A 243,793-nucleotide genomic window follows, 5' to 3' on the forward strand; every position below is an offset into this window, starting at 1 on the left:
ACCCTCCCCTGCTCTCCTCAGCCAGCCGCTCCCTCCCCACAGCTGTCCCTTAGCGTGTATTCAGTACTAGCTGAAATCTGATAACTGGGTTTGCAATTCATTTTTTGAATGGAAGGTACAAAAAGCACTAAACCTGAAACTTAGAAGTAAAAGAGACTTTTTTTTTGTATGCCACCACGAACTGCTTGAAATCATGTCCCCAGATCCTCTTTTCCCTCCAATTTGCAGAGTCCCAGTTAAAGCATTGCTCTTCTGAGCACCGAGGACTTGGTAAAAGGACTCTCAGAGGCAGTGGAGAGAGTTCTGCTCTGCATCTAATTTGGGCCAAAGGAGTCAAGTGTCTGTGACCTTGACGCTGGGGATGGGGTGTGGAGTTATTTCCCAGGACACCTGATTCCCTATAAACCCCAATCATACCTTCCACTGAATAAATGATAGCACAACCCTCATGCGGGGCCCTGCAAGACGTTTTGATGTTTGGGCTAGAAATTGCTGAATTTAGAATGGCGGGTTTCCAGATCTGTGATTCTAAAAGAGAAAGAGTCAAGAAAAAAAAAAAAAAAAAAAGAGCTTCTCAGAAATAAAATCCCAAGCAGAGAAATATGAACGAGTCGGGGGCCCGAGCAGGGCGCGCTGCCGGAGCTGCATAGGTTGCGCTGCCGGCCACGTCCCCGCGCTGGGCCGAGGTCTCCTTCCTACAGTCCTAGGGCCGCCGGGCCGCCGCGGGCCTGCTGAGCCCAATGCGTCTATTACCAGAGTGGAGAGTCTGCCATCATCTCACATGTGCCACAAAGGATGGCATGGCCCGGGAGTGCCCCACCACGTGGCTTTCACCCCCTGCAAAGCCGGACCTCGCCCAGTGACACAGTGTCAAGCCCGCAGCTCTCCAAGGAGGAAGACGGCCCAGGCTGGGGGCATGCCCTCAGCCGCGGCCTCTGATCCCTTGGCCAAGCAGGAGAGAACTATTAGCAGCCTGAGGAGCTGGCTGGCTGGGAGCCTCAGGGACTCGCACAACCTTGCTCCCAGCTCACGCTCAAGATGTGGACAGCTCTTGTGGTCATTTGGATTTTCTCCTTGTCCTTATCGGAAAGTCATGCAGCATCCAACGATCCACGCAACTTTGTCCCTAACAAAATGTGGAATGGATTAGTCAAGAGGAATGCATCTGTGGAAACAGTTGATAATAAAACGTCGGAGCAATAAAACTTCTGCCTAACCACGGCAGCAACTTCTCCTGTCACGTTGACCAAAGGGACTTCGGCAGCCCACCTCAACTCTACGGAAGTCAAAACAGAGCACACAAGCAGGACAGACTTGAGTGAACCAGCAACTTCAGGAAGTGCAGCTGATGGTGCGGCCTCCAGTGCTCCCACGACTGCGGCCTCCAGTACGACTGCGGCCTCCAGTGCTCCCACGACTGTGGCCTCCAGTACGACTGCGGCCTCAGTACGACTGTGGCCTCCAGTGCTCCCATGACTGCGGCCTCCAGTACGACTGCAGCCTCCAATGCTCCCACGACTGCCGCCTCCAGTACGACTGCAGCCTCCCATGCTCCCACGACTGCAGCCTCCAGCACTCCCGCGACACTGGTACCCGTCACGCCCATATCCACATCCGCTACTGCCACTGGGCATCCATCTCTCAGCACAGCCCTGGCACAAGTGCCAAATAGCAGCACGGTGCCAAGAACAGCAACCCTGGCCACGTTGGCCACACATGCTCAGACTGTGGCCACCACAGCAAACACGGGCAGCCCCATGAGCACTCGGCCAAGTCCTTCCAAGCACATGCCCAGTGACACCACGGCAAGCCCTGCAGCCCCTACGCGTCCCCAAGCACAAGGTCTCATTAGCCAGGTGTCAGTGGACCAGCCTGTGGTTAACACAACCCCAGAGCCCACCCCCAACCTCACAGTGGTGACCACCACCAAGGCACAAGCCAAGGAGCCAACTGCCAGCCCAGTGCCAGTGCCTCACACCAGCCGAATCCCTGAGGTGGAGGCCACGTCCCCCACGACACAGCCAAGCCCCACGCCATACACCCAGAGAGCCGCTGGGCCAGGCACACCCCAGGCACCGGAACAGGTAGCGACTGAAGCCACACCAGGTACTGATTCCACTGGGCCAACACCCAGGAGCTCAGGGGGCCCTAAGATGCTAGCCATGGACTCCTGCCAGCCCAGCACCCAAGGCCAGTACCTGGTGGTCACCACCGAGCCCCTCACCCAGGCCAAAACTATCCTCCTGGTGGTGCTGTTACTCGGGGTGACCCTTTTCATCACAGTCTTGGTTTTGTTTGCCCTGCAGGCCTGTGAGAGCTACACGAAGAAGGACTACACCCAGGAGGACTACTTAATCAATGAGATGTATGTGGACTCGGAAATGTGAGGGGGCGGGGCCTGGCGGGAAGCCGGGCCCCTTCCTTGTCCTTTCCTTTTGCCTTTGAGACCAAACCAAGTACTTCCAAATTCTTTTGGTGCAATTTAGGAGATATGCCAGATGCTTAAACACATTTAATTGCTGTCAGGTTAATTCCATGATCACTAAAGAGTTGCTGCTTTTTTCAAAAAAAAAAAAAAAAAGAAATATGAATGAGTCTATTGTTGGGGAAAGGGCACCTTTGGAAGCCGATGTGCGTCCTGCTGGTTCTGCCCTGTGGTCTCTCTTTCTTGGATCAGGCCTGCTTCCTCCTGGTGTTCCACAGGCCTAGAGTGAGGTCCTGTTCCGGTCCTCATCAGACCTACACCCGCCATGCTTTTGGTTTCTCTCTTCTCCAAATCCCTGGCTGAGTTGGACAGTCCTGAGGCTCAATTTTTTTCCTGCCATTCCTACAAATCTGCATCCAACCCCTCGGGCATAAGGTATTTTATTGGCAATTCACTGAGAAAAACAGAAGAGGGTCAGACTTATGCAATGATGGAGAAATCCCAGAGGCGGCCAACATCTCAGGGCCTCAGAGCAGCCATTCCCAGAGGGGACAGCAAAGTCGGCTGCCCCCTGTCCCTGCCCCCTCCTTTATTGTCCCGTTTGCTCCACCACAGCCTCCCTCTGCTCCAGCACCTGGGTGGCTCTCCTCGGGATGGGAGTGGCTGTCCAGGTGTGGAAGGCAGTAGTGAAAGCACAGGTGCCGTTGGAGTGTCCCAGATGATGATTCACATCTCAGGGAACTTCGGATGAGAGGTTTAACTTCAATGAAAGATTTTTCTCCCCAAAGGAAAGTCACCTTCAGGTGCTTCCTCATAGGACCTTAATGGATAGATACACGCTACAGAGGGCCCATCAGGGAGCTCACATTTTAAAGGTGGGAGGAGGGAGGCAGAACAGAACAGCATGTTAAAGAGGCCATGGGACCTTCAGCCTAAGTGGTACTTGCTAAGTCAGATGCCCAGAGCAGGCCAGGCAACAAGACAGAGCTGCCCTGGGTCCATATGGCATCTCTGTGTCATTGATGCAATGGGGGCGTTCTTCTGGGACAGGCATCCCCGGTTGGGGCCACTGCTCAGCAAGCAGAGCCTGAGCACCTTCCAGGCCCCGGTACCATGGCAAGGAGCCTCGCACGTGACACACCTGCTCTCTGTGTGCGGTGCCCGGGTATGGCAGCAGGGAGGACCATGAAGTTCACTTTCACTGGGGCTGTCACTCAGCCACATGCCCTATGGGCCTGACGTTGTCAGATCTTTCCATTTTGCAAGAGACACTAAGGTTCAGACTGTAATAGGAACTCTCCTGATTTATAAACATAGGCGGCTGTTTAAAATATTTTAAACATCACGTGGGCCCAATGAAACAATGAGTAGCTTCCGAAGCAGAAGGTCAGGAAGTCCAGGCCCCAAGTGTGCTCAGGCTTGAGGGAAAGCCCTTAAGGTGACAGCGGTGGGATTCTAGAGTGTGAGGCAGAGAAGAAAGGCAAGCGAAGAAGCTCTAGGCCTTTCGCTCGGGGTGGACCATGAGGAAAATGAACTGTGGGAATGCTCTGCTTTTTCTTGTTTCTGTGCCTTCTATTATGAGAAAGGCAGGAGGCTGGGCCTGGTGGCACACGCCTGTAATCTCAGCACTTTGAGAGACTGAGATGGGAGGATTGCTTGAGCCCAAGAGTTCAAGATAAGGCTGAGCAACATAGCAAGACCATATACAGAATAGATAGGCATGGCGGCACACACCTGTAGTACTAGCTACTCAGAAGGCTGAGGTGGGAGGATTGCTTGAATCCAGGAGTTTGAGGCTACAGTGAGCTGTGATCACATCACTGCACTGCAGCCCGGGAGACAGAGCAAGACTCCATCTCTAAAAAATAAAATTAAAAAGGAGGAGAGCTGGAGAGGGTGGAACAGGCTAAGAGGGAAAGGAAGGTTCACACTGAAGTAGCACTCAGCTTCTGCAACAGTCCAGACTTCTGGCCTAGCAAGGCCATCATAAGAGCTGACACATTAGTGTAGACAAAACGGCAGACACCATTTTAGGCATTTCAACTCATTTAATCCCATCAACATCCCTATTCAACAGGTCTTGGTATAATCCTCACTTTACAGATGAGTACATTGAGACACAGAGAGGTTAAATCACTTGCCCAAGGTCACACAGCTAGCAAACGGCAGAGCTGGGATTTGCACCCAGGCAGCCTGGCTCCAGAGCTCATGTTCTTAGCCACTACCTCCGCTCAGCATGAGAAACATGGCAGACAACACTCAGCTTCAGGGGACATGGCAGACAACATTTATCTTTGAGAATCCTGGGGAAACAGAGGGAACCAGAAGACTGCAGAGAGACATGATGTGTCCTGATTTTTTATTTTGAAAAGCTTTAAATAAGGTATATTCATACAAAAATACAGACAATAAAACAATGACATACCTGTGTACCCACCGCCCAGATTAAGACGTAAACGTTTCAGTTATTTGTTGCCTGTGGCCCTTCCACACCCATTTGTTCCCTCCTCACTTCCCTGCCTGTTTGTACAATTTTGCCACATCTGTGTATATTCATAAATGGCATATCGAATAGTTGTGCAAGTTTTAAAACTTTATATAAATGGTACTACACACACACACACACACACACACACACACACACATTTTTTGGGACAGGGTCTCAGTCTGTCACCCAGCAGACTGGATGCAGTGGTATGCTCACAGTTCACTCCAGCCTCAACCTCCAGGGCTCAAGTGATCCTCCCACCTCAGCCTCCCCAGCACTGAGACTACAAGCACGCACTACCACGCCCGGCTAATCTTAACATTTTTTATACCTAGTTTTGCCATGTTGCACAGGCTAGTCTCAAACTCCTGGGCTCAAGCAATCCACCCACCCACCTCAACCTCTTGGGTAGCTGGGACCACAGGCTCACACCACCACATCCAGCTAATTTTTAATGTTGTTGTTGAGATGGGGGGGTCTCATTATGTTTCCCAAGCTGGTCTCAAACTTCTGGGCTCAAATGATCCTCCCACTTCGACCTCTCAAAGTGCTGGGATTACAGGTGTGAGCCACCATGCTCACCTATACTATATTTTATGTAACTCATTTAATCCCTTCAGCAACATATGTAACTCATTTATGCCTTCAGCAACATGTTTTTTGAACCCTGTGGTTTTGAGATTCATCTATGTGACACATGAATTTTACATTCACTTATTTTTGTACACTTTTTTATTAGAGCGTAATATCCATTAATAAAATTCACAAATCTTAAAGGTGCAGCTTAAGGAATTTTTTAAAGTGGTTACACCCATGGAACCATTATTTGTTTTAAAAAATTAAGCAATTGGTTACCAGGACTTAGAAGCTTTCCTTCCACCCTCTTTCATGTTCATTCACTTAAATTGCTAAGTAGTATTCCATTGTGTAAACATATTATGATTTCTTAATCTGTTTTTAAATTATAAACATGTAAGTTGTTTGCACCATTTCTCTTAATAAACAACGCCGTTGGAACATTTGAGCTTATCTCCGGTGTGTACCTGGGCGTTGTCTCGCTGAGGGGTGGGGTCTGCGCTTCACTTGCTGTTGTTCGCCAGAAAGTCCCGATTCTCACTCCACTGCAGTGTGTAAGGGTTCCCTTCCTCCACATTCTCACAGCCCTCAGAACTGTCAGACTTACAGAGTTCCTAAAATAAAGGGTGTGAAATTGTTGCTCACCATGATTTTAATTCATGCTTCCCTGATTACAGATGAAGTTGAGCATGGTTTTGAATTTTTATGGGCCATTCAGTTTTCCTCTTCTGTGAATTGCTTATTCATGTCCTTTGCCAGTTTTTCTATCGGATTGTTTATCTTTTTCCGCTTGATTTACAGGAGTTCTCTACATAATCTGGGTACTACTACTCTCACATCAGTTATAGATCAAGGTGTGGTGCTTTACTTCAGTTTCCCAAAGAGGGAAGAGGATTAGTTTTAAGAGCTACAAGCCATTGAGTTTGTAATAAATTTCTAGCAAAATTCTAGAACAGATTATTAAGTGGATGATTTGTGAGCACTGAGAATGGAAAGTTGTGATCATGGGAGAGACCCACATGACAAGAAACAAGTCATTCTGAACTCTCAGCCTTGCCTTGGTAGGATTTCAACTTCCAACCACCACCATTTGGGTGACACTCTTAAATTATGAGCCACAAAGTGCTTTACATATATCATCTCACAGCAGCCTCTGAGACTGCTGTCATCCTCATCTTTATTTTATGGACAAGAAGAGTGAGGCTCTCAGTTAATCAGCAGCACGATGAATGAGGAAGCAGCCTGGCCTGGTAAACCAGGGAGTGCTGATGTATCTGTGCTGCAATTTCAGCAAGGCCTTGGACCTTGGCGTTGTCGACATATGGAGAATTGTGGACTGAATCATAGACATCAGATGGGCACAGTTACTGTGTTCTGTGAGTGTTGGTCTTACAAGAATTTTCTAGAGACCTGCACCTGGGCTCTGTTCTGATCTAGTCAATAAGTTCACCAATGTCTTCTTAGAAAGCAGAGGCAAGGCTGGGCGCAGAGGCTGACACCTGTAATCCCAGTACTTTAGGAGGCCAGGGCAGGAGGATTGCTTTAGCCCAGGAGTTTCAGACCAGGTTGGGCAGCATAGTAAGAACCTCTCTGTACAAAAAAAAAAAAAAAAATTAGTAGGGTATGGTGGCACATGCCTGTTGTCCCAACTACTTGGGACACTGAGTTGGGATGATCACTTGAGCCCAGGAGGTTGAGACAACGGTGAGCCACAATTGTGCCGCTGTACTCCAACCTGAGTGACAGAGTGAGGCCCTATCTCAAAAACAAAAGGGGAGTTGGGGATAAAACAGGATGACTAAAAGAAGCAACTAGTGTGTGCCACTATCATGAGGAGAAATAGGCGGGAGGAGTAAATACAGCACCTACAACTGAAACACCCAGGTACATGCATTTGAATTCGTCATGAAAACAACTCAAACCATGGAGAACAGAGAAAACCAATGCAAGATGACAGCACAGCCAGGAACAACATGGAGCCAGGGGAGCCTCCCCTGCCTAGGGAAGTGGCGAGTGAATGAGCAACCCCAGGGACCCACGCTTTGCCCATGGATCTTTGCAACCCTAAGGTCAGAAGATCCCCTTGTGAACCCACTCCACCAGGGCCTGGAGTCTGACATGTGGAGCTATGTGGGGTCTTGGGAGAGCAGCTGCCCAGGCACATGTGGAGCCCCAGGAGCTTTAGATACCTGGGTTTCCTGGCAAAAGTGACTATAGCCCCAGCAAAATGGGAGGTTAGAACCTGGTACGTACCCCTCAGAAAGGGGCTGAATCCAGAGGGCTGAGCAGTGATGGTTTGCAGACCCTGCTTCCATTGCACCTTGCAGGAATAACACCCACTAGTTTGGAACTCCAGCCAGCCATGGGTAGCAACATTACATCTCCCTGGGATGGAGCTCCCAGGGAGAGGGGTGGCAGCCATCTTAGCTGTTTAGCAGCCTTAGCTGTTCTTGCCTTCGGGCTTTGAAGAGTCTGAGGCAACTGGGGCTGGTGCAGGCCCCCAGCACAGCACAGCTGTTCTACGAAAATGTGGCCAGACTGCTTTTTTACACAGGTATCCATGCAATTTTATGAAAATTAAACGACTGGCTCCTGAATGACTTTTGGGTAAATAATGAAATTAAGGCAGAAATCAAGAAGTTTTTTGGAATTAAGGAGAACAAAGATACAACATACCAGAATCTCTGGGACACAGCTAAGGCACTGATAAGAGGGAAATCTATAGTATTAAATGCTCACATCAAAAAGTTAACAACCTAATATCACAACTAAAACAACTAGAGAAGCAAGAGCAAACCAACCCCAAAGCCAGCAGAAGACAAGAAATAACCAAAATCAAAGCTGAACCAAAAGAGATCAAGACACAAGAAACCATTCAAAAGATCAACAAACCCAAGCTGTTTTTTTGAAAAAATTAATAAGATAGGCTGTTAGCTAGATTAATAAAGAAGAAAAGAGAGAAGATCCAAATGAACACATTGAGAAATGACAAAGGGGATGTTACCACTGACCCCACAGAAAATACAAACAACCATCAGACTGCTACAAACACCTCTAGGTACACAAACTAGAAAACCTAGAAGAGATGGATAAATTTCTGGACACAGAGACCTTCCCAAGACTGAGCCAGGAAGGAATTGATTCACTGAATAGACCAATAATGAACTCTGAAATTGAATCAGTAATAAATAGCCTACCAACTAAAAAAAGCCCAAAACCAAATGGATTCACAGACAAATTCTACCAGATATACAAAGATGAGCTGGCAGGGTTCCTACTGAAACTATTCCAAAAAATTGAGGAGGAGAGGCTCCTCCCCCAACTCATTCTACGAGGTCAGCATCATCCTGATACCAAAAGCTGGCAGAGACACAACAAAAAAAGAAAACTTCAGATCTTGATGAACATCGATGTACATATCCTTGATGAACGTTGATGTAAAAATCTTCAACAAAATACTTGCCAACTAAATCCAGCAGCACATTAAAAACCTAATCCACCACAATCAAGTAGGCTTTATCCCTGGGATGCAAGGTTGGTTCAACTTACACAAATCAATAAATGTGATTCATCACATAAACACAACTAAACACAAAAACCACATGATTATCTCAATAAATGCAGAAAAAGCTTTTGATAAAATTCAACATTCCTTCATGTTAAAAACGCTCAATAAACTATGTATTGAAGGAACATACCTCAAAATAATGAAAGCCATCTATGACAAACCCACAACCAACACCATACTAAATAAGCAAAAGCTGGAAGCATTCCCCTTGAAAACCTGCACAAGACAAGGATGCCCTCTCTCACCACCCTTATTCAACATAGTATTGGAAGTCCTGGCCAGAGCAATCAGGCAAGAGAAAGAAATAAGGGGCATTCAAACAGGGAGAAAGTCAAACTATCCCTGTTTGCAGAAGACATGATCCTGTATCTAGAAAACCCCATTGTTTCAGCCCAAAAGCTTTTAAAAAAATTTTTCCATACGTTATTGGGGTATAGGTGGTGTTTGGTTACATGATTAAGTTCTTTAGTGGTAATCTGTGAGATTTTGGTGCACCCATCATCCAAGCAATATACACTACACCATATTTATAGTCTTTTATCTCTTGCCCCCCTCGTGTCCTTCCCACAAAGCCCCAAAGTCCATTGTATCATTCTTATGCATTTGCGTCCTCATAGCTTAGCCCCCACATATCAGTGAGAACATATGGTGTTTGGTTTTCCATTCCTAAGTTACTTCACTTAGAATAATAGTCTCCAGTCTCATCCAGGTCACTGCAAATGCTGTTAATCCATTCCTTTTTATGGTTGAGTAGTATTCCATCTTGTGTGTGTGTGTGTGTGTGTGTGTATATATATATATATGTGTGTGTGTGTGTGTATATATCCACTTGTTGATTGATGGGCATTTGGGTTGGTTCCACTATTTTGCAATTGCAAGTTGTGCTGCTGTAAACATGAATGAAGTATCTTTTTTCTACTTTTAGTTCTTTAAGGAATCTCCACACTGTTTTCCATAGTGGATATACTAGTTAACACCAACATCTACTGTTTTCTGATTTTTTGATTATGGCCATTCTTGCAGCATTAAGGTGATATAGCATTGTGGTTTTGATTTGCATTTCCCTGATCATTAGTAATGTTGAGCATTTTTTCATATGTTTGTTGGCCATTTGTGTATCTTCTTTTGAGAGTTGTCTATTCATTTCCTCAGCCCACTTTTTGGTGGGATTGTTTGTTCTTTTCTTATTGATTTGTTTGAGTTTGTTGTAGATTCTGGATATTAGTCCTTCGTCAGATGTAGAGATTGTGAAGATTTTCTCCCACTCTGTCAGTTGTCTGTTTACTCTGCTGACTGTTCCTTTTGCTGCGCAAAAGCTCTTTCATTTAATTAGGTCCCAGCTATTTATCTTTGTTTTTATTGCATTTGCTTTTGGGTTGTTGTTCACGAAATCCTTGTCTAAGCCGTTGTCTAGAAGGGTTATTCCAATGTTATCTTCTAGAATTTTTATAGTTTCAGGTCTTAGATTTAAGTCCTTAATCCATCTTGAGTTCATTTTTGCATAAAGCGAGAGATGAGGATCCAGTTTCATTCTCCTACATGTGGCTAGCCAATTACCCCAGTACCATTTGTTGAAAAGGGTGCCCTTTCCTCACTTCATGTTTTGTTTGCTTTGTCAAAGATCAGTTGGCTGTAAGTATTTGGTTTTATTTCTGGGTTCTCTATTCTGTTCCATTGGTCTATGTGCTTATTTTTATACCAGTACCATGCTGTTTTGGTGATGTCTTATAGTATAGTTTGAAATCAGGTAATGTGATTTGATTCTGTGCTTGATTGTTGTTGGTGTATAGAGGAGCTACTGATTTGTGTAATCTTATATCCAGAAACTTTGCTCAATTCTTTTATCAGTTCTAGGAGTTTTCTGGAGGAGTCTTTCGAGTTTTTGAGGTAAACGATCATGTCATCAGCAAATAGTGACAGTTTGACTTCCTCTTTACCGATTTGGATGCCCTTTATTTCTTTCTCTTATCTGATTGCCCTGACTAGGACTTTCAGTACTATGTTGAAGAGGAGTGGTGACGGTGGGCATCCTTGCTTTGTTCCAGTTCTCAGGGGAAATGTTTTCAACTTTTCTCCATGCTGTGGGTTTGTCACAGATGACTTTTAATGCATTAAGGTATATCCTCGTATGCTGATTTTGCTGAGAGTTTTAATCATAAAGGGATGCTGGATTTTGTCTAATGCTTTTTCTGCATCTATTGAGATGGTCATGTGATTTTTGTTTTTGATTCTGTTTATGTGGTGTATTACATTTATTGCCTTGTGCATGTTAAACCATCCCTGCATCCCCGGCATGAAACCCACTTGATCATGGTGGATTATCTTTTTGATATATTGTTGGATTCAATTAGCTAGTATTTTGTTAAGGATTTTAGCATCTGTGTTTATTAGAGATATCAGTCTATAGTTTTCATTTTTGGTTATGTCCTTTCCTGGTTTTGGTATTAGGATGATGCTGGCTTCATAGAATGAATTAAGGAAGGTCCCTCTTTCTCTATCTTGTGGAATAGTATCAGTAGGATTAGAACCAATTCTTCTTTGAATGTCTGGTAGAATTCTGCTGTGAATCCATCTGGTCATGGACTTTTTTTGGTTGGTAATTTTTAAATTACCATTTCAATCTTGTGGCTTGTTATTGGTCTTTTCAGGGTATCTAATTCTTCCTGATTTAAGGTAGGAGGGTTGCATTTTTCCAGGAATTTATCCATCCCTTCTAGATTTTCTAGTTTATGTGCATAAAGGTATTCATAGAAGCCTTGAATGATCGTTTGTATTTCAGTAGTGTCAGTTGTAATATCTCCTGTTTTAGCTCTTATTGAGGTTATTTGGATTTTCTCTCTTCTTTTCTTGGTTAATCATGCTAATGGTCTATCAATTTTATTTCTCTCTTCAAAAACCAGCTTTTGCTTCATTTATCTTTTTAAATTTTTTTTTGTGTGTTGTTGTTGTTGTTGTTGTTTCTGTTTCATTTAGTTCTGCTCTGATCTTGGTTATTTCCTTTCCTCAGCTGGGTTTGGGTTTGGTTTGCTCTTGTTTCTCTAGTTCCTTAAGGTGTGACCTTAGATTGTCTGTTTGTTTTCTTTCAGACTTTTTGATGTAGACGTTTTAGGGCTATGAACTTTCCTCTTAACACCACCTTTGCTGTATCCCAGATGTTTTGATAGGTTATATTACTGTAGTCTTTCAGTTTAAATAATTTTTAAATTTCTATCTTGATTTCATTTTTGACCCAGTGATTATTCCAGAGCAGGTTATTTAATTTTCAAGTATTTGCATGGTTTTCAAGGTTCCTTTTGGGGTTGATTTCCAGTTTTATTCCACTGTGGTCTGAGAGAGTGCTGGATATAATTTCAATTTTCTTAAATCTATTGAGGCTTGTTTTGTGGCCTATCATGTGGTTTGTCTAGGAGAAAGTTCCATGCACTATTGAATCGAAGGTGTATTCTGTGGTTGTTGGATGAAATGTTCTGTATGCATCTGTTAAGTCCATTTGTTCCAAGATGTAGTTTAAATTCATTACTTTTTGTTGACTTTCTATCTTGATGACCTGTCTAGTGCCGTGAGTGGAGTATTGAAGTACCCCCGTTATTATGTTGCTGTCTATCTCATTTCTTAGTAATTATTAGTACTTGTTTCATAAATTTGGGAGCTCCAGTATTAGGTGCATATATGTTTAGGATTATGATATTTTTCTGCTGGACAAGGCCTTTTACCATTATATAATGTCCTCTTTGTCTTTTTTAACTGTTGTTGCTTTCAAGTTTGTTTTGTCTGATATGAGAGTGGCTACCCCTGCTTGGTTTTGGTGTCCATTTGCATGAAATGCCTTTTTCCACCCCTTTACTTTATCTGAGTCCTGATGTGTTAGGTGAGTCTCTTGAAGGCAGCAGATAGTTGGTTGGTGAATTCTTATCCATTCTGCAGTTCTATATCTTTTAAGTGGAGCATTTAGGCCATTTACATTTAATGTTAGCATTGAGATATGAGGTACCATTCCGTTCATCATACTATTTGTTGCCTGTGTACCTTTTGCTTTTTAAATTGTATTTCATTTTATAGGTCCTGTGAGATTTATGCTTTAAAGAGGTCCTGTTTCGATGTGTTTCCAAGATTTGTTTCAAGATTTAGAGCTCCTTTTAGCAGTTCTTGTAGTGGTGGCTTGGTAGTGTCAAATTCTCTCATTTGTTTGTCTGAAAAAGACTGTATCTTTCCTTCATATGTGATGCTTAGTTTGCTGGATATAAAATTCTTGGCTGATAATTGTTTTATTTGACAAGGCTGAAGATAGGGCCCCAATCCCTTCTAGCCTGTAGGATTTCTGCTGAGAAATCTGTTGTTAATCTGATAGGTTTTCCTTTATAGGTTACCTGGTGCTTTGGTCTCATGGCTCTTAAGATTCATTCCTTTGTCTTAACTTCAGATAACCTGATAACAATGTGCCTAGGCAACGATCTTTTTGCGATGAATTTCCCAGGTGTTCTTTGTGCTTCTTGTATTTGGATGTCTGGGTCTCTAGCAAGGCCAGGGAAGTTTTACTCCATTATTCCCCCAAAATATGTTCCCCAAACTTTTAGATTTCTCTTCTTCCTCAGGAGCACTGATTATTCTTAGGCTTGATCATTTAACATAATCCCAGACTTCTTGGAGGCTTTGTTCATATTTTCTTATTCTTTTTTCTTTGCCTTTGTTGGATTGGGTTAATTTGAAGACCTTGTCTTCAAGCTCTGAATTTCTTCTACTTGTTCAATTCTATTGCTGAGACTTCCAGTACATTTTGTATTTCTACAAGTGTGTCCAATATTTCCTGAAGTTTTTATTGTTTTTTCTTCATGCTATTTATTTCCTTGAATATTTCTCCCTTCACTTCTTGTATCATTTTTGGGATTTCCTTCCACTGGGCTTTGCCTTTCTCTGGTGCCTCCCTGTTTAACTTAATAACTAACCTCTTGAATTCTTTTTCAGGTAAATCAGGGATTTCTTCTTGGTTTGGATCCATTGCTGGTGAGCCAGTGTGATTTTTTTAGGGGTGTTAAAGAGCTTGTTTTGCCACATTGCCAAAGTTGGTTTTCTGGTTTCTTCTCATTTGGGTTGGTTCTGTCAGAGGGAAGGTTTAAGGCTGAAAGCTGTTGTTCAGATTCTTGTGTCCCATGGGGTGTTCTCTTGATGTGTAGTACTCTCCCCCTTTGACTATGGATGTGGCTTCCTGAGAGTTAAGCTGCAGTGGTTGTTATTTCTCTTCTGAGTCTAGCTACCCAGTAAGTCTACCAGGCTCTGGGCTGGTACTGGCGTTTGTCTGCACAGATTCCTGTGATATGAACCATCTATGGGTCTCTCAGCCATGGATACCAGCATCTGTTCTGGTGGAGGTGGCAGGGAAGTAAAATGGACTCTGTGAGGGTTCTTAGCTTTGGTGGTTTAATACTCTATTTTTGTGCTGCTTGGCTTCCTGCTGGGAGATGGCACTTTCCAGAGAGCATCTGCTGTGGTAGTGCAGCGAGGGCTCAGCAGTATGCAGAGTCCTGGAACTCCCAAGAGTATATGCCCTTTGTCTTCAGCTACCAGGGTGGGACCATCAAGTGGGGACAGGGTTAGGCAAGTCTGAGCTCAGTCTCTCCTTGGGTGGGTCTTGCTGCAGCAGCTGTGGGGGATGAGGGTGAGGTTCCCAGGTCAACAGAGTTGTGAACCTAGGAGGATTATGGCTGCCTCTGCTGAGTCCTGCAGGTTATCAGGGAAGTGGAAAAAGCCAGCAGTCACAGGCCTCACCCAGCTCCCACACAATTCAAAGGACCAGTCGCACTTCCATCATGTCCCCCTCAGCAGTACAAGTCTGTTTCCAGGCAGTGGGCAAGCAGAGCTGAGAACTTGCCTCAGGCTACACACCTCCCAGATGCAAAAGAAAAAGGGTTTATTTAGTTCACACCACCCCCACCAGCCTCCCACCAGAGTCTACACACCAGATTCGTGCTCTCCCCTGAGTTCTGGCCAGGAGGCTTCTCAACCAGTTCCAATTGTCACAATTGCTCCCTGTGGCATTTTCCCTGCACTGCTGGTCACCCTCCCAAAGGATCCCTGTGGTGCCAGGCAGGAATGGCCTGCTTGGGACCCAGCGAGCTCCCAGGGCCTTTCCCACTGCTTCCTCCACCCCTGTATTTCACTCGGCTCTCTAAGATGACTCAGCTCTAGGTAAGTTCGGAATCTTCTCCTGCAAACTAGACCTTCAGTTTCCCCAGTGGGGTTGTGTGTTTGGGAGAGGAGGATCTCCCTTTCCCACTTCCACGGTTTGGGCACTCACAGTATTTAGAGTGCCTCCTGGGTCCTGCAGGAGCAGTCTGCTTCCTTCAGAGGGTCTGTGGGTCCTCTCGAGATTCCTGGTTTATTCCTGCAGTTCTTCTGGAGCTAAAATTCACCATGTGAGCCTCCTCATGTTGATCTGTCCATCCAAGTCAAAGCTGCAATCTAGTCCTGCCTCCCGCCGCCATGATGATCCTGGATGTCTGAGCATTCCTAAAAGCTTCCTAAGCTGACGAACAACTTCAGCAAAGTTTCAGTATACAAAACCGATGTGCAAAAATTACTAACGTTCCTATATACAACAACAGACAAGCCAAGAGCCAAATCAGGAACACTATCCCATTCACAATTGCCACAGAAAGAATAAAATACCCAGGATTACAGCTAACCAGGGAGGTGAAAGATCTCTACAATGAGAATTACAAAACACCACTCAGAGAAATCAGAGATAACACAAATGGAAAACATTCCATGCTCATGGATAGGGAGAATCAATATTATTAAAATGGCCATACTGCCCAAAGCAATTTACAGATTCAATGTTATTCCTGTCAAACTACCAATGACATTCTTCACAGAACTAGAAAAAAACTATTTTAAAATTCATGTGAAACCAAAAAAGAGCCCAAATAGCCAAGGCAATCCCAAACAAAAGAAATAAAGCTGAAGGCATAATGCTACTTGACTTCAAACTGTGCTACATGGATACAGTAACCAAAACAGCATGGTACAGTTACAAAAACAGATACATAGATCAATGGAATAGAATAGAGAGCCCAGAAATAAGGTTGCATAACTACAAGTATCTGATCTTTGACAAAGCTAACAAAAACAGGCAATAGGGAAAGTACTCCTTATTCAATAAAAGGTGCTGGGATAACTAACTAGACATATGCAGATTTCTTACACCATATACAAAAATCATCTCAAGATGGATAAAAGGCTTAAATGTAAAACCCAAAACTTAAAAATCTTGGAAGACAACCTAGGCAATCATTCTGCACATAGGAATGGGCAAAGATTTCACGATGAAGAGGCCAAAAGCAATCACAACAAAAGCAAAAATTGACAAATGGGCTCTAGTTAAACTTAAGAGCTTCTATACAGCAAAAGGAACTATCAACAGAATAAAGAGACAACCTACAGAATGGGAGAAAATATTTGCAAACTATATATCTGACAAAAGTCTAATATACAGCATCTATAAGGAACTTCAAATTACAAGAAAAAAAAACATTAAAAAGTAAGCAAAGGAGGCCGGGCACAGTGGCTCATGCCTGTAATCCCAGCACTTTGGGAGGCCAGGTAAATCACTTGAGGCCAGTTCAAGACCAGCCTAGTCAACATGGTGAAACCCCATCTCTAATAACAACAAAAAACAAAACAAAAAAACCCCCAAAAAGTAGCCAGGTGTGGTGGTACACACCTGTAATACCAACTACTTGGGAGGCTGAGGCATGAGAATCTCTTGAACCTGGGAGGTGAAGGTTGAAGCGAGCCAAGATCACACCACTGCACTCCAGCCTGGGCGACAGAGTCAGACTGTCAAAAAAAAGAGAGACCGAGAGAAAAAGTGGGCAAAGGACATGATACTTTTCAAAAGAAGACATACATATGGCCAACAAGCATATAAAACAAAGTTCAACTTCACTGATCATTAGAGAAATGTAAATCAAGACCACAATAAGATGCTATCTTACACAAGTCAGAATGGCTATTATTAAAAGGTCAAAAAATAACACATGATGGCAAGGTTGCAGAGAAAAGGGAATACTTATACGTTGTTGGTGGGAATGTAAATTAGTTCAGCCTTTGTGTAAAGCAGTGTGGTGATTCCTCAGAAAGCTAAAAACAGAACTACTGTTCAGTCAGCAATCTCATTACTGGGTATACACCCAGAGAAACATAAATCATTCTACCGTAAAGACACAGGCATGTCAATGTTCATTGCAGCACTACTCAGAATAAAAAAGACACAGAATCAACCTAAATGTCTATCAATGATAGGCTGGATAAAGAAAATGTGATACATATACACCATGGCATACTATACAGCCATAACAAAGAATGAGATCATATTCTTTGCAGGAACATAGATGGAGCTGGAATCCATTATCCTTAGCAAACTAACACAAGAACAGAAAACCAAATACTACATGTTCTCACTTATAAGTGGGAGCTAAATGATGAGAACACATGGACCCAAAGAGGGGAACAACAGACACTGGGGCCTACTTGAGGGTGGAGGTTGAGAGAAGGGAGAGGAGCAGAAAAAACAGCTATTGGGTACTATTCTTAGTACCTGGGTGACAAAATAATCTGTACAACAAACCCCTGTGACATAAGTTTAGCCATGTAACAAACCTACGCATATACCCTGAACCTAAAATAAAAGTTTAAAAAAAGTAGAGATAACATGCAAACATATTTATAAATGGCTTGAAACCAATTGAGATTTAAAAAGTTTTTAAGGTAGGTCAGTTTGAACTGAATGCAAATTCCTGGAGCAACATAAGAAGTTGTCTGTCCAAATCTTCCCTGTTCATCTCCCTAATTCCAAAGACCAATCGGGGAGGAGGTGAAATAGACAGTCCCAAGGGGTCCAAGAGAGGCTGGGGCATCCTGTGGGGGTAGGATGGAGCAGAAGGAGTCAGAGGCTAAGGATGAACCCAAGGGAGCAAAACAAGTTAATACCGGCTGAGTCCCAAGAACAGGGGAAGTGCCAGAAAGGGCATCTGAGGCCAGGGATCAGGAGGAGATGGGGGAGCTGGAGAGGAGTGGGGGGTGCTGGGCAGGAGGGGAGGGCCCAGTGGTTGACCGCGCTACCCACCGAGGAGCAGCCAGAGGAATGATGGCTGAGTGCCCTGGACACCCTTAAAGGTACCAGGTGAAGCCCAGAAGTCTTAGAAGAAGAAAAAAAAGCTGCACACATGGTGGGTGTCACACCCAAAAAGCAACAGACCTTGTCCAGGAGGTCACTCATCTAGGACACTATAGAAAAGATTCTCTGACCCATGCTTGGCCAGATGAGCACGCAGTCATTCCAAGCCCAGATCCTTGGATTCGGTGTTGGGAGGACAGTCAGGGCTCACACTGCCTTGAGCAGGGCAGAGCGCAGGGGTGGGAAGGGAGCTGGGAGATGAGAAGGCTGAGCTGGAGGGGGATGGGGTCTCACACCTACTAGGAGCCAGAGGCAACCATGAGAATCTCTGCAAATACTCCTCTCAGAGAGAGGGGGAACAAGTATTTGAGAAGCATGTTAGGACCAATTTTCTTCCTTTTTTTCTTCGAATCATAAAAGTGACAGACATTCATCATCCTTTTGGAAAATACAGTAAAGTAGGAAGAACATACAGATTTTCCTTACTCATATCCACACAGGACTGTTGTTCTTTTCATGTATAGTCTATTTCCAGGTGTAAGTATGCCTATGGATAAATGTTTGTTCATTAGTTAGCTGGGTTGGGATCATCTTGCAGGTTTTTTGCATTTAACTACCTGCTATTGTTAGAACGTTTGCGTCCCCACCACATTCATGTGTTGAAACATAACCCCCAAGGTGGTGGTATTAAGAGGGGTGCTACTGGGCGGCGATTAGGTCATGAGGACAGAGCTCTCAAGCATGCGTTTAGTGCCCCTCGAGAGGAGGTCCTGGAGAGCACCTGGCCCCTTCCACCAGGTGAGGACACGGGGAGAAGGTGTCACCTGTGAACCAGGAAAAAGGTCCTCACTAGACACTGAATCAGCCAACACCTTGATCTTGGCCCCCACCCCTTCCAAAACTGTTAAAAATAAATTTCTGTTGTTTGTAAGCCACCTTGTTTATGGCACAGTGTCATGGCAGCTGCCCGAACAGACCAAGACACTACCTGTTGTGAGCATTTTCCCGTGTTTTTCAACCGCATAATTTGTAATGGTTGCATAGCCTTCTATCATATGAATGTATCGTAATTTATTTAACAGATTGCTTATTGTTAGACATGCATTAATATAAATCCTGAGATATAATCTGGACATCAATCTAGACAAACAAGCTCCAAAGCTTTAGTTTAGCTCTGCCCTTGGGGCAGTATCAGAAGCTGTAAAGGCAGCTGTGAGCTGGAGCAGTCCCCAGGCACCTGCATGCAGGTGTGCTGGGAAAGCCTGTGGCGGGACCAAATGCGTCCTCAGCTGTCAGAGGGAGTAGCTTTCAAGGGCCAACAATCAAGCTTCGTGCCAGGAAGTGCAGCCCCTGCACATGGCTCACAGCCCTCCCAGGACAGAAGAACTGGGTGCACAAGCCTCACACGCCTACTTGTGGGGTCCCAGGAGGGGTCCTATAGCTTCCGGCCAGCTGTCCCCACACCCTGCTCCACTCTGCTCTCTCCATACCCCCATCCCGTGGAGCATAGCCCCTGCTCACCACACCCAGCCCTGCTGTGGTCCGTACGCTCCCACATCTTCAGCCTCTTCCTTGCGTGTCCCTAGTGTCTGTGTGGACTGAAGGCCAACTGTCCCCTGGGACCCTACTCACCTTGGAGCCCCCACCCCTACTGCCATTTCCAAATTACATCTCTTTCTTTTTTCTCTAGAACCTGCAGCTTATGTGAAGCTGTGCCATCCAACTCCACCACATCCTGCCTTTCCTCATCACAGTCCTTACCAACCTCTGATTATCCCATTCATTAAAAACTCTAGTTCTCCCTCACTACCTTCTCCTCCACATTTCCTGATTTTTACATCCGTGTGGAGGAGCCGATCAACTCTAGAGCTTCTGAGTCCCAGAAGCAGTTTTCTAGGTCCGCTGAAACAAATTGCTTCAAACCGGTGGCTCAGCATAACAGAAATTGGTTCTCTCACAGATCTAGAGGCTGGAAATCCAAAATCAAGGTACGGACCGGGCCACAGTGCCTCTGGAGGCTTAGGGCGAACGCTTCCTGGCCTCTTCCAGTTTCTGGTGGTTCCTTGGCCTCTGATTGTATAACTCCAGTCTCTTCACTTGGTCTTCTCCTGTGTCTGTGTGTCTGTCTCCCCTTCTTTCTATTACAAGGACACTTACTGGATTTAGGGCCCATGTGGCTAATCCAGGATGATCTCACCCGTAGATCTTTAACTGAATTATATCTGCAAAGACTTTTTCTCCAAATAAGGTTATAGTCACAGGGTCACAAGTTCCAGGACACTGATATATCTTTTTGGAGCCCACCATTCAACTGAACTCAGTACCTTATCCTGTCTCCCACCTGAGCCCCTCCAGTCTCACGGTCACACATGACCTTGTCATGGTAAGCATCTCAGCCACCATTAAATTACCAATCTCAGACATCTTCCCAGCTCTCTTGTGCTCTAGCACTCTAGCCCAAGGGGTCTCATTCACTGATGTCCCTGCCTGTGCCTTTTCTGTCATTCCTTCCCTCATTGCTGCCCTCCTTACTGAACTCAGACTGCAAGATGCCTCATTACAACCTCTCCCTGGCAGAATTCCTCAACCCCTTGTTTCTCTCTTCTCTAAGTCATACTTATCCTGCAGAACCTCAACCTTGGCTGATTCTAGTATTGACCTGGGTACACAGTTGACCATGACAGGAAAAGATTTACACCATCGGGCTGCCTGGTTTCACTTTAAGTTCATGGCCACAAACCTCCAACGGGCATTGCTTAGCTACCCCATCCATTTCCATTGTGAGTTTACTTTCCCCGGCAGCGTCTCTCTCTTCACATCTCCCGTGGTGAACACATGGCCTGCCCCACATGGAGCTGAGTAAATACACATATCAGAGGGGAGCGCAATTCTCTTCTCATCTCCAAATGCACAGGTAGGCTCACAGCTACATCTGTCTTGTCACACCCCAAGCACCCTGCTCCCCCACCTGAACTCACTCCAGCACAGGTGCTTTTGAGAGAGGCAGCCTTGCCCAGGACACTTGGTATTCTGTGGCTCACACCCAGATGATGCCTGGCATGGGAAGCTCTTGGTGTTGGTTGAATGAAGGAGGACTTCCTCCAGTTATCTCCTCCTGCACCCTCAATGTCCTCTCCACTGAATCATTCCCACTCACACACAAAGACATGCTGGAAACTCTCATCATTCGAAGAAAAGTCTTTCCGTGGCTCGACAGACTGTCACTGTTCCCTCGCATTCCCCATCCTGCTTCATAGCAAAACTTCTCCCACAAGTGGTCTGCACGCTAACATCTCGGCTCCACCCACCCTTCCTTCTGCTTCTTCACCTACTTTTCAATCTCTTCCAGTCTGGCTTCCGGCTTCTCCACTCCCCCAAAACTCCTTTTGTCAAGGGCATCAGTGACCTCTGTGTTTGTCAAAGGCAGCGATAAACTCCATGCTGTCAAACCCAACTTTATCTATTTATAAAAACACCTAGAAAAAAGAAATTGACAGAGAAGGCTGCAAGGTGAAACACAGCTGCCCACCCCCTCTTCTTGGACCACTCTCCTCTCTCATTGCCCATGATACAGCAAACAGATTTTTCTCTTATCCCACCAGACACTTCTAATCAGCCTTCCTCACTAGGTCCCCCCTCCCTGACCTCTAGATACAACCTCTCATTCTTCTCTATCAATATCTTTTTCATTCATAGCTTTAAACACCATCCATTTGCTGATGAATTCCAAATTATTTTTTCATTTGAATCTAGACTCTTAAACCCTCCATATACTTCCTTGGTGCCTTCTTTAGGTGTTTCAGTGGCCTCTGAAATTTAACGTTTCCTAAGTGTCACCCTTGATCTCCCCCACCCCCTCCCCACCACCCAACTGGTTCCCTCCATCAGTCCTCAGAAAATGGTGCCACTGTCTCACTTGCAGTCACGCCCAACAGCTAGCATAGTGCTGGTGGGAGTGTCTCTGGAGATAAAGTCATAGACCAGGAAATGCTGTGCCAAAAGGCGTGCGCCACTTCTCAAAAGTATAGAGAGCTCTGAAGCCCATTCACCCAGATAACAAACGAGGCTTTGAAGCTCCTGGTGTTATCATCTCTGAAGCTGCGGGGATTTTTTTTAAGTGGGTAGTTTGCTTTTCCTGGAACTATTCCCTCCTCTGAGGTGTTGGTAAGTCAGCTGGGGCTCTTAGATATAAACAATGGACACCAAGCTCTGGCTGATACAAGTAGAAGAAATGGACTGAAACAGTACTGGGTAGCTTGCAGGGCCACTGGGAAGACTCAAAAACTGCAGGACTAAAGGGAGCCCTGAGGTCAGCCTCAACCAAAACCATACCTAGAGCCTGTGCACACCAGACTCTGAACATGGTCACTGTCTGCTGCCATCATTGTCCCTGTCCCTGACTGCTCCACTAGAGTCAGTGCCTGTGCCCTGGCTTCCCAGGAGTGGGGAAAGGCAATGGGCCATTTTGACTGCACCCCTAAGACTCATCAAGCGTCACTCTGGGTGGCTGCAGAGATGACCACCGCCCATGGCGCCATCCTGAGGGTCTGCAGGTCTCACTGTTGCTCAGCAAGACAACACTGGACGTGTTGGCTGTTACAGAATCTGGGGCTGTAGACAGGGAACATGGCTGGAGCAGGGGAGGGAGGCAGGGTGGCACAAGGCTTAATTATGCCATTCCAAAGTTCTGGCCGCCAGTCTGTCCTGTCTGTCCTGCTAGCAAGTTCTGCATGTGGCATGTCAGTGGCCATCTTCATGTTCCTGCTGGGCCTCTTCTTTGATGTCGTAACTATGAATATGTTGCCCACATTTTGTCCCCTTTTTATCAGAGAGGCTGCAAGCACTCTGCAAATATTAGTAAGTGATTAGTCATCAGTACACAGTTGTTAATAAATCAGGGACTTTCTCAGCTGGATTCCTCCTTGTTTTCTCCCTCTGTCTGTCAAGATGGGTGGTTGGGTGGTAATGGCGAGAAGGACTCGACTCCTCTTTCTTTCAAGACTGCCTTACCATTTCTCCAACACCCTTGGCACTTGCAGTGGAAACTTGCCGCTTCTGTTTCTAGCCACAGAGGTAATCTACTTTCATTCTGGTGACTAGGCTGGTATTTTTTTCCATGAGGCTGGGTGATGAACCTTGCCCTGGTTTCTGAAGTTTCATGTTCACCAGCAGTAAGCCAGGTCTCCTTTTTCCCCTGGTTGGTTGGTTGGTTGGTTTCTTTCTTTCTTTCTTTCTTTCTTTCTTTCTTTCTTTCTTTCTTTCTTTCTTTCTTTCTTTCTTTCTTTCTTTCTACCTTCTTTCTCTCTCTCTCTTTCTTTCTTTCTTTCTAGAAGAGGAAACCAAGGCAAGTATTTAGTGCAGGTGGCCAAGATGCTGAAGCAGTTGTTCTCAGAGGGCAATCTGCAGGCCGGCACATTAGCGACACCTGAAGTGCACATTAAAATAACTCCATCGCCACCTCCCAAATCAGCTCACCTCCCCCACTTGCCTCCACCCCATCTCCATCCACCAAATCAGTGTCTTTGGCAGCAGAACCAAGGAAATTGCAGTTTTATTAAGTTCCCAGATGACACTCTAATTTAAAAACCACTAGCCCAGAGTAGACATAGGCATCAGAGCAGTGACATGATTTGAAGCCACAGGCCTCAGTCTATGCACCTGCAAAGTAAGTGATGAGCAAATGAATGCAATAGGCAGCACGTGGACACTTTTTGGGGTGCTTATCTGTTACACAAGTTTGTTTTTGTTTGGTTTTTTGAGACAGGGTTTCATTGTGTCACCCAGGATGGAATGCAGTGGCAGGATCTCAGGTCACTGCAACCTCCACCTCCCAGAAGTCAGCAATCCTCCCACCTTAGCCTCCTGAGTAGCTGGGACCACAAGTGCATGCCACCACACCCGGCTAATTTTTGCATTTTTTTATAGAGACAAGGTCTCGGCTATGTTGCCCAAGCTAGTCTTGAACTCCTGGACTCACGTTATCTGCCTCTCTTGGTCTCCCAAAGTGCTAGGATTACAGGCATGAGCTACCCCTGCCCCCAGCCTCCATTTCACAAGTATTCGAATGACTGCCTACTATGTGCAAACTGTATGCCAGAAAATAAGCATGAAATTTTCCATCTATAAATTGCATGAGAGAGAGAGAGAGAGAGAGAGAGAGAGAGAGAGAGAGAGAGAGAGAGAGAAACATTAGCCCTACTGTTTTCTGTCTTCTAAGATAAGGGAGTTGAAGGGTCTTCTAGTTCCAATTTCCTACAATTTATGAAGTGGTTGGAATTAGCCCCCGACCACTTCCTAGACACTCTTAAAAAAAAAAAAGACTTCAGGCCGGGTGCGGTGGCTCACGCTCGTAATCCCAGCACTTTGGAAGGCCGAGGTGGGCGGATCACGAGGTCAGGAGATCGAGACCATGGTGAAACCCCGTCTCTACTAAAAATACAAAAAATTAGCCAGACGCGGTGGCGGGCGCCTGTTGTCCTGGCTACTCAGGAGGCTGAGGCAGGAGAATGGCGCGAACCTGGGAGGCGGAGCTTGCAGTGAGGTGAGATCGCGTCACTGCACTCCAGCCTGGGCGACAGAGCTAGACTCCGTCTCAAAAAAAAAAAAAAAGACTTCAAACACATACACAAAAAGCACTAAAAAACAAAAACAAAACAGATGCCCATATTTCAACCTCCAACCTTCAGCACATTTTAACATTTTTCAATAAATCCAAATCTTTATAGAAATAGGTGAAGTCCTCACTTTTCCCATTTATCTCCTTCCCTTCCTTCCTCTCCAGAAGTGATGAGCCTGAAACTGGTATGTACCTTTTACCAATGGTTTTATACTTTCAAAATATATACTGCGGCTCAGTGTTTTTATAGACACATATGTAGTTTATATATCCATCATGTACCTTTTGTACCTATTTTGCAGTATTTTCAAATCCATCTATATTGATACATGTACATCTATTTTGTTCACTTTATCTGATGTATGACATTCCAATATATGAATATCACCACGATTTATTTAACCGGTTTCCTATTGATTAGCACTTTCCATTTTCCATGTTTGCTGTTTAGATGACAAATTGTTCTCCCACGTGATGGCACCATTTATATTCCCACCAGAGCTGAATGAGGCTCCACATTTACCCACATCCTTGCCAATACTGTGCTTGGTTTTAGGTTTTTAACATTTTTGCCAGTTTGATAGGGATGAAACGCCATCTCATGGTTATACCGACTTGCATTTCCTTGATTACTAATGAGGTAGAACATATTTTTCCTTTTTTTTTTTTTTAAATTCGAGACAGGGTTTCACTCTGTCCCTCCTGACTAAAATGCAGTAGTGTGATCTCGGCTCGCTGAAGCCTCAACTCCCCAAGCTCAGGTGATCCTCCTGTCAGAGGCATTTGAACAAGAGCAACTCCATCTTGAATAGGAGCTGGGTAAAATGAGGCTGAAACCTACTGGGCTGCATTCCCAGATGGTTAAGGCATTCTTAGTCAACAGAATGAGATAGGAGGTTGGCACAAGACACAGGTCATAAAGACCTTGCTGATAAAACAATTTGCAGTAAGGAAGCCACCTAAAACCCACCAAAACTAAGATGGCCACGAGAGTGACCTCTGGTCGTCTTCACTGCTACACATTCACCAGCACCATGACAGTTTACAAATGCCATGGCAATGTCAGGATGGTGTGCAAAGGGGAGGTATGAATAATCCACTCCTTGTTTAGTATATCATCAAGAAATAATCATAAAATGGGCAACCAGCAGCCCTCAGGGCTGCTCTGTCTATGGAGTAGCCATTCTTTTATTCCTTTCTTTTCTAATAAACTTGCTTTCACTTTACGGACTCACCCTGAATTCTTTCTTGTGTGACATCCAGGAACCCTCACTTGGGGTCTGGATCAGGAACCCTTTCCTGTAACTCTCCCACCTCAGCCTCCCGGGCAGCTGAGATTACAGGCGCCTGCTACCACGTCTGGGTAATTTTTGTATTCTTTTTAGAGAAGAGGGTCTCACTATGTTGCCCAGGCTGGTTGCAAACTCCTCGGCTCAAACAGTCTGCCTGCCTAGGTCTCCAAAAGTGCTGGGATTATAGGCGTGAGCTCCTGCACCCCGCCTGTTTTTCATTTTTAATAGCCATACACATTTTCTCTTCTGTTAATCGTTAATTTCTTTGTTCTTATTTTTATTGAATTGCAGGATTTTAAATTTTTCTGGAGTCAAATGTTTCACTAGTTACACAAATTGCAAACATCTTCTCCCGGTCTGTAACTTTGCCCCTGGAGTTGGGGTGCGTCACTCTCCTGGCACATGCGTGTATTGATCAACCCGGAAACTCTCTGAACCCCTCTATGTAGGGGTTTTTATTGGAGGTTCTGTTTATTACACAGGCATGATTGATCAAATCATCGGCCATTGGTGACTGACTCAATCTTCAGTCCCTCTGCCCTCCAGTCCGGCTGAAAGTTCCAACCCTCTAATCCAATGATTGGTTCCCCTGACACCAGCCCCCATCCGGAAGCCATCTAGGACCTCACTGAGAGTCACCTTATCAGCATAATAAGGTGTGGTTGGAAGGGACTTATTATAAGTAACAAAACACACTCCTCTCACCACTAATGCTCAGGAAATTACAGGGGTTTTAGGGGCTCTGAGCCAGGAACCATATTACAAAGACCAAATATGTGTTTGGTATTAGATCACAGTGTCACACATCTTATGTGCGCAGATATGAATGTTATGAATTCATGTTATAGTTTAACCAGCATTGCCATGGATTTTTTATCTGGGAGGTGGCGGTGGTGTACTGGGATTGGCCAGTATCAGTTCACAGGAACCAACTGTTAAATATTTAGGAATGTTGTGAGTGTTCGATGAAAGGGCTGCATTTGCAAAGCGGTCCTCAAATGCTGACGGAGCCAAGAAACCAAAGAACAAGGCAGACAAATTCAGTTTGTTCTATTGGGGAACTTAGAGACAGAAGCGTGGTCTTGGGCGGCCGCAAGACAGGCGGATTCCCACACTGTTCCTCCCCAGACTGAGGGCTTACGTACTATAGGGAAAGGGTATGCATGCTCCAGCGAGACAATTAAAGGCAACCCTTCAGAACAGATAAGAATGCTATGTGCCTCACAGCCTATAATTTGTGTGATAACATCAAGGTTGCATGTTCTTATGCTAAGGACAGTAAATAAAGTAGGAATCAGGAGTCATTCACAGGACTGGGGCTAATCAGAAGTCAAGATGGCACATTAGCATCCAAGATGGAGTCACTTTTGTCTCCACAAGGAGGCAGTTGCTGAACACAGCCATTATTAAAAATTAAGTTGTATAAACTCAAAAATCAATTAATTATCATAACAATGAGGGTAAAAGGAACTCAAAACTTGTCACTCCAAATTTTTGTACTATATTTTTCTGTTCTCTCTGCTCTGAAGGTTATTAGCATGTTTTGTATCTGTGTGTATAATGGTGTTCTACTGAGCACCTCTCCCTGACTGGAGTTCATACTGGTAACTTGAAATTGGCCATGATGAGAGTATTTCCTGCTAACACAGTGGATCAGGGCTTGATTTATTGTTTTGGTGATCAACTAGATTAAGGGTTGACAAATTTATTCTGTAAAGGGCCAGATAGTAAATATTTTAAGTTTTGTGGTCCATACAGTTTCTGTTATAACTACTCAACTCTGCCCTTGTCGTGCAAAAGCCACCACAAACCATTGGTAAATAAAGGGGTGCAGCTGTGTGTCAACAAAACTTTATTTCCAGGGCCGGGCGAAGGGCTCAAGCCTGTAATCCCAGCACTTTGGGAGGCCGAGACGGGCGGATCACGAGGTCAGGAGATCGAGACCAGCCTGGCTAACACAGTGAAACCCCGTCTCTATTAAGAAATACAAAAAACTAGCTGGGCGAGGTGGCGGGCGCCTGTAATCCCAGCTACTTGGGAGGCTGAGGCCGGAGAATGGCGTGAACCCGGGAGGCGGAGCTTGCAGTGAGCTGAGATCCGGCCACTGCACTCCAGCCTGGGTGACAGAGCGAGACTCCGTCTCAAAAAGAAAAAAAACAAAAAAAAACAACTTTATTTCCAAAACAGTCTGTGAGCCTGATTTGGCCCACTGGCCATAGTTTGTCAACCTTAGTCTAGAATTAAGAAAGTGATGAGAAAATGTCAATAATTCAGATTAAAGATAAAAGTATGTCATATCTAGTGCTGAAGCTTAAAGAGGTTTCAGCTTAATGAATATAATTTACGTAAGCATAGAAATAGTTTAACAGATCACATACCAGATTTTATAACAATAAGCTTATTGGGAAAAGAGTTAACAGATTATAATGCAGCTCTATTTGTCAAATCATGGTTAAATTGCAACATAGGTTGGCTACAGTAAATGTTCTGCAAAACTCAACAAAAATATTCTGTGAGAATCAATTGGCTGTACAGAATTTACAATAAAAAATTATGTATTGAGGCTGGGCCTGGTGGCTCAAGCCTGTAATCCTAGCACTTTGGGAGGCCGAGACGGGTGGATCACGAGGTCAGGAGATCGAGACCATCCTGGCTAACACGGTGAAACTCCCTCTCTACTAAAAAATACAAAAAAAAACTAGCCGGGCGAGGTGGCGGGCGCCTGTAGTCCCAGCTACTCGGGAGGCTGAGGCAGGAGAAATATACAAATATACAGGCCATCTGCCACCTCAGATGCTGGGCTCTCTTGGCATCAGGGTTTTTGTCAGGCAACTTGAGTTCCTTTTTTTATTGGCATAAAGGCTCAGGTGGAATTCCAAAAGCAGAAATGTCATCACCAAATACACATGTCCTAAGTACTAACTGCACAGTAGGTACAATTAAAGCTAGGCCCAGATTGCAAGGATGAAAGACAGAGTTGGAAGAACGAACACACAGTTACAGCACAGCACTAACAGGGTCACAGAGGCAGGCAGTGGGTGCACAGGTTCACAGAAGGGGCGTGTCACAGCAGTGATCAGAGGGCACCTTCTAGGGGAGGTGACAGGTGAACTGAGAGTTCAGAAGAAAAGGTTCAGATATGCCACGGTTGTTTTTTTTTTTTTTTTTTTTTTTTTTTTTGAGACGGAGTCTCGCTCTGTCGCCCAGGCTGGAGTGCAGTGGCGCGATCTCGGCTCACTGCAAGCTCCGCCTCCCAGGTTCACGCCATTCTCCTGCCTCAGCCTCCTGAGTAGCTGGGACTACAGGCGCCCGCCACCGCGCCCGGCTAATTTTTTGTATTTTTAGTAGAGACGGGGTTTCACCGGGGTCTCGATCTCCTGACCTTGTGATCCGCCCGCCTCGGCCTCCCAAAGTGCTGGGATTACAGGCGTGAGCCACCGCGCCCGGCTTTTTCTTTTTTTTCCTTTTTTTTTTTTTTTTTGTATGCCACGGTTTTAAACGTAAAAGCCTCTCCCTTCCCTCCTGCCTTCATGTGCCCTTACACAGTCTTTGGTCCATAATGGAATCAGATGGGGAATTTTATGTGTCAACTCGATTAGGCCAGCCCAGTCATTTGGTCAAACACCAGTCTCACTGTTGCTGTGAAGGTAGTGTTTAGATGTGATTAACACTTAAACCAGTAGACTTTGAGTAAAGCACATCACTCCATACCATAATGTGGACGTAAAGGACATAGCAGTCTCACCCATTGCACATTGAACAGGTTAAAGACTAGGCTCCCCCAGTGAGGAAGGCATTGTTCCTCAATATGGTAACATGGAAATTCTGCCCGACTTTCCAGCCTTTGGACTCAGGACTGCAACATCAGTTCCTGTCTGAGCTTCTGGCCTGCTGGCCTGCCCTACAAATTTCAGGCTTGCCAGCCCCCACAACAGCGTGAACCAATTTCTGAAAATCAATCTCTCTTTATATATCTATGTATGAATTCAATTGGTTCTATTTCTCTGGAGACCCTTGACTAATGCAGGGAGCTTTGCATTTAACCCTTAGGGTTGGTGAGCTTGGGGCTCTAGTCGTTGCTTGCAAAAAGGGACACAGAACACGCAGCCAGTGTGGAGTAAATGAGCCCAGGCGACTCAGGTCTTAATCCATCTCTGCTTCTCTGTGTCTTTGCTTCTGTGGGCCCACAAACTCTGGGCATAATTAGATCCCAGGCTCTCCTGGCCACTTTTGCTATATTTAGTCTTCAGGCAGCCACTTCCCAGCCCCATACCTTTAGCCCCAACTTCCCTCTTATCTCCACTCCCAATCTGTCACTTGGCAACACCTGTTAGCCCTGTCCTTGGGGTTGCCAGATAAGTATGTCTGTGTGCTGGCACATCGGATACCCTCAAGTCGCTCCAGAGTGCCTTGGTAGGTAGGTCCAGAGAGCATACTATGTTTTATCCGTGTAGGTTTGCATTTTGAGTCTCAGGGAAAATTTAAGAGACTGAATGTTAATCAGTGCATCTCCAGTTACCAAGGGCATGGGGCTGACCACTCTTGAAGCTCATGTCACTAGGTATTTTGATTAACTATGGCTCCCCACCGCCTGCTCCTGACTGGAGGGACTAAACGGAATCTTTTTTCTTTATATCCTTGGTGTCTGGCGCAATGCTTTGAATACAGCAAGTGCTTGATAAATACTTGTTAAAATATACCAATAGACGAAGCTGGGGAGAAGGATGAGTGCTTAGTATATGTCAGACTTTATTCTCGGCTCTGTATGTATTGAGTGACTGTGAGTGCACACATGTAAGCAACTCATCTCTCTCCTGCAACATCTTCCCACCATTTCCAGGGTCAAAACTAGAAGAACTTGACCCTCATGAGTGATATTACGGGAAGCAGGGTTGACAGGAGATTTGGATGCTGGGCCTGACACCTGCCCTGTGTGACTTTGAGACTCAGTTTCCTTATTTATACAATAAAGGGTTTGGACTAGGTGATCTCCAAGGTCCCTATATGTCATCTAAATGCTGGGGAGGGATCTGGCAAGCTTTTTTTTCTTTGTTTTTTTAAAGACGGAATCTTGCTCTGTCACCCAGGCTAGAGTGCAGTGAGGCGATCTTGACTCACTGCAGCCTCCACCTCCTGGGCTCAAGCAATCCACCCACCTTAGCCTCCCGAGCAGCTGGGATTACAGGTGCCCATCACCACACTCAACTAATTTTTGTAGTTTTAGCAGTTTAATAGAGACAGGGTTTCTACCATGATGGCCAGGCTGGTATCGAACTCCTGGCCTCAGGTGATCTGCCCACCTCAACCTCCCAAAGAGATGGGAATTAGAGGCGTGAGCCACCACGCCTGACCCAGTGAGCTCCTTAGACTCTTCTGGCTATTACGACTTGACAGCTGTGGCTTATCGCTGACCCAGTGCAGTGTCTCCAACCTCGGTTCATTCATAATCCCCCTGGATTGGTTTCTATGGCCTTTTGGTGGCTGTAAATTCCTTTGAGAATCTGGTGAAAGCAAAGGGTCACCTCTCAGGAAAAAGGAAACATATTTATAACAACACAATTTGCACATGACTTTAGAGCATTTCAGCACCCTCAAGGGTCCATCCTTTAGGCTCCAGGATCAAAACTCCCACACTAGAAAATGAGCAGGAAGTAACTGGAATTGAAGTTAAAAATGGCACCAAGGGAAGATGTGATCAGAGGGAAGGGTGCGCTGGGGCTGAATAGGGCTTGAGTCTGCAGAGGGTGGTAGCAGGCTGCCTAGGCCTCAGTCTGGTTTCCTAAGCCGAAAGGTAGGCAGTCAGGACAGCTCAGCGAGCCAGGCAGCAGGTGTGGGGAACGCATGCTGGAGGGCTCCCTCATTTGCCTGCCCCCTGATTCTGCTCGTGGAGACCCTCCTGGGTGTGGGCAGGCAGAGAAGCACCTGAGTCCTGTCTCACACCTTCACAGGGCTCTTTCTGAGCAATCTGCCCCATAGTGAAAATGACTGCAGAGAGCAACAGCTCTCACTTCCTTAGTAGCCCTCATACCGAGGTGCACCTGATCTTTTCCAAATGCCTTAAAGCTTGCATTCTTTTAAAGCTTGCAAGCCTAGCTGCTTTCTTTATACGTGGAGGCTCTTGCATCTTAAAAGGAGACTTGGCCAGGAGTGGTGACTCACACTTGTAATCCCAACGCTTTGGGAGGCCGAGGTGGGAAGTTCACTGGAGCCCAGGAGTTTGATACCAGTCTGAGCAACATGGCAAAACCCCCATCTCTACAGAAAATTTAAAAATTAGCTGGCATGGTGGCTGGCATTTGTAGTCCCAGCTATTGGGGAGGCTGAAGTAGGAGGATCACTTGAACCCAGAAATTCGAAGCTGCAGTGAACCATGATCATGCACCACCGCACTCTAGCCTGGGCGACAGAGCTAGACCCTGTCTCAACAAAAAGACCGGGGAGACTCATTTAATTCAATACCTGAAGGTCCCCTAGGCCAATAGATATCTGTATAGATAAAACTCCAAGGAGCTCAAAGCTTTTAACCTAATTGCTTCTAAATATACCTTTTGGAAAGGCATGCTGAAGTTAAATGTAATACTTTCAAACAGACCCTAAGAAAAAGCTGTAGCAAATGCTTCTCAAACTCGAATTTGACGGCTGACTGTCTCTCGTTCTGGGTCTTTGCCCCAAATTTGCTAATGCCTCACTATCGCTCACGCAGAGGAGCTTATTTTCCTAAGACTTCTTGCCTGTTGCTCTTCAGCACCGTTCACTCCCCTGTTGGGAGACCTACCTTTCTGGGGCAGCCAGATCTACCTCTTTATAGGTTAAAAGCCCTGTTGTTTGCTGTAGAAAAGAAAATGCACAGGAGACCTCATAAACTCATGCCGATATTAGGAGCTTAAAGACCCGTAAGTAAACAGGGGGGCTGGGTTTTCCTCTTGTGTGTTTGCTTTGCGTTGCCTGCTCTGATATACTGCTATCTTTGCCTTTGCTGAGGAATATTTACTGCTTTCTTAAAAGCTGACCATGAAAGTAGCTGTAACTAAGTTTTAAAAGCATTATCAGGCCGGGCGCCATGGCTCACGCCTGTAATCCCAGCACTTTGGGAGGGCAAGGTGGGCAGATCACTTGAGGTCAGGAGTTTGAGACCATCCTGGCTAATAATGGAGCAACCCCGTCTCTTCTAAAAATACAGACATTTAGCTGGGTGTGGTGGTGTACGCTTGTAATCTCAGCTACTCGGGAGGCTGAGGCAGGAGAATCACCTGAACCCGGGAGAGGGAGGTTGCAGTGAGCCGAGGTCACGCCACTGTACTCCAGCCTGGGCTACAGAGCAAGACTCTGTCTCAGAAAGAAAGAAAAAAAAAATTATCATTTGCGTGGAGCTATTCAAGTGGATGAGATGCGTTTTTCACTGGTAATGAGAGCAAACAAAGTGAGGGGTGAGAACATGAGGCATTATTTGGGGGAATGCAGTGTCCCACCACGATCTTACAAAATGGAGCATCTATACTTTTGTCTCTACCGTGTACTGGTTTTGGATTCAGCGATGCCCACCTGCATCTCATAATGGGAAAACACAACTCAGGCAGAATTGACTGTTGAATAAATAGGCATTACTCGGATGGAATTCCACCAAGCAAACAGTATCTGTGTTAAAAACGGCAGCTTTCCAGTTTGTTTTTTTCAATGTAATATTCAGCCTGCCTGTGACCAGTTGTGACTGAGTTGTAGGCTGTTTGTGGAGATTATGGGAGGCTGCGTTAAATGTTGCGTTTCTTTTGCTTTTTAAAATCTACCCTTTTGTTCTGTCCTCGGAGAGGAATATGCATCTTTTGTTCTTAGCTACTCAGCTTCGGCCAGGTCTGGCGGCGCCTTTGAGTAACCTGGGCAATGCGCGCCCTCTTCTGGACAATTCACTAATTGCAAATTCTGTAAGCGTTGGTCTGGTTGTCAAGCGGACCCTGAATTTGAATGTTCTTGGTAGAGAACACAAAAGAAATTATGACATGTTCCCTGCATTCAAACGGCCTGCCTTTATGTTAGAAGATAAAACAGCTTGCTTTGGTACTTTCAGTGTGATTTGGAGAGACCAGAGAATCTATTCGTTTGTGTTTCTTGAAAAGGTATGACTTTCTTTTACAGCCACAATTTCATTTTAAAAATCTAACGATTTATATTCTTTCGCTATTTGAATTATTTTTGAATTTATATGATTTAAACGGCTTCCTGGCCTGGCGCAATGGCTCTCAAATGTAATCCAAGCACTTTGGGTGGCTGAGGCAAAAAGATCGCTTGAGCCCAGGAGTTCCAGACCAGCCTGGGCAACATAGAGAGACCCTGTCTGTACAAAAACTACAAAAATTAGCGTGGCATAGTGGCCATTTCTCTAGTCCCAGCTACTCAGGAGGCTGAAGTGGGAGAGTCCTTTGAGCCTGGGAGTTCCAGGCTGCCTGGCACTGTGAACACGCCCCTGCACCCCAACTTGGGCAACAGAGTGAGACCCCATCCCCAAAAAACAAAAACAAACAAAGCCTTCCTTTTAAAAGAGTAGAAACAAGATAAATAGCAAAGGTGTGTAGGACATTTGTTTTCAGTAAAGATAACTGGATCTTTAAAATCACTACATGAAGATAAGGTATTCTATGTAAATCCCAAATCAAATCAGTAATTTATCACAAAGTGCTTAGATCAATATTCTCTACTCCCCTAAAGTGCTGTTTATCAAAAGTGAAACATTTATTTCAGTCTCTCCAGACTTAAGATTACAGAGCAAATTACTCTGTATTTACTTTTATTTTCACTCAGCAGAGAAGAGGAGAATAGAATCACCATGGCTTTGCCATTCCCTTAACCTCACTTGTGGGACTGTTCAGTTTGTGGATCATCAGCAAATTTCAGGTCTATCATTTAGTGACATAAGACCTTGGGAAGATTACTTAACGTTTGTAAATCTCAGTCTCACTATATGAAAAAGGCAGATAATGGTCAGGGGAATTAAATGAGCTAAGCTGTGGTAGGTGCTGGGTGCAATGCCTTGCATTTCATAAGTGTTCAATAAATGTTAGCCACCACCATCACTGCCACCACTACCACCATCACCACCACTGCCACCATTACCCCTACCACCACTACCATCACCACTACCATCACCATGACCACCACCACCATGACCACCACCATCACCACCACCACCACCACTACCATCACCACAACCACCACCATTGTCACCACCACCACCATCACCATCACCACTACCACCACCATCACCACCACCACCACCATTGTCACCACCACCATCACCACCACCACCACCACCATCACCACCATCATCACAACCACCATCTCCACCACCACCACCATCACTACCATCATCACCATCACCATCACTACCACCACCATCACCATCACCATCACCACCATCACCACCACCATCATACCACTACCACCACCATCATCACTACCACCACCATCACCACCACCACCATCACAACAACCACTACCATCGTCACCACCATCGCCACCACCACCACCATCACCACAACAACCACCACCTTTGTTACCACCACCATCACCACCACCATCACTACCACCATCACCACCACCATCACCACCACCACCACCATCACCACCATCACCACCACCACCATCACCACCATCACCATCACCACCATCACCACCACCATCACCACCATCACCACCACCACCATACCATTACCACCACCATCATCACCACCACCACCATCACAACAACCACTCCCATCGTCACCACCACCACCACCACCATCATCACCACCACCACCATCACCACAACAACCACCACCATTGTCACCATCACCACCACCACCACCATCACCACAACCACCACCATTGTCACCACCACCATCACCACCACCACCACCACCATCATCACCACCACCACCATCACAACAACCACTACCATCGTCACCACCACCATCACCACCACCACCACCATCACCACAACAATCACCACCATTGTCACCACCACCACCACCACCATCACCACAACCACCACCACTGTCACCACCACCATCACCACCACCACCACCACCATCACCATCACCACCATCACCACCACCACCATCACAACCATCACCACCACCATCATACCACTACCACCACCACCATCACCACCACCACCACCATCACCACCACCACCACCATCACCACCACCATCACCACCACCACCACCATCACCACCACCACTATCACCACCACCACCACCACCACCACCACCACCATCACCACCACCACCATCACCACCACCACCACCACAATCACCACCACCACCACCGTCACCATCACCACCACCATCTTCACCACCATCTCACTTTCACCACCATCACCATCACCACCATATCACTACCACCACCATTACAGCCACCACTACCATCACCACGATCACCATCCCCACCATATCACTACCACCACCATTACCACCAGCACCATCGCCACCACCACCATCAAAACCATCACCACCCCCACCATTACCATATCACTACCACCACTGTTACCACCACCACCCCCACCACCAATACTATCACCACTGCCATCACCACCATCACCAGCACTGCCACAATCACCACCACCATCATCAAAATCACTTTCTTTCTGTATTTCTCTGCTCCTTTTTTTTTTTTACTTTTTATTGTAAAATAAAACATATAGAAACCTTCCAAAATGAAAGTAGAATTTAATGAGTCATAATAAGGTGAACGCCCATGTAACCAAAAGATCCATTCAACCCAGAACCCTCCATTGTGCTGTTCCAGCCTCAACTCCCTCCCTCTCCCAAAAAGGAACCATTGTCCTTTTACTGTAGTGACTTTCTTGTTTCTTTGTGGTTTTAGGACCCAAATATGAATGACTAGACACCTCAGTTTAGTCTGCACCTCCCCCCAATTTTTCTACTTTATGTCTTTTAGGTTTATTATAATATATAGGCTTCTCTCCATTCCTTGCAGTTTGCCTGCTGAAGAACCTGGGGTATTTGATGTGTAGAAAATCTCAGAGTCTGGCTCTGAGGTGACTGCAGGCTTATGGTGCAATTCAACATGTTCCTCTGTCTTTCTTGCAACTTGGAAGCTGGGGCCAGAGTCTGCATCAGACTCCTGTTCTATCCCTAGATTCGTGTTCAGTCTCTTTGGCAAGCTTCCAGGTAGTGCTGTGTCCTTTCATCAGCTCAGTGGCTAAATTTATGTGGTCTGCAAAATGACGATATTCTAATGTCACCATTTATTTTTCATCCTTTAGTTAAAATACTTTTAGTAAGCATTTCTGCCCTTCATCCTGTATTTGATTTCTCTGTGGTACAGTTCACATAGAAAAAAACTTGATTTTCTTTGCTTTAATCACCCAGTTTTTAACGTGAATGTATTCCTGTGGTGGTTGTAAAACTTGACTGCAAATTCTGCAGCGCTTTTGCCTTCAAGAGATGGGGTCTACATCCTGCTTGTTGAATCTGGGGGGCATGGGAGAGCATTAAAAATGACAATTTGTGCCAAGTGCGGTGACTCCTGCCTGTAATCCCAGCACTTTGGGAGGCCCCTGGCCAACATAGTAAAACCCCGCCTTTACTAAAAATACAAAAATTAGCTGGGCATGGTGGTGGACACCTGTAATCCCAGCTACTCAGGAGGCTGAGGCAAGAGAATTGCTCGAACCCAGGAGGCAGAGATTGCAGTGAGCCAAGATTGCGCCACTGCACTCCAGCCTGGGCAACAGAGCAAGACTCCGTCTCAAAAAAAAAAGCCACACAGCTTCTGCTTTGTTTCCTTGGACACATGCTCATGGAGCCCGTGGCTGCCCTGTGAGAAATCCAGCTCCGCTGAGAACACCGCCTCAGAAAGGCTGCATATGGGCACTCTGGTTAGCAGCCCAGCTGAGCACAGGCTTCAGTCATCCCAACCCAGACCCAAATGTGCAAGTGAAGTGGCCTCTAGATGACTCCGGTTCCAGCCATTTGGTCTTTCCAGCTGAGGTCCCAGATGTCATGGAGCCAGTTCCACCAGATCCTGTCTGAAGTCCTGAAATACCGAATCCATACGCATGATAGAATGGTTGTTTACACTGCTTCGTCTTGGGGGGAGTTTGTTATATGTAATAGTTAATCATAACAGTTCCTTATCGCCCTCTGAAGGTGACCAATGAGATTTATTTATATGCTTGTAAACTCATGAATTTAAAAAATATTTCATGATTTCAATCAATGGATTCATTATGCTTCTTGATGCTCAAATTGTTCCTTATTTGACCAATGGCACCTCTTCATACTGGATTCCGAGTGCTTTTGACATAACTCTGTGAATATACCAAAAACCATTGAATTATACACTTTAGATAGGTGAACTGTATGCTATGTAAATTTTTTTCCAAAAGCTCTTATTTACGGGAAGACAATTACAAAAGACAAAATAACACAAATCAGAATTAGACAAATTCAAAACTGTGGTGATAGAACTCAGAAAAAACTAGAAATTAGCAGTCACTACCTATGTCTTTCCCTGCTCCCAAGGCAACAACTAATCCACTTTCTGTCTTTATAGATTTGTCTATTCAGACATTTCATATACATAAAATCATACAAGATGTAGTCTTTTGTGTCTGGCATTTAGCGCAATGTTTTTAAGGTTCATCCATGTTATGACATGTATCAATACTTTATTACCTTTTATGGCTAAATAATACTCCATGTATGACATAATATTTGTCTACCCATTCATTAGTTGATGTACATTAGGATTATTTTCACTTTTCAGCTTTTATTAATGACACTGCTATCAATATTCATGTACACGTTATCTGTTTGTTTCTTTTTGAGACAGAGCTTTCCTCTGTTGCCCAGGCTGGAGTGCAGTGGCACAATCACAGCTCACTGCAACCTCCGCCTCCCAGGCTCAAGCAATCCTCCCACAGCAGCCTCCCAAGTAGCTGGGACTACAGGTGAACACCACCACGCCCGGCTAATTTTTTTGAATTTTTTTAGGGATGGGATCTTGCCACGTTGCCCAGGCTGGTCTCAAACTCCTGGGCTCAAGTGATCCTCCTGCCTCAGCTTCCCAAAGTGCTGGGATTACAGGCATGAGCCACCATGCCCAGCCTCATATACAAGTTTTTGTGTAGACATATTTTCAATTCTCTTGGGTATAAACCTGGGAGTAGAAATGCTGGGTTATATGGTCCTCTATGTTTAATTTTGTGAAGCACTGCCAAGCTGTTTCCCAGAGTTTCTGAACCATTTTAAATTCCCACCAGCAGTGTATGAAGGTTTCTATTTCTCCACATTCTTGCCAACACTTGTTATTATCTGTCTTTTATTATAGCCATCCTACTGAGTGTTCAAGTAGTTTTTCTTTTGTTTTGTTGTTTTTTCTTTTTTTTTTTTTAAGACAAAGTCTCACTCTGTCATGCAGGCTGGAGTGCAGTGGTGTGATCTCGGCTCACTGTAGCCCCTGCCTCCTGGGTTCAAGCAATTCTCCTGCCTCAGCTTCCTGAGTAGCTGGGACTACAGGCACGTGACACCACATTCTGCTAATTTTTGTATTTTTAGTAGAGACGGGGTTTCACCATGTTGGTCAGGAAGGTCTCGATCTCCTGATCCACCCGCCTCAGCTTCCCAAAGTGCTAGCATTACAGGCATGAGCCACAGTGCCTGGCCTACTCAAGTGGTTTTTCACTGTGGTTTTGACATGCATTTCCCTGGTGGCTAATGATGGTGAATATATTTTTATGGGCTTATTGGCCATTTGTATGTTTTCTTTGGAGAAATGTCTGTTCAGTCATATAATTTTCTTAATGTCTCTTAGCTCATTTTCAAAGAGAAAGTTATAGTTGTGATCTTTTCTATGGATTTTTTTTTTTTTCCTGGTGTGCTTTCGATGTCTGTGGTATTGTTATTCTGCATTTATTCTTTTTTTTTTTTGTAAGAGTTTTCTATGGAATTTGGCTTTATTTTCCTATTATTCATTTGTAAGCAAAATCAGTTATCCTTAACTTTAGAAGGAGGCAGGAGGATTTTCTGTCTTCACAGAGCACCCTCTGGTTTTTCAGTGTGTGTGTGTGTGTGTGTGTAACTTGCTTTCCGAGATTTCCTGACGCTGTTCCCCTCCACCACCTTTATCTGGACCTTGTCTTTTCCTGTCTGAGCAGCCCACATCCTGATCTGTTTTGACTGTGCTCCCACAATTTGTCCTCAGTGTGGAGTTCTGTGCCTGAAGGGTGCCCTGGCTGGACTGGTTAGAGAGCTCATCGGGGTTAGACAGCTCTGGCCTCCTCTGAGCTACCAGGGACTTCTCACACGCACCCACCATGGGACTGGGCAAGGCCCTTCTGGTTTCAGCTGCTCTTCTCAAACGGCTCATCTTGCTTTCCAGGGAACAACTGATGACTGCCTTGGGGGTCTCCTGTGCTGATGTCTCACTGCCTCCCTCACCTTTCTTCTGCACCGATACTGATGACCATGCAGGCCTTGTGGGTGTTGGTGGTTTGCTCTTTGTTGTTTGGAGTTTGGGATTTGTGAGGACAGCGTAACTTCCAGTTTCATTATAAAGGTCTGTGGGTTTTTGGTTTTGCTGCTTGGTTGCTCTTCTGGTTTTATGGGGGAATTGGTGTGATTAAAATACTGCTGTCTTTCCAGAATCCTTCTCAGACCACTTCCTTGACAATGAAAATTCAATTTGCCTTTAATTTTGCTATATGCTTTGAACCTGTTCTATTTGAATTATGCAGATTAAGGTTGGGGTTATTAATCATATCAAGGATCATTAGTTACCTCAAAAAGTGCATGTTCTTTTTTTTTTGACAAAGTCTCGCTCTGTCACCCAGGCTGGATGGCAGTGGCACGATCTCGGCTCACTGCAGCCTCTGCCTCCCACGTTTCAGCGATTCTCCTGCCTCAGCTTCCTGAGTAGCTGGGACTACAGGTGCACGCCACCATGCCCAACTAATTTTTTGTAATTTTAGTAGAGACGGGGTTTCACCGTATTGGTCAGGCTGGTCTTGAACTCCTGACCACAGATGATCCACCCACCTCGGCCTCCCAAACTGTTAGGATTACAAGCGTGAGCCACTGCGCCTGGCCAAAGTGTATGTTCTTTATTACTCTGGCAAACTAGATCTTAATGTGATGGGAGCTCTGGGTACTTTGAAATCTCATTAGGCAATCAGCAATCCTCAAGGCCTGTGACTCAGCGGGTCCACTCAAGGCCTGAGCCATTCCACATTGAGCTGTGGCTCTTCTCGCCCCGTGCCTTTGCACGTCTACCCAGCGTCTTGCTGCTAGATTCTATCTCGCTGAGAACTTACTACGGGAATGCTTCTTGCAAATTTCAGGCTCTCCTCTTTAATTCCATGTGCTAAATGTCAAGGCTCCCATGGACTCTGGACTCCGTACAAACAGCCCCTGAAACTCCAGGCGAGACTTATCTTGCCTGATTACACCGTACTTCTAATCACTCATTCAATAGGCATTTATCAAATGTCTACTGTGTACCAGACACCATTCTGCACACTAAGAACACAGACCTACTGTGTGCAGACAGTATGCTGCATACTAGGAACATAAAGATAAATATGACCCTTTCTCTCTCCTCCAGGAAAAGGGGAGATTGGTGCACAAATATTAATTGTGATGCAGGGAAATCATTGCTAGAATAGAAATACAGATTAGATGACATGCTGTGAGGGCACATGCAAAGAAAAACACAACTGTCAACTGTAATTCCTATGTCAGAAAATAAAACTGCATGTGTTCTGTGATCCAATGTGCAAAATGTATGTATTTGGCAAAGGTGGAAATGGAATACACCATTATGCATATAATTTTTACTTACTCCTGTAATCCCAGCACTTTGGGAGGCTCAGGCAGGAGGATTGCCTGAGCCCAGGAGTTCAAGACCAGCCTGGACAACATGGTGAGACCCCATCTCTACAAAAAATTTAAAAATTAGTTGGGCGTGGGAGGCCGAGGTGGGTGGATCACGAGGTCAGAAGATCAAGACCATCCTGACACGGTGAAACCCCGTCTCTACTAAAAAATACAAAGAATTAGCTGGGCGTGGTGGCGGGTGCCTGTAGTCCCAGCTACTCGGGAGGCTGAGCCAGGAAAATGGCGTGAACCCGGGAGGCGGAGCTTGCAGTGAGCCAAGATCGTACCACTGCACTCCAGCCTGGGCGACAGAGCAAGGCTTCATCGAAAAAAAAAAAAAAAAAAAAAAAAAAAAATTAGTTGAGTGTACTGGCACACTCCTGTAGTCCTAGGTACTCAGGAGGCTGAGGCAAAAGGATCACTTGAGCCTAGGAGTCTGAGGCTACAGTAAGCTATAATCATGCCACTGCACTCCAGCCTGGGCAACAGAGTAAGACCCTGTCTCAAGAAAGAAAGAAAGACAGAAAGACAGAAAGAGAGAGAGAGAGAGAGAGAGAGAGAGAGAAAGGAAGGAAGGAAGGAAGGAAGGAAGGAAGGAAGGAAGGAAGGAAGGAAGGAAGGAGGAAGGAAGGAAGGAAGGAAGGAAGGAAGGAAGGAAGGAAGGAAGGAAGGAAGGAAAGAAGGAAAAAGGAAGGAAGGAAGGAAGGAAGGAAGGAAGGAAGGAAGGAAGGAAGGAAGGAAGGAAAGGGAGGGAGGAAGAAAGGGAGGGAGGAAGAAAGGAAAGAAAAGAAAGACCATTGTTGCATCACTGAAGGAATAGTGGGTGATTTTTTTTCTTGTTAAAATGTATTTTATTGTAGTAACTTTTTTTTTTTTTGAGATGGAGTCTCGCTCTGTCACTCAGGCTGGAGTGCAGTGGTGCGATCTCTGCTCACTGCAACCTCTGCCTCCCGGGATCAAGCAATTCTCCTACCTCAGCCTCCTGAGTAGCTGGGACTACAGACGCCCACTACCACGCCTGGTTAATTTTTGTATTTTTAGTAGAGACAGGGTTTCACCATGTTAGCCAGGGTGGTCTTGATCTCCTGATCTCGTGATCTGCCACCTCGGCCTCCCAAAGTGTGGGGATTACAGGCGTGGGCCACCGCGCCTGGCCTGTAGTTACCTTTTAATAATAATATTGTTTTATGTGTAAGTACATGGATATATACTTGCATACATAGACACACAGCTATTTTCTTGATGCACTTTCACATGATTGATAAAGCAAAGCTCTTGGTCCTGTGGTAGACACCTATGAGGGTTTTCATCCTCTTTCCCTCGCCATATGTACTAGTTGGAAAATACTGTGGGATTTCACATGTGTCACCCTCATTATGATTTTCAGAAGTGAAAAGTAGAAAAAGCTGATTAGGACATTATTGCGGCGTAAATCCCAGATAGAATGGTTTTGAAGCAGATACTCCGGAAGGGAGATGCCAAGTGAGCGTTTCCAGAATTGTAATGAGACTTTCTGCAGGCAGGACAGCGTCTTTGCCGATAGAGAGGCACTCGGGAAATGGCCCCACGCGTGAAGCAGCTGCAGCCGATAATACTCCGGCACTTCACAGTGGGCGCTGACTAGCTAATGTCATTCCCCTGAGAAGTCCACAGGCCCCCCACCTGGCTGCACCTGGCTGGGAGGAGCATGGGGATTTTAACAGAGGTGGAAGTCAAGTTGTGTTTTGGAGAAAATGACCCACTTGCATTTTTCATGCAGACAGAATAGGAAAGTCTGAGCTGTGCAAGAAAGGGAGAGACATTAGATCACTCATGGGGGACTGTCAGCCAGGTGCCAGAAGATACATCTGCAGTGGCCATTAAACTACATTCAGGAGTCGGTTCCCTGGAACCCAACTCCTTCTGCGTCCAGTGCCTGGTCCCATGTCAGCCACGGTGGGACAGATAACCTTACATCTGAGCCGTGTCAGGAACTGCAGAATCACAAAAGCAGGTAACACCCCTCTCTATTGAGTTGGACCATATCTGAAAACCATCAATGAAGGCCTGGAAGCTTCAGAAGTCACACTCTCCAAGTACTGCCTCTCCTGGCAGGCTTCTCACTCTTCCCCCAGGCCGAGGATGCAGAATTGCAGATGACTCACAGTCTTCAGGAGACTGCTAGACGGAGGGCGGTGTTAACTTGGCATCGAACTTGCCAAATTACAGTGAAAGAATTGCTGGGCATCTGACAAATGGAATCTTTCCAAATTAAATTGTATTTAATATGTCTTAGGGGAGCTCTCTATTTTTTTTAATGTTTCAACAGGAGAAAGAGGGAAGGGAAGGTCTCAAGAGGATGGTTCCCCCCATTACTTTATTGAGCTTTCTAAAAGAGGTGGGGTTTTTTTGTTATTATTATTCAGTGGCAGCGATAGATGCATGGCAGGTGTTTAACACCAAGGATCCTTCAGTCTGATTTATTGAGAAGTAGCACTGTAGGAGAAAGGGCGGAGGATGCTATGTGGGAGGGTGAAAAACAAAAGCATGGCTGGGCACAGTGGCTCACGCCTGTAATCCCAGCGTTTCAACTGGCAGAGGTGGGAGGATCACTTGAGGCCCGAGTTGGAGCCTAGCCTGGGCAACACAGCAAGACCCCATCTCTACAAAAGTAAACAAACAAACAAAACTGGACATGGTGGTGGGGAATTGTAGTCCCAGCTATTTGGGAGGCCAAGGAAGGAGGATCCCTTGAGCACAGGAGTTCAAGGCTGCAGTGAGCTATGATTGTGCCACTGTACTCCATCCAGCCTGGGTGACAGAGCAAGACCCTGTCCTCACCCTTCCAAAAAAGGAGAGCGAGGCCAGGAATTACCAGAATTAGCAGCGGTTAAAAGCCAAAGCAGCCCAAGAGCCTCCTGAGGGAGAAATCTGCTTCTCAGGTTCCAGGGGTTGGGCACTGGATTCCACCAGCCCTGAACAACCCGGATCCAGTGTGAGCCAAGAATCACCAACTACACCCATCAGGGAGTCTGGCGTTCCTGGGAGACAGCTCAGGCTGGCATTGGTTGAGAAGGAGAAAGCACCCAAGGACCTCATTGGCATCAGCATCTTTATCCCCCCCACAACTGCTGTTTGGGTTTTGTTTCTTGCCTTGGTCATACGCAGTCCTTATCTGAATGGGAACACCCACCCCTGGCCTGTGGGTTCTGGTTGGCGGCTGGTGGCTTATCTAAAATGACCGAAGCCTTCTATGCCTTAGAGAGTTAAGTGCCCCTTTGCTTCTTTTAAACAAAAGCCGTTGGTGGTAGAAATGTTCATTTCTCTCTTAGTTGCTGCAGGGCATAACAATCGCTGAATTGTGATCATTGTTTGACAATGCAATGTTCAATTTGCCTCAAAATATCTTGAGTGAACTATATGAAAGTGTGTTACACTTAAAATATGATAAAATAAAAATAAAATCTGGTAAATGAAAATCTGAATAAACAAAATGGAAAGATTTATGGTACAATTGTCTTTAGTACTTAATGTTTCTCTTTTTTAAAAAAGGATTCATCAGTAACCTCAAAAACAGCTGGTTCCACTGTGCTTTTATATAACAGAAAGCATGAGGGGCTCTGATATTAGGCCGCCTGCAATGGCTTTGCCATTTATTGTCCCCTGGGATCTGGAGTAAGCTAAATCATTGCTTCGTGCCACAACTTCCTCATCTGTGCCACCAGCCTGCCACGTAGGGCTGGGATGATTACGTAAGCTACAACATGAAAAACAATTAGCCCAGTGCCTGGTACAGAAAAACACTCAGTAATGTTAGCTGTTATTACCATGTTTTAATAACTAATTTTCTCCCCACTCCTTTGTAATATAACATAGAGTCATACCTGTAGCACTTTAATACGCTGCCTATTTTGAGTCAATTTCTGAATTTTACAAACCAGCAAATGCTAATATAGGCCATATGAACAGAGAACTTTGTTATGCTCGCTGAAATCAAGGAAGAAACTAGACACTATAAAACATCAGAAAGCGGTCCCTGGCTCCACCCCCAGAAGTTTCCATGCCCCGGGGCCTCTCCTGTACCATGTGTTGGAGAATACACGTTGTTTCTAGTACCTGCAGGAAAAGAGATCTTATGCCCAGTACCTGCCTTAGAAATGCCAGTGCTGCCGAAAGCTCTACATACGCATGCACTGTGCCTTCTCAGGTCAGTGAATTCTATGCATACCTTGATTTATATTGGTCTAAAATTGCAGACACTGGCACCAAGGCTTCACCGGGCCAAGAGGAGCAGGGACCACTGCTATGTTTTGACGGCAAATACCTTGTGATGGTTAATATTGAGTGTCAACATGATCGGACTGAAGGATGCAAAGTATTGATGCTGGTTGTGTCTGTGAGGGTGTTGCCAAAGGAGATTAACATTTGAGTCAGTGGACTGGGAGAGGCAGACCCACCCTCAATGTGAGTGGGCACCATCTAATCAGCTGTCAGCGTGTCTAGGATAAAAGCAGGCAGAAAAATGTGGAAAGACTAGACAGGCTGAGTCTTCCAGCCTTCATGTTTCTCCTGTGCTGGGTGCTTCCTGCCCCCGAACATCAGACTCCAAGTTCTTTTGGACTTTTGGGCTTACACCAGTGGTTTGCCGGGGCTCTTGGGCCTTTGGCCACAGACTGAAGGCTGCACTGTCAGGCTCCCTACTTTTGAGGTTTTGGGACTCGGACTGGCTTCCTGGCTCCTCAGCTTGCAGATGGCATAGTGTGGGACCTTGTGATTGTGTGAGTCAATACTCCTTAATAAACTCCCTTTTATGTGTACATCTATCCTATTACTTCTGTCCCTCTAGAGAACCCTGACTAATACAGACCCTCTCCCCGCCATGCCCACCCGCCTGACCTCTCTTGCCCAGTCCAGACTGGCCTCAGCTTGTAGAAGTGTGAATGAGGCTGAAGTGGGGGATGAAATGGGTGGGGAACATTTGGTACAAGGCTCTAGAATGTTTCAGTGTGGCCATAAAGTCATAGTATCTAAGTATAAGTCAGTGAAAAGTTTGGATACGCATGTTTTTCATCACATTTTTTAATGGTGGTAAAATATACATAACACACACCATCTTCACCATTCTTAAGCATACGATTCCATGGCACTAAATACCTTCACGTTGTTGTGCAACCATCACCACCATCCATATTCAGAAAGGCACCTTTTTGTTGGGGTTGTTGGAGACAGGAAGAGAGGATAACAAAATGTCATAAAACCACACAGTGAATGTTCATATGACCAGGAAAGATTGAGGTTTAACAGGAATTCAGGGGAAGGCCCTGCTGAGTGAAAAGAAGCTACAGTGGAGTTCTGAGCAACAGTGAGACTGTGACCTCAGTCCCCCAGGTTGCGACAGCCCTCACCAGGCCCCTGCTGCCCGCACTCCCCATTAAAGCTGTGGCTACTTTGGGCAGAATGAAAGGAACAAAAATTGGGTTTTTGCTTCTGGCCCTTTGCCACACTCCTTGTCCCTTGTCCCTTCCCCACTTCCCTGATGAATTTTTTTTTTTTTCTTTTTTCTTTTCTTTTCTTTGAGATAGGGTCACCCAGGCTAGAGCACAGTGGTGCAATCTTGGCTCATGATCCTCCTAGCTCAGCCTCCTAAGTAGCTAGGACCACAGGTATATGCCACCACATCCAGCTAGTTTTTAATTTTTTTTTTTTTTTTTAAAGACAGGGTTTCCCTATGTTGCCCAGGCTGGTCTCAAACTCCTGGGCTCAAGCCATCCTCCCACCTCAGCCTCCCGAAGTCCTGGAATTATAGGCGTGAGCCACTGTGCCTGGCCTCCCTGTTGCTCCTGAATCTAAGGCATGCTCTCCTCAGCCTTTTATTAGGTGCCACCTGGGGCCTTAATTCCTGCTTTGATTAGCAATCCTGGTGGCCTTTGGTATGGCAGTGCTTCTCATTCTCAACCTGAAGGCCCAGCTGCCCCCAGCCCACAGTCCTGGCTTTTCCCTGAGTGGTGCAGTGTGAGAGCCTAGGCATCAGAACCACACAATTTGGTTCAAAGCGTGGCCCCACCACTGCTCTGTGACCCTGGGCAAGTCCCCCTGTCTCCCCATCTGTAAAATGGGAATAAGATACCCGCCTACTAGAGTGTGGGGCAGCTGAAATGAAGACATGAATAGAGGAGCTGGGTAGGTGCTTGCAAAAATCCCAGTTCCCTTTGCGGAACCAACCAGTCAGTCACAGACCACACTGCTGTTCAAATACTTTTCTTTCCTTCCTTCCTTCCTTCCTTCCTTCCTTCCTTTCTTCCTTCCTTCCTTTCTCTCTCTTTCTTTCTCCTTCCTTCCTTCCCTCTCTCCCTCCCTCCCTCCTTCTTTCCTTCCTTCTTTCCTTCCTTCCTTCTTCCCTCCCTCCCTCTCTCCCTCTTCCCTTTCTTTTTTTTTTTTTTTTTTGACAGAGTCTTGCACTGTAGTCTAGACTGGAGTACAGTGACACATCTCAATTCACTGAAACCTCTGCCTCCCTCCCAGGTTCAAGTGATTCTTCTGCCTCAGCCTCCTGAGTAGCTGGAATTACAGGCATGTGCCACCATGGCCGGCTAATTTTTGTATTTTTAGTAGAGACAGGGTTTTGCCATGTTGGCCAGGCTAGTCTCGAACTCCTGATCTCAGGTGATCCGCTCACCTTGGCCTCCCAAAGTGCTTGGATTATAGGTGTGAGCCACCATCCCAGCCTCTTTCTTTCTATTTCAAAAGAAAAATTGTTGACAATATATTAGACCCATCCTGTGTGCTTTTGTGCTTCAAGAATGAGAAGGGGCAACGTTTTAAGAGAAACCATGAGACAAGTGCACAGGGAAAACAATGGAGCCCTGTGCACAGGCATGCAGCCAGCAGCTGCCAGGCAGCCACAGAAATGCAGAGGAGGTGGAAGCGCTCTAGGCTTCTCCAAAGGAGCTGCCCGCTTTGGTCTGTGAAAGGGAGATTTCTAACTGAGGGTGCCTAAGATTTTAACTGATGGGTGGGAAAGCAAAGTATGAATCTCCAAACCCACAACTTTCCCACCTCTGCAAGGAGTTCTCTCCTCCTCTGTGTCAGCCCCCAGAGACAAAGAGTGGCAGGAATTTCAGGGCAGGTGGAGGGTGGTTCACTTATAGAAAAGAGCTTTCATGATCTCAGGTTGGATTAGGGTAAGGTAGTAATGAATGGCTATTGTTTGGATGAAATACTGGAATGATTTCAACTATGGTAGACAGGTTTGACTTGAGAAGAGTACGGAGAACTGGTTAAGAACAGACTTGGCCAGCCATGGTGGCTCACGCCTATAATCCCAGCACTTTGGGAGGCCAAGGCAGGCAGATCACTTGAGGTTAGGAGTTCAAGACCAGCCTGGGCAACATAGCGAAACCCGGTCTCTACTAAAAGTACAAAAATTAGCCTGGTGTGGTGGTGAACGCCTGGAATCCCAGCTACTCAAGAGGCTAAGGCAGGAGAATCGCTTGAACCTGGGAGGCAGAGGTTGCAGCGAGCTGAGATTGTGCCACTGCACTCCAGCCTGGGCAGCAGAGCCAACTCTGTCTCAGGAAAGAAAGAAAGAAAGAGAGAGGGAGAGAGAGAAAGAAAGACAGAAAGAAAAAGAAAGAAAGGGAAGGAAGGAAGGAAGGAAGGAAGGAAGGAAGGAAGGAAGGAGGGAAGGAGGGAAGGAGGGAAGGAGGGAAGGAGGGAAGGAGGGAAGGAGGGAAGGAGGGAAGGAGGGAAGGAGGGAAGGAAGGAAGGAGGGAAGGAAGGAAGGAAGGAAGGAAGGAAGGAGACCTGAGTTTGAGACCTGGATTTGGGTCACATGTTATTTAACCTTCCTGAACCTCAGTCTTCTCATCTATAAAATGGAGTTGCAACTTCACAGGATTATTATTTGAGGATTAAATGAGGTAATGCATATCACAGTGCCTCACATATAGTAAGTACTCATTAATTGTCCATTATTATAATTTGAGATAACAAGATAGAAAAAATGAACTTTTGCTCCATGGATCATGCTAGCTTTCTTCATGTTCAAATCACTAGTGAGAAATGTAAGGTAAAGGGCAAATCAGACCTTAATTATCTGTCTTTGATTACAGATATGATACCGTTTTTATGCTATTGATGTTCTTCAGAATTACTGCATGCATTTTGAGGACCCAGCCTTCTCAAGAGAGTCAGACCTAGTAGCAATAATGATCTCTTTTCCTTTGTTTCCCAGTTTTTCTCCTTGGCCTTTCTAGGGCTTTTTCTTCAAGAATTTGAACACGTGTTCAATATTGCATAGCCATAGAAAAGCCTTTTGAAGACCAGGTCAACGAGAATGACCGAGTGTCAGACAAGGGCGTAGTCATCTTGATGAACAGATGTTAGAAGTCTGAAACTTTGAAAAACAGTTGTAGTAAGATTTTTGTAACAGATCCATGAAAAAGTAGGATACTTAGCTGCTATCTAAATGATATTCCACTTTTAATCTGGGGATCTTACAGGACTAAACATCACATTTTTAAAAATTACAAATGAAGGGCCAGGCACAGGGGCTCACGCCTGTAATCCCAGGACTTTGGAAGGCCAAGGAGGGTGGATCACCTGAGGCCAGAAGTTCCAGACCAGCCTGGCCAACATGTTGAAACCTGGTCCCTACTAAAAACACAAAAACTAGCCTGGTGTGGTGACACACACCTGTAGTCCCCACTACTCTGTGACTGAGACACGAGAATTGCTTGAACCTGGGACGCAGAGGTTGTAGTGAGCTGAGATGGCGCCACTGCACTCCAGCCTGGGTAACAGAGCAAGACCTTGTCTCAAAAAAAAAAAAGAAAAAAAATTACAAATGAAAGTGATTTGCACAAAATACAAAAGGAAATTGAAACCAGGCTGGCTTATAAGATAAAGATAGTTTATTGACTTAACGGTAACTAAAGCTCTAAAGATAATAATTTCAGGTGACATTTGATCCAACATCTCAAAAAATGTCTCCAACAGCCTGCCTTCTGTCCTCAATCTGCTTTATATGGTGTTGGCTTTATCCACAGATTCCACCAGGTGGCCCCAGAGGCAGCTCCAGGATCTCCATTACCGGAAAAAGGCTGCTCCAAAATTCACTATTCGGGTAAAAGGGATGGTCTCTTTTTCAGAGCTACTATAAAATAGGTTTATTTTTCCCAAAAGCCCCAGCAAATGTCTTCTCCTGGCTTGTTGCCTCTGATTTGGTAGTGCCAGTCTCCAAACCAGTCCATTTGACTTGGGGGCATGGAGGGTGTGCCCATTGGTTTAAGCCAGCCAGAAACCACTCCAGGCACTTGGGGAGGGTTCAGTCCCACTCAAGCCAAATTCACTCTGGAAATCTGCGTTCTTGTAGCCAGGAGAGAATATAGATGCAAGGTATCAAATAGGCAATGTGTACTACATCACATTTTAAGAGAAGCCACCAAATTTATATAATTTATGCTTATAGATTTCTATATTAAGAACAAAGACAAGAGAAATGCCTGATTTGTGTGTGTGTGTGTGTTTTGTTGTTATTTTTGGGGGTTTTTTTCCTGTTGATCAATCACAATAACCAGGAAGGATTTTGGCACTTGGCATTTCTGCACCTTGGTTCTGACCTGGAAAGGAGGAGGGTGTGGCATTTACAAATAAGTAACTGAAGACCAAGGTCAAATGAATGGATGATCTAATTCGTTCCTTAAACAGAGAAATGTCTGGTGCCTTCCTGGCCTCATTCCTCTCCGAAGGGGCTGTTGGCTCCAACCCAAAGGCCTCTGCATTCTTTGGCTTCCATTGATTTCTCACCTGATTCCAATCACATTGCCCACTGACTAATACTGTTTTTTAATGCTTAGACGAATTATGTATGCATTAAAAGGAAAACCTTGAATTTAAACCTTGAGGTGAAATAGGGTGCTGAGTCTGTGGCGACAAAGGAAGACTGGAAATGGAAGGAGATGAGTGGGGTCAGACACAGCAGCCCACAGACGCAGCCCTTGGCTGCTGAACGTCCTCCCTCTCAGCCCATATGGTGACACTCTGAGTGCACACTGGGCATTCAGCCCAGATAACGGCAGCCAAGATAAGTGGTTTCTATAACGTAATGGGGTTAAGTCAAAGATTTCTAACTCTCCCACTTTCATTTGTGGCTCAGAAAAGATTTTAGTAATGAAATCGAAGGTAATCAGAGGTCAGCTGGAGGAAAGATGTATAATCAGATTTTCCAGTGTTCAGATTTGCTCTGGGGGAAGGGTTATGCATTTATTCAACAAATATTTCTTAAAGGCCCAGTATGTGCCAGGTACAGGGTACAATGGTGAACACAGACATGCATGGCCTGTCCACTTGGGTTTACAGTCTAGTGCAAGGGAGCTGGGTAATCATCAAATACCTGTGCAAGTCCACCTACAGTAAGTGCTATCAGTTAAAATATAGACATATTTAGGCATGTTAAGAAAGTCTCACATGAATTTTGTGAATTAAATGTGTAGAGAAACTCCCAATATAGAGCATCTTAAACTGCTGAATAAAATATTTTAAAAATATTATTTTGCCAATTTTGTTGTTATAATTTACATATAATGAAATTCACTGATTTTAACTGTACAATGAGTGTTGACAAATGTATAGAGTCCTGTCACTGCCACCACATCATGACATGGCACACGTCCATCACCCCTGAAGTTCCCTTGTGCCCCTTTACGGCCAGTCCCTTCCTGCTACCTTCTAACCCCTGGCATCCACTGATCTCCTTCCTGTTTTGCTTTTCCTAAGACTTCCTGTAAATTAAATCATACGTAGTCTTCTGTCATGTAACACGGTGCTTCTGAGATTTCTTCTTGTGATGCATGTCAGGAGTCTGTGCCTTTCTCTTGGTAAGTAGTATTCTACCGATTGGATATACCACGATTTGTTTTATTAATTCACCAATTGATGGACATTTGAGTTCATTCTGGTTTTTAGCTATTATGAATAAAGTTGATATAAATATTCACCTACAAGTCTTTGGGTAGACATACATTTTTACTTCTCTTAGGTAGATACCTAGGAGTGGAATGACTGGGTATGGTAAGCAGAGCTCTAAAAATGACTTCTAGTGACCTAGTCCTTTGATAATCACTATCCCTTTGATTATGGGTGAAATTTATGATTATAAAACTTAAGCTATCACTCCCATGATTATCTTACAGGGTAAAGGGAGATTATCTGAGCCCTTTAAATGCTGGTAAGCAAAAAAGAAAGTCAGAGAGATTTGAAGCACAGGGGGCATACAAGTCCGTACTGGCTTGAAGATGAAGGGCTCCCCTAAGAAGGAATGTGGGTGGCCTTAACAGCTGAGAGAGGCCCCAGCTGACAGCCAGCAAGAAAACAATGACTGCAGGCCAGGTGCAGTGGCTCACGCCTATAGTCCCAGCACTTTGGGAGGCCAAAGTGGGAGGATCACTTGAGGTCGGGAGTTCGAGACCAGCCTGACCAACATGGAGAAACCCCATCTCTACTAAAAATACAAAATTAGCCAGGCATGGTGGCACATGTCTGTAATCCCAGCTACTTGGGAGGCTGAGGCAGGAGAATCACTTGAACCCAGAAGGTGGAAGTTGTGGTGAGCCAAGATCGTGCCATTGTACTCCAGCCTAGGCAACAAGAGTGAAACTCTGTCTCAAAAAAAAAAAAAAAAAAAAAAAATAGGAAAATGGTGACTGCAGCCCTGCAACTGCAAGGAACTGAATTCTGCCAACAGCCTGAATGAACTTGGAGGTGGATTTCATCCTAGAGCCTCCAGAAGAGAATTCAGCCCAGTCAACACCTTCATGTCCATCCTGTGATACCGTGAGCAGAAAACCCGCCACAATGTTCAAGCCTGCTGACCTACAGAACTATGAGAACTATGAGCTAACAAATAAATGTAGTTTTAAGCCACTGTTTGTGATGATTTGTTACAACGATAGAAAACTAATATATATGGTATGTGTATGTTTAACTTCATAAGAAACCTGCTAAATTGTTTCCAAAAGCAGCTACACCATTTTACATTTCTACCAGCAATGTAGGAGAGTTTCAGTTGTTCCACATTCTTGACAACACTTGATATTGTCAGTCTTTCTGATTTTTAACCATTCTCATGGAGTGGCATTTCATTGTGATTTTAATTTGCATTTCCCTAATGACTAATAGTGTTAGGCATCTTTTCATATGCTTATTTGCTATCCCTGTATGTCTTTTTTATTTTTTTTTAGACAAGGTCTTGCTCTGTTGCTCAGGCTGAAGTACAGTGGCATGATCATAGCTCACTGCAGCCTTGAAATCCTGGACTCAAGAGATCTTCCCATCTCAGCCTCCCTAGTAGCTGGGACTATAGCCGTGCACCACAAGGCCCAACTAATTTTATTTTTTATATTTGTAGAGACGGAGTCTCATTATGTTGCCCAGCCTAGTCTCAAACTCCTGGGCTCAAGCAATCATCCTGATTTAGCCTCCCAAGGCACTGGGATTACAGGCATGAGCCACTATGCCTGTTCATTCTTTAGTAAAATGTCTATCCAAATCTGTAGCGCACTTTTTTTTTTTTTTTTTTTTTTGAGACGCAGTCTGTCACTGTCACCCAGCGTGGAGTGCAGTGGCGCGATATCGGCTCACTGCAAGCTCCTCCTCCTGGGTTCACGCCATTCTCCTGCCTCGGCCTCCCAAGTAGCTGGGACTATAGGCGCCTGCCAGCACCCCCGGCTAATTTTTTTTTTTTTTTTTTTTTTTTTGTATTTTTAGTAGAGACGGGGTTTCACCATGTTAGCCAGGATGGTCTCAATCTCCTGACCTCGTGATCTGCCTGCCTTGGCCTCCCAAAGTGCTGGGATTACAGGCGTGAGCTACTGCGCGTGGCCTAGCCCACTTTTTAAGTTGGATTATTTGTCTTAATATTTCAAAGCTCTGCTGGGCTGATGGTAAAGTTAATAAAAGACAGAACGGCCGGGCGCAGTGGCTCACGTTTGTAATCCCAGCACTTTGGGAGGCCGAGATGGGCGGATCACCTGAGGTCAGGGTTTGAGACCAGCCTGGCCAACGTAGTGAAACCCCGTCTCTACTAAAATACAAAAATTAGCTAGGCATGGTGGCATGCACCTGTAATCGTAGCTACTCCAGAGGCTGAGGCAGGAGAATTGCTTGAACCTGGGAGGCGGAGGTTGCAGTGAGCTGAGATTGCGCCACTGCACTCCAGCCTGGTCTACTGAGCGAGACTCCATCTCCAAAAAAAAAGAAGGCGGCCGAACTGTAAGAAAGCTTGATTGCACGAGGTAAACAGGGTAGAGCAGGCCTTTTTGTGGGTGGGGGTGGAGAATGTCTGCCAACCCTCCATGGCTTACGGTTTGAATTTGAATGAGCCACGTACAAGGGAAGGAAATAAAAAGCCTGGGGCTTGCGCAGGGCTGGAGGCCAGATAAGAGACTCCCAAACTGAAGCCAGAACCCCTGAAAAGGAACACAATGATTATGAAAAATGTACCTGCGTAAGACCATGTTACCTATCTCAGGCTTGGCTCTGGGTGAAGTACGGAGAAATGCTCAGAATTGCCCAACCATGTGCTCCAACTCACAAGTGTGTGAGCCTGAAATTTACACGTGCTACTGGACTTGAAAACTTTAAACATAAACTTTATTTTAAAGTGGTTTCATGTGAGAAGTGTCCCAATCTTCCTAATTCACCTCCCAGGGTATTGCGCTTTGACACAGAGTTCCCACAGGATAAAGCTTCCAGGTACCAGAATTCACCACAATTAAAAACCACTAAATAAACAGGAAAATAAGACATCATGAGTAAGTGTCAGCTGAGACAAAAAGCTGCTGAATTAAACCTGTAGAGACTGAAGACTAGAGTGATTGGTATGGAATATAAAATAAGTGTGTCCGATATTTTGTAAAAATAATATAATGGAATACAAGCATAATATGAAGCAAAACACCTAATGCTGACAGATTAACTAGAAAAAAAGCAAAAATTAGATGGCAGCTGATTCCTCAATAGCAACAGTGAAGCTGTAAGACAGCAGAATTATATTTTCAAAGTATTCCTTGAAAATAACCATGAGACTGGGCGTGGTGGCTCACATCTGTAATCCTAGCACTTTGGGAGGCCAAGGCGGGTGGATTGCTTGAGACCAGGAGTTTGAGACCAGCCTGGGCAACTTGGTGAAACCCCGTTTCTACAAAAAAATACAAAAAATTAGCCAGGCACGTGGCCCACGCCCATAGTCACAGCTACTCTGGAGGCTGAGGTGGGAGGATCACTTGAGCCCAAGAGATTGGGGCTGCAGTGAGCCATAATCAAAACATTGCATTCATTCCAGCCTGAGCAATGAGTGAGACTCTGTCTCAAAAAAAAAAAAAAAAAGAAAAAGAAAAAAGGAAATAACCATGAACCCCAAAATAATGTCAAGTGAAACTGTATATCAAGAACAAAACCAAAATGAAGACATTATCAAACCAAAACTGAGATAATTCAGTAACAAAACACTATGAATCCTCCTAGGGATGTACTTTAAGGAAAAGGAGAATGATCCCAGAAGGACATTCTGGGAAGCAAAAAGGAATGATGAGAAATATAGGTAAAAACTGTGGACAAATATGAGCAATGTTGCATTTATAAAATATTAATACTAGTGGGCTGGGCACTTTGGGAGGCCAAGGTGAGACAATTTCTTGAGCTCAGGAATTCGAGACTCACTTGGGCAACATAGCAAACATTACAAATTTTAAAAATTAGTTGGGAGTAGGGGCATGTGCCTGTGGTCCCAGCTACTCAAGAGGCTGAGGTGCGAGGATCACTTGAGCCCAGGAGGTGGAGGCTGCTGTGAGCTGTGATCTCACCACTGCACTCTAGCCTGGGCAACACAGTGAGATCCTACCAGAAGAAGAGAAAGACGAAGAAGAAGATGAAGGAGAAGGAGAAGAAAAAGGTCTAATTGAAAGGTCAAAAATGTCCAATGTAGAACTAAAATGCTGGGAAAAAAAATAGCCTACAAATTAGGATAAACACATTTGCTATAATGAACACATTCTTCCATGTGCCGGGTCCTGTGCTGAGTATTCTTCAGGTATTATCTCACTGAATCCTTCCAACCATGCTGAGTAACATGCTGTTATTACTCCCATTTTTCAAATGAGAACACACAGGAAGTAGCAGCTGAGATTTAAAGCCAGATCTATCCGCCTTTGGGGGGGTTGTTTGTTTGTTTTTTAGAGAGGGTCTCATTCTGCCACTTAGGCTGGAATGCAGTGATGCAGTCAAAGCTCATTGCAGCCTCAATCTCTTAGGCTCAAGGGCTTCTCCCATCTCAGTATCTCGAGTAGCTGGAACTACGGGCACCCACCACCACACCCAGCTAATTTTTTATTTTTGGTAGGACAGTATCTCCCTATGTTGCCCAGGATGGTCTCAACCTCCTGGTCTCAAGCAATCCCAGCCCTGCAAAGTGCTGGGATTACAAGCGTGAGCCACTGCACCTGGCCTCTGACTTTGAATCTACAATCTTAACCACTCTACCACGCTGCTCTCCATGGAAATGTTTGTCATGGAAAATATAGGGGTCAAGACAGGAGGATTGATTGAGGCCAGGAGTTCAAGACCAGCCTGGGCAACACAGCGAGACCTTGTCTCTAAAATAAATAAAATATAAAATAAAATGAAATGAAATAGAAAACATTGCCAGGCACGGTGGCTCATGCCTGTAATCCTAGCATTTTGGGAGGCCAAGGCGAGAGGATTGCTTGAGCCTAGGAGTTTGAGATCAACCTGGGCAACATGGCAAGACCCTGTCTCTACAAAAAATATATTTTTTAAATTAGTCAAGCATGGTGGTACACGCCTGTAGTCCCAGCTACTCAGAGAGGCTGAGCAGAAGGATTACTTGAGCCCAGGAGATCAAGTCTTCAGTGAGCCATGTTTGTACCACTGCACTCCAACCTGGGGGGCAGAGTAAGAGAAAAAAAGAGAAAAGAAAACAAGGAAAGAAAAAGAAAAAAAAAAAGGCAAATATAAAGCCAAGAATTCCCTCACATCATCATAGTCATAAGTATACACACATAATTTCGAAAAAGACTGGAATCATAACTATCTACTGTTCTGAATCTCACATAATATTATCAGCTAATATAATATTCTGAATATAATCGTCCTGCTCTTATTATCCTTTAGGAAGACATTTCAATGACTGCATTCTTAGTATCTTTTAACTGCCTTCTACAATGTTCACTGTTAATTTTTGTTAAAAGTGAAGATGATCTGTTAAGAATTTTTTGTTTTCTCAAACATGAAATGTATTAGGAGATGCCTATGTATGGATGTATATTATATTGCTGAGTATACATATTTCTGTTTTAGAGCTCTCCATTTGCAAATAAACATCTGGGTCACATGTTTACAAAATTTGTGCTTCAAAGCAGATTCAGGATACAGCATGTGAATTTTCAAAACAGAAATTAGGCTAGGCACAGGCTCACGTCTGTAATCTTAGCACTTTCGGAGGCTGAGATGGGTGGATCACTTGAGGTCAGGAGTTCGAGACCAGCCTGGCCAACATGGTGAAACTCTGACTCTTTTAAAAATACAAAAATTAATCAGGCTTGGTGGTGAGCACCTGTAGTCCCAGCTGCTTGAGAGGCTGAGGCAGGACAATGGCTTGAACCTGGGAGGCAGAGGTTCCAGTGAGCCAGAATCGTACCACTGCACTCCAGCCTGGGTGACAGAGTGAGACTCTATCTCAAAACAATAAATAAATAAATAAATAAATAAATAAATAAATAAATAAATAAAATTTAAAAACAGAAATTAGAGGATTTTTCTTTTTCTTTTCTTTTTTTTTTTTTGAGATGGAGTCTCGCTCTCACTCGCCAGGCTGGAGTGCAGTGGCGTGATCTCGTCTCACTGCAATCCCTGCCTCCCAGATTCAAGCAATTCCCCTGCCTCAGCCTCCCGAGCAGCTGGGACTACATGCGGGTATCACCACACCTGGCTAATTTTTTTTTTTTTTGTATTGTAGTAGAGATGAGGTTTCACCATGTTGACCAGCATGGTCTTGATCTCCTGACCTCGTGATCTGCCTGCCTCAGCGTCCCAAAGTGCTGGGATTACAGGCATGATTTTTCTTAACAAAAAGGTTTTTCTGCTTTATGAAGAAATTTTCTTGTGTGTTTTATTTTACATAAACCATTTCCCTAGAATATGGAAATATCACTTGCTTTGTGAAAATTGGATGCATGTTAAACTTTTCAGAAATGAATTTATGACTTTTTAAAAGGATGCATTTGTATGTACATATTTCAGTCTCAATCCAGAGATTAACATAATCATATTATCATAATGTGTATAGTAAAATCTCATTAATTCAAACATGCCACTGATTTTTAACTTTTAATAGCTCAAATACGGAATATATAATTGATCATAGGAGAAACCAGTATAAGGCATGTGTAATTTTTTTTTTGTACAATCTTCTTATGCCTTGGATGCAAGCTCATTAACTTGTTTCATTTTACCTTTTAGCATCTATTTGTGGTGTGATTAGTATGATATGTCTGTAACCAAAAGTAACAAGATAGAGGTCAGGCAATGACTCACACCTGTAATAGCTGTACTGGAGGAGGCCAAAGTGGGCAGATCACTTGAGGCCAGGAGTTCGAGACCAGCCTGGCCAAAATGGTGAAACCCTGTCTCTACTGAAAATACAAAAATTAGCCGGGTGTAGTGGCTCACACGTGTATTCCCAGCTACTCAGGAAGCTGAGACTGGAGAATCACCTGAACCCGGAAGGCGGAGGTTGCAGTGAGCAAAGATGGCGCCCCTGCACTCCAGCCTGGGCAACAGAGTGAAGCTGTGTCTCAACAAACAAACAACAACAACAAAACCAAAACAAAAGGAACCAGGTGGCATGTGGACATTTAAATATTTCATAAATATGCCTAGTCTCATCTACACTTCCTTTTTTCTCCATAGGAACCAACCGAAATCATGAGTGAAATTTCATAACCATCACGGCCTGATGATGCAAGATTGTATTTGAAACAGTTCTTGAATTTCTGTGCATGAGATCATCTATAGCCAAGTATTAGTCCCACGAAGTCTCACCTCTGTTTCACACATCTTTATGGGCTTTTCCTCACTCCTACCTGGAGCCAGCTAGTGCTCTGTCGGTGCAAAATAACTGTTTAAATAGTATCTTAAGGAAAATAAATAGAGAAAAGGAAATAAGCCGAAGAGAATGTATTAATTCTAAACCCAGGTATTAACTCACTGGTAGGGAAGGGTGAGCGACGCAGTCCCTCGCCTGCGATAGCCACTGACCCCACTCAGGCTCGCGCGGTCCCTCTTCCATTCCCCCAAATCACGGACATCTTATTCCTGCCCAACCACCCTCGTGAATCTCTTTGAATCTGTGATTTAAAACAGGCATTCATGGACATTCTTCTTAGAAGGCCTAGTGCTAAGTCGCAGTTGTCAAGGGAACCGCGTGTCTGGAGGGAGAACCGGCTCTCCGGAGTTTCCAGGGAAACCATCCCCCGTAGAGGCAGGTGCGGCTGGCTGGGCCTAGCGGGGAAGGGCTCTCTGGGCGGAGCCGGGGCATTAGGGGCCTGGGGTAAGGCCGCCGGGCTGCAGTGAGCTCGGGATCAGTCTCTCACACATAAATATATATATGCTATAAAATACTAATTTCGGTGGAGTACTTTACTTTGATATTCCACTTGCAAAACAGAACCACTGATTCCTTCCAGCTTGACAAGATTGAGTCGCTTTCGAAGAGCTGCCCGTGCTTTGGAAATGGTCCAAATCAACGAGGAACTGCCAAGGAGCCCCCTCAGACAGTAAGGTTCTGTTGGCCAGGGTCCTGGGGACAGACACAAGCGTTGGTGCGCGCGACTGAAACGAGAGCAGAGCAGTTGAATGAGCTTCTTACGCTTTGCATGGTGCACAGAATATCCCATCGATACCCAGAAATCCAGTAGAAATAGGGATGAGTGTTGCTGCGAAAGCGCCTTTTGCATTTGAAATGCAGGTTGGGTTACCTGGAAAGGCGCCTGCCTCTTGTTTTGTTTCAGAAATACTGTTGGGAAAAGGATCCGATTTCTGCTCGGAGCGAAGAAAGAGGTTTGTGGAGAATTCCTAGGTCAGGGCTGGCATTTGCACCTTTTCCTGGTAGTTCCCTGCACAGTCATTCCAGCGGCGTCGCTGGGGCTGAGGCCAGGTAACTGCGGCTGGGCATGCGGATTTAGTCCCCCCGCCTGTCATCTTTGTGGCTCCTTGTGGGGGAGGGGCGGGCTGTCTGACACAGTTATTAAACTTGGCAGCTGCGCTGGCGGCACTGAGGAGCATTTTGAGTGAACTTGCAGAAAATGAGGGGCTTTCAGCTGGTCGCCTGCTTGTCACCCCTCGCTGCCTGAAAGGCAGCTCTCAGAGCGCTTTCCCGTCCTTCTAATTACAGTGGCGGGGGCAGTGCGCGCTTCACAACACAATTGGAAACGTGAGTATCTGCGGCCCCCGCGCTGCTAGCAGGCGGCTGGGCGCTTAAAGCTTCCAGACCGGTGGTGGGGACTGAAAGGCAGGGATAGGAGAGGCAGGCGCGCGTGCGGCGGGGCTGCGGAAGGGCCCCAAGAAGCGCGTCGCCACGCCTCGTCTGGAGGTGGTGCGCACTGGCTAGGAGGCGACAGCCCGAAGGCTGCAGACGTGGGCGTGAGTGCAGGGTTGCCAGCATCGGGCTTGGAACGGCCCTGTGCTTTGGGGATCCACACACAAAGGAAAGAACCTTGGGCCTAGGCAGCCAGTGCAGGCAGCCCCGCCCCGCCCCTGATCTTTCCGGCCCTTTTTGAAAATGGAGAGAAGGCGCGTTTTACGGTTGGCACGAAACAACGAGATGAGGCCAGTGTTCCAGCCCGTGAGGACCTTTGTGCGCTGCGCAGTGGCGGCTGCGGCTGGTCCTGCAGGGACACGGGCGTGGCGGCGTCTCAGTGAGCAGCGCGCATCACTGAGTCCGGGCCCGGGACGGGGCGCGTCCGGGTTCCTTTGAGATCTCAGCGCCTTTGGGATTTCAGAGCCTTGCGGGCCTCAGTGTCTCGCCGCGCCCAGAACTCGTTTCTTCCTTCTTTTAGCACAATGTGCTTAGCAGGGCAGACATGAAGTGACAAGACTTCAATTCCCTCTTTCTCCCCAAAATATGAGTGTGAGTGGGTGTGGGGGTTTTTTTCCCCCTAGTATCGATTGCTAGAAGGAATCTTGAAGTTCAACTCAGTTTTATATTTAATTCCAGACAAGGTTTTAATTTTACAGAGCTGGCATCATGCAAGGGTGTCTCTGTGGTTTACATATTTCTTAAAGCACCTTGGCCCTTCCCTAAAGGTTCCAGGAGCGTTTCACAGAGTCACGTGGTTTCAGAACGTCCTGTTTAATGTTTCAAGTGCATTTCTGTGTGGATTTGGCGCAGGCCCAAATATGTGATACAGAGGCAGGCTCTTCTCTTATGGGACCTGAAGTCTAACTGCTGCAGTCTCTGAGGTTCAGGTTTGTTGATGTGGTGTCTGGCCTCCACGGTCAAGGGTTGATGGCCAATGGAAGACCTCACCTTCCCCAGAGGGGCTTACCGGAGCCAGGACCCTGCGTTGGGAGTGTGAGCAATGAACGGTGAACAAGCTACTTAAACTTTCCAGGTCTCCCTTTCCTCATCCGTATAATGGGTATAACAGGGTAATATCTATCCATCAAAGTAATATCTAACTCCTAGCCTAATAGATAGGCTGTGATTTCTGCATGTCTTCCAATTCATCTCCCACCAAGCAGCTTTTCTTTTAACCTGACATTTGAGGACTGGCTTAATGAGAGCAAGTAGAAAAGACAGAAAGACTACAAAGGGAAAAATTAAAATATAACAATCCTCAGAAAAATAGTAATCAGTATAGCTTAGAATTTGCCTAAAAATACACTAACCAATTGCTTGTACACATATGGTGTGCATATGGACACATATGGTCTCTTTAACTTTATTTATCAGGTCATGGCCCTGGGGAAAGATTGATGTCTGTCTGCCTCGAAAATAATGCTTGACATTTGGTGCTTAAATTTGCCCCAAATTGGCCGGGCACGGTGGCTCATGCCTGTAATCCCAGCACTTTGGGAGATCGAGGCAGGCGGATCACCTGAGGTCAGGAGTTCAGGACCAGCCTGACCAACATGGTGAAACTCCATCTCTATTAAAAATACAAAAAATAGCTGGGTGTGATGGTGGGTGCCTGTAATCCCAACTACTAGGGAGGCTGAGGCAGGAGAATTGTTTGAACCCAGGAGGCAGAGGTTGCAGTGAGCCGAGATCACACCATTGCACTCCAGCCTGGGCGACAGGGTGAGACTCTGTCTCAAAAAAAAAAAAAAAAAAAAAAAAAGAAAAAAGAAAAAGAAAAAATTTGCCCCAAATTTTGGTTTTCCATCTTGAAGTGGGGTTTCTCAGATTTTTGCACATGAGTTTCTTGCTAATAAAAACCAGATGATGATTAAGAAGAAATGTTAAAAGAAGTAAATGTGATTCTGAAATATTACATATGACATATCGAAACTAGACATAAATACTTCTACTGAATTCTACTCTAGTAAAATAATGGTTAGGGTATTGTTCCTAATTTTGTCCACTGTACTTTAAAAAGAATATGCAGAAATTGGAGGAAAGGTGTTCAGAATGGGGAAATCAAATAATGAGGCAGAAAGAGGAGAGACTAAAAGAACCCAGGCTGTTTCAGGGAGAGAAGGTGGAGTGGCGACTTCGTTACTGTCAAATGTGTGAGGGGCTGAGAAGGATGGAGTAAGAGAAAATCAGATTTTGATTGGATATAATGAAAAACTTACAAAATGGCGAAAAAGTAAAATTAACCACCAAGAAGCATCTAAAAGAGAACAATTTATCATCTGCCTTTCATGGCCCCAGACCAGGTATTCTTTACCCTAGCTTCAGGCTGGAATCACCTGGGGACTTAAAAACGCCTCTGAGCCTGGATCCTTCCCTAGACTCCAAGATTCTGACTTAACTGGTCTGAGCCCAGGTATGGATATGTTCTAGGAGCTCCCCAGGCAAAACACTAGGTAGAGAAACATTGGTCCATGCCTAAGAGGACAAAGTCTACCACTGCAGGGCCAGGCAGGGAGCATAGATGTCCGAGGAGGGCCAGGACCTGCTGGGGTTCACTTGGTTTACTTGTGAGCCACGCTCAATGTCAGCCAGCTTCTCCAGATCTTCTCATTTGCCAAGGGAAGCTGGAATTTTTGGTTTTTAAATTTGTGAATATGACATCTCCAGATCTTTAGAGGTTGGCAACTAATTAAGGGTAAAACATTTAAAAATGTTTCGTGCTTGCTAAGCAAAACACCCCAGCCAAAGCTGGTCCCCCGTCCAGATAGGCAACCACAACCAGAGTTTTGCCTTCTTTGTAGGTAACAGGTGTGAGTGGGAGCTCTCCCAGGGCCTCCTCTAGCTTCAGTTGTATGATTTGATGCTTTCTTTTAACCTGAAGACACATCTCTTGGCCTCAGTCTTTCTAAAGGCATGTCATGTCTTCCTGGCCGAGTGTCTACCCCTCCATAGATCTCTCTGGATTGTTTGAATAAAGGAACGTTTCTAGTTCCCTAATCTTGCCCTGGCTGTAAATTAATGAGGCTGTCCCCTGGAGATTCTGAGATAGTGATAATTCTAACCATTCTTAACCACGCTTTCCACCTCCCCCACATCTGCCACTCACAGCTCCCTTGCTCCCTCCACTGGTGGTGGAGATGGGGTGAATGGGGTTCAGGAGGCCTGGGAAGTGTCCTGAAGCTGCCTCCTGGTGCTCCATCTTTTGCAGGGGAGGGGAGGAATATGGATTGACCATACATATAAGCTTATAAGCAGCACCAATGTTGAAGTACGACTCTTACAAATGAGATTCCAAAATTCCCAGTTCACTCATCTCTTGAATTTCTCTCTAGCCTTCTCTAAGCCACACAAGCCGTGGAGTATAGTATGTCTCCATCACCAAAGAGAAGCACTCTACACCTCTCTGCACAGACAAGAATATCTTGACCAGAGGTAAAACAAATCCAGCCGGACTAGCACTGAGAGTGGGCTGGATTCTCCCTGCCTCTCCCCTGTGGGTTAGGGCTGTTGTACTTTGGATGGGGGGACCAGTTGGTGAAGTAACAGGAAGGCAGATCACCTGCCTCTCTAGCATTCCCCGCCCCTGCCTGTCCACCCTGGTGTAGTGCGAAGACCAGGGTGACACCTCTCTTCCTTCCCAATGATGAGGCACTGAGAACCTTCCAGGATGGCAGAGACCTGTGTGTGCAAGGTGGCAGAGATGTGGTGCAGAGATGCGCACTTACTCTAGTGCTGATACACAGAAGGCAGCTTTGTTCAAAACAGCATTGTTTAGCAAAGTTGCGCTGTATATAAATGAAATCAGCATCCTTAAGCAGCTGCCTGTTTTCAGTTCCCACAGGCTAAGCAAGCAAAACCAGAGTGACTATGAGCTGGTGTCAGGTACCTCTCCAAAGGTCACACAAAAAAAATCCCAAAGCCATGGCCATGCTGTCTCCAGTTCTTTTGCCAGCCTCTTGGTTCTCCAAAGTCAAATCTTTGACTTGTGGTCCAAAGATTTCACTATCAGTGAGAAGGGAAGGGGAGTTTTTGAAGTTAGAATGTGTAAATGGCCTAAGGAAAAGGAAAGGAAGTAAGATCCAGGTGTTTGGCTGGATTCTGGTTGTTAAACACAGAAATATGTTTCTTGGAGGAGCAGAAGCCACATCAGCCCCAATATTGAGCTGTCAAAACCATAGGCTGGGGCTGAGATGCTCTACCCTGGCATAATCTCTGTCCCTCTCTCAGTAACTGCCTGAAAAAAGTGGTTGATTCTTTTCCTGGAATCATAGATTAACACATTCCACCACATTAGCCTCTGCCCCCAGCTAGACCAGATCCCGAGGACCAGGGGATGTATAGTGGGGTGCTCTGAGGCCCATGTAACAGTCTCACAGTGCCTCACTTCCAGCCACTAAGCAATCTCACAGCTGTGCCCCAAAATGGGCTGCACACAGGGTTCTTCCTACATGCTCCTTTCAGGCATGGGACCAACCTTGGGGATCAGTATTCCTGTCCTCCTGTCCAGGGTTAAATAGCATCCTCTGCTTTGCATTGGCACCTGGAATGTCAGGCTCTACCTATTTCTGGCTTGATAATGATAGGTTCCCTATAGAGAATTTTGGCCGATGAGCTTGTCAGCCAGGGTTTACACAATCAGTTTGTGTTTTTTCTTGAGGTAGTTTATCCGGTTGCCTCTCTATTCTAGAGCTTTCCTGTTGGCTCTTTCTTTCTGATAAATTTACTACTTAACAGAAGATCTACTTAAGTGTGTCCAGGGACAGAGAGAAAAGGTAAAACCCCAATCTGTTGCTTTGAACCTTGTTGTGGTGGTAGCAGAAAAATCAATGAAAGGGAAATTTCATACTGTTGGCTAAAATGCAACTATTCAATTCATCCCTGTCCTGATCAATAACTCTTGTTATATTAAATTAATAAGAATAATAGTAAAGCTCAATTATGCAGTCCTATGAACTATAATTGGTTTGTAAAAACAATTTCATTGGAAATTTTACTTAAAGTAGATTATTTTCATCATTGTATAGTGGTAAATCAAAAAGTAAATTCTCCTCCTAAGGTATAGTGATATATAATGGGCAACAAAAATGCAGAAAACTTTAAATCTGTTAAATAATTACTCTTGTTCCTACTGAGAATAAAAAAAGAAAAGGAAGCATGTGACAATTTTTAAAAATTAGCTCTTGCCATCATGTTTAGAAGAAATATTTACACAATTTTTAAAAAAAACAGATAAAAGATAAAGCAAAGACAGTGTCAGGTGGAGTGCTAGACTGGCTTATCAAATACTGGGACAAGTGGTGTAGATAGCCTGTTCTACACCAACGCTAGAAGAGGGGAAACTGATATTCTTGGACGCAATCAGGTTATGAGTGCTGGCTCTAGGGCTTTGAGGGGTGATCTAGAACTAGAAAGGTAAGCAGAGAAGGTGGAAATACTTTTCACCTAAAGGCAAAGAGCAGTGGCTCAAAAGGCTGCATGAGCATGGATTTAGCAACTCACTTGATATGGGGAGAAAGAAGACAGGCTTTCTTCTTGGAGACCAGTGGTTGGGGTTTGTATTTCAAAGGTGTATGACCTTGGGCAATTTGCTTAAGATGCAGTGTCTCAGTTTTCTTATCTGTAAATGAACAACCCAGCCATTGCAGATTGTTCTAAGGATTAAAGAAAATTGATATAAAGGTGTCTGGCACTGTTCATTGCATACAGATGATTAATCTGTGATGAGTATTGTTTTCAGGACAAAGACATAAAATGGAACTCTATCTTGCTTCAATATCAGAAGGAGGACTTTGAACTTGTTCTGAAGGCCATATGAAGCCATCCTGTCTTGGCTCTAGGGAGGGAAAGCTTTTTTTACCACTTTATATTAAAAGTTCATTGAATTTTTACAAAATCTTTTTTTTTTTTTTTTTTTTTTTTTTGTAGAGACAGTATCTCACTCTGTCATTCAGGCTAGAGTGCAGTGACATGATCATGGGTCACTGCTGTCTGGTTCTGGGCTCAAGTGATTCTCTCGCCTCAGCCTGCCAAGTAGCTGGGACCACAAGTGTGCACTACCACACCCGGCTAATTTTTTTAAATTATTTTTTGAAGAGACAGAGTCTCGCCATGTTGCTCATGCTGGTCTTGTACTCCTGGGCTCAAGTGATCCTCCAGCCTCAGTCTCCCAAGGTGCTGGGATTACAGGCATGAGCCACTACACCAGCCTAAAAATTCTTATATGACCATTTGAATCTCTGCTTAGATTTTTTTTCCTTCTCTCTTGTGCTTGTAACTCAAACTTTAATACTAGAAAAGATTCATCAAAATTTGAATATACTTTTCTAAATCTGTAAGAAGACTGTCTCCCAAGATGGTTTGTTAGTAAACCATGCGGTCTATGGTCAGCATTGCATTATCTCCAGCCTTTCTGAAGAGCTAACAGTAGCTCTGAGTTTAATAATGTAATAAGCTATGCCTACTAGTTGATGCCACAAGAAATAAACTTTGAAAAAATTCAGTACTTGAAAATATTTATCAAATACATAGGATCATCTATTTCCATTTCCATTAGTATATTATTCTTGAACATTTTCCCACAACCCATTATTTTTAGCTATATTAAGTAAGAGTTACAACTTTACTATGCTTTTTGGTTTGGTGATGAGTAATGTTTCCATTGTTACATCTCTATTTTACAACTTCCCAAAACTCTTTAGTGCAATTTTTAGAATGTGAGTCAGTTACAATCTTTACACTGCAGTTTCGAACCATCTTTTTATGACCTTCTGAGTGAAATATTTCTCTGAAAATTTCCCCTGCTTTCCCTCTCCTCTTTCCTTAATTCCCTTGAGTCAGTCTTTGTTAAACATTATAATTGAGTAGAGTAAGCTGTGTTATCTAACACTTTCCTACTGCTTTTACAAGCACAAAGATGAATCAGAAAAAAAGCTACAACAAAGCTTCAAGATTCTAGAAATTAGCGCTTTTGAGACAGGCTAGCAAAAATCACCAATCTCATTCGCTTCTCCAAAGGAAACAAATAAGTCTTGTGAGCTACTACTGGGATTTTTAGAGTTTTCTAGTCCTCATTTTAAAGAGATCGGGTCTCACTATGTTGTCCAGGCTGATCTTGAACTCCTGGCCTCAAGGCATCCTCCCACTTCAGCCTCCCAAAGTGCTGGGATTATAGGCATGAGCCACCATGCTGGTCATCTAAGCTTCAAAGGATGTTTGTTTGTTTGTTTGTTTGTTTTGAGACAAGGTCCCACCCTGTTGCCCAGGCTGGAGTACAGTAGTGTGATCATGGCTCACAGCAGCTTCAACCTCTCAGGCTCAAGCGATCCTTCTATCTCAGCACCCCAAGTAGGTGGGACTACAGGCATGCACCACCACACCTGGCTAATTTTTAAAATTTATTTTTATTTTTTTGTAGAGACAAGGATCTCTGTATGTTGCCGGGGGCTGATCTCAAACTCCTGGGCCCAAGTGATCTGATACCCCTGCTTTAGCCTCCCAAAGTGCTGCAGTTACAGGTGTAAGTCACCATGCCTGGCCAGGCTTCATTTTTAAAAAGGGGAGGGGAGGGTTGGGAGCTAGCTCTCTGGCTCACAAACAATAATGACTTCAATTTCTGTTCTTTCAATTGCATTTTTATGTTTCCCTGGGAGGGAGAGGAAGACTAGGCATGCTCATCTTGCCAATGTGATTAACTCTTCATTGGCCAGCCTTTCGGACATCCAATTACTGCTCGTTTTCTAGTATTCTGAGGAACAAAGATTTTGTTGTACTTTAAACTAAAATAGCTCATTTGTTCTAAAAACGCAATACTACATTTTGAGATGGAGACTGTATGTATACAGAAACACTTTGCAAGGAAATGTTTATAACCAGCCCCTACTGCTTTTACAAGCACAGAGATGAATCAAAGATACACCAAAGCTTTGTGCTAGAAAGAACCTCCATGAATTGAACATACGTGCTGTCTGGTAGGCATCATTCTTGTCACTGTTTGTGCATGATCCCATTCAGCCTTAACAGGAATCCTGTGAAAAGGTATTTTCGTCCTCATTTTAGAGATGAGAAAACTGAAGCTTAGAGAGATTGAGTACATTCTGCAAAGTCGCTAGCTATTAAGAAGCAGGTGTAGGAGTTGGAGTCATATCTGTCTGACTTTAAAGCCACTGCTCTTCATGATATACTCTGCATACGACATGATGCACAGCAAAATCCTTGGGAATGTTCTGCTCCCCTTGGAGTTCCCTGCTTAGTGAGTGGTTCTTGCTCAAAGAACTCTCACAGACAACGCTAGTACACTTACTAGTTTTCTTTGTGTCATTTGGTTCTCACAGGCCAACGGCTACAAGGCAGGTCCAACAAATTTCCTAGATGACTGAATATTGGGCAGTATTCCAAGGTGGTCAATTATGTCTAAGACTACACAAAAGCATTAGTAAGGATTGCTCCATGGATCAAGAGCAAATCAATGTACAATTGTCCTCTGAGGCTAACTTATTAGGGAACAAAAAGTTGCAATAGTTCACTGGAAACTTCCATTCACTAGAAAAAAATGAGTGCTTAAGCAAATTTGGCCAGACTCTGATTATGATTAAGCATAAACCTCGTAAATGAAATTCATGTGTATATTTTCTCTGCGTGGGACCAACTTGGCCAGCTTACTTTAAGGAAAAGCTATTTGTTGTCTGCATTCTTGCCAAATTTCTAAACTTTCAAGGGTAAGGACTGTAGTTTTAACTCTTTATTCTGGCACTTAGTCATTTAGCTTACTGCTTGGCATATAGTACATCTTCAAGAAATAGTTGTTTGAATGGAGTGTATCAGGATTCTCCAGAAAAAAAGAACCAATGGGTGATATATACATATAGATATATAGATGATATAGATATAGATGATATGGATATTGATATATACAGAGATTTATTATAAGGAATTGGTTCATAGGATTATGGAGATGGACAAGTCCAATCTGTAGGATGGGCCAGCATACTAAAGACCCAAGAAAAACCAGGGTTCCAATTCCAAGGCCTTCAGTCAGGAAGCACTGATGCTCCACAGACCATCTGCTGGAAAGTTCTGTCTTACACAGGAAAGCATTCATCCTTTTGTTCTAGTGGCACCTTCACTAGTTAAATAAGACCCACCCACATTATGGAGGGCAATCTGCTTTACTGATAAAAATGCTAATCTCAGGCAAAAAGACCCCCATAGAAATACCCAGAATAATGTTTGACCAAATATCTGGGCACCGCATGGCTCAGGCACATAGACACATAAAATTAGCCATTACAATGAATGAGTAAATGAGAAACAGTAGTTTCTGAACTGTGGCAGAGCAAGTAACTTCAGGCATTGGCCTCTGTTGTAGCCTTGAGTTACACCACACCTCAGTAATGGGAAGAGCTCTTCTTTCCAGTGAGGCAGCACCAACAGACTATAGGGCTTGAACCCAAGATGCCACCTGAGGGGAATTTTCGTGTGGCCACTTGTGCCCAAGTGATCAGTTACCACTGAATTATGTGAATTAAAGAAACAGGTTGGGACATGTACCATACTCACCAGAACTGAGGGTGAAAAGGGTATCTTTCTAAGAGGTAAGAGATTTTTTGGAAGTGGAATCCTATCATGTAAGACCCTAGTTTTTCTAAGAATATATGGGAAAAAAATAACCTTTACCTGAGTGTATGTAGCCACATTTGACTACTTTGTGTAGTTGATTTAATGAAACTCAGTAGTTACTGTAAATATCTGAAACTTGTAGATTATTGCTTCTCTAAAATTATAATGGGGTCCGTTTCTAGATTTACATCAGTTTTTTTTTTTCTTTAAGACAGGGTCTTGCTCTGTTGCTCAGGCTGGAGTGCAGGTGTGCAATCTTGGCCCACTACAACCTCCACCCCCTGGGCTCAAGCAGTCCTCCCATCTCAGCCTCCTGAGTAGCTGGAACTACTACATGCCTGGCTAATTTATTATTACTATTTTTTGTAGAGATGAGGTCTCACTATGTTGTCCAGGCTGCTCTCAAACTCCTGGCCTCCAAGCTATCTTCCTGCCTCAGCCTCCCAAAGTGCTGGGATTATAGGCATGAACCACTGCACCTAGCCTAGATTTACATCTTTTTTTTTTTTCTTTTTTTTTCTGGGGCAGAGTCTTGCTCTGTCGCCCAGGCTGAAGTGCAATGGCATGATCTTGGCTCACTGCAATCTCTGGCTCCCAGGTTCAAGCAATTCTCCTGCCTCAGCCTCTGGAGTAGCTGGGATTACAGGCGCGTACCACCTTGCCCAGCTAATTTTTGTATTTTTAGTAGAGACGGGGTTTCACCAGGTTGGCCAGGCTGGTCTCAAACTCCTGACCTCAGGTGATCTGCCCACCTCGGCCTCCCAAAGTGTTGGGATAACAGGCGTGAGCCATCGTGCCCAGCCGATTTACATCTTAAAATGTGCTGCAAACTAAAGAAGCCTAGGAAACATATCCCTGCTTTGTGATTTCAGCTGTATTTTTGTTATTCACATACAAATCCATTTTAGACTGTACCTTTTAAGACAATGTTGTGGGAAAACAAAAAAAATGTTATTAACAGTATTAGCATTTTGCTCACTTGACTTGGGATTGCACAAATTTCTTACTGTGGCAAATTTTTGTTTACTTAATTTAGTTTATCTGTACAATTAAGTTAACTTTCCCTGAAAAGAAGCAGTTCTCATATTCTAACATTGTTTTAATAACTTTTTACTTATATAAACACATGCACTTAATTGTTTTGTTTTGTTTTGAGATAGGGTCTCCCTCTGTCTGTCACCCAAGCTGAAGTACAGTTGTGCAATCATAGCTCACTGTAACCTTTAACTCCTGGCCTCAAGCAATCCTCCCAACTTAGTCTCCCAAAGTGCTGGGATTACATTTACAGGCATATGCCGCCATGCCCGCTCACGTGAACTTAATTTTTAAAAATAAGATGGTACTTTTTAAAGCTTATATCCAAATACAGCAGTCTCTTTTTTCCTTACTAAAAGAGTCTTCCTCCCTAAAGACAACCCCTTTCAACATTCTTAGCCATTCTTCTGCTAGTTGCTTCCATGTTTCTAAAAATTGTCTTCTTTCTGCTATTTCTCTTACACTTTTCCTTCTTTTATTCAAATAAGTAATATATTTACATAGTTCAACATTCAAGTAAAAAAAGATATAAACAATCAAAGTCTCTTTCCTACCCTGGTCCCCAGCCTCCCGAATTTTCTCTTGGCAAGCAACCAGTATTACCAGCCTCTCGTATATCCTTCCTGAAATGTCTTCGGATATACATATACTACTGATTATTGATCAATTTTTGGCATTATCTGTTGACTCTCAGTTATAGTAGATGAGAACTTAGCTTTCTCTTCTGCACCCTACTTTCTGTGTTTCCCATAACTTAATTATAGTACAAGTCTTGATTACGTCTGTATTTACATTACTAGGACCATGTAAATATTGTCACTGCTGAGTCAAGTAGTTTACAATAGTTGCGTTTCCCTTTATAGGCTGGATTTTGTTTTGTTTTGTTTTATCCAGAGCTAATTATTACTTCATTTTTTTCTGCTAGATTTTCTATGGGCTGATTGTTAGTTTTCTTCAAATGCTCCAACAGATATGTCACATGATTATTAAAGTTTTTTGTTTCATTCAAAATGTTCCCAACACTTTATGGGTTCCACTTCTCCACTCCCCCTGAGATGTTCCTCTCTTAGTTCTCAGTCCCACCCCAATTTGAACTGGGTTTATTTCCACCCCAAGATGCTATTGTTTGGGGCTTGCTTTTGTAATTCTTCTATATTAGATTATCTTTTCCTAGAACCCCATATATTTTCCTTTCTTGGTTTAATTCTGTTTTTCTGAAATAAATCCTCCAGTAGTTTCTTCAGAAAGGATACATGGAAGGTAATTTTTGAGCCCCTTGCTTTTTAATTTTTAAATTTTTACTTATTTATTTTGAGGCAGGGTCTCACTCTGTTGCCCAGGCTGGAGTGTAGTGGCATGATCATGGCTCACTGCAGCCTCAACCTCCTGGACTCAAGTGATCCTCCCTCCTCAGCCTCCCAAATAACTGGGACTACAAACACATGCCACCACGCCTGGCTATTTTTGTTTGTTTGTTTATAGAGATGGAGTCTCACCGTGTTGCCCAGGCTGGTCTCGAAATCCCAGGCTCAAGCGATCCTCCCATCTAAGCCTCTCAAAGTGTCAAAATGTATTTATTCTACCCCGACGCTTCATAGTTTGGCCAGATATAGAATCCTCAGGTAAAAAATTGTTTTTCTTTGGAATTTTGTAGGTGATTCCATGATTCTGTACCACTCACCACTATGCCCTGTATTCCTTCTAGTCTCTACCATTGCTGCTGGGTTCTCCACAGCTATCCTCACTCTCCTTTTCCTTCCTTGTAAACTATTTTTTCTCACTGTGTATTCTCATATTTCATGGTGACTTGCCATGATTTGAGGGGGTTTTCTATTAATTATTTTGATCAGTTGGCTCTTTTAAATATGGAAATGTATGCCTCTCATTTATGGGAAGATGTCTTCTATTTTTATCTTTGCTAATCTCCCTTTTATTTTCTCTGTTCTCTCTTCTGGAACTCCAGTTGGCTTGAAATTGCACCACTTAGATTGATCCTCTAATTTTCTTATCTTTAATGCCATTGAAATCTTCTCTTTTCAAACTTTCAATTTCCAAGGGTTCACTCCTTGTTCTTTAAAAAAAAAAAAAAAATCCTGTTCTTATTTCATGGATGCAATATCTTTTTTTGCTCTGAACATATTAAATATAGTGAATTTTTAAAAACTTTTCTTCTACCCCTTGTATTGTATCCTCTGAGTTCCTTTTTTCTGTTTGTTTTTGTTTATTTGTTTCAGACTTTTTGTTTTCACAAATGTCTAGTGATCTCTGACTGTCCATTTGTATTTAAGAGTGAGGTTCTATAACACTTGATTGGAGTCTTTGTGTGATTGATGGGTTTGGTAACCTTTGTAGGGTGATCTGGCAGTAATCTAGGTTTTTCTTTGGGTGACCCCAAAAGGCAGTGCTGGAAGGATTTTTCCCTTCCTTCCTTCCTTCCTTCCTTCCTTCCTTCCTTCCTTCCTTCCTTCCTTCCTTCCTTCCATCTTTCTTTCTCTCTCTCTCCTTTCTCTCTCTCTCTTTCTTTTCTTTCTTTCTTTCTTTCTTTCTTTCTTTCTTTCTTTCTTTCTTTCTTTCTTTCTTTCTTTCTTTCTTTCTTTCTTTCTTTCTTTCTTTCTTTCTTTCTTTCTTTCTCTTCCTCTCTCTCTCTTTTTCTTTTTTTTTGGAGGTGAGGCCTCACTCCGTCACCCAGGCTGGAGTGCAGTGGCACAATCATAGCTCATTGCAACCTCAACCTCAACCTGGGCTCATGTGATGCTCCTGCCTCTGCCTCCCTGTAGATGGGACTACAGAGGCTTATGCCACCACACCCAGATGTGTTTTTCTTTAATGGGACCATTCAGTTTCTTCTAAGACTAAGAAGCCTCGTAAGAATACTTTCGTTTGGAGTAGATAAAAGTGACTTCCACATTCTAGGAGCATGAAATGGAACAGAATCTGGAATGCCTACCATTCAGTATACAGACTTCACTTTAATCTCCAGCTTTCAGTTTGGTATGCTTCCACCTCCCAGGGGTCTGTCTGGAGACCTCAGATTAAATTTCTCCTCTTGAGTACTCGCTGTTAATTTTTCAGCATTTTACTTAACCACAGGGCTGGCAGGGTGTGTGTGGTAAAATTAGCCATAGAGTGATCTCAAGAGTATGAACCCTACAGCCAGAATGTTTGAGTTTAAATCCTGGCTCTGCTAGTTACTAGTTGCATGACCTTGGTCAAGTTCCCTAAGCCCTGCAGTTGGTGACTCCACATTAAGGTGAATAGCACAATGTACAGGGAGGTAAAAAACACATTTGGATTTTATTTCTTTTCATCACAGTCTATCAGTTTTGTACTGTAAGAATGCTTTCTTTTACAACACATAACCAAACCAATGAAAGCACAAAGGAATACAATTGCACACATGATCCTACCGCGGGTATGGTGTTTCCCACTGAAGTAATTCATTGTTCACGGAATTTGGCAGTAAGAAAAGGAAAAAAATAAGTCTCTAAACAAATAACCCATTGAAAAACATACCATGATTTGAGGATGATGCAATGGCAAATTGCAACATGGAAAGAAGTCCTGAATGAAAATGTTATGTTACAAAAGGATCAAAAACTATCCAACAAAATGGCAAAGAAACGATGTTTATTTTGAAGTCTTACTCAGTTTTCATGTTTGACTTTACTCCCGCAGTCTTACCAAGTTATTTATTTTCAGTTTACCACGATACTTAGAAATAGCATTGGATCTTTCTCAGCTGTTGAATTCCGTTTGCCCCTGGGACAAGTATAAAACTATGGGGGTGCAATGAATCTTACACCCTCCACAGTAACTGGAAGGAGAAAAGCAATTGCCTGGAGAAAAGTGCAGGAGAAAAGAGCTGCAGACTCAGGTCAAACCTTCACAAACAGCGTCGAACTTAAAGGACACAGGCGTGGGGTTCTGTACCCCGGTGGTCCTAGGCTTCTGGGGGTTGTTGAAAGTGATCCTGAATCCCACGGCCCAGAATTTCTCTTCTGCAGACTTTCTGACTTGGAAGCACAGGAAATGGTAAAACACATAAGTGTTAGATAACATGAAATATAAAAACACGTACTTTCCGAGGCTCATTTGCCAGTTTCCTTGCCATTAATTAATTCTTGGTTTATTTATGATTTTTAAAAATAGAGAAAATGTAGCCAGCTACTTATAAGTAACCATTTTAAATAGGAAAAATTTGCAAAGGTGTGTGTGCAAGGATTTTTTTTCTTTTTTGCATTTGTTTATATTCATTTACTCACATTAGGGAATTGGTTAAATACATTGTGCTACATTCATAAAATAGCATGCTATGCAACCACACACACACAAGTGAGTGTATAGAACTAAGTATTTTTATAAGGAAAGTTATCCATGATATATTCTTGGTAAGAAGGCAAAATGAATAATAAATTACATAAATTGTTTTGTTTTCATAAGTACTGTTTTGATAATATGTTTTCCTAGGAAACCATCTGGCATGATGCTAAATTGTTAAGTAATGATTTATCTGTGGTAGGATGTTATATGAATTTTTGCAAAGAGCATTTATCGCTTTGGAACTAGAAAAAAAGGTGACCAAAGACAGGTAGTGACCAAAGGCAGGCAATGGGAACCACAGAGTTAGAAGAAAATGATCTTAATAACATACATATTAGATAATGATGATTGCCTGGGATTAACACTGTAGAAATAACTCAAAACATTTTTTGGAAATAACTCAAAATGTTTTTTACATTTTTTCAGATAAAACCAGTTGGGTGGGGAGGGAAGCGAGTGTCAAAAAAGTTTTTCTGAAAAAAAAAATCAAAGAAAATCGGTCGAGTAGGCTTAAAGATATAAAATAATGTTTCTTAAATTAGAAAGTATATTTGTATATAGTAGTTGGTTTAATTGCATTTTTAGAAGTTCTTAAAGGCTGGGTGTGGTGGCACACACCTGTGATCCCAGCACTTTGGGAGGGACTACTCGAGCTCAGGAGTTCAAGACCAGTCTGAGCAATATAGCAAGACCCTGTATCTACTAATCAATCAATCAATCAATCAATAGCTGGGCATGGTGGCACATGCCTGTAGTCCCAGATACTCAGGAGGCTGAGGTGGGAGGATCAGTTGAGCTTGAGAGGCCGAGGCTACAGTGAGCTATCGTACCACTGCACTCCCACCTGGACGACAGAGTGAGACTTACCTCGAAAAAAAAAAAGTCTTTAAAATACATTCTCAAAGGGTTGATTCTTCTCTGCTCTAACCTAGCACTTATTCAAAATTCTTTAAGAGCTTCATTTGATTTTTAAAAATCCCTCCACAGTAAGCATCTTGTTCTCTTCAAGAACTTGATACATATTGAAAAGAGGAGAGGCTGTTACTCGTGACACACTTGGGGCCAATATTTCAGCAGAGTCTTCACCGTGACTGACCTGCCTCAGAAAATGTAGACTCCCACACCACGCTTTAATGTACACATTTAACCTATCCTGTTTGCTTTATTTAACAATTCCCTACACTTGTTATCTGGGAGACTGTAGGCTTAGTTATCAGATTATTCTAAGATAAACTGTGTACTATGCTCTGCTTATTACAATCTACCTTGGTATGTGACTTTTGATTTAATTTCATTTGCCTATTTGAGGTATCATTTTTTGACCTATCATTTTTCTGGTTACAAAACTATCAAGTTTTGTAAATGTATACAACTGTATGTGTGTGTATATTGTATATATGAGTGTATATGTATTTATATGATGTTTTACTAAAAAAAGAAAAAAAATTAAGCCATAGAATTTGTAAAGATTTTAATGTTGATGAAAGTGCTCTGTGATTCTTCACTCTAACATTAACAAAAGAACCAACTTTGTGAAATATTTCTCCAGCCTTGCACATAGTCTATAATTGGAATGTATTTGAATTTTCAAGATTTCCAAATGTCTACATGTGGCATCTTTCCATGCCTAAATATGGGACATGTAACCATGTTCATTTTCCTCTATAGCACAGCACTTTGTGTGAGTGAGGCACGTGTCTCTCCACAATGGCCGTCTACACAAATAGGCACATTCTAACTTCATCTGCATCCAAAAAACAGATGTGAGCTTGTGTGGCCATCCATGGATGTATTAATGGTGCCTGCAGCTGGGATGTGGATGGTACATTTCAATCCACTGCATAGCAAAATACATGCTGAAGTGAATGGCCTGATTGTTGAGGATAACAGTGTTAGCCTTTTAACTGAAGAAGAAGGAGAAGGAGGAGGAAGAGGGGGAAAAGGGAAGTGGAGGAGAAGGAAAATGAAGAGTAAGAGACAAGATAAGGTTTAATCAACCTCAGTTATAAAATAACTTTCATTCTGATTGTAACAAATAAGTTAATCTACATTGATAAATTAGTCACCATCTCTATCACCACTTTTTAGTGAATATGAATATGTTCATTAGAATATGTTTTTAAACTAATCAATATAATTGTCTGGTATCCCTTGAACACTAGGAATGGCATTTAACTGGACCCCAGCCTGGTGAGCTTCAGGCTGATGGTGCAGGGCAGCGTGGCCATAAGAGGGGTGGTGTTGGGGGTGGTGGCAGGGAGCAGATTAGTTGCAAAGCATCTGCTGCATGGTTGCTTTTTTAAAAAATCCTGCAGTTCTGCCACAGCAACCCCCAAACACAAGCTGGTTAGTACCACACAACTGCTTTTTGAATGCTGAGCACATTCACCCACATGCTAAATTGTAGGCGAGCTCTGGAGCTTTTACTCCTCTTGGGAAATTTGGTGGGGATGAGGGTGAGCCTGGGAAACCTACTCAGAGGCCTGTATATGATGTCCAGATTGACCCCTATGCCAGGGAGCTCAGCCAGGGGGTAAAAACAGCTGTCCCTTTGCTCACCAAGCCTGTTGAGCCCTGTTGAGGGCTATGCCAGCCCTGAGAAAGGGACACCTTTTTCTAATCATGCAAAGGGCTACTGGTGGGCTGCCCAACTAGATATAATATTAGCTAGAACCACTGACACCTGATCAGTAAACTTGGCAGGCACTAGGCTAAGACTATTATTATCTTACTTTAGACTCATAACTACCATTAGCTGCTTTTTATAAATGAGGAAATGGAGATCTAGAAAAAGTAAGTGGCTTTCCCAAGATAGGCTTCACAGGCCCACCTTCCCTTTTTTAGTAAGGATGGGTTGTCAGCCTCAGGACTGAGGCTGTGGGACAGCAGGTCCCAAGAGTTTGTTGAATCAGCATATCCAGCATCTGGGGAGGGTCAGTGTTTTCCATGCCCAGGTGGCCAAAAGTAAACGACTGTGGATACTTATCCTGTACATATTTGATATTTGATCATGTCTGATATAGCTCTGCACCCCTCACAAATCCTACCAGCACACTTTAACACAGCAAAGTTTCAATCAGCAAGAATTGAGGCCGGGCGTGGTGACTCATGCCTGTAATCCCAACAATCTGAGGCCGAGGCAGGCGGAGCACCTGAGGTTGGGAGTTCCAGACCAGCCTGACCAACATGGTGAAACCCCGTCTCCAGTAAAAATACAAAAATTAGCCAGGCGTGCCGTAATCTCAGCTACTTGGGAGGCTGAGGCAGGAGAATCTCTTGAACCCAGGAGGCAGAGTTTGCAGTGAGCTGAGGGAGGTGGTGGCTTTAGAGGGGGTAGTTCGAGAAGGAGTGAAGCGGTAACATTTTGAGACCTCAGTAATGAAGATCTGGAGAGCAGCGTTCCAGGCAGAAGGAACAACAAGGGTTCAAGACAGAGACAGCAAAGAGCTCGGTGACTTAGAGCCAGAGAAACAAGCACAGTGCATGAATGTGGGAGGTAGAAGGGTTCCTTGGGGCCATGTCTCCAGGGGCTTGGGAAGAGAATGGATTTTAACCTGTGCAAAATGATTGATGTCATGTTATCACCCCTGATTTAACCAGGTTTCAAAAATTTCCTTACCAGCTAAAGCCATGGGGATGTGGCTGGAGTGCAAAGTGACACTCTTTGGCCTGGGTTTAGGTGTCTCTAATCGCCCTCACCTGCAGTTGTGCCATCGCACACTCAAGGCTTAGGGGTTGAGGAGGGAGTGCTGGAAGGGCCCAGAAGGCAGAGCACTGGTGTCTGCACTATCAGATTTAACGCCCAGAAAGGCCAGGCATGGAGTGGCTCATGCCTGTAATCGCAACGCTTTGGGGTCTGGAGGATTGCCTGAGGCCAAGAGTTTGAGATCAGCCTGGCCAACATGGTGAGCTCCTACCTCTATTTAAATTTTCTTAAATTAAAAAATAGACCAAACACCGTGGCTCACACCTGTAATCCCAGCACTTTGGGAGGCCGAGGGGGTGGATTCACACCTGTAATCCCAGCACTTTGGGAGGCTGAGGGAGTGAATTATGAGGTCAGGAGTTTGAGACCAGCCTGGCAATATGGTAAAACCCCATCTCTACTAAAAATACAAACAATTAGCTGGGTGTAGTGGCACGTGCCTGTAGTCCCAGCTACTTGGGAAGCTGAGGCAAGGAGAATCGTTTGAACCCGGGAGGTAGAGGTTGCAGTGAGCCCAGATCGTGCCATTGCACTCCAGCCTGGGCGACGAGAGCAAAACTCCATCTCAAAATAATAATAATAATAATAATAAGGCCAGGTTTGGTGGCTCATATCTGTAATCCCTGCACTTTGGGAGGCCAAAGCGGGTGGATCCCCAAGGTCAAGAGTCGGAGACCAGCCTGACTAACATGGAGAAACACCATCGCTGCTAAAAATACAAAAATCAGCTGGGCGTGGTGGCACATGTCTGTGGTCCCAGCTACTCAGGAGGCTGAGGCAGAAGAATTGCTTGAACCTGGGAGGCAGAGGTTGCAGAGCCAAGATTGTGCCACTGCAGTCTATCCTGGGTGACAAAGTGAGACTCTCAAAATATAACAATAATAATTAATAAATACATAAAAACAAAAGAAAATGCAAGCACCACATTCTCAAGGTGGCTACAGGAGGGACAGAAGCAGAAGCCCCAGGTCCCGGGGTGGGAGTAGCCCTCGTGGGTGCCTGAAGTGCCGGATGGCAGAGCACCACCCAGCAGCGAAGGTCTGAGGTCTAGCATCCAAGGGCTGTCATCTTAAGGACAGCACCATTTTCAGTGGAAACCCTTGCATTGCCTGTGGGTTTTATTTCTCCTCCTCCTTCCACTTCTGCTGATTCTAAGTCAGTGGCCCTGCAGTTGGAAGATGTGGCCATGCCACTGACTTAGAAACACCAGAAGTGTAAGAATGGTGGCCCTCCCTGAAAGTGTGGTCCATGCATTCCATTTGCCAGGAAAGCCAGACCTTTCTATCCTTTCCCTCTTTCTTTCCTCTCCTGGGATAAGATCCAGGAATCAGTCCTGAGACTCAGGGTGAACAGAGAGAGAAGGACGTAAGCACCTCCCAGACCTCCCAGTACCTGCTGTTAGTGTGAGGGCTTCTCTGGCTCCTGGTCAGTCCCCATTCCCCCACCGAATGTGCAAAGGAGCAGGGCCTTGTCGCCCACAGATCAGACAGACAGGCTGCCCCTTCCCAGGGCTGCGGCCAGCCTGCCAGCACCAGGATTCCTCTAGAACAGTTTCCTGAGAGCAGGGCGGTGATTTCAGCAGCAATATACTCACCAATTATTCATCTCACTGAATTTCATTAGTTTAAAAAATTATGTTTCTCTTTATTATAAAGGCAGGCAATTGACTACTGCCTGAAGAATAAGCTCGGTGACGCTAGACAGCTCTGCAGTGTGTGAATAAAAGGCCATTAGAAAGCCTAGTTCTTGCCATAAGGACAGGTGAGAGGAAAATAAACTCTCAAGGATGAGTAAATCATATCTCCTCAGCCACCTTTATCAAATACATGGCAAGATAGTGATTGCCACTGTATGTGAACAGAACACAAGTAACCATTTAATGCCGCTTCCATTCGGGAGGCTTAGATGATCCAAGTTCCCACCTCTTCGTCAACTGGTGCAGTTTTTCCGGCGTATTGATTTCCTTGAGCAGTTATCAGAAGTGATGTGCACAGCCGGATATTCCCTATCCTTGAACAATGCAAGAACTCTAACACGGCCGTGACGGTGGCCTTCACTGTGACTGGACTCTCTGAACAGGATTGGGAGGCAGCGGGAGGAGGGGGTACATGGCAGATCTAGGAAAACACACTCAGGAAGCTTCCATGGACAGGGCCTGGGTGGAGTTGAATAGCAGGAGAAGGGCAGATGGTGAATTTTGAAGAGTAAGGAAGTCAAAGTGGCAATAGGCTACATATGCAAACAACATGCTGTCTTTTTAATTTGGAGTTTTCTCCTCTTTCTTTTTACAAAATACTCCCTTAAAAAGTCATGTCTGAGACATGGCAATTAAGTGTGTGATCCTGATTGGATCCTGGACTGGAAAGGACATTATTGGGATAATTGGTGAAGTTGGAATATGAACTATAGATTAGATATCAGTGCTGTATTGTGAAAATTCCTGAATTTGATAACTGGTTATGTGGGAACTCTTAGGAAATACACAGTAAAGTATTTCAGAGTAAAGGGGCAGCTGGGTGCTCTGGTATGCACCTGTAGTCCCATCTGAGAGGATCAGTGGGGCCCAGGAGTTTGAGGCTATAGTGCACCCTGATCATGCCTGTGAATAGCCATTGCACTCCAGCCTGGGCAACATAGTGAGACTCCACCTCTAAAAAAAAGACATTTTTTTTTAAGAGTAAAGGGCATGCACTTCACTCTAGGATGGTTAAAATTTTTATAAGTGTGTGTGAAGAGAAAGATATTAAGAATGATAAAGCAGGGCCAGGCACAGTCACTTACGCCTATAATTTTAGCACTTTGGGAGGCAGAGGCAGGCAGGTTACCTGAGCCCCGGAGTTTGAGACCAGCCTGAGCAACATAGTGCGACCTCATGTCTACAAAAAATAAAAAATTATCCAAGTGCAGTGGCATGCACTTGTAATCCCAGCTACTAGGGAGGCTGAGGTGGGAGGATTGTTTGAGTCCAAAATGTTGAGGCTGTAGGGAGCTCTAGTTAAACTACTGCACTCCAGACTGGGAGACAGAATGAGATCCTGTCTCAAAAAAAAAAAAAAAAAAAAAAAAAAGGAATGATAAAGCAAATGTGGCAAAATGTTAACAACTGGTAAATCTAAGTCAAGAGTATACCAGAGTTCTCTGTATTATTCTTGCAATTTCTTTATAGGTTTAAAATTATTTCCCAATAAGAAAAATTTCATGTGCTACTTATTGTTTATTTTTATTTTTGTGACAGAGTCTCACTCTGTTGCTCAGGCTGGAGTTCAGAGGCACAATTTCAGTTCACCACAACCTCCACCTCCCAGTTTCAAGCGATTCTCGAGTCTCAGCCTCCCAAGCACCAGGGACCACAGGTGTGTGCCACCACACCCAGCTAATTTTTGAATTTTTAGTGGAGACAGGGTTTCGCCATGTTGACCAGGCTGGTCTCTAATTCCTGACCTCAGGAGATCCACCTGCCTTGGCTTCCCAGCTTGCTGGGATTACAGGTGTGAGCCACCACACCTAGCCTACGTGCTATTTATTGTATTAGTTAAGACTTAATTCAGCTGTGACAGAAAATCCATGAAAATAGCTTAATCAAGAGTGAGGTTTACTTCTCTTCAAGTAAAAGGAATCTTCCAGAGATGAGCAGTCCAGTTCATAAAGTTGCCAGGTCTCGGCTGCATCTCTTCTTGGAGAATCCCCAGCAACTGGCTTCTGCCTCAGGAGCTAGCATGGCTAAGTACCAGCCATTTCCCACATTCCAGCCGGCAGGAAGGAAAAGGTTTGAAGAAAATGGGGAAGGGAACATAAAGGGCTCCTGCTGGCTCTTGTCATAAGACGAGGTTCCCTGAAAGTTGTCACTCAGTATTTTCATGTACACCCCATTGGCAAAAATATAGTCTCATGACCACATATAGCACAGGAACCAGGAAATGAAGTCTTTTTTCTGGGTATGCCTAAGCCCACTTAAAAAACAGGAGTCCAGCTGGGTGCAGTGGCTCATGCCTATAATCGAAGCACTTTGGGAGGCCAAGGCGAGTGGATGGGGTGTTTGAGACCAGCCCGGCCAACATGGTGAGACCCCATCTCTAATAAAAATACACTAATTAGCCAGGCATGGTGGCACACGCCTGTAATCCCAGCTACTCGGGAGGCTGAGGCAGGAGAATCACTTGAACCCAGAAGGCAGAGGTTGCAGTGAGCTGAGATTGTGCCACTGCACACCAGCCTGGGCGACAGAGCAAGACCCCTCTCACACACACACACAAAAAAAAGCAGTCCTAGAATATGGAAGAAAGGGAGAATGGATGGTGGCTCCTTCCTTCCTTCCTTCCTTCTTTCCTTCCTTCCCTCCCTCCTTCCCTTTCTTCCCTCCCTTCCTCCCTCCCTCCCTTTCTTCCTCCTTTCCTTCCTTCCTTTCTCTACTTTCTTTCTCTTTCTCTCTTTCTTTCTTTCCTATCTTCCTTGATGGAGTCTCGCTGTCACCCAGGCTGGAGTGCAGTGAGGTGGTCTCGTCTCTCTGCAAACTCTACCTCCGGGACTCCAGTGATCCTTCCACCTCAGCCTCACAAGTAGGTGGGACTATAGGTGCACACTACCATGCTTGGCTAATTTTTGTATTTTTTGTAGAGATGGGATTTTACCAGTTTGCCCAGACCACTCCCAAACTCCTGGGCTCAAGCAATCTGCACAACTCGGTCTCCCAAAGTGCGGGGATTACAGCTGTGAGCCACCGCAGGTGGCCATGATTAGCAGTTTCTACCAAATCAAGTTCCCTTCAGAAGACAGTTTGGGTCCTGGCAGCTTCCATAAAATCTGGGACTCGAGAGCGCCACTGAGAGTTCAGGCTGGCTCTGTCTTGTAATGCAGCTCAGTTAACACAGGGAGTGATATGCAGGCTGTAGGTTTCATAACCCCCTGCTGTCTCAAGCATGCACTCCCAGCACCCCAACCCCACGCTGCCAAACTCTGTGGACTGTAGGAGACCCGCTTGTTGATGACCAGTTACTATATTTGAAGATTAATCCCTCACGTGGCTTTTGTCTAAGAGAACAAACCATTAAAAAACAACAACAAAATAAATTTTAAAAAACGGCCAGGCGCGGTGTGGCTCAGGTGGGCAGATCACGAGGTCAAGAGATGGAGACCATCCTGGCCAACATGGTGAAACCCCGTCTCTACTAAAAATACAAACATTTGCTGGACGTGGTGGCACATGCCTATAATCTCAGCTACTTGGGAGGCTAAGGCAGGAGAAGGCAGAGGCTACAGTGATCCGAGATCGCGCCACTGCCCTCCAGCCTGGTGAGACAGCAAGACTCCATCTCAACATCCCCCGCCCCCCGCAAAAAAACAAAAAAACAAAACTCAAGAGAATACCTTGAGTCAGAATAAAGGCCCTAGTGCCTTCTGGCTGCCTCCTGTACTTATAGTGAAACAGAAGCAACATTTATTTTGCAGTTGAGAGAGAGTAAAAATGCCTATTTTGTTGAAAAGCTCGCTTTGCTATCTAATAAACAGTGTTTCTGGTTCCCTGAGATGTCGACTTTAAGTAGGGGATAATACAGTGTGAGTCCTGGTCAAAAAAATTTGAGACTCATGCATCCTATAGCCTTCTCTTAGAGATTCACAATGCACATTAATACTTTAAAGGCTCTGAGAGGCCCTACTATTCCTGCAACTTTTCTGTAAGTTTAAAATTATTTCCCAATAAGAAAAATTGTATGTGTTATTTATTGTATTAGTTAAGACTTAATGCAACTGTCACAGAAAACACATGACAGTAGCTTCATCAAGAGTAAAATTTACTTCGCTTCAAGTAAAAGGAATCTGCCAGAAGTTTCCTGAAAGTTGTCAGGTCTCAAGCTCCAACACTGGGAGGCCAAGGCAGGAGGACTGCTTGAGCTCAGGAGTTTGAGACCAGCCTGGGTCTCAAACAGTGAGACCTCATCTCTATGAAAAATTTAAAAATTAGCCTGGGTATGGTAGCACTTACCTGTGGTCCTAGCTACTTGGGAGACTGAGGCGGGTGAAGGTCAAAGCTGCAGTGAGCCATGAGCTCACCACTACACTCCAGCCATTAATTAATTAATATTTGAGTAATAGCAATTAAATATTAACATTAATTTATTAATAGCAATTTTAATATTAATAAATTAATTTTATTTTTAAAATATTTAAGGAATGTTAAGTAAACACTTATTTAATAATAACATTAATTTATTATTATTAATACTTAAAATAAATTTATGTTAAAATAAATGTTAATTAAATAATTATTTAATAAATTATTTTATTGATACTAAAATTAATATTTAATGTTAAATATTATTATTTTACTATCAATAAAATAAAAGCTTTGAGAAGTCCTGCAAAAAGATGTTTATTTAATTCACAGCCTCCCAGACTTATTTCCCCAACTTTTTTCCTCTGTTGTCACCTACTTGCTTCACTCCTGCATAGCCTCCCTTGGAAAATGCTGTACCAAGACATGCTTTTGGATCTCGAAGCCCGCACTGCACAGACTTTAGCTTTATTCTGGAGCAGGGATTCTGGGTTCTGGGTATTTCACAGAAGAGGGCACTTAAGTCACTGTTTAAGCATAATGACAAGATTTTTTTCACGTTGCTGAATGTCAAAGCAAACAGAAGCTGCGCTCTCAAGGGGGGAGGGTGTATTGACACCTGAGAGTTTTTTAAGGGGTGTTTAGAAAATCAGCACCTTATTTGTGGCAAGGTTAGACTGCAGTCACTGTGTGTGTATGACCCTCGGGCCTTCGTGGCCCTCCTGAGGCTCACAACAGGAGCCTCTATGCAGATATCCAGCCGCTGTGTCAAGGATGCCCCTCCAGATGGAGGACAATCTTTAATGGTGAGATTTTTATTGCTAAATCTACACAGTTAACTGGCCAAGCATTGGAGGCCTGGAGTTTTCGTCTAAACCATGTCAAATTCTCAAAATTCAGTACTCAAGTGAGTTTTATGTAAGCTGGTGAGAAGATGAGGACAGATATTTTCACTTTCCATGTACAACCTGCAGTGAATGAAATGTATTTGTTTTCTCTTGGGAGAGTCAAGTGGTAACACTGCACCCTGGCCTCTGATGCTAACTAAACGGGTAGAATGATTTGTCTTCAAGAAATCAACAGCCCCATTAACTCTACTCATTTTGGGTACATTTTTCATTATTTTGCCGTATAGTAATGTCAGACTCCTAGGATAAAGGTGTTTGTATTTTTGCTAGGAAAAACAAGGCTCTCGACAACCTGGGGTTATGCAGCTAATTGGGACCTGCCAGAGACAAAGCCTTGAGCCCCCGGTCCTGAGTCTTAGCTGTCAGGCCACACAGCCTGTGAAACGCATGTTTTCCCGGTTGCCATCTTACCTACAAATATTTTTGTTTGCTTGTTTGTTTTTTGAGACGGAGTCTTGCTGTGCAATCTTGGCTCACTGCAACCTCCACCTCCCAGGTTCAAGCGATTCCCCTGCCTCAGCCTCCGGAGTAGCTGAGATCACAGGTGTGTGCCACCACACCCAGCTAATTTTTGTACTTTTGGTAGAGAGGATGTTTCACCATGTTGGCCAGGTTGGTCTCTTACTCCTGAGCTCAAGGGATCTGCCTGCCTCAGCCTCCCAAAGTGCTGGGATTACAGGCCTGAGCCACAGTGCCTGGCCACCTAGAAATATTTTTAAGAATCCCTTGGGAAAAGTACTAACACTCCTCTGCCAACTCCTGTGGGCATCCCACAGAGCACTCCATCCACCCGTCCATTCATACCATAAATATCTATTAAGTGCCTGCTTGTGCTAGGCATTGTCCTGAGTGCTGGGGAAGCCCCTGCCCTCAAAGAGATTGCCTATACACTTGTCCCAAGTGTCACAAAGAGCCCCAGCAGGGGTTGGTGAGCCCGCCTTGCACATAGAAAAGTGAGAAGGGCTGAGGAGTGGGACCTCAGGGTGGGTGAGTGTTTGTAATTCCAATAATAATGATAAAAAGAGCGAACGCTCACAGGATGAGCTGGCACAGTTCTAAGTACAAACTTATGTATTCTCCTAATGCCTCTTTGATGTGGATACCATTATTGAATCCATCTTTTCAGATGACGCCATTGAGTCCTATAGCAGTTCCATGACTTGCCCAGGTCTCATGGAACAGGTAGGATTCAGCGCAGGCATTTCGCATTAACCACTGTGCTCTCCTGCTCTCTAGAAAGCCTTTAAAAGGCAGGCCGGGAACGAAGACAGTTCTGGAGGCCCTGTGGGCCCTGGTCATAGTTTCAGGAAAGGGGAATGATTCCAATAAACAAGGCAGCGACCATGTGATGGCCAGGTCCTGTGTCAGGCTGAGTCACCATTTGAGCAGAATGAAGGCTCACTGGCCCTCCTTTCTCCAGGTGACAGTCCAGGGAGACACACAGAGACCTTCTAGGCCATGAGAGGCTCATGACCACATATGCTGCCACCTCCCAGGCTGAAGACAGCTCTGGCGTTCAACCTTCCCTCATGCACCAGGGATGAGATATATGCATGGGGCATAGGGCTAGACACGCTTAGAGCACGGGAGGTGGGAGGTGGCAGCAATGAGTCCCCAGGGCCCCTCTTGTCTCATGTGGATCATCCCAGCAGCCTTGTGCACCTGGGCTGAAGGTGGGCAGGTGGAGGGTGTCCTCTCTACTCAGGACTGTTGGTTGCCCGTTCCCTGCCTTGCCACTTTCTTGGCCCAGCTCATGTCTCCCCAGATGACTCAGGAGGGGGCCACGTGCCGGGGCAGGTGCCTCACAGGAGTCAGAAGACAGAGGTTCCTACCCTGAGGGCCTGGCAATGGAGCACTTCGCTTTTAGAAATGGGTGTGTTCTAGAAAAAGACATGACTGGGTCCTAATGAACAGCTTTACTCCACCCTCAACTCTGATGCTTTCTTCATTTTTTAAGGGAAGCAGAGTGCATGAGGCTCCCCACCCATCTCAGTCTACCGAGTGCCCAAGCAGCCCATTTTACAGATGAGGAAACTGAGGCCCTCAGAGAGCTAAGAAGTGGTAGAGGGAGGTGATGAAGAAGTTCTTTGGTTCAGAATCAGAACCAGAAGTGGAGCCAGAAGGGGTAAGAGCACAAGGAGGGGCACCTCCTAAGCCAGATACCATTGGATCTGCAGATGCTAGGTATTTTTTGTTATTGTAGTGCTTGGAAATGGCAAGTGAAGAGACTGGGGTCCAACTAGGCTCCTTGATGTAATTGCCCACAGATGGGACCTTGGGAAAAAGTCCTGAGAGGTCTGTGGTGTCTCGGCTGAATGCCACCATGGAGTCCACCTGCACGGCTCACGCCCACTGACCCTGCTTCTCAGCTCTGTGACCTTGGGCAACATGTTGCCCGTGACTCAGTTTCCTCATTTATAAATAGTACACACCCCATGGGATTGTTGTTAGGGCTGAGTGAGCTGATTCATGTAAATAAAAGCTGTTAGCACAGTGCCTATCCTGCAGCAGGAACCACTCAGTGTTCGAACCGTGAACAAGAGTTCACTTCAGTATTTAGGGTGCACACAAATATGCAATGGCTCATTTTATGATTTTATGGATTCCTCCTAAAATCTATTAGGTGTTTCAGAATAATGTAATTCTTGGGTTAAATTATTTAAAATGTTACTTAGATTCCCCCAGCCCCATCACCCGCCTTTTTGTTCCTTAGTCTCTAAAAGTGCTTCCCTACCTGGGGGCTATTGCACTTGTTCCTTTCCCCTAAGATGCTCTACCCACCTTCTCAAATGCCTTTTCCCTGGGACCCTCTATCCCAATATCCCAGTTATTCCTTCAGAGCCACTGTCCCAGGCCGTGACCTTATTTGTTTATTGTCTAATTTCCCCTGGGAGATTGTTCACTGCTGTATCACCTAGCATAGCACTTGGAACATACTAAAGATTTGATGAATGTAAGAATGAATGAATGTAAGAATGAATGAATGAATGAATGGCTGAATAGGAAGTGTGGCCTGGTGTGGTTAGCCTCAAAGCCTGTGATCCACTGACTGACCCTGCCATAGTCCACTTCCTCCAGGGCCTCTCCTGTCCTGCCAGTGCAGAGCTGCCTCTCTCCTCTGAACACACAGCCGTCGTGGTCTGCACCACCACTGGGCAGTGATGCATGGGCTGCTTCTCCTCCTTGCACCTGCCTTGATGATTTGACAGTTGCATTATTTCACATTCCCTGTGATAAGGCCTAGTGCCTAGCTGGATGATAAATGTTCCTTGAAGGCATGTATTGTGAAGTAGAAGAAAAAGTCCTCTGCCGAGGGGTGGAGAACAGCTGCTTTAAGAGAGTGACAAGGGTTGGAGCAGCAATGTGGAGCATGTCTGAGGCCCCAGCTCTGAGCACAGGTGTAGGAACCTGAGCTACACCCAAGGGATGGGGTGTGATTGTCCAGAGGGCTGTAGACGAAGGGGGAAGGGTGCTATGGGACGAGGTTCTAGAGCACAGCTGAACCTGAGAAGCAAGCAGATAATATCCCCAAGCATGGTTGTGCAGGGATGAGCAGAGGCTGAAACTCATATGAGAGGGCAGGCTAGATTCAAGATACCAGATCAGTGCATCTGAGTTTGTACCAGTATGTAAGAAGTTTGGCCAAAGGAGGAGACCTGGAGTGCAGGGGCTTTGGCTAAGGGTAAGAAAGAGCCCAGGGGATCCACCGAAGGAAAAGCTAGACCACACTGAACAGAGATTAAGATCCCTTGTAGATGTAAGGGAGACAATCTCCTTGTAGACCTGTGTTCCAGTTCTAGCTCCTCTACTTAGGTCGGTCTTAAACTGGGTACGTACCTTAACTTTTCTGAGCTTTGACTTCCTCCTCTGGGAACTTAATATAATACTGCCTACCTCATAGGGATTAAATGGGAGGACCAAGGTGAAGCATGTAGCACTACCCAAGAATGTAATGCCTGCAGCGGAGGAAGGCTAAGCTGCATGAGAATGAGCTTCCTGAAGGGCTGGGTGTACCAGGCGTCTTTACCTTGGGCGGGGATTCTAGCTCATGGGAGAGACAGGGTGTCTTAGTCTGCTTGGGCTGCCATAGCAAAATACCATGGACTGGTTGTCTTCAACAACAGAAGTTTATTTTCTCACAGTTTTGGAGGCTGGAAGTCTAAGGTCAGGGCGTCGCTGTCGTTGGTTCCTGATGAGGGCTCATTTCCTGGCTTGCAGACAGCTGTCTTCTGACTATGTGCTTACATAACCTTTCCTTGATGTGTACACGTAGAGAGAGAGAGAGTACGCATGCTCTAAGGACAGTAATTCTGTCGAATCAGGGTCCAGCCTTATGACCTCATTTAATTACTTCTTTAGAGGCCTCATATCCAAATACAGCCACATTGGGGGCTAGGGTTTCCATGGATGCATTTAGGGTTGACACAAACATTCGGTTCATAACAAGTAGGGTAAAGGGTAGCTTAAGTGACAAGAAGTCCTCTGAGCACTCTGAACAGAGTCCCATTCTCCCCAGTGTGGCCTGGCTTTTCATACCAGGTGTGAGAATGGATGAATTCAGTTTTGCTCACCTGGAATTGTCCTTAAAGTGATATTCCACTGTGCGTACTGGAAAACTCAGTCTTCAGAGTTCACTGGGAAATCACCATCGATGCTGCTGCTTTTATCCTGCCTTTGGGAAATGGAGTAGGGTCTCTCAGGTACAAGAAATCTCATCAGAAGGAAAGCACAGGCGCTGCTGCCGCCTTCATGCCTGGAGACACGTTTCCATCCGGAGCAGCCACAGACCATACCACTGAGACCATACCACGGCACTCCAGCCTGGGTGACAAAGTGAGACTCTGTCTCAAAACAACAACAGTATTTTCCCTATGGGGACTGCCATTTCTTCTTTTTGGAGTCAAATTGTGTCCTATTCCATTTCCAAATACCGTTTTCTAGGACAACTTCCCCAGACAGGAACCTTGACGTTCTTTCAGCAGCATCGTTCCACTGTGATTTGCTCTTTGTATTCTCTTTAACGCGTTCTTCCTGTGTATGTATTGAATGAATTCCAAAACAAATGAGTGAGCGAATGAATGAATGAATGAGTTGTTTTCACTGCGATTGTGGTTCCCCAAGAGCAGAGTTTATTCTTTCTTTCCACACACACAAAGAAACCCTACTGGCCAGTAGATCACCCAATAAGTGTTAGCTTCTTACATGACAGGCTCCCCGTTAGAGAGCTATTCACTCAGTTCATAAATTTGGAAATGTCAGGAATATTTTGATTTTCACTGCATTGGCCTTTACACCATATTTACTCAGTTCCAACCTTACTTCAATAAAGCAGAGGCTTGATCGTACTCTGCACAGCCTACTGCGTGTCTCGGTGTGATGAGTGGATCTTGAGCCCAGCGGGGACTGCCAGTCTGTCATTTTCTGAGGAATATTCCATTTTTGTTGGCTCTGATATTTTCATGTGTGATCTCAGCAGCTGTGCCTTTGTGTTTGAAAATAGCCAGACCTCACTGAGGAGCTGTGAAGTCAGTGGCATTTATTGAGTTTCTGCTTTGTCCCTCCACATAAGCAGTAGGAACCCTGGGATAAATTATGCCCATCAGGGAGGAGATGCCTCTACCGCTGGGGAACTCAGGAAGGAGTTGGGGAGACAGGACATACACATGAGAGGTTCCATGAGGAGCACTGAGAAACCAGAAGATGGTTTCATGATTCCTGGGGGCCGGTTAACCTGCCAGGGCTTCTCTCTCCCTGAGAAGGAGTTTGATATGAAAGACTGGGTTCAATTAGCAGCTGATTAGGACAAGTGAACAAAGTAAAGTGCACTTTCCAGACAACTATTGCTGACCGCTCCTGTGGGCAGGGGGCTGAGGAAATTGCTAGACCAGGGGTGATTTTGCCCCCAAGGGAAAATTTGGCAATGTCTAGAGACATTGTTGGTTCTCACAACTAAGGTGGGGGAAATGCTAGTGGTATCAAGTGGGTAGAGGCCAGGGAGGCTGGTACACATCCTGCAATGCACAGCACAGACTCCCACCACAAAGAATCATCTGTCCCACAATATCAGCAGTGCCCAGGCTGAAAAACCTCATGGCAGCCCGAGGGAGCGCCAGGCCGTGGTCTGAGTGCTGGGAACTGGGTCACTTTTCCTCCTTGGGTCTCAGTTTACTTATCTGTGACGTAATGATCTCTTAGGTTACATTCGGCCCTAACATTCTGGGATTTGGTGAAGCTAACTTTAACTAGAGATTAAAGGTGGGATGTGAATGTCTTTAGAATATGGTGCTTTAAAAAAATAAAGCGGAAGAAATACGGAGGGCGTTTAAGAGACTTTCTAGGAAATAGCGCTTAACCTCAGGTAAATACTTAAAACTTTGAACCATTTCATCCTCTTAAAGAGCTGTAAAAGGAGCTGAACGGGCCTTATTCTCATGCTTTGTCTCTAAGGAAGGAATTTTTGTTGGGGCTCGAGGGACAGCCCAGAGCAGAATCTTCTTCTCAAGTTACACAGGACTAAGATGCCAGCCAAGGGCACCTGAGGGCCCCTTTTCAAGTCTTGTCTCCACTACCAAGTCCCCGAAAGGGAAAGCCTTTCCCACGCCTGTGCCATTATTCCACATCCTCTGGCTGAATTTGAGCCACACCCTCACCTGATACCTGTCTCTCTTCATATCAAAAAAAGCCTGCTCCTCCAGACCTGGAGAAATGACCAGAGGGAGAACAGGAGAGAACAAACAAGCTCTACCTGTGTGGGGAAGCCAGCCTAAAGGGAGCACAGATTGTCAGAGGTGCCAAGACAGAGGGATGCTATTACATGGACTGGGACTTTCCAGAAAAAGCTATTGCTTCTAATAGAATCCCCTTGCCACAAAATAGTAAAGGCTGTTTAATGAACTATTTAAAAACTCCAATGTTAAACATTCAAATCATGCTTGTAAAACATGCTGTTTATGAATAGAAAATTCCATAGGAAGATAACCCTGACGAAGGATCTATCACCAGGTCATGCCTATGATAATTTTAAATTTCAGAATCTTTGGCAATGTTTTCATGGAAGTGTCAGGACTTTCGTCACAGTCACAAATCATATATGTGTAATTAGAATGCTAAAACAGCACATTTTCTCTATCAGTGTAAACTGGGGCCCCAAAGGATGAAAACAAATTTTTAGATGCCCATCGCTCTCATATTTCAAAGCAAGGTAAGTCCACCGTGAAGGACCTACTAAGGGGCCAGCCAGTAGCTGTTTTGCCACCCTAAGCCCATTTACCCACCTGGAGGGTTACTCTGGATCTTTGGAAAGGTCATCAATGTGTCAGCTTCTCTGAGCCACCAGGGCCACGGCAGAGGGAAGAGGTGCTCCCTTCTCACCAAGTGACAAAGGAGAGACCAAGAGGAATACTGAGAGAGCTTGATGCTCATCCACAGGTTGGAAGAGTGCAGGACTGGATAAGAGCAGAGAGAGAGGAAGAGGCTGTGTTGAGGGCCGCTGCTGTTCCCCAGCTGTTGGGGCAAGAATGCAGTTTTTCAGTGGGCCAACCAGACCTCTCCTGAGGGTCCAGTGAGGAGCCTGTCATAGAGCCTTGCCCAGGTGGGCTCCATGGAGGAGGGACTGAGCCCTGACAAAGGGAAAGTCTGTGCGAGGTAGACCCCTGGATGACCTGGCACTGAGGTTCAGTGACAGGCAGAAAAATGGCAGCCGCATCATAGGTATTTCAATGGGGGATTCACAGCAGAGCCATCTCCAAGGCACCACACAAGCTTTCCTGGAGACAAACTCCAGCTTCAGATGTCCGCCAAGTCCTGAGTGCACAACGTCCTATTATATCTGGTCCTATTATATAACCCAAAGACTATGACTATTTTTTCCTAACTCCCCTTCATAGGCCAACTCTGGGAGCACCTCACAGGCTATAGGAGGAGGAAGTAGAATCTAGAAGAAAGAGAAAGAAGCAGCCAAGCTTTCCCATATCTGCCCTTCAGGTTCTTAGGACAAAAGCACAGAAGCTCTAAATCATAAGAAGTTGGAGTTGTTATTGTAACACTAGAAGGAACATTTTAAAGTGCACAGAATACTTGTAGAAACCTAAAAGTGAGGGCCGGGCACGGTGGCTCACGCCTATAATCCTAACACCTTGGGAGTCTTCAGAGGGTGGATTGCTTGAATCCTGGAGTTTGAGACCAGCCTGGGCAATATGGTGAAACCCCTTCTCTACAAAAAATACAGAAGTTAGCCAGGCATGGTGGTGCACACCTATAGTCCCAGCTACTCAGGAGGCTGAGGTGGGAGGATCATCTGAGCTTGAGAAGTAGAGGCTGCAGTGAGCTGAGACTCTACCACTGCGCTCTAGCCTGGGTGACAGAGTGAGACTCTGTTTCAAAACAACAACAACAACAACCCCCCCCAAAAAACAAAAGCAAAAAACTGGTGGCTCCTCAGTCAGTCTATTAGCCTTGTTCTTCCCTGGGATTCCCTGAGGTATATAAGCCCATGCCGCAAGGCACCCATTTCTGAATTCATTCCTTTCTTTTGCAGTTAGAATGGTTCTCTGACCATCCTTGGAAGGGATGAGGGGCTGGGCGCAGTGGCTCATGCCTCTAATCCCAGTGCTTTGGGAGGCTGAGGTGAGAGGATCACTTGAGGCCAGGAGTTTGAGACCAGCCTGGGCAACATAGCAAGAACCTGTCCCTGAAAAAAAAAAAGGAAGGGGTGAGGAAACAGTCATCCAAATCATTTTCTGTCCTGTCCTGTGTTCACATAAGGATCACTGATTTACGTTAAAACACTTTATCTTCAGAAGAAGTTTAATTTTATTTCTCAAACTGCACATTTTATACCCAGAAAATCCAAAGTCTTTCATAACCTGGTCCCTGCTTGCCACTGCCCAAACTCCCTTCGTTTGCAGATAATCATTTTCATCTCCATGACTTTGCACAGGCCGTTTCTTTTAAAAAAATTAATTTTATCAAATAGAGATGGGGGTCTGTTGTCCAGACTGTTCTTGAACTCCTGGGCTCAAGCAACTCTCCCACCTCAGCCTTCCAAAATGCTGTAATCACGGCATGAGTCACCGCACCCGGCCTGGAGAGGCCATTTCTAACTAGAATGCTGTTGGCTTCTTGTACTTCGATAAAGAATAAAATGAAGACTGAGAGACCAATGATTGAGAGATGAGGGGAAAAGTTTCACTGCCAAGCAGGAAATCTAATCCAAAACAGAGTCTAGTTTCCCTAGTAGATGAGATTCAAGGGAGAGGAAATGGGATAGGTCTTTAAAAGCCAAAAGGTATTAAACTGTCTCTATCCTATTTTAGGAGAGCAAAGTCTTGGCATGTTCTAATTGGTGACTGGTATCTGGGCTTGTTGATTAGGAAACCACAGAGCTGGCTGAAGGTGATCTGCTGTGGTCACATCTGGATCACGGCATGTACGTGTCTGTGATGTGGCTGTGAGGCACTCGAATGGGGATTATGGTGTCTGGGAAATTCTCCTGCCTAGTATCCCCTGTACACTACTCCACCCTACACGCCAACTCGACTGAGGGAGGCCCTTTCCTCTGTGCTGCCATAACTCTCAAGCCCGTGCCTCCCTGTGACAACACTCACCCTGTGTCTTGTTTAATCATTGATTAATCCTTGTATGTCCAGCACCCAGAACAATGCCTGGAACACTGTAGCCACTTGAGGTTTATTTAATGAATCAGTAAGAATAGCATGTGCAAACTGAAGATTTATCATTTCTATTGTTTCCTGTAAAGTATATACAACAGACATTTCCTTAGAAGTGACATTTCAAGATTCAAAAGGATGTAGTTTTGAATTGAAGTGGGGTATAGAGAATGATGGTATGAGGCAATATGAATATCTTGGTGGGGGTTCAACTTATCCTAACCAGTGATTTAAATTAATATTTATGTAGATTTGATTTAAATCAAATCCATCTTGGAAGGGAGACATGTTTACAACAGATGGGCATATAATAAAACCCTGTAATAAAATCTAAGTTTAAAGCTCAGCAGATTCCTTTCTGCTTGCAGATGGAGTTGGGAAAAACAGTTGACATTGGTGAGTTACAGTTAGTTTCTCAGGAAAGCTAGTGATTAAAGAATGAAGGGTTTTTTTGGTTTTTTTTGCGAGAAAGGAAGTACTGTAGAGAAGATGAATTCTGTACCCAAAGACATGTAAGAGATGTGGGAATGACAGCAGGAAAGAAAGGCTGTACCTTAGATAATAGCCAGAGGGAAACAAACAGAATAGCAGAGAGTGGTGGGCATGACTTGATTTTTAGTGCCACTCATTATAGTAACATTTACTGAGCACCTACTTTGTGCCTGGCACTGTGCTAAGTGCATTTTATGATTTATCTCTGTGTTCTTCACAGGACTTAGGGGAGGATGCTAATATTATCACCAGTTTACATATGAAGAAATTGAGGCTTAAAGATATATTTTTTAAGTGGCCCAAACTCTCAAAACATGTAAGTTGTGGGACCTGACTCCAGAATCTACGTTAACCATCTTTTCATGAAAAGAAATAGAAACAAAACTCAAACTAACTCAGAAAAAAGATGGATATCATTGCGGGGAATACTAGGGCATCTCACAAGACACAGCGATGCATTTGGACATTAGGGACAGCTGCAACCAGGGTCTGGAATGCTATTCATTTTTTTTTTTTTTTTTTTTTTTGAGATGGAGTCTCACTCTGTCACCCAGACTGGAATGCAGTGGCATGATTTCGGCTCACTGCAATCTCCGCCTCCTGGTTTCACACAATTCTCCTGCCTCAGCGTCCCGGGTAGCTGGGGTTACAAGCAGCCGCCATCATGCCCAGCCAATTTTTGTATTTCAGTAGAGACAGGGTTTTACCATGTTGGCCAGGCTGGTCTCAAACTCCTGACCTCAAGCGATCCACCACCTCAGCTTCCCAAAGTGCTGGGATTACAGGCATGAGCCACCGTGCCCAGCCTGGAATGCTATTCTTTTTCTCTGTCTCTTATTTCTGCTTCTCTATACCTTTTAGCTTTATTCTCTTCTCCTGACGGTTAGCTTTTTTCACTTGGCAGGAATACAGATGACAAAGCTGGTGACCTCATATCTTATGGAGTCAAGCAGCAGAGAAGGATTGCTTCTTTTCCCTCAGTTTTAGTTCAAAAAGTTCAATGATGGGCTTAGTTTGAGTTGGGGCCTCCCTTGTTTTCCCCAACCCCCCTTTTCCAGATCAGTCATCTATGGCTAAACAGTCTGAGAAAAATTATTGGCTTAGCTTGTATTAATCACAAGCAGGATCATATAGCACAAACACGGCCTTGGGGGCCATCCCTGTGTCCCGGGCAATCCCAGAGAAAGAGATAACACTTTAAATTGAACAGCCATCATCCAGTGGATGCTTAAAAATACAATAATGAGGGATACAATTACTTTAAACTTAAAATATTTACGTGAGAAATGCATAGCTGTATAACTGAGATGTATGGGGATTCACTGGAAATCAGACAGGCTGTGCTTTCAGAAAATGTACCCAGACTTTTTGTCCTTAGGCACAATTCTGGAGAGGCATTCTAAGCTATTGTTTGGTAATTCTTATTTATTTTTTAAACAATAGATTTCCTTCATAATGATATAGTTCTGAAAATAAGTGAGCCTGATGACAAGGTTGGAAGGATTTTTGTTTTCATAAGCTTCTTCATTTCAGTAATTTCAGAGACTGGGAGTTACACAGTCTGCAATGTTTAACAAGCCTTCGTATAGTATATAGAAGCTCCTTTTCATAAACACCCCTAAAATCATCGTGGCGCAAGTTAAGCCTGTTTTCTCTGAGTTTGTTCTCAGAAGAAATGCGTATGAGCATAGAAGCTTCCCTTCATCAAGCCACATAGTTGCATGCTCGGTTCCTAGCATGTCCCCTCTGGGTTTATTGTCCAGTCAGCCCTTTTATTATCTCAGTTACTCCCGGTGAAGCTCCTCAGCCATCTCCACGTCCCCTTTTTTGTTGCCAAGCCCAGATCTAATTGGTCAGTCTTTTAGTGAAACCCCAGAGCAACAAAGACAATTTCTCACTCCACACCCTTCCCCAGGCGTCCTGAACTACTGTGATTGTTTAAGCACAGGGCCACAGGCCAACTGGTTGCATTTGAAATCCCCTATAACCAGCATTGTATCTGTATTCTAAAAAGTGTCGAGTCTCTACATTACAATCAAAGCATCAATCTCTAAACAGTGGGGGAGAAAATGTACATCAAGGTTGAGAATCTGGGCTGGGAGTGGTGGCTCACACCTGTAATCCCAACGTTTTGGGAGGCCAAGGCAGGTGGATCACTTGAGCTCAGGAGTTTGAGACCAGCCTGGGAAACATGACAAAACCCCATCTCTACAAAAAATACAAAAATTAGCTAGGCGTAGTGGTGGGCACCAGTAGTCCCAGTTACTCAGGAGGCTGAGGTGGGAGGACTACCTGAGCCTGGAAGGTTGAGTTTACGGTGAGCCATGATCATGCCATTGCACCCCAGCCAGGGTGACAGAGTGAGACCCTATCTCAAAAAAAAAAAAAAAAAAAAAAAGGTTAAGAGATTCTAACAGCAAGTAGAACAAATGGAATTAATGACAGTTCAATATATTATGCCCATCACAGTCAACTGATCTGAAACAGCCACTAAGCACTAGATCCAGGAGTCCCTGGGCCTTTGCACCCACTGTTCCAAACACTACCAAGGATGTTCTTTCCCCAGACAGCCCATGGCACACTTGATGAGCCCATCCAGATCTTCTCACAGAACGTGTTTCTCAGTGAGGCTTTTCTTGACCATCCTATTTAATATTGTGACTTTCTGGTTCAGACCAGCCCACCCAAGTCTACCATCAGTCATTCCCAATCCTCTTTTAAAGCTGTTTTATTTTTCCTGGTAGCACTTACTGGACATGGTCTATAGTTTTAGTTGTCTATCTGTAATTGTCTGTCTACCCTAGTAGAATGTAACTTGTATATGTTTTGTTCACTGCTTTATTCCCCAGCTCTTATGCCTACCACAGAGGGGCCCTTAATGAATAATCTTTAAATGAAGAAATCTATGAATGCAAGTAGAATTATTTGTGGTGAGGAAGAGCACTTGAACATTTTTATTTATTTGTTTTATGGAGAATGTATATAATGCTTGCTATATGCTAAACACTGTTCTAAATGATTGACAACCATATCTCATTTAATCCTCACAACTATCATGTGGGGTAGGACTATGATTGTCCCCATTTTGTGGATAAGGAAACGTAGGTGCAGTCATGAATCACAGTGGGTGTGTGGCCTATTCTGAGTATGCTCTCAAACACTACCATGCTGCCTTTATTAATTAAATAACCGAAATATAGTTGGCAGAAACACAAAATTGGACAGATTTGGGCTGGGGCCAGCCACAGAGAGCTTTCTGGGCAAGGTGAATTGAGCACAGATGCTGCAGAGGAGGCAGTGAATCAAATCCAAGTGTGGGAGAGACAAACTGGGAGACTCAGAAGTGGCAAAAGAAATTGAGAGAAGGATGCGCAAGTGAGAACAGGGATGTGCAGCCCCCAGGATATACAGAGAGAAGCACAGGCACTAGGAGAGACAGACTGAGAAGCCTGGATGAACTGAATGAGGCTTCCACTGGTGGCCCCTGGGACCCTTCACTATGGCCTGGAATTCAGGAACCAGCATCCAGCCAATGGCTTATGCAAAACAAGGGTTGAGGAAGCAAGTGTGGGCACGGGCCTAAGTATATGTAATTTAAGAATGAGATGGGGAAAGAGTGAAGAAGGAAAGAGAGAGGAAACACAGATTCTTAGAAATTTGCATTCATACTCTCTCATCTCTCCCCTAATCTTAGATTATCAAATGTATTCATTGATTAAAACTTCTTTCAGAAGTGAGTGGATAAACCAATTGTGGTATGTGCATATAAAGAAACACTGCTTAGCAATAAAAAGAATGAACAACATTTTGGTTTCTTTCCTTCCACTTAATCAAAATGAAATCATTTTCATTCCACTTAATCATTTTGGTTGATGCAACATGGTTTGACCTCAAAATGGTTAAGTGGAATGAAAGAAACCAAACAAAAAGTATAATCTATGTGATTCCGTTTACATAAAATTTTAGACAATGCAAACCAATGGATGGTGACAGAAAACAGGTCAGTGGATGCTTGGGGATGAAGTTGGGGGATGCAGGAAGGACTAGAAGGGAGAGATTACCAAGGGGGTCCAAGGAAGTTTTGGGGGTGATGAATATATTCCTATCTTCATTGTGGTGATGGTTTCACAGGTGTTCACTAGTGTCAAAATGCATCAAAATTTACACTGTTTTACCAAGGTTTTTAAGTTGGGAACTCTCATCTTCTCCTAAGATTTGATAAATAATTTATTTTCTTCTAGGTTTTTTCCTTAAGTTGGAGATGAGGGGTGGTGGTTAAAAACTCCTGCTTAGCTTATTTTCCCTTTAAAGATTGATTACACTTACTCCTGTGTCCCTTGCCTGTGTGAGGAAACCTCTCCATCTCTGGAGCAACCTCTTGGGGTTTCTAAGTGGATTGAATTCTGGTCCCCAAAAACTATGTCTACGTAGAACCTCAAAATGTGACCTTATTTAGAATAAGAGTCTTTGCCATTGTAATTAAGGTAAGGATCTCAAGATAAAAATCATCCTGGATTAGGGTGGGTCTTAAATCCAGTGGTGATTGTCCTCATGAGAGACAGAAAAGGACAGAGAGACACCATAGAGGGAAGGCCATGTGAAGACAGAGACAGAGACGGGAGTGATACAGCTGCAAGCCAAGGAACACTAAGAATTGCTGGCAGCTAGGCACCATGGCTCAGGCCTGTAATCCCAGCACTTTGGGAGGCTGAGGCAGGTGGATCGCTTGAGCCCAGGAGAGCAGCCTGGGAAAACTGGCAAAACCCCATCTCTACAAAAAATACAAACATTAGCTGGGTGTGGTGGCATGTGCCTGTGGTGGTCCCAGCTACTCAGGAGGCTGAGGTGGGAGGATCATCTGAGCATCAGTCATCTATGGCTAAACAGTCTGAGAAAAATTATTGGTTTAGCTTGGATTAATCGTGAGCAGGATCATGTGACACAAATATGGCCTTGGGGGCCATCCCCGCAAGGTTGAGGTTGCAGTGAGCTGAGATCACACTACTACACTCCAGCCTGGGAGACAAAGTGAGACCCAGTCTCGAAAGAAAAAAAGAAAAAGAAAAAGAAAGAATTGCTGGCAGCCACAAAAGCTGGGAAAGAGGCAGCTTCTCCTTCAGATCCTCCAGCAGGAGCCCTACATTTGTGTTGTTTTAAGCTCATCGTAATATGTCATGGCAGCTCAGGAAATCAGTACTGGGCCACTAGGTATTTTTGTTGCTACTGTCCTTAGTTCTACCACTATATTTTGTTTCTGCTGTTTGTTCTTCATTCTCTGAACTAATCCTGGTAGGATTTTATTCTCTTAGTATTTGACCATTTCTACCTAGCTGAACATGTTTATTAACTTCTTTTGTTGTTGTTGTTATTGTTTTGTTTTGTTTTGTTTTGAGATGGAGTCTTGCTTTGTCGCCCAGGCTGGAGTGCAGTAGCACCATCTCAGCTCACTGCACCTCCGCCTCCGAGATTCAAGCAATCCTGATGCCTCAGTCTCCCAAGTAGCTGGGATAACAGGCATGCATCACTATGCCTGGCTAATTTGCGGGTTTGCCATGTTGGCCAGGCTTGTCTTGAACACCTGGCCTCAAGTGATACGCCTGTTTCAGCCTCTTAAAGTGCTGGGATTACAGGCATGCACCACTGTGCCTGGCCAGAAAACTGAAACTTAGAGAAGTTAATGAACATTGGCCGGACAGGGTGTCTCACACTTGTAATCCCAGCACTTCAGGAGACTGAGCAGAAGGATGACTTGAGCCCAGGGGTTTGAGACCAGCTTGGGCAACATGGCAAGACCTCATTCCTACCACACACATACACACACACACACACACACACGCGCACACACACACAAGCTGGGTGCCATGGTGCATGCCTGTAGTTCCAGGTACTCAGGAAGTTGAGGTGGGAGGATTGCTTGAGTCCAGGATGTCAAGGCTGCAGTGAGCTATGATCACAGCACTGTACTCCAGTCTGTGGGACAAGGCAAGACCCTGTCTCTTAAAAAAATTAAAAATAAAAAAGTAAACAAAGTTTCCATTTCCCTGTCTGCAGAATGAGTGTGAGTTCATATGCCTGGGGTTGGTTGTGAGGATTAAATGAGTCCATACATGTAAATACTTTAGAACAGTACCCAGCACATAACAAATGCTGTATTCATGTCATTGCCATTATTACTAGATACTGCTCACACTCTCAAAGGGGTGGCTCTGCTGGTAGCCTCTTCAAAATTAATGGTACATTTTCTTCCATCAGGGTTGTTGATGAAACGTTGCGTCAGTCTTGGATCTTGGGCAACGGTGTGAGAAGGTCCTTTTATGGCTCCTGGGATTAATTCTGAACTAGGTTTTCAGCAAATCCCTTTACGGTCTCTCCCAACAAATGGAAAACCTTAGTGGTGTTAACATTAGCGATGGTTTACCTCAAAGGGTTGGAGATGAGCAAAGGGTTCCAGGCCATTGCTTGATCCACCATCGAAGCCAATTTACTGTTCTTTGTTCCACGGCTTCAGCCTAACTTTAGGCATCCTTTTGCATGTGTGGGCCATTGGTCATATGGAGACAGAGCAAAAAACTGTAGGAGGCTTATAAAAAACCTATTGGCATGTTTGGAAAAACAGAATTCCACACTGTGTTGATGTGTGGTTCTTCACGCGTGACTACATATGAAACTGACTTTAGGCCTTGCCACCACTTTCTTTCTCAAAGAAATACGAAGAAATCATGTAGAATAATAAATATGGAGCTTCCACATAGTTAGTAAGTTTAATGGAATGAGTTTAGAACTTTTCACCTCTTTAACGGTTGTGAGCTAACCTAAGAGCATTTTTATCCATAATTTGCAATGCACTGAGGAACAGCTAAGCAAAACAAAATCAAAAGCCTTATCAAAGCCAAGAAAGACTGTAGCTTTCATTCCTTCTATATACAAAGTCCTTCAATGTCACTGAAGGCTGAGTCTCTAGCTCCCCTCTTTATCAAGCCATGCTGCCTGTGCATCTGCTATGGACTCAATGTTTGCGTCCTCCCTTAACCCATCACTGAAATCCCAGCCCCAAGGTGATGGTCTTAGGAAGTGGGACCTTTGGGAGGTGATTAGGTCATGAGTGCAGAACCCTCATGAATGGGATTAGTGCTCTTATAAAAGAGACCGAGTGACTCACGCCTGTAACCCCAGTACTATGGGAGGCCAAGGCAGGTGGATTACCTGAGGTCCTGAACCCCTGAGGTCAGGGGTTCAAGACCAGCCTGGCCAACATGGAGAAACCCCATCGCTACTAAAAATACAAAATGTTAGCCAGGTATGGTGGCGGGCGCCTGTAATCCCAGCTACTCAGGAGGCTGAGGCCGGAGAATTGCTTGAACCAAGGAGGCAGAGGTTCTAGTGAGCTGAGATCACACCACTGTACTCCAGCCCGGGCAACAAGAGCGAAACTCTGTCTCAAAAAATAAATAAATAAATGAGAGACCCGAGAGCTCTTTTGACCCTTCTACCCTGTGAGGGCAGCAAAAAGATAGCTGTCTGTTAGTGAGAAAACAGGCCCTTGCCAGTGTGGAATCTGCCAGCACTTTAATCTTGGACTTCCAGCCTCCAGAACTGTAGGACATAAATTCCGGTTGTTTATAAGCTACCCAGCTTATGGTATTTTGTTATAACAGCCCAAATAGACTACAACAATATTCTTTTTATTACTTTAAAAAAGAAATTAAAGGATTCTAAAGCACATAATTTAAGCTTAGAGATTTGTGATTTCCAGAATCATCTGAGACTTAGGAGGTCTGAGCATTTGATATGGTTTTGCTGTGACCCCACCCAAATCTCAACTTGAATTGTATCTCCCAGGATTCCCACATGTTGTGGGAGGGATCCAGGGGGAGGTAATTGAATCATGGGGGTTAGTCTTTACCATGCTAGTCTCATAATAGTGAATAAGTCTCATGAGATCTGATGGGTTTATCAAGGGTTTCTGCTTTTGCTTCCCCTCATTCTCTCTTGCTGCCACCATGTAAGACGTACCTTTTGCCCTCCACCATGATTACGAGACCTCCCCAGCCATGTGGAACTGTAAGTCAAATTAAACTTCTTTTTCTTCCCGGTCTTGGATATGTCTTTATCAGCAGCGTAAAAACGGACTAATAGAGCATTCATCTATGTATTATCCAAAGGGCCTCTGTTGTGACTTCATCCAGTTCCATTCACCGTATATATATATGGTCTCTTGACATGAGAATATAGTTTTTTGTGTATATCATTTTTAAAAAATCAGTAAGCAATTTAATGTTGCCCCCGGTAAAGAGTTTTTTATGTTGGCAAATCAGGGACTTGATAATGAGTGCGGTACTTAGTATTGAGCTAAGTCAGTTAATTGGGCTTCGGCTCTTTAGAAGGGTTTGGTGAAGCTCTGCTTATGGGTAATTGAGGCTTTAGGTTGCCAAGAGTTGGGTGACTAGGAGGTAGCTGTTTCGGATCAAGGGTAAAATTTTAATTAGATGATGAGCATTCTCAAAGGGCATGTAGCAATTTTCTGAATTGCATAATCTAATGGTTCGAAATTTAGAAAGTAGTGATGTCATCTCTCCATCTTTTAAAAGAACACACATCTGCCTCTGTAATCATTTTGTTTATTATTTTAAATAACAGCAATAGGCCAATACTAAGTGATATGATGGTCAGGAAAGAAATAGACCCCGGGGATGTGTGAAACAGCTTTGTCAGACAGTTTCAGCTCTACAGAGTTGTGTTTTCTTGATGAAATTTTTGGCAAAGTCTTCTTTCCATGTTTTCAAAGTCTCCTCTTCCTCCTCGTTCTCAGTTCATTTCCTGTTTCAACCTTCCAATGTTCAAATGAACTGAGTTCAAATATAGTCCTTCCCAGATAAAAACTTGTAAATATCTCTTTTCTTGATTGATTGATTTTTAATGAAATACATGCTGAAAGAAGTAGGAAACTCACTGAGAATGTCAAACATACTCTGCACGTCATTACATACTCAGAGCTTACAGAAGGTAGGAGTGATATCTATTAATACTAGGAAAAATCTGTTTGCTTGCAGAGTGGCTTTCTGACTTGCTGCCAGCCTGTGCCTGTTCCACACTTACACTTTTTGACATTTAAAATGCTTCTTAATAAATCTTAGTTATTATCAGATATATTATTTTTGTCATTTGCATTGGAAAACAGCATTCTTTCTTACCTTCCGTAGAAAGGGTGTAAGCAGATTTACTGGCACCCACCTGCCTCACAGTGCCTGGAGCTTAATAGATGCTGAGTGATGCATAAGTATAATGGATGAATTCATTTAATAAATCCTCTTTTTTTTAATTTATTTTTTATTTTTATTATATTTTTTTAGAGACAAGGTCTTGCTCTGTTGCCCAGGTTGAAGAGTAGTGGCACCATCATAGCTCAATGAAGCCTCAAATTCTTGTTCTCAAGTGATCCTCCTGCCTCAGCCTCTGGAGTAGCTGGGACTACAGGCAGGCACCACCATGGCCAGCTAATTTTTTTTTTTTCTTTTGAGGTAGAGTCTCACTCTGTCACCCAGGCTGGAATGCAGTGGTATGAGCTTGGCTCACTGTAACCTCCGCCTCCTGGGTTCAAGCGATTCTCCTGCGTCAGCCTCCTGAGTAGCTGGGATTATAGGCACTGCCACCACGTGCAGCTAATTTTTGTATTTTTAGTAAAGATGGGGTTTCTCCATGTTGGCCAGGTTGGTCTCGAACTCCTTACCTCAAGTGATCGGCCTCCCAAAGTGCTGGGATTACAGGCGTGAGGCACCGTGCTCAGCTGGCAAGCTAATTTTAAAAATTGTTTTAGAAAAGGGAGTCTCTCTGTGTTGCCCATAATCATACAACATGCAACCTTTTGTGTCTGGCTTCTTTCACTTAGCATAATGTTTTAGGGATTCATCTTTGTTGTAGAACTCCATTTCTTTTTATGGCTGAAAAATATTCCATTGTATATATATATACCACAAGTGTTTATCCATTCATCTTTTGATGGACATTTGGGCTGTTTCCATCCTTTAGCTCTTGTGAATAGTGCTGCTATGAATATGGGATGTACACGTATTTGTTTGAGCCCCCATTTTCAATTGTTTTGAGTATCTATCCAGAAGTAGAATTGCTTGGTCATATGGTAATTCTATGTTTAGCTTTTTGAGGAACTGTAGAGCTGTTTCCCACAGCAGCTGAACCTTTTTACATTCCACCAGCAATGTACAAGGGTTCTCGTTTCTCTACATCCTCCTTAACACTCGTTTTCTTCCTTTATATATATATGTGTGTATATATATATAATACATATATATATATAAATAGCTATCCTAGTAGGTGCAAAGTGGCACCTCACTGTGGTTTTTTTCTTTTTTTCTTTACTGTTATTATTTTTTAATAGAGACAGGGTCTCACCATGTTGCCCAGGCTACTCTCTAACTCCTGGGCTCAAGTGATCCTCCCGCTTTAGCCTCCCAAATTCCTGAGATTACAGGTGTGAGCCACCACGCCTGCACTCATTTGGTTTTTTGTTTTTTGTTTTTTTCCTTCTGAGACTAGTCTTGCTCTGTTGCCCAGGCTGGAGTGCAGTGGCACAATGTCAGCTCACTGCAACCTCCACCTCCTGGTTTCAAGCAATTCTCCTTCCTCAGCCTACCAAGTAGCTGGGATTATAGGCATGCACCACCACGCCTGGCAAGTTTTTGTATTTTTAGTAGAGGCAGAGTTTTGCCATGTTGGCCAGGCTGGTCTCGAACTTCTGACCTTAGATGATCCACTCACCTTGGAAAGTGCTGGGATTACAGGTGTGAGCCACTGTGCCCCAGCCTCATTGTGTTTTTGATTTGCACTTCCCTAATGACTAACGCTGAGCATCTTTTCATGTCTTTTTTGGACATTTATGTTTTATTCTTGGGGAAATATCTATTTAAGACCTTTGCCCATCTTTAGGTTGAGTTGTTTGTCCTTTTGTTGTTGAATTGCAGGAGTATTAAAAACATATCCTGGATACTAGAACCTTATCAGATATATTATTTGCAAATATTTTCACCCATTCTATAGACTGTCTTTTCGCTTTCTTGATCATATCCTTTGAAGCACAAAAGGTCTTAATTTTGGTTATGTGCTGTGGTTCATGTCTGTAATCTCAGCACTTTGGGAGGCCCAAGCAGGAAGATAGTTTGAGGACGGAAGGTCAAAGCTGCAGTGAGCTATGAAGCTATGATCTGGCCACTGCACTCCAGCCTGGGTAACAGAATAGGACTTTGTCTCTAAAGAAAGAAAGAAAGAAACAAAAAATAAATAAAATTTTAATGAAGTCCAGTTCATCGATTTTTTCCTTTGGCTGCTTATGGTGTCCTAAAGCTTTTTAAAATGACAGGTTCCTAATACTTGTAAAGGCTGTGTCACGGGCGCGTCCTCAACCTTGGAAAAATAAATTTTCTAAGTTAACTGAGAGCTGTCTCAGATTTTCTGGGTTCATACACTTCAGAAGAAAACTAGATTCTTTCAAGGAGGTAACCTGTACCTTAAAGTCAAAGCTGTGAAAGTATGGATGTAACAGTCCTTTTGGAATAATTAGAAGGATACAAGGGCCAGAAGGAGCCTCATACATCGTTTAGAAAAGGTTCTGGAGGAAGTTGACTTTAATACAAATTAAACACCAGTGGCAGAATCATAAACATTTTCAAACTAACGTAGATTAGAAAGGACGGCATTTGGGGATTATTGTTTTTATAATCACATCAGAAGGGCTTAAGAAAAACTTTGTGGAAAATAAATACATTTCAACATTTTTCTCTGATAATTCATTTTGACAACTACTGTGTTCATTTTGATAACTACTATATCACTTTATAAATGATGAAACTATTCCAAATGTAATGACTGTACTTTTCACAGTTTGTATGCCTATAATTTATGCAATGCCACACAATCAACCAAACAGCTCTTAACTTTATTTTTACTTCAGTGTATTATTTAGAAATTATATAAGGCGGTCTGGCGTGGTGGCTCACGCCTGTAATCCCAGCACTTTGGGAGGCCAAGGCAGGGGGATCACGAGGTCAGGAGATCGAGACCATCCTGGCTAACATGGTGAAACCCGTCTCTACTAAAAAAAAAATAATTACAAAAAATTAGCCGGGCATGGCATCGTGCGCCTGTAGTCCCAGCTACTTGGGAGGTTGAGGCAGGAGAATAGCGTGAACCCATGAGGCAGAGCTTGCAGTGAGCTGAAATCACACCACTGCAGTCCAGCCTGGGCAACAGAGCGAGACTCCGTCTCAAAAAAAAAAAAAAAGAAATTATATAAGGAAAAAAAGCCCTACGGTTTATTTTCTGGTTCTTGGTTATTATCAAAGGATATTGGAAGGTGAAGTGAAGCTGGTGTAGTAGCTTTAAAAGCAGAATTTAAGGCCAGACGCGATGGCTCACGCCGGTAATCCCAACACTTTGGGAGGCCAAGGCGGGCAGATCACGAGGTCAAGAGATCAGGACCATCCTGGTCAACATGGTGAAACCCTATCTCTACTAACAATACAAAAAGTAGCTGGGCGTGGTGGTGCGCACCTGTAGTCCCAACTACTCAGGAGGCTGAGGCACAAGAATCACTTGAACCTGGGAGATGGAGGTTGCAGTGAGCAGAGATTGTGCCACTGCACGCAAGCCTGGGCAACACAGCGAGACTCTGTCTCAAAAAAAAAAAAAAAAGTGGAATTTAGTTAAGTTTGGGGGACAGAAAGAAGCCATGGCTCTCCTGCCTTCTTCCAAATATACTGAACTTCTGATATGTTTGATCAAATTAAATGCTCATGGTCCGGCATGATTGCAGGTGCAAGCCTGTAATCCCAGCTACTAGGGAGGCTGAGGCAGGAGGATGACCTGAGCCCAGGAGTTTGAGGTTACAGTGCACAATGATTGTGCCTGTGAATAGCCACAGCACTCCACCTTGGGTGATATAGTGAGACCCCCATCTCTACACACATACACACACACACACACACACACGAAGAACATAGACACATCAAATGTGAGTGATTTTGCTGACTTGGGCATACAATAAGTCCATTTCTCTGGGTCCTAAAGATGTACCAATCTTGCAGTAAGCCGAGATCACACCCCTGCACTCCAGCCTGGGCAACACAGCAAGACTCTGTCTCAATAAAAAAAGAAAAAGAAAAATAGTAGGCGCGGTGGCACACTCCTGTAATCCCAGAACTTTGGGAGGCCAAGGCGGGCGGATCACTTGAGGCCAGGAGTTCAAGACCAGCCTGGCCAACATGGCGAAACCCCATCTCTACTAAAAGTACAAAAACTTACCGGGCGTGGTGGTGCATGCCTGTAATTCCAGCTACTCAGGAGGCTGAGGCAGGAGAATCACTTGAACCCAGGAGCCTGTGGTTGCAGTGAGCGGAGATTGTGCCACTGCACTCCAGTCTGGGTGACAGAGCAAAACTCCATCTCAATAAATAAATAAATAAATAAATAAATAAATAAAATAAAGATATACCAATCAAACAAGCGTTTGCTCTGTAGATGAGGTGAGTGCTTCTGATCAGATAGTATGTTCAATAAAATAAGCATGTCATCAAACTAACTTTCTTGGCATTTGTTCTTTGGTTGAAAAACTCCTGTTGACCTCATAAATACTGCATTTATTAACCCCAGAAGACAACAGATAGCTAATGCAACATAAATGTCTGTGGCTTTAAAAATACATATTATTATGTGTGCAGTCTACAAACACTTTCCTGAAATTGGTCTTCTGTGGGCAGTGATTTAAACTTTTCAACTTGGACGCTTTTCCTACTGGGGGCTGTAAAGATGAGAACTCAGCCCTTACTCTTCAGTGTTCCTCACTCCCGTCTCCCCTACTTTGGAATGAAACACAATATCTTAAGCAAACAGAGCCCAAAGAGGCTGCTCATTGGCTCTCATTGTCCCCTGATACTGCAGCCCCACCCCTTTGGCTTGTGCTCACTAGCTGTTTATATTTTAGTAAGGGCCACCCTTTAACTCGGCAGCTTGATGACTATAATGGGCCCAATTGTCTGCGAGCTGCGGGGAGCTGAGTCCCCAGATTGGAGGAGGCTGGCTCTGGTCTTCGATGCACAGGAGTGGCCGTTATGGAACGCAGGTAAGGACGCTTCTCAGTGTGTGATAATTCTTTTTCTGGGCCAGCTGGTTAATCCAGCTGGGAGAAACAAGTTGGGATTGAGTTGCTCCTTTTTCCTGGTTTTAAGTTTTTGCCTGCTGAAGATGGAAGGAAAAGACTGGGATTTGCTGACAAAGCTCACAGTGAGCTCTGTCAACCCAGGCAGGAAGGGAGTAAGGAAGCAAAAAATCGTGGGAGAGACACAGCTGGATTTGACACCAAAGCAACATGAATGTGGCAAAGCATAAGACCAGTTCCAGTGATGTTGTGAGACTCAAATGCTGTTTTATTTCCTAACATAGCTAGCCACAGTCAGGAGCTCAGCTGTGCCTCTCTGGGGTTTCTGTAAGCCAGCTGCTAGCCAATGTAACTCAGTCGACTCCCTTTGAAAGGACCTAATATCTGCTAGTATTTTCAAAGGGCAAACCATAGTAGTCTTGCATGTTATAAATAGGTCTATTCAGAAATGTGGGAACGGTTTAGAGCAGACAGCAGGCTGTAAAGTTTTACTGCCCCATAAAAGTGCTCAAAGGGTACTGTGTCCCTTCTGCCGTGGGGCTGTGGAATGAAGGAATAGCCCCAGGCGAATAGAGTGTTTGTCCTTGACTACCCAAGTGAGAAGTCAGCAGAGCCTGGGGACGCCATGTGAGTCAGGGGTGAAGCCTGACGTGGGGTCAGCCAGCCACATGTCCGGGTACTTGCTGGTTTCTGGGGTGTGAATGGGTGAGGATGGAAAACCACTCAGGCACCGGTCTTTGGTGCCTGCTTTATCTTCTTGGCTGGCCGGTTTGGTGCTCAGTGAGGCACCTCACTGCCTTGTCCTCAGTGCGCAGAGGGCAAGGAAGGGGTTGTGCTATCATTACGACCTGCAGGGTGGGGAGGGGGCTGCAATAACTTGAGTCCTGGGAATTGCTTTAGAAAGTCTTCCTCCTCCTCCTCCTCCTGTGAACAAAAGAATCACCTATGGCAGCTTTGATCAGATAAGTTTCTGGTAAGCCTCATTGGTGTGGAGTCGGTGAACTTTCGGTCTGTGTTAGTTATCGACAGGAGCCTGATAAAATGAAAAGGTGAGGTTTAATTTTTAGATAAAGCTAAAGGTGAACTATGGGACTCTAATACACCTAGTGCTTTGAAAGTCTCCCCACCTCTCCAAATTCCCACAACTTGTATGTATTATCTAGGTACACCTTGTTTAAAGCCACCATGCTGTTTGTGGTTCCTGGAGGTATTAAGTCAGAATACAAAGGGTATTTTTCGAATGAATTTGACCCCAGGCAACATGAATGCTTGAACCCATTGTATGAAAACAGCGGTCTCTAGAGCCCTGGAGAGGGATGAGTCACCCCACGTGGAGGTCCTGACAAGGAATGGACCTTCTGACTCTGCCAGTGAACTTTTGACTCTCCCAGGTGGGGTGGAGGCTCCAAAGGGAAAGGACAGGTGTGCATCATTCACCCTCCAGACCCACCGCAGGCCTCACAAATCCTGTTTGGTTAGGTCGGTACATTCTCACCTTCCCACCTAACTAGGTGTCCTACAGCGTAACTCACTTCTGACACTAACTGCAGTGAGTGCAGACCCCGAGGTTTAAGGTCTCAGTCCTACCTGGCTGGCTCGACCTCAGAGGCCAGTTGCAAGCTGAAGGTTGTCACCTGTGCTTCTGACCGGCTGGCTATCCATGAGAAGTTCTTACCATCCTTCCTAGATTACAAGCTGTGTAACTTTTTCTAGCTTTGTGCTGTAAATCAGAGATTGGCTTCTTGGGGCCAGTCTTCTGTTAGCATGACTCATGGAACTCAGGGAAACACTTAATTCCATTTACTGGTTTATTATAAAGAGTATTACAAAGGATAGAGACAAACGAATACATACAGCCAGGTGAAGAGATGGCTAGGGAGGGTCTTGGAGCTTCCATGCCCTCTCTGAGCACCACTCTCCCAGCATCTCCATGTGTTCAGCTCTCCAGAAGCCCTCCAGACCCGTTCCTTTGGGTTTTTATGGAGGCCTCATTACAAAGGCATGATTGATGAAACCATTGGCCATCAGTGATTGAGTCAACCTCCTGCCCCTCTTTGCTCCCTGGAAACAGGGTCAGGGGGTGTGTATGGGTAGAGTAGGGCGAAAGGGGCTGAAAGTTCCAACTCTCTAATCACATGCTTGGTTTCCCTGGCAACCAGCCCCCTCCAGAGGCAATCCGGGAGCCTTCAGTCTTCAATCATCTCATTAGCATACAAAAAGACTCTTTATCACTTTGTACGTTCCAAGGGTTTTTCTTTCTGTCTTTCTCTTTAAATTTTAAGACAGGGTCTTGTTCTGTCACCCAGGCTGGAGTGCAGTGGCACCATCACTCACGGCTCACTGCAGCCTCCACCCCTTGGGCTCAAGTGATCCTCCCCATCCTCCTGCCTCAGCCTACCAAAGTGCTGGGATTGCAGGTGCATGCCCCCATGCCCAGCCAATTGCAAGGGTTTTAAGAACTATGTGCCAGGAAGCAGAGACAAGACCAAATATATATTTCTTATTATAAATCACAGTATCACACCTTCCTCATGATTCACACTTCAGGTCACTTACTCACTGTGTAACTCTGTACAAGTTACCTAACCTCTCTGTGCCCCAGGTTCCTTATCTGTAAAATTCGCTAAATCCCAGGAAGGGCCAGCCACACTGGTAGGCCTATGTGGTGCGGTGGCCGATGGGGGATTGACGACGGGGGACAGACAACACATAGAGGCAGAAGCCAAAGAACACGGGTTTAAAAACAAGGAGTTAAGAGCAAGAGCTTTGATTCAGACAAACCTGGAGTCGAACCTCACTTTCGTTGTTTTAGTTGTATGTTATTGGGCAAGTTACCGAATCTCCCTAAGTCTGAATTCCTTCAGCCAAATAATGGGGATGACAATCCATTTCACTGTTTGATTGTGAGGTTTAAATGTGGTCATATATCAAAGTGCCTTATACAGCATTCAGTGCACAGCAAATACTCAGCAAATATTAATTATTTTATCATGACTGCTGCCAGCATCCAACGACAGTCCTAAATACCGTCTAAGTTTACCAAATGTCTCTCTGATTTACTGGTGACATTGGAGAAAGGAAACGCTAAGAGAATGCAGTGCAGTGGAAAGAAGGGCAGGCTGGACATCAGCGTTCTGGTCTCCATTCGGGACTGGCCAGCAGGTGGCTCTGGAAAAGGTTTGCCCTCTCTCCTGAGGCATGATCTTCAAAGTCCATTCTAGCTTCTATGACTTTCGATCTGACGGAAATCTCCCCCAGAGGAACTCATGAGTCATAAGTTAAACCTGGTTTGAAATCACCCTTGAGCTCCTTGCTGATTGATCATGCTTATCCATGTTGAAGGCTCATCCAGGAATAATAGATGGGTCTTGTGTGTGGTTTGAAAAGTTCACTTCTGGCCAGGTGTAGTGGTGCACACCTATAATGCCAGCATTTTGGGAGGCCAAGGTGGAAGGATCGCTTGAGGCCAAAAGTTCAAGACCAGCCTGGGCAACATAGTAAGACCTTGTCTCTAAAAGATATAAATAAAAAATTAGCCGGGCATGGTGGTACACACCTGTGGTCTCAGCTACTCAGGAGGCTGAGACAGTAGGATCACTCGAGCCTGGGAGGTAGAAGCTGCAGTGAGCTATGATTGTGCCAGTGCACTCCAGCCTGGGCAAGACCTCGTCTCAAAAGAAAAGTACACTTTTTATTTTCACAGGAGGTAATGATATATTCAAGTTGGTTACTTGACACAAGAAGAAATTTGTGTAATTTCTTACACAAATAAATTACACAATTTTAGATAAATTTCTTTATCTAAAATTATAATATGTTTTATTATTTAATAAATAACAAATCTGAAACTTATTTATCTAAAATTTGTGTTTATCTAAAATTTTCATAGTAAATTGTATGAAAAATATAATATCCCATAGATGTGTCAAGACCAGAACATAGGTCAAACAGAGCTGAACTCGAGTCCCAGGTCTACTGGTTGACTGCTAGTGACCTTGGGCAAGTCACTCACCCTCTCCAGTTCTTGTTTTCATCACCTGAAAATGGGAACAATATTGTCTGCCTTTTCGGGCTATGACGAGAATGGAAAGCTAGAACACGTAGATTGCCCTCCATAGTGCTTGGCATGGGTCGTTCCTTTTCCCTCCCAGATGGAACACTGTATCCATCCTGATGGAAATTTCTAGATGATGCTCCAGAAGATTCCAAGCAGAGAACATTTACAATTTCCATACATTACAGGAGGGTGAGCCTGCAAGGCAAGGTCTGGAGCTGGGAGCACATCTGGAACAGTGGGTAGGGACTGAGAACCATATACACACACATGAAGAAATGTGTTTGTTTACAAGATCTAGCATCAATTCCTTCTTTCTAAGATTTGACAAGACTGGAGCTATTTCTTCACCAGGCCCATTTTGTGAAAAACCCTGGGAAAACTGAGGTCCAGCAGCCTAAGATCTAACCCAATGGAATCAGGAAAAATGGTCGACAGGCCCCTGAAGGCATGTAAGGAGCAGGGAGCCTGGTGACCTTTGTGCACCCAAAGCCTCCCTAACTACAGTAATGGAACACCAATGTGGTTTACATGCATAATCCCTTGCATTTGAGAATTTTTATATCTACTTAAATTTTCAAACAAGGGACACTCACACCACCTCCCACACTTATCAGCATGCTGCTTTATCACTCTGATATGTTCAAGGGACCTACCCCCATAAAAGATGGAAGGTGAATCAGAAAACTCAACTGGAATGGGAGTTGTTTAGATATGCACAGTCTCACCTCAAAGGCACCTGCTGGGAACAAGATCCCATATCACACCTCCATTCCTGCTCAGCTTTTCAAGGGAGCATTTCCTGATACGTAGGTCTTTAACTACCAGGTGTATTTGCCCACTGTCCACCTGTGCCTTCAAGTACCATACTTAACAAATTGGAACTGAGGGAACAGTACACTTCACATTTTGCAACTGTTATGCGAACAGAACTTTAGTGAAATTCCTCAAACTATTGACTGTAGAAACCACGGGAGACAAAGGGTCAGTCTCTGACTTCACAAACGTTACTAACTTGAAATATGAGATCTATTCCCTAAAGAGTGTGTGGGAGGAAGACATTTAAATCTGTAGTGCCCTCAAAGCCTCACTCTAAACCTGGTCTGGCACTTTTCTATGTGTGTTCTTTGATATGGTAAGTAGCTAAAGTGTTATCCCACCAGAGACCTTCCAAAGGTAGGGTTCTCACTGGGTCATTTTCATCCATATGGCTTCTCTCAGTCTTTGCAGGAGAGTAAAATAGAGTTTCAACTGAACTTTGAAGCTGTAACCTGACCTCAGAATCACGCACCATAAAGAGCATTTGTGCTTCTCAAGATAGTTTCAAATCCACATGGTTTTCCAAAATATTCCTAGTTGCCACATTGGGTGATTTAATTTTTCTTTTTTCTTTTTTTTTTTGAGATGGAGTCTCACTCTGTCGCCCAGGCTGGAGTGCAGTGGCAAGATCTCAGCTCACTGCAACCTCCACCTTCCAGGTTCAAGCGATTTTACTGCCTCAGCCTCCCAAGTAGCTGGGATTACAGACATCCCCCACCACGCTCAGCTAATTTTTGTATTTTTAGTAGAGATGGGGTTTTGCCACATTGGCCAGGCTGGTCTCAACTCCTGACCTCTGGTGTTCTGCCTGCCTTGACCTCCCAAAGTAATGGGATGTCAGGCATGAGCCACCGTGCCTGGCCTGGGTGAGTTAATTTTAAATATAGAGACATCAAGCAAAATGTTGCCGAGGAGCCTCTTTCTGCAGCAAAAGTCCTGTGAAATCTGCAAGGCCATCTTTTTCATGGGTCCTCAAACGTTTCACAGGCAACTGGGCAATAATTGCATTTCCAGGAATGCCAAATGGAGCCAAATCCTTTTAACAGCTCACTGACAGGCAGGTTATTCCACTGGGGACCGAAAGGCAAGAACTAGAGGTCTCAAAATATTGGATTCTTGGTTTGTGTTCTTCACTGGATGATTCTATTTTCTTGAGAGCATTTTTAACAAAACAGCAGCAATCAGTGATTTCTTAGAAATGTGGCCCCTTTACATACAGCTTCAGTGAGGCTAGCTCTTGTGTTTCCTGGATACTCTGTGTGTTCTGGACATACTGGAGGCACACCATAAATATTAATTAATGTTGGCCATTACAAAAGGAAAATGAAAAGACCCCCATAAGGCAGCAGTGACCCTAGAAGCCCCAGAAGTCGTGTTGGAACTGTGACAAGGAAAGATAGTTACAAGACCTGAAAAAAGCAGCTCTCTTCCCACACTCAACACATGCAGTAAACCCAGGGGCACCATTGTCTGAGCTGTCACTGGAGGGCTGGGAGGAGACAGGGGATGGGGCAATGGCAGCCTGCCCACCCCTCCTCATCACTGTCCAGAGGCATTCAGGAAACACAGGTTTCCAATATGAGGCTGCCTTTTTTTTCTCACAAGCCATGCTCATCAGGAATCCATAGTGGCCATCTGCACACAGACCTGGTGGTGTCTCAAGCTTCCAGGTGTGGTTTTGGAGGCAGAGTCCTTGGGGAAGGAGGAGTTGCTGACAGTGAGGTAACCTAAGGTCAACTCTGGACAGTGCTGGGTGGAAGAAGAGAGTAGTGGCTGCTGATGCCTGTCCTTTCTAGGAATTGGGGTTACTGGGTCGGAGAAACATCTCAATACCTTCCAGGTTTCTAAGCCTGGTTGTAAACCTGCTCCTTGATAAGAGAAACCACATCCAACCTTTAGGAGCAAGGTGGGGCAACTTGGGAGCAGATCCTCGTTCATTTGTTTGTTTGTTTTTGCTTGCCTGTTTGCTTTTTTCTTTCTTTCTTTCTTTCTTTTTTTTTATTTTTTATTTTTTATTTTTTGAGACAGGGTTGCACACTGTTGCCCAGGCTGGAGTGCAGTGGTGCAATCATGGCTCACTGCAGCCTTCACCTCCCAGACAGGTGATTCTCCCTCCTCAGCCTCCCAAGTACCTGAGACTACAGGCATGCACCACCGTGCCTGGCTATTTTTGTTTGTTTGTTTGTTTTTTTGTGTATTTGGGATTTTACCACATTTCCTAGGCTGGTCTCTGAACTCCTGGGCCCAAATAATCTGCCCACCTGGGCCTCCCAAAGTGCTGGATTACAGGCATGAACCACCACACCCAGCCTACAAATTCTTATATGACCATTTGAATTCTAGTTGGATTTGTTTTCGCCCCTCTTGTGCTTGTAACTCAAACTTTAATACTCGAAAAAGTTCACCAAATTTAAATTTACTTTTCTAAATCTGTGAGAAGACTGTCTCCGAAGATGGTTTGTTATTGCACATCTTTTCCCCCAAGAGATGGAAATATCGTTTCTCTATTCTCTTTCCCTTAGTCTTTCAAAAACTCAAAGTGGGTGAGGAGGAAGTGCCTGCTTCTAACTTCTGGCAGTAGGCTACACTTCCCGGCCTGTCAGAATGGCCTCTTTGCGGGCTTCAACCTTTATGAGAAATAAAGCTGTCCTTTAGCAAAGTCATCAAGCTAAGTATCTGTCAACAGATGATGATTAAAGTGTGATACATATACACCATGGAATACTACTCAGCCGTAAAAAGAATGAAATCATGCCTTTGGTAGCAACATGGATGAACCTGGAGGCCATTATCCTAAGTGAAATGAGTCAGAAACAGCCAAAAACTGCATGTTCTCAGTTATAAGTGGGAGGTACACAATGGGTATATGTGGGCATAGAGAGTGGAATAATAGGCATGGAGGCTCCAAAAGGTGGGAAGATGGAAGGGGATAAAGGATAAAATATTGCCTATTTGGTATAATGTACATTACTCAGATGATGAGTACACTAAAGGCCCAGACTTCACCATTATGCAGTATTTCCATGTTAGAAAACTGCACTTGTGGTGGTGCATGCCTGTGGTCCCAGCTATTCAGGAGGCAGAGGAGAGAGAATTGTTTGAGCCTGGGAGTTTGAGGCAGTGAGCTGTGATCGCACCACTGCACTCCAGCCTGGGCAACCAAGTGAGACTTTGTCTCTAGGAAAAAAAAAGAAAGAAAGAAAAAGAAAAGAGGTGGATGCAGACTGGAGATTTAGGAAAGCCTTTTCAGCTCCTTTCTCTTGCCAAGTCTTGTCTGTGGCTTTGGTGGGTGGTTTTGTTTGGGGGCTTGTCTTCTTTATTCCCTTTTCTTTTTTCTTTTAATCAAAGCAGTCTGTTCTGGTACTGCCAGTGAAACAACTCTTTCCAGTTCCTTCGCATGGTGGTTGTGCACGTAGCCTCCAGGCCTGGGCTTGCATCAGTCATTTTGTCTATTCATACAAAGGGAATTTAGGCTGTGTTCAGTTCATCTCCTACCAGGGCTTGTGCTTTCACAGCCACTGCCTGGGAAGCTTTGTGTGCATGAGATATCACCAGTCTGCCAGGCTACCAGCTTAACTGTAAGTGGAGAGACTAACAGATGAAGCAATGACTGTGTGCCAGGAACTGTTCGAAGTGCTTTATGTGTATGAATCAGTCAGCCCACTATTATTGTTCTTCTCCATTTTCAGATGAGGAAACCGAGGCTCAGATTGTTGAGAAAATTGTCCCAAGCCACACAGTTGGTCAGGGGCAGGCCAGCATTCAGTTTCCAGAGCCTGTGTTTTTAACCATTATGTGACACCTCCAGGGTACATTATGTTCTTTTGTATGAATGTGCAAAAAATATGTCTTCATGTTTCTATTTCTGTTCATTTAACTTGTTTCAATTTTTTTCTATCATAAATAATACAGCAATGAATGTTTTTGCAATAATAACTGATAATAATAGTTAACATTTGTTGAACTGCTAATGATGTGATGGGCTCTGTTTCAAGTTCTTTATGCATCTTAACTAATTTAATCTTTGTAGCAATCCTACTATTATTTTCATTTATTTGTTTATTTGTTTATTTATTTATTGAGATGGAGTCTCACTGTGTCGCCCAGGCTGGAGTGCAGTGGCATGATCTCAGCTCACTGCAACCTCCATCTCCCAAGTTCAAGCAATTCTCCTGCCTTAGCCTCCCAAGTAGCTGGGATTATAGGCATGTGCCACCACGCCTGGCTGAGTTTTGTATTTTAGGTAGAGACTGGTTTCACTACGTTAGCCAGGTTGGTCTCGAACTCCTGACCTCAGGTGATCCACCCGCCTCGGCCTCCCAAAGTGCTGGGATTAAAGGCATGAACCACCATGCCCGGCCAATCCTACTATTATTAGCATTTAACAGAAGACGGAAAGGAGGCACAGGGCAGTTGGCTACATACTTTGTTCCAGATTGCACAGTTAGAAAGTGGCAGCTTAGCACCATAAGACATGGTGAGGAAAAAAGAAAAAAAGAAAAGTGGAAGGGCTGGCACTGAAACCCAGAGCTGGAACTCTTATGATAGTGTCTGGACAATATCTGTGACCACACCTCTGATCGTGCCTCAGGAAAGATTTTTAAAGTGAAATTACTAGAGCATAAGATATAATCATTTTAAAGGTTTTTGATACATCTTACAAAAGTGCTTTTCAATAACACTGGTTGATCATGCTCATTTGCATTTCCATGAGCACTGTGTGATCGATCAAGGACTCTAAAAGTTCGATAAGCCACTGATAAATGGAGATGCCCCTCTAAGTCCCTGGGCAGTAAAACCTGACTGGCATAGCCTCCGAGATCCTGCAGAATGTTGAGGAGAGCTTGGATTTAGGAGATTAAGAGGGTCAAACTCTGTTCTGTCCATTTTAAAAAATAAGTTTTGTTTAAGAGGAACTATCTAGTATGCTGAAGACAGCATCAGGTATCTGTAAAATTGCTGTTTGTAACTCAGGATCTTGGAACAAAAGAAACAATAAAGAAAATTCGGAACCAGAACTGTTTAACCTAAGGAAAACTTTTGTCCAAAGCAGCCTCTCAGTGTTCCACATCATTTGCATCATTATGAATAACGACAACAGCAATTAAGGTTTATATTGCATTTTTAGCTGAACACGTGCCTCTCTCATATTTCTTAGACCAAGCCAGCGTTTCTTGTACTTTCCTGAAGATGAGAAATACCAAGAGGTGTTGTTAGCTAGATCATCATAAATAATCAGGCCTCCCCTAGGTAAGTTCTGATTTAGGAGGTCTGGGTTGGAGCATTAAATCTGTATTTTGACAAGCATACTAGGTGATTTTTGTTTTCTGGGAATTTTGGAAACTACTGGAACACACAATAAAATAGCTGTAATAAGTTCTTTTTTCAGTGTTAAGCTATTGACATTAGAATGCTTGCTTTTAATTGGAATCAGATGTTAAAATCTACAACGATCAGTCATTGCAACTGAAGTAACAATTATATACTAGCCTCACTTAGCATTCTTCACCCACACTGGTTACCTAAATGTACCTCTGTTAGTTCTCTTGAATGTCTATTATATAGGCAGATGCAACTTGCAAATCACACTAACTCGAACATACACTTCAGTGCCTCACTAGAACCCCTAATTGGCATCTTTTTCCTAAGTCAATATACTTGGCATATGCCTGGCTAAAGTGTCACTTTCTCTTGTTTAGACCCTGAAGCTGATGTAGACTGGGAACTGATTACTGAGATCCAGACAAAGCTCCTCCTCTCCTCCACATAGGCCCACCCACCAAGAATCCCTACATTGGGAACCCTTGGGGTTCAAGGATCATGAGTCTGGGGCATGCCCCTGGGATCACTGTTCGGAGCTGAAAATGCATTTCCCCATGGAAACATTGATGTGGTGCCATTTTGCTAGAGTCCAAGTACATTTTCTGGTTTTTGTGGGCTGATCTGAGCACTTGCTGCCATTTATAATATTTCTATAAAAAATATCAAGCTCAAAACTACATTAGGGAGGGGAGCATCTGGAGTGTTGGAAATGTCCCATTTCTTGTTCTGGATGGTGTTTTTACCCTGTTACAATCCCTTTGTGATATTTCATTGAGCCGTTGCCTTAGGATTTGTGCACTTCTCTGTTTTAAAATTATATTTATTTAAAATGTCAACATATGGGGCTTTGCAAGAAAAAAGGTTTCTTAAATAAAACCCCTCCATATGGAATATAGCCTTTTGGAAATTAAAGACAGACATTGAAATCTGTGATTAATATAAAGAATAAGGAAATAAATCAATTATCATATTTTTTTCACATGTTGGATAAAAGATTTCAAAAGAAACCCTTTCATGGTTCCTTCTATTTGTTTTTTCATCTGTAATTTGGGAATAAAACAGACATTCAGTCACAATAGCCTCAAGCAATACAGTTCAAAAAACTTTTTTGCCTGTTTTTATATTTTCTGTTGTTGCTTGATGCAAGTGAGGTTTTCAGCTGGAAACTTCAAAAGCCTGACACATATTAAAAATACGCAGATTGATGATGAGTGGGATTTTTGGCAAGCAATTGAGAAAAATCACCAAGACTCCAAAGAGAGTTGTTCTCTTTCTGTCTTGGCTTTCTCATGTGCTGTTTCTTAACGTTTGGCTTGAAGCAGTGTATGGTTCTGTAATGTGACTTGAAGCCTCTATTGAGTAAGCATCCCTGGAGACTAAGGAACATCTTTCTATGCTAATAGATTAGTCCAAGAAGATCAATGTATCATCATTTCAAGAAAATATTACAAGAAAGTATGCTCTTACTCTAATGGAAGCCAGTAGCAATTTCCTTGTCAATTTCCCAGCTATTTTTAAATATTATTTTAGTACTTAGTTTCCTGGGCTGACTCTACGTTCAATCTAAAATTAATTGTTTGTCCCAGTTCACTGTCTTAGTCTCTGGACTCCAGTTGCAACTTTCATGAGATTCCATTCCTCTCCTGCAGAGGGTTTAAAGGGCTGCAGAATAAGACGGCAGCTTGCACATTCTTTTGACAAGACAAAAGGAGGCATGTTTCTCAATTTTTCCCTTAGTTTCTACCCCCAGAAGTTCACAAGATGAGTGTCCAAGTCCATTTGTGCTACTATAACAAAATACCTGAGGCTGGCTAATTTATAGACAATAGAAATTTATTTTTCAGTTCTGGAGGCTGGGAAGTTCAAGATCAAAGCACCAGGAGGTTTGGTGTCTGCTGAGAGCTGCTCTGTGATTCAAAGGTGGTGCTGTGAGTGTCTTTACATTGCCAAGGGGATGGAAGGACAAAAGGGTTTGCTAGTTCCCTCAAGTCCTTTTATAAAGGCATTAATCCATTCATGAAAGGGGAGCCGTCATGAACTAAACACTTCCTAAAGGCCCCACCTCTTAATACTATCACACTGGTAGTTAAGTTTCAACATATGAAGTTGGGGGCCCACATTCAGGCCATAGCAATGAGATTCTGTGAGTTCTTTGATTTAGATGAACTTTGTTTAGATGAACTTTCTTTCATTTCTCCCCAGCATCTTACCGTGAGCACAGTCAATACAACTGAAAATTAAGCTTTGCTTTTTCTTTTCAAAGTGGCTCTCTCTTTTTTTCTGCTCATGTTTCTGTTAAATGACATGATTTTATTTTTTAATTTATAAAACCTTTTGGAGTTTATGCTAATTCAATTATGGGACCCTAGACAAAAAGGAGACATAAACTCCCCAAGGAGTATACAGGGTAATAAGGAGATGAGGTGCAGGTACAGATAACCCAAGTACCCAGGAGGCTGGAAGTGCTGTCACTGAAATACAAAGTATACAGGATTCAGAGCAAGAGGTCATTCTCATCCATGGGTACCAGTTGAACTTCATCAGGAATGGGCAAGATTTGGACAGGGGAAGATGAAGAAAAGACCACCCCATACTCAGCAGGAACAGATACTTCAAAGGCAATAAAGTACAGGTCAGTTGAAACTGAGGGAGTCAGTGCAAGAACTGCTGTGAAGTTTAATTTTACAGCATAGGAGAAAGTTAAGTTCTAAAACCAGCACTTAAAAAAGAGAGTCATGGTGACTCAGTGACGCTTGACAATCTGAACATACTGCCTCTCAGTAATTCTCATACCACCAAGATGTCCTTCCAGTGTTGCAACAAATCATGATTTCTTCGATCACCAGATGAAGCAGTTGGATATGTTTAGGGGCTATGTTGGAGAGCAGGGAGAGACAGAGAATAAGAATAAGAATGTATTTTTAGAAAGTAAATCACACTTACCATGACAGGATGCTCATACAGTCATAGCCACAGGGGAATCAAGATTGAGAACATTTCAGGTTTTCTCCAAGTTCTCCAAAGAAAAATGTACAAAGATCATGAATCGGCAATTTAAAGGAAATAGTAATGATTAATGATCATATGTAAAAAGTTCAACATCACTAATGATCCCATAAATCTAAATTTCAGAAGGAAGTTATTATTTTCTCTCTATCAAATTCACAAATCTTTATAAATAACACTGCTGGTGAATATGTGCATCTTAATTTCATGCATTGCTAATGAGAATGTAAATTGGTACAACCTTTGTAGAAAGCAGTTGTGCACAAGAAAAAATTGAGACTATAAATGGTAATGTAATTTATTCACTTATTCAGTTGCAAATATTTATTAAGCATATTGTATGTCTGGCAATGGATTTATCTGTAGGCAGTGGATCTGTAAATGATTTCTATTTTATGTCTTGCTCTGTCACCCAGGCTGGAGTGCAGTGGTGCAATCAAAGCTTACTGCAGCCTTTTGCTCCTGGGCTCAAGCAATCTACCCACCTCAGCCTCCCGAGTAGCAGGGACTACAGGCATGCACCACCACACTCAGCTAATTATTTTATTCTTTTTGTAGAGACGGGGTCTTTCTACGTCGACCAGGGTGGCCTCCAATTCTTGAGCTCAAGTGATCCTCCCACCTTGGATTCCCAAAGTGCTGGGATTCAGGTGTGAGCCACTGTGCCCGACCTATTTTATTCTTTATACTTTTATGGGTTTTCCAAATTTTCTAGAATATTTAATTGCCTTTTATCAAAAACATGCATTTTAATAAATCCTTTCCATCTTTTAGGGCTCATGTCAAGTCTACAAATCTACCCTTTCCATATAGGATTTCCTGGACTTTAGGAAGTGCTCTCTCATTTTTCTGTGACCCTTCCAAATGAGTCTTTTCATATATCATCTTGAGTTGTAGCCACTTGTATGTATGACTTTCTTCCCAACTAGTAAGGGAGTTACTGAAGAATAAGGATTGTGGTGTAGAAATCCTAAATTTTTAGGCAAAAGCCTAGTTCTCCTTCCCTACCTTCTCCATGAAGCCTTTTCTACTACTCAAAGAGGAAAAAAAAAAAAAAAGGTGATTTCTTCTTCCCTGAATTCTCGAAACAGTTTTTTATGTCTCTATTATGGAGAGTAAGACACCCTGCTTTGCTTTGGATTACAGGAGATTGTCCTTGTCCTGACCACCCATTCAGTTTTGGATTATAGTTCATTGTGTTTATCTTAACCATAGCACCCATTAGTCATCCAACTCCTTACTATAGGAAATGAATCTCATGTCTCTATGTGCCCAGGGTAGTGTTTTACATAAGGTGTGTGCTCAGTAAACATTGTTGATCTTATGACAGAATGAAACCGGCTCTTTCCAGCGATTTCAAACAGGCGCATTTCAGTTAGTCTGGAATCCAAAGTTTCAGAGTGCCATGCAAGAAGCAGACCCAACTTTTGAGGAGTGGCAGTCATAAAGCCCCATCCACCAGAAAAAAATCTACCAGGAAATGAATTCATTCCAATGTTGCAACTTCTGATGCCCCAAATAGTAGACTTCTGATGCCCCAAATAATACTATTTAGTGCCTTTATGGGTCCTGAGAACTTTATCTGTGAAGCCCTACCTTCTTTCTCCATCTTACGAACTTCTAAAAATTATTTCCCAAAAGAATTCCACCCTTTCATTCCTAAATTGAACACCATAGATTTGCCCTGAAACCCAGTTTCAGGCCCTCATCTTCCACATGTGGTCATTGAGAGAAAAGTTTAAAATCAAGGACTGCATAAGTATTATTTTAGAATTTAAAAAATGGGCCCAGAATGGTAGCTTACACCTGTAACTCCACACTTTGGGAGGCCAAGGTGGGTGGATCACTTGAGCTCAGGAGTTCAACACCAGCCTGGGAAACAAAGTAAGACCCTATCTCCCTGAAAAATACAAAAATTAGCCAGGTGTGGTGGCACAAGCTCTGGTCCCAGCTACTTGGCAGGCTGAGGTGGGAGGATGGCTTGAGCTTGGGAGGCAGAGGTTGCAGTGAGCCGAGGTCATGCCACTGCATTCTAGCTTTGGTGACAGAGCCAGACCCTGTCTGGAAAAAATAAAAATAAATACAATGAGTAAAATAAAATAAAATGAAGGAAATAGAGCACAAGATTCATTTCCATTTAATACACAATTTATTGTTTTCCAGGATTTTGCAACGCCTTGTCCTGGGCACTAAGGATTATCCAAAGATTAAACAGGATGTTGATCTCATAAGATCCCGTGGGGCTATGGCAATGTAATTGAGGAAAGGGAGGAACAGTGTAAAAGGAGTCAAGAGATGGGGAGGTCATTGCCCTTGACTGCAGGGTTCTGGGCCAGAATTGGGTGGAAGTGGGAAATAAATAGGAAGGCCACTGGTAACTGCTCATAATTGTGTCAGTGGTGACTGCTGATGCTTTGAGTCTGTGCCCAGTAAATACAAGACGTAGGCGGGATTCAGTTAGAATGAGAAAAGCTTTAGGAAAAAATAAAAATCAAAGTTCTAAGGCAATATTGGATAGAAGATATAATGAGAGACAGGTTGTTATAGAAAAGGATGGCATTTAACAGAACACAGTGCATCTGTGAGTTTTCTTAGCTTCTGACAACAGACATTACTCTAGTTAGTCTGAAAGTAAAAGGAATTTATTAAAGGTTATTAGGACACCATCAAGAAAGTGAAAGGACAGCCTATAGAATAAGAACAAATATTTTCAAAGCATACATCATATAAAGAACTCACATCCAGAATGTGAGAATTCAACAATAAAAGACAAGTTTAAAAGGACAATTTAAAATGGGCAAATAGTGTTGGTTGTACAACAATGTAAATGTACTGTTCACAGTATATATACATTTTGATATAACAAAATAGTAAATTTTGGTATATATATTTAACCCCAATTTTAAAAATAAATTTTTAAAAATGGGCAAAAATTTCAATAGGCATTTCTACAAAGAAGATATCCAAATGGTCAACAAGCACATGAAAAGATACTTAACATTATTTGTCATTAGGGAAATGCAAAGCAAAACCACAATGAAATACCACTTCACACCCACCAAGAAATTGAAACCCTCATACATTACTTGTGGTAGTGTAAAATGGTGTAACTGCTTTGAAAAACAGTCTGGCAGTTCTTCAAAATGTTAAACATAGAATTAGTGTATGACCCAGCATTTTCACTCCTAGGTAAATACCCAAGAGAAATGAAAATATATGTCCACTCAAAAACTTGCATTCAAATGTTCATAGCAGCATTATTTATACTAGCCACAAGTGGAAACAATCCAAATGTCTATCAAATGTTGAACAGATAAGCAAAATGTAGTGTATTTATGTAATATAGCATTCTTTGGCAATAAAAAGTCATGAAGTACTGACACATGCTACGTGGATACCTGAGTAAACTGAAAAAACTTTGCTGAGTGAAAGAAGCCAGACACAAAAGCCCACACATATTATATGATTTCATTTATATGAAATGTCCGAGCGTGGTGGTGTGCCTATAATCCCAATTACTCAGGAGGCTGAGGGTGAAGATCGCTTGAGCCCAGGAAGTCAAGGCTGCATTGAGCCATGTTCGTGCCACTGCACTCCAGTCTGGGCAACAGAGTGAGACCCTGTCTCAACACAAACAAACAAAAAACCGAACAAATGCAGCCTCCTCTGGGAGGCTTTTCTTCATTTCCTGCTTCTATGTTCCTAAAACCCTCTGGGCATACATTTCCATCATTTTATAGTGTTTTGAAATTGTAGATCGTCCCTCCCCACCTTCCCCCTGCCCTCAAAAGAAGATAAGGCCCTTGAAAGTAGACTCATGCTTTTTCCAGCTTTCTATTCTCAGCCTTGTGACTAATGAAGGAAGGTAGGAAGAAAAGGAAGGAGGAAGGAAGGAAGGAGGGAGGGAGCGAGGAAGAAAGGGAGGAAGGAAGAAAGAAAAAGAAGGAAAGAGCGAGGAAGGGAGGGAGGGAGAAAAGAAGGAAGGAAAGAGCAAGGAAGGAAGGGAGGGAGGAAGGAAGGAAGGCGGGAGGGAGCGATGGAGGAAGGCAGGCAGGAAGGAAGGGAGGGAGAAGAGAAGGAAGGAAAGAACGAGGAAGGAAGGAAGGGAAGAGCGAAGGAAGGAGGGAGGAAGGAAGGAAAGAAGGAAGGAAGGGAGAGGAAAGGAAGGGTCCCTACTCCAACTTCTTTTACGCAGTAAAAAAGGCCTGTAGAGACATTCATGGCTCATCATTTTCAGGACTGATTGTATCATACTTGGCTCATTTGTTAGAATTCACTTGAAGGAAACGGAGATTTTTTTCTTCGCTCACATTCAGGAGCTATGCTTGCTTATAATGAACTGTCATGATGGAGGCTGGCCCATTTCAGCTCTCTCAGCCCCGTCAAGCTGAACTCACTTCCCCTGAAAGGACAGTGTTTGCATTTGTGTTTACGGGACTGGGGAGGAGGATGGGTTTTCAGAAGACCTGAAAACCGAGCCAACCCCCTTTTCCTGCCCCCCTGTGCTGCGATTGGCCCATCCTGGAGGCTGGCTGCAAGAGCCTTTAGTCATCCCAAGGAAATCTTTCTGGAACCGGGCACCAACTTGCGTGTTTGTTTTCATGCTCTTTGTGCGGGGATTAGCTGTCGTGCCGGGCCTGAAAATGCTGCGAGCGCTGGGCGACATCTAATCCAGGATTTGCCTCTGCCTCGCGGTTGATGGAAAACAGATGTCTCACTGCTCTGGGCCTGAGCACATAATGGAAATGACCGACCAGAGAGCCGTTTGGAGCCGAGGACACCCGGTGAAGGTCCTTCAGAGTCCAGCCAGGAGGCCGACTTTCCTCCTCTGGTCTGTTTTTACTACTTGAGCCGCTCGCTCAGCAAACGGCCTTGGATAAAGCAGTTTCACCTTCAGATCGCCTGGGGCTGCAGAAGCGCGGTTGCCCGGGAGGAAAGAGGAGGCGGAGAGGGGCGGGTGCGAAGTCCTAGGTCGCCCGCCCGCCCGCCGCCTGATGTCGTGAGCGAGCGCACCTCTGCCCTGGGTGGGGGCGCAGCGAGGTCCAGGCCCCAGGGGTGAGGCCCAGGCCCCTCCGGAGCGCGCGTTGTCCCCGCGAAGCGAGTCGCCGTCTCGCAGTAAGTCGTGGCTCGGGCTGTGCCCTGGGAACCCTCCCGCCCGGGCAAGGTCCGGTGGCCCGAGCTTGCGGGAAACTTGCCCAGAGTCGGTTTCCGGACGGGCGCTGCGGAGCTGGCTGCCGGCCTGGAGCGGGTGCAGTGGATCCGCGCGGCGCGGAGCTGTCAGCAGCAGGGCCGCTGAGCTGCAGAACCTGGACGCGGCGCGGCTCCCAGGCCCTGCCCGAGAAGCTCTCCCGGGAAGCTTTGCCGTCCTCACTCACCCGCGTCATACAGGATAGCTTTCAAAGTCATTTTGCACTGAGAAAAAAAGATACTGAGCAATCTGAAAGCAGGACTGTAGTAATTTTGAAAAGATCGGCTTCCTCTTTTTCTTTAAAAACATGTTTGGTCATTTTCCTAAAACTACTTTCCTTCCTTTAGCCTCCTCTTTTATCCTCTGCCCCAGCTTGTACTACAGTTCGGGCTTATTAGAGCAGGGAGATGGTGACTTTTGAGGGTTTGCAGGGCTCTTTCTGGTTGGTGTATTTATTCTGGAAATACTTGGCCCGGCCTTGAAAGCTGCGTGCCGCTGACAAAGTAGATAAAAGGCTGGGAGTATGGAGGACGGTTGTCTCACTAAATGCCTGTCAGATCCAAAGCATTCTGTGAACCCCAAGTTCGTTCCCACCTGTAATCCAACCCCACGGAGAAACTGATGCGTTACACCAGGCCCCTTCACTTTCCTGCGAAATCAACAGCTTTTAATTTATGGAACAGAGACAGCTTTAGATTCAAAGACTTTTAAATAGTTAATTTTAGATCACTTAGAATTCCAGCCATCCAAAGACTAGGCTAGCCCCATAGGGTGTGAGGGGTTGTTTTTGTGGCAGTATGCACATCTATGCCTTTTTTCATTGTTATCTTCTAAAAATTGAGATTAAATTGTACATCAGTATTTTTAGAATGTAGTTAAGGGCTGTTGCCTGACAACTTGTATTGAGGGTTCCTTTCCCAGGGGGTGGGAGGAGGTATTGTGCTGGGTCCACTGCTTCCCAGCTCCACGTGACCTTTCCTCTCAAATTTCCACTTGATTTCATCTTTGGCAGAACTGGTACCTGCCCTTCAGCTCCAAGAAACAAAAGAGCAGGGGTGAGTCAGAAGGCTTTGACTACCTCACCCTTAACTAGAGATAGAAAGTATTTGATTAAATTCTTTATGATACACATTGCATTTCCTTTCCTTTCCAACTTAGGTTCATATAACAATGAAGGATCAATTAAAATAAACTCCACCTCCCTTCTCCCTTAGGGTAAATATGGATTCCCTTAGGGTTGAGTTGGGCAGGGCCATTTACAATAATGAAATGTCTCCTAGGTGAGGTAATCTGGCCTGTTCTGGGCTAGGTACAGAACACCACATCCCATTTTCCCTCATTAACTCATTCTTTTCCTGGCAGCCTCCCTTTTCTTTCTACCCTTTCCTATATAATCCCATTTAGATACCCACTATAACTCTACTTTGGATCATGGAATCTAGGATACCATCACTGACAAGGTTTGTTTAGGTGACTGTCCCTTATCAGTATTCCCTGAGAACATTTTTCCAATTCCTGCCTTTATTTTCCTGGAAAATTCTATGTCGATTAAATCCTCCACTAGAAATTCCATTGTATCTGTCAAAGATAAGCATCACACCCACATCTTGAATATTTTTCTTGCATCATCATTTTAATGCTGACTTGCATGGCTTCCTGATTTCTACTTCAAATTTAAATACAGATGGAAGGAAGTTGTTATAAGACACTAAATATAAATGGGTTAGAGAGTCTCAGTGAGAATTAACATCTTATGCTCTGACCTTTTCTTTGGTCTGTCCTTGAGTTGAATTCTATCCTTTCAATTTCTGACCATTGACTACTCTAGAAAGAGGTTGGATAGTTACTTTGTGTGTCAGGAATGATCTGTTCATTTGGTCTTTTCTGAGCAGCAGTGACTCACTACCTCTCCTCGTGCTGATTGGTAAGAATTTGTCCTATTCAATGATGATAACCCAACTGGGTAACATAGCAAGGCCCTAGGAACCTTTGAAAATGACGTCTTAAAGCCCTGAAATCCTGGTGCAATAACATTATCAGAACTTCTTCCTTCTTTCACCACTCCATGAAAAATGACACTGCTTGGTTTATATCAAATATGTCTTGGATGATAAATTCCCAAAGACAGCTTTAGCTTGATTTGTACAGGTACTAAAAGTTTATGCTGGCAGGTCAGCACCTGGCAAATGCTTTTGATGCTGCTACTAGTGATGAAGACAGGAACAATGATGGTTTTCCTTTTTGGTTTCTTGAGAAAAGATTTCCTGCTTAGAATGTCTATTTGAGAGGCTATTCTGTGAACGTTATCTTAAAAGGCTTGAGGCAAAGGCTGGCATAATATCATACTTTGTTACCAACATTATTTCTTATACTTTTACATTTTAGACCTTCAGGCTGACCTGTTAGTTGGCACGTCTGAAAAAGTCCATCTTTATTATTTTCTCTGGAAGAAAATGACAGGTCTTTTGAAATGGGTAATATTTGGTTTAAGAATTGAAAGAAATGGCAAGGGCAACCTTTGAGATAAATAGGTAGAGAGGAAATTAAGGGGAGTGAATTTCATGGCCTTGAGCCACTATTTACTAGACACTCAGCTTTCATGTCTGGTTGGAGGGGTTAGTGGAAATTCAATCTCAGAAACTGAGCTTTTGTTGGCAAATATTTTGTATTACTAATATGGTTCTTTCCTATGTAACACTATATTATTTTTGCATATCCTGCCTTTGGTTGTTTTTGGTTTTACTTTTTAAATTTTTTTTGGAGACTCTGTCACCCAAACTTCAGTGCAGTGGCATAATCATAGTTCACTGCATCCTCCAACTCCTGGGCTCAAGCTATTCTCCCACCTCAGCCTCCCGAGTAGCTGGGACTACAGGCATGTACCACCACACCCGACTAATTTTTAAATTTTTTGTAGAAACAGTGGCTCACTATGTTGCCCAAGCTGGCCTCAAGCTCCTGGCCTCAAGCGATTCTCCTGCTTTGGCCTCCCAAAGTGCTGGAATTATAGGTGTGAGCCACCATGCCTGGCCTATGTCCTGCCTTTGAATCTCATCTTAATCCTTGAACAGAAATATCCTCTCCCTAGAACTTTCAATATTTTCCTTTTTCATAATATACTGTATATGTAGATGAAATTCATCTATGAAGAAGGGCTGGCCCAAGAGACTATAATGTGTTCTTGAGTCTAAAAAAAATACCATATATGTCAGCATCTTTATTAATTTAAGATAGTTTAGAAGTGCTCAAATAGAAGCTATGGATACGGGTTTTGCTTCTGTCTTAACTGCAATAAAACAAACTAACCTAAGACACGCTGACTTCTGGAACAAGGGCAATTTGTAGAAATACGCTGCAGGCAGTTGAAGTTCTGAGAGATGAATACCCTATTAAATTGAAATCTCCTCAGTGTAAGTGTTTTTCAGGTTTCAGAATGTCTGCTGTTTGAGGGATGCCTTTTTTAGTTTAATGTAGTCATTGGTCCAACCTAAAATATTAAGAGAGGCACAGAGTTGCTGACCTGCTTATCTCCCATGAGGATGAGGACTAGCGTTTTAGGACTCTCATTGCTGACCTTCGGGGATGATGACTTTGAGGACCAGGAAGCAAACAAAATGGAAAGTCTCTCAGATTAAGACTCCTGAAAAGAGAAATCTGATATAAGACCAAAAATGTGAAAGATTAGAACAAGTTTCCTTTTAGAATGTTCTGCCCAATCAGGTAGAAGAAAGGAAAGATAATTTTCAAGCCCATGCTCCAGTCTGTTAGCCAACAAGGATTTATTGAGCAAATACTATGTTCTGAGCCTCCTGCTTATAATCCGGAAAGTACAATAGCCTAAAAGGCAAAGAACAAATCTTGAAGGAGTTTTCAAGTCCTGGTGGTACCTTCAGGCATTAGTGAGCATCCTTCTCCCTCCTGTTCACTGAGTTCCTCAAGTCTTCCCTCAGCAAGGAAATCAGCTCTGGCTGTAGTAGAACCCTCTGCAGTGGTTCAGTTACAAACACTTTCTGAGAGAATCAAATTGGCCCCAACCTAAAATTTGTTTCCTTTGGCAGTGAAAGGTGTGTCGGTAAAAGGCTCTTTCAACATGACCTGGGTGAAGTGGCATTTGCTACTTAACCCCAAGACTCTTGTTCAGTGCATGGTTCTATTCCTAAAATGTCCTCTCCCCAGCTACCAGACAATTCAACAGCGGCCCTGGGTAGCGCCAAAATAACCCATCATAGAAACACTGCCTGAGGGTAAACAGTAGATAGGCTTGAGCTTTGCCTTAATTAAGAGGATGAGATCGGGTATCTTTAATCGCCAAAATAGCCTCTCAGACTAAACAAAGACAGAACTGTCTCTTTTGCTGACTACATGCAATTTATTTAAATTAGTGTTGCACATTCAACAATGGTGTGGAAGCTGTATTAGAAAACCATCAAATTGAATGAGTTTTCTAGGTCTTTGGTTAGGGATAAAAAGGGCATTAGCCACATTGAATGGGATTTGCATCTCATTAGCTTGCCTGTATGTCCTTGGCTATTGCACACAAAGGAGGGTGCACGTCTCTCTTCAGCTGGGTAGTCAGCTTTAGTTGTGATTCTGCTGGGAGTTAAAATAGTGAACTAGAGGCATAGGTGGGTGAAGGAGAAGGGCTGGAATTTGTCTGACCGCACCCTCCCCCGCTTTTTGTAGTTCAAGATTATAATAGTTTGCCTTAGCAGCAGCAAAAGCTATCTCAGTGTTTAGTACTCTCCTTGGTATTGGCTGTGAACAATCTCCTTGCAGATATGGGGCAGCTGGCTCTCCTTATTGTTCAGCATACGTCCAGGGTTCCCTTCAATGCACTGGATTCTGCTTATGGAAGGCAAAATAATTACCATGTTAGTCCAAGAAAGAGATTATAAAAGTGAACCTCTTATGCAAGGTAAACATTTTGGATATTCCCTTATTTAGTATGACCAATGAGATGTCACCCACAGAAAGTGGATAAAAGGGTACCCAAATGGACTGAAGGCCACAGGATCAGCTACTCTCTATCCATAAACACCCTTGTCAACTGTGTGGATGCTTCATCTGACACCCTCTCCTTCCAAGTAAGAATCATCCTTGTCACTTCACTTCCTTCACCACCCAAATCCTGGTCATATACTTAGTACTTCCTCAGACCTCTAGAACAGAAATACCCGTGGGTCCTCAGCCACTTTCCCCCATGTGTGGGCCTGATGGCTAAGATGAGCTGTCCTGAATAGCTGTAAAAGTAACTCCAGGGAGAAAAACTAAATGTGGCTCACTAAAAGATGACACTTAATCTATACAGTTTCTTAGAGGGTATTCTGGATGTTCGGATCTGGGTTGCTGCAGAAAATGAATGGCAATAACTGGGTATCTTTAGCTTCTCAATCTTAGCTAATAAAGAAGCCAGCAATCAAAACTCAATTCAACGGTTACAGAATATGGTCTCCAGATTCCTGCCATCATTAAACAGAATTATTTCTTACAAAGCTGCTTTCCATTTTATAAAAACAGTGCTTTGTCCATCTGTTGTGGCACACACTCTGTATAGCAAATGAGCCTTCGATGATAAATGCTGTGTTTGGCCCCAGGTCACGCGTCAGTCACAGTCGCGTACAATCAAGTGATCATTTATTTAGAGGAGAGATGAGCAGAGGCTAACTGCAGTCTTTTTGCTGTTTTTCCCTATTTTCTGCCTTCATGTCCCAATTAGCCTTTGAGTATCCTTCATCCTTTTCCCCCCACAAGTGATGTCTCAATATAGTAACCTCACATATAAGGTAACTGATGACTGAAGGCTAAAATCCACTCAGAGACCACAAACCACCCACTAAAACAACATGAAAAGATCTGGGAGCCTGGAAATGGGAGAGGTGGGAGTGAGAGTATGTGGGGCCCTGTGCAAAGTGCTGCTTTTTCTTGTGACATTTACTGTAAAGTCTCTGCTTAAGCTATAGACCCTGGAGAAGAAAGTATGTTTTACTCATTTTTAACACAATTTCATTAAAGGACAAAGAAATTCTATTTCTTAGGGATTTCCTCTATAAGTATTTTACTTGTAGAGTAAAAACATACATTGTTTCGCTTGTAGAGTAAAAACATATATTATTTCACTTAAACAAATATTCTGAATTTTTTTGTTTCATTTTGTCCTGTTTTGTTTTGTTTGAGACAGAGTCTCACTCTGTCACCCAAGCTGGAGTGCAGTGGTGCGATCTCTGCTCACTGCAACCTCCGCCTCCCGGGTTTAAGCCATTCTCCTACCTCAGCCTCCCAAGTAGCTGGGACTACAGGTCCCATGCCTGGCTAATTTTTGTATTTTTTAATAGAGATGGGGTTTTGCCATGTTGCCTAGGCTTGTCTCAAACTCCTGACCTCAGGTGATCCGCCTGCCTCGGCCTCCCAAAGTGCTGGGATTACAGGCATGAGCCATCGCACCTGGCCAGATTCTGAATTTTTAAAGAGTATCTATTAGAAATCAAATTCATTTTTCTTTTTAAAAATACTTTAAACATCAAGAAGGGGAAATAATTATTAAGCATTTGCTTGGAATAGTTAAAGTAGTTTCTGTAATAGAAGGCAGACTGATTTGCCGGGGTTTGAAATTCCGAATCCCATCTGCATGGAAGCTGGTTTTCATTTGTAATGTAGTAGAAAATATTCTTGGCATCTTTGGGGCTTATTGCACACAGTATACACCATGCTAAAACTAAATCTCAATAGAACTAAATACATTTCTTAGCTATTTTTTCTAAGCTTTTTCTCTCCTTCAAGTCCCTTGGATAAATGCATTCACCAAGTACTGCTGGGTCTTCCTACCTCTGCGAGGAGTTTAGTCTTCAGTCTTCCTTATTCAGCCAGTCAATTCAGCTACTATCTGTTGACGGGGGCCAAGGGGGACAGGAGTTCACAGCCTAACCCAAGAGAAGAAGGTGAGGCACACACACCTCTTGCCCATGTCCTAGATCTGTCTTTCAGTCTCTAGAGGCCTAGGCCCTGGCTTTCTGAATTTTACACATGATGACTGCTACGGTACTTACAGTCTCAATATGTTTTGTCATCCACACTATTTTTTTTTTTTTTTTAAGAGACAAGCAAGGTCTTGCTTTGCTGCCCAGGCTAGAGTGCAGTGGTATGATCATGGCTCACTGCAGCCTTTGCCTCCCGGGCTCAAGCGATCCTCCCATCTCAGCCTCCCGAGTATCTGGGACTGCAGGTGCATGCCACCATGACTGGCTACTTTTTGTATTATTTTTATAGGACAGAGTTTTGACATGTTGCCCAGGCTGATCTCCAACTCCTGGGCTCAAGCAATCTGCCTGCCTCAGCCTCCCCAAAGTGCTGGCATTACAGGCATGAGCCAATGCACCCAGCCCATGTTCAGTCTTAAAACCAGTAGAATTCAGTTACAAAAACAAAAAAAACACACCAAACAAATGCTTGTCTTAGGCAAAATATATATTACCTTATTGATTTATTGTACCACAGCTGGAAATATGGGGACTGTCAGTTTCTTTTGAGAACCTGGGATACTGCATGCTTTAAGGCAGATTGAGGTGACAGTATGCTATCTGTCTTTTATTTATGAAGATAACCCTGTTGATCCACCAGGATATGCTTTGTAGTTTTCTCCATCCATCCTATCAATTTTTATTAGTTATGAAATTTATTGACCCCTGTGGCACAAATCTAGAAGAACCAGCTCACTTGGTTCAAGCCTATAATTTCATCAGCATATCAGGTAACTAGCTGAGCTCACTTGGCACTGAGATCATAATAATGATTTAACCTCTCATTTGAGCAAGGCTTCACTGTTTAACAATCACTGTCACATAAATAATTCCATCTTATCTTTACAATGTCCCTGAGAGGTAACATCTTAGAAGAGAGGAAACTAAGTTTCTAGGAAGTCGAATGACTTTTCCAGTAAAGGGGGAGTCAGGACTCACACCTAGGATGTCTTTCTCACTAAAACACATGCTCAAGTATACTTGATTGGATGATAATCCAATCGAATTATCCAATTATCCATATGATAAATTGAATTATCCATTTATCCATATGATAAATGGATACAAGAATTGTGGGAAGCTCTAGAGGAAAGGATGTTATACTGAGAAAATGAATCTAGGAAGGTGTCTGGAAAAGTGGTTTTCAGTAGAGATTGGTTACTTTAAATTTAAGTCTAGACCCGAGAATATCACACAAGAAACTATTAGGGAATCATGTGAACGAGACAATCAAGTGTCAACTCATATGATACAGACATTAAGTACAATGATGGTTCAGAAAAGAGAGAGAACACAATAAGGTAACAAATCAAGGACAATATAATTGAAGAAGAGGCACTAAAGTTGGAACTTAAAGAATGTGTAAGGTTTAGATGGAAGAAGGAAGTGAGAAGGGCACGATGGGCATTGGGAACATCCCAAGCAAATGTGGAGAGTCATTTTCCAAACAGGGATTAGTAGTCAGACACATCTGATGGGAGGAGGGACTGAGCAGGTCTAGGCAAGCAAGTCGTGGGCACTGAGCTAAAACAAGGAGGTGGAATCAAAGAGGATCTTCAGTGCTTATTGGAGAAATACAGACTTGATGCTTAGGTGCTCTAAAGGGTGGCGGCATGAGGGAGAATCTGCTCCATACCTCTGTCCTAGCTTCCGGCTGTCCCACGCTTCCCTTGGCTTGTAAATAGTGTTCTGTGTCTTCACATCATCGTCCCTCCATGCCTATCTCTGTGTCCAAATTCCCCCTTTTTGTAAGGACATCAGTCATGTTGGATTAGGGCCCATTCTAATGACTTCATTTTAACTTGATTACCTCCCTAAAGACCTACACGTACAGGTTGGCATCCCGAATTCAAAAGTCTGAAATGCTCCAAGTCAAAAACATTTTGGGTGCTGACATGATGCTCAAAGGAAATGCTCATTGGAGCATTTCGGATTTCAGTCTTTTGGATTTGGGATGCGCAACCAGTCAGTATCTACACATATTCCAAAATATGAAAAAATTCCCAAATCCAAAAATACTTCTGGCCCCAAGTATTTTTGGATAAAAGATACTCAACCTGTAGTATTTCCAAATACAGTCACAATCTGAGGTAGTGGGACACAGCAACATACCTTTTTGGAGGGAGGGGGACACAATTCAACTCTAACAGACACCTTTAAAGAGTCATGAGTGGCCAGGCGCGGTGGCTCACACCTGTAATCCCAGCACTTTGGGAGGCCGAGGCGGGCAGATCACGAGGTCAAGAGATCAAGACAAGCCTAGCCAACATGGTGAAACCCCATCTCTACTAAAAATACAAAAATTAACTGGACGTGGTGGCACACACCTGTAGTCCCAGCTACTCAGGAGGCGGAAGCAAAAGAATCGTTTAAACCCGGGAGGCAGAGGTTGCAGTGAGCCAAGATCATACCACTGCACTCCAGCATGGGCAACAGAGTGAGGCTGCATCTCAAAAAAAAAAAAAAAAAAAAAAAAAAAAGAGTCGTGAGCAGCAGAGTGAGAGGGAAAGAGGTGTTTTAGTGAGAGTGGACTGACCCCAGCATGCAGAATATGCTAGAGGAAAGGGAGGGAACTAGAGGCTGTAGCTGGCGGGGGTGGAGAAAAGTAGATAAAATCAAGACACATTTCAAAGGAAGAGTTGAAAAAAATTTAAGTAGTAGCAACGGTAATGTGTCTAGAAGATAAGTTTACAGAACATTCCCATGTCTCCTGCCTCCTTTGATCTTGGTACCTGACTTATGGGCTGAGTGTCTGGTATCTTCAGAGTTTCTGGCCCTGGGAGGAGCTCCAGTGATGAGGTCATCCACTCCAGTGAGAGTGGCTGGCAAAGGCGGCAGGGGGAGACTCGGAGCTGCAGGTGCTGAATTGGAGGTGGCAACAGAGCTGGGTGGAGCTGTCCCCTGGGCCACTGGAAACCTAAGCCAGCTGCCCTCTCTCTAGACATAGATTTGGAAGTCAAATGCATACCAGCAGTCATCTAATCACAAGAGCGTGTGCGGTCTCTGAGTGAGTGAATCTAGGAGAAGAGCAGTGTCTTGATGTTTTGGCAAATTCCCGGAGTTAGAGGATTGCTAAAAATGAGGATAAGAAGCATTTAAAGTAGAGGAGAAATGGTAAAGTTCTCTACCTCCAAAATCGAAGAAAAAGAGTTTCCAGTAGAAGGTGGGAGGAGAAGAGGTACGACTGGGAGAAGATTTGGGTTGAGCTAAAATGAGGACATGGGGAAAAGAAAGTGCCAAAGAAAGGACGGAAGGAAGTCGGATGATAATTAGAGGGTGGCAGAATTTAGAATATGGTGTGGGGGGCTTTTATTGGAAAGTCATGGGGTTTTCTTTTTGAGATATTGTTTACTTACCATCAAATTCACCCTTTCTGGTGTTCAATTCTGTGAATTTTGACAAATGCATATAGTTCTGTAACCATGACTACTGTTGAAAGAGGACCAACTATATCACCCTCAAAATTCTTTCTTGCTGAGGGACTTTTTTGTTTTTTTTAGAAAATGTGCATTTGAAGTCAGAAAGGGTGAAACCCATGGGAAAGGAGGAGATGATGGTGTTAAAGAGGAAAGGGCTGAAGGATTGAGGCATGGAGGTGGTGGGGAGGCAGGTGGGCCACTGAGAATGCTTCAATTTTGGTCGGAAGGAACATTTCCTCTCTTCCTATGAAGTAGAAGGAAGGATGGATGCATACATTCAGGGTCTATGATATCTTTTTATGGTTAATTCCAAAACTCCTGCCAGCAAAACCATTTCCTGCTGAGAGAGATGTTGCATTGAGTAACTTCCGCCATGGAGGTATGATTTCCTGTTGCAATCACTGTCTGCAGGAATTACATTCAAGGGAGTACAGGCACCAGGCTGCTTTGCTTTGGGATATGCGCCCAAATCCTGCTCCTGTGTAATACCGTAGCAATTTTAGAACTAACAACTTTAAAATTCTCCAAAGTTAAGTGTATCTACATCTTTTCCTGCACCATACAGTGAGAAAGCTTGGCAGCGATAATGGCTTCAATCCCCATAAATACTCCTGACAGGTGTAAATGAGTCACTGCTGAAGAGCTAGCTTCCACAGACATGTCCTTGGGGCATGATTTGGCAGAAGAGATTGAATTCTCATCATTTTATGCTCAAGACTCACAACCACTCAGAAGCGCAGTTTTCTCCTTGACATCTATGATGTTGCTTGCAACTTCCTCATCTTTGCAATCGCACTGCGATCACCTCATTTAGGGATGGGAGGAAAGAAGGTGTTGGATAGTGATTCCCAAACTGTGGGCTTCATGAGTGGGTTGTGAATCAAGTTAGTGAGTTGCAGCCAGGCTACTGAAAAATGAAATAGAATAGGAAATAGCAGAGGGCATCAGGCTAAATGTGATCTCATGCAAACTTTGTTTCAGTGAAATATATATGTCTATACTGGACCACAACATAAAATACATTTCTGCTGTGGATCTCAGTCACAAAAGTTTGGAAACTAAATGGAGAAGTATACAGATCCTTTATGACCCTAGGCAGACTACTGAATGTCCTTGTGGCTTAGAGTCATTGTCTGTAAAATGAAGCTCATAATTTACCTACTCTGTATGGCTGTTGACAGAGTTAAACAGAAAATGCATGGGTAGCATTAGGTGCTGTGCCTGGTTAACAGGCAATGCTTGTAACAATTATTTGTTTTCCTGCCTAGATCTATAAGTCAAATTTTTGTTCCATATCCAGACCTTTCTTCTGAGCCTAGAACTATAACTCAGCAGCTATTTGACATCTCCATGCAGTTGTTCCACATGCATCTCCAACTCAGCATCTCCAAAATGGAACTCAATTCATTGCCACTTTCTCTCTCCGATTCTTAACTCCCCCCCACCCCCCGCCAGTGCCCCATCTCACCCTCAAGTGCACAGACCCCTCTGCTGCCCCTGGCTGTGTACTTCATATGTGGTACTTTTAAATTGCTTCTAGTTGGTCTTCCTCCACTAACACACAGGTATCTTCAGGTTTCCTCTGCCTTGAACGCTTGTTCCACTTTTTTGTTGTATGACTCACTCTTTCTCATCCTTCAGGGCTTAATACAAATTGGTTTTCCAGTCCGAAAGATGTAGGCTTGAAGTCACTAATCATTGGTGACAGCTGTGTGACTCTGAGAAGCAAATTTCTGAAGCACTCAAAGTCAGTTTGTGCCTCTGTAAAATGGGAAAAGCTGTCTGCTTCATAGAGTTAAGATAATGTTTTTTTGGGACAAGGTCTTGCTTTGTTGCCCAGGTTGGAGTGCAGTGGCATGATCACGGTTCACTACAGCCTTGACTTCCCAAGCTTAAGCAATCCTCCTACCTCAGCCTCCCAAGTAGCTGGGACTACAGGCAGGCACCACCATGCCTGCATAATTTTTTGTATTTTTCGTACAGATGGGGTTTCACTATGTTGTCCAGGGTGGTCTTGAACTCCTCAACTTAAGTGATCCACCTGCCTCAGCCTCCCAAAGTGCTGGGATTACAGGTGTGAGCCACGGTGCCTGACCAAGTTAAGAGAATTAAATGAATTATTGTGTGTATCGAATAGTGCCCAGCACATACAAAGTAGTTAATAAATGACTGTGATTCTTTCTCGTTTTTAAAAAAGGCTCAATTCACCTCTTTGTAGAGCTTCTTACAGACCTGAATGTGTCAGGTTGTTGAAGAGCTTTGCATTTTTGCACCAGCTGTTCCTTCTGATCAGATTACCTTTTCAACACTTCTTCCTTTGACCGAGCCCTACTCCTCCCTCAAGGCTCAACCCAAGTGTCATCTCCTCTGGGACTCTGCCAACACCCTGTGCTCACCTCCATCAGAATTCTTGGCCACCTGAACTATGATAACTTCTTTCCCCCTAGATTCTAAGTCTCCTGAGGGCTCCATGTGACATACAGTTTGTCACTGTTTCCAAAGTTCCCTCAGTACATGCAGGTACTTCACATATTGATGAAATAATGCATGCATGAATGAGTGAATAAGCAAATGGTTGTGATAACTTCTTTACTGGTGACCCTGCTTTCTCACTTTCAGGAAATTTATCCAATTAATTGCAGCCAGATTAGTCTTCTTAAAGCAGAGTTTTATCACTTGCCTGTGCTTCTCAGAATGCTCTGATAAGTGTACTCTGCTAACTTTGGCAGTTAGTGATATGGTTGGCTGTGTCCCCCCGCAAATCTCATCTTGAATTGTATTAGGTTTGTGCAAAAGTAATTGCCGTTTTTGCCACTGAAAGTAATGGTGGAAATTCCAATTACTTTTGCACCAACCTAATAGTTCCCATAATCCCCATGTGTCATAGGAAGGATCCGGTGGGAAGTAATCAAATCATGGGGGCAGTTTCCCCCACGCTGTACTCATGACTGTGAGGAAGTTCTCATGAGATCTGATGGTTTTGTAAGCATCTCGCATTTCTCCTGCTTGCATTCATTCTCTCTCCTGCTACCCAGTGAAGAGGTGCCTTCTGCCATGATTGTAAGTTTACTGAGGCCTCCCTGGTCCTGCAGAACTGTGAGTCAATTAAACCTTTTTTCTTTATATATTACCCGGTGTCGGGTATTTCTTCATATCAGCGTGGGAATGGATGGATACAGTTAAGGCCATCCCCGAGATGGCTTCTATTTCATGTTCTAGCCTTTTCTTCTACTTATCCTCATCTTTGACCTCATACCATGGAAAACTAGGCTCCTTACTCCCTCACTGTGTCCCATACCTCATTTCCTTATATGCCTATCCATGCTGGCTCTTTCTGCTTAGTCCCACAAACCCACTAAAGCCCTCTCAAATGCTACCACATGACAATTCTAGGACCTTTACTGATCTACTTTTTTTAAACAAACAGTAGTAGTTGTCCTCAATTCTGCTTTGCATCCCACAGCAACCCACTATGGACTTTTCCTGTGGAGATGATTGTCCTTTATATAGCAGTTTCTTTTTTTTTTTATGGCAATTCTTTGAGTCTGAGGATTGTGTCTTTTTCTTTTCTTTTCCTTTCTTTTCTTTTCTCTTGAGGTAGGGTCTCACTCTTGTCACCTTGGCTGGAGTACAGTGGTACAATCACAGCTCACTGCAGCCTCGACCCCCTGGGTTCAAGAGATCCTCCCCCCTCAGCCTCCTCAGTAACTGGGACTATAGGTGTGTACCATCATACCTGGCTAATTTTTAAATTTTTGGTAGAGATAGGGGTCTCACCGTGTTGCCCAGGCCTAGTCTCAAACTCCTGGGCTTAAGCAATCCTCCTGCCTCAGCCTCCCAAAGTGCTCATGTAATATGCATGAGCCACCTTGCACAGCCAGAGGATTATGCCTTAAACATCTTTGTAAACTTACAGTATCAAGGACATTACATTGCTTTTCTCATAAGTGTTTGAGGAAACAAATAGAATTGAAAATCAGCTACATTTGGTTGTCCTTTCTGCTTGCTAATTTAACTTTTGGGAGCTGGGGTGTGGGAAATTAAGGTTTAACTTGTCTTTTGACTCTTAAATATATTTCTTCTACATGCAATTGGAGCTGGAGTTGCTACATTTACCAATTAGACATGTAAACATTAGTACCATATTATAACCACATTGTTCTAGGCATTTTTGATTGCTTATTAATATTAATTTTAGTACTTATATATTTAATGCTATTGTTTATGGCTCTTAGTTACTTAGGAGTGTACATACTAATAAAAAAAAAAGAGTCAAGAGGCCAGGCACGGTGGCTCACGCCTATAATCCCAGCACTTTGGGAGGCCAGGGCGGGCGGATCATGAGGTCAGGAGTTCGAGACCAGTATGGCCAACATAGTGAAACCCCGTCTCTACTAAAAATAAAAAAATTAGCTGAGCGTGGTGGCGGGCACCTGTAATCCCAACTACTTAGGAAGCTGAGACAGGAGAATCACTTGAACTCGGGAGGCAGAGTTGCAGTGAGCTGGGATTGCGCCATTGCATTTCAGCCCAGGCTACAGTGTGAAACTCCGACTCAAAAAAAAAAAAGAGTCAAAATATATGAAGTGTGAAAATGTAAATACATAAACGCATTGATGAGTGGCAGTTGTATACATACATCCATACTTTCGACTTTGTATCAGGACATCTATGAATGGTCATACAAATACTGAAACTTAATTGTATCTTTTTTTCAAAAAAAAACAGAAGGTCTATTGGTAGTGTGTTCTCCAGTTCCCTCCCTCTGTGACTTATACCTTCGCTAGTCATTCAAAAGCTTCTGTGGGAGTGTGTGGTAAGTGACCTGCCATTGTGGGGAGTGGCAGTAGCATGACCTCAAGAGCCAGTTCTGAGTCCAGGTGAGCCAAAGCTCAGTTTCTTTCATCTTTGAGCCTGAACCTCTTACCTCCAAGGAAAAAGGCCCAGAAAGTTGGGCCTTCTTGTTTATTTGTCCTTCTGCCCCTCTCCCTATCTACCCCTGGGAAAGGGTGAGCCTGAAGGTGATGGTGACAGTGGTTTCTGTGTGTGTGAGTCCACCCTCCAAGCAACACTCAGAAACAAGTCCATAAACCAATTAACACATCATTTTTAGGGCAGATTTGCAAGTTCTCAGTTGTTTACATGTTTCATCGAGTACTAACCTCCAAATTAATAAAGCATGACACATGACATCACACATTTCACAATTTGTACCTAAGCAAAGTTCATGGAGGTAAAGGTAATGAATTAGCAGTTGTGAAAAATCACATATTCCTTTACTGGAGACCGGAGAGACATGTAGAATATATTGGAAATGACCAAAAATTGACTTCTAAGTACTTTTGAGGTTGGCGCTGGGAAGTATCGTATGAATCTCTGGCAAGGGAAGAAAGGACTGGACTCCAGGGAGAGGAAACGCATATATAAAGGTATAACAGTTTAAGAAAAACAGAGAACTGGAATAACCCAGGATTTTTTGGAGGCATAGAATGAGTGCATTTTAAATCTTTTGAAGAAGACTTGTTGGAAGGCAACAAGCCTGGAGCCAAGAAATGTAGCAATTCCAGCTCCAATTGCATGCACTATACCTGCTGTGCTTAAATGTTCTGTGCTTGGGTCATGGGATTGCAGCATGTCCAGCACTTGAAGAGGTTTGGATCACTTTAAGTCACTGCAAGAGGCCAGGAGATGGGGTTACAGAGACAGACTGGCTTGTACAGAAACCTAAGGGCTCACTATTATGGACTGAATCCCCTACTATTATGGACTGAAGTCCACTATTATGGACTGTTCATGAATCCCCCAAAATCATATGTTGAAGCCCTAACTCCACTGTGATGGTATTTGGAGATGGAGCTTTGGCAGGTGATTAGGGTTAGATAAGATCCTGAGAGGTGGATGAGGCCTTCGTGACAGGATTAGTGCTCAGTCTCTTTAGTTAGAAAATAACTCTGGTGGCCGGGCACGGTGGCTCACGCCTGTAATCCCAGCACTTTGGGAAGCCAAGGTGGGCGGATCACAAGGTCAGAAGAGCCAGACCATGCTGGCTAACACGGTGAAACCCCATCTCTACTAAAAATACAAAAAATTAGCCGGGCGTGGTGGCGGGTGCCTGTAGTCCCAGCTACTTGGGAGGCTGAGGCAGGAGAATGGCGTGAACCTGGGAGGCGGAGCTGGCAGTGAGCTGAGATCATGCCACTGAATTCTATCCAGCCTGGGAAACACAGCGAGACTCCATCTCAAAAAAAGAAAAAGAAAAAAAAAGAGAAAGAAAATAACTCTGGCTTTGGAGATTTAATCATAAAGATAGTGCTCTCTCACTCTCTATCTCTTTGCCTTTCTGTTATTTTCTTTCTATTCCTTTCTAACTAAGAGAGATAGTTATCCTCTATTTGTAAATGTTAAAGAATGCAATCACCATGATACTGCTTCACATCACCTTTAGTATAAAAGTGCCTTGTGTCTAGTAAATGCTTGCATCATCGTTGCATGAAAGTGGAATAAATGAGTGAATATATGAATGTTAGAAATAAGTGGCCTGCACCAGGTTTTCTTCTCATTCTCTCTTATTCTCTCTTGTCTTTCTTGTTCTCCTTTCTCTTCAACAATTAACAACTTTTATTAGGTATATAAATATCTCTATCTCCTTTGTTCATCTTTGTCTTGATAAGAAACAACATTTTCAAGGAATATGAAATGTCTATGCATGACAGCATCCTAACTTACTTTTTTTTTTTTTTTTGTGAGATGGAGTCTTGCTCTGTCACCCAGGCTAGAGTGACTGCAGTGGCGTTATCTGCAACTTTCGCCTCCTGGGAGGCAGGCTCAAGCAATTCTCCTGCCTCAGCCTCCTGAGTAGTTGGGACTGCAGGCACATGCCACATGCCCAGCTAATTTTTCTATTTTTAGTAGAGAGGGGGGTTTTGCAATGTTGACCAGGCCGGTCTCGAACTCGTGGGCTCAAGCAATCCACCTGCCTTGGCCTCCCAAAATGCTGGGATTACAGGCGTGAGCCACCATGCCCCGCCAGCATCCTAACTTTCTGTAGCAGTAAGTAGGGTCCCTAATAAAAGCTGAATATCATACTCATACCCACAATTTCTTACTTGGTTTAAATACAAAAGATTATCGCTGCCAAACTGTGCATAAGAATTGTTAGACTGTGTTTGAAAATGTTTTCCTTTAATAATACTGCAAATACCTGAGGCCAGGCAATAAAAGTAAGACACAATATCTTATTTGGTAGTGTTTTCTTTTCAATATTGTTTTCAGACTCCCAATTGGAAGGAAGAGGTTTTGTATCATAGTTTATACTACATATTTGCATAAGCAGTAAATATTTTTCTCCTACTTAAAACAAAAACCAAATTATGTTTAGTAATTAGACTACCTTTAGCCACTGTGAAAGGACTTAGTTTAGGGTAAATGGTGTCTTTTCCTACAGGGCTTCTATTATTAGTAGAAGGTTACTACCTATCCTTCTAGGGCTCTCCAGATTGTAAGAGCTCATGAATTCAGAATACATGAAAAAGCAAGAGCGAACTACAGAATATCTAAACAGCTGTTTTAATTGTATTACTTCCAGTATTTGCATGTATCCAATAACCATATAACCATGGAAATGTATTATAAAGCATACCTCAATGACTGGAGGGAATATTTCTAGTAAGTAATATTAAAATATTCTCCCTGGCCAGGTGTGGTGGTTCATGCCTGTAATCCCAGCACTTTGGGAGGCCGAAGCAGGTAGATCACGAGGTCAGGAGTTTGAGAGCAGCCTGATCAACATGGTGAAACCCCTCTCTACTGAAAATACAAAAATTAGCTGGGCATAGTGGCGCACAGCTGTAATCTCAGCTACTCAGGAGGCTGAGGCAGGAGAATGGCGTGAACCTGGGAGGCGGAGGTTGCAGTGAGCCAAGATTGCGCCACTGCACTCCAGCCTGGGTGACAGACTGAGACTCCCTCTCAGAAACAGAAACAAAAACAAACAACAACAACAACAAACTTTTCCCGTAGAGTATGTGTCACTCTTAAGTAGGTTACACTGTCCAGATGATCTTGCTTACACCATTTTCCTAATAGATCCCTTCTACAAGAGTTCAAAGGGATCTTTAGCTGATGTCCGATCATAACAAGTAGTTCTGAGGTGTTTCACATGAGTACCTGTTCTAGGAGGCTGTGTTCTCCAGAGCAGCGCTGATCACATAGCTCTGGCTAACGTCTAGGCAGGCTGGACACTCAGTCCTTCCTCGTCGCACACTGTTGGAAGCCATGTGCCAAGACTGCATTTGTGCTGCACCATTTGTGCTGCACCATCGTTGGGGGATGATCCTGCCCCCTCCCCGATGGAGGTCACAGGTTGGTGGGCTAGACACCTCTAACTAAGCAAACAAGTATTTCCTTACAAACTGTGACAACTGCCATGAAGGATTCAAATGGGGCAGAGTCATACATAACAAAGGGGCACACCCACTTAAGTCAGGAGGGTCAGGAAGGCCTGAGAGAGGAGGCAGCATTTGAGCATTTGAGCAGAGAACCCAGGAGCAGAGAACCCAGGGAGCAGGAGCAACAGCGGGGCTAGAAGGAGCAGGAACCTTGCATTAAGAGTGCCTCGTTGCTCATGAAGATCCATTCATTTAGCCATGAATTAAAAGAAGGCAGCCTCCTTTTCTGAACTTATCTCAGAATTTGGACCTGAGGAAACAGGTACACAGATTCCTGAAAAGCCAGAAACAGTACAGAGAGAATGGAGGAGAGCAAAGCAGCCAGAGGCCACATGCATGCCGGATAAAGGTCCCAGGATGCTGCTAGGAGAGCACTGGCCATTAGAGTAAACAGAAAAATAGAAATGAAACCTATTTTTATAATGAATAATTTTATAGTCTAAGTTTAAATGAAGATTGGGTTTTCCCATTTCTGGGGGCAAACAAACATGTGTTGACAGCTTTTTAAAAATAGAATGGGAATTCTACCGAGGCCCATTATGGAACAGGGGGCAGGCCAAGTGCCGGAACACACTGGCCATCTGATGCCAACCACGTGGGTCCTTTGAATAAATCTGCGCTTTTATCACTTCACCCTGCTCACCAATTTGACTGGATTAAAAGGCTTCATAACAGTCTGTACAACTGCTAATGATGTAACTCCGCTCTTACATGTTTATTTTAGTGTTGGATTTTTATTGTCAAGGTCACTCCGAGGATATGCGTGTTCTTAACTACACAAAATTGGTACTTAGCCTTGGTCTATTTTGTCTTGTATCTTTTTTTTTCTTTCCTATTCCCAGGAGTCTTGCCTTCTCTGTGAATCCCCCTCTAACAGGATGTCGTGGTTTATTTATTCCCTGCCCTTTGCCATGTGGATGGGCGGATTTTTAACCTTTTAGTACCATCATCCTTTGTGGTAGGTTCCTGTTTCTCTGCTATCTTGGGAACTCCTGCTGTTCGACCGTGGTGTTTGCATATTTATAAACTCTTAACCATTAACTCTTCAAGCAGACCAGCTGCTGCATGAGAGCTATTTGCTATTCCTCAGCATTGTTTTCTAGTCTCATTTAGCAAGACCTTTGCTTATTGTATTTCCAGTTGTGTCTGTTGTGGAACAGGCTCCACAGAACTACTGAAACTGTAAAGAAACTCAGGCAGCCTGCACAGACCTCCAGCTCCCTGGATCTTCCTGTAAAGAGTGGACGCCGGGGCAGATGGAGAGCAGCAGGCACTCGGAGTCAGGCCTGAGATCTGCAAATGGCTTTGCCACTTGCTGGTTGTAAGGCGGGGTGGGGGCTGGGATCAAATCACCTCCCCAACTCTCTGTTTCTTTGTCTATACAATGGTGATCAAACTGGATATGTTCACTGAGCACCAGGTGTCCTGAAGAGATGGGCGGGGGTGGAGGCAGCACGAGTGGAAGGAAAGCATGTTGGCAGGGGCCCCAGGGCCTGGGCAGCTATCTAGAGAAAGGATTTCATAGCTTTAAAACCACAGGACTCTGTCACCTCTAAGGTCTTTTCCAACTTCAAACACACCTCTGATTCCATGAATGGATGATAGTCTTGTGCCTTCCTGCTTCATTACTGGTGGAGAGGCCCTGCCAAGGCAAGGAGGGAAGTGGACTAGGAGCTAGGCCTGAGGCTAGGGTGGAGCCCCCAAGTTTCCTATCAGCACCACCAAACTGAACTGAAGCCCCCCACATGATTGGAAAGTGATAGAGAAAGTGATGGAGTTTATGCCCTTGATTCAGGTTGTTGGGTTTAAAACTGAAGATCCATATGATGGGGTGACTTTTACTCCTTGAGAGAGTACCAGTGCCGTGCCATGTGGCAGGGCGAAGACAAAAGGCAGTGCCAGGTTCCCTGACCGTGGGCTTGTGCTTCTTCATGGGTAGGGAAGGGGAGCACTGGATGCAGTTAGTTACATCCTTGCTAGATCCCAGATCCTCACTTTTTCCTTTCGAAAGAAGTCTAAGTAATAGACTTGCTTTCTTTCTTCAATACATAGTAGTTAAAACCAAGTGGCAACTTGGTAGGCAGCCAGCTGGTTATCTATGACTCAAACTATCAAGGATGGAGGCATCTGTACCTGGGCCACGTTCTTCCCAGAGGAGTCCTTACTAAGTCAGAGGGCATTATTGTGACATCTGACCTTGAGGATGGTTCAACATGTCAATCAGGCTGGATAAGCAAATTCTTTATCTAGTAAAAATGGCTGGGTATGGATAATATGTGGTTTCTTCCTCTCCTTCCTCCTCCTCGTCCCCTTCCTGCTCCCCCTCCTCCTCCTCCTTCTTCTTTTTTTCTTTTTTTTTTCCTTGAGACAGGGTTTCACTCTGTTGCCCAGACTGGAGAGAGAGCAGTGGCATAATCACTGCTCACTGCAGCCTCAACCTCCCAGGCTTAAGTGACCCTCCTCCCCCAGCCTCCCAAGTAGCTGGGACCACAGGCATGCGCCACCACTGCCTGCTAATTTTTAAATTTTTTTGCAGAAATGGGGTTTCCTTATGTTGCCCAGGCTAGTCTGGAAATCCTGGCCTCAAGCAATCCTCTTGCCTCAGCCTCCCAAAGTGTTGGGATTACAGGCATGAGCTACCATGCTGCCGCCATCTTCTTCTCCTTCCTCTTCTCTTTCCTCTTCTCCTTCCTCTTCTCTTTCCTCTTCTCCTTCTCTTCTCCTCCTTTTTCTCCTCCGTCTTCTCCTTCCTCTTCTTCCTTCTTTTCTCTTCCTTCTTCCTTCTTTTTTCTTCCTTCTTCCTTCTTCTTCTTCTTCTTCATTTTTTAATTCGAGATGAGGTCTCACTATGTTGCCCAAGCCGATCTTGAACTCCTGGGCTCAAGTAATCCCCCTGCCTCAGTCTCCAAAGTAGCTGAGATTACAGGTGTGTACCACTGCACCCAGCAACACATAGTTTTTTTTAAGATGTACAAGAAAAAATTTGATTCTTGGAATGGATTTATAAGGCAGCTTTGCATTTCCTCTGGGTCAAGGGAAACAAGTTTATTAATTGCAGTGTCTTTGGAACAGGTACATATTTTAATATTATTAGAGAAAGAATTTCTGGCCTGCAAATAATTTGATATGAACTAGGGAATAAATACATTCCTACATTGCAGGAGAAAGCAAAATGTAATGTCCCGCCAGGCATGGTGGCTCACACCTGTAATCCCAGCACTTTGGGAGGCCAAGGTGGGCAGATCACGAGGTCAGGTGATCGAGACCATCCTGGCTAACACGGTGAAACGCCGTCTCTACTAAAAATATAAAAAAGTAGCCAGGTGTGGTGGCGGGCACCTGTAGTCCCAGCTACTCAGGAGGCTGAGGCAGGGGAATGGTGTGAACCCAGGAGGCGGAGCTTGCAGTGAGCTAAGATTGAGCCACAGTACTCCAGCCTGAACGACAGAGTGAGACTCCATCTCAAAACAAACAAACAAAAAACGTAATGTCCTATTTCTATCCACAGATACTTAAGAGGGAAATGGAGAAGGAAAGGAAAGAATGGAATTAGGAATTACATGGCATAACTTGGGATACCTGTTACGGCTAAATCATTTGTGATCTGATTTCCATGTTGGTGGGGCTTGGCCTGTTTCTGGAGGTTTCTCCTGCCATCCCTCATTTTCCCCAGCTTTCTTCATTCAGCACACATTCTTTTTTCTCCCATCCTCTGTGGGTAAAATCTAGGGGGCTTGTGACCCTCTGAGATGTTTCTTGCTGCACATCTCTGTGCACAGCGCCGACAGGCAAAGTACACACACTGTCAGTTCTTGCACCTGTCATGAGCAGCTTGCCTCCACATGCAAAACACAGGGTGATCATGCATCTGAGGAAGTGACTGTCTTTTCCATTTCTTATCTTCTGCACAAGCCAATGGTAAGTTCTGTTTACTTATCTTGGCTTATGCACACGTAAACTGTAGGTATTATTTTTCATTTACGAGGTTTTTGCTATCCTTGGGTTGGTTTATAATGTTGTTAGTCAGACCAGGTTGTGTTTTAATGTCCAGACACTGAATTAGCATATTATGAACCCACCAACTGGATTTTCCTCTGAAGCAAAATCGACAAAAGGTGTGTCAGCCATTTTGTTCAGCTTGAGCAGGGGTGGGCAAACTATGGCCTGTGAGCCGAATTTGGCCCATGAGCTGTTTTTGTACAACCAGTGACCTAACAATGGTTTTTACATGTTTAAATAATTTGGAAAAAACCAACAGAAAAATAATATTCTGTGACATCAGAAAATTATTTCAAATTTCAGTGTTTATAAACATAATTTTATTGGAACACAGTTATAATCATTTATTTACCAACTGTTATTTATTTGTTTGCTTATTTACTTATTTATTTTGAGACAGGGTCTGGCTTTGTTGCTCAGGATGGTGGTGCAGTGGTGCAATCACAGCTCACTGCAACCTCTCCTACCAGGTTCAAGCGATCCTCCCACCTCAGCCTCCCAAGTAGTTGGGACTACAGGGGTGCACCACCATGCCCAGCTAGTTTCTTTGTATTTTTTGTAGAGACAGGGTTTTGCCATGTTGCCCAGGCTGGTCTCAAACTTCTCAGCTCAGGCAATCTGCCTGCCTCCGCCTCTGAAAGTGCTGGGATTACAGGCATGAGGCACCACACTCAGCCCCTTTACCTACTGTTAATGGCTGCTGTCACACTACAATAAAATCGGGCAGTTGCAACAGATACTCTATTGACTCATAAGTCCATAAAGTGTTTGCTATACTGGCCCTTTACAGAAAAGGTTTGCTGACCCCTTTGCTTGTATAATTAAACAGCAACAATAGTTCACATATATTGCGTCTTCCTCTGTGCCAGGCAATGTGTTAAGCATCTTTTGGGCATTATTTTGTTTAATCCTCATAACATCCCTATAAAGTATATCTCTTTTTACTGCCATTTTACAGAAGAAGGAAAGGAGGGTCAGAGAGGTGGTGTAATTTGGCCAAAATCACACAGCTGGGCAGTATCAGAGGTGGGATTTGTACCCACATTTGTCTGATTCCAGAGCCTGGATTCTTGTCCACCACAGAACACCAACACCCATGCATTTCCTTGGGGGGTCTGAAGTAGAGGCCACAGATAAAAATTGTTAATTGTCTGAGGCTTAATTAACTTTTATTTCAAGTACTTTAATTTAGTTTAATTTAGAATTTGAGATTTAATGTCTGTCTCTCTTATGAGAATGTATACGTTCCTTAAGGATAGTGACTATCTGTGGCTCCTAACACAGTGCCCCGTACATAGTAGAAGGTAAGTTAAAAGCCTGTTGAATGAAGTGGATGGGGAGTAGGAAAGAGGGCAGGAGAAAGGGGGAGGAAGAATGGAGGATGAGAGACATTATCAAGGAAGAGTCAGGGGTGCCCAGCATTGGCCCTGAGGTCATGGATGGTTCTGCTTGGCACAGGGCTCACCCTGACCCAGGGCTCACAGGTCTAGGCACAACACCCTTGGGTCAGACCTCACCTGACCGTGTGCACATTCCATCTGCTGCAGCTTGGCTTCTATTCTTCCGCCCTTGCTCTTCCCCGTTGCCTCTGGTGGCCTTGTGGCTTCCTGGCACTGGTCCAGATGCAATGCCAACCTTGAGAGGTGCATCAATATTTGTTTAGAGTGCATTCATTTGGAGAAGGACGTGGAAGTGAGGCCTCCCATTCTCATGTCCAGAGACGATGACCTACCTCAAAGGGCAAAACTGACGCTGGAAGGGGACGAAAAGGAATCATTTCTCTTCTGATCTTTTTAAGAAGGCTGCTGGCTCTAAGGAAGAGATGCTGGCCAATGAGGACTCATTTCCACATGCCGCTGACCAGCACAAAAGTCCAGGTTTCTTTCTCATGAGAACCAGTGGCAGGTAGGCATGAACAGACTCTCTCCCTTCCTGGGACTGGCCTGGGACTAGAGTTAGTGTGAGACCTCAGCAAGAGTAACAAAGTAGCACTGCAGCCTCTCAGCTGTGTCAAAACCAGCAGGGAGACACCAGTGCTAAGTGGGTGAGGATGCAGAGGGAGGCTGTGTTCAGCCTGGTGTGATAAAAGTGTACAGGCACTGGGTGCGGTTGCTCACGGCTGTAATCCCAGCACTTTGGGAGGCCGAGGCAGGCAGATCATTTGAGGTCAGGAGTTCGAGATCAGCCTGGCCAATATGGCAAAACCCCGTCTCCACTAAAAATACAAAAAAATTAGCTGGGCATGGTGGCGCACGACTGTAATCGCAGCTACTCGGGAGGCTGAGGCAGGAGAATTGCCTGAACCCAGGAGGTTGAGGTTGCTGTGAGCCAATATAGCGCCACTGCACTCCAGCCTGGGAGACAGAGTGAGACTCTGTTTCAAAAACAAACAAACAAACAAAAAAACTGCATAGAAATATCTCTTCTGATTTTGCATGATTCTGCTCACTCTCATTTATTGATGTATTTTGTGTGGCTTATGAAAGGGTGGTGAGGTGTAGTGTATTATTAAGCTATTCATATGTCCAAAAAACCCCCACAAAGGCTTACTGAATCCTTAAATGAGCCCAGCTCCAGGAGTAAAAAAGTGAATTATCAGTCATTTCTAAAGGAACTCATAAATGTAGTAGTGGCCATAATAATTATAGTAATAATTTATGTTCTGACTGCTTATGATGCATCAGGCACTGGATCATGTTTGTTTGTTTGTTTGTTTGTTTTGAGATGGAGTCTCGCTCTGTCACCCAGGCTGGAGTGCCCTGACGCAATCTCCGCTCACTGGAGAGTCCGCCTCCCGGATTCAAGTGATTCTTGTGCTTCAGTCTCCTAAAGAGCTGGGATTACAGGCGCCTGCCACGATGCCCAGCTAGTTTTTGTACTTTTAGTAGAGACAGGGTTTCACCATTTTGGCCAGGCTAGTCTTGAACTCCTGACCTCAGGTGATCCACCTGTCTCGGCCTACCAAAGTGCTGATTTTACAGGCGTGAGCCACCGCACCCGGACTGGATCAAGTCCTTTATATAGACTAAAACCATTTCCTTCTCCTAACAATGCTATGTAGTCAGTACCCTTGTCATCCCCCGTACACTTGAGGTAATTGAGGCATAGAGGTTAAATTACTTACCCAGGGTTATACAACTTATAAGTGGCAGAGCCACGATCCAAACCCATTCTTGGCTCTAGAGCCCATCCTCTTCTCCACCACCGCACCTGAGACTGTGTGTCAGGCCTGGGGCTGACACTGACACACTGCATCATTTAATCATCACAATGGCATTAGGATGTATCATTTTACAAATGAGCTAACAGAGAGGCAAGGAGCAACCTGCAGATAAAGCAAATCCAGATGTGTCTCCGGAGCCGTGACTTAATCGCAGATGCATTCTGACTTTCATCGTAGAATTCTAATCGTGGATGAAAGTGACCCTGAGTTGTAGCGCCAGGCAGGCTGCTTAGGAAAATACTCTTCTGGTAACAAGTTGGAGGGGCAGCCTTCTGAGGATGGTATCAGATTCCCCTGTCCTCGCATTAGCTCCCTCTGCCAAAGTGCCCAAACTCCTACTTCAGTGTCACCTCCAGGTTTTAAAGCATGAAAACCCAGGCATGTTACTCGGAGAAAGTCCCACCCCCACCATGGGCACATCGGCTCAGAACCCTCCAGGGTTGGCAGGCAGAGAGCTGTCGACCCTGGACATGGGAAAAGGCCACAGTCAAGAGAACCCCCGTTGCTGGAGGGCCAGGCGGGGGCGATCCTCGGGTCTCCTAGCTTTTAATGCCGTCACCGCGGGCCTGACTCCCTCCTCTTCCCCACACCGCCACCACTTGAATCAGTTCTTTTACAGAGTGATTCTGTTTCCTGGTGAGACAAAAAGGTTAGAAAAGGAAACCCAGAGGGGGTGGGGGAAAGACAGAGGTTCGGAATACCACCGCGCAATCGCCATCTGGGTGGAGGGGACCCGCCTGCTTTTCTTCCGCCTAAGAGCAGCTCCGCTCCCGCCTCGGGGCGGGGCCTGTTGCCATGGAGCCCGGGCGCGAGGCGGAGCCCGAGGAGTGAAAGCGCTCCCGGCTCCGCCTGGCTTGCCAGGCCGGGGCTGTCTGAGATTTCCCCAGGTCTGTGGTTATGACCGTAGGATGGAATCCTAGAGGTCGGGTGATTTGGTCAGCAGAGAAGAACATTTGTGAGGTTCTCTCTGAACTACATATTGGTCTAAAAGTAATCCACTGTCTGGGACCGAGAGGAAGGAATGTGTGGAAGAAGCAGGCATTATTAGCAGCGCGTCCGCCTCGGCCACCTCCCTGCTTCCGCCCCTACCCTGGGGGCTCTGCTCGGCCTCCGCCAGCTCAGTCGCCCACAGAGACTCCCGGACTCTTAAATCCCAGCCCTGTAGTCAAAACCACTGCATTAATTAAACAAGGTAAACTGGTGAGAGGCAAGCAGGAACTTGGCACGGCCTTGAATTTAATTGTTAAAATAAGAAGTGTGGTCATGGAGCTCTGCTTAAGAGAAAAACAATACTTGATACCGATTTGCACATCGGTGTAGACACAGATGCAATCAGGAACCCATAGTTAGCACTGGGAGATGACATTCCGGGTATACTCAGGATACATAGTCAACTTTGAATTCTCCAGGCCTAACAATGGGCGAAACAAAAGAGCTTTGTGTTTGCTTGCCTTTGCTTTTTGTTATAGTCAGAGCAGGACAAAGAATAATGAAGGGGTAGACATGTTATTACTTGGGCATTTAATAATCAGTGCATAGCAGAGCCTTGTATTTTGCTTGTCTTTTTTTTTTTTTCTTTTTTTTCTTTTTCTTTCTTTCTTTTTTTTTTTTTTCAAGACAAGGCCTCACTCTGTCACCCAGACTGGAGCACAGTGGCCCCATCTCAGCTCACTACAACCTCGGCCTCTTGGGTTCAAGTGATTCTCTTGCCTCAGCCTCCAGAGAAGCTGGGACTACAGGCACGTGCCACCATGCCTGGCTAATTTATGTATTTTTAGTAGTGACGGGGTTTCACCATGTGGACAAGGCTGGTCTCCAGCGCCTGACCTCAAGGGATCTGCCTGCCTTGGCCTCCAAAAGTGCTGGGATTACAGACGTGAGCCACCACACCAGGCCTACGTCAGTCTTTTCTACAAAACTACAGAACTCTCTATCAAGAATAATGCTAGAGAAGGATTATTAATGGGATGGTTTGTAAGTACCTAGAAAAAAAAAGCATCCTGAGTTCCATAAGAATGAATGATACCAGACCAATCAAAATTCCTACAAAATTCTTTTCTACAAAAAGAAAATTCTTTTCTACAAAACTACAGAACTCTCTATCAAGAATAATGCTAGAGAAGGATTATTAATGGGATGGTTTGTAAGTACCTAGAAAAAAAAAGCATCCTGAGTTCCATAAGAATGAATGATACCAGACCAATCAAAATTCCTTGTTGGATAGGGTTGCTGGGCATGAATTTATGTTCAATATGAGTCAATATGAGAAAAGTGCCAAGAAAGGTACAAGGACCTCAGAGGTACTTAATAGAAGGATAGAGTCTAGAGCAAGCACTGTGCTGGGCAGATCCCACCTGGATATGTCTTCAGTTTGGGGCAGCTCCCTGTGGGAAACATACTGGGCAGGGAGTCAGGGGTGCTAGACCTGGGTCACCTTTACTGCAAATACAGCCTGGCTGCAAAGGGCTATCCCGATCCTTGAGACCCAGTCAACACAACTGTGAGCTGGAGGCGAATAACTCAGTCCCCAGGAATGATTTTGAGAGGTTCTGTTCATGTCATTTATTTTTGTGTCACCAGTGCCTTGTGTACCACTGGCATATAATCATTTGTGCAATGTATAACATTAAAGGGTCATCCCAAGGCCAGGCCAGTTCTGGTGTGAATTCTTGGATTGGAACTGGGTCAGCTGGTTCCCGATAAATCAACTCCTATCCACATAACCCCAACAGGTTAAGGCCAACTTGCACCTTTTCTCTTTTAAGGATGCTTAAGAGAAAGTCCTTTCTGCTTCATTTACCATTACTTCCTGACTGTCGTGTCTGTTCTTAAAACCTTCCCCACAGCCTCTAATGAATGATCCCAACCCCTAAACATAGGGGGCCTCTCCAGGGCTACTGCCAGTAGAGAGGAAGGGGCTCAGCCTCTTGGGGTCCAAACCAAACCACTCAATCAAACTGACTACAGAGAGTCTGGACTGTCCGGAAGGAACTGGGCTTTGAGGGCCACACCTGGAGTGCTAACCTGTGAAATCCATCATAATAATACTTCTCTGCAGTTGCTCATGCTTAAACTGAAGGCTGGAAATAATTACTTCTTACCATCTTTTTTTTTTTTTTTTTTTGAGATGGAGTCTCACTCTGTCGCCCAGGCTGGAGTGCAGTGGCCAGATCTCAGCTCACTGCAAGCTCCGCCTCCCAGGTTTACACCATTCTCCTGCCTCAGCCTCCCGAGTAGCCGGGACTACAGGCGCCCGCCACCGCGCCCGGCTAGTTTTTTGTATTTTTTTTTTTGTAGAGACAGGGTTTCACCATGTTAGCCAGGATGGTCTTGATCTCCTGACCTCGTGATCCGCCCATCTCGGCCTCCCAAAGTGCAGGGATTACAGGCTTGAGCCACCGCGCCTGGCCACTATCTTCTTTTATAAAACCATTGGGCAATACTTTTCATAAAGTTTTTATGTTTGTTTGTTTTCTTTTTATCTTTAAAATTTTTTTCTACTTGACATGTTAATGAGGTACAGTGTGATGTTTCAATATGGATGCATATTTGTGTAATAATTAAATCAGGATACTTAGCATATGCATCACCTCATACCTTTCTTTGTAGTGAGAACATTCAAAATTCTCTCTTCTAGCTATTTTGAAATATACAGGCCGGGTACAGTGGCTCACGCCTGTGATTTCAACACTTTGGGAAGCTGAGATGGGCATATCACTTCAGCCCAGGAGTTCTAGACCAGCCTGGGCAGCATGGCAAAACCCTGTCTCCATAAAAAAATACAAAAAAATTAACTGAGCATAGTGGTATATGCCTGTAGTCTCAGCTACTGGGGAAACTAAGGTGGGAGGATCGCTTGAGGCCAGGAGGTCGAGGCTGCAGTGAGCAGCAGTCACGCCACTGCACTCCAGCTTGGGTGACAGAGTGACACCCTGTCTCAAAAAATACAAATTAAAAAATGAAATCTACAGTGCATTGTTGTTAACTGTAGTCACTCTACTGTACAATAGAACACTAGAACTTGTTCCTCCTATCTAACTGTAACTTTGTATGTGTTGACTAATCTCTCCCTATCTGCCTCCTCCAACCCCAATAAAGCTTGTTGAAATCAGAGACACAGAAAATGAAATAATGATTGCATTAGGCAGCGTTTATAAGCTCCTGATTTCAGTTGGCCTCTTCTCGTTCGTTATATTTATCTCACACTGAAACACATCACCTCTCTACTTAGCAGGCTTTGTTCTACTCTGGAGTTGCCTGATTACTGTTCCTGTTCTTTCACATCCTGGGGCAGGTGACATACTGAAAGAGGAATGGTGCCAGCCACAAGACCTGGACTCTAGTTCACCTCTATTATATTGTGGCTACTCCATTCTGGGCTGGTCACTTTACCTTTCTACATCTCAATTTCCACTAAAATAATAATGCCTGCTCTACCCGTTTCTAGGTTAGCTTTGAGGATCAAAGAGAAAATCTTTGAAGGTACTTTCTATTTTTTTTTTTTTTTGAGACAGAGTCTCACTCTGTCGCCCAGGCTGGAGTGCAGTGGCATGATCTCGGCTCACTGCAACCCCTGCTGCCCAGGTTCAAGCAATTCTCCTGCCTCAGCCTCCTGAGTAGCTGGGATTACAGGCACCTGCCACTGCACCCAGCTAATTTTTGTAGTTTTAGTAGGGACGGGGTTTCGCCATCTTGGCCAGGCTGGTCTTGAACTGCTGACCTTGTGATCCACCCGCCTCGGCCTCCCAAGTGCTGGCAGGCGTAAGCCACTGTTCCCGGCCTGTGAAAGTACTTTCTAAATCATAAACTAGCAGATATGAAGAATTGCCTGTCCATAATGGTCTCTGATCCAACTAATTTTTCAATTCTGAGATGAACTTTCACCTTTATGTCATATGTTCATTCACAGGACTTTCATCATTCCCTATCTACTTATTGGGCACCTAGTAGGTGACAGGCACTGCACTAAGGGTTAGTGAGTTAAAGGCAAAAGATGGAACCTTCAACAGCTTCCAGCAAGAATGCTGTGGAGTACACAGGAGTGGTACTCAATACAGACTGTGGGTGGGAGGGTCTGGGCATCAGAGGAAGAGTCAGAGAATCCTTCCTAAAGTGAGTGGTAGCTTTGCTGTGTTCTAAAGGAATCCGAGAAGTTAACCAGGGGCAGGAGGCAGGAGAGGATGGGGGTGTTCCTGGCAGAACAAGTGGTAGGTGAGCCTAGAGATTAGTGTTTCTCAAAGGGGATGCTACTGACATTAGTGTTGTGGGGACAGATGTACTTTTAAGGTACTCTCCCATGCACTGGAGCAGGTTTGGCATCCCTATACCCAGGCACTAAATGTTAGGAGTTACCCACCCCCACACGCACTGGGTATAACAGCCACAGTGCCCCTTCACATTTCCAAATGCACACCCGACTATACCATGGGAGGGGTTGGTACCATTCCTTGGCTGAGAGCCACTGCTAAAAAAATACATGTGGAATCGTCAGAGGCATTTGAACCAGAGCAACTCCGTCTTGAATAGGAGTCAGGTAAAATGAAGCTGAAACCTCCTGGGCTGCATTCCCAGATGGTTAAGGCATTCTAAGTCATAGGATGAAATAGGAGGTCAGCATAACATACAGACCTTGCTGATAAAACAGGTTGTAGTAAAGGAGCTGGCCCAAACCCACCAAAACCAAGATGGCCGCGAGAGTGACTTCTGGTCCTCCTCACTGTTACACTCCCACCAGCGCAGTGACAGTTTACAAATGCCATGGCAACGTTAGGAAGTTACCCTATATGATCGAAAAAGAGGAGGCATGAATAATCTACTGCTTGTTTAGCATATCATCAAGAAATAACCATATAAATGGGCAACAAGCAGCCCTTGGGGCTGCTCTGCCTATGGAGTAGCCATTCTTTTATTCCTTTACTTTCTTTATAAACTTGCTTTTGTTTTGCACTATGGACTCGCCCTAAATTCTTTCTTGCCGGAGATCCAAGAACGCTCTCTTGGGGTCTGGATTGGGACTGCTTTCCAGTAACAGAATTCTTACGAACTAGAGTGTGACTAGGGAGGACAGAAGGTAGAAAATAATCAGGAAGCAGACGCCGGATTGTAAATTACCTTGTATGCCATCCTAAGATGTTTACTTTCTGGGATACATTTTCTTGAGCAGGGATAGGCAGACTGTATATAAAGTGCATTGGATTGAACTTGGCACATCATACAGGGTCAGTAAATACTGGATCACTATCTCTCATGCTCCTGCGAATCCCAATTTAGTAGGGTACGTCCTCTTCTTATGCATAGGCACTGTCTATATACTTCCCCAGTGCACAGATCATAGTCAGACTGACTGATGACAGTTTAGCTCTAATCTCCATTCAGCTGGAGGGAAACAGTGGGGAGAGGCAAGACAGCTCCAAGAAGTCCATAAGGTGTGCAGTGGCTGTAATCCCAAGAATCTTGGGCTCTTCTCTGCCCTTGAGACCCCTCGAGTCCGACCACTTGAGACCACAATATGGGAAACTCCAACTCAGAAACATAACCAGCAGCCACTATCACCATCTACATACCTGCTTTCAGGAAGTGGCAAGGAGATGATGCTTTGCACTTCGGTGGGGGCCTCCCACAGTTACCCAAGCCCCAACTTATAAACAGTTGGTTTCATTTGCCAAGACATAGGCTAAAAACAAGGCTGCATTTCCTATAATAAGCAATATTATGTGTGTTTGTTAGATTCTGAGCCCCCAAAACCCATTTAACCCATATAGTAGTTAAGCCATGATGGTGAGGGTATTTGAAACCCAGCTATCCTATGTAATGCTATTTCCAGGGAAGAGATATTCCCAATTCTAGGTAAAAGATCAGAAACAGGTATCACCTGCATTTGTTCTACCTTTACCCCAGGCTTCCGCTATACTTAGGTATTACTCTCAGGTCCCATGAGCCATCTCATGCCTTTGACTGTGCTGCACTCAGTGCCTGAAATGCTCTGCATGCCTCCCTGGCCCTTCATATCCCTTCTATGGGCACCTAGAGCATTTGCTTTCTCTTGCTGTTAAGTGTTTATCACTCTGAATTGCAATTGCCTGCTTACTAACCCATCTCCCACACTAGATTGTGATGTCCCTGAGGGCTCAGAAATATTAAATTCTTCTCTATATCCTCAGTGCCTACTTAGTGCCTGGAACACACAACACTCAACAAGTGTTCATTGGAATGAATGATTGCATGAGTAAGTTAACATCCTCTGTCTAGGAGCCCAGCAACAAGACCAAAGATCTCTCCCACTTCTCCACCTTCGGAGAACAGAGACCTGGTCTAGTTATAGGTCCCAAGAATCTGGGTTGACTGGAAGAAGAGAATGAGAGAGATCAGGAGAAAGAATGTGTTGGGGAGGGGTCAGCATTCGATGAATTTGACTTTGGGATAGGCTTAGTAGCAGAATGAGAAGAAAAAAGGACTCCTGTCATAGTAAGTCAGACACCTGTCTGATGGCCTGTCTTAGAAAGAAGATATTGTAAAACTCAGTGGGGGTAGCCTGCTTCTAGTTTTAGGAGTTGGTCCTAATTAAACTGTAACTTCTAAAGCAGAACATATGTCCACACAAAACCTCGTACACAAATGTTTATAGCAGCACTGTTCATAATGGCCAAAAAGTGGAAACAACCCAGTGTCCATCGGCTGACGAACAGATGAACAAAAGGTGCTAAATTCATGCAATGGAAAATCGTTCAGCCATACAAAGGAATGAAATACTGACACATGCTACCACATGGATGAACTCGGAAAACATTCTGCCAAGTGAAAAGAGCAAGACACACAAGACCACACATTATATGATTCCAGTCCAGAACAGGGAAACCTTTAGCGACAGAAAGTAGATTAGTGATTGCTTAGGACTGTGGGGATGTGATGTGGGAGGGAAGAGAGTGATAGCTAAAGGGTACGGGTTGGATGTTTGTTTGTTTGTTGTTTGTTTGAGGTGACGAAAATATTCCAAAATTGGCTGTGGTAATAGTTGCCCACATCTATGAATATACTAAAAACCATTACATTGTACACTTTAAATGGGTGAATTGTATGGTATGTGATTCACAATTCAATGAAGCTTTAAAAAAAATCTGCAAAACTTCTAAAGCAGCATGTTAACTGGGATTTTGAGAACTGTGTATCACCTAAAATGGCACGCCAAAATTGGCATGTATGTGCATTTCTGGGGTCTGTCAATTTTGCTGTTTTCTCTATGATCCCCCTCCTCCTACTACCGCCAAAGGTGATCATCACTGCTCTGCAGAGCTGAGGCCCCTTCAAGGGCTCACTGTAATGCTTGACTATGTGGAAAGAATGTGATAAATATTAATGTAATCAAATATGCAGATGCCCAGTTTTTAAAAAATAAACATTATTAGCAATCCCTTTGAAACTAGTAACTAAGCAAGGAATAGGATGCAATACTGTTCCCTGCCTTTATTGTTGTAGAAAAAGGAATGGTTGTGAATTCTATGCTGACATGTAAGATTTTTTATTCTAAACTATTATTTGTAATCTGGAGACCTAATCACTATTATATAGCTACTTGCTGATCATTTTTACATTATTAATACCTTTTACAACTAAGTTTCATGACTTGGCAGGAAATTAAGTTATGTTATTTGTCAAGTTTCTCAACTTTTAACTGAAAACTTCGTGATCAAAAAAAGAACAGGGTCTGGTTATCTCCGAATCAAAAAATGTACCATATGATTTTTCTCTGAATCATTAGAACCACAAAAAGCAGAGAAATGTCATTGCATGATTTGACTTTGTGGAACCATATTTTATCGACCCTGCCCTGGGTAAACACCAAGAGAGGAAAATTAGTAGGGGCTTGTGGAACTGGACTGTTTTGTTTGTTTGTTTGTTTGTTTCTTTGTTGCATTAAAAAAAAATTATGTGTTTCAAGCTACTTGAGACATCTAAGAAAATCAATCATCTCTCTTTCTAACAAGCAAGTGTGTGCTCTCACACTCACACAAAGCACTTCTCTAAATGTGAACTTTTCATTTTGAGGTGCCATATGCCTTCTTCCTAGAATCTATTCTCACTGCGTTCACCGTTTGCGTCCCAGCACTCCCTCGGTCTGATCTGTAGCACTCCCTGTAGCTGCCCGGGCTGCATTGCGCGGAGACTGCACTGGTCGCCTCTCCCCTGGTTAATCCTGCAGTCACTTTCTGGTGATGGAGCCCAGCACCAGAGCATGGAAACAGCTGACTGCTGACTCAGAGGGAAAGCAAGCCACCCACGAATCTCATTGCAGCTCGCTGCTGCATCCCTATCCCATAATCCCTTGCCTGGTTTGCTGCAGTCTTTTCAACAGACGCTCAGTGAGAAAAAGATGTCCTGTAAGATCAAGACCGATTGGTGTGAATACTGAAGGGGGTCTTCCACTTGTTAATGACCCAGAAACCTTCCTGCGACTTTCCAGCCTTCTCTTATTTCCTCCATTTTTCTCTTCCTCTGTTCTGTGCATCAACTGGCACATCACTACTTAGAGCAGAAGATATGCTGGGCTTCTGATGATGGCTGCACTGCATGGTAGGGAATTTTAACCAGTCTCTTTGCATGGTGCTTCCCAACTTGAGGTGTTAGCAGAAACGTGCGTTGTTCTTTTGGATTGCCGCGTAGCTGCAGCGACAGACTTGGGGAGCATTTGATTGCCTCGTTGATTAGTCTGTCTGTCTTCAGAAATGGGTAGGTCCTAAATGTTCAGACTGCTTAGCCAGGTGGGTAACTGATTTCTCCTGCTCTCTCGGTTCTTTTTTCTCCCTTCATCTCTCATGGCGATGCTGCATCCTCTGTAGCTGTAAAATAGAGACCCATTCTTTGCTTAAACAAAGGCACCAAATTAACAAGTATGGGGAGAAAGTCCTGCAAGATTTTCTTATCAAGTTCTCATGTGATCTGACTAGATCTGTATTTTTACCACTCTTTATTTTAGTGTGTATCTTGGCTTGTTTTAAACAGAAGAATTTTGCCCCCTGCATCTCTCTGTTGGGTGCAAACATGGAGATGAAATATTTAATTTGCAGGATTCCTTCCCCGCTGCCCCAGGGTGGAGGAGAACGTGCGACCCTCCCCCACTCTGTCCTCTATTAAAGAACCCTGGGGTTGAGTTCCATGGCTGGCAGTTACCATTGGAAACCCATTCATTCATAATGCATGACTCGACCCTCTGAATTCTGAATGCCATTGAAGGCCAGCAAACAAACATGTAGGAGATAATTTGTTTTTTTCTGACAATTTTTTTTCCTGCCTTTCAAGTACAGTCAAATCTGGGTGGAGCTCAATGATAGCATTAGACAGGAAAAAAAAAAAAAATCCTTGGGTTTTGGATTGGTCCTTAGGTTTGCTTCCTGAAACAGTAGGGATTATTTTTGTGTCAGAGCTTTTTCTACAAGTATGCCCCACCCTGTCATTATTCCTTCTTTTGGGGGGATAGGAGAACGAGTAGCACGGCTGTTTGTTTTAAATTAAAAATTGAATGTTAATAAATGGATTTCTGAACCAAAAGATAAAATGGTTTTTTTGTCTAATGGAAAAGATAGTTTCAATGTAATAGCTTTCAGAATGAAGTGTTTAAAGATTGTTTCTCTAGCTTAGATCATGTTACAGCAGTTTTATTCCTTACGAAAATTTGTTTTAAAAGAAGGTTTTAAACTCCAGTATATATGTAAGGAGAGCCATTTGTTCATGCAGAATTCTTCAAATGACTTATTAAGTGTTAGGATTCAGTTCTGCCTAGTGTGAATCTGTTTTCTGGTGTCTTTCATTATTTCAGGCACAGGCTTGAGTCCCACTGTTCCTAACCCACTATAATGTTAAATAATGCACGCCCCTCCCGAGCAGCACACAATGAGAAGTTTCATGTGTGCTGTGGTATGAGAAAGCAGCTTTCGAATGCAGAGACATGAGTAGTAACCCTTCCTAAACCTTTAAATGTTTCTGTCCAATTTTCTCATAGGAAGACACAAGCGATTTGCATTGGAAAGGTTAAAACACAGCTGAATGTAAAAATTTTCTCTGATAGAACATGCTGTTTCAAGATATACGAATGCGTGTATATAACCCACACATTTTTTTAAAAGGAGACTAAAATCTGTGTACATTTTTTGCCATAGTTAATACTATAGTCCTGCAATGACTTAATTATTTTTTTATTATAACAAAAGCTTCATGGATTTTGTTGCTTGTGAAAAAAAGTTAAAACACTCATTCTTTGTCTTACTAAGAAATGAAAATGTTATTTATCTGGGTATCCTTAAGCATTAATTTCTACATACTTAGGCCTTTCTTTTATCTCTTTTTATTAGGTAGGGGGAAATCCCAAATATGTAGCAATTTTTAAGACTCCCTTTTGCCTCTTTTAATTATTTCTCTTATAAAACTAAGACTACCCAAATATTTTATATATTATTGAAATGTATAGAAGAGAAATACTTTTGAATTTTAAAAAATTTGCTGCCAAATTGTTTACTGTCGTAGTTTTTTCTTCAAAAAATGTGACTTGAATTACTTCTTACTACAGCAAAATGATGATTTGCACGTACCTGTGATAGCCTTTTTCTTTAATCTCTGGTGCCATCTCTGTCCCTTTATTACTTATATAAAGGCTTTGGTTCAGAGTAGAATTTGCTCCATTATAGGGTTGGCTATTAGGGTTTTCTGAATATTTTTATTGTGCAGATGGTCTGAATTCAACGGATTAGATTTCCTCATAGAATCTGGAGCTTTAGATTGGACCAGAAAGTGAGAAAATAATGAGCCAAGTATTCAAATAGCATCATTGCAGGAAACAGATTTCTGCTTTCAGTATGCAAATCTTTCTATTCCCTTTTACTTTACCTCTTCCGTCTTCACATTCTCAACAGCCTCCATTTTTCCATTAAGTGCTTTTTATTATTATTTTTAAACATTATTAATTTAAGTACTTAATTCTAATCAACAACAGAAATAATGTGCTTCCTGTATACCAGGAGCAAAAAGGAGGTTCCTGTTATGTAGAGCTGTGTCTCTTAGTTGTGTTGTGAAATAATTTTCTCCTTTCCCGTCTTGCTAGTTTCTTCCAATCCCTAGAAAGGTACCAGCACTTAGCTCCCTTGCTGATCTCTACCTTTTTTGTGGTCCCAGAATACTTGACCTCTTTGTGTAGTCCCCAAGCAAAGCAAGGGAGGAGACCTGGCAAAGTGATGGATGTGGAGAGAGGAGACCCCAAGCATCTTGACTGTCCCAGAGTGCTGTGAGATGAATGTCTATTAGCCTGACCACTTAACATTCCACCACACAGACCCAGCTTGATCTTAACAATTGCTGCCAAAGGTGAGGCAATGGCCTTCTTTATATACTAAAGAAAGAGGTAGGGGAAATAATAAGGGGAAATATGTCTTTATGACATATCATAAAGACAAGTCAGGGGCTCAGCTTAAAAATCAGCTTCCATTTGGTAAAAACCAATTCATCTGAGGAAGCTGTCATACATCTGACTCTGAAAATAAGGAGAAAAAGAACCTTGGAGAGCTTGGACACACCCTGCCTGAAGATAAAAGTTAAAGGAGATGGCTTTTGAATGCCTTCCCCCCAAACACACACACACACACACACTCATCATCTTCATCATCATCATCATCATCAGGAAAGATAATGCATCTAGCCTTCTGATTTACAAAAGGGCCCATCTGGGATAGAGGCTTGATTTAACTGGAAATGGGTCACCCTGTTTTAATTTCACTAAAGATTGTCCTCTTTTCTTCTAATTGAGACCTCAGTAACAATCCAATTCAATTGCAGGCAAATGATAATAGGCTCATGATTTTAAACATTACAAATACCTTTTTCATCGTTTTAATTTATGCCACATGTTCTGGCAGGTACAGGGTAGCATATTGTGATTTATAGATAATCCAAATGGTTCAGGATTTCCTTTCTATAAATGTACCAGAAGATTTGTAATTGCTTGGAAAGCACATGTTTGCATGTCTGCATGAGAACAATAAAAAATGGGCCGGGCCGGGCACAGTGACTCATGCCTGTAATCCCAGCATTTTAAGAGGCCAAGGCTGGCGGATTGCTTGAGCCCAGTGGTTCGAGACCAGCCTGGCCAATATGGTGAAACCCTGTCTCTACTAAAAATACAAAAATTAGCCGGGTGTGGTGGGGCACACCTGTAATCTCAGCTAGGCTGGAGGCTGAGGTAGGAGAATCACTTGAACCTGGGAGGTGGAGGTTGTGGTGAGCCGAGGTCACACCACTGTACTCCAACCTGGGAGACAGAAGGAGAATATGTCTTAGGGAGAGAAAAAGAAAAAGGCATCTTAATAAATAAATCCAACTAACATGGCACCAAAGAGAAGCAATAACCCAGGAATACCATAAAATTAGACAGTAGGAATGTAATTGAGTACCTTTAGGATGATGTATAATCAAATATGTGACCTCTTACCCACAAATCACTTGTTAAAAGTTTATTTTTCAGCAGAATCTTGGCCTCTGTTACCCTACCACATTCCCTAGAACAGGCAGACAAGATTTTGCCAGCTCCCTCCCCTTCTCAAGAAGAGCGATTTAACGTTGGCTTTTCTCTGCCATTCTTTATTCCTGCTCTTGCTCACTGTGGTGTCAGCAATAAAGAGTCTGGATAGTTTTCTGATCTAAACGGTATAATTTGGGATGGAAATGTGGTCTAAATCTTAGAATTGTGGACATAGGCATTTTTCTTTCATTTCAGCTTCTCCTATCAAGTTCTTTTGCATTCGGTGGTTAATTTCCACCACATTGTAGGAGATTTGAGAAAGTGAGCCAGGAAAAACACCAGAGATGATGTGAGGGAAGAAATGCTGGAGCCGGATTTTTGTATGCCCAAGGATTTTGTTATGTGATCATTGAATTGCTTTTCCCACAACAAGTTCTGTTTAGTTGGCAAGCCCCCATTAATAAGGGATTTATGTGCCAACCTTTTTAGGCTTTTTATTTCCATGCATATGTGTCTGTAATTGCCCAATGGTTCTTCTCGCCCAGTGCACAGATACAGCCGATTTACCAAGACAACAGTATTGCAATAGAGAAAGAGCTTAATAAATGCAGAGCCAGCTAAGTGGAAGACTGGACTTTATTACTCAAATCAGACTTCCCCAAAATTCCAAGGCTAGGGTTTTTCAAGGGTAATTTGGTGGGCAGGGGGCTAGGGAATGGGAAGTGTTGATTGCTTGGGTCAGGGATGAAATCATAGGCGGTTGAAGCTGTCTTCTGGCTGTCTTCACTTCCTGGATGGAATTACAAAACTCGTGGAGCCAGCTTCCTGATCTGGGTGATGCCAGCTGGCCCCTCAGAATACAGGGTCTGAAAAATATCTCGAACACCAATCTTAGGTTTTACAATAGTGACTTTTTTTATTTTTTATTTTATTTATTTATTCAATAAAATCCAGACCCTGCACAATACAATAGTGATGTTATCTATAGGAGCAACTGGGGAGGGTGGGATTCTTGCTACCTGTGGCTACAGGGCTCCTGACTGAACCATAATTCTAACCTTGTGGCTAATTTGTTAGTTTTGTTGTTGTTGTTGTTGTTGTTTTTGAGATAGAGTCTTGTCTTGGCCTCCCAAAGTGCTGGGATTACAGGCGTGAGCCACCGCGCCTGGTCTTATTTGTTAGTTTTATAAAGGTGGTTTTTATCCTGAGCAAGGAGGGACTTGTTTCAGGAACGGGCTGTTATCATTCCTGTTTTAAAGTTAAACTATAAACTAAATTGCTCCCAAAGTTAGTTTGGCCTACATCCAGGAATAAACAAGGACAGCATGGAGGTTAGAAGGAAGATGGAGTCAGCTATGTCAGATTCCTTTCACTGTCATAATTTTTGTATGCCAGATTTTTCTCACTGTCATAATTTTTGTGAAGGTGCTTTCATGTACTCAATAGTTCTGTTTCTTTTTCTGCATCTGTGAACATGTTAAAATATGTCACTAATGTTTACCCTCTGGATGATGGCTTATGTTGCTGAGCATTAGACTATCACGTGGGAGGCTGGGAACAGTGGTTCAAGCCTGTAATCCCAGCACTTTGGGAGGCTGAAGCAAGAGGATCACTTGAGCCCAAGAGTCCAAAACCAGCTGGGCAACATAGTGGGACCCCTTCTCTGCAAAAAATACAAAAATTAGCTGGGCATGGTGGTGCCCACTTGTGGTTGCAGCTACTTGGGAGGCTGAGGTGAGACTCTCACTTGAGCCTCGGAGGTGGAGGTTGCAGTGGGCTGTGATCACGTCACTGCACTGCAGTGGGCTGTGATCACGTCACTCAGACTCTCTGCCTGAGTGACAGAGAGAGACCCTGTCTTAAAAAGAAAAAAAAGACTATCACATAGGGAAGCAGGTAATGTCCGAGGTCAGGTGCAAACATTCAGATGACCGGCAACAACCATACTCTTTATCATGGAATTCAGCAAGTGCTGCTCTTTGCTGCTGCTGTGAATAAGTCCATTTCCATGTTATATTTTGCTAGTTTGATTCATTCAAAAATAATGTCTGCTATGTTCCAGGACCCTTCTAGGCGCTGGAACTACTGCAGTGAACAGTCAGACACAAATCCGTGCCCTTGTGGGCCTTACATTCTAGGGGGAGGGCGGAGACTATATCAAAAATATATAAATTACATAGTATGTTGGAAGGCTTAGTTCCAGCAGCTATAACAAAAATGCCATAGATTGGATGACTTAAACAAAAAGAATGTATTGTTTCACAGTCCTAGAGGTTAGGAAATCTGAGATCAGGGTGCCAGAATGGGGGTTCTAGTGAGGCCCTCTTCTGGCTTTATAGGCAGATGGCCCACATGGCAAAGAGCGGACAGAGTGGGAAAGCAGTCCCCCTCTTATCTCCTCTTACAGGGGCACTGATCCCCTCATAAGGGCTCTACCCTGATGACCTAATCACCTCCCAAAGGCCTCACCTCCTGATCCCATCACACTGGGGGTTAGGGCTTCAACATATGAATTTGGGAGGGACACATACATGGGATCTGTAACAGGAGGTGACCAGTGCTATGGAGAAAAACCAAGCAAGGACCAGGGATAGCAGTGCTAGGTAACTGGTGGCAAGATGCAGTTTTGAACAGAATGGTTGGAGTGAGCAGGTGACACTGAGCTGGACAAAGGGGAGTGAGCTTCTTTGTAAGGGGTATTGCTGTTTGTTTTCCACAGACAGGGAACCTCGGCTAGTCATCCATATGAAAACTGTCATTGGCTAAGGTCAATGTCAAACTAATGTTGACCATTTGTATTATTTTAAAGTGGTTCTTTCTGCCTTTGCTACCATTTCCTTTCTACTGGCTTTTTGTCAATGTGTCTGATGTTAGTCCTACATCCAAAAGCATTCGGGCTTCTTTACAGGCAAAGTCCACCCCAGGCATGTTTTCACACGGATCCCTTCAGAAGTTAGTTTTGCAACTCTCCAGTATTTAGAAGAGCAGTTCTATATTCTGATCTCTTTCATTATAGTGCACTGACTTCCACTGGTTATGTGGGTAAGAAGGGTCTCTGACAATTTAGAAAGCAAGATGGGGAAAGGAGACCAGCAAAGCATCTAGATGAAACATTTGTTGCTTTTTTAATCAAGGAGACCAGAAACTGTGGTAGTGCCTCAACTCTTTGATTGAAGGCTATTGTATATTGAGTGTATTCCTCATGGCATATTCGGACTGATTCAGACTTCCCACAGTGCCTATTAGCTCGTTCTGTGCCTCAGTTCTTCTGAGCACATGGTCCCATTAGGAGCAGTCAAATTTTCTTCCTAGTGTGGGTATACAGGGAAGGATATTATCCTGGCAAATTTGGGGATCTTTGGGGATTGGAAAACTTTTGTGTTGATTCTGGGAGTTCTAAAAATCCAGCTGCCTTCAACAGGTCACTCGTGACAGATCTGTGATACTGTCATGATTTTAAATTAGTGTTAATGAGTAAACTTAATTAATTTACCATACAAATTAGCAATACTACAATACAGAGACTTGCTATCACCCACCAAAATAATTATCAGAAAGTTAGAATGAAATGTTTTCATTTTCGGCTTTAGAGCACAAAATATTTTCAAGAAATTTCATTTAGTCAATGTATATCATTTGATTAAAACAAATTTTTTTCTTGCCCAAAATCCAAAATTGTAAGGTTAAAAAAAAGGAGTAAAATTCAGTATGATGCTTTCTCTCTGCTTTTTTCAATACCCAGCATGGCTCTGATTATTTCAAAGGGTACTATGAAAAATTTCAAAAGCTATTCAAAATAAAATTATTTTTAACTGATTTCAATGGAAAAGTTTAACATCTTTTTAAAGAAAATATGGAACACTTCACAAATTTGCATGCCATTCTTGCTCAGGGGCAATATTTTCTGTATCATTCAAATTTCAGTGCTGCCAAAGTGAGCACTCTTGCCATTTTTACTAGTTACACACGTACACACACTCTCTCTAGTGAAGTGTTAAACTTACATCATTGACTTATCAGATAAGGCAGAAAACTTGAAATCTGACCTTTCTGATTCACTGATTTTACTAAATGACCTTGGGCCAGTCATTTAAACCCTGAGCATTGGTTTTGATTAAGACAGACAAGTCCATTCCTCCCCTAGTCTGATGTCATAGGGATGTGGTTAAGAAAACAGACAGGCTCCCAATATTTTGAGCCCCTGAGAGATGAGCTTCTTTAGAGAAACACTCTATGGAAACTCTAGCAGATAATGGTGGCTGATTGGATGTCATACCTACACGTTTAACTATGGAATGAGTTCTGTCTGAATGTGTCACCCTTGTATAGCAGGTGCTTCACAAGGTTCTATATATTATTTTATTTTGAGTCAGAGTCTCATTCTGTCACCCAGGCTGGAGTGCAGGGGCATGCTAACAGCTCATTGCAGCCTTGACCTCCCGAGCTCAAGCAATCCTCCCACCTCAGCCTCCTGAGCAGCTGGGACTATATATGTGTGCCACCATGCCTGGCTAATTTTTTTTTTTGAGACAGAGTCTCACTCTGTCACCAGGCTGGAGTGCAGTGGCACGATCTGTGCTCACTGCAACCTCCGCCTCCCAGGTTCAAGCGATTCTCCTGCCTCAGCCTCCTGAGTAGCTGGGACTACAGGTGCGTGCCACCACGCCCAGCTAATTTTTATATTTTTGGTAGAGATGGGGTTTTACCGTGTTGACCAGGATGGTCTCAATCTCTTGACCTTGGTATCTGCCCGCCTCAGCCTCCCAAAGTGCTGGGATTACAGGGTGAGCCACTGCGCCTGACCTTTTTTTTTGTATTTTTTTTTGTAGAGATGGGGATTCACCATGTTGTCCAGGCTGCTCTTGAACTCCTGGGCTCAAGTGATCTGTTCACCCGAACTCCCAAAGTGCTGGGATTACAGGTGTGAGAGATGGCACCCAGCCTGTTTTTAAAATCATACTCTAATGAACTCATCTAAAAGGTACAGAGTTGGAAAGTGGGTGTGTCATGGTTGTAACTATACTCATATATATAAATATAATTTTCTGGGTTTTCTTTTCTTTTTTTTTTTTAGGCTAGTCAAGTGAAGCAGTGGGAGTGGAGAAGGAGCAACAAAATCTGTAACTGGTTGTGATCAGTTATCTGTAAACACTACTGCACTTGGACCAGCCAGCAGCCAAATTTTCCTGATAAAAGTTGATACACTTTTAAAAAATTTGGTGACTTGGTAGGAAGGAGAACTATTATTTATATTTGGAAAAGAATGTTTTCTTTAGAAAGTATAGAAGTGTTGCTTCTGTAAATATGGAGTATTTCCAAGCTTTAAAAACAGGCACCAGGCCAAGTTAAAGTGTCATATGTAAACCAAGCTTCTGTAGTGCAGCCTTTTTAAAACACAAGGTCAAGGGCAGTGTTGTGGTTTAAGTAGTGAAAAGGCCATAGGTTTTAGAGACATATACTCCTTGAGTTTGCATTCTGGTAAACTTCTTGACTGAGCCTGTTTTGTTTCTTTTAATCTGTAGAATAAGAATAATAGTATGACCCCTCATGCCTGTAATCCCAGCACTTTGGGAGGCTGAGGCGGGTAGATCACGAGGTCAGGAGATCGAGACCATCCTAGCTAACACGGCGAAACCCCGTCTCTACTAAAAAATACAAAAAATTAGCTGGGTGTGGTGGCAGGCACCTGTAGTCCCAGCTACTCAGAAGGCTGAGGCAGGAGAATGGCGTGAACCCAGGAGGCGGAGCTTGCAGTGAGCCCAGATCACACCACTGCACTCCAGCCTGGGTGGCAAAGCGAGACTCCATCTCAAAAAATAATAATAATACATAATAAAGAATAGTATGACCTCCTGCCCAGGGTCATATTAAATATTAAACCTCTTTTCTTTCTTTCTTTCCCTTTATTTCCTTCCTTCCTTCTTTCTCTCTCTTTCTTTTTCTTTTCCTTCCTTTCTTCTTTCTTTTCTTTCTTCCCTTTCTTTCTTTTGTAACCACCCAACGGGTTCACCTTGCCTGCTGCCTAGACAGAGTCAATTTATCAAGACAAGGGATTGCAATGGAGAAAGAGTAATTCACTCAGAGCCAGCTGTGCAGGAGACCAGAGTTTTATTATTACTCAAACCAGTCGGATCAGAGTTTTTAAAGATAATTTAGCAGGTAGGGGCTGGGAAAGTGGGGAGTGTTGATTGGTCAGATTGGAGATGGAATCATAGAGGAGTCAAAGTGGGGTTTTCTTGCTGTCTTCTGTTCCTGGGTGGGATCACAGAGCTGGCTGAGCCAGATTACGGGTCTGGGTGGTGTCAGTTGATCTACTGAGTGCAGGCTCCGCAAAACATCTCAAGTACTGATCTTTGGTTTTACAATAGTGTTGTTATCCCGAAGAGCAATTTGGGGAGGTTCAGACTCTTGCAGCCAGAGGCTGCATGGCCCCTAAACCTTAATTTCTAATCTTGTAGCTAATTTGTTAGTAGTACAAAGGCAGACTGGTCCTCAGGCAAAAAGGGTCTTTTTGGAAAAGTGCTATTATCAATTTTGTTTCAGAGTCAAACTATAAACTCAATTCTTTCCCAAGGTTAGTTTAACCTATGCCCAGGAATGAACAAGGACGGCTTAAAGGTTAGAAGCAAGATGGAGCCAGTTAGGTCTGATCTCTTTCACTGCTGTAATTTTCTCAGTTATAGTTTTTGCAAAGGCAGTTTCACTTTCTCTCTCTTTTATTTTCTTTCTGTTAAAGAGTATTTTCATAGGGAATTAGAGGGCTCTGGACACCTTTGCAAATATTTAGAAGATGAAGAGGTAAATTTTAGCTCAGCCTTGGTTTATGCCTTTGGTGTAGAAGCCAGAAATTCTTTAAGGTGGTAAAAGAAGCTGTGTTTTGTGTTGTAACTTTTTCCTCTCTTGTGCTCTCAAACTCTGCTGTCTTCTCTTTCTCTGTTGCCCCTTCTGAGTCTCCTTTCCTGGCATGATCCCTAACATTTTGAAACCTTCTCTGAATTAATTAACTTCACCAGGTCTTTCAAATGCCCAGACATGAATACCAACAGATATTTCTTTTAAATTATAGGGAACACCTCTAGCTTTGTCCCTGCCCCATAGCAAATATATTTTAGTTTCAAATCTATAAACCTTGAGTCCTAAAGAAAACACTCTGAACCATATACAAAGTTTTTAATTAAAATTCCAATTATCGCCCCCACGCATATTAATAGCATGTAGGGGAGGAAAAACTTTTATTCTGCCCTCCTAGAGTATGTACCTAGGGTCTATAAATTAAAGTGACAAAAGACAGATTAACAGGAGAAAAAAGGCATACACTTTTTTAATACTATTTTTAATTTTACATTGTCAAGGGCTTCACAACCTCCTCTTTGGGTTTTACATACCATTTGGACAAAGGACAATATATTGTGGAGAACTGCCTAGACAAAAGAAAGAGGGGTTTGGACTCCTGGGGCAGTAAGTTGTCGGAATGTATGGTAGATAAGGTTTGTTTAGTAAGATCATTTTGCAAGATCATCTCCATGCAGTCTTCAGTGTTTAAGAGACTTCTCTTCCTGGCTCCGGAGAGAGAGGCACCTTTACAAATGGAAATTTCCTTTACAAAAGAGAAATTTATGCCCCACTTTTAGGCACATGGGGAAGGGCAGAGAGGTCCTCTTCTGTCTGTCCTTTCTATATAGCTTTCAGCTCAAAATAATCCTTATATCAAAGTGACATATTTTGGTGTGACACAGTCCAACCTCTTCAACTACAATAGTTGGAAAAACATATTCAATTTTAATAAGAATATAAAAGGTAAATATATGTTTAAATATAGTCATGGCTAAAGGCATAAGCAGACATAGCTATATAAAGTATTTATCCCCTTAGTCACCACTGCTTTGAAACCCAGCGAACATACCTCTTTGTACAACACGCCATCTTTTAATTTGTTTTGTTTGCGTGGCGAACATGTGAGGATTTTATTGATTTACAAAACAAACAACAGGGAGCTCACTGTACTCCTGTAGCAATAAAGGTTGGCTTACTGGTCATTTTGAGGTCACTGACGTTGACTTCTACCTTAATTTATAACACAGTGCTTACGGTGAAAGAGCCAGTAATTGACTTGTACATACAGATCATTATATATTTTTCTGTTTTGATTTTCTGTCTGACAGCAGCAGCGTGCAGGGTCAAAGACAGCCGGCCCCCCATGTCAGTGGTCTAGGATGGCCAGTGAAGGCACCAACATCCCAAGTCCTGTGGTGCGCCAGATTGACAAGCAGTTTCTGATTTGCAGTATATGCCTGGAACGGTACAAGAATCCCAAGGTTCTCCCCTGTCTGCACACTTTCTGCGAGAGGTAAGCCTCCTTTGTGCTTGGAGAAGGGAGTTTCACAGGCTGACCTCCTACAACCTACTGCAAGATTCTTTCCCAGAATCTACAGTTACCTTTGAGAGAAAACTAATCTCTTGTGCCTTTGCCAGACATTGAAAAACGGAATCATGAGTTGCAAATAATTTACCTTATTTCAAACCATTATAAGCGGGAGAAAGCAATCTAGTAACTACTGCTTCATTTACACAAGAGATGGAGCATTAAATAAGAATGTTAAGTTGAAAAATCTTTTAAAACTTCCCTTTGTTCTTTGTGAAACAGTTTTTGTCCACAGCAGATCCCTACAGAGGGTCTTTGAGAGTCAATTAAAAAAATCTATCGTTTCCTCCCATATAACAAATCAGGTAAAACATCTGCATATATGAGTGGTTACTTCAAAGGGTATAGCTTCTTTTCCAAAGATTCTTCAGACACATACTAATGTCACATTTGAATGCTATGATGTTTTAGATAAAGAAAAATATATATATATATTAAATAAATTACCTGACTATGTAATTTGTTATATGTGAAAACAGACTTCCTTATTTATCTTTTTGATAGAGTATTTGCTTTTGGAGAGGGGCGTTAATCAGTTATCAAAATATACTTTTACTCCATTGTTTAACTTACCATGTAAGTATAAGTTTGTTAGTAATTAGTTTATCTTACTTATAAATATTTCCCTAGTGAAGTTATATAACTTTCTCAAAAATAAATATGGTAATTATGTTTTATAGCATTTTGTTAAATACATTTTTATCATTATTTAATATACATACTGAAAATGCTTTACTTCCTATGATAGAACTGGAAATCAGTATTTCAAATGGCTTCAAATCTATGCTGATTACACAAATATCTGATTTAACATGTCTTTGTTATCTGACTGACCATTTTTTGAGTTGATTTACTTTGCAAGGTTCAATTGCAAAAGAATAACCATATCCTTCATGGTGGTGATGGATGGAAGGAGAAGGTAGATTTGTTACTAGCAGTTGTGGCTTTTTGTTTGTTTGGGGTTGTGTGGGGTTTTGTGTGTGTGCATGTGCTTGTGTATATGGGTTTTGGTTTGTTTTAGTGGTAGTATATAGAGCACTTTTTATTTTATTCATTTTATACTTTGGCTTAAGTGCTTGTTAATTCGTATTCCGAAATAATTAGAGTGTGATTCCTCCATCCCCTTAATGGGTACACCTAAAACATGAATACCAGCTAATCGTTCATGTGTTCCTGAGCACACATGATAAGATCGTTTCCTGACGTGTGGCAGTCAGCATAGCTTGGCAGACACTCTCTATAGAAGTGCATTCAGAGCCACTCAGTCTGAGCTTGGCAGAATTGCCCCATATCCCAGGATTCAGTGTCCAGCCTATCTATTGTTTGGGTCCTACTTCCTCACCCTGACAGGTGAGAAGCAACACTCTGGCTGCCCTAGGTCTGCCCATGCTATCTTCTTCAGGGGTCTAGCCCAACCTACTCCCACTCCCCATCCAATAGCTAGTGGTGGAGATTTGTGAGATCCTGCTACAGCAAGTCCTTACAGAATGCTGTGTTAAAATTGTTCCAGCCTCATGCATGTTGAGATGATTTCCTCTTCTTTTATATTTTATTTTATTTATTTATTATTTATTTACTTATTTTGAGACAGGATCTCACTCTGTCACTCAGTCTAGAGTGCAGTGGCACAATCACAGTTCACTGCAGCCTCAATTTCCCAGGCTCCAGAGATCTTCCCACCTCACCTTCTTGAGTAGTTGGGACCACAGGTGCACACCACCATGCCTGACTATAGAGACAGGGCTTCTCCATGTTGCCTAGGCTGGTCTCAAACTCCTGAGCTCAAGCAATCCAACTGCCTCGGCCTCCCAAAGTGTTGGGCTTACAGGTGTGAGCCACTGCGTCCAGCTGAGAAGATTTCTGTTTGAAGGTGTTGAAGGTGCTGGCAACTTTCCTTAAAATTTTTGAGACAAAGTCTTGCTCTGTCACCAGGCCGGAGTGCAGTGGCATGATCTCAGCTCACCGCAACTTCCCCCTCCTGGGTTCAAGTGATTCTCCTGCCTCAGCCTTCCAAGTAGCTGGGACTACAGGCATGCGCAACCATGCCCAGCTAATTTTTGTGTTTTTAGTAGATACGGGGTTTCACTATGTTGGCCAGGATGGTCTCTATCTCTTGACCTCGTGATCTGCCCACGTTGGCCTCCCAAAGTGCAAGGATTACAAGCATGAGCCACTGCGCCCGGTGGGGAAATTTTCGTTTATGCTGAGACAAAACTTTACAGCTTGTCTCACTGTCGGGAGAGTGAGCTCTAGGACCCCCATGTTCAGTCTCTGCTGGACATTCACACTGGCTGCTCAGTGAGCACTTTACAGTCACTCTCTTATCCCACATCTTCCAAAACAGCATCAATGGGCTTGAAGGAGAGCAAAGCCAGACACAGCTGCTGGCCCCTTGGAACTCACAGCCTAGTGGAGGAGCCAGTCATTAACACCCTAATTGCTCAGACTAATGTGAAATTAAACCAGTGACAGGTGCTGTACACGAGAAGTACACAGGAAACAATATAATAGAGGAATTTGCCCTAATCAGGGAAGGCTTCCTTGCAGAAGTGATGATCATGCAGAAACCCCAATGATGAGTAAAAATTAAGCAAAGGGGAGTGAATAGCATTTGAGGTATGTGCAAAGGTGCTATAGTGGGAGGTTGCTATAGTGAGTGAGAGGTGCTACAGTGAGAGGGTTATTCAACACTGGGGAAGAACTTAAATAAGCCCACTGTGGCTGGTATGCAGCAAATGAGGGGAAGAGAGAGAAAATATGTAGGTTGTAGGCCATATGAGATGTGTAATCTATGTTGCCATGTATGTATTTTTGTCTTTGTTGTAAGAGCAGTGAAAGTGGAAACCATGGCAAGGCTTTCATCTCAGATGGTGTGGGAGGGAGATTTAAATGACTAACTTTGAGTTTTGAGAAGGTCACTCTGGTTGCAATGTGGAGAAGTGTTAGAGGGTACAAGGATGGTAATATAGCAGGGGATGAAGAGAACTGGAGAGGTTAGAAAGATACATAGGCACTGACATGCTTTGGTGGTGGGTTGGATATGGGAAATGAAGAACAGTAAGGGAGTTACTGTTTTAAGAATGACTCCTAGTTTCTGGTTTGTTTAAATAAATGGATGGAGGTGCTATTCATCAAGAATGGCAGAGGATACAGTCTGGGAGCAGATCTTGGGTTTGGTTTTGTTCATATTGAGTTTTAGGACCTGCAAGACATCTAAGAAAAGATGTCAAGAAGTCAGCTAATGGGGCTCAAAGGAGATGTCTGTGGGAAGAAATATAATTGTGGGAACCTTATGCTTGTAGCCACACATGTGATGTGAATATAATATTCCAGAAAGAGAAGAGGTCTTATGATGAATGGAACCTTGATTAACTCAAAACTGTACTGACTCAGAAAAGATAGAGCAGACAGGAGAACCTTGTGAGTGTGGTTTCATACAGTCAAGGGAAGAGAAATTTTTCAATAAAAAGGAAGGTGAGCAGAGCAATAGTCAAGCTTAATGATACTTCCCAGAAGTCTAGTAAGATAAAATTGAAAAACATCTGCTGCATTCAGGCGTCATTAATGACCTTAGCAAAAGCTGTTTCATGTCTGGTATTGGTTCAGGGCTAGCTACCTCTGTGACATAGAAAAGATCAATGAATGTCTCTGACGTCAGTTCTATTCATCTGCAAAATAAGGGGAATGGGGCTAGGTTGGTGTGTTTTGAATTGTTTGGCTAGGTACTGGAAAAATTGTATAGTCTGATTATTGAGAGCTTAAGATTATGGTGCCAAACTGCCTGTGTTTGAATTTGTACTCTGCCCCCGGCCAGCTAAGTATCTTGGACAAGTACCCCAGCCTGTCTCTGTCTGTTTCATCATGTGTCTCAAGGAATCATAACAGTAACTACCTCATAGGCTCTTTGGAAGTACTTTGAATTCAATGAGCAACATATGTGTGAGTCATTATTAGTGACACACTTCTTTAACTAAATGAGTTAAGTTGATACCTGTTGAGTAGAGACAAGGAGAAGAGATGGTGTGGCTCTGACTCTGGGTGTCCCATCCTTGCTTCAAGCAAACCTTTCCACTTCGATGTGTTTTTCATATCTCATTATGATTTTGTATGTAAGAAGAATTTCATTGCTAACAAAAATATTTGATGTGTTTCTTCCATTTTCAAAGTCCACACATTTGTGAGCCCACTGCTAGATATTGTGAGCCAGTGCTTCTCAAACTTTAACATGTATGCAAATCACATGGGGAGCTGACTCAGCTGGTGTCAGATACGGTCTATGATTCTGCATTTCTACCAAATGCATCCCCCAGGGAGGCTGAGGCTGCTCATCCCTGGACCACACTTTATGTGCCAAGGCTCTGGAAAACACTACAAAGGCCAATGACATTTTTTTTTCCTTGAGCATAATCATTTGCCTGATTAGTGTGAGTACAGCTTACCTGTTGGTTTCTGAAATATTATTTTTCTAGTAATGGAGACTGGGATGGGAGTTTCTGCCAAACACCTTGTGTAGTCACTGAGAACATGTATGGTATCTGTGAGAAGTGGTGGTTTTGCGCTGTGCTAAGTGTCCCTCCACCTCTGCTTCTGCAACAGGTGCCTGCAGAACTACATTCCCACCCACAGTTTAACCCTCTCCTGCCCAGTGTGCCGCCAGACCTCCATCCTGCCCGAGAAAGGGGTGGCTGCGCTCCAGAACAATTTCTTCATCACAAACCTGATGGACGTGCTGCAGCGAACTCCAGGCAGCAACGTTGAGGAGTCTTCCATGCTGGAGACAGTCACTGCTGTGGCTGCGGGAAAGCCTCTCTCTTGCCCAAACCACGATGGGAATGTAAGTGGCTCGGATGGCAGATACTGCCTGGGAGCATGACTACTGTGGCCTTGGGGAGGCTTTGGGCACATCTGAGATTACACATTGAAACGGAACTCCATCTGGAAAAACGAGTAATTAAAAAAGATTTTACCAGCCCTCAGACTACTTTACCTGCTCCCTTTCTTTGACCAGAACTATTTAAATAACGAAATCAATCTCCACTATGTCTCCTTCACACATATTGTTGGTATCCCCAGGAGAGCAAACCAGTAGCTAATTGCAAGCTGGGCATACTTTGACCTGTATAAACATCTGTGTAATAAATTATGGATACAGATTTAACAATGGATAAGTTCTGCAAGTTGAGATGATTATTAAAATGTTAATTAGAGTTCTTTATTTTCCTTGGGAGGGATATTTTCTCATGCTACATGAGACCTTATTCCTTATTAATAGATAGAATTTGAAGCTATGTGAATCCCTGGTAGTAGATTATAGATTATGAATTCCAAACATATTTCCTGCTACTAGTGAGTACAATAACTGTTAGAAGCTCAGGAGGACCTGTGTGTACCATCAAGTAACTGATTCACAATAGCTGTGTAACCTGAAGAGGCAGCACTGTGTAGTGTCTAAGGACATTGGCTTTGGAGTCAGGCTGCCTGATCCAAATCCTGCTCTTAAACTTATTCCCTGTGCCAGCTTTGGCAAGTTTATTAAACTCTCTGTGTCTCTTTTCCTTATCAGTTAAAAAAAAAGTAATAATAGTATTTACTGTATAGAATATTGGAAGAATTAAATTTTCAAGTCATGTAAATCCTATAGTAACATCTTGAGAAATGTCAACTTTAAAATGTTTTAATTAATGACTTTATATTCATCTCATTTGTATATTGGTCACTTCAAAAGTATTTGAAACTGCTTAAAATAGAAGGCCCAGGTATAATAAAACCACTAAGACAAGCAAGCAGTCATTAGAGCAAAGCAATTCTTATTAGCCACACTACTGTTTATTTACCTCAGCTCCCAGCATTCTCTCTGCACGCTGTGCTGGAGCCTCACCAGCCTCCTAGAACCTGCCAAATGGTTTCCCTCCTCAGGGCCTGGCTGTTCTGTTCCTTCTGCCTGGGTTGCTCTTTGTTCCCTCTTTATGTGACGAGCTCATTCTCTTCCTTGAAGTCTCACTGCAGATTTCTCCTGCACACAGCAGTCTTCTCCACCTGTACCATCTAACACAGGTCGCCTCTTACAGCCGGTTACCCTCCATCATGTCCCTTCTTTCTTTCCTCCCTGGCGCTCACTGTAGTCTGCCTGCCATCAACTGTGTATTTGTGTACTTATTAGTCCTGGCTTTCCCTCTAGAATGTGAGCTCTGGGAGGGCAAGGACCTGTCATTAGACCCCTAGCACTGAGGGCAGTGTCTTATACATAGAAGTCAATACATATTTGTTGAACAAATTTGCCAGACACTGTATTTGGCTCCTTAAACCTCCCTCTGCAAAGTAGTTGTTAGTTACTTTCACTTTATAGATGAAGAAACTGAGGCTGGAACAGTTTAAGTCACAAAGCTTGCTGGGCACATCGTAAAAGCTAGCCCTGGAGGAAATAGCATCCTCAGCTTTCTGGTAGCCAAAACAAGAGAAGGACACCATAACTTACACATCTGTAGCGATTTAATTGAAGGGACACCAGACTATTAATAACTATCAGTTTTCCCTGCATTGTACGCCAAGGGAAATTGATCGTGTAAATTTTGTAAAAAGAACTTTTAAATGCTGCCTTTGAAAGCAGTTTGAGTATTTTCTTCATGACTGCTTCTCACACTGGCACTTAGTGAATGCTGAGGCTGTCTTTGCCTGGAGCTTGCACTCTAAGTACTAGTTCTGGTAAGGTATTTCTATCAGGTGTAAGAGTGCCCCTTAAAATGAGGCTCTCGGGAGACGTGACTTGATAGAGGAGTAAAGTCTTAGAAACATTAGATTGTTTTGTTTTTTATGGGTTTTTCAGTGTTTGTTTTTGTTTCTGAGACGGGCTCTCGATCTGTCATCCAGGCTGCAGCAACACGTTCATGGCTCACTGAAGCCTCATCTTCCTGGCTTAAGCGATGCTCCCACTTCAGTCCCGTCCTCTGCCCCAGTATCTGGGACTACAGGTGCATGCCACCATGCCCAGCTAATTTTTGTATTTTCTGTAGAGACAGGGTTTCACTATGTTGCACAGGCTGGTCTCAAACTCGTGGGCTCAAGTGATTCACCTGCCTTGGCCTCCCAAAGTGCTGAAATTACAGGTGTGTGCCACTATGCCCGGCCGAGCTAATATTTCTGACTGTCATTATTTCTCATTCTACATGACAGCCCCTTCACATCCCAAATTTACACCAGTGTCTCTAGTAGGTCTCCTGATGTTTCTAAGGGCCAGACATGGTGGCTCATGCCTGTAATTCCAGCACTTTGGGAGGCTGAGGCAAGCCAATTGCTTGAGCCCAGGAGTTTGAGACCAGGCTGGGCAGCATGGCAAAACGCCACCTCTACCAAAAATACAAAAATCAGCTGGGCATGAGGGGGGTGCACCTGTAGTCCCAGCTACTTAGAGGCTGAGGTAGGAGGATCCTGTGGGCCCAGCCGGTGAGGCTGCAGTGAGCCATGATTGCCGACCTGGGCGACAGAGCAAGACTCTGTCTCAAAAAAAAAAAAAATTAAGAAAAAAAAAATAAATGTTACCTCCATAAGTAAAGTGAGACTGTCATGAAATTCAGGCAACAGCTTGTAGCTCAAGGAAGCAACTAGAACATGGGGACAGGGGAGGTGAGGATGAGGCACAGGTGGGCCTGAAAAGAAAGAGCGATTAGGATGAGCTGTGAATGTCATTAAGAACATGTTTGATGTCAATTTCTTAAATTGCAAAAGCATCAAAGCCTTCCGAACAGGAGTTAGGTATTTTATTGACATTTTGGAGGAATGGGGTGGCGGACGCTAAAGGCTGGGGAACCAATTATGAGTTTACTGAATTGTCCAAATGAGAGATAAGAGGTGGAACTAGTATAGCATCAATGGGCCTGGAGAAGAGAGCGTGAATTTCAGAGAAAAGAGTACTCTTTGACTCAAGAATCTGCCTCCCACAAATAAAAAGGCATGTGCTAAAGTCTGTTAAGCTGAGCTATTAAGATCATGAGAACTTCAGCAACTAAAATTAATCTTATACTGGGTCACAAAGAAAATATCACTATATTTTCCCATTGTGTAAACCAAGTTCCTGCCCTACAGTGCGCTAAAATTACATTAGTAACACATGTTGATGGGGAAAAAACAAATCTCCTTTAAAAGTTAGTAATTATTTACTCAGAGAAAATAATAGAAAATTGGACTATTTACAAAATATTGGAAGTGGAAACTTTTTCTATCAAATGTGTAGGGTGAAATCTCTACCCAGGAAATTTCATAGGTTTAAGTATTTTCCTTTATTTAAAAAGAATTCCAGCCTGGGCAACATAGTGAGTCCTCATCTCTACCAAAAAAAATCAAAACATGAGGCCGAGCACAGTGGCTCATACCTGTAATCTTAGCACTTTGGGAGGCCGAGACGAGTGGATCACCTGAGGTCAGGAGTTCAAGACCAGCCTGGCCAACATGTTAAAACCCAGTCTCTTCTAAAAATACAAAAATTAGCTGGGTGTGGTGGCACATGCCTGTAGTCGCAGCTACTCGGGAGGCTGAGGCAGGAGAATTGTTTCAACCTGGGAGGTAGAGATTGCAGTGAGCCAAGATCGTGCCACTGCACTCCAGCATGGGCAACAGAATGAGACTCTGTCTCAAAAAAAAAAAAAAAAAAGGTTGGGGGGTGGTCAGGAGGATTGCTTGAGCCCAGAAGGTTGAGGCTGCAATGAGCTGTGATCGTGCCAAAGTACTCCTGCTTGGGTGACAAAGCAAGACCCTGCCCCTACCCCCACCTCCCCCAAAAAAGAATTCAACTCAAGTTAGGAAAAGAGTAATAAAATAAACATATGGAACATATACAAAGAAAGAAAAGAATAGAAATACCTATACATAGTATAGTATGTTTATTAAATACATAGTATATATGTTTCTGTATTTTAGGAAAAGCTAGAAAGGTCTCTCATTTCATTTGTGATAATTTGTGATGTGCTTATAACCCTGATACCAAAACTTAATGAAGACAGAACAAAAAGAAAATCATTAGTAGCTTAATTTATGACATTAGCTGTAAAATTATTAAATAAAATACCCCAGCAAATTCCTTTTTTTTTTTTTTTGGCTGGGTCTCACTTTGTCACCAAGGCTAGAGTGCAGTGGCACTATCTATCATAGTTCACTGTGACCTCCAACTCCAGGGCTCCAGTGATACCCCTACCTCAGCCTCCAGAGTAGCTGGGACTACAGGCGCATGCTACCATGCCTGTCTAATTCTTTAAGTTTATCTTGAGACAAGGTCTTATGTTGCCCAGGCTGGTTGCAAACTCCTGGCCTCAAGGGATCCTTCCACCTCAAGGGACCTCCCAAAAGTGCTAGGATTACAGGTATGAGCCACTATGTCCGGCCGCCCAGCAAATTCTTTTTTTTCTTTTTCTTTTTTTGAGACAGTCTCTCTCTGTTGCCCAGGCTGGAGTGCAGTGATGTGATCTTGGCTCATTGCAAGCTCCGCCTCCTGGGTTCACGCCATTCTCCTGCCTCAGCCTCCCGAGTAGCTGGGACTACAGATGCCCGCCACCATGCTCGGCTAATTTTTTGTATTTTTAGTAGAGATAGGGTTTCACCGTGTTAGCTAGGATGGTCTTGATCTCCTGACCTCGTGATCCGCCTGCCTCGGCCTCCCAAAGTGCTGGGATTACAGGCGTGAGCCACCTGCCTGACCTGCAAATTCTTAATATGTAAAAACACTTACAAATTAAGAAAAATATGAGCATCATAAAAGAAAATGAGCAAAGAACTCAGAAAATCCACAGAGGATATATAAATGCCTAAAAATCATATATGGAAAAATGTCAAGCTTCACAAATAATCAGTTCTTCTCAAATTAACTACAAATTTTTTAAAAGGTAGTAACCAGCGCTCTTGAGGGTATGTATGGTGAGACATTTTCATATGCTGTGGGTGGAAGGGTAAATTGCTCTTCAGAAAGTTTGTGTCAATTTGACAAAATATAATGAGTATTTTACACAACCTCTCATTTTTTAATCCAGTAATTCCATCAGTGGAAATATTTCTAAGGAAATAGCTAGAGTGGAGGATAAAGTTCAAAAATTGGAAATAATCTAAATGTGCAACATTAGGGGGCAAGAATGCTTGGAAAATTAGCAGCATGTGCCTTAAATAATTCTATTGTTTGATTATAGATTGTAGAAGTTCATTGCTGCTGTTTTGAAACAGAAGTCTTCATTATTCAAGCCAAATGCATGCAATGTTCCAGATAAATTGCTGCAGTTAGTTGCTGTGAGTAGATCTTTAAAAACAATCCAAGCATCTGAAGGTTAATAAAATCAAGTCATTAACAATAAAGCAGGGTGCTACCATCCCCACTGTCTGATGCTAATTGGCACGGGTGAATGAAAGCCTGTCATCAACTTTAAGTGCTGCGACACTATCTGTCTTCTAATTAAACTGCCATGGTGGCATTGTTCAAATACAAAAGAGAAAGAAGAATAATGGCCAGTGATCTAACAGGTTCTTTGCACTTAATGCAGACACTTGAGCTCATGCTTCCTGGTCCCTGGAACACAAATGATCATTAAACCCTGTTATTGGTTGCTTAGGCACCTGACTATCAAGGGTGTCAAAGGTGCAAAGGAGAGGTCCTCATTAAGACTGCCCTGCCGCTAACAAGTTTCCACTTCGCTAACAGGTTTCCACTTCCACTAACAAGTTTCTGCTTCCATATCAGGATCAACTGTCAGTTCCCTTAAGAAGCCTCAGGATTGGCTGCAAGGCCCTGACCCTCCTTTTTGCATGTTAGGAATGCATAGGATCCCGCCAATCTCTTCTGGTGAACAGAAGTGGTGACTATCCATCAACAAGCTCATCCTGTTTTGGCCTGCCCACCCACCCTGGGCCACACCAGCATTGTCTCACTGGAGATGGATGAAATGGATGAGCTCAGCAGAATTACAGGCCCCACACAATTAACTCTCAGCTTGAACCAAAGCTGTCAGAACCCAAGCACAAGCCTTTGAGAATGACTAGCTGTTGATACTTCAAAATCATTTCAGGGCCTTGGCTTCCCAAGACACACTTAAGATATTGAACTAGAAATAATAACCCAGGTCTGCTGCTGTCTCTTCAAAGCTGTGATCAATTTTTGTTTGTTCATTTCTGATGTAAAATTCAGACTGGGCTTGGTGGCTCACTTTGGGAGGCCAAGGCAGGAGGATCACTTGAGGCCAGGAGTTTGAGACATGACTGGGTGACAAAGTGAGACCCTGTCTCTACGAAAGTAAATAAATACATAAATACAAGATAAAAAACAAAATTCACATCACATAAAATTTAATATTTCATCCATTTTATTTGTTTGTGTTTTTGTTTTGAGACAGAATCTCACTCTGTCACCCAGACTGGTCTCAAATTCCTGGGCTCAAGCAATCTGCCTGCCTCAGCTTCCCAGAGTGCTAGGATTACAGGTGTGAGGCACTGAGCCTGGCCTGTTTTTTTTTGTTGTTGTTGTTTTTGTTTGTTTGTTTTTTGTTTTAGAGACAAAGTCTTATTCTGTCACCCAGACTAGAGTGCAGTGGCATGACCATGGCTCATGGCAGCCTCAATCTCCCAGGCTCAAGTGATCCTCCCACTTCAGCCTCCCAAGTAACTGGGACTATAGGTGCATGCCACGAACCTAGCTAACTTTTTTTCTTTTTTTTTTTTTTTAGGAGATAGGGTTTTGCTATGTTGCCCAGGCTGGTCTTGAACTCCTAGGCTCAAAGGATTCTCCTGCTTGGACCTCCCAAAGTGCTGGGATTATAGGAGTGAGCCACTCCACCAGGTCTCAACCATTTAAAAAAGTACAACTAATGTGGTTTTTAGTATAGTCACAAAGTTGAGCAAACATCAGCATTGTCTAAATTACAGAACATATTCATCACCCCAAAAAGAAACTCCATGCCCATTAAGCAGTCACCTGCTACTCCCTCCTCCCACTAATCCCCGGCAACCATCAGCCTGTATTCTGTCTCTGGGTTTGCCTCTTATGGACATTTGATATAAATGGAATCATACAATATGTGAGTTTTAGAGTCTGGCTTCTATCAATTAGCATGTTTTCAATTCTTCCATGTTATAGTATTTTAGTACTCTTTTTAATGGCTAAATAATATTCCATTATATAGATATACCATAATTTATTAATCCATTCATCAGTTGATGGACATTTGAGTTGTTTCCACTTTTTGGCTATTACGAATAATGCTGCTGTGAACATTCATGTACATGTTTTTGTGCAGACATATGCTTTCAATTGTCCTGGGTATGTACCTAAAAGCGGAATTGCTGGACCATATGGCAATTCTATGTTTAACTTTTTAAGGAACCACCAACTGTTTTTTTTTTAAGAGAGAGTCTTGCTCTTTTTCCAGGCTGGAGTGCAGTAGTGGAATCTCGGCTCACTGCAACCTCCACCTCCCAGGTTCAAACAGTTCCCTTGCCTCAGTCTCCCGAGTAGCTGGGACTACAGGTGCATGCCAACACATCCCGCGAATTTTTTATATTTTTAGTAGAGACGGGGTTTCATCATCTTGGCCAGGTCTTGATTTTTTTTTTTTTTTTTTTTTTTTTTGAGACAGAGACTTGCTCTGCCACCCAGGCTGGAGTGCAGTGGTGTGATCTCAGCTCACTGCAGCCTCTCCTCCTGGGTTCAAGCAATTCTCCTGCCTCAGCCTCCTAAGTAGCTGGGATTACAGGTGCATGCCACCATGCCCAGCTAGTTTTTTTTGTTTTGTTTTTTTTTTTTTTTGAGATGGGGTCTCACTCTGTCCCCCAGGCTGGAGTGCAGTGGTGTGATCTTGGCTCACTGCAACCTCCGCCTCCTGGGTTCACGCCATTCTCCTGCCTCTGCCTCCCAAGTAGCTGGGATTACAGGCGCCTACCACCACGCCTGGCTAATTTTTGTATTTTTACTAGAGACGGGGTTTCACCGTGTTAGCCAGGATGGTCTTGATCTCCTGACCTTGTGATCTGCCTGCCTCGGCCTCCCAAAGTGCTGGGATTACAGGCGTGAGCCACCACGCCCGGTCTTGTATTTTTTTTTTTCAGTAGAGACAGGGTTTCACCATGTTGGCCAGGCAGGTCTCAAACTCCTGACCTCAGGTGATCTGCCCACTTTGGCCTCCCAAAGTGTCGAGATTACAGACGTAAGTCATTGCGCCCAGCCTGGTTTTTTTTGTTTTGTTTTTTGTTTTTTTTTTTGAGACAGAGTCTCACTCTGTTGCCCAGGCTGGAGTGCAGTGACATGATCTCGGTTTACTCCAACCTCTGCCTCCTGGGTTCAAGTGATTCTCCTGCCTCAGCCTTCTGAGTAGCTGGGATTACAGGTGCCCAGCACCATGCCCGTATTTTTAGTAGAAACGGGGTTTCTGCCATGCTGACCAGGCTGGTCTCTAATTCCTGGTCTCAAGTGATCTTCCGACCTTGGCCTCCTAAAGTGCTGGAATTATAGGCATGAGCCACCATGCCTGGCCAGAAACCACCAACTGTTTTCACAGTGGCTGCACCAATTTACATTTCCACTAGCAAAGCATAAGTGTTCTAATTTCTCAGCATCTTTACCAACCCTTATTATTTTTGACTTTTTGATCCTGACTTTTGATTCTAGTGAGTATGCAATAGTATCTTGTTGTGGTTTTGATTTGCATGTGCCAAATGATTAACAATGCTGATCATATTTTCATGTGCTAATTGACCATTTGTATGTCTTCTTTGGAGAAAGTCTATTCAAGTCCTTTGCCCAGTTTTGAATTGGGTTGTTTATCTTTTTGTTGTTGAGTTGTATAATTTTTAATATGTTCTGGATTATTATACCCTTATCAGATATGACTAGCAAATATTTTCTCCCATTTTGTGGGGTTTCTTTTCACTTTCTTATTAGTGTCTTTTGATTCAGAAATACTTTTAATTTAACGAAGGCTAATTTTTTTATTTTTTCTTCTGTTGCTTGTGCTTTTGGTGTCATAGCTAAGAATCCATTGCTGATTCAAGGTCATGAAGATTCACCCCTGTTTCCTTCTAAGATTTTTACAGTTTTAGCTTACATTTAGGTCTTTTATGTATCTTGAGTTCATTTTTGTATATGGTTTGAAGGAAGGGTTTAGTTTCATTCTTGTACATGTGAATTTCCAGTTACCTCAGCATAATATGCTGAAAAGGCTATTTTTCCTGTTGAGTTGTGTTGACACCTTTGTCAAGAATCAATTGACCATAGATGCATGGGCTTCTTTCTGTACTTGCCGTTTTATTCCATTGATCTATATGCCTATTTTTATGCCAGTACTACATTGTTTTGATTACTGTAGCATTATAGTCAGTTTTAAAATTGGTAACTATGAGTCCTCCAATTTTGTTCTTTTTCAAGATTGTTTTGGCTATTTAGTAGTTTTCGGTATTCAAGTCTTGCATTTCCTTGGTTAAATTTATTTCCAACTATGTTATACTCTTTTTGATAATATTGTAAATTTATTTATTTATTTATTTTAAATAGAGACAGGTCTCACTATATTGGCCAGCCTGGTCTTGGGGCAAGCAATCCTCCTGCCTCAGCCTCCCAAAGTCCTGGGAATACAGGCATGAGCCACCATGCCTAGCTTGGAATTGTTTTCTTAATTTCTCTTTTGGATTATTCATTGTTAGTGTTTAGAAATACAACTGATTTTTGTTTGTTAATCTTGTATCCTACAACTTTGCTGAATTCATTTATTAGCTCTAATTGTGTGAATGTGTGTGTGTGTGTGTGTGTGTGTGTTTATTCTTTAGGATTTTCTGTATATAAGATCATGTCATCTCTGTATAGAGAAATTCTTAATTCTTCCTTTCCAATTTTGGTGCATTTCATTTCTTTTTCTTGCCTAAATGCTCTGGTCAGCACCTTCAGTACATTGTTGACTAGAAGTGATGAGAGTGAATATCCTCTTGTTCTTGAGTAAGTATGATGTTAGCTGTGGGTTTTTTGTAGATGCTCTTTATTAGAAGGAGGAAGTTCCTTTCTATTTCTAGTTTGGCATGAAGCGGTGTTGGATTTTGTTAAACGCTTTTCCCACATTAATTGAGATGATAATGAGTTTTTTTCTCTCATTCTATTAATGTGATGTATTACATATAGTAATTTGTCTAGGTGAGCCACCCTTGCATTCCTGGGATAAATCCCACCTGCTCATGATGTATAATCTCTTTAATATACAGCTGGATTCTGTTTCCTAGCATTTTATTAAGAATTTTTTCATCCATATTTATAGGGGTTATTGGTCTGTAATTTTCCTGTGGTATCTTTGGCTTTGGTATCAGGGAAATACTGGCCTAAGAGAATGAGTTAGGAAGTATTACCCCTCAGCCTCTTCTATTTTTTTTTACAGAGTTTAAGAAAGATTGGTGTTAGTTCTTCTTAAAATATTTGGTTGAATTCACCAGTGAAACCGTCTAGTCCTGGGCTTTTCTGTGTTGGAAGTGTCCTGATTATTGATTCAATCTCCTTACATATTATAGGTCTATTCAGACTTTGTATTTCTTCATGTCAGTTTTAGTAGTTTGTGTGTTTTCAGGAATTTGTCCATTTCGTCTAAGTTATTCAATGTGTTGGCATAAAACTATCCACAGAATTCTGTTATAATCCTTTTTGTTTCTGTGATGTCAGTAGTAGTTTCCCCACCACTTTCCTTCCTGATTTTTGTAATTTGAGTCTTCTCTCTCTCTTCTCCCACACCACCCCTGCTGCACCCTCCCTCCCCCCGACCACCTCACTCTCTCTCTCTGGTCAGTCTAACCAAAGTTTTATCAATTTTATAATATCCTTTCTGTCAATTATATACTGTCCAGCTTTTGTCTTAAGTCTATTTTGTCTGATATTAGAATAGTCATTCTAGCTCCCTTTTGGTTACAGTTTGCATGAAATATTATTTTCATTCTTTCACTTTCTTTTTTTTCTTTTCCTTTTTCTCTCTCTCTTTTTTTTAAGAGATGGACTTGCTCTGTTTCCCAGGCTGGAGTACAGTGGCATGATCATAGCTTACTGCAGCCTCATACTCTTGGGTTCAGTTGATATTCCTGCCTCAGCCTCCTGAGTAGCCAGGACTACAGGCACATGCTGCTATGCTCAGCTAATTTTTGTGTTTTTTTTAATAGACAGGGTCTCTCACTATGTTGCTCAAGCTGGTCTTGAACTCCTGGACTCAAGCAATCCTCCTGCCTCTGTCTCCCAAAGTACTGGGATTACAGGCATGAGCCACCACATCTGGCCCATCCGGTCACTTTCAACCTATTTGAGTCTCTGGATCTAAAATTAGTTCTTATAGAGAGCCTATAGTTGGATTATGTTTTCAATCCAGTCTGCCAGTATCAGCCCTTCGATTTGAGAGTTTAATCCATTTAAATTAGTTAACTTAATTACTGAAAAGAAAGGCTTTCTTTCCTTTTGTCATTTACTTTTTTTTTTCTGTATGGCATATGTTTTTGCTCCTCTATTCCTCCATTACTGCCTTCTTTTATGTTTAATATATATTTTCTGATATACCATTTTGATTCCCTTCTCATTTATTTTACTATACATATTTTTATTTTTCTTTATTGTTTGCCCTGAGGGTTATAATTAACATTTTAGCTTATAACGATTTAATTCAAATTAATACCAACATAATTTCAATAGTATGTAAAATCCTTGCTTCTTTTAGCTTATATTTATATGTTGTATGCTCGTCTACATAGATTTGTAATTATAGATTATGCAGTTTTATGCAGTTTTATTTTATGTCATGTAGGAGTTAGAAACCAAAAATGCATTAATACTGACCTTTATATTTATCTATGTAGTTACCTTTACCTGCTTTCCTTATTTTTTCATGTGGATCCAAGTTACTTTGTAGTGTATCAAATCAGGTCAGCTTGCAGGAATCCCTTTGGCATGACTTGTAGGGAAGGTATACTAGCAACAGACATCAGTTTTTGTATTTCTGGTAATGTATTAATTTTTCCTTCATGTTTAAAGGATAGTTTTGCCAGATAAAAAAGTATTGGTTGTCAGGCTTATTTTTTTTCAGCAGTTTGAATATGTTGCCCCATTGATTTCTGGCCTCTATAGTTTCTGATGAGAAATCTGCTATTAAAAAATCTGCAGCCGGGCGTGGTGGCTCACGCCTGTAATCCCAGCACTTTGGGAGGCTGAGGCAGGCAGATCACCTGAGGTCAGAAGTTCGAGACCAACCTGGCCAACATGGTGAAATCTCGTCTCTACTAAAAACACAAAAATTAGCCAGGGATGGTGGCGCACACCTGTAATCCCAGTTACTCAGGAGGCTGAGACAGGAGAATCCCCCTGAACTCGGGAGCCAGAGGTTGCAGTGAACCGAGATTGAGCCACTGCACTCTAGCCTGGGTGACAGAGTGAGACTCATCTCAGAAAAAAGAAGAAAAATCTGCGTATGGACTATTTCTTGTACAAAATGAGTCACCTCTGCCTTGCTGCTTTCAAAATTCTTTGTTTTTGTCTTTTTATGTTTTGGTTATACTGTTTCTTGGTTTGGATCTCTTTGAGTTTTCCTGTTTGCATTTTATTAAGTTTTTTTTGGATGTGTAGATTTGTGTCTTTTATCAAATTTGGGAAGTTTCCAGCCATTACTTTTGCAAATATTGTTTCTTTCCCTTTCTCTCTTCCTGTCCTCTGGGACTCTCATTAGGTATATTTGGTACACTTGATGGTATCCCACGGGTCTCTTAGGTTTTGTTACTGTTTCTCCCCCCCACCCGCCTTTTTTTTTTTTGCTTCACAGACTGTATAATCTCAATAGCCCTATCTTCAAGTTAAACTTCTTCTTCCTGCTTGAATTTTCTGTGGAACTTTTCTAGTGAATTTTTCATTGCAGTTATATTTTTTAACCCTACAATATTTCTATTTGGCTTTTAAAAAAGTAATTCCTATCTATTAATATCCTCCATTTAGTGGGACATTGTTCTTATAGTTCTTTATATATGGTTTCCATTAGCTCTGTGAGCATATATGAAAGAGTTAAAGTCAAGTAAGTCCAGTCTGGGCTTCTTAAGGGAGAGTGCCTATTAATTTCTTTTATTCCTCTTTGTGAACTTTGCCCTTTTTTGTGTGCTTCACTTTTTTCCAATGGAAACTGAACATTTAAAGTAGTATATTGTGGCGACTCTGGAAATCAGAGTCTCCCCTCTCCCTAGGGTTTTTTGTTGATGATTATTACCGTTTTTTGCTGTTGTTATTTGGTGACTTTTCTAAACTAATTATTTTATATTTTTTCATTCCCCATTTTTATTATCTAATGGAACTAATTTTGTAAAGTTTGTATTTTTTGTCATATGTGGCTAATGAAGTGTGTTCCAGTAGATTAGCTACCAACCAGTGACATGACATAGATTTTCTTATGCTGCTGTTTTCAGTAACATCACTTCCCTGCAATCATTTAAAAATATGAATTAAAAAGAAGGAAAATAATAGTAATGGATGCTGATCTTTTGTCATACATGATGAACTCTAGTCTTGAGGATTTTTACATTTTTAGTGACTCTATATTATTTTGTATCCTTTTCTCTCTTCCAATGAATGCGTATTCTTTGTCATCTCGCTTCTTACACTGCTGGGGAACTTCAACTCAGACCACAAAATGCAAAAAATATCATGTAGTATTTGCAACTTCTAAATGCAATGTGCACACTGATTCCCAAGTAAAACTTGCCTTTGGTCCAGACCCATTCCAGACATGAGGCCATGCTCCCTTCTTCCAGTGAAGATGTGGGAACTCAGTCCCAGACTAGATTAGTTTGGGAAGAGTGCCATTGGATTGACTAAGCACTGTTAATGTGGCCTATTCCCTCAGTTCATATACTTATATTTGCCCCAACACCCTAAATAACCTGAGGGAAGAAGTCTTTTCACATTCTATTTTTGGTCTGTCCTCTCGTACATATGACTGGCGGTGACAACCTGCTTTAAAGAGACTTCCTGAGCACTGACCATGAAGATGAAATATTAGTAAATGCTAATCTAGTTGTATATAATCTAGAAATAAAAGGTCTGGTAAAAGTAAACCACCTTTGGCTGAAGCCATGAAGTAATAAAAAAGCTCAGCCTTCATCGGAATTATGTTTCACAAACCCCAGGGGATGAAATTTTTCCAAAGGAAATCTCAGAATTTAGTGGGGAATGCTCAATTATCCTGCCTTCTGCCAGGAGGGAACAGAAAACTTCTGCCAGAAAAACAGGAAACCTCTTGGATTAAGAGTTTTTTTCTAATAACAAGTAAAATATTTATGATATGGGGCTTATATATTGTTACCAAGCATTTGCTGACACTGCATATAGTTTTAGATCATTCTATTTCCTGAACACATGAAGGCAAGCAATATGGTAAAATACCCAAATGCAACCCAAAGTATAGTCTTCCCTCACTGGGAAAATCCCTTGGAAGTACCCCTCAGCTCATATGGTCCCTCAGCAAATAACTATTGAACAGCTTCTATAAGCTGTGCTTTCTGCTGGATTGTATCAGACTTGGACCAAAATAAGGTGCAAATGACCAGTATTATAGTCTTTCTGTGGGATATTTGAATTTTCATTTGAGTTTGTTTATTAAAACATATTTTAATGAGAAGTGTGAATACTTTTTTCCTTTTTGAAATAAGGTCTCCCTCTGATACCCAGGCTGGAGTACAGTGGCACAATCATAGCTCACTGCAACCTCGAACTCCCAAGCTCAAACAATCCTCCCACCTCAGCCTCCCAAGTAGCTGGGATTACAGGCATGTGCCACCACGTCCAGTTAATTTTTTAAATTTTTTTTGTAGAGACAGAGCTTTGCTGTGGTGCCCCGGCTGGTCTCGAACTCCTGGCCTCAAGTGGTCCTCCCACCTTGGCCTTCCAAAGTGCTGGGATTACAGGTGTGAGCCACGGCACCCAGCTGAGAAATGCATAAAAGAAACTTTGAGCAGAGAATGCATAAAAGAGACTTCCAATTGATGTTTCAAGCCTATTCCTGAAAGGCCTGCAGAGGAGCAAAGTACATGAAATTACATCTTCATGTGACAAAACAAAAGTGTCTTTCTAAACCTCTTACTTACTATGTACCTACTTGAAACTATGATAAATATGAAATTTAAAATTATCTTGGACATGGTTTGAAGGACTTTTATCTGAATTTGGTTCACCATAAAAGATTTTTTCCAAAACACATGTAGTATGAGCAAGCTGAGTGCTTTATTCCTAGGAGAATCTTCTCCAGAAAGCACTATGGAACATAGTGAGTCTTAATGAGGAAGGAGGTATCCCTTGGTTGGTCTTACAAATGCCACCCGAATCATGGCTAAGAGCCTCCTCTCATTCACTCATTCAGCAGTGTTGTTGAATACCTACTAAATGTATGGTATTATCTAGGCTCTGGGTGGGAGAGTTCCTGGGCTTAGGAATTTAAAATCTTATATTTCATAAATTGGGTATAAATAAAAGGAATTTGGTGACTACCTTCACTTTGTGAAAATCCATCAAGCTGCATTAAGATTTATGCCCTTTTCTATGTTGTGTTATATGTCAAGAAAAAGTTTCTCCTGAAAGTGCTTTGGGAATTGAAAACTGGAAGACATTATTTCCGGTTGAGAAAACAGGGTAATACCTCTACAAGGAAGCTAACTTTCTGGCTTTATGTTATATTGTTACTGACAGTTCATTGTCAGGGTAAGATTTTTTTATTTTCAGGTAAGCAGATAATGTCGTCATCATCATCATCATCCCCACAGCAGCTACAACATATTAAGAACTTATGATGTACCAAAGCCAGGTGCCATCTGAATTCTTCGTGCATACTAACCTACTTATTCTTCATAGTGGCCCTGTGAAGTAGTTACTATTACTGTCTCCATTTGACAGAGGCAGAAATTGAGACACAGTGAGGTTGAAAATTTGTCCAAGGTCATTCAGCTAAATAAGTGGTGAAGCCAGGAGGCAAACAGATCAAACCTGAATTCTTATTTGGATAAGTCTCTTAGCCAAATAGTAGCAGTTCTCAAAGTGTAGTCCAGGAACCCTTGTGGGTCCCAAGACGTTTTCAAGCAGTCTGCAAGGTCAATGCTATATTCATAATCATATGAAGACATTATTTGCTTTTTTCACTCTCATTCTCTCAAGACTGTACAGTGGAATTTTCCACAGGCCATGTGATGTATGCTATCACAATGAACTCAGTGCAGAAGCAGATACAAATCTCCAGCTATCTTCTATTAAGCCAGACGCTGCAGATATTTACAAAAATGGGAAACAATGCCATTCTTCCCACAACATTTTTTTTGTTTTTCACAATATATTTATTTTCATAAATTACATTATTCACATTAACATTTAATGGGCTTATTACTGCTTTTAATAAATTAAATACTTTAAAATTTTTATCAGTTCTAATTTTTAAAAATTTGATTAAATACTAATTTTTAAATTTTTTGTAGAGACAGAGTCTCGCTATGTTTCCCAAGCTGGTCTCAAACTCCTGGCCTCAAGTAATCCTCCAGCCTTGGCCTCCCAAAGTGCTGGGATTATAGGCATAAGCCACTGCACCCAGCCTAGTTTCAATTTTTAATATAAGAAATATCTATAAATATAACCCACATACACAAAAGCTCTTTTGGAGTCCTCAATAATTTTTAAACATTATATTGGGGTCCTGAGATCAAAATGTTTGAGCACCACAGCCCTATACTGTTCTGCCTTAGGGTAGTGGATACCCAAAAGCTGGTTTTATGGTTATAGAAGGAGCTTAGAAGTCAGCTCCACTTCTGAGACCTGTCACATAAAAATGTATCCTTCCTTTTCTCCTGTGAAGCTGGACTTAATAATGCTGACATTCTGGGGTGGCTCTCATTTAATTATGAGAGACTGCAAGGCAAGTGCTTAGTGTAGAGTAAGCCCTCAACCCGTGGCCCAGAACCAGGAACTTTTCTTGTGTCATCCACAGGTGATGGAATTTTACTGCCAGTCCTGTGAGACTGCCATGTGTCGGGAGTGCACGGAGGGGGAGCACGCAGAGCACCCCACAGTTCCGCTCAAGGATGTGGTGGAACAGCACAAGGCCTCGCTCCAGGTCCAGCTGGATGCTGTCAACAAAAGGTGGGGGACCCCTCCCCAAACCCCCAACTGGCTGCCTGTACTTGAGGCCTGGCCTCATGGCCTCTTGTCTAAGTACAGCAGTAGGTTCATATTTCCCTTGAGATATCAGGCTTTGTGGGTAAATAAGTTCTTTTATCATGGATTTGTTGTCATAAATTAATTAGCGTGGAAGATCGTCTTCTGCCTGTTGGTAGAACTCCAACCTCCTTATGTTATGAGTGGCATTTTTGTTTTAGTACCTAAGTATGATTACATGAATTAAAGTACACTCAAAGAACGTGCTCTCAGGAGAGTTCTGAAATTCATCCCTGAAACCAGGCTCTCTGAGGAGCCTTCCTTATCTGCTGTTCCTGACACACATACAGGCCATTTTGTTGGCTGTGATTGGCTCCTTTCTATCTGAGCTCTGCAAAATGGTCTTGAGCAATGATTGCTAATTTTCCTTGTTTTCCTGCTTCCAAGTTCCTTCTTTGGCACAGAAATGAAGGAACAGAGTAGCTGAGTGGTGCATGAGAAACACCAAGGAGAGGAAATGAGAAGCCAGTGGAAAAGCGGACAAAAGAAATCTCTCTACTGATAGCTGCAGTGAGAAAAGTGTGGTTGTTCTATAGTAATTCAAATAATTTGGAAACTTACAAGAAGTTCTCAAGAATCTAAGTATGGATAAGTGTTTTATGTGGCTAGGGGAAAAGATACAACTATCTAGAATGGTGGTTCTTGGCCATTCAGCAATGCCTGGAGAATTTTTCTTGTCACAACTGTGTGTTTTGGCAGGGGGTTGGGGAATGGGAGGCAGAACAGGGAGAGCTATTGGCATCTGGTAGAGGACAGGATGCTGTTAAACATCCTACAATGCACCAGACGGCCCCTGCAACAAAGAATTAACCTGACCAGAATGGCTTTTCAGAGAACTTCAAGTCTTTATACCCTTAATTAATTATCAAAATTGGACAATTGATGGTAGATTGAAATTGACAATTTTGATTGTCTCTAAAGAGACAAAGTCTCTTCTCTCTAAGGCAGTAATTATGTCATATCTTATTCTGTTCTCTGGTTATTGTTTTTTAAAGATGATGAAAGGCATAGAAATTTTTTAAACAAAATGTAGTGTTTAGATAGATTTTGGACTATTTCTGGGTTGAGGTTAAATAACGACCTTTAACGACTGTCCACCAGGCTCCCAGAAATAGATTCTGCTCTTCAGTTCATCTCAGAAATCATTCATCAGTTAACCAACCAGAAGGCCAGCATTGTGGATGACATTCATTCCACCTTTGATGAGCTCCAGAAGACTTTAAATGTGCGCAAGAGTGTGCTGCTTATGGAACTGGAGGTCAACTATGGCCTCAAACACAAAGTAAGACCAGAATCATTACAGATGTCCTAGAAGAGACATGATATCCAAGGGCACTAGCTTATTGTTTCCTAATAGCAACAAGGGGTCCTTAAGTGTCATCATTGTATAGTAAACTGTAGTTTTCACTGAATGTAATATCCAGCTATTTTTTTCCCTTTTTCAGCAAAATTCGATGACTCTGTAACTTTAAGTACTAGTTTATAATTTGACAAGAGGCACGGTTGAATGTAATATAATGCTTTCAGGATTTAGAGTTAAACTGGATTGTTTTCATTCCTCGATTATAACGTGAAATAGTTTCTTAATTGCTCTCTCACCCACACCAACCTGTTAGTCAGCTTCAGAATGAACCCTGACTGCAGCCTTTGTTTAACTCTGCATATCTGTTCACAAAACAGGGATGAAAAACCTCTGATGTTCAGGTGTGGAGAGTTTTCATTTGTTTACTTCCTGTTCCTTTAGGTGGTGATAGGGCAGCTTTGGACACTGGGGAAAGATACCGAATAATGAATATTTCAGATGTCAGGCATAGCAATTAGTTTGCTGTGCTCTTGGTAGTGACCTTTCTGTTTTCCCCTCTCCAAAACACATGAGCCAAGAAATACATGTGTGGAAGAGAGGGCAAGGCGGGAAAGGAAACCTCGAGAAGGTACTGGGAATACAATTTAGGACTTTGCATTAGCACTGGGTTCCCTGGGTTGACAAACACCACTTGCTCAGAGCCACCTGCGTGGGCAGGTGTAGAACCTCCTCCTCGCCGGGGGAGGGCACTGCCCCGGGCTGGGCCCCGCCCTGTGGGACAGCTCACCAGGCCTCCGGTTTTCCCGCAGGTCCTCCAGTCGCAGCTGGATACTCTGCTCCAGGGGCAGGAGAGCATTAAGAGCTGCAGCAACTTCACAGCGCAGGCCCTCAACCATGGCACGGAGACCGAGGTCCTGCTGGTGAAGAAGCAGATGAGCGAGAAGCTGAACGAGCTGGCCGACCAGGACTTCCCCTTGCATCCGCGGGAGAACGACCAGCTGGATTTCATCGTGGAAACCGAGGGGCTGAAGAAATCCATCCACAACCTCGGGACGATCTTAACCACCAACGCCGTCGCCTCAGAGACGGTGGCCACGGGCGAGGGGCTGCGGCAGACCATCATCGGGCAGCCCATGTCCGTCACCATCACCACCAAGGACAAAGACGGTGAGCTGTGCAAAACCGGCAACGCCTACCTCACCGCCGAACTGAGCACCCCGGACGGGAGCGTGGCAGACGGGGAGATCCTGGACAACAAGAACGGTACCTATGAGTTTTTGTACACTGTCCAGAAGGAAGGGGACTTTACCCTGTCTCTGAGACTCTATGACCAGCACATCCGAGGCAGCCCGTTTAAGCTGAAAGTGATCCGATCCGCTGATGTGTCTCCCACCACCGAAGGCGTGAAGAGGCGCGTTAAGTCCCCAGGGAGCGGCCACGTCAAGCAGAAAGCTGTGAAAAGACCCGCAAGCATGTACAGCACTGGAAAACGAAAAGAGAATCCCATCGAAGACGATTTGATCTTTCGAGTGGGTAAGGAGAGGGCTTCTGTGCCTGATGCCTGAGCTGGCACTGGTTAAGGGGTAACTGGGCACGTGTCATTGCATATAGCAACACTGCAGCCAGGAACTCTACCTGCAGGTGTTGGGAGATGTACTGCTGTAAAATTGCATATCTTTTGTTAGTCGAGCTTATGCAGTCTCCTCCAGAGATGATATTTCCTTCTCTTCCGCCTCTAGCCTCCTCCTTACTCCCTCCTTTCTGTTCTTCCTCCTCCTTAAAACACAAGTGCTGCATATTCATTGTAGGAAATTACAAGCCGAAAATAAGCAAAAAGGGAAATAGAAAAATCGTAGCACCCGTAATCTGAAAATCTTAAAGGAAAAATTGTCAATCCTCCCCCTACCCCCACCACCAACGTCCCTCTTCCCTGGGAGTGTCTTCTTGTGCCAGAGCTGAGGCTGTACACTGGGCAGAGCATCTGATGCCTCCCTGTCACTTCTTCTGCATTGCAGGAGGGAGGGGATGTGTGCATTGCAAGTTGCAACCACCTCTAGCTGTGTGTAGCTGGAGAGCAGCCCGAAGGAGAGGAGGAGGGGTGGAAACTTGGAGAAAGAATGGGGTTGGGGCGGGGTTGGGGTGGAAGCAAGAAGGTGCAGGATGAGCCAAGAGAGTTGGGAATGCAAATAGCCCTTCCCTCCTCTGATTTGTGGTCTCTGTCTTTTTAAACTGTCTGTGTTCTCAGTAGAAAGCAACTAAATGTAAACAACAAAGGGCTTGATAATTCTTAAGGGGAGAAAAGTCTGCATTTTAGTTAGCTTCAAAAAGTAACTCCAGCAGACTTCTCTTCCTCCCTCTTCCATCTAACAATGCAGTGTCTCTGAAAGGGTGCTGCACTGTATGTTAGCTGGCACATGTAGAAAAATAATTCTGTGGTTCAAATATTGGGGAAACCTTAGGCTAAATGTAGGAAGTTGACTTTTTAAAATTTCAGAACTTCTTAAAACCTTTAGAATCTGCTGATGTGCATTGTAAGTCTCTTAGGCAGGAGAAGGGTAGATAACAGGCAGCACATCCAAACTTCCAACCATAGAACTTCTTCCGTGGGAAACATCTTGGGAGATGAAGGCTCTGTGAAACATTCTTGGGCAGAGCTGCTCAATGTTAATGCTTCAGGCTGAATCTTGGTAAAGACTGTGATATGATAGGTAACTTGTCTGTTCAGAGCGTGGAAGCCCTCATACATTCACAGCCAGATGTGCGATATGGGTGCAGGGGTTGTTGATTCTCCATCAAAGCAGAGTGGACGAGCTTGGGTGGATGCAGGATGGGAGGCGCCCAGGTCTGCCACTCCGGTTCAACTGCTTACTTGAGCCTTGGGCAAATCTTTCAGCTTCCCTGAACTTCAACTTCTATGTCCATGAAATGAAAATACAAAAGTATTTGCTTATCAGAACTATTCTAAGTTCCAAGCTGAATGCTTGACATGTAGGAGGAGCTAAATGAATGAGAGCTATTGTTTTTGCATGTATAATTGATAAGGCTTTTAGATTATCCCTACTACCTTTTCGTTTCAAAAAACTAGCTGGCTCCCCACTGATCTCTTGCATTACAAAGAAATACATTTTCTCATTTAAACTTCTACCCACCACACCTCCCGCCAAGTGACCCCAGTCTACTCCCCTAGGCCATGTGCAGTGAAAGACTCAGAACTGGAATTGGGCAGATCTGGGTCGGAATCTTGATTCTTCTCACCAGCTGGGCAACTGGCTTACCCTTTTTGAACAGTGTTTTCTCCTCTGTAAAGCAAAGGGAATGAAATATATAAATCTTAAGGTTGCTGTTGGGGGTGAAATGAGAGAATTCTTGTAATACCCCTGGCACGTGCCTGTGTAGGGCAAGAGCTCAATTAATGGTAGCTAAGATTTTACTCTGTTATTCATCGTCGTCATCATCATCATCTCTGATACCCACTTGAGGAAAGAGACATGTCTTTCGGGGGTTTCCTGTGCTCAAACTATATTGGTTTTGAGCCCCCAGCTCCCACCCCAGGGACAAGGGGGTATATCTTCTCCCCTCCTACCCATTGAGAAATGCAGCCATAGTGATGTATTGGCACTGCTGGAAAGGTGTTTAAATGTGTAAACATTCATAAAGAACTTAGAACAGTGCCTGGCATGCAGCACGATGTCTGACTTTATCAATGAAGTAAAGATGCTGTCTTAGTTTGCTAAAGCTACCATAACAAAATTCCACAGTCTGGGTGGCTTAAATGCCACACATTTATTTTCTCACGGTTCTGAAAAACTGGAACTGTTTTAGAGTTAAAAGTCTAAAATCCCGGTGCTGGGAGGGTGGGTCTCCTCTGAGGCCTCTGTCCTTGCAGATGGCCACCTTCCTGCCTCTTTGTCCTCACATAGTCATCCCTTTGTGGCTCGGCCCCTACTGTCTCTTCCTCTTCCTATAAGAACACCAATCATATTGGATTAGGGCCCCACTTTAACAGCCTCATTTTAATTTAATCACCCCTTCAAAGACTTAATCTCCAAATGTGTATATATTCATGGTGTACAACATGATGTTTTGATATATGTATACCTTATTGAATGGCTAAATCAGGCTAACGTATGCATTACCTCACATATTTATCATTTTTTTCTAGAGAGAACACTTACAATCCACTCTTTCAGCAGCTTTCAAGTGTATATAAGTTTTTTTTCTTGTTATTGAAACAGGGCCTTGCTCTGTTGGCCAGACTGGAGTACAGTAGCATGATCATGGCTCATTGTAGCCTCTACCTCCTGGGCTCAGGTGATCCTCCCACCTCAGCCTCCCAAGTAGCAGGGACCACAGTTGCATGTCACTAAGCCCAGCTAATATTTGTTTTTGTTTTTTTGTAGGGATTGGGTCTCACCATGTTACCCAGGCTGGTCTCAAACTCCTGGGCTCAAACAATCTGCCCATCTCAACCTCCCAAAGTTCTGGGATTACCGGCGTGAGCCACCATCCTGGCTATAATATATTAACTACAGTCACCGTGATTTACAATAGTTCTCTTGAACTTATGCCTCTTTTTAAACTAAATTTTTCTGTCTTTTGATCAACATCTCTCAGTCCTTTTACCCCCACCCTTCCCAGCCTCTGGTATCTACCATTTTACTGTCTGCTGCTATGAATTCAACAATTTTAGATTCTTCATATAAGTGAGATCATGCATTATTTGTCTTTCTGTGCCTGGCATAATGTCCTCCAGGTTCACCCATGTTGTCACAAATGACAGGATTTCCTCTTTTTGAAGCTGAATAGTATTCCATTGTATATATATATACCACATTTTCTTTATTCATTTGTTGATGGACACTTAAGTTGATTCCATATCTTGGCTATTGTGAACAGTGCTGCAGCGAGACATGGGGGTGCAGATATCTCTTTGACATCCTGACTTCGTTTTCTTTAGATATTTTAGATACAGTGAGTTCTAGATTTCTCTTCAAAGAATCAGTTTGTCAGTATGTTCAGTTCTTTGTCCTCCATTTTAAAGTTAACTTCCTCGTAGTTTCAGAAACAACCTTTTCCATCAGTTTTAATTGGTAGTTCACATCTGTTCCCCTGGTCACCTTCTCCATCCTGACTCATCCCGGTCACCTGCTTTGACCTGAGTCACCTTTAGTTACCTGTTCCTGTCATTCCCACCAAAATACTCACCCCACCACTCTGGCTCATACCCCTACTCTCTTTAAAATAGCCAATCGGAATTAGCTTAGACTGTGTGGTCCAACCCTAGCCAATAGGGGAATGACACAACAGTAGGGGCTACCTGCATCAGGAATAAGAACTCCTTCCCCTCCCTTGTCCAGGTGTGCTCTCGCCATTACTCCATTTGCAAGTCGCACCCTTCTATAGAAGTAAAAATTGCCTTGCTGAGAAAATTAAATTTATGTTCGAGTGCTATTTCTTTGAGGCACCAAAAATTTGTTTCTAACAGATATATACCCAGTACTGGGATTGCTGGATCATATGATAGTTGCATTTTTAATTTTTTAAAGAACTTCCATACTGTTTTCCATAATGGCTGTACTAATTTACATTCCCACCAACCTGTGCCAGGGTCCACTGCCTCCACATCTCTGCCAACACTTGATATCTTTTATCTGTTTTTTGAGACAGAGTCTCGCTCTGTTTCCCCAGACTGGAGTACAATGGTGAGATCATGGCTCACTGCAGCCTCAACCTCCAGATCCTCCCACTAAAGCCCCCCAAGTAGCTGGGACCACAGGCATGTGCCACTATACCTGACTAATTTTTTCTTTTGTGTTTTTGGTAATAGCCATTCTAACAGGTATGAGGTATTATCTCATTGTGGTTTTAATTTGCATATTCCTAATGATTAATGATGTTCAACTTTTTTTTTTTTTTTGAGATGGATTCTCACTCTGTTGCCAGGCTGGAGTGCAGTGGCATGATCTCAGCTCGCTGTAACCGCTGCCTCCCAGGTTCAAGTGATTCTCCTGCCTCAGCTTCCCAAGTATCTGGGACTACAGGCGTGTACCACCACGCCCAGCTAATTTTTGTAGTTTTAGTAGAGACAGGGTTTCACCATGTTGGCCAGGATGGTCTCGATCTCTTGACCTTGTGAGCCACCTACCTTGGCCTCCCAAAGTGCTGAGATTACATTTTTGATATACTGGTTGGCCATTTGTATGTCTTCTTTTGATAAATATCTATTCAGGTTCTTTGCCTGTTTTTTGTTTGTTTTTTTTTGTTTGTTTTGTTTTTATTTTTGTTTTTTTTTTTAATTTTATTTGTATTTTAAAAATAGACTTGGAGGCCGGCCTCAGTGATTGATGCCTGTAATCCCAGCACCTTGGGAGGTCAAGGTGAGTGGATCACCTGAGGGCAGGAGTTCAAGGCCATCCTAGCCAACATATGAAACCTCATCTCTACTGAAAATACAAAAATTAGCCAGGTGTGGTGGCAAACGCCTGTAGTCCCAGCTACTCGGGAGGCTGAGGCAGGAGAATCTCTTGAAGCCAGGAGGCAGAGGTTGCAGTTAGCCAAGATCGCGCCACTGCATTCCAGCCTAAGTGACAGAGCAAGACTCTGTCTCAAAAAAAAAAAAAAATAGACATGGGGTCTCACTTTGTTGCCTAGGTTGAATTCAAACTCTGGGCTCAATGGGCTCAAGCGGTTCTCCCATCTCAACCTCTGGAGTAGCTGGAACTATAGGCATGCACCACCACACCCAGCCACCCTTTGCCTATTTTAAAATCAGGCTATTTTTTTTCTTTCTATTGAGTTGTTTGAATTCCTTGTGTATTTCGGGTATTAACCTCTTATCAAGATGTAATATTCTCCCATTCTGTAGGTTGTCTCTTCACTCTGGTGATCCTTTGCTGTACAGCTCTTTAGTTTGATGTAATTCTATGTGTCCATTTTTGCTTTTGTTGCCTGTGCTTTTGCATTCATATTCAAAAAATCATTGCCCAGAACAGTGTCATGGAGTTTTTCCCTATGTTTTCTGCTAGTGGTTTTATAGTTTCAGGTGTTATGTTTAAGTCTCTAATCCAGTTTGAGTTGATTTTTGTATATGGTGTGAGATGAAAGTCTGATTTCATTCTTCTGCATGTAGCTATCCAGTTTTCCTAGCACCATTTATTGAAGAGACTGATCTCTCCTCATTGTATGCTCTTGGCATCTTTGTTGAAAATCAACTGTAAATGTGTGGATTTATTTCTGAGCTGTCTATTCTGTACCAATGGTCTATGTTTTTATGCCAGTACCATGCCGTTTTGATTACTATAGCTTTGAAGTCGATTTTGAAATAAGATGGTATGATGCCTCCAGCTTTGTTCTTTTGGCTCAACATTGCTTTGGCTATTTGGGAGTTTTTGTGGTTCCATATGAATTTTAGGATTGCTTTTTCTATTTCTGTGAAAAATGTCATTGATATTTTGATAGCAGTTGCATTTTAGATCACTTTGAGGGTATGTCCATTTTGTTAATATTCTTCCAATCTATGAATATGAGCCATCTTTTTATTTATTTGGGTTGTCTTCAATTTTTTTCATCAATGTCTTTTAGTTTTCTGTGTACAGATCCTTTACCTCCTTGGTTAAATTCATTCCTACATTGTTGTTGTTGATTTTTTTTTTCTTGCATTCCTCTTTAACTTTACATTCAAATCCAGTATCTAGTCAAAAGACAACACTCACTATGCAATAATATACCTCAAAAAACATTTCTAGGGCACCTAGTGCCTGCCAGGCATTATTCTAGGTGATGGGAATATAGAGATGAAAGAAATGACATCTCTGTCACCCTCTTCAGCTGACAGTTTGGGATGATAGATGTATGAGCAACTAACAGCATGAGATAGGTGATGGTAAGCTGTAGAAATGGGAAGGAATTTAAACCGGGCCTTTAATGATGGGTAGGACTTATCCAGGTTGGCAGGCAGAATTGGTGTCCCAGGCAAAGGGACCAGTGTGAAGAGGAACAGAAAGGTGAAGAGGAACAGAAAGGTGAAGAGGAGAGGACATGATTGTTATTTCGAAGACACATCCCATATAGGGTGAAAAAGTTCAAAGGAATGAAAAGTAATGAGGTTGGACAAATCAGCAGTGCAGGCTGCTTGAACGCCCTCTGTGCTCTCACACACCTTTGTCCATGAATTCTTTTCCCAATTTTATCCTTGCCTCAAAAACCACCTTCTCTTTCAGAATCCACTTTGGTTATTATTACTTATGCCTGGGTCTTATTACCCAAGATGGTAAATTCCTTAAGGTCAAGGATGGTGTCTTTAATCACATATAATTTCCCAAAAAGTACCCAGAAGAATGCTTTGCATAAGTACTTTGCTGATTTGAATAGGATAAGTTGTGAACTACCTTATGATTTAACTTCCCTCTCACCACTGTCAGGCCCCAGTTTGGAGGCCCTGGAACACACAGATCAGGTGACAGTGCATTCAGCTGCAAGGGTAATCATTCATACATATTCACACGCATGGGACTATGCTAGGCAATATCAAACAGCACTGGCCTAAGAACTTGGCTTTTCAACATTTGTACCTTTGACTACAAATCAGTAGAGTTTATGTTATAATTAAAGCAATTCAACTTTTGGCTGGACGTGGTGGCTCATGCCTATAATCCTAGCACTTTGGGAGGCTGTGATGGGCGGACCACCTGAGGTCAGCAGTTTGAGACCAGCTTGGTCAACATGGTGAAGCCCCATCTCTACTAAAAAATATATATCTCTACTAAAAAATATATATATATAAATCAGGCAGGCATGGTGGCATGCACTTGTAATCCCAGCTACCTGGGAGACTGAAGCAGAAGAATTGCTGGAACCCAGGAGGCGAAGATGGGAGTGAGCTGAGATCTTGCCAGTGTACTCCAGCCTGGGTGATAGAGCGAGACTCCATCTCAAAAAAAAAAGAGTTCAACTTTCTTCTACAATTGTGCCTTTGTGCTGTTAGGTATGTGACAATAGAACGTTTATGAATTGAATAATCATTTTGTGCATGTGTTGAAGCCTGCCACATATAATCCAGAAATCATTCAAAGCCAATCACATACACATGTGAGATGGCAACTGTGATTCTGCTTTTTACCCGGTAATATATATACTAAGCTTTTTGCAGCACTGATTTTATGCTTACAGATACATTGTTTTCATAAAACATGTATTGGTGTTTATACAACAACCCTAAATACATGTATTAATTTTATAGATTCATGACATTCATCATTTTCTGGGCAATACTTTTATATTTTTTGGGGTAATTTCAACTGAGATTTTCATATTTGCCCATTCATTATCCAGCCCCTTAGTTGGATGTGACTGCTGTCTGAGCACCTTCTATGCTAGGTCGTCCTTATAAAAGATGATGAGATACTTACTCGGATCTAGAGGAGGCCGCAGTTTAGAAGGGGACAGACTTGTAAAAGATGTAGCGACTTCAGTATAAATCAAGGCACAGAAGTCAGGATGGTGGGGGGAGTAGGCTGGCATGTGGAAGGAAGTTAAGGAAGGTTCCTAGAGATAACTTTTTTTTTCGTTCTTTCTTTTTTTTTTTTTTTTTTTTTTGAGACAGTGTCTTGCTCTGTTGCCCAGGCTGAAGTGCAGTGGCACGATCTCAGCTTGCTGCAATCTCCACCTCCTGGCTTCAAGTAATTCTCCTGCCTCAGCCTCCCAAGTAGCTAGGGCTACGGGCATGTACCACCACACCTGGCTGATTTTTGTATTTTCAGCAGAGATGAGATTTCACCATGTTGACCAGGCTGGTCTTGAACTCCTGGCCTCAAGTGATCTGCCCTCCTTAGCCTCCTAAAGTGATGAGATTACAGGCGTAAGCCACCATGCCTGGCCCCTTGAGATAACATTTAAATTTAAGCTGGGTTTGAAAGAGAAAGAATTTATCAGATGGAAGGAGGAAAAGAGTGTTTTAGAGGAAGGGAAAGCAGGTACAAAGACATGAAAGTGAGAAACTGAGTAGTTTGAGGAACTGTAAATGATTCCATTATCTTGGAGCATCAAATGAAATGAGATACAAGCAGAGATGAGCTTGTTTCCTTGATAAGGAGCTGGGACTTTGTTCTCTGAACCTGTGTTCCTCAAAGTGTGGCCATAAACCACATGCACAAGAATGCCTTGAGGTGCCTGGTATAATTTAAAATTTCTGAATTCTAAACTGCACTTACAGAATTAGAATCTCATGAGATGGATCAAAGATCTGCATTCTGCAAGCTCCAGTGATACCTATACATGCTAAGGTTTGGAAACCATAGTTATTACATAGGTGGTGAGAAGGCTTTGAATGGTGTAATGTAGTGTAGTGACTTATTAAGATATTTACTTTCCAGAGAACCTGGAGGCATTATAGGAGATCTATTGGAAATGTTTCCCAGGAAGCAGGGAGATGATTAAGAAGCTTTTGCAGTAGTCCACATGAGCTATTATAAGTGCCAGAATTGAGAGTGATGTGATAGAGTAGAGAGAAGACAGTATGTTTATAAAATGCTTTGGAAGGAGAGAGATAAATTTGGTGAACAATTTAAACTCCCAGCTATTAGACTTGAGTGCTGTAGGGAAGTGATGCAGTAGAGTAGATAGTTAACGCTGTGAACTTTGAAGCTAGACTGCCCCAACACTGGTACTTTTCTATCTGTGCAATTTTTGATAAGTTGCTTGGCCTCTCAGTGCCTCAGTTTCTTTTATAAAGTTACAAAGTTTCCTTTGTTTTGAGGATTAAATTGATTAACAGCAAAAAAAGCTTGGAACAATGCCTGGCACTAAATAGTATTTTAGAGAGGCAAAGTAGGTAGTACTAGTTAGCGTATTCATAGTTGTAGTCTAGAACTAATAGTTAACATAATTAGTTAGAAACATGGTAGATAAAGAGCTTGTCTCAGTCCATTTTCTGTTGCTGTAACAGAATACCTGAGACTGGTTAATTTATAAAGGAAAGAAGTTTACTTGGCTTGTGGTTCTGGAGGCTGTGAAGTCCAGAGGCATGGTGACAGCTTCTGGCTAGGGCTTTTGTACTGCATCATAATATGGTGGAAAAACTGAAGGATAAGTGAGCAAATGCAAAAGAGACTACAAGAGCAAGCTTAGCTCCCTTTTAAAACAATTCATTCTTGTGAGAACTCACCCCTCCAAAATGCTATTGATCTATTCATGAGGGCTCTGCCCTCACAACCCAATAACCCCTTAAAAACCTGACCTCCCAACACTACCACATTGGGAATTAAGGTTCTAATAACCGGAACTTTTTGGGGGGGACCCATTCAAACTATAGCAGAGACCAAAAGTTAATTGCTCATGCCTGTAATCCCAGCGCTTTGGGAGGCTGAGGCGGGCGGGTCACGAGGTCAGGAGTTTGAGACCAGCCTGACCAACATGGTGAAACCCCGTCTCTACTAAAAACACAAAAATTAGCCGGGTGTGGTGGTAGGTGCCTGTAATCCCAGCTACTCAGGAGATTGAAGAATCGCTCGAACCCAAGAGGTAGAGGTTGCAGTGAGCCGAGATCATGCCATTGCACTCCAGCCTGGGTGACAGAACAAGACTCCATCTCAAAAAAAAAAAAAAAAAAAAGTTTAATTGCCCAGTTTGAATCCCAGCCTGCTATTATTAGCCATATGACTTAGGGGAACTCTCTGTGCCTTAGTTTATCTGTAAAATGGGAATGATATTAATGTATACCATATATGGTGAGGATTAAAATAATGCAAGTAAAGGCTTAGAACAGTGCAGGCACATGGTAAGGACTCAATAAATATTGACTGCTATTGTCATTATCATTATTAACTAAGAAAAGGAAGCTAAGATGAAGAACATATATATTTCAGTTTTGATCTTCCAGGTTGAAGTGTATAGTAGGCAGTTTGCAGTATAGGTTTGGAGCTCAGCAAAGAAGTCAGAGCTAGAGACATCAATTTGGAAGCGTAAAGTATAGAGAAGTTACTTCAAATCATGAGTTTCAGTGAAATGTCAAAGATAAGTGTTGTCATTCAGGAAGGAATAGATGGGGAATGGAAGCAGGAGAAAGGAGGAGGCATTCTCTGAACCAGGCATTGTGCTACTTACAATTCTTCATAGATACAATATACTTTCCATTCCCAATAACCCTACAGTATCATATTTGTTATGCTGGAGCCAAGCCATACTGGCTTATTCAGTGACTTCATGTTGGTAGCTTGCAATTGGCCTTGATGAAAGCATTTACACTATAGAAATGGGAAATGCTACAAATCAGAGCTCCCCTGTCCTCCGGGGCTCCCAGCCCTTGCCCTGCCAAGAGCCACATTACTAGGACAACATATGATTATCCTTGCTGTTGAAGAAATGGAAGCTTAGAGAAGTGAAGCCCCTGCCTTTTAAATTGCACAATGATTCCTCTTCATTGAAAATGCCCTTTAACTACTGTGGTTTTCCAAAGTTGAGATATTTGATGCTTCTCATACTTGAAAACTTAATTGTATGCCCACTGTGAGTGAGTTATTACATTACTCTAATACTGTATTAGGAAACAATCCTGAATGAGTTTAGAGAAATAGTTTAGAGCATCTGTTGATGATGATTTAAAACACAGGGATTATATTTCCTTGAATATTAAAGAGTTTGCTGACTAGAAGCCATGAGCTAGTTTTATCAGCTATTATACTAAAAAGAGTCATTGAACAAAGGGGATGATGTGGGAGGGAGTGAAAGAATTACAGGTAAATAGTCTCAAATTGTTTAATTCATTATATACCGTACCTTAATGAGTTGATGAGACCCTCACTTTAGTTACACTTTAGAACAGTGTAATTTAAAATGGATGTATAAAATTGCTTAGCATGAATCCAGAGACTTTACAGGAAAATATATATATTTTTTTAACTTGTTTCTAAAGTACAGATTCAGTTTATTAATCTGTTTATGACACAGTACACAGGAGGCAAAGTGTTTCACATCATAGACTTCACTTCCAACTCCTGGGAATGTTCATTTCTTTGGCTTACAGGAGAAACTAGACAGGAAAGCCAGGCACTGCTTAGGCAACTAAAATGAGGTTGGGGGCAATGCTAATATCATCCTCACAGGAACAGCCACAGAGACTGTTAGTCACAAGCTGGTTTTCTGGACCTGTTAGCTGGAAGCAGGGGGAGCATCATTTCTGGATGCTCATGCTGTGTCGGGCTTCAGCCATCTCCACCACACAGGTACAGCACCCTTAGTGTCTTGCTGGATGTAATAGTACAGGGACTTGATGTACTTTCTCTTGAATTCAGACCTAATTTTCACCATGTCCACTTCATTGTGGGAGACCATGATTCTGATCAGTACCTTTATCTCGAGTCCCCTTGCCCTTCATGGAGTGGTACAGCCAGTCAGCAAAATACAGGGGCTTGTTCTGAATACACTGGACCAGCTTCAGGAAAGCATTTTCCAGGTCTCCATTAACCTCTTTCTTGATGCTCTCCGACATGTCATAAGGGCTGTAGCTCTTGTACCTATCAAATACTTTCTGGAGGTGGGACATGCTCTGCTCGATCATGATGGTGATCCACTTGGGAACATCAGTTCCTTTCCTCTTCACCCCAGTGTCATAGAGATCCCGGGCATTTTGATCAATCAGTTCATAATAAATGACAGAGCCATCCTCTGCTCTTCTACCCTTTGCTAGGGCAACGTATCTGGTGACTTGCAGAAGTCACCAGATGTGTCTGAAATAATGTCCTTCTCCAGATCAGTCTTGTACATTTCCTTTAGACTCTGTTAATTTCCTGCAGCTCCTGGTTGGTTTTCGAGCAGATGATCTCAATGAGGGAGTCCTCGTTGGTTCCCAGCCCCTTCATGGAAGCTTTTAGCTCAGAAGCGTCATACTGAGCAGGTGTCTTTAATAGGCCCAAAGCCACTATCTAGGTGGCCAGATAAGGCTGACTTCAGTGCTGATGCAAGTTCCTTTTTGGTCCTTCTCTGGTAGGTGAAGGCAATATCCTGTCTCTGTGCATTGCTGTGGTTAGTCAAAATGTTGACAGTGGTGATCTCATCCACACCTTTGGTCTTGATGGCCATTTCAGTGTTCAAAGCATCCTGTTCAGCATCAAAGTTGGTGTAGGCTTTGACTGACCCATATGCACTTAGGGGTGTAGAGTGATCACCCTCCAAGCTGAGCTTGCACAGGATTTCATGAATAGCAGACATTTTGAAGGAAGCTGGGCTGAGCACCGAGATTTGAGAGCATCCGCAGATGCTGAGCCGAAAATATATTATTTTATGCCCCTCTCTCCTGCCCCACCTCTGCAAACTACCACCTTTCCTCCCTAAAATATATGAGGAGGGAGGTCATGCAAAGTTGGCATCTTAGGTCATTATAGGACCATCACCCCATCCTTGAGAATCTCATCCTTGGGAACTCTTCTTGCATTTCAAGTGGAAAAAGATGCAACTAATATTGACTAAGTGCTAGGCACTGTGCTGTGTTATAGAATGCGGAGGTGAACAGGACAGATGTTGCTCCTGCCCTCAAGCAGCTTACAGTGTAGTGAAGGATACAGACAGTTAAATAAAGTATCATGTGTTAAAGGGTGGGGTTTTCTAAAGGATTTTAAAGAGAAAACATGATTCATGTGAGCCCAAAATGTAATTATCTTCACCCCCGAAACCCAGAAGAAGCCATGTGTGTATTGGGGAAAAAAGTGTTATGTAAAGGATCAGGGGAACCAGGTTTTATTCTTCCCCTGTCTCTGACGATCTCTGCAATGTGTCTAGCTTCAACTTTCTCATCTATAAAATGGGGATGATAATGTTTGTCCTGCTATCTCATGGGATGGTATGTGAGAAAATATATATGAAAGTGCTATAAATATGATTGTACATTTTGTTTTCTAGTGATGTAATGGGGGTTGTAATTTACTCATTCATTAATAACTTCTTCATGCACTTTTTCATCCAGCAAACATTTGTTAAGCATCTACTTGACTGAAGATCCTGTGTTAGATACTACACTTGGCTCAGTTTCATCTTATTGCATCATTCCATTCAAAACATCTAAATTTATTTAGCACTAACTTCCTTTATTTATTTATTTATTTATTATTATTATTTTTGGGATGGAATCTTGCAGGCTGAAGTGCAGTGGCATGATCCCAGCTTACTGCAACCACTGCCTCCTGGGTTCAAACCATTCTCTTGCCTCAGCCTCCTGAGTAACTGGGATTACAGGCATGTGCCACCATGCTCAGCTAATTTTTTGTATTTTTAGTAGAGATGGGGTTTCGTTATGTTGGCCAGGCTGGTCTCAAATTCCTGACCTCAAGTGATCCACCCACCTTGGCCTCCCAAAGTGCTGGGATTACAGGTGTGAGCCCTTGTGCGCAGCCAGCATTAATTTTACGTGAAGTTGGAATGGGTGGTGAGAGGAAATCTGCATTTATTGATGCCCTATTTCAGTCTAAGGGTTCACCTTCTCTAATCTTCCTGGAGGGGTAGGTGGAAGTGACCAGGAAGAATATGGGTGAGAAGCTGTTGAATTAAAAATTCATTTTATGCTTCATAGGCTAGACTTGTATGTGGAAAAACAAAATGGTTTAATTATGGAATTATAGACTAATTGTCCTATTGATTATAGTTATTTTAAAAATTCTTGTTATTCATTTTACTAGCTAACATGTAACCATCAAATGAAATCTTTTACATTAAAGTAGATAAAAAAAGATTTTATAAGTATTACATGTGTTTTGTGTTATTTATATTTGTTATGAAAGAACTAGTTTTTAAAATATATTTAGAATACTTTAGAGACAGAGAAGAGACTTTCTACAAATGAAGTAGAATTTACTGAAAAGCTTGAAGAGTAAGGCATGATCCCAAATTATTTCTAACTTCTGGAATTGTCTTAAGACACTTTACAAACACTTGAACATTTCAGCATAATGACAATATGCTATAGTGCTGCATCACCATCAAGATATTTCTAGTTTAACTGTTGGTGAAAATGGTCGGCATCAATTGTCCTCCCAGGTATATGCTAGTGGTGTCCTTTTAATCTTCAGGAGTAATGCACTGATTCTGCTGTGCTTTCAGATAGAGTTTAAAAAACAATAAAAATCAATAATCTCCAATACGACAAAAGATGTCCGTAAGAATCAGGAGATGTTACCAGGAATGCCAACCAGCCATTCAGAAACCGAGCCATGGAGCTTAAAGAAAAGATTGTTTTTAAACAATATTACAAAATAAAAATGGTAGTCCCTATTTCATCTAGCTTCTTTCAAAAATATATAAGCAATGTTAGACAAACAGATGTTCCTGCAACCTTGTGATTTAATTTACATGTGGGCAACAGGCTTGAGCTCTCCTTAAATTCAAACCAAGAATAAGAGCTGGGCCAACACCTTGCCCTTGAGTTCAGCAGAGGTGGTGGAACCTCTTTCCAGCAGTGTGGTCTTTTGCAACACAGTCCATTGCTCTTGTGACCTAGTATTAGCAGGTGTGGAACATCTCACATTCATTTCAAGCTAGGCATAGAGTCTTCCTTCTCCTTGCTCTGAATGGTATATTACTATGGCATCCAACTAAATATCTTTCCAAGTTTTAAAATTATACCCCAAAATACAACTACTACCTGTTTCTACTCACACTGAAAAAATGTGTGTTTATTTCTGTAAAGAACAAAAAGTGTTAGTATTTTTTGCTCATATTTTCCCTCCTCCAACATCATGTCCATATTTTCAAAAGGAAAACAGACTCTTTTTGACTAAGTCACCTTCTTGACTAGTACTAAAGCACTGTTTTCTCTGTTTTTTTCTCTTCCTTTTATCAGCTGCTACTGCCTGCAGGGTCTTCTGAATAGAATAGGCATCCTTCTAGCAGGACAGACAAAAGGTTAGAGGAAGGAGAGCAGCAGGCAGTTTTTGTCCCTACCTGGACCACAAGGACAGTCAATCAGTGTTCATCTACTCTGTTCGGGTGCTTCTTAACCCCTTCTCTCTTTTTTTTCAGTATTTCTTTTCCCCTACCTGTATGCCCTCTAAGCCCTGGGTGCACTTTCAACTTTATATAAGCAAGAATCTAGAACAGTCTGGGTTTTATACAGAATCACTTCTTCTTTGGTTTATGGTCCGGTCTCAGTTAATTGGTCCTCATTTCCTCATATTGTTTAATTCCATGCTTGTGTTTATCAATTTTTTTTTTTTTCTTTTTTGTAGAGATGGGTTCTCACTGTGTTGCCCAGGCTGTCTTGAACTCTTGGCCTCAAGCAGTCCTCCTGCCTCAGCCTCCCAAAGTGCTGTGATTACAGACGCAAGCTATGATGCCTGGCGTAAAATGTTTTTCATAAATGAAGTTTTTATTCTTAAGAGACCCTGGCTTGTCCATATCACCTTTGAAAAATTATTTCTAAGCTGAGCATTTTAGAATTGTTTCTGTTTCTAGCCCATCTGTTTTGCTATACCTGATACCTAGCTGTTATTCAGACATGGGGGAAAGACCAAAAATAATACTTGTTTTAAAACAAATTTAAAATAAAAATGGCAGTGCCTGTTTCATCTAGCTTCTTTCAAAAACATATAAGCAATGTTAGACAAACAGATGTTCCTCCGACCTTGTGATTTAATTTACATGTGGGCAACAGACTCGAGCTCTCCTTACCTTCAAACCATGTTGGCATATATCCCCTTCGAGGGCCAGCCACTCCTTTCCTGCTCCCCACTAGCAGAAACAACTCGCCATTTCAATAATATTCATTGATTCCATATTCACGCATGTTATTGGGATTCTATGTGGATCAAGTATCAAAGATCCTTTCTTCTGATACATTTGGATTAAAATATGACAGTATCTGGATCTCAATTTTTTTTTTTTGAGACGGAGTCTGGCTCTGTCGCCTGGGCTGGAGTGCAGTGGCCAGATCTCGGCTCACTGCAAGCTCCGCCTCCCGGGTTCCCGCCATTCTCCTGCCTCAGCCTCCCGAGTAGCTGGGACTACAGGCGCCGCCACCTCGCCCGGCTAGTTTTTTGTATTTTTTAGTAGAGACGGGGTTTCACCATGTTAGCCAGGATGGTCTCGATCTCCTGACCTCGTGATCCGCACGTCTCGGCCTCCCAAAGTGCTGGGATTACAGGCTTGAGCCACCGCACCCGGCCTTCAAATTTTTCTTTCACGCTGGTGCTAGTAGATGAGATGCAGAGTTTGTGAGTAAACTTGATAGGGTCCATGATTCAATGAACTGACCACCACATGGGTCTGGTGAGAACCAGCTCATCTATGATGATTCTGCCCAGCAGTGTTGTTGATTTTATTCTAAGTTTAATCCATCACCAATTTCAATTCCTAAACTCAAAAATCTGTTTCAGACAAATCTATTCCCAAACAGTGTTTAAGCAGGTGTTTGACATTAGCCATCACCAGTGCATCCTTGTCTACCCTTTCCTAAGGCACTGCATTGATGTCGAAAAACAAAATAGCAAATTTTTTTTTTTTTTTTTTTTTTTTGAGACGGAGTCTCGTTCTGTCATCTAGGCTAGAGTGCAGTGGTATAATCTCGGCTCACTGCAACCTCCACCTCCCATGTTTAAGCGATTCTCCTGCCTCAGCCTACCGAGTAGCTAGGATTACAGGCACATACCACCACGCCCAGTTAATTTTTGTATTTTTAGTAGAGACGGGGTTTCACCATGTTGGCCAGGCTGGTCTCGAACTCCTGACCTCAGATGATTTGTCCACCTCAGCCTCCCAAAGTGCTGGGATTATAGGCATGAGCAACTGCGCCCAGCCCAAATTGCTCTTTTGAATATAAATGAAATTATAAATGTGAAGAATGGTTCTCTCTCTCTAACTAGGAAACATTTAGCTTTCTTCATGGTCATTTTTGAGCAAAATTCATTGTTTCCATTCATTAATATTTACATCATCTTGTTGAAATAAATTATAAAAACTTCCTTTGAAACAAAACTAGATGTCTGTTAACCTGTAGATGATTTGCTGTTTTTCTCTCTGCCTCATCTATTCTTTTAAAAGAGAGTCTAGTTTGGCCAGGTGTGGTGGTTATCGTGGTATGTACCTATAGTTCCAACTACTCGAGAGGCTAACACCGGAGAATCACTTAGGCCCAGGAGTTTGAGACCAGCCTGGGCAGTATCACAAGACCCTGTCTCAAACAAACAAAACAAAACAAATCAAAAAAAGAATCTAGTATGGGTGGAAATATTTTCTTGGATTAATGAATTTCCTTTTGCTTTTCTTATTTAATCTACAAAGCTCCCTGTGAGAATATGTTTTTATAATTTCAGGAAGAATATCCAGCCTGTGATATATTGAATCTTTGAAAATAATCTATAAGTAAATCTGTAATATGAAAATCAGCCTACTATTTTTATAACATCTGTGGCCTTCGGTTTGTTAAATGTACTGAAAGTCAAGTGTCCACGTTTCTTCCAAGAGCTGCTGAGTGAGAGGGTGGAATTTTGGCAAAACTGTAAAATAAGACCCCTCTCCTGTTGCATATCCTTAGGGCAGGGCCCCTTTACCAGGTTCCCTTCTCCCACTAAAACCCAGAATGGCAGGACCCAAACTGAGTCTGAACCATCCCAAATGCCCCCCACACCCCAAATGCAAACCAGGTCCACAAAGATAGAAGACAGGGGCAGAGTGAGCAGGGCTGAGAATGTTCACTCTGAGAATGCCATGCCCAAGGCAGCACAGACCTGGCAGATAGCAGTGGCGTAGGGTAAAGTGGGAAAGCCATGTCAGATAAAGGCAGGCCATATTAGTTTTTATTATGATGTCTTTGTGGGATCTAAGAATATTTTAAACATGTTTATATCCTAAATGTGACTTTGTTTTTTAAAGCAATTAGGTTGCTCAGTCACTTTTTTTTTTAAACCATAGATTTAGAGGGAAACTGGTCCTGTTACCTCAATTCAATAAAAAACAACAAGCTTGTGAAAAGAGTTATTAAGAGGCAGTTTATATTTCTCAAGTTAGTCTACATGTTGTCACTTAGGAAGTACTTTTTACTTTCTCAGGCCTGTAACAGATGATATGGGAGAAACAGAATTATAAAAAATAGTTTCCACCTTTTAAAAATATGCAGCTACAAATTAATAAGAGAAGATTGACATTTGCTTTAAAAAGTGATTTTGCAGAGACTATTGGTAAGGAAGAGAGGTTTAATAGCATATGGATTTGGTCATTGAGCAGGGAGGGTACCCTTTTTTTAAAGTATTTTTAAAAACAATGCATTCTCAGGTACCTATGGAAATCTGAATTATTCTCTTGCTGAAATGGAGAAATCTAACCATTTAGTGCTTGATTTTTATGGTTTTATCATTTATTTTAGGTACCAAAGGAAGAAATAAAGGAGAGTTTACAAATCTTCAGGGGGTAGCTGCATCTACAAGTGGAAAGATATTAATTGCAGACAGTAACAACCAATGTGTGCAGGTATAGCCCCAATTATATACCTTTAACTACTTATATTGATACAAATAAATATAGTTACATATATATGGTGTAAGGAAAAAAGCTTATGTGCATGTAGACTTTTCTTCAGAGTTTGCATGTTCTGATCTCTGTATGTATGGCAGATGTTTTTGCCTATGTCTTCCTCAGTGATGCCTGTGCTAGTTCACATTCCAATGAATGTAATTTATTTCACAGATATTTTCCAATGACGGCCAGTTCAAAAGTCGTTTTGGCATACGGGGACGCTCTCCAGGGCAGCTGCAGCGGCCCACAGGAGTGGCTGTACATCCCAGTGGGGATATAATCATTGCCGATTATGATAATAAATGGGTCAGCATTTTCTCCTCCGATGGGAAATTTAAGGTAAGATTAACTACTAATTGTTCACTAAACAATGGAGAGGAGGAATAAGAAATACAAGATGAAATTGTGTATTTCTTTTTTGAGATGCCATGCAACATTCAACAATTCTTCATACACAAAGACATCTGGACATCTAAGTTTATGAAGTGAGAGTAACAGTGATAATTTTATAAGTTTATTCATATATATCCTAAATGTGGCTTTGTTTTTTAAAGCAATTAGGTTGCTCAGTCACTTTTTTCTTTAAAACCATAGATATAGAGGGAAACTGGTCCTGTTACCTCAATTCAATGAAAAACAACAAGCTTTTGAAAAGCATTATTAAGAGGCAGTTTATATTTCTCAAATTAGTCTACATGTTGTCACTTAGGAAGTACTTTTTACTTTCTCAGGCCTGTAACAGATGATATGGGAGAAACAGAATTGTAAAAAATGGTTTCCACCTTTTAAAAATGTACAGGCTCATTTTGGAAAAAAAGACCACACAAGAAATGACAGAAAACAATTTGTGTCAGTCTCTAATGAGTCATACACACTGATACAATCTGAAAACATATTGTTAAAGTATGTAATATGGGATTTGGAAAGAAAAGAAAATGAAGGCTGAATTTCCAGAGAAAATGCAAGTGGAGCTACACTTTGAGGGATCCCATTGTTTGATATATTTACTATCATTCCCAGCATCAGCTTTTTGCAAATAAAGATTTGACTCAGTGTCTTCACCAAATCACCAAAGAGTAGAGAGCCCTCTGGTGATAACAGAAACCTCTCTTATGAGGTGTCATCAAAGAATTGTGTCAGCCTGCCCATTTTCTACATTTGTTCATAAGAAAATTATGAGACATCTCGTCAAAGATCTTTGTAAGGGCCAATTGCACTGTGCCTTATATATTTCCCTGTCCAGCCTACTCGAGGCTTCTATTTCTGTTGACAACATGAGTTTTAACTCAAGATCAACCCATTGCCATCCCAGTTTATTACTGTTTGACTATCGGCAAATTGTAACTTCCTTGAGCTTCAATAGCCTCGAATTTAAAATTTTAATTTAAAAAAGATCTGTCTTGCCTGGGCATGGTGGCTCATGCCTGCAATCCCAGCACTTTGGGATTGAAGCAGGAGGATTGCTTGAGCTCAGGAGTTCAAGACCAGCCTGGGAAACATGGCAAGACCCTGCCTCTACAAAAAAAAAAAAAAAAAATTAGCTAGGTGTAGTTGCGCAGGCCTATAGTCCCAGCCACTTGGGAGGCTGAGGTGGGAGGATTGCTTGAGCCTAGAAGTTAGAGGCTGCAGTCGCCCATGACTACACTAGTGCACTGCAGCCTGGGTGAGAGAGTAAGACCCTGTCTCAAAAGAAAAAAAGACCTATCTCATAGGATTTAAGCAAAGACTAAATGAGATTTTACGTGCCACATCCAAAATAAAGATCTAAGAAATGAATGTTCTTTTCCATGCTGCTAGTAACCCTGTCCAAAAAAATGAAGTCTTGTTTGGTCAGCTATGGTTTGGGCTTAATGTCCTCACACAGGCACCTGGTGGTCATCACTTTCTTGTCTAGGAGTTTGGAGATGCTGCTTTTCATAATCCATTCTGGAATTCTAAAGATTACTAAAAGTGTACTCATTGATTTCTTATTGGAAGAATTTCTATTTTCCTTTTTAAAGTCTTCAGATTGCTGTAGTCCCCTCATTGTTTTTATGAAATGAGTTACTTACATAATTGTGAAACTCTCAGATTTGAGCCTCTATTTTGTGTGAGGCAGCATCTTGTCAATTTTGGAGACTGAAAAGGTGTCATTTTTTATTCCACAATATTGCATGTAATTCTTCAATCACCCTTGAATTTTTGGTTCCACTAGAAATTTAATGGCTCTGTATGGTGACCACATATACATAAAAATCTCCTGACTTTCTGTAGCTCTAACCTCTTCCCCCCCCTTTTTTTTTTTTTGCATTTTAATAATTGTATATGTGGTAAGACATACCCAAATACGAAAAGTTTAATGTGAATATTTATATCTTGAATATCTTGAAAATGTTTATATAGTTTGGAGGCAACCCATTTGTTTATGTTTTATACTCTAGAAAACTGTGATCTGTCTTTGTAAATTCAGAAGCTAATACTAAAATAGGTTCACATACGGAGACAGGAGTTTTATGTCTAAGGAAGAAGGGCTCTCTAAGGATTTTTTGTTCAGTGGTTCAATAGTCTATCTGTAATAGACACTCTTAGAAGAACTGGGTTCTTAGAGTTGGAATATGAAGGGTAATGATGGGAATAAACTCTAAAGAACACTCATGCCCCCTAGAGGACTGGGGGAGTGGAGGTGGTGTAGTTTCAGCAATACCCTTTTCTATGATAGGTGTTGATCAAAACCCAAGGGGTAAAAGGATGGCACATGAAAACACTTTAGGACCCTCACAGGAGTTCATCCAAGTGGAATATCCACAGGTATAGGCAGAGATACTCATTTTCTTCTGTGGTGGGACTCAGTAAAATTAAACAGGTGCTGAGAAGACATACGTTTAACACCAGTATAGACTCTTTGTATTTATTCCTAGTAGTTCCAGAGATGTAACATCTTATCTCCTTATCTTTCTTTTATTCACCAATTTATTAGCCCTAATTTTTATTTCTCTCTGCTTCCTCTAAATTTATTCTATCTTCCCCACTGCCTCCTATCATCCAGCCCATCTAGAAACCTTTTCTATCCAAACAAATAGAGATACCTCTGGCCACCTTACTGTAAAATATCTCATCTCTTTCCTGTTCAATTTAAGGACCTATTTGTTGAGTTGAATACCCTGATTAAACCATTCCAAAGGCAGGATTAAAATATTTTTGCTGGGCCAGGCTCAGTGACTTGCACCTGTAATCCCAGCACTTTGGGAGACTGAGGTGAGCAGATCACATGAGATCAGGAGTTCAAGACCAGTCTGGCCAACATGGTGACGGGTGCCTGTAATCCCAGCTACTTGGGAGACTGAGGCAGGAGAATCGCTTGAACCTGGGAGGCAGAGGTTGCAATCAGCCGAGATCGCACCATTGCACTCCAGCCTGGGGAACAAGAGTGAAACTCTCTCTCAAAAAACAAACAACAAAATATATATATATATATATGTATAATATATATATTATTATTATATTTTTATATATTTTTATATATACTTTTATATATTTTGTTTGTTTGTTGTTTGTTTACTATTCTGTTTAAGACGGAGTTGACACAATCAGGGAAATGCAGGGATTCTTACCTTTCACTTGGTTGAATCCAGTGCAACTAAACGAGGAGTGATGAAGGGAAGTGGAAAGAAATTTTGGTTCAATGTTTAAGTTATTCTTTTAGATCGACCCTAGTTGTCACTACATGATAGAATGGAAGTAATCCTTTATTTTCTCTTTTTATTCTAGATAATTATCCACTTGATATTATTTGGTTGAGTCATCTAAGCAACTGCAAGTGTTCATAATGTTAAGTAGTAATGATATTCCTGTTTTAATCATGGAAGTGCCTTCTCTCCCTTGTGATCTCTGCTGACTTACCCTCCAGTTAGACATGAAAGAACAAATGCCATTTCTTTACCCACCATTATGTTATAGCCTCTTTGATCTTTGGGCTAGATTGGAGAATCAGAATCAAATTTACACGGCAGTTTCTCTTGCCAAGAAAACCATTGTTTCTTTCCTAAGTGGTTGTGTTCCTTTGCTCTAAAGAGATGAAATCTGAATCTCCGTCATTTATAAACTTAGAAGAATAAAAGGAGCATATAAAGTCTAAAGTCCCCATCATGGAAAAGTCCTATCCTGCTACTAGAAAATTTAAAAATACATATGTGGTTCACATTATATTTCTATCACACAGCACTAATATAGAGAGATAAAATAAGAAGGCTAAATCATAACCTATGAGAATATAACTTCTGGGATTTTCTAAGCTACAGACGCTGATTTCTCACTTTTCCTTCCAGAAGTCTATGTACATACATGCACACATATAACACATGTGGACTTAGACTACACTCATCATTCCCTACCTTAATTTGTTTAATAAGATGTCTGAGAGTTTTTGTTGTTGTTGTTGTTGTTATTGTTTTTGAGACAGACTCTCGCTCTGTTACCCAGGCTGGAGTGCAGTGGCGCAACCTCAGCTAACTGCAACCTTCATCTCCCGGATTCAAGTGATTCTCCTGCCTCAGCCTCCTGAGTAGCTGGGATTACAGGCACCCGCCACCACACCCAGCTAATTTTTGTGTTTTTAGTAGAGATGGGGTTTCACCTTGGCCAGACTGGTCTCAAACTCCTGACCTCAAGTGATCCTCCCACCGTGGCCTTCCAAAGTGCTGGAATTACAGGTGTGAGCCACTGTGCCTGGCGGAGAGTTCTTTCATAAAAACACATAGATCTACTTCCCTCCAACACGTCAAGTCTGGGTGCCAGGGAGAACTGCGGTTCTTACAGTTTCCCTGACTTAACATATATTCCCTCCTGCTGTTCCCTCACCTGGGGTGCTCCTTCTCCTTCCTTGTCTACTGTGGCCTCATCAACTTACCACTTCACATGCCTTCTTAGATAGCCTATTTGAATTCTCCCAAGTATATTAAAATGAAGACTCAATACCAGACTCTTTAAAGAGATACAGTAGACATGTTTGTTCCTGCAATATGACTGAGACATACTTGAGGGCAGGAGCTACGTCTTATTTGTGTTTGTTTGCCATATGCCTAGAATACAGTGTCAGGCAATAGTGGGTGCTTGGGCAGTGTTTGTAGAATTAGGAAATAAATAAGTGAATGAGTGAAGCACTTCTTTATATGTAGTCTAGAAATTCAAGTCATAGAAAGAAAAGTAAATGTACAAGACCTGTATCTCATGGCAAATAGACATTTAAATACACACCACAGTCTACTCAGGAACAGGAATAAAATTTAAAATACGATATATGATAGAAATCAAATGCTTTTCCCCTATTTTAAAATATGATAAAAAGTGGAACCATTTAATCATCATGATTGCCCTATAATAATGCTAGACTTTTAAAATTAATGTATTCAACAAATATTCATTGAATATTTATTATGCACCAAGAAGTGTGTTGCCTCTGAGTACACAAAAGTGAATAAAACACATGTGACTCCCGCCCAAAGAGAACTTAATTCTCAGAAAGTTCAATGCGAGATGCCTGGCAAATTTTTTTTTTTTAATTATTATTATACTTTAAGTTCTAGGGTACATGTGCACAACGTGCAGGTTTGTTACATATGTATACTTGTGCCATGTTGGTGTGCTGCACCCATCAACTCGTCAGCACCCATCAACTCATCATTTACATCAGGTATAACTCCCAGTGCAATCCCTCCCCTCCCCCTCCCCATAATAGGCCCCGGTGTGTGATGTTCCCCTTCCCGAGTCCAAGTGATCTCATTGTTCAATTCCCACCTATGAGTGAGAACATGCGGTGTTTGGTTTTCTGTTCTTGTAATAGTTTGCTGAGAATGATGGTTTCCAGCTGCATCTATGTTCCTACAAAGGACACAAACTCATCCTTTTTTATGGCTGCATAGTATTCCATGGTGTATATGTGCCACATTTTCTTAATCCAGTCTGTCACTGATGGACATTTGGGTTGACTCCAAGTCTTTGCTATTGTGAATAGTGCCTCAATGAACATACGTGTGCATGTGTCTTTATAGCAGCATGATTTATAATCCTTTGCATATATACCCAGTAATGGGATGGCTGGGTCATATGGTACTTCTAGTTTTAGATCCTTGAGGAATCGCCATACTGTTTTCCATAATGGTTGAACTAGTTTACAATCCCACCAACAGTGTAAAAGTGTTCCTATTTCTCCACATCCTCTCTGGCACCTGTTGTTTCCTGACTTTTTAATGATTGTCATTCTAACTGGTGTGAGATGGTATCTCATTGTGGTTTTGATTTGCATTTCTCTGATGGCCAGTGATGATGAGCATTTTTTCATGTGTCTGTTGGCTGTATGCATGTCTTCTTTGAGAAATGTCTGTTCATATCCTTTGCCCACTTTTTGATGGGGTTGTTTGTTTTTTTCTTGTAAATTTATTTGAGTTATTTGTAGGTTCTGGATATTAGCCCTTTGTCAGATGAGTAGATTGCAAACATTTTCTCCCATTCTGTAGGTTGCCTGTTCACTCTGATGGTAGTTTCTTTTGCTGTGCAGAAGCTCTTAAGTTTCATTAGATCCCATTTGTCAATTTTGGCTTTTGTTGCCGTTGCTTTTGGTGTTTTAGACATGAAGTCCTTGGGCAATTTTGATATTAATTATGATCTATAACAATGACAGTGACGGCTTCCCTACAGTGACTGCTTGCTGTGTGCTACACTCTACAGTAAACCCTTTACCTACCTTATTCTACTTAATACATCTTCCAAAAATGCCATTGGGAGTTGTCGAGTTGTGATTTTTTGGACATTTTTTAATGTATAAGGAATCTGAAGTTTGAGGAAATGAAATCCATCTGTGCTATTCCAGGTGTGTTTAAGTCAAGCAATGGAAGTAGGTCAGTCTTCCGAGTCATAATCCAGTGATCTTTCACCAGACCACACTGCCTCTTCAGCAGGGAACTGTGACCCCAGTTTAGGGGATCCTAGACTATTTTTGGTGGTGATCTCTTTCAAGAATAGGATTTTAAGGGCTGGGCATGGGGGCTCATGCCTATAATCCTAGCACTTTGAGAGGATGAGGCGGGTGGATCATGAGGTCAGTAGTTCAAGACCAGCCTGGCCAACAAAGTGAAACCCTGTCTCTACTAAAAATACAAAAAAAAAAAAAAAATAGCCGAGCATGGTGGTGCACGCCTGTAGTCCCAGCTGCTCAGGAGGCTGAGGCAGGAGAATTGCTTGAACCCGGGAGGTGGAGGTTGCAGTAAGCCGAGATTGTGCCACTGCACCCCAGCTTGGGCAACAGAATGAGACTTCGTCTCAAAAAATAAATAAATAAAAGAACAAGGATTTATACAGATATCAGTAGCAGATAATGGATGTGACAAAGCCAGTTTTCCAAGACAGAAGTTCATTGTGACGTATGAGTAGCTGTGTACCTGCTTGAACCTTCAGGTAAATGTTGACCAAAACAGTGTTTATCTTCATGTTCTGTAGTGGTTTAAACTTTGACTCTATACTCTACTTCTATTTCTGTACTTGTTTCTAACAGACAAAAATTGGATCAGGAAAGCTGATGGGACCAAAAGGAGTTTCTGTGGACCGCAATGGGCACATTATCGTTGTGGACAACAAAGCGTGCTGCGTGTTTATCTTCCAGCCAAACGGGAAAATAGTCACCAGGTTTGGTAGCCGAGGAAATGGGGACAGGCAGTTTGCAGGTACACTCGATGGTAATATGTAAACCCCCTTTTTTATGTTTCTTCTGCTCACATTTGCATGATGTTGGAGCATGTTGAAGACACCGCATACCTAATGTGTTTGTTGGCTTTGGGAAAGATGCTGGGGATAAAATCTAAGTAAAAGCATGGTTCCTTGCTTCTCAGTCACCACCACCCACCCGGCAGTAAGTTGAGCTGTAGTCCATGTATGGTTTTCATTGGTGGCAGTTCACAGCTCAGAAGTCTAGCTTTGAAATATTCATATTAAATAAGGTATAAATTTTAAAATAAAAATATTTGAAAAACAAGGGAATAGCTACTGTTTCAGCCTAGCTGTAGCTTTGCTTAAAAAGCCACTGAATGAGAATTTTTTTTCACCTTTCTAGGTTATTGTAAGAGAACAGGAGTCTAGAATATTTGCTAGGTTTAAGGAGGGCAGTCTGTTTTACGTCTGTTTGGTGTAGCACTTTGCAATCACAAGCTTATTTAGGTTTTTGCATCTGCAAGAAGAGGCTGAAAATAGCTTATTAATTTTCTTTTTGAAAGGATGCTTTTGGCGCTTAGTTTAATTTGCATAATATTTGTTTGTGCTTTGTCTCCAGTTCTGCCAAGGTTCTGAATGTCACCCAGAATTGTAGTGTGGGTTTTCTGTTCTTTTGTTTCGTTTTGTTTTGTTTTTGAGACAGGGTCTCACTCTATCACCCAGGCTGGAGTGCAGTGGCATGATCTCAGCTTACTGCAGCCTAAACCTCCCGGGTTCAAGTGATCCTCCTGCCTCAGCCCTCCAAGTAGCTAGGACTATAGGCATGTGCCACCATGCCCAGCTGATCAAGTTTTTTAAAATTACATATTGGAGTCCCTTTTCCAATGCTGAGTTGCCACGTCTTTCCTCGGTGGGAGCAGAGGGCTCTAAAATGACTAACAGATACTCAGGGAAGCTGGCAGACTGACTTTCAGATGGTGGCACGGAGAATGAATTCTGATGCTTACTGCTCCTCCCACTTCATTAGGGCTGCTACAACTCCCAGCCTGATTGGGAAGGAGTCAGAATAGACTGGCAGAAGCAGAGAATAATATAGGATCCATGTTATCTGGAGCTGGAGGTCTGGCTGAATGATCTTTCAAAGACTGAGTCTGTGATTCTTTGTACTTTCTTAAATAACTAAGTTAATATATTGTGTGATTGTTACAGTAACTGCTATATGTAATCACTTTCATTGTAGTCATCACGTATTTTTTTCCATCTTTGTTGCAGGTCCCCATTTTGCAGCTGTAAATAGCAATAATGAGATTATTATTACAGATTTCCATAATCATTCTGTCAAGGTACTATAAGCACATGAGTTGTTGTTAACTTTTAACTGCTTTTATGGAAAAATTGGTCTGTGAGAAAATAATGCAGTACTTACATATGACACCAAAGGGAGTTAACCAGAAGAGTAGACTTTGCTTCTGCTCAAAGATGCCAGTTTTAATTTGGACTTACAGACCTTGGAAAGTTGGGAAATTGAACAAAATGTGGTGGCAATAAGTTGCTTAATTTGAAACTGGTGCAAATGAAGCGGACTTGAAAATTAAATTTTAAAAAGCAGTTCATTGAACTTAGAGGCAGAACTTTCTGAAGCTTAATATTTTGTGGCTAGTCAATAAATTAAAATCACTTTTTCAATTTTCTGCATCTTTTTGTTTTAAAAAATTAGGTATTTGGTTCTGTTACAACAACAGATGGCATGGGGAGGAGGATAACCCTAGCATACATTCATATATTTTATACTTCTTAGAATGCTTTCACACATTTGGTGTTCTTTAGAAAACAGTGACCCATAGTATATCTTTCTTACTAGGTACCAGGGGAGAGAGATTTGAACTTTATTATGAGAAAATCAGGAAATAATAAAATGGTTCAAAACAAATTACTCACTTGCTGAAATGATGAGAAAATATTTAGTAATATCCTAGATCAAGCTTCTCAAGGTGTGATGCATGTTCCACTGAAGGTATGATCAGTGACCATAGGCAGTGCACTGTAGATATTTTTATTTTAAGTTATGCATTTATTTTAGTGCTACCTTTTGTTTACATCAAGTGATGCTGTTTTGTACTTATAGACATAATAAAGTTTTTCTTTTAAATACATTCATTTAAATTTCAAAAGGTGAGTCATTTTAAAGGAAAAATAATAAGGAAACAGCAGAGGATGCCAGTGAGTAAAGTTTGCACTTAGAGACAATGATTGAGCAACCAAAATAAATAATGACTTATCAATGCTAATGATTGGGATAGCTAGATAAGGGGTAGGATTTTTAACACCCAAAGGTACTGTCTGTGATGTCCTTTCCGCATCCTGGAAAGCCTTTAACCTGAGTAAATGGAGAGGGCTTGGACCTTTTTGATGGGTGCCAAGTCCCTGTGCAGACAGTAGCGCACAGTGGGCTGCAGAAATGGGGTCAGGATAAGGGAACAAGGTGCCCACTGTTGCTTTTTTCTGAAACTGCTGCCTGCCATATTGTCTCTCAGGAGATGCTCACATAGTGGCATAGGTCCCCCCTACACTCAAATGCAGATAATCTGCATTCCCTGCCGACACTACTGTCCATGGGAAGTGTCTTGGTAAAAGGAATAGGATAGTGGAAAAAGTTGATAGCCAAAGAGAGACGGAAGTAGAGAGCAAAGAGGCAGCAGGAACCGGGCTGGGGACTGGCTCCCCGGGGGGTTATAACCGTCCTGGAGAATGAGCACAACTGTCAAAGGATAACACAGGTTGTTCTCATACTTCCTACTCTCACTCACTTTGTAGAGGAATCATTCATATAACTACAGGGTATTCAGCAAGAAGAAAGCCCATATGAGATCCTAACAGTACAAAGGCCAGCAAATGCTTGCATAGCTTCTGCCCACTCCCAACTGAAAGACAGTCATAATTAATCAAGTTACTCTTTTCCACTAAGCGGAACTGTAATCTCAGAGCCTTTCCTGTCCAGTGCGCCAGGTAACCTCTAAGAATCAACTGGCATTGGTATGTGGGATGGCTCCTATTCACCAGTCCTGGCTGACACTGTAGAAAGAATTAAAACATATATAAGTAACTGAAATGCAAGGCAGGTAGCACTAAATAGTTTCATAAAATAGGCACATATAAAGTTTCCTAACTTTCCAAAAGAAAAGAGAAGCTTTCCTTAATTAAGATTATCAGGGGAGACTTCCAAGCGGAGTTGGTATTTGACATGAGCAGAATTTTGAAATCAGGAAAGGGCTATTATCAAGGTGATTTTTTAAAAAAAATTGCTTTATATATTTATTGTAAAAAGCAAAGCTTTAAAAAAAAAAAAAAAAACTAAGCCCATACTTCTGCCTCTTAATTTTTCATGTGAATAATTTTTAAGTAATTAAATGGCATTTTAATCGGGAAAAATAGAAAATACGAAACATTCATAATTCTTAAGATTCTGAAAACTCTTCAAGTTTTCAGTATGATAGAAGTAGATTATTTTAGCTATTTATTTAAACTCAATTTTCTTCTTGTTTAAAAAAACCATAGCCTTTCGTTGTTGTCGTTTCTCTTCTTTTTGACAACTATTGCCAAATAAGTTTTATGGAATACTTGGGTTTTTCTTTCCCATGTAATGCTGGGCAGTTAGCAATAATTCTGAATTCAGGTCACTTCTCTGTTGATAAGTATAAAAAACATATCTATAGGTCAGTGCTAACAAGGGGTCTAGTTAGCTCCTTAGCTATCTGCAGAATATATTTTCTTTTCATCACAAAACAAGTAAGACTAGATTTGGCATCCTTCATTATCACAAAATGAAGCAAAACCACTTGAGTCATTTGGATTATGTCCAGGAAAACATTGACTCAGAAAGATAAATAAGGCTGGGCACAGTAGCTCACGCCTGTAATCCCAGCACTTTGGGAGGCCGAGGCGGACAGCTCACCTGAGGTCAGGAGTTTGAGACCAGTCTAGCCAACAGGGTGAAACCTTGTCTCTACTAAAAATACAAAAATTATCTGGGCGTGGTGGCAGGCACCTGTAATCCCAGCTACTCAGGAGGTTGAGGCAGGAGAATTGCTTGAACCGGGAAGTGGAGGTTGTGGTGAGCCAAGATTGCGCCACTGCATTCCAGCCTGAGTGACAGAATGAGACTCCATCTCAAAAAAAAAAAAAAAAAAAAGAAAAGAAAGATAAACAAAAAGATTATTTGTAGGATTTAATAAGTGAAAAAATAGAGAATAATAAATTGTGTCCACCATAAACATGTTCCCATTGGTCTTTAAAACTAGAATGTGTTATGTAAAAGGAGACAAAAAGAGTCAGAAAAACAATTTAAACATGGCATCTTAGTAAAAGCTGATTGTTATTGCCTTGTTCCTTTCTAAAGAATCACAGAGGTTGTTGCTTGCTTTCTTGGCAAGTATGTAATTAATTCAGGAAGTAGCCATGACTCTTTCTTTTTATCGTAATGTGAGTTTAGCTTGTAGAGATGGAAGTGTCCTACTTTCCCAAGGTACTTACCTAAAAGTAATGGTCATTTTGATCTTTTGTAATCAGAGATGACAACAAGTGACATTCTAAAAAGTCTTGAGATCATCCCCAAGTGAAGATCTACACTCAAATATAGTGAACTCTTTCAGTTCTACATTTGAGGAAACCTTACTCTCAAAGTGCCTTGTACATAATACTTTCTGACTTATTAATGAATATTTCTATGCATCTAGGCATCATGACAATGGAAGTTAAAAATAATGTCCTGGAGACATTTCAAAACCATTAGGTATCAGCTGAATCATCAAGATACAATTGTGCTTACTATAGTGTTATCATTAAACATTAACATTTTTTTCAAAATCAGTGATCTGTATTGATACATATTTAGTAGCACTTTATTAGTAAGAATATGTAATTAACCATAGCACTCCACTGCTTGGCCATATCAGATGTTAGAGAATTTGCTTAAGAGTTCTGTTGAGCTCCCTTCTTCTAACAGCTTCCCTTCTCTCTACTGAGAGATAAAAGAGTAATAGAAACTACTTTTCTATTCATCAAACCCTTAGGATCATATAAACTCTCGAACTAAAATATCTTCTGAGGATAAATAAAAAAGCCCTTTTCTTATTTCTCACCTGCTGCTACCACACATGTGCACACACACATGCAATGAATTTCTCCCATTATAAGTATGAAGTCCAGCCTACTCTTTCTAGTTATGTTGATGTCGTAAAATGATAATACATTCTGAGCATCTGGCATAACAAAAAACTCCTACTCTCTGATCCAACTTTTAATAGTCATCCATCCTGTTAGAAATATAAATACAATGCCCATTCTTGAAATTTAGCAATTTCTTTAAAGATGGGAATAATAATATTATTGAAAATTATAGCGCTTCTTACTCTTACTGACTTGTATACTGTTTTATAATTTACAATAAAGGTATCTTTCACATAAGGATTTAATAACAAGATATAAGCCAAAAAAAGTGATCATTTAACAAACGATAAATCAGATTTATACAGTAATATGGGGAAACACAATGATATGTAGTCTATCTGGTAGATTTTATTTTCTTTTTTTAGAATGTCTTAAATCTTAGGTCTTGTTATAAATAACCTGCTCAAACAGATATTTTTAAATCCATAATGTTGATTCAAGTATTTCTATGTAAAACAAAATAATTTTAAAATGTTTCATACAGGTGTTTAATCAGGAAGGAGAATTCATGTTGAAGTTTGGCTCAAATGGAGAAGGAAATGGGCAGTTTAATGCTCCAACAGGTGTAGCAGTGGATTCAAATGGAAACATCATTGTGGCCGACTGGGGAAACAGCAGGATCCAGGTAGATCAACGTGCTAATGTATATGGTTAGAGTGTTTGGCATTTGTTAAAAGTGAAGAATTTGCTGTCCCCCACACTGGAATGTTTTCTCTTTTCCTTTGGTTAGGACATAGGACCATAGATACTCTCACCAGAAGGACTAAACTCAGCAAGATGGAGTAGAAAAAATGTTACCAGAGTGAAACCCTCTAAATCAGGGTTTTAACCTGGACCCCACAGACCCCGCAAAGTTCTGAAGATAGAATTCAAGGGGGCCACTGAACAAAAATATTACATTATTATTTTTATGAACCTCTGGCTGAAAATTATCATTTCCCTTAATCATGAATATAAGCAACAATCATAGTAATTTTAGTAATGCCTATGACTTTGTCACCAAGAAAAATCACAGAAATTTTCATATCATATCAGTTGCAAAAATCTTGAATTGTCACTTATTCTCATCACTACTTCAAAATTACGGTAATTATTAGACCCATTACTATTTCTTACTATTTAATGTGCTAATTTTTAGAAGCACACCCATATTGCTCTATCATAATTTAGTAATATTTCAGTAGCTATATTTTAATATGATTTTTTACAATCCATGTGTTTTGTTTTCTGCATTTAAAAACACTTTTGTGCTAAATGACGCACGAGTCAAAGAGGAAGTCTCAAGGAAAATTGTAAAATATGTTGGACTGAATGAAAATGCAAATAGAACATACCAAAATTTGTGGAATTTAGCAAAAACAATGCTGAGAGGGAAATTAATATGCTAAATACTTCTATTAGAAAAGAGGAAACATTTTAAATCAATGATCTAAGCTGCCACCTCAAGAAGCTAGAAAGAAAAGAGCAAACCCCAAATAAGCAGAAGGAAGCAAGGCCAAAATTAAAGGCGGGGCGCTGTGGTTCACACCTTTAATCCCAGCACTTTGTGAGGCCGAGGCAGGCAGATCACTTGAGGTCAGGAGTTTGCGACAAGCCTGGCCAACATGGTGGAATCCTGACTCTACTAAAAATACAAAAAATTTGTCAAGTGTGGTGGCAGGCGCCTGCAACCCCAGCTACTCAGGAGGCTGAAGCAGGAGAATCACTTGAACCCAGGAGGCAGAGGCTTCAGTGAGCCAAGATCGCATCATTGCACTCCAGCCTGGGCAACGGAAGGAGACTCTGTCTCAAAAAAAAAAAAAAGAAAAAAGAAATTCAAAAAAGAAAAGCAATAGGGAAAATCCATGAAATAGCGAACTGGCTCTTTGAAAAGATAAACCAGCAGAACTCTAGCAAGACTGACAAAGGAAATAAAAGACACAAAATGCTAATATTAATACATGTCCTGTAGATATCAAAAGGATAATAAGGGCATTCTGTGAACAACTCTGCATACATAAGTTTGACAACTTAGATGAAATAGACAACTTCTCAAAAAATACTAACTCCACAACTTCAGTATGAAATAATTTGAATAACCCTCTAACCTATTAAGAAAAGTTAATTCATAATTTTAAAACATCAAAAAGAAATGTCTAGACTGAGATGATTTCACCATGGAATTCTACCAAATGTTTAAAGAATTTAGTAACAATTGTATATAATTTCTTCCAGAAAATAGAAGATAAGAGAATACTTCCCAACTCATTTTCCAATCAGCTTTTGAAGCCCTGTTACCAAAGCCAGTACAAAAAGGAAAGCTACAGACCAATATTCCTCCTGTGTGTAAATATTCTTAAAGATATATTAACAAATATAATTCAGTAATATGTAAAAATCGCTCCATGACCAAGTGGAGTTTATTCCAGGAATGCAAGACTGGTTTAGTACTAGAAAATCGGGGAGTCTCTGAGCTACTCTGGCTTGGGAGGCTGCCCTTTAAAAAATAAAAATAAAAATAAAGAAAATCAGTCAATGTAATAATCTACCATATTAAAATTCTAAAGAAGAAAAACTAAATGATCATATCAATTGACACTGAAAAATCATTTAACAAAATTTAATACCCATTCATGATCAAACTCTCAGAAAACTAAGAAGAAAGACTCTCAACTTGATAAACAACATCTATGAAAACCTATAACTAACACCATACTTCATAGTAAAAGACTGAATGCATTCCTTGTAGAGCAAGGATGTCTGCAAGGATGTCTCACCATTCTTATTCAATGTAATACTAGAAGTTCTAGCCAGCACAAAAGGTAGAAAGGAAATAAAAAGCTTACAAATTACAATGGAATAAATTAACCACTCTCACTGTTTGCAGATAACATGATGTTTACATAGAAAATCACAAATAATCTACAAAAAAAGTTCCTACAATAGGTGAGTTCAGCAAGATTGCAGAATACAAGATCAACATACAAAAATCAATTACGGTCGGGCATGGTGGCTCATGCATGTAACACCAGCAATTTGGGAGGCCAAGGTGGGAGGATTGCTTGAGGCCAGGAGTTTGAGACTAGCCTGGGCAACACAGGAAGACCCTATCTCTACAAAAAAAATACAAAGATTATCCAGACATAGTGGCACATGTCTATAGGCTCAGCTACTCAGGAGGCTGAGGCAGAAGGATTCCTTAAGTCTGGGAGTTGGAGACTGCAGTGAGCTATGATTGTGCTACTGCACTACAGCCTGGGTAACAGAGCAAGACCCTGTCTCTTAAGAAAAACCAAAAATATCAATTATGTTTTTATAAACTAGCAACAAACAGTGAAAACCAAAATTTAAAATGCAATACCATTTAGAATCACTGAAAAAATATATACTTAGGTATAACAACAAAACATATTCAATATTTGTATACTGAAAACTATAAAATGCTGGCAAAAGAAATCAAAGAACGTCTAAGTAAATGTAGAAACAACTGTGTTCATAGATTGCAAGACTCAACAATGATGTCAGTTGTCTTCAATTAATATACAGGTTTAACACAAAATCTCAGCAGGACTTTTTGCAAATATAAACCTTATTTTAAAATTTATATGGCAAGGGAAAGGAAATAGCTAAAGTAATTTTGAAAAAGAAGAATAAATTGAGAGGAATCACTCTACCCTTACTAACCCATAGGGTAAGCTATATGACTTACTATATATTACCATAATCAAGCCTATATAATATGGTGGAGGAATAGACACATACATCGGTGGGACAGAATAGAGAATCTAGAAATCACTCCCACAGTTGTACAGCCTATTGTATTTTGACAAAGATACAAAAGCAATTCAATGAGGAATGATGGCCTTTTCAACAAATGGGACTGGAAAAACTAAGACCACCACAGAGGAAAAAAAAAATGAACGTTAATTTGTACAAAAAGTTGACTCAAATTGGACTGTAGATTTAACTGTAAAAGATAAAACTATAGCATTTTTAGAAGATAATGTTTGAGGAGATAAACTTTTAGAATAATTTAAGAGAAAATCTTTGGGACCTAGGGCTCCGTGAAGAGTTTTTAGACATAAAACCCAAACTATAATCCATAAAAGAAAAACAATTAACAAATTGGATTTCATAAAAAATAAAAGCTTTTGCTCTGTGAAAGATCCCTTTAAGAGGATAAAAAGACAGGCAACAGACTGAGAGAAAATATTTACCAACTGAAATTCTGACAAAGGAATTATACCTAGAATGTAGAGATTCTCAAGACTCATTAGTAAAATAATCAAACAATCCAATTAGAATAATGAGCAAAAGGCAGCCGGGTGCTGTGGCTCACACCTGTAATCCTAGCAATTTGGGATGCCAAGGCAGGTGGATCACCTGAGGTCAGGAGTTTGAGACCATTTCCTGGCCAACATGGCGAAACTGCATCTCTACTAAAAATAGAAAAATTAACTGGGTGTGGTGGTGTGTGCCTGTGATCCCAGCTACTTGGGAGGCTGAGGCAGGAGAATCACTTGAACCCAGAAGGCGGAGGTTGCAGTGAGCCATGATCACGCCATTGCACTCCAGCCTGGCTGACAAGAATGAAATTTCGTTTCAAAAAAAAAAAATAACAAAAAAAAGGAAGAAAAGAAAAACAAGCAAAAGGCATTAAGAGAAATTTTACGGAAGAGGATGTTTACATAAAAAGATGTGCGATATCACTAGACATTAGGGAAGTACAAATTAAGACCATGGTGAGATATTACTACACACTTGATAGCTAAAATTAAAAATACTAATAATGCCAAACACTGGAGAGCATGTAGAGAAGCTAGATCTCTCATGCATTGCTGGTAGAAATGCAAAACTACAGTCAGCCTGGAAAAGTGTTTGGCAGTTTCTTTGAAAACTAAACATATACTTACCATACAACCCATAAATTATACTCCTGGTTGTTTGTCCCAGAGAAATGAAAACTTACGTCCACACAAAAACCTGCACATTGTTGTTCACAGAAGGTTTATTTGTAATAGCCCAAAACTGAAAATAACCCAAATGATTTTCAGTAGGTTAATGACTAAACAAACTGGTGTATCTATACTATGGAATATGACTTGGCATTAAAACGGAACAGACTAATGATACACTCAACAACTCGGATGCATCTCAAGGGCATGATGCTGAGTGAAGAAAAGCCATTTTCAGAAGGTTACATACTATATGATTCTATTTGTGTAACATTCTCAAAAAAATAACAAAATTATAGAGAAGGGAAACAGATTAGTAGTTGGCAAGGATTAGAGATGTGAGGAAAGGGGAGTGAGTATGACCATAAAGATGTAGCAAGAGGGAGATCTTTATGTTGATGGGATAATTCTGTATGTTGGTTGCAGTGGTAAATCTACACATATGATAAAATGACGTAAAACTGTACACACACAACCCAAAGTCAGTGTATTGGGTTTTGTGTGGTACTATAATTACAGAAGATGTGACCATTGGGGGAAACTGAGTGAAGAGTACCCAGGACCTTTCTCTACTATCTTCGCCACTTCCTATGAATCTATAATTATTTCAAAATAAAAATTTAACAAAAATAACAAAGCAGAAACCGACAGACCAAAAGAAAGTGATTTCACATCCAAATGTATGATCATCCCCCTATCCCCGCAAATCGCACATTTGTGAATTCAACCAAATACAGATCAAAAATTTCAGGAAAAATAATTTGTTAAATACAGTGATTAAAAAAATACGAATTGTAAAAATACATCATATTATTTACATTATATAGCATTTACATTGCTCTAAATATTAGAAGTAATCTAGAGATTATTTAAAATATATGGGGGGATGTGCATAGGTTAGGTGCAAATACTAGGCTATTTTATATAAAGGACTTGAGAATCTGAAGATTTTGGTATCAATCTCCTGGGATACCAGGGGATGACTTTACATGTTGAACCATTGACTTCTTACAACCCACTCTTTTCTAAAAAGGAAAAAATAATTTCTACTGTCTCATTGCTGTTATGACTCAGGAACATTCTTCCATCATCTAGTTGCTGATTTTTTCCCCTTATAATTGGGGGGGAGGAAAAGGAGATGTGAGACTGGAAGTGGGAATAAGTGAAGATTTAACATGAACAGTAAGGTTCATTCATTTTTTAAGCACCATCTAGGGCCCTTCCCACCCAATGTTTGTTGTGACCACTATAGGAATACGAGTGAAAGCTAGCAGCCAATGGCATATTCTACTCCACCAACTGGAAATAGATGGGGAGAGGAGAGAAAACAAGGTAAGTGGAGAGCAGGATTATAGAGATGATAGTGACATAAACAAAGGCATATCCATAGATGGATAGATGATTACTTAAGTCCTTTTTTTGTTTTGTTTTCTTTTTTTTTCTGCTTTTTTTTTTTTTTTCAAACAGGGTCTCTCTCGCTCTTTTGCTCAGGCTGTTCTTAAACTCCTGGCCTCAAGGGATCCTCCCAGCTTCATCTACCAAAGTGCTGGCATTATAGGTGTAAGCCACTGCACCTGGCTTATGCTAATGTTTTAAATATAAAAGCATATATACTGGGCATGATGGCTCATGGCTGTAATCTTAGCACTTTGGGAGGCTGAATCAGGAGAATCACTTGAACCCACGAATTAGAGGTTACAGTAAGCTGTCTTCACACCACTGCACACCAGCCTGGGTGACAGAGTGAGACCCTGTCAAAAAAAAAAGAAAAAAAAAACAAGAAACAGAAAAACACTAGCATCAAGAGTTTTCTAACGCATGTTCAGCATATTACTATAACTTCTCCTATAACATTCTGACTTCCTGTTTGTTTACAGGTTTTTGATGGGAGTGGATCATTTTTGTCCTACATTAACACATCTGCTGACCCACTCTATGGCCCCCAAGGCCTGGCCCTAACTTCAGATGGTCATGTTGTGGTTGCAGACTCTGGAAATCACTGTTTCAAAGTCTATCGATACTTACAGTAATGGTGGGCAGCTGGACACCTGCTTTCAAGGTCTTGCACTATAAACTGGAATGGATTTCTCAGTGTGGGACCAGATTATGACTAGGATTTTTATGCCAGAAGGAATCATTGGTGAACTTTCCAAGGTTATTTCTGAATGTAACAATTTCCTTAAAAACTGCTTATCCAATTTCTGTATTTCACCTTTAGGGTTAAAAAAAAAAAAAACCTCTTCTACTGAATCTATAAACTGCAGTTTTACATCTGTGAACTATGGCTTAAGGGACAGGATTTATGTAGCTAAACTAATTTTGCAAATCAGACACTTAAAAAAAAAAAACTAGCATATGTAAAGGTATTTGTTAATCCTGTGAATGGTAGCTTTTGCACAGAACTTCCAAAAGCAAAACAAAAACACAATCTATTGTAGTTATATACTTCATTTAACCTAGGTCACAAGACCCAGGGAATCTTCTAACCTCACTTTTACAGTAGGTATCACTCTTGTGACATTTTTTTGGTTATCAGCAACTACATACAAATTACTTTAGAAAAAGAAAGGCTGTCTTGCAAAATGATCCCAGCTCTGATTAGCAGGCCTCTGGAGTTCAGTACTTAAGAATCAGTGCAAATTTCTCAACCTTTCTGGGTTAGACAAAGATCTTTTTTTGTGTGTTCTTTTCACCACCTCTTTTTGGCTCACCTTGTACCAGAAAACAAAGTACATCTTCAGGGAAACCTGAAATTTCTAATGCTTTGAAAAGCGTATTACAAAAGTAATGCTACCTTTTGGGAAACAAACTGCCCCATTAACTCCAGATCATTGCACTGGAATGTAATCAAAAAAAGTTAGTCATGTTTTGTGTACCATGTTTTCACACGTGTCTCTCCTCTTCGACTTCATGAAAGCGAAAGCTTTACCTCCTGCAAATGTCAGCACATGTAGTAGGACACCAGTATCCTAGGACAGAGAGCCATAAGTAGCCCTTTGGAGGACTGATGGTGTCAACCAAAGGCATGTGATTGATAAATGATTTCCCCTTAGAAAGCAAGTGTTACCAAAGTTGTGTTATCTTGAAAGCATTACAGGTAAGGGCATGTTATGGTTATTTATCATTGTTTAATGAATAGTAGAGGTGTCAAGGGACTATGTATACATGATTAGGGTAAGATAGAATGTATTATATATATATATATACACACACACACACATATATATAGCTGAATCTTTGGTGTATTGAAATAGGCAGCACTCTGAAAGACAGAAGCTTCGTCCAGACATTCTTCAGCACATTCCTTTACTAAGCAGTTTAAAGCCGTCCTAGTGGAGCAAGCCCTAAAGCAGATTTAATTTTTGCCATTTTTCCAGGAATGATGGTGATGGCTGACTTTTAGTCAGAAAATGGCCTTCTGTGCTTTCAAAAAAAAAAAAAGAAAAGAAAAAAGAAAAAAACCCCAACAGGTCAAAAGAAAAGTTGAACTTGAGTTACATTTAATTTAAATATAAATGCATTTTGAGAAATGTTAAGAACAGTTCAGTCAATCGTGCATCCGTCATTGGTACTGTAAAACAAGCTGTGGTCTATTTCCACTGTTTAATTTTCTACTCAGTTCTACCAAATAGGATGTCATGTTTGACATTGTTGATGGTGACTTGGGGTCTTCTTCACTGAAAGCACCTTAGAACTGTACTATAAGAAAACGTTTCCCCTATGTATATGAATGTGATGTTTATTGCTTATTAATTTATAATTCAGTCATTCTCTATATAGGACTTCTTAAAATTTAGAAGGGAAATCTAGCTACTTCAAATTGCCTATTAAATTTATTATGCCCAAATCAGCCTCTGAAAAAAGGTTTTTCCAGGAAGATTTACATTTAGGTTTAATATTTTTTTTTAGTTAGGTAGAGTTTTAAAAAATATTTGAGCCTGTCTGTGATAAAGCTATAAA

General features: G+C 42.7%; 2 protein-coding genes and 2 pseudogenes across 11 annotated transcripts; 2 read left to right on the forward strand and 2 right to left on the reverse strand.

The window, feature by feature from the left end:
- The first annotated feature begins 903 nt into the window (after positions 1-903).
- LOC103236405 (uncharacterized protein C11orf24-like) lies at positions 904-2,387 on the forward strand. The gene is given in 2 exon segments (XM_037988009.2): positions 904-1,428; positions 1,431-2,387. Coding segments are annotated over 2 exon segments (1,347 nt in total). The 5' UTR covers positions 904-1,038.
- Positions 2,388-60,609: 58,222 nt separating this feature from the next.
- Positions 60,610-242,115, forward strand: TRIM2 (tripartite motif containing 2). Of its 10 annotated transcripts, none has more exons than XM_008000029.3 (12): positions 60,610-60,838; positions 177,749-177,933; positions 182,605-182,842; positions 199,980-200,131; positions 201,308-201,488; positions 202,319-203,042; positions 221,848-221,951; positions 222,168-222,335; positions 229,522-229,702; positions 230,946-231,016; positions 235,384-235,524; positions 241,711-242,115. In XM_008000029.3, exons 2-12 carry the CDS (start codon positions 177,800-177,802, stop codon positions 241,861-241,863), a joined length of 2,247 nt encoding a protein of 748 aa, XP_007998220.1. In that variant the 5' UTR covers positions 60,610-60,838; positions 177,749-177,799; the 3' UTR covers positions 241,864-242,115. The 10 variants fall into 10 exon arrangements, with proteins under 10 accessions (XP_007998220.1, XP_072873783.1, XP_007998210.1 ...); XM_073017682.1 differs by lacking the exon at positions 60,610-60,838 and adding an exon at positions 61,301-61,494 and having other exon boundaries at positions 229,522-229,690; XM_008000019.3 differs by lacking the exon at positions 60,610-60,838 and adding an exon at positions 111,444-111,562.
- On the reverse strand, positions 173,434-173,528 carry LOC119624008 (U6 spliceosomal RNA; annotated as a pseudogene).
- Positions 211,890-216,773, reverse strand: LOC140712042 (annexin A2 pseudogene; annotated as a pseudogene).
- Positions 242,116-243,793: the final 1,678 nt, after the last annotated feature.

The sequence above is a fragment of the Chlorocebus sabaeus genome, chromosome 7 (assembly GCF_047675955.1).
Source record: "Chlorocebus sabaeus isolate Y175 chromosome 7, mChlSab1.0.hap1, whole genome shotgun sequence".
Lineage (NCBI taxonomy): Eukaryota > Metazoa > Chordata > Mammalia > Primates > Cercopithecidae > Chlorocebus > Chlorocebus sabaeus.

What these genes read in the sequence shown, in the direction of transcription:
- TRIM2 (XM_008000019.3), top strand. Translation starts at nt 111,533, where the DNA reads ATGCACAGGAGTGGCCGTTATGGAACGCAG. An exon ending in ACTATGGCCTCAAACACAAA is followed by an intron (nt 201,489 to 202,318) that starts GTAAGACCAGAA and finishes GTTTTCCCGCAG; the next exon opens with GTCCTCCAGTCGCAGCTGGA. An exon ending in CCTCCGATGGGAAATTTAAG is followed by an intron (nt 222,336 to 229,521) that starts GTAAGATTAACT and finishes TGTTTCTAACAG; the next exon opens with ACAAAAATTGGATCAGGAAA.